Consider the following 279,487-nt stretch of genomic DNA (forward strand, 5'->3'; position numbering starts at 1 on the left):
GCATGTGTGTGCTGCTGTAAATCAGGGGTTACAACCACCCGCACAGCAGATGACATTATTCTGCTGAGATGGCTTAGCTCCTTGGGTGACATCAGAGGGGATCAGGCTTCAGGCAGCATCCCTTGGATGCTCCTGGCTGTGTAGATAGGGGCAGCCAGGGTGAACATCAGCTGCTGGGTTCCCCTTTTCGCCCACCCTCAGGGTGCAGGAGGACAGCTCCGGGGCTTGATCCTCTCACTCTGGGTCTGCACAAGGGAAGGGGAAGGACTTCTAGTCCCTAGCCCTCTCCTGAGCAGCTGCTGAAGGGGATGCGTGTGTCCCTGTGTGGGAAGGAAAAGGCTCAGTGGGTACTGGGGAAAGGCAACACCAGCCACACCACTGCTTGGGACAGATGTCAGCTCACGTGTGTCACATTTTATAAATCAGAAGTGAATCCACGCAGTCCAACACACTTCTGGTGCCAGCAGCAAGACCCTCTGCAGGGACACTAACTTGCACCTTCACCTGGGCTCTTTTTTACCAAAACCCCAGAAATACTAAATGTGAAGGGAAATTCAGAGCAAGTTGAAGGACTCTGCACAGCTCCACTCGAAGGAGACTAATTTCTAAAGAGAGTCTAAACCAACTGTCATCGGCTGAGGGGCACATTGTCCCTCAGAGCAGTGGCTGGTGCCATATAGGAGGTATTCAGTCTAAATTAACTCTCTCCCTAATACCTGAGCAAACATTTTCAGCTTGAGACTTAATATCCCTGGACATGTCTGCTGTCTCCCAGGTGAATCCCCAAATAAACAAGGTCAGCTCAGCTCTAATGCGGCTGTAAAAAGCTGTCAGTCAGCCCAGGAGGTCTGGTTGCAAGGTCAAACCAGTTCTGAAGGTTGCTGGGGCCAAACCTGGCCTGTCGCTCATTTTAAGTGCGGGAAGGTTTGTTTTCTCATTACGATGTCAGGTATCCCAAATTTAGGATTAGCTGTCGGCCGCCACAACATTGTTCTTAAAAAAAAAAAACACAAAAAAAACCCCACACCAAACCAACAAAACCCCCACATGCACACACACATCCCCAGCCCCAAATAAATCTGTGTGCCGAGCCTGCCTGCAGCTGGGAGCTGAAAAGAAACCTGCCCTTCAAGGAAAGGGAGGAGGGATGTTCTCACACATTGTGTGACTGTTTCTGGCACAAAAGAACCCACAGTAGCACAGAGCAACATCCTTCAGTCAAAATACACACTTGAATTATGGTTTCTCCACCAGAATAATCCACTCCCTTTGCCCAGCACATGGGGAGTGAGGCAGGGCACTCTCCATCTCAAGGGTAACACGTGGAAGCTGTCCCAGGCCAGCTGCGGGCACAACAACTTTGCATGGGATGGATGCTTGGTGCCACATGGGAAACGAATGCATCATCTTCCCCACACCTCACCAGCTATTTAAGAGTGCAAACCAGTTTGCCTCTCTGCACCCTTTCTCCCAGCTACACGTCACTGTGACCAGATGATGCTCTGGGAACAATGGCCAAACCAAACAACCCACCAGAGTCCAGTCCAGCCTCAGCTCGGTCCTCCCACCCGCCTTGCGATACCAGCAGCACGTCACAGGGATAACATTCACAGGCTGGGGGATGAAAGGGAACATACAGATGTGGTCCTCAGGAAAAAGACCTCCATGGTGCTCCCCAACCACAACACTGTTTAAGCAGGGAGAGGTAGTCTGTCTGGGGTGGATACTATGGAAATAAGTCCACAGGGAGAGATTTATTAAAAGATCTCTTAGGGTAGCTCATCCCTTTCATAAATCATGGAATCATTTAGGATGGAAAAGACCTTTGAGATCATCAAGTCCAACTGTTAACCCAGGACTGCCAAGTCCATCACTAAACCATGCCCCCAAGCACCCTAAGCATCTACGTGTTTTTTAAACACCTCAGTCAAGAAATTTTTCCTAATACCCAATCTAAACATCCCCTGGTGTAACATGAGGCCGTTCCATCTTCTCCTGTCGCTTGTTATCTAGGAAATCAGACCTACCCCCACCTGCCTACAGCCTCCTTTCGGGGACTTGTGGAAAGCGATAAGGTCTCCCCTCTGAGTTTCCTCCTCTCCAGACCAAACAGCCCCAGTTCCCTCAGCTGCTCCTCATAAGACTCGTGCTCCAGACCCTTCACCAGCTCCATTGCCAACCTCCACCATAAAACTCACTTGAGCTTTCATCTCCCACCAGCTCCTACGTTAACTGGCTTCAGCACTTCACCTTCTCCTGCTAAAAGCAGCATAAATTGATCCACGGCCAGTTTAATCCCTTCTTGGGGAGCCTAAGCAGCCCTCCTCCTCCTCCTCCTCTCCCTTGGTGTTAAGGCACAGTTTGCTCCTGCTGGTGTTTGGATGTGGTGTTCCTGCTGGCACAGGAGGCTGGCTGGGCAGGGACTGTCCAGGGCAGCCCAAGGCATGTGCCAGGGACCCCGTCCACAGTTGAAGAGGAGGGGGATTTTTCATCCTGTGTCTCAGGAGGGAAGGATGGGGAGCAGGGAGCTGCCCTGGCCCCTCAGCAAGAGAAAGAAAAGACAAATAAGCTCCTTGGAGGAGGAATTACCAGACTGCACACAAAGAGGCAGACTTGAAGAGACTTGTGCCAGGAATGCCTGGAGTGAGACAGGCTGACGACTGACAGCAGCACCCTCCCTCCACAGCAGGCGTTGAGGCGAGCCTGTGGCAAAGAGCTGGAGAGGCACGTTCCCCTCAGCCCCTGGTGTCCCCACACACCAGGAGAGGCTTGGTGTCTTGATGTCCCAGCGCACAGCTTGTGCTGTCACACTCCAGCCGTTATGGAGATGAATGAACCAAGTGGACTTTTGCTGTGATACCTCAAAGAGGTCCATCAGCACCCACCCCCATACTAAGCAGATTCAGTGGAGGTTCTCCAAATCCCCCAAGAACCCAGCCAGTGTTCCCAGGGCAGTAGAGAGGGCAGGTAACCTTCAACTCTCTGGGGCACACAACTGTGCTCGCCAAGGCTGTCAAAAGACCCCCTTCACCTGCAGCGCACCTCTAGGTTTTGCTACTAAGCAGCTATTTCAGCACGTACATGACCGAGGAAAGCATCTCAGCTGCTGGGATGATTTATGGGGAGACATCATCTGGACGGCTGAACATTCATGTGTAACTATATAAAACCTTGGGTCCCAAGTCACGACCAGATTAAGAAATTGCCATCCTCCATGCCTGCAGCTCTGAGCTACAGTTCATTGCCACACCTCCAAAAGGGATGAGTTTTTAACCCAGACCATTTGGTTACCCAGCTAACTGCTCAGCCATGTAAAACAGTTACAACTGCACAGCACATGGGATGGGGAACTGGGGCATTGCTGGAAGAGCAGTTGGGCCAGGGAAAAGGTCATTTTCAACAGAATCAAGTGAATCATCTGCAACTTAAATGAAACTGAGTTGACGCTATCTGCTGCCTAACCCGCAGCAAACTTCCAAAATTATATCTCATGGTGAAAGAAACCTTCAGAAAGCAGACAGACAACAAAACCCTGTAGAATGCCTAGGGTGACCATTCATCACCTGCAGGGCTACAGTGTTTCCCCAGAAAGCTTCTTCAAGCTGTCCATCCTACAGACAGTTAACAATATCCAAAACTGTTGCTTTTTCCCCTTCTTTCAATTTTCAAGGTACGTTAATTTCAAAACTAAGAACAGTTCTTGTTTCTTTAACATCCCCAGTATTTCAAGTGCAACTTTGTTTCAACATCCCCAGAACTGTGTTTTTTCAACAATTAATACCACTCATCTTTTTCAGATCCACTCAGGACCTTACCTAGATTTAATATTTATCTTCCTGATCTCAAAGCCAAGGAGAAAAACGGAAATTTCTGTCTTCTGCTCCTATAAGACAATACTGTTGCAGCATTTGCTGCCACTTCCAACCCAGGCTATCAATGCATTCAGACTTCAAGCTTAACTCATGTTGCAACTCAGCCTAAAGTACCTGATTCTCAGTTTCATCCCATTACATCACACTCTCAACATCCTTAAAGAAATCCAAAAAACCACCCACCTAACCAGAAATTCACTTCTTGCTGAGGACCGCGAGACACTCCCTCTCCCAGACTGCCCCAGAGATGTCTCCAGAGCTGCTGTCACAAGCTCCTTGCTCTGCTGGAGGTCACTGCATCCACTGAGGAAGGAAAACGATCCACCCAGACACCCACTGCTTAGCCTAACTCATCACCACTTGACCATCACAGCCTTTACTCATTCCTGCAGCAGCTTACATGTAGGTGCTGCTCCATCTTCTCTCCTCACTTCTCCACGAGTTTCAGCGGAATCCACCTTCCAGCACAGGCACTGGTACACCGCAGCAGTAGAGAAACTTTGACCAAACACCAGTTCTCTTCCCTTTCCCAAAAGGCATCATTCCCAATTCTGGAGCATAGCATGATGGATGTTTTCACCACTATCAACAAACACAACACATGATGAAACCAAATGCTCTCACAGTTTACAAAGCGTGTTCCTCCCCTCTCCTCCTGCCTTCCCTGCTTGAATTCAGAGATGGCCAACAACTATTAAACACATCAATGTAAATGTTAGTAGATGGCTTCTAATAGGAAACAAAAATGTTTTGAGCAAAGCTAATTGCCGGGAAATAAGGTCGTTCCAATATTTCAGTGGGGGGTTATAAATCTCTTCGTTCCTGCCTCCTCCCAATGTTAAGGTTTTACAGATGTTACTGTCAGAGGGAGAAGAATGATTTCAGATGCTTGTTTCCACTTTACATAAAAAAAAAAAAAAAGGCATAAATGCATGCAGCAAATTGCTGTGCGAGTTTTCTTTCTTGTAGAAAAAAACCCCACAAAAGTCTCAACAAAATACAGAAAATCTGCACTGGGACTCCTAAAATCTTATAATGGTATAAAATATTCAACACACCAACAACTAGCAAACTTTAACACATAATGCAACTTGTTCAGTTGTGTTGACTGCTGAAACGCTTCTTCCAGTCCTATGCTCCTTTTTACCCTTCTCCACCATCAAGTGTTCTCTGGAGGGACCCTCTAGCCCCACAAGGAGATCAGGAACCAGGCAAGTTCTTCCTGGGCTGAAAAAGGAAGAGGAGAAGGGGCTCAGCAGCCATGTAGGAGAGAGCTCTCTCTGCCAAAGCTAGATCTAGACCCAAATCCAAATGCTAAGAGGATGGAGAGAGGGAAGAAAGCCTCTATTTAGTACAAGAGGATGGTTAGATAAGAGGAGGAGACCTGGTGGCTGTCTCCGAGTTGACTGGACAGAGGAATTCACCATTTCCACAGGAAATATCCATCAGCAAAGGGCCTGGCTCAGCTTGTTGCCCCTGGCACAGCACGGCTGATGAGCTCTTGTGAGCCCCCAGGACCCCCAGGATTAGCCCCGCAGCCCTGTGCTGACACCCCACGGCACACACCGTGCATGGACACACAGCGTGTTTTCTTCAGAAACCATTCCTCAAGCAGCAAAATCTTGTTGAGAAAAATGAAAACAAGGCCTACAAAAATAAAGCACTCAGCTGCACAAACAAATCTCTCCCTGGGAAATCAGCAGACACATGGAGAGGACCAAAGGCAGACCACCACAGACCAGGGGTTAGTCCCCGCAGGAAGGTGCCCAGCGAGTTTCTCACCATTGTGTTAACTGGGGTAGTGCAGGCATTAAACAGGAGGATTATGCCGTGGTTCCTGCTTAGCACCACCACAGGACCTCAACCACCTCCCCAGCCTAGCTGGTGTCCATGCTGTCAGCCATGTCTGCAGCCAGCATCCAAACAAAGACTTGAGGGGGCTTTGGATGTCCACATCCAAAACTGCCTCCGCAAAACCCAAGGTAGCTCAAATTGCGATGGAGACACATACACAAAGGCATACCAGTTTGCTCAGCTTTGACTCAATGAGATGATTTAACACTCACAGGTGTCGGTGTCACACATTGCAGTGTGTTAATGTGACCCTTTTTCCCAGCAAAGCTTAATCCATTATTCTCCTTCAACTTCATTTACCTTTAACTCCTTGATACCACCCAAAGGAGGGGAGGGCTCTGCTTTTGCCATGCCTTCCACCCCCAGCAACCTCTTTGGAGCTTACTGGTATCCCTCCCAACGCACCAGGCTTGCTCCAAACATGCCTGATACAAGCCAAGGGGCCAGGACCTCTCACACGAAGCATTTGGGCTGCTCTATTTTTCCATTCCAGCAGAAGCTGTACCTCTCCTGCTGAGAAGCCTGGAGCCGGCACTGAAGATGATGGGTCTGTTCCAGATTTACACTATTTTTCCTTACTCTCAGAGATCACCGCTGAGCTGTCTCTCATCCTGCTTTGGCATCTTCTCGCATTTTAAACTGCAATCATACCCCACAGAAAAACACATATCCAGGCAAGGGAGCATCCAGCTCAGCTCCTCCTACATTCCCAGGACAGCAGTATGACTTCTCCAACCAATGGTGGGGTTACACTTTGGATCCAATTTCCACGAGACCCAAGTGGCACCCCTAAAATATATGCCAAGCCAGAAATAACCCACTGGGACAGAAGAGTCGAAGTCCAACATCTCTCTCATTCAAAGAGGGATCACATCTCTCCCAGAAACCAGACAGCCACCACACATGAAGCAGGAGGTACAAGTCTATCTTAAAATCTCCCGATACAAGTGGCTGGCCCCCGGCAAGGAGGGGGCTGTACAGGGGTGTGCTCCTGCAGCTTGTGTGGCTGTGCTTCTCATTTCCCACCACATGGACTACTCTGCAAGACCCACAAGTGGGGGGCCAGCTGGACCTGGGACCAATACCTGCATTTGCGGAAGAGAGATAATAGAATGGCCCATTTCAGGATCAGCTTGTTAGATTGCAGAGGCCAGCATGGCACCCCCAGGCATCCCTGCATGGCAGGTCAGCACCTCCTGAGCCATGAGCTCAGGAAACCCACCGTGAAGGAGAAGCCCCACCACCTCCATGCAGGGAATGGCTCCAGGTCCTTGCAGGAGCGGTGGCACAGCCACCAGGTGTGCACCCCAGCGTGCCTGTTTTGGGAAGGCTCCTCCGCCCCAGCTATAAATACCAGTCCTGACTGCACGATCCCCAGAGGCTCGCTGTGTTCTTCCAGCAGATGTGCCAAGACAAGCCGACGTGAGGCTCCGTAATCGGCAGTTTGTTGGTCTCCTGGGGCTAGCGAAAGCCCAGATTAGACTTTACAGCTGACTCGAACGCGCAAGCAACCAAGCTCTGTTAGGGCCACAAGCAACAGTGGAATGATTTAGGAGATGGGACCTTGAAGTTGCCAATTATTTATCTAGTTGATGACTCAGACAAGCAGTTTTACTGTCCAAACCTTGAGGGAAAACATGTGGAACTAATCAGGCTACGCTGAAAAAAAAAAAGTTCAAATTAATATAAAATAAATTGAACAATGCACACAATACCAAACCTGATTTTTCCTTCCAAATAGGCATTGTATCTAAGAGAGATGCTTTTTCTTGCTCATTTATTATTCTTTTGCTTTTAAAGGGCAATGCACGGCAGCAGAAGTCATTTCTGCAAGCACAACAAAACATAATCTCTTCACAAAGAAAGGCAATGGCTGTTTATTCAGCAGGTCCTTTCTATTCATGACGTTGCCATCTGAAAATAAGAATGTCATTGAAAATAATAATAAACCAATGTATTTTTGTGATTACCCTGGAAATACACCAATTTCAGTGTTAAACCAACCCATAAAAGCAAGGTTTTATGCTTAATAGGTACTGTGAGTTTGTTGCCTGTTAATGTAGACTAAAGAGGGAGACAAGATGTTTTAGTAGTTTAATGTTGGCTGGATGATTTGAGGTCCTCTATCTTTTGTGCCCCAGAGCTCTTGAGAAAGTCACTTCAGCTCAGGCATCCAGCTCCTGATGGGTTCACTCGCACAGAGATGCACATTTTGGGATCTTGCGGGATTTGGGGCCACCGTGCTGCATAGTGATGTCCAGAGCCCTCACCCTTGCCCAGCCAGGATGTATGCCGTGTTAATCTCTAATTTCAAAGGTGCACATATGGCTAAACACTGAAACTTTTCTTAAAAATTATAAGTTTTGCTGAAAATTCATTCCTGAAGAGGGAGACTCAAGTACCAACCACATTAAAACAAGATGCTTAGAAACAGGATTGAAAACTATTGCACCCAGCATCAGAGAAGGCATAGATAAAGATGAGTCAGCTTAAACCCGACTCAGCCAAGCCAGCACTCAGCCTCCCACCAGCTCTCCTCTAACCCCTCGCATCCCTCCCCAGCACAGGCAAAGCCCTTCCCCCCTCCCATCAGGCACCCCCCACCTGGGGACCCCAGGGCTTGACTCCTAGCCAGAGGCTCCCGCTTGCCTGCCTGTTTCCCTGCCTCCTCCTCAACACGAAGCCTCCCAGATAACATCAGGCCAGGGCAATTATGTCCTCCCCAGGCCAGCAAACTAGATTTTCTGAATGACCTGCCCAGATCACATCTCATCAGCCTCACGCATCGGTCGGTGCCAGGACTCTTCCTCTGCGCAAGTTGCCAAGTATTGTCCTGGAGCCAGACGGTTTCCCCCTCCTCGTGTTCACCAGAAGACTGACCATGTCATTGCTGGAGCCATTCATTTCGTGCACGCTCCAGTGACTCGTGTCCCCACCCCTGCCCCAGGTCACTCTGAAACTTGCCCTGCCACCATGCCCTTCTCATTTGCCTTCTCCTCTCCACCACCCCTTGACTGACTTGCTTGAAGATGCCCCTGCCAAGTGGGCTGTGGTCGGGAGTTGGGAAGGGAAAAGCCCACAGGTCAGCAGGGGAAGGTACCTGCTGCGAGAGCTCAATTCATCCCTGGCAGAGGGATTGTGTCTCACCCGAGATATGTCTCCCTCTCAGATCAGCCCAGTGTTCTCCAGAGAGGGCTCAGCAGTGAACATCCCGCTGCTGGTCCATCCCCAGCAGCTTCCTGGCAGCTGCTGGTGGTTTGTCTCGCTTAGGATGGTATTTCAAGCCATTTCACGATTGTGTTTTCTATCAAAGAGCAGCAAGAGCCCAATTGCTGCCTGCCTCACCCTCCTCCAGCCCACAGCCGTGCTTTCACCCAGGAGACAAGGGGTGACCTCAGGGGCTCCTCTCGCCTGCAGAGAGAGGGGACCAGCAGGCATCCCGGGTGCCTACTGTCCACCTCCTCCCTACCAACGGGTGCCAGATTTAAGATACAACAACGGCCTCAAAAACAAGTCTGTTGACAGACCTGCTGGCCCTGCCACCTTTCCCTGCTGTCACTAAACCAAACCTTTCATCAAGAACGTGCCTTCACTCAAGCCACATGACAGAGGAAACCAGGCAAACACTGAACAGCGAGCAAAGAGCACACCTTAAAACAGGGCAATGGCCTCGTGCAGCAGCCTAGAGACTTTTTATTAAGGAAGAGAGCTAACCAGCACTCAGGCCAACTTAAAAGATTGTGCAGCATGATGGCAGCTCCCGTTTCAAGGGAGAAAAGCAGAGGGAGAGGGGATTTGGAGTCAGACTAAACCCTTGCGGCAGGTACCCATCAACACGTACCCCAAGGTCACACGTGGGAGGCAGCTTCTTTAAAATAGCAAGACAGCTTGGGGCTTTATTTACATTCAGAAAGGCTTTTTCACTCTGCTAGTGGTAGCTTCACCCCCAGGGACCTCATAGGTTGCTGGTAGTTTCACTCCTAAAGAAGCAGGTTTTGGGGACTGCCACACCCATGCAGAGCCCAGACAGAGGTCCCATGTCCCCATGGATGCCCACCTGACAAACCCATGCCCAGACAGGCTCTCACCACTACAACACACAGCCCAGTGTTGTCACCCCACTGGCGTCCTGTCCCTCGAGCGTACATATCCTAAAGGTGGGGGTCAGGCTGATGCAGCCTCTGCCTGTGGCAGCCAGCAGCAGCACACCTTTCCACCTCCACGCAGCCACTACTCACAGGCACATTCTGATGGATGCCTAATTTTAAACACACCAGCAGCTCATTTCCTCTGCTCAAACCATCACAGGCTTAAAAACACAAGCCTGGGATTGTGAGTTTGCTGGGGAATGGTGGGCCTGTCCCCACAGCCGGCCACAGCAGCAGACTGGGGAGCCAGCAGCAGCTCAATGTGGTGGCATGCAGTTCTCATCTCTACCCTGCCTCTCGAGTGTTAAAACCACCTTTTTGAGGCAGAAGAGCCACAAAGGCATCACCTGCACATGAGCCAGAGAGCAGGGCTGGTGGGGTCACGGCCTTTGTGTCCCAGCTCTGTTGCCTGCAGAGCAAGGGTCAGGGTTTACTCACGCAGTTCACTTGCCCATTGCTTAGAGCTTGCTCTGACTTAAAACTGAGTCATAAAAAGACCAAGTAACTCAACTCCCCAGCATCACAGACGCTGATCTGTGGGCAGGGCTGAGCCCTGGCAGGCAGAGCTTGACTCCAGCCTGATAAACCAGGGCAGCTCTTCCAGCAGGTTTGCTGTGCTAAGGAGCTGCAGGTGCCCAGCAATGCATTTAACCTTCAGCATTTCTCTTTCTCCCCTCATCCTTTGCTCATTTTCTCAGTTTAAATTTAAGGTCTGTGGTATAAAAACAGCATGCAAAATTTTCCAGATACTACACAGTGAGTGGAGCTAGCAATGCTTCCTTAAAGCTTATAATACAGGAGTTAGAGAGAGTTGGGTAGGATTTTTTTTTTCCTTTCACTAAAGCTCCAGGAGGTGATACAGAAATCCAGTCTGCTTTAAAAAGAAAAAACCCAAACGTTTGTATTCCTTGCGGCTACTGGAAAGAAAAAAAACAAACGAAAAAAAAAAAAAAGGGAAATCAGAAAACAAAGAAAAAAAAATACAAGCTTCAGATGATTTCTAAGCAAATTTCATGCTCTCTGAGTGCCTGGCAGGCTTTCCAGTCACGCAGGCTTTGGGGCACCAAAGTCCCCTTGACTAACATCAAGCTTCTCAGCAGCTTGGGAGTTTTGGGACATTTACTGGCGGGGAAAGGGACCCGCAGGGTCACACAGGACAGACCTGTGCCCAACAGAGACCTCTGGCCAAGGGATCCCAGATTCTTGTGCTCAGGTGGCCACTCTGCCTCCAGCAACACCCAATGCAATACAAAGAAACTACTCAGCCACACGTCCTCGGCACTGCCGAAACCCACCCCCAGCACCTCCCCCTGGCACAACCCAGCCCCTCTCAGACAGTCCAAAGGAGCCAGCAACTTTTCCCCTGAGCAAGCCAATGCAGTAATAATTAAATCCAGATCTCTTACCTCTGCTCCTACCCTGGACCCCAAAGCAGGGGCTGCAGCACCACCATTTTCCTCCCTGGGCGTGAGCATCCTGGGCTCCGCTCAACAATTCTGCACCGACTTCTGGGGGCCGCAGGAGCCCAGTTAGCAAGTGCCTGTCCTTACCCATCTAGGCTGTGTTCCCTTTCCCTGCTGGAACCGATTAGACCAATTAGTAGCACATCAGGGTTACTCTGTGTTTGCACCAAGGACCGACACCTGTGGGTATTTGCCAAAGATATTACCCATTTCTGCATCCTTTAGCCTCGCCTTGGCTGTTTGTGGGGGCTCTCATCTCCCTATTTTTATCCTTTTCCCCAGAGCTCGTATTTTTATGGGACTGCGCAGTCCAGAGAGGACAGCAGGGTAGATAAGGCAGGAGTTAATTAATTTCTCATGATGGAAGCATAACAACCAAGCTAATTAAGGCTATTCATATGCCTCCTGTCCTTAGCTGCTGTGGTGATCCTGCACCTACTCAGCGAAACCTACCTGCTCTCCCAACAGGACTTAAAATCTCCCTTCTCCCCATCACAGTGTCAATTAATAGATCAGTCATTTTTTCACTAATTTTCAAAATTAAGATTATGATTTCTTACTATTATCACTAAGGTAACTCATGCCTTATAATTTTAATTAACTGATCTTAAATTTTAAAAACACACGTTATCTGAAGCGTAATGATCTAGTCTTTTATTCTACAGCAGAGATGGATGTTAGCAGGTTGGATGCAACTGCTGAGAGATGTCACATCCTTCGTGGAGGACAGGACTCCCAAACAGGTCCTAGTTCTCAGACTCAGCCCACAACTATGTTAACTTGTTCTTGATGCACTTCTCTATGAGCATCAGAAGGTGCCCTAAAAAAATTGCACTGATGAATTTCCCTGAATAAAATACCTCCTCTCAATACTTTGGACAAACAACAGACCTTGTTTAACATCCTGACCTAAACACCAGGAATAACTCTGGGGGTAAATGACTCTTAACTCGTTGCACTGATGCAGTGAATTCTTCTAAACCACAGTAAGCCTGACCTTCCTAAGGGACCTTGTCCTGTTAACTGCACTGAGTTAGCAGCTAGCGTGGTCAAATCTGAGCAGCTTCTCTTTGTAAGCAAAGGCTATTTCACCTTTTGCCACCCATTTGGGCTGTGTTTCTGCTGCGTTTCCGAGTCCCTTTGTGCAGTGATCTCCCCATCTGCAATGCAGGTTGCTTAGAAAATGGGAACACATCTAAGCACAGAGGAATAGATTTACTGTGAAGGGGCTGCAAAGCCATCAGTGCTCAGTCCCCAAGGGTTCTGCTCTGCTGTCTGCCAGTGAAGTGACAGAAGACCCAGGTGTCACCGGAATAGCAGGACACGCTGGGCCTACATAGGGGGCTGCTGCTGGTGCTGGTACTGCTCACACCCTGTGCTCAGAACTGCTGGCCCCAGCACAAGGCTTTGTCATTGTAACCCTGCCAGCACCTCCAGGCCCCTCTCCTCCACCCTCCACCAGCCAAGATGCCAGCCCCATCCTGCCTCTTCCCATTGCCCTACCCTGAGCTCCTCTTGGGAAGCACAAGGCTGTTACTGCTGGAGGATCCCCAGGTAGTATCTGCACAGCTGTGGCTGAAGAAGTAAACTAGTCCACGCTTTTCCATCAAAGCCCTTTGGAAGGAATAACAGGATGGAAGGGCAATTAGGAGATTTTGCCAAAACCCATCAATCAACAGACAAAACTCTTTAGGTTTTTGACTGTGTAGCTACAGTTGTTTCCCTCTAAAATTCCCCAGTGAAAGGGAATGCAGTGCTTACCCCTCCGCTTTTCCCAGCAGCTTCACTTTTAGCGCTCCCTCTGCCAGCCCAGGACAGATGTCACTCCTGAGGCACCCTGGGATGGAGCAAGACCAGGAATACTTCTCTGTTGTGGTACCAGGTATGCGACTCCTTTGCTAATGGAAAGCTCTCACCCAAGCCAATCTCGGAAAGTTGCCTAGTTGGTTCAGGATGGGAATGACAAACCTATCACGAATGTAGTGGCACAGAACAGCCACAATAATTAAGTTGGCCCCATCTAGTTGTTCTCATTAGATGCAATTAAATAAACTGACAATAAAGCATGACGTTCACCGTTGCCAAGTTACCAATATAGCAGATCTCAGCGCAACAAAATAATCCATGCAAAAAGAACTGTTTCTTTGTGGGGACTTTTAAAAAATGTTACGCCAGTTAAAGAAAAGCCGTCTTTTTTTTTTTTTTTATTAGAAATCAGCCCTTTCAGCATAGGGGAAACACTGTGCAGCCTGAGAACGACGCTTGGAAGCTGCATCCTCCTCTCCGCGAGCCTTGCACCCCTCCTCGTGGTCGGCTGCAGCAACTGTCGTGTGAGCGAAATCCTCTGCTGGGCTTTGGCTTCCAAAAAGAGCGCAGCTAAATAAATGTCCGAGACACGCTTCCAGCTCTGGCACCGAGTATCGCCTTCTCCAGGTTGCGAACATCTCCGAGCTAGAGATGTAAACAACTTCTCCTTCTCACTAGACGTTAACTATAAGCATGCGTTTCGAACGTAATTAAACTGGAGGGTGTAGATATGTGTGACACATTGGAACAGTTACACTACCCAATCTTAATGTTTGTTTAAAGGTTACTCTTGGATGAAAGCTGGTTAGAGAATAAATAGCAGATGCTGAAGGCATCCATTATGTATTTTTGCAATTAGCAGAAAATCTTGGTACTTTTCTTAAAGAACATACATAATTTTGTGGGATGTTTATTGCTGGAAGCAATCTGCTCTCGCTAGCAGGAACAGCATCCAAGAGCCCAGGGAAGCGTCACAAGAAGTCACACATGGTAAGCCAAATGCAATGCTTGCTTCAGGAACAGCACTTAAAATCCTGAGCTCTCTGTCTCAAGGAAGTGGTCAAATGCACTTTCTTTCCGCAGAAAATTTTAAATTAGAAAGAACATGGTAAAATTATCCCCATTTCTGTTTTCCATGGACATTTTGACTACCCAGCAAAAATGTGGCTGCTGATTATGCTTTCATTTTAAAAATGCATCCAGGTCGTTTCATGCCATTGTCTTCTATGCCCATGGGCTTCTCCCATGGTCCGGCTACCATCTTCCCTCTTGGGGTAGGGAGATACTACTATACTCTGGAAAATCTTGTCCATCCAGGATGCATGGCCTGGAAAGCAAAATGGAAGTAAGGAAGCCACTACAGCTCCCAGAGAGCATCTCCCTCTCACAGAAGTTTGTGTGTGTGTGGAGTATGAGGTGAGGGAGCAGCTTAACTTTGGACTGTGCCAGTCCCTCCCCTGAAATAAAGGCAGCGATGAGTTCCATCATATCCAAATGAAACCAGAGGAAGTATTCAGCCAAGGACCGAGGTATTTGGGTGAGAACATAACATGGACCTCAAGACACCTGGTCACCACAGCTGGAGGCTTCAGCTGGTTCTGCTTTAAGAAGACAGTGGTATTAATGCCCCAAACAGCAACCTAAATAGCTCTCTGCTCAGTCAGGAAAGAGGACCACCACATATTACACCCTCCCAATCCTCTGACAGATCCTGATAGTGCCTGAAGACCTCCACGAGAGATTAAGTTTCACTCCTAAGACTTGATCCAATTGAGAATCAATTCTAAAATCTCTTCTCACATCTTATGGTACTAAACAAAAATGCATGCTGAGCACAAAAAGTTGTACAAGATACCATTTCCACGTACCATCCATACTCACACTTCAGTAGTTGCACAGCTATCTTTGCCATTTCTTACCATGAAGAAACTGCATTGTCCTAAAAAGCCCTCCAGAAGAAAGCAGATAGTATCTTTTGGGATGGCGCCTTGTATTTTCCAAGAGCTGTCTCACTGCAGCATCTATTAGAAGAAACTGAACCAAACCCTCCTATTTGTAAATTAGAAAGAAAAAGCGCAACTCGGACTGAATTTGGTTTAGGACTGAATGGTTCGCACTGTGCTTGAGAAGCATTTTAGACAAAAGCAAGCTTTCTGCCAAACATTTGAGGGGGAAAAGAAAATTTCTGCTTTGCTGTCTGAATGCAGTTATAAACCAGGATGACAAAATAGTCTGGCATTGCTGCCCACAATGAAATAAGCTGTGCATCTCATCCTTTGCAAGCACAACTCAATTTGTCTTCATCCTGCCCTGTTTAGCTTCTACAGCTTCACCCTGAAGACAAATTCTTTTCTCCACAAACCCTGGAATTCAAGGTGGCAGAGTCAATGAAGGGAGACAGGCAACCTCTAGGCAGGGAGTGCTTTTGCATGCATTTCTAGACAGCATAATCATGAAATAGCTACACTAAATGCAAGCATTGTTGCTGTGTGGAACAGATATCTATCTAAAGCTCAAGTCTGACTAGCAAAGCAGAATTGACCGAGCTTCTTTAAGCGTCTTTGCTCCCCTCCTTAATCATCTCACTTGCTTCCATTGAAGCAGAACAAGTCATTGCTAGTTTAACACCTAGTGACTGAGGAGGCCAGCTGCTGCTAAGCACTGTGCTGAAGCCAGCCAGACACATCTGATCTCACTCATAGAAAAGAGCACAGGTACTACGCTGAGATTTTCTGTAGCCGGGAGAGAAAAAAAAAAAGCAAAGCACAATGTGTTTGACGTCAGTTTTGCAACAGATTATGTACCAAGCTCATTGGCAGAAACAGGTTCCGATTGCTTCAGCGGAAGGTATTTAAAGATTTTGTTCCTTTTGCAAGGCACATAGAGATTGGTAAGAGCACCCCCTTCCCCATCCCAAAGAGCATCTGCAATTCAGAAAGGTAAGGAAAAGACATCAAAAGGCAGAAAGCAAAAGAGGATCAAGAATACATCAGCTGAGCAGATTAGAAGGCTCAATAAAGATGCCTATTGTTACCATCAGAAATACTCCACAGACCACAGGCTGAAAACCACCATCTTACACTAAGCAATCTTTGAAAAATAGCAGAGCACTGCAAAATTAAATTCATCTATGCCCCCCTGTCTCCACCGAGAGATTTATAAAGGTCTGCAGATCAAGAGTGTGAGAACTGCTGCTGGATGAAACCAAAATTTTGAGTATTTTTGTTGCTGCCTCCTTTGTTACCTGATTAGCCGAATCCTCTTTGCATCATCTCGCAGCCTTCCGTTATTAGCAGTTAACCCCGGGATCTTTGGACTGTGGCAAGCACACAGCACCAGGTGCCCCGTCTCCGAGTCCTCTGCACTGTGTCTCGAAGAAATAACCTGACTGTGCCAATGGGCCCGGTGTTGCCCCCCCCCAGCAGAAGGCCAGCCGATAGCCACACATCATAGCTTTCAGATAATCTGTATCACAACAGGCACCGAACTGGTATTGAACTTTAAGCAGAACAGTAATCCCCTAAGCTGCTACTTTCCTAAATGCTGGCGGCTAGAAACTGCCAACCAGTAACAACAGCTGGCAGCTCCAGTCTGAATGGGGAGGTTTTTCCATTTAACTCTCCCATTCTCCCCAGTTCAGCCCGGGTAGCAGCACACAGATGTCCCCACTGTTGTAAGACACATCCTTCTGCACAAGACCTTGGCACTTCATCATGAACCGTCTCTGCTTATTAAGGACAAATGTTTCTAGCAGGGAGCATCTTACACCGAGGCAATCCTCAACCGTGTACTTGCGGTCTCCACCCGCTCCCACTCCATCAAATTGGCACCTTTTGGGCAGGGCTTTTCTGTTCAACTTCCCCACTTGTGGGAGTGGGAAGCTTGCTTTGGGGCAAGCTGGCAGAGCCTTGCCGCTGTCAGCCAGCCCTTGAAGAGACACCACAACCTCCGGGGGAGGTTTTAGCAAACCAGTTTGGGCTATGTAGTTTTACCAGCAGAAAGATACCTACCACTGCTGGAAAATCCCCTGCTTCCCCCAGCCCTTGCAGGCCAGCTCTGCAAATCTTTTTTTAGAGTAAGGTTTCAAGTTAAACATGCTGTTTACTGGAAACCTGCACATGAATTAAACAGCCCATTTTGGGACAAACCTTTACACAAAATGTGAAGTCTTACTTAAAAAAAAAAAAAAGCCTGGCAACCTCTGTTTGTATTATAAAGAGTCTTATGCTGTGCCAATCTCCTTTAAGGACACAGTCTGGAGCACAGCACATAGGCACGTGCTGCAACGCAGCAGAACGACATTCAGGAAATCAGCTGGTGACTGAGCAAGGAAGCATGAGAAATTAAGACAAAAAGCATCTCCAACAGCAGCTGCGCAATAGGTTTGCATTTCCTAGTCCACTTTCCTTCACAGATGTGCCAAATGAATTGTCACCGCACAACTATATGACTAGAATAATTTGATAAACCTATATAATCGAGAAAAGGTCCCAGTTCCACAGGCATTTGCCTGAGATCTTATCCTGTGCCTAACAGGGTCTTCAGGACTTCAGTTTTGATGGTGAAAACTGAACTTTTATACACATACCTGTGTGTATGCGGCCACACAAGCTATCTACACTAAGAAATACACACTTTATATAGATAGATATGAAAAATATCCTGTGACAGATAACTGCAAGCCAAGCACTCATATTAAGCCACAAAACAAAGTTTATTGGATCTCCTCAAATTCTTTGTACAGTTTTGCTGCTAAATAGACAACACATTGGCATATCACCTTTAATCTTTATTTCAATCAGAAGTCCAACTTGAAAGAACCGGTAACACATTTAATGGCATCTTCAATAAATAAAATGACAAAAAAAAATCTATAGTCTTTGCACAGACACATTACAATCCACTCCAAATTCAGTATTGCCAAAACACTGGGTTTTTTCTAAAAACTTGCTTCAAAATGTTTTTTTTTCTCTTTGTTTCAGCACTTAAATACACGGGAAAGTATATCATGAGAGAAAACAGATACTCCATTCTGAACAGAACTTGTAAAAACCAGTAACTTAAAAACAAAAGATAATTGAATCTCTCTAATTAGATTAAATAATCCTGTTTGAAGCCTTTTGGGAAAAACCCTGATTCTAACCTTCATATCAAAACATGCAGTTTCACTGGATCCTATCCTATGTCAGCATACTTATACAATAAGAATTAAATTCCATGATTTCTTGTTTTTTTTAAAGGGGAGATTGGTAAAGCAGAAGCATTAGCCTACCACACACACAAAAGTAGTCATGGTCCATATATTCTGCAGCAGTAAACAGCTATTTGTACTCGGTCCATTGCTTGAACTCCTACCGCACTGGAAAAGATACTGTAGTTTACCCCTCGTTTCTGTACTCGTCTCTTCCCCAGTCCAGCAGCCTCAAGAGCCTCAGCGAGATGAAGATACATGCAAATACAAATCTGCCTGCGCAGATCAGATTGCAGGATGAGGACCAACACATCTGACTCTAATTAGAAGCTAGGCCTAATTTAAAGCTTTTCCTAAAGAGAGAAAGCCATCAATAAAGAAAAGCTGAACCCCAAGATTTCCAAATTGCAATTCCCTGTAATTTGCAACACCTATTAGCATATCACAAACCAATTACAGTGTCAGTTAATGTAGGAAGAACCACTCTATCACTAAAATTAGTTAAAAGACTCATCTTCAAGCCTTCTGGAGCCTTCTTCAGTGAAGGCTTAGGGCATGCAAGGAATGCATGGCTGGGCCCCCACCGACCTATGCATACTATATAGGGAGAGAAAAGGTTACTTTAAACAAAAGGCAGAATTACACCACATCTGTGCAAACATTTAAACCAGTTTGTTTCAACCAGTTATTTGCTTATCCCAACTACTGCTGCTGACTATACTCGGCTAGTTCAAGAGAACATGATAAAGCAGGGCCCAATTTGTTTAACAGAACAAAACTTTTTTCCTGCAGGTATCTCCCTGTCAGCTAACATCATAACAGAAGTGCAATAATTTACAATATTTTCGAACAGTTATTAAAATGATACAATTTTAGGGAAACAAATTCACTAGTTTAACCATAAAAATATTTCCCCAGGTAACAAATCTTAAAGCATTCAGTAACACAGTATTTCAATAATAATAATAATAATAATACAGAAAATCCCTTCCAATTCTTAGAAAAGACAGAACTCTTAGATTTTTCTTATTGTACACTATTTAGGAGTTTTGCCACCTTGTGAAGACCATGCTGTAATTAAGAATATAACTACCATTTAAAAGAAGTGAGAATGGAAATACTGACCTGACTTTGAAATTATATTCTTAACCTTTTGCAAATGAAGACAAGGTAAAGCCCAGAGCCATGTCATCCAGGTACTCAAGAACTTACAAGACAGTTTACATCCAGAGTCATAAGAAAGCACCACTTTCCATAAAGTACTTTGTATGTCTATTGCTGAACAGCATATTAAATAATTCTGCGAGAACTGCTAAAACAGATTCTCATACTAACGGGAGCTTGAATTACAGAATTCAGGTTTGGGGATAACAGGGAACTTTGTGACAAAATTAAACTCTGATAAAATATCTGCTAAATTTGGTCCAGGCATCCAAAAAACAAACAAGGGCACATGGGTCTCTCATTGCTTAATGCTGTTCAGTTGATCCTTTAAATAATAATAAAAAAAAATTATATGGCAATAAGGAATAAGAAGGGCTGCCCACAACAGGCACAGAACTGTGACACAATAAATAGTCTCTTCAGAGAGATGTTTTAACTGTGGCTTTGCCATGTGAATAACTGAACTTGTACTAATGGAGAACTCTGAAATTTGTGTACCATACCCACAAAGAAATGATTTCCTATTTAAAAAACAGATCCATTTGTAATTAACTGCTTTTCCAATCATCATTAGATATGTGAAAAACAATTTAAAAAAATCTTTTAAAACAATTACAAGAGTGGACTGCAGTAGCAGCTATTCAAGCAAGATTCAAGCACAGGTTTAAACGAACTTTCAAGACAGGAATTAGCCTTCTTTGTCAAAAATTTGTACAACTTTTTCAAAAACCTGAAAAGAGAGAGAAGAATATTAATTTCATTAAGTGTTAGTCAAACAGGTAGTTCAAGTTAAGCCAGCACACACAATAATTGACAGTATTTTTTAAAACATGTAGATTTTTCTTAGAACATTCACAGTAACTCATTATTAGTGAAACTGGCATCAGTCCAGGAAACTGAGACAGAGTAGCAATACTACTTCAGAAAAGCAAAAGCTCATGAAAGTGAAAGAGACAAGACACTGTAGAACACAGAAACATTGAAAATTTGTTTAGTCCAGCTCATGTTCAAGCAGAACTAACTGATTTCTTAAAGTTATTCACATCTTAATCAGTTCTTCAAGAGTCAAAATGACAGTTCCACAACCTCCCTCAGTAATACACATCAGTACTTAATTAGCACACTAACCACATGCACACACATCTCGGAAAAATGCCAAAAATATGTACCCTGCCACTGTCATCCTCATGGCTTTTTTGGCTTATATACTTACTTCATCAACAGATTTAGAGGCATCCACTTTTCTGACTTTTCCCATTCTCTCATACAAATCTATTATAGGCTTAGTAGACTGGAGATATGTATGAATTCTAGGAGAAAGCACAGGGGGAAAAAAAGCCCCTTATATATTTATATTTATATAGTAAAATATAAACAGAAGGGAACTGAAAAGTTTTGAAGATAGTACCTCTTTTCCAGACTCTCCCGATTATCATCACTTCTACCACTGCTCTTGCCTCTTTCAAGACAGCGGTCAATACATATCTACAAAAAAAAACATGAAAAGGATGATCACAACCAAGAACACAAGGTGCTATCTTGAAAGCAGGAACAAAACAAAAATCCTGAAAACCTAAATAGGCCCGACGCACAAAATACTGTCCAGATATGGCGGATGTAACCAGAATTCACGTGGAAAGCTAGATTCGTCCAGAGAAAAAGGATGATAGCTTTACAGTTCATCAGTTTACAGAAATGTGGGCTCTTCAAATGGGATTGAGGTCAGTGGAAGTAAAAGCAACGTCAAGCTCTGTAGTTCGACTGGGTCTCTGCAACTTGAGACGTTTAAAGAAGAAAATTACCCGATTTTCAAGGGTGTGTTCAGACTTTCTGAAAAGAGGCATGTCAAATTAGGCTACTAACACATGCCTGCACTGAAGGAAAGTCACTGTATGTTCTCTGAAGAATTTTTTAAGGCTACGTACTAAGTTATTGTAAGTTAAAGCGTTCTTACTTGACGTTGCTATAACAGACTTAAAAATCAAAATTTAAGTAAAAACTGAAGAACTAACCATAGTTAAAAGCTACCCAATGAACTAAGTTTTAAAACCTAAAGTAAGGAACACTGATCCATGTCACTTCATGAATACATTTACCCTACTTGTGCAAGAGGACAATGGTTAACAATTTTTTCCTACAAAGTACACCCATAATAAAAAAAAATAATATTTAAAAATCCAGAAAATCTTGTAGGCATTTGTCTATTTGTAGATCTAGTAAAAAATTAGAAACCCAAAATTAACACCCCACCAAGTGAAAAAAATTAAATTTTATTTAAGTTTTTAAATAGAAAAAAATCTACCTCACTTGCTCTTTGAGCATAAAAGATAATGGCAATTAAGTTAAAAAAAAAAAAAAAGGTTAAAAAACCTCTTACAGAATTGGGAAAAACAGTAAAAGGAAGAAAGTCAGCTTAAGGTGCTGGGATTCTCAGTTTTTATGCTTCAAGGGCACTGACATACTAAAAAGACAGCATATCATGGCACTTGTTAAATGAATGCAATGTATCACTGTCAAAATGCCCTTGTAATCTAATGGCTTGCTGAATAAAACGTTAATTACTGGCTATCCTACAGCACAGCTCACAACTATGAAAATAAAGACTGCTGCTGCCAGCACTTTAGAATTAAAGCAGACATTGCTATCAAGTTCATTTTGGACTAAACAACAGTTACTAAGAGTAAACAGAGTAACATGTTCTGAAAATTAACCAAATCATTTTCTAGAATGTATTTAAAGTTTTTATAAATTTTCCTTAAAAATGCAATTGCCTGAAGTACTTCTTCAATATCATTTATTTGTACATGATTATACCCAAGGGCAAGTAGCTGCCTGCTATTTCAAAAACATGCAGTTTTTCACCTGCAAAAACAGGTTGTGAGAAAATCCTTGAAATTCACGGGCGAAGTTTTTCTTCTACTCTTACACTAGTCCATTCACTGCCTACCAGTTTCATTGTTGTTCTTGAATGATTCTCACAAAAAAGCAAGAAAGGAAATTATAGAATAACACACTTTGTTACCTCATTGTCACAATCAAAAAACAGAACAAAAGAAACATCCGCCTTTCCATCCATAGTCTTATTCCAGCCTTGAAGATTATCTTCATTCCTGGGAAATCCATCAATCAAGAACTTGTTCTTCTGGGAATTGGCAGCCATTGTTTGATCCATAGCCTGATAAAAGAGAATTCAATTCATGATCTCCTGCACATACAACCATTTATCTACTTATTAAATTAACCCCAACAAGTTGACATGCTAAGTTGAGAACCATTTATCTTGGGATTATGCAATTTTACAAAGTGTAATTTTGTCTCTCAGAATCACAGAATGGTCAGGGTTGGAAGGGATCTCTGGAGATCCAATCCCCTGCTAAAGCAGGTTCATCTAGAGTCTGCCTCTCTTGACCTGGGGAGCCCAGCACAGCACTCCAGGTGCAGCCTCACCAGGGCAGAGCAGAGTGGGAGGATAACCTCCCTCAATCTGCTGGCCACGCTCCTGCTAATGCACTCCAGGATACCATTCACCTTCAGTGTATGCTAATTCCTTCACCGATGCACCATCTTTCAAACTGAAATCAGTGTTTCATAAAGCTCAAAGTCTCGTGACTCACAATCCCAGCTTTAAAGTTGATTTTCTACAGGATACTGGAAAGCGCTGTTACACAGTAAGATGTTAAAACATCCCTGATCTAGAGTTAATTCTAACAGAAAAATGCCAGATCAATTTAGTGCCATGAGCAACAGAAGCCTTTTCTGTCTTAAAGGAGATACTGTGGTTGTTTTCCTGAACATCTAATGAAGGCCAGTGCATTTCCTTCCACAGGAACATTAGCAGGTGCACTTCTTCACCTGGCTATCTGCTTTGATAAAACTTACAGAAACTTAGTGCCTTTAAGGCCCCTACCCTCCGGTCAAATATGACTGAGCTTATCAAGACGTCCAAAAGCTAGTTAAGGGAAATAAGAAACAGAGAGTTTCACCGATTCCCTACAGCTACTGAAAAAATAAATAAATAAATAAATAAAACCCCCATTCTCACAGATCCCCAGGTATCAGAGGCCATCACCTACTGTCCACCAACCAGCCAGAAAAACATGAGTAATTGCCAAGAGAAGTTCAGTACACAGTGCACACACCTACGTGTCTGCCATTTCATAAGAGTCATACTGAAGGAAGGGCAATTCATCCCGAACGCAGCCACTGCTTTGTCACTTAGTCTGCAAGAGTGAACCAGCAAGGAAACAGCTCGCTCCTTACCCTCTTCAGCAAGCTGATTGTTATTTCAACTGGTACAATTTCCCCTTCCTTAATGTAGTTCTCAATGAGTTCTCCATACTGTGAGCCTGGCCTTTTTCGTTCATCCCGAAGGAGGTCACCAGCAGAAAGGTGCGTGTACCCGTATTTCTGAAACATACAGAACAAACAGGCGTAGATTCCCATGAATTAGTACACGTGCAAAATTAACATCAGTCAACAGTGTCAACCACATTTATCTTCGCATTACAACATAAAAATGCAGGGAATAGCATCTTGCTGGTGATGAATCTATTCAGTCTTCAGCACAAACTCTTGACAACTCAGCATACTCTGTATACACAGAAAGCACAGCAGTACAGTGTCCTGGGTAAAACGCTCAATGGGGTTTTGGTCAGGTATTCATGTACTGTTTTCAAAGACAATTTTGTCATGTTTGGAAACGAGACCATCTCAAAGTCCCCAAGGCACTTCCTAATAAGTTACACTGTGCAATGAGATGTTTAACAACCACCAAATTTGATACAAACTATATTCCACCCTAACAGTTCAACTACTTGAAAATTGTAAGTGGTTATCAGCTACAAAGTCTTGATTTACAAAGTGAAGAAGTTGAGATAGCGCCTTTCCTTGCTATGTTTACACAATAGGTTTGTAATTTTATCTAATTACCTGGTTAAAGAAAAGCACACAAAGTGATTCCAGGTCCTTTGGAGCTGGAGGACTGTTTCAAGCACAGCACAAGCCAGAAATTCTACGTTCCTGTTGCAGTTCTGGCACAAACTTCCCGCTCTACCTCAGTCAAATAATTTATAACTCTGTGTCTAACACTGCAGCTACACAAACAGTCCTACACATGCATTCCTCCAAACCCAGCCCTGCATGCCTGCCCCTGCGACCTCCTTCCTTGGGATGAGCGTGACAACTTGGAGGGCAGCCCTCGGGTGAGGCTGGTGCCTTCTCCTAAGGATGATGTGGCAGATGAAGGTAAACAGTTACACTGGTGCCACCCTATGTCACGCCACATACAGTAAACAAAAAGAGAGATCAGGGCCAAATCTATCAGCCAAATCTATCAATTAGATATCAGTACGCAGGAAAACAGCAAACACTATTACTCTCTTCCTTCACCTCAACCTATACCTAAAAAAAGTTGCTAATGCAAAAACCCTATGAAAAGTACCTATTACACTTGAATTTCTCAGGCATTTACCATCATAAATAGACAACTAGTGCAAACATACAAATACGCTATGACCAAAGAGAAATGCATTGCTGTAATGGAGGCTTCAGAGCACAAAACAACCATTTTCTCAGCTCATTTAACACCACAAGAAAACTAACCAAACGTACTATGCAAATATAGGCATAAAAACAGGCAATAAAGACAACTCTTCAGTTATTACCTAAGCTAGCTATACATCCAAAACAGAGTATACCTATACATACTCATCCTAAAGTTTTTAAACAAAACAAAGGCAGCAGCAAAAAACTTCAAGGTTATCAGCTTGGTTACAGCAACACCCAAAACAAATTTTAAAAAAGGTGTCTGAGCAGCATAACAATGTGACTGCACACTTTTTAAGTCTGTGAACTTGGGATTTAAAAACTTGGCTACTGGACTAAGTACAACAGATATATTACACAAGCCACTAAATGACTTTAAAACCATTTCAGTTGCTTTCCAATTTCACCCACAAAAGCGTGGAAAGTTAGTTCTGCCATAGTCATAATTTAAGAAGGGATATAATTACCTAAATCTCCAAAAGTCTACACAGCTGGCAAAAAAAATGGAAGCAAGATCTTGCTCTAAATAACTGTGAAGAAAAAGCTCCACAGACATCCTCTATAAGCTCACTGTACTCCTGCTTTAATGTGCATTGCATTTGGATATGCCTATTTAATTGCAAATCTAAATATTAACTATGAACTACAGAAGCTGTACACCAGAATAAATCTTTCCTTATAAGCAAGAAACCTTACTCTGCTAAACCCTAAATTAACATGTAGTAGTTCTTGCTAAAGTTAAAGAATGATGATATTTTTAACATCAACTTTCTACAAAGGAGAAAACAGGAGGAAAATATAATCCCTTCGGTTTTAGAGGATTACTAAACCATTTAATTTTCCTTGGCATTTCCCTTTTCATGCATGAAAACGAAATGGAGTCAGACAATTTTTGGAATTCTTGGTCTTTTGCAACAGCAAACTACAATACTTTTTAACAGCTGAGCAGAAAAGTAAAAGATAGAAGTGTTTTAAAGTGCTGTTGTATAAATAGACTTGGTTTAGATAATAGTAAATTGTATTCTACAGTAACCTTCAGAATGGATTAACCAGGCAATAAGAAAAACAAACCTCTCCTTCAGGGGCAAAAACATCTATTTGTTAACTGTACTGAGTCAAGAGCCAAAGAAAACATGTCAGTTTAAACAATGCAAACAAGCACAGAGAAAGGCCTGGCTGCTGCTCCATACACCGAAGGCTTCAGAGATGCAGCGTTCACACTACTCTTGCCAGTTTTAATCAATGCGTACAGGGCACGAAGTTTTCTTTCATCTCAGGCAAGATAAACCCTCAGCAAGTGTCCTGAACTGCAGCAAATCACATCTTCAAGAACTCACTAAAAAGACTGTGATGTAACTGCACGAAAAAAAGGGGGCAAAACACTCTCACGCCTTGCCAAGGTCTGCATTGTGCCAGCATGACTTTCCAGCAGTGCCAAGTACATCTTGATGCAATCCCCAGAACAAGACTTGCTGCAACTACTGCCTAATTCTTCTCCTCCGAAATCAGAAAGGGCGCAGGACAGTGGCTGCCAAACAATGAAAAAGCAGTTTCACCAGTTCTCAAAGGACGATATATGCTAGATTCGGAATATCAGACTGAAAGGAAGACCTGAAATAGAAACTAGGTTAAAGAAAAATTCCCAAATAATTGGATGCCAAGCACCTAAAATCTGGACATATTTTTAGATTACACAGAAGAAAATAGAATTAACTATTCTAAAACTTATTTCAGAGGTACTGTTTTCTGCTATGCTAGCAGACTGGTGTGACGTTCTATAAGAAGAAAAAAAAGATTAAATTGGTCAATTGCTATTACACAAGTTCTCATTATTTTAATAACTATTTTTATATTTGGAGAACCATAATCCAAGTTTCTTGCAAAAATTAACTGTGAACGAAAAAGGTAAAAATCAGCTGTCTTCGGTACCACTGTAGACAGCTTCCTCCTTTGCTTTCAAGAAAACCTACAAAAAAAATAATCCCAGTGACGCGGCAAGGCAAGCTCAAGTTTCCATCAGTCCCACCGTAGAGGTGTTTCTCAGAACAGCACTTAGCAGGACTGAATAGAGCAAAGCAAAACATTTCTCGCTGGCCAGGTAAATCGGCCCCCATTCAGCAGGACAATCTGGGACATGCAAGCTGTACGTTCCACATCTCCAAATTACAACCCAAGCCTGCAGCCTCCCTGGAGTGCCCTTCTCTCCCCTGTCCTACAGCCACTCGTAGCTTCCTTCTGTCAGCCAGGATTTGCAGCTTCCACTCCACAGACAGAACATGGTTTGTTTTCAGTAAATACAATAAATAGATTAATACAACTAAAACACATGAGTCATATCCGTGTCACGCTTGAGTAAGGTGGAGTCTACCCTAACAATCTTCTCAAGGCAGTAAGAAAGGATCAGCAGCAGGCAGCAGCTGCTGCTGGGACGCCTTACACAGCCGGCTTTTGAGGGGCACAAGGTTTATTTCTGATTCAGCCCTGTGTGGTCCAACAACACATCTCTCCGCTAAACACACAGCTTGAGACTTCCTTAAGTAAGCAGAAGCCAAGAGAAAGCAAGAGAAACACAAATTACTACTTTGACCTTGACTCCTATCTTGGCTTATCATTGTTACTCTGAAAATGAAAGTCACAGGGCTTAAGATCTAAACAAATAAAACACACTTTTATTGCCCTAGTTCTGACCTGTCATATCTTGGGCAACATTAATAAACAACTGAAATTTGCTGTATACACAATTCAAGAACTAGTTAAAATAAAAATAGAACCATGTAAAGCCTGCAGCTTTTGTTGGCGTTTTTTTAATAACCTAAAAAGCTTTTGTCTGTCCTATTGGCAATTAGCACATCGAATTAGAACTTTGGGGTACAAACTATAGTTTGTATAGTTTATTATAGTTACAAACAGTAACAGACCTTGTGTCTTCTTATTCCAATTAAAAAAAAAAAATTGAAGACATTTTCTTAGTTTGAAACATGTTCTTGCCTCTGGGGGAGGAAAAACAAGCAAAAAGCCACATTAGCAAAACCGAATGCACAAGGGTATCCCACAGAGAGTGCCCCCAGGGAAGTGGGGAGCAAACGGAACACCCCAGGGCTTCAAGAACACTGAGCTCAATAAAAGGCACTGAGTATGTTTGGGAAAGTCCAAATTTCATTGTCCAGTGTTCTGCAAAATGGAAGCATGTAGAGATAAATCTTCAGGGGGTAGATTTAAACAATCACTCATCATGTCTTAAAAAAAACAAAGTTCAGAAATACACACTTATATTCCAAAAAACAACTATGAGAACATAAGGCTAAGCAGAATACTAATACTTGACACTCTTGAAAGAGATTTCAGAAATTGAGCTTAAAGCAAACAATTTTAAAAATGTTTTTATTTCAAGGAAGTTAATGCTGTCTCTCAGCAGACTTCCAGAAGACAGTTAATACACGACAGCAAAACCAAAATCCACTGCTGCTTTCAAAGGAGCGTTTCTGATACAATAAGTTCTTCTTTGCATTGTTTCCTTCACCCTAGGAAATTTCCTTATCATATATCCCAAAGCAACTTAACAGCTTTTTCCACTTGGATATTAATTTATGCTTTTACAAAAGGAGAAGGCTCAGCATCCCACCTTGCTGAATTAAGTTTAGATTTAACCACAAACATATAGAACAGGGCTGTGGTGGAGGTGCATTTCAGGCAAAGGTTGTAAGGATTTCAAATTTAAGTACATGAAAGCATATTTTGTGCAGATTTGAAGAACATTTTTTTCCTTGACTTTACCACAACCATTTTATAAGCAAAGTTCAGAAGTCAGCAATACAACCCATTCATTTTGTCCTACACGCACATCGTAATATCACAGTCACAGAACTCACTGTAGAAACCATGAAGATTATTACAAGAACCTGCATTCAAATGACATCATTCAGCTACCTGCTCAAATATTCTGCCTCACACAACAGCTACGCAACAGTCCCAGATGATGGCAAGCTCCAGCTAACAGAGCTGTGGGAGGTTTCAGGGGTTAATCTGCAGAGCTGGAAGGGAAAGGGCAAGAACTTTAGAGGGAATTCTGCTTTATCCTTTCCTAAATAGGACGAACTGGTCCAGAGCAGCAGTTCTGCTGCATTTGCACTTCAGCGAGAATTCTGTGAGTTTGTGGAACATACAGGAGTTGTCCCTCAGTACTGAAGAAAACCAGCTTGGTTCAGTTGTCTCCTCCAACCTTATCTGTGAAGATAAGGAAACCTAATCTCTTACCTGCTGTTCCCTTTCGAACACTGTGTCAATACCCATTTCCGCTTGTTATTCTGTCTTCTTCCCTCAAATAATGTCTCCATTTTAGTCCAAACTTAGCATGAATACATGCCTTCTCCAGAAGGAAGGACTCCAGCACACACACATATTGAACAGTTATGATTTAGGCTAGCATTTAACAAATATGTATTTTGCCTACATCATGTGATAGGCATCACCCTTTTCTGGGAATGTAAACCATAGACAGCAAAACAATTACAACACCACTTTGAGAAATCATTCCCAGGTAGTACATAATACCCTCCTTACTCCATAAAACACAGCTACCCTTGGTTTTTTAATGAAAATCATATAATGCTAAAATCATACAAGATCTCACCTCAGTAAAGTGAGACTTCTTCCACACGTGATGTGCTCTGTCCCAAATATCTAGTATGAATAGCAACCAAGAAATATTTATAGCTTACACTGACTTTCTGTTCAGCATAAACTTCAGATTTACAGCAAGATACTGGGTCAGATTCATTCCAAATGTAAACCAATATTATTCAGTCCATTTACAACAGGATGAATGAGGTTTATTATTACTCCGTTACAGCCCCCCTTCTCTGTGGCAAGCCGCCAACAGGACTTAAAATCCAAACAAAAATACACCTTCAGCTTAAAGGTTGCATTGACTGCACACAGGCTATTCAACAGCCTGTATTCAACCAGCGCTCTCTGGGGGGCTGCCAGGGGCCAGGCCAAAGATGCCTGCTTAAAAAGGTGTTGCTCTCTAGTACCTCTGCTGCATTTCATCCACACTTCCCTGTTCACGTCCCATTTTTCTAAAGATCTCCAAGCAGGCTCGTATCAGTCCAACTCCCCCTTCAGCCACCTCAGACCCTCTCTCCCTCAAAGTTTTGCCAACAGCTCCTGCAGAGGTGTCTGAACAAGCAGGAATGCCATCCATTGCAGTCAGCAGGTCCGAGTGCTTTCTACTGTCAGCCCGCTGACCTCAATACTTCTTCCCATGCAGCGAACAGGATTAGCAGAATTAAAGCAAGTTTACATTTATTAATATTTGGACTTCTCTTTCTGGGCTTAGAAAAGAAAATACATACTATACAAGCAAAGTTAACTTTCTTCTTTCATTTTTAGCTGCAAATACAATTTGAGTAGCAATGACTCATTTGAACTCCTAACAAAGTGGTCTTCATCCAATTATATTAGTCTATCAAGCCAAAGGTATTTATACTTCTAAACACAGGCCAGCAGCCATACAAGATACTTCGGCCCTGAGGCTACATTAATGGTTTGGTGAAAGCCATTAATGACAGCCTATAAGATTCCCCTACAGTTTAAGCTCATTTGTTTGCTGTGTGCCAGGGGCAGGATTTGACCTTACCGAAAAGGCTTTATGAGCGCTATGAACCTTTCATTCCACAATTTAATTTAATGAATAAGCCGGTTTGAATGAGAGTCTGTAATTTGAGGTTAAAATCCTTCAGAACTAAAGTTATAACTGCATTTTCCAGTCTGGACCACATTCGCATAACTTAGTTATACAACACAGAGAACTAGGATATAATGGCAGCGTGGATAAACTGTAACAGTACTGCCAGGGCACCACCAGAATAGATGACACACAAAACGTGCCTGTGGCAGGAGTGGCAGGGATTTTTTTCCACCAACGGCTTTAGAAAGATGGGCTTTGCTACAGTTCTTAATCGTGTCTTTCAGTCTAAGTATGAATAAAATTTGATCCTACGTGGCTTTCAATAAGAAAGATATATAAAATTGCAGGGGGCGGGGAAAAGTTGTTTCAAATCCTACATATACATCTCGGGAAGTATTCATCCTTAACTACTGCTGTAATCATCCACTTGGATACACTGCAATTATCCCTGCCTCTTTGGGTTTCTAAAGGGACAGTACTACACCATGCAGCTTTCACCGTTCTTTCTTAGATACTTATTCTATTGCAAAGGGCTGTAAAAATGTGTTTGGAAAACTGAAAATGTCAATGTTCTAGCAGAAAGTCCTAACTTTTACTGCCAGTTTCGGGCTCTTTGAAAAGAGAGACCAAGATTAACCATCTAGGGGGTCAGGCCATCCTTTGACCTCTGTCGTGTTCTGCCACAGAACACAATTCTGCCACAATTCTAGTTCAGTTTTTTAACATTTGACTTTCACAACTTACAGAGGTGGCACCAGCTCAGAAAGCCAACGCCCTACGGTACCAGCCCTTACGCCTATAGAGCAGGCCTGAGCCACCACGGGCCTGGAGCCCACACACTGGAGACCAACCCGTTCCCATCCACCCTAAACCACCGTCGCCGTCCTCCCCGGGCCACACACCCGGCCGCCCGGGGCGGGCAACCCCGCAGCCCCCACCGTCACACCGGCCACACCGGCCAGGCTGGCCGGGGCCTCTGGAGCGCCGCGCTGCCGCCCCCCTGCCGAGCCCTGGCGGGTGTCCCACAGCCCGGGGCGGGACCGTGGCGGGGGGTGCGGTGGTGGGTGGGGAGGGCGGCGGGGCAGAAGGGGACAGGCCGGCCCCCGGCTAGGCCACCTGGCAGGGGCTGCGCGGCGGGACCCTCCCGGGGAGTGGGGACAGGCTGCCCCAAAGGCGACCACGCCAAGGGCAGGCACGGACTCCCGGGGGGGGTCTACAACCTCCTGAGTGTCCCGCACCCCCAAGCCACCCGCCGGGATGCGTAGTCCCGTACCCCCCCGCCCCGGCAGCGGGTGCGCGGCCCTCACCTCCACGATGCGAGCGCACTGCGTCCCCTTGCCCGCCCCAGGCCCGCCGAGGACGAAGACGACAACAGGCTTCATGAGGAGAAGGAGGCGGCGGCGGAGCAGCAGCAGGACAGCGGCGGCAGGGCGGCGGCCAGAGGGCGGCCGTGGAGCGGGCGGGGAGCGGCGGGCACCGAGGCCAGGGCTGGGGCGGGGGGGTTAGGGCTGAGGCACAGCAGCCGCCGCGCACCCGCTGCTGAGCTGTCCCCGCCGAGGGAAAGTGCTTCCGGGTTCCCGGCGGCGCGCGCCGACCGGGAGGGGCGGGGCTGGCACGTGCGCGCGGGGACGGCAGTGGGCCCCGGCAGTGCGGCTGCTTTCCGGTGCGCCGAGCTGCCAGCCGCCCTGCGGCGAGCCCTTCTCCCGGCCCCCGTGTGCAGCGTGCCCTGCGCCGGCCTCCGGGCACTGGCCCCGAACACAGCGTGCCCGCCGGGACCGGGGAGAGGCGGCCGGGCTGTGCCGCTGCCGCGGGGGCTGCTCCTGAGGGGACCGCCGCGCCCCCCGGCCGGGCACCGAGCCCCGGCGGCTGTCACAGGCCTGTGCCTGGGTGCAGGCCCTGACCGAGCCGCGAGCGCTGTGGGTGGCTCACGCCGCGGGACACCGGCTGGGAAAGGCCGGGGCCGGAGCGACGCTTTAGCATGACCGGGCTCTGTTGTGTCGGTTTATTTTGAAGCCGCCGGCAGCCGCCGCCATTCTTTCCCCCAGGCCCGGCGATGGCGGCGCCCCGCGCTGCCATGGCAACCCGCCGCACTGCGCCTGCGCGCCCCCGCCCTCCCGCTGACCGTTTATGACGCTGCTGGTAGTTTTAAATCCCCTGCGCGCGCGCTGGCAGTTGGTTCCCCCCGGGTCCGCTTTGATTGGTCAAGCGAGCCGTTTCCCACCGCGCGTCGATTGGGTCGCAACAGGGAGTGGGGGCGGGAGCTGAGGCGGTTGTGCCTTTTGATTGGCTGGCGCGGTTGGCGGCGGGGAACGAAGGGTCGGTTGTGCGCTGAGGCACGCGCCGAAGTGGGGCGGGACGGGCCCTGCCGCGGCGGGAGGCCTGGCGGTTGCTGGTGCCTCCCCGCAGGCAGTGCGGCGGCAGTTGGGCCTTGGGGAGGGGGTGTCACTGGCTGCTCCCCGCCTCCCTCAGGAGACGCTGGCAGCCCCCTTCGGGTGCCCGGCGGAAGGAGGGGCGGTTGCGGCCAGGCCCTGGGCTCAGCCCCGCGCCGGCGCCCCTTGGCAGGGCGGAGAGGAGGGGTCAGAGCTGCGGTCGCCCTGCATGGACCCCGGCCCGGATCTGAGGTACCCGCTCGGCGCCGGGGAAGCGGCTCTGGGAGGGTCCGCCGTGCCCTTCCTTGCGGGATGAGGGGGTGGGCATCGCCCCCCGCCCGTCGGGGCACACGCCAGGCCCGGTGCTGCGCTGCGGCTCTGGTTATAAAGAACCGTGGGTGTGGGGGTGTGTTTCTGACCCGTGCTTGCCAAAACCTAGTGAAAATAGTGAGGCTTGAAAAAAGTTTCCCCTTTTTACAAGCCTAGATTTGGGACTTATGTTTTTGGGCATTGGCCTTTTAATGACAGTTAGTTACCTGTTGCTGAAAACATGAGAGCTGCCTAGAGTACTGCCTTAAAAATGAAGTTCTGTCCTGGGAACTTAAGGAAATGCAAAGAAAGAAGCTTGGCAAAGTTTGACGCTTCAAATAACTACAAAGGAAGTTCTTGTTTATTTGTTAATAACTGCTGAGATATTTGCTGAATGATACAGACTGTCAAATGTTTTGTATTTTACTTAAACGTGGTTTAGGCAGCTCTTTAAAAATGTAACACTGCTTGTGTAAATAAGTTGGTTTGATTATATACTAATTTCTTAAGGCCTCTTTGAAGTCTAATTGCAAGTTTTGCACTATATTATTTTAGTTAAGCCAAGGCTTTGTTTTCGAAGTCTTCAAAGCCTAAGTGGATTGAATGCTGGCTTTAAAAAGTGACTTAAACAGGGCTTTTGGGAGCTGATCTAATGTTTGCTAAACCAAGATTTTCTGAGTGCCATGGGAGTTTCTAATGACTGATAACCTTTTCCTTTCCTACAGTATATCCAGAATGCTTTTTCTTGAGCTTTATCTGCAAACTTGTATTTTAGCCTACACATTTTCCAAGACTACATAAAGGAACTGACAGGTGGCAAATGAAAATTTTGTGTTGACTTTGTAGTTCATATCCTTGACATCTTCAAAGGACAAAGTTGCTACTTTGTTGGCCTGGACTTGAAGCAAAAAAAGTACCAATGGTTTATAGATCCTATTTGTTGTTTTTTTTACAGCGTCACCCCTTCGTTGCTTCTTACAAAGTATGTTTGGAGGTACTGAACTAATCCATTTTTCTTTTTTATCTGTGTGATCTTCTTCCCAGATTTGCTCCCGAAAGGATGGTCCCTTTCAGTTTCCCTTTGACTAAGTGTGCACTTTGGGACCCAGTCCCTATGGGTAATGTCATTGGCTCACATATTACCTATTACAGGTATGAATAACTTTTTTTAAGTAGCTAAAGGTTAAAATAAATTAAGAATTATATGATATGAAGCCACATTTTATATTTTGAGTCTAGTGTGTGACAAGGCACAAAGGAAAAAGAAACGGCTCGTGTGTTTCTTTTATCGGGATTTTCATCAGAAAGATCTGAGTTTCCCTTTCTGTGGTGTAACACAGTGAACTGGGTTGTGAAGGTGCCTCAGTCAAAAGTAACTTAGAATTTCTTTCCATTTCCTTCGCATATGGAAACATGTAAAATTAACTGCGTATTTGTAGTTTTCTTTAACATGTTTTTCCTGGTCTTTAAGTATTTGCAGAGAAAAACTGTTTTCACTAAACTGGATATGGATAGTGTGCTTTAACTAAAATTTAAAACTAAGTATTTTGGTTGCTTCAGGAATCTGGATTAAAATGCAAAAAGTTCTGTTCATTTTTTTTTGGTTTAGAATGAGTTTAGAGGCAAATCTGAAGCACTTGTGAATTTCTAGGGTAAGATATTCCAAATCTGATTTGTAAAACAAATGGAGGGTAAAAATAGATCCGTATTACTTAAATGGGTAACTTTTGTGTCAATATTACAAAAATCTTACTGTAGTTATTTGAGCAAGTGTATGCATATATGTGCATATAAGGGTGGACAGCCCTTACGGGTTAGAGAGGCCTCTACTTGTACTTGCCATATAATGTTCTTTGAGTTAATATTAAAACCTCCAAGTTTTAACAGAGTTTAAAATAAATTACTTTTATTTTTATGGAGGCATGTAGTTAATCTTGAGCAGGTAGGGTATGTGCCATCATCACAGTATTCACATACACCAGTAGCTTTGCTTTCAAATTTGACCTCTTTCTAAGTCAAAATCCGATAAGCTATCTCAATCTAAAATAATGTTAATGTATTTACTGCCCTAGATTCCAAACTTGCTTTTTTTGACTAAATGGTGATTTTATAATTGCCTCATCTTTCTGCATACTTGCATTCCTGTGTCACTGAGCCCAGTCTGTTGCTACTTTAAGCATCCACACTGAATATCGTGCTAAAATGAGAGAATACTACATCAAAATTAGTTAGACTTTTTGGCCTATTCTACTCTTTAAACTTAGGAGACTTTTTAAGAGTTTCTGTGATTTGGTCTTAGTGTTTCTAACTTCTTCCTCCTGCTATTAAAATAATTCCCTTGTGTTCATCTCTAGTTCTTGTGACAACGTTGTGCTTCAGATGAAGAAGCTTTTCTCCCTCCTTACTTATTCTCCATAGAAAAGAGCTCTTCTCTCTCCTTGCTATTTATTCTCTATAAGAAAAAAATGTTTCTCCTCAGGTGTTCGTTTGCTGGGCTAGTCAAGCCAAAATATTCTTGTTGAGATGATCACACGGAGCATTCTGTGGAGCTGCTTCAGTTAAAATATGGCTTTCTTGAATATGAATAGTTGGGGTGATGCACAGACCAGGAGCTAAACTTCCATTGGCATTTTATACGATGTTGTTAATTCTTACCTTTTTATTCTTTAGGGCTTTGGGCTATTTCTGTATATTTTCTTTTTAAAGGACAAAAAAACCTCTGGACACTATTACAATATAACAAATACTTTTTTGAAAAGCATTAAAAATAATTTAGGTCCTAAAATTGCTTGTCTCTTTTTAGAAACCCAAAGTTATCTATGATGGAGAAAACCTTGCGACTTGCCTATCGCCATGCTAAGCAGAATGAGAAGAAATTATTTTCCTGTTTTTTGCTTGGGACTCTTGTGGTAGATGAAGGTAACTTTAAACATCAGATAGACAATATTGGTTGGTTGGTTAAGCTGTTATCAAGGAGCCTGAGTTGTTGCTTGTGGACTCTAACTTTATTTATTTTAAAGATGGGGAAGGCGTAACACTAACAATAGACCGCTTTGATCCTGGTCGAGAAGTTGCTGGTGGATCGGGCAAAATTCCAACTGCATCTGTCCCTGGAGACTTTTTGATTCCATGTACAATTAATGCCTGGGGACCTTCTTCAGATAACATTATAGTTCACAGTGCTGAAGATATCAGCATGGCGTTCAAGGTAGGCAGCTCTTGGCAACTTCTGGGCCTCTTAAGCAATAAACTGTCTTCTATGCAGGAGACTGGACCATGCACAGGGCTTGATTTCCAACAACCATAAATTTCAAACACAGCAAAGTTGTGGCTGAAGCTAGACTAGTTGATTGTGTGAAATGAGCTGCTCGTGTGTCATTGAAAAGTGTATCGGAAATAATATCAGTTAGTCTTCACAGGTGTTTAGGCATCACACAGTCTTTAATCTTGAACTAAAATCTTGCTGTCTGACCAAAGTTTTTTGGTTGGTCTGCCCACCAAAACCAGCAAGACAACAGGGATTGCAGCAAACTTGCTTAAACAAGAAAAAACATTTTTTTCTTTCAAATCTATCATGAGTAAGTTGCAGTATTTGCATAGCTGTTGATCAAGTATCACTAGGCAAGTGACTTGCAAGAAAGCATGTAAAGTCTATGTAGGTTAGTAGTTACAGCTGAAACATGTGCCTGTCGCTTCTGTGCTCTGCTGTAGACATACAACCTGGTAAAAACACCTTCCATTCCTGTAAATGTTTGCCTGTAGTTGTTTTTTTGTGTATTTTATAATATGAATGACGTTTGCTTCGCATCTAAACTTTCTCATGATGGTACATCCAGATGTTAAAATATAAATTTCTTGAATGCAAGTAAGAAAACTTGACAGATCACCTTGAGCCTTCTAGTTGCCTGTTATTTTATTAATTTTTATACAATTTGAGTAACCCAGGTGTTTTAATACATTCTAAATCAATACTAAGATATGCATAGCTTAATTTCGTGTGTATTCTACATTATTCATTGTATTCAGTATAGCCATGAGCTTTGACGACCTGGGTTAATAGCTTTTTACACAGTGCCTACGGCAATAGTAGCTATAATGGAATTATTTGAGTTCCTAGTGTAATACAACTTGAATCATGGTAGCCATATGAAGACAATTTAGCGTATTTAACTTCTTTCTCTTTTCCCTACTTCTAGGGCGTGCAGCACAGCCTGTGCAGTAAAGAATCACTGGATCTTTCTAAACTGCTCACTGTTAGAGCTCACATTGTTTTCACAGAAAACCTGGATAATCTACATTTTACTTTTCACTGGGCTTCTATTACCACAGCAAATATCTTGGAATACACCCCTGTGAAGTCTGTCCCAATTATTCCCACAGCCCTAGCAAGAAATTTGAACAGTCCTATGAATATTGCACAGGTTCAAGGAACTTATAAATGTGGGTGAGTAAAGGGTGATGCTAAAACTATCAAAGTACCTCGTGGTTTGTTGCATTTCCTAAAGCAAGTTGGTAGGCAAGATCTCAGCTAGTGCTTTGCTTTTCAGTAAAATAACTGGCATAAAAATAACATAACTTCTTGTATTTGGAGTAAGTTAAAACATTATAAACAAGAAATGTGGGTGGGGCAAAAAACTAGTTCAGTAGTTCTTGCTTTTGACTTCAGTAGAAGGATCTTCCTACTGGGGCAGGGGACACACCTCTAATTAATGTAATAAATATAAACAGCATCCAACTTTTTAAATCGTATCAGTGCTTGCCCTAGAATGAAAATCAGATTAATATGAACCAAAGCTTTTTCTGTTAATCATGCTTATAAGATGGTATTAGGGAATCGTCATTCTGATTGATAACTCATTTAGTGAACTATGGATGGATCAGGGGAATAATTTGAAGCAACTGAATATCATTTTGTTTGGAGAGAGACTTTATGAATGCTTCTCACAAATTACTCTTCAACTTTAACATGCGTTGCACTTCTGGATTTGTTGTGAATACCATAGTACTAAGTAAATTTTGTCCTTGATTATTCTTGGATATGAATGGAATTGAAAAGCTGAGGAGTTGCTGTAAGAGTAGAGGAAAAACGTTTTTGAATTTTTTTTCTGACCTTTTTTACTTAACAGTATTTTCTGAACTTGTATTTGTGTCTCCAGGATTTTTTCTGAAAGACTGCTGTGCAAAAGACTAATAAAATGCCACCCTCTGCTTTCTTTCAGCTACCTTACTATGGACCAGACACGAAAATTGCTTTTGCTGCTTGAGTCTGATCCTAAGGCTTATGCTCTGCCATTAGTTGGAGTGTAAGTGTTTGGCTCAGTTTGTACGGATTAATACACTTAGTGATTTATGATGTATTTGAGGGATTACGTGGTGGAAGTTTGGTAACAGAACTGTCTCTAATAGGACATTTCTTTTCACTTCTAGTTGGCTGAGTGGGGTTACCCATATCTGTAGTCCTCAAGTCTGGGCCTGTTGCTTGCGATATTTATTCAGTTCTTCAATTCAAGAAAGGTAAGTCACTTTTATCTGTAACATATAGAAGCTATTGGCTGACTAAAAATGTATTCCACAGAAATGCATGGCAACATGGGCTCTGTTCAAACATATTTGAGGGATTTCAGTGATTTGTATGTTATACAGGAGGTAAGGCTGTCTGTTTTAAATGTTCTTTCTGGTTTTGACTTGTGTCTTGCAATTTTTCTATGACTGAAGTGTTAGAAAGCTGGGCTGGTATCTCAAAGACAGAAGAGGGTAAACATTATCATTAAGGTCGCTGTATTTTAGCTTAAATAAGAAGCAGGAAATAGCAGTTTAAACAGTGGTGGGGTTTTGGTTTTGAACTTTTCTTATGGGTGCTTTCTTTGACATAAGCTTTCTCCGTGGTTGTATCTGACCAACATATTGAAGCATATTGATTTGAAGCTAATACTGTCGTCTTATGACTTCCTGCTAAATATTCTGGGTTTATAATTTTTGCATTCTGATTTTTTTTCTTTTTATTGTGATGTTAGTAAGTAATCATTCCTCATTCTCTAAATCTTTTCACTTTTTTAACATTTGCCAAGTTGTATTTATATGGAAGCTGGAAGGGAGTTCAGGTGTTTATAATTTAAAACTGCTCTTCAGGTAAATGAAACTTCAAAATATGCTGTATGCATAAGAATTTCTTCTGCTTGGCCACACTTGCTTTTAAATTATTAAATAAAACCCCATTTGGTGAACAAATGGGTCTGTAATTACAGAATAGACTTTTTTTCCCTTAACAATTTGAATATGCCCAAGATAAGAGCCCAATTAGATTATTAGATAGGCAAGTTAGATGCTTGACTCTCATTAACTTTCCCTGACTCCATCTTGGAAGTGTATTAGGCAGATTTGATGAACCATGCAAACAAAATTAACCTCTGCAGACTAACTGCTTGATCTGTGCATCAGACGTTTTAAACTCTTAAGTTGTAAGTATAATTTTGAAGTTACGTGTGAATACATTTTTCAAGCATCTTGTTTCTACTGCTTTCTCTATCACATCTATTATTTAAACAAAAAACAAACACACACACCCCCCAAACAAGCACATTACAAGTGCTATAAAAAGAAAAATTGTTTTGAAATAGTACTGCCTCTTCCTGGAAATGTACATTATTTTCGTTATCCTTGATCTTTTGTGCTAAATGTTAACTGTTGTTACTCACTGTTCTCAACCTATGGAAAAAAAAAGTTATAATTTTTCTTAAAAAAAAAATATCTTTTTGCTCATGAGCATTTCTTGTTTATGCTCGTGAGCATGGAATGTTTAGGGGTAACTGAAGCAATAAGTGTCTCTATAATACATCTTCAATTGAATGGAAAAAAATCACAGTATCATTTTTACAGATGTTTTCTTCTATGCTTTGATTGATGTCTTCCAGGAATTCATTTAAAGTACTAAGTGATCTAGAAAGTAGACAAATTATTCCCTTTGCTCTACTTTGATTTGATTCTTGCATGTGGCATCAGTCATAAGTTTGTCTGCTCTATCTATAGCACAGTACCACTCAAAATGCAGTGATTCACCAGTTTGCTAAGCTGTGGGATAGCCTGCTCAGTATGTTGAGAAACTAGGGCCTTCTTCCTATTTCTTGTTTGTTGGTTCTTTTTTTAAGATGTGGGTTTTTTCTCTATTTTAGGGTTTTTTCAGAAGCTGGGAGTTTTCTTATTGTGCTTTATTCATTGACACACAAGGAACCTGAGTTTTATCAGTGCATTCCATGTAGTGGACAGACTGAACTGGGGTTTCGGATCTTAACTTGCAGTGAAACAGTACACCTCTTCAAAGTAAGTGGCTTGGTTTCCTACTGCATCATGGTACTTTAAAATTTGACTATTAGTGTAAGTACTTCAATCAAAACAAATTATAGTGACTCCTTCTTTAAGGAGTTTGAAAATGATGTAGCTCTAGAAAGCTACCTTTTTACAGTGATTACTGAAAATTCCGTTTGGCTCTCAAATTGAGATGTGACCTCCAAAGTCAGCAACTGGGCCCTTTTCTGCTAGCACTAAGAATTTGCCTTTTAAAATGTAAAAGTGCCGTGTTGGACTTGATTTAGTGCTCTTTCTTACCAGTGACCTTTTAACTTTATGAGCAGAGATTCTAATTTCCTGTAGTGTTTGTTAATCTGGTATGCTGTGTGCATGCTGGACACATCTAACAGCTGGGATGGGTGGTGCACCTTGGTGCTTTCTGGAGAGCGAAACCAGGTGTTTGTGCTTTGCTTGAGCTTGAATGCAAAAGCGAATTCAGTGGTTAACTGATCTGCAGATCTCTTGCTGCACCATAGTAAGAAAGCAGGAACAATTTTATCTTTTGTACAAAGTAACTATTTGAAAGAATTTGATGATAGAATGCCTGGGAGATAACTAAGGAGGTTTGAGGAAATCCTAGGAAATCTGGGTTCCTTACATGTACAAGCCTAGGAAAACAGAACCTGAAGTTGAATTGTTAATTGCTTGATAAATGCTCCTGTGCTCTGGCAGAGAAGCAGCTAGTGTAATGTGTCCTGTGCTGTTTACTCCGTTCTCTTTCCAATTACATTTCCCTGTTCAGGGGTGCCTTCCACCTTTCACCTAGGTACAGCTTAGCTTTCTGAAGATTACGCCTCTTGACAGGGGCTCACTTCTCTTGTCTCCAAGACTTGCCCAGCTGTGGTGTGAAACAGTATAAAAACAGTTGCTGTTTCCGATAGTGGTGGAGGCTTGTGGAAGAGTATCTAAGCAGTTACAGCAAGGAAGCATCTGCTCATGGCTATAAATAGGCCAGCTACTTTACAGAGTAGCAGGGGGAACAGTGTTAAACAGGAAGGGAAGTTACATACCTCCTTGTAGTGGTGAAAGATTTGAGAGTTGAAAGTAGAGGACAAGAAACAAATCATCAGATATAACCATCCTTAAAACACATGTCCTTGGGAGTAGTGCCTCGGTGATTAAAAGTTGAAAGTTTCATGCTTCACAAATGCAGAAAATTCCATTCCAGAATGTTGAACCTTCAGACAAGAGCTCTATCCAGTTTGAGTTGAGTGCAGAAAACCAAAATGCAGAAACTGAGTTCTTCAGCAGAATTTGCAAGAAACTACCTATCGGAAGGTAAATCTTTCAGATGTCATTTATATGCAAAAATTAAATATTTATTGGATGAGGGTTTTTTGATCTCTACTGTGCCAGGTGTCAGTTCTTGCATTAAAACCTTTGTTTCTGCTTTTGTTTATTTCTAGAGTTAATAGTCTTCAAGTAAGACAACCAAGCTGACCATATTCTAAGAGAAAGTTCTCGTAGTTCTACTCTTGATACTGGTGGTTGTAATCTATGCAGTGGGTGTTTCTAAAAAGGCTTCCTTACTGATGGAGCTTAGTTCACTGTATTAAGCTTTCTTTGAGATCTGTCCTTTGAAGCAAATCTCTAATTGAAATCTAATTAAGTTGCTAAAAATTCCTTTTTCCTTCTAACTTTTCAGAACTGTGAGACCTAAATAGGTTGAAACTTAATGATTTTTAAGAACCGTATTCACCAAATTTTTATCAATGACTATAATGGCCTTTATTTTCCTTCAAATGATATCACGATCTTTACTGTAGCACTCCCTGTCTTTCTAATATAAATCAGTGCTTTGCTGTTAGAATGTCACTTACAAGGTGTGTATGTCTGGGGGTGTGGGGAGGGTTAGTATCTCTGCCTAAAAGCAGCATTCGTATTTTCACTCTTTGATTTTAGAACCATATGCTGTGTGAGCTCCCTAGCTAACAAGGGAGGAGATGTATAGCAACTGCTACTTGACAAAATTATGCTGATACTACACTGTAGATGGCACAGTGAAAAGCATGAAGATCCATGTTACTGCTGCCAAATCTGACGAGCAATCATTTTTAGTTTGATTTCTGTTGGTTTTAGTTCTCCCCTAGGCTGTTCACCCAGCAAGTTGTCAGCCAGCGATCATGACTCTGGTGTAGAAGATGAGGATTTATCCCCCAGACCAATTCCAAGTCCTCACCCAGTGAGTCAACAGGTAACTAAGTAAATAATTGTTTTGGGCATCTCAGATGTGACACTTAGAGCAGCAAAAATCGTTGTAAGGGGACTGGAGAGCATAAAGTTTCTGTCTCAAAGTGCTAGCAGGGGAAAACAGAACTGAAGAAATGGACCAAGAGTCATAACTCCTGCTCTGGTTAACCTGCCTTTTTTCCAGGGTTATAGACATAAGGATTATAGACACTTCAAATCCTGTATATGCTAGCATTTGGGAACAGAGATAGTGGTTCTCCTTGGGGAATCTTACTGCCATTAAATGGAAGAGCCACGGTGTTGTGAGGCAAAGACAGAGGCACCAAACTTTCTTATGTATTTCTGGGTAAATCAAATAAAGATCTGCTGGTCTGTCCTTTTATACTGAGGCATATACAAATATAATGAAATAGTAGCCCTCATACAGCATAGATCTAGAAGGATGTGACAGTTGTGGATTATAAAATAGGTTCTGTTGCACATTATCTAAAGGGTCAGGAATAAACAGAGAGAACACACAGTCTACTTCCTGAAGGGGAAAGATCCATACTCTGAAATGTGCACCAGGATGACATGGAGCATTCATTTGATAGACATGGCTATTATGCTGTATGAAAGCAATTTTGTCTTCTAGGAGTGATCCCAGCGATCTTGCTGCTTTTTCTATATCCGGATTCTCCAATTTTTAGGAAAGTATTCAATGTGTAGTTGGTTTGGCATTAGTAATGGTCATATATTGATTTTTAATTAAAACATTTTCTTTGAAATTCTGCATGTGAAGAGCTGGAAGACAGTATTTTAAAATTATCTTAAACTTGCCTGTGTAATTGTTCCTTCAGATTACCAGGATCTTTCCTTCAGTTCCTGAACTGTCACTTGTTTTGGACGGGAGTTTCATAGAATCAGGACAAACCTCTAAGCCTATGGGGACTTCAAATGTTAAAAGTTTACCCTCGACGCTACATCAGCCTATTAAAAAGAAGTGGTGCTCAGGATCTACCTGTCACCCCACTCAGCACTCTGAACACAAGCACAACTTTTCTGCTAATATGGGAGACCCCTCTTTGAGGCAAATACCAAGCCATTTAAACCAGAAACTTCTGACTTCAAGGCCTTCCAAAGGAAAGCAAACTCTACTACAGCAACAGATGCACTGTAAGAAAGCTTGCCCGCAATCAAGAAAAAGTTCTGGATCTTCTTCTCCATCAACCCCTTGTAGTGGACCTTCCCCGGATACATCTGTGCATCACCCCAGAAAGCCATCAGAAGGACTTGTATTAAAGCCTGATGGAATCGCACAGCAGGGAGAGCCTCCAATTAGAAGAACGTCAATAACCAGTTCCAAGCAGCTTCCTGCTGTTACACAGCCAGTCCTTTACAACTCTGCTTTTTCACCACAGAGCTGCAGAAGACCACCGGAACTGCAGGTGCCAGTTCAAGTGCCACCTTGCTGTCCAGCCAGCGCATGCAGCTGTCAGTTTCCTGCTTCTGTCCAATATAATCTGATAAACTCCTGGCAAGGAATTGGTAAAATAAGCCCCAAACATGGAGTGGAAATCCAATCAGAGATGGCTCAACAGAATCCATGTGCAGTGCTCCATCAAAATATCATTTGCCCAAATATTTGCTGCAATCCAGGATATACCACAAGCAGCCCTATGAGATATCATGGGGAAATGGGAAGCTGTTCTCTTGACAATAGCTTATCACCTGGAATAAGACTGCCTTCAAGTGCAAGCCCCTCTAGTCCGCAGTTTTGTGCAGCCCACTCACCGTGCCTCCACATGCCTGCTTCTAAAGCAGGATCAGATAATGGAATGATGGGATTATCTCCAGATGCATACCGGGTTCTTACAGAACAAGATAGACAACTCAAATTACTTCAGGCTCAGGTTTGTGGAAATGGCAGCTTTCTTCTCTGCCCTCTTAGTGATTATGCTTTGATAGTTCCCCTGCCAAAGGAATTAAATTAGCTGTTGTTTATCCTGGTTGGAACAAGAGAGCCTATCATGCCAGCTGCAGTTTGGGGATGGAGGGGAATCCTGATTAGTTCTGCTAATTGGTGTCCCTTAAATTAAAACTATTTGATTCTTGCCTAATTAAATTTTGCATTCATTTTTAATGTATTTCCATAACATGAAGATTTCCCTTTTAGCAGACTGTTTTAGAATGCAAACTTATACACCTTCTATATAAATGTTTTCATATGTATGTGTGTGTGTATATATATGCGTGTCTATGTCAAAGAAAAAAAAATTAATTGCTTCATAGGCTATATATTTTGGAATTATTGTAAGCATACAGGTGAAGGTGAAGCACAGGACATTGTTGTGTGTTGCTTTGTCCACCTTCAAGCCTGCAGCTTCCTGAGCTATTGAGGCTGTTGCTTTGAAAACTTCAGTTGTCTGTCTGCGGCACGCTAGCAGGATTCATCAGGTGTTTGTTGCTGCACTGGAAAATTGGGCTTTGGTGATCTCGCTAAATTTTGTTTTGATACCAAGTTTCTCCAAAGTACTGACCTCTTGAGTTACACTGCTGGCCTGGTGTTTTGCAGCGTATGATTTGGGGCTGGAGAGCCAGAGTTTACATTTTGCTGCTGGTGATGAGTAATAGGAATGGGATAGTTGCTCATAGTACAAATTTTTCCTGCTTAAGCTAGAAAATTATAACTAAAATATGCTCTAGCTATAGTTCCTGTATGTAAAATCAAGCTCTCAAAGCATGGGTTGTGCATAAGAGAGGGAAACCTCTCTTTATTGCATAAATGCAGCATTCACCGTTGCAGCCTTTCTCCACGGAGCTGTGAACTACTCGGTGAACAGGGTGGGTACAAACACTGAAGATTGCCTGGGCAACCTTAATTTTATCATTTAAGTGCTTAGTTTTGCAATTTAATATAAACTTGTTTTAGCATGGTGTAGGGACAGTTGGCATATAAATGCTTGGCTGGTAAGTCGGTAATAGGCTTTGTATCTGAATGAAAGGGACAGAGAACACTTCCAACAAATGCAGTGCAAATAGGCTTTACTCAGGTTGTCTTGGTGTAGTTCTGCCAGCGTGCTCCTCTTCTTTTCTGGCTCTGCCAATATCAAAATTGATGTTCTGATTTATGCTGCATGCACTGCTGAGAACTGGAAGGTTATCAGATTTCTGTGGCAACGCAGCCTGGATTTGAGTCCAGATCTTAGAGGAGCCCAATTTAGTAATTCACTTTTGCCTATTGTACTTTTATATTTTATTGTACAAATTACAACATTCTGATAACCGTTAACAGATCCAACGCTTGTTGGAAGCACAGGCTCGTCAGGCTTGTTCCTCTGAACCCGCCGCTGCAGTTAGCCGTGCTCTACAGCCTGAGAAGCAAGGGGACCTTGTTTCTATGGAAACACAGTCCTCGCCAGGTTCACACGTGAGGAAAAGTGTGAGCGTTGCTGTGAGCACAGGTAATGTTTTATTCTTTAAAAAATAGAATGGCGTCACTTTTTCTGCATGGTTTCCGTGATTTGTTTGGGCACGGAGGGAATGTTTTGCAGAAATGCTGAATATATGCAAGCATGCACCTGGATACAAAAACCAGTTAAGTTCTCTAGTTGTTACTTGCAAGTTTAGGCTGGAGCTACTTTTGTCTGCGGGCTGCAATGGCAGTGATTGCCATCACTAGAATTGTTTTTACAAAAGCTTTGGAAGGTCTTCTAGTTTAAATTGTGCTTTCCTGAAAGAAAAAATACACTACTTTTTTCTTTTTTTTTTTTTAATTAATACTTTTCAAAACAGTGTAATAGCTTCTGTCCCATCTGGTATTCTATTAAATATATTATTGATGTTTTTCATAAGCCCTGCATTTACATGCATGGAGAAGAGCCTGTGTTTGCTTGATTTCTAGCAAGTTACGCAGCTGTGTCTGTAAAGTTACATATTGATGTATTGGTTCCTGTTAAATCCATGGAAATATTGTGGTTAGTCTGGAGGAAATTTTCAAACTGGCTCAAGGTCAATGCATTAAAATGCTTTAATACAACCATTTACTTTCATCAAGTATGCTTTGGAAGAAAGTAGGACTTGAACAATGTTTTGGCAACTCTTAGCTGAAAAAAAACTGAGTGTGAGGAAACTATTCCTCTAGCTTTACAAAGCCAAGGGGTCTCAGAAGATAGTAATGACTTTCATGAAACAGGTAAATCTCTAATTCACTTCTAGGTGCTAGCCTATTTTGGAATACAGCCTCAGAAAAACAAGATGACTCCATACCACAAGGAAAAAAAGAGGATGAAGAGATTTCCAAGGAAGACATAAGCATTTCAATTAATGCTGAGCAAGATACAAGTAGTACAAGTATTGCTTCTTCCTTAAAGGTGGTTGACATGCCCAGCTTTGTAGACAGTATTCATCTTGTGGAAGAGGGAACTAATCAGAACACTCTCCAGTAAGTAATAAGAAATGTCTTGTGTTCACATAATAAGCGAAACTGCCTTTCATAAGTTACTACTGGCACAATTATTTTTTTCAGGAATTATAAATAGTCACCTGACTTCAGTTGTTGTGTTCTTTCCCTTCTTTGTTTTTTTAATTATGCTTTGAATTGTACAGCTCACCAGATGACAATTGCCTTTTAGAGTATGCATTTATCAGTCATGCACGTTTAGCTAGCCTACCTATCAGCAGGAGCTGATGGCAAAAGCCTTTAACTTGGAAAGCATGTACGGTGCTGGCAGCACTCCCTTTCTTACCTTAAATCCTGAGGGGGAAAGGGGACGCTGCTGTAGTCAGTTGTTTTCCTACAGTGGCTTTTACCTGTCAGCATTCAGAACCCTTTCAATTCTGAGAGGCTTAGGATGAAGGGTTTATGATTATGTGACTGTTCCTTGAATTTCACTACATTTTACACCTAATTACTTTGTGTGTAGTGAATACAGGTACTAACTTCACTGCTGTTAATATAATTATTTTTAAGAACAGATTCTTTATAGTGCAATGACTAATCTCAAACTAATTTGGGAAGCAACTCTAAAAATATTTTTAATTATCTATATGGATGTTGTTTTTACACAGGCAATAGCTCAACAATTTAACACTTTTAACGACCTAATATTCTCTTCAGTATAAAAAGCAGAAGAAGGCAGAATACCCTTCCAGTTAAATTAGGTTTTGAAAATAATCATATTGGGAAAGATGATGGTAATTAAGCTATAACTTAAATATTCATAGTCCTTGACTGAAGTATTATCTGCAAACGTATACTGCTACTGTAAATGTTACTGATTCAAATCAGTGTTTTGAACATTGTACTTTAGAGACATGCCATCTTAAGGTTCTCTCCAACTTGGATTCATAAACCTTTAAAATAGCTGTATAAGTACCTTATAGTGAGAATGTAGAGCATCACCCAGATTTCTTTGAGGAGGAGGGGAACATTTTTAGGAATGATGAATAATTGCTAGTGTAACAGTAACTGATAACCTACATTGGCTATCTAGTATGTGACGTGATTTAAATCTTATCGCTTTCAACACAGGCAATTGATCAGTTGAGTTCTGAAATTCCCTTATCTTACACTTGTCTCCTGAGGAGGAGCAGGAAGGGAGAGGAGGGTTGCTTAGGGATCTTTTGGGGATGATAGTACTACTGATATGTCTGGTCTCAAAAGGTTTATGCGATGCACACACCAGCTGGTTGAAGGGGATGCAGAGCATCACGTTGTAACTCATTCTAAAATATTTACCCTTTTTATCTGGAAACTTCAAGATAGATTATGGTTCCTCTTTCACATCTGCTATTGAGAAATATTTCAACTAAGTGTTTGTTCTGAGTTCATATACTCAGTGTGCATTGCATATGTGCGTACTTGTAACAGTGTCTTTGAGAAGTTTTTAAACTACCACAGAAGTCTTGCTATCCGTTACCTTGGTAAAAATGGCTTTTTGAATAACTTGTGTTTCAGAACATGTGGAAGATACTTATTCCTGAAGGCTTTTAAGTGTCCATAAGTGTCCACAAAAACAGAAGACCAACGCCAAATTTTGATTAACTTCATCTGATTTAAGCTTAAGTCACAGAGAATTACTGAATTTTGACTAGTCCAGAGAAGCCATGGCCATTTCCACATCATCATTTCAAAAAATACTTTGAAAAAAGTAGTTTCACGCTGTGAGGTATATTTTGTCAGTCCTCAAATGACTTTTGAAAGGAAATGACTGCAGAAAGGAGCAAAGCCTCAAGCAGTAGACAATAACTGCTTGAGAAATGTTAGGATCTGTTTCCATTACTCGATTTTTGGCCTCTTCTGGTGTTCTTGAAAAGATGAAGTGCATGCAGTGATACTTGTGCTTCTCCTGTTTGAAGAAAATACCTAGCTATCTCGGTGTTCTCTTCCAGAAATGGAAACGTTTCCCAAGCGCTTGTTGGCAGCTCGTCCTTGGGAGGGAGCATTAGCATGTCTTTACAGACCGAGCCAACGGAGGGAGCCAGCAACCCAGCGGTGGTAACAAGTGAGCAAAACCCGGAGCCACCCACCTCCTTGCTGCCTCCGCATCCGTCAGAGGATCAGAAGCTTTACCAGGACTTACTGGTAATTGATGTAAATTGGATATTCTGCACCAAATGCAACAGTCAAAACGGTACACTGCTGAAGTCATTTGGTATTGGCACGAATGAAAATTGCGTGCAGTTTTCGAGTTCCTGTGTTAAGCTCTACAGAAAAGCTCTAAGTTTGTGGCTCCTCATTTGTTTTTTTAAAGTTTAAGTGGTTATTCTGTACTTCACTCTTCCAAGCATACATGAAGTACTGTCAAATAATAATTCTTTAGTTCAAAGATAATGTCAGTTGATAAATTCCCAAATTAGTGCCCTTTAAAATAGCACAGCATTTTACCTTCAAGTCCCTTAAAGGGAAGATACTTTAATCTCAGTATGTGATGTGTTTAAATTCAGAACGGACTCTTACAGAAAGCTTGAAATGTAAGATATTCCAGCGTTTGACTACATGGCTGTGAGTTTACGTGATTGCATCTGAATGAATCTGATTTTGGCTGCTTTGTTAGAATAAGCTCTTGACCTATAGCTGAATTTTAATTTCATAAGAATAAACCAGGATTTCGGGTCTTGACAACACTTGCATGTCATGATGTCTTTGTCCATGTGGTCTCTCCCTGCCTTTTTTCTGTAGGGCCAAGTAAATCACTTCCTAAAGTCCTCAGAAGAGCAAGATCGCTTGCCTGTAAAATCAGGATTTGTTAATGGTGATAGTCCTAAGTATCAGGGTATTAATGATACAACAGAAATGGCTTCAGAGACAGACACGGGAGTGGTGGATAAAGAGAGTGTGATTAGTGCGACACTCAAACAACTGAAGAGTCTTGGAGTGACACTTGATTCACCAGGCAAAATGAAGAAAAATACCCACAAAGTGGAGAATGCCAGGTAAAATAGTGGCTGGTTTGAGTACTAATTTGCAGATTCAACCAAAAATGAAGATTGGCTCAATGATTAAAGAGGTGGGACTGTGTTCACTGCCACTGGGCAGTGTTTGGCAGCTTGATCCACATTTCCTGCAAAGATGAAACGCTGGCTCATGCTATGGGTATTTCTTATATTATGGGTTCAAGAGCTCTGCTAGCAAAACTCAGATTATTTAAATATAATGCAAGTAGCTCTAGCTCTTGGAGCACCTGGTGATTCTTAAAGTATTTTGCATGCAGTAGCACACAGTTCCCTAGAATAATAACGAAACTACTTGAGTAATTTCAGTCCTTTGGGCTATGTCAAAGTATTCCAAAGAAACAATGGACTTGGGTGGGTGAATGTTAAGCAGCTGTGTATTTTGTCACTGCTGCTTAACCCTTGTCTTGCACTTCACCAGTGTAAGTGAAATTATCATGGCTTTGATATATAATCAAAACTGGTTCTGTCCTAATTGCTAGTTATTGTGAGTGCTTTGACTTGAAACGGAAGGATAAGCAGACGTAATTTTTGAAGAAGGTGTTTGAGGCACAGGAATTTACTTACGTAGCTGCTTAGGCATAGGCTCACTGCCTGGTACAGCTTCACTTTTATTCTTATTGTCATCTTGATGCTAGTGTATAACTGTTAGAGAAGATTAATTAGGTATTTTTTTTGTTTATCTTCAGCTACGTATCAAAAGCTGTTTCCAGTCATACAGTTTCTAAGATCTCTTCTCTCCTCACCTGAATCTCATCAGGCAATTTTCTGGAATGTCTGGGCTACCTTCTTGGCTGGAGAGTCTGTCAGTGTTCTTTGAATGTCAATAATATGCTAATAAGTGAACCCATAAGACAAAACTGGAATTCTTGGGGGTTTTTTTCTTCAGACTTGGGGAGCAGGGTGAGATTCTTCCTTCTGCCATTTTCATGACTAATAAACAACAGAGAAAAGGTCTACAGCTCAGTAGGGAAGGAAACAACAGTGCAACTCTGTAGTGTAATTAGCAATTGTTCATCTGAGCCAGGAGTTTACTCCTCCCTAACTCCAGAATCTGTGCTTGGTGAAATAGGCAGACTCAGCCTTCGAGAGGAGGAGTTTATGTGTATGTACTAAATGCACTGGTTTGTGACCACTACCAGTGTACCAGAGCTTGTCCTTCCAGTCTTTAAACACCTAATATATGCAAGGAATTGGTATACCAAGCAACAGAATGAATGAACATTTCCCTTACTGAAGGATGCCTTCAAAAACTAGAACCTTGCAAGCTTCTGGAAGCAGACAGTACGTCAGAGTTTCTGTGAAACTCCTGGAATTGGCAAGCGTTGGGAAAGAGGAAATTATTTTTGGTCTCTCATTGGGCTTGTATCTTTTATCTAGATAGAAGTTCTGAGTTGGATGGCAGCATCTAGAGTCTTAGGATCAGAGACATATAACGTCACGTTCTCTAGTGAGACTAGACCAAGAGCTCAAACCTGCTTTAAAACCAAAACCAGCTCTGAAACCTACTAGGGGCCGGTTCTTTTTCATACAGGGTTGTGGTTAGTATTGAATCAGATTTGGGGGGCGGGGGGGGGGGGGTGTATCATGGGTTCTCTAACAGTGTGTAGGTACTGTCGGTGTGAGTAGCTGGAGAGCTGCCTTTTAGTATGTGCAGAATGTATGATCTCAGAACGAAACAGCCTGGTTGAGCCTGTGGTGTTCAGAAAGAAGGAAAAATTGCTAGTGGGCAAAATTAAATTTTCAGATTGTATTGTGAAATGCATACTTTTCCTGTAATGCTAAACTAATTTTTTGATGCTTTATTTCAGCATCTTAGCATGCATAAATCCTGAAGCAGTGGTTCCTGGACTAAATTATATGTCATTTGCCAATGTCAGCATGTGTGGCTTAACTCCTAACGTTGTTGATTTGAGCATGGAGGCAAACGCTATAGCACTCAAGTATCTCAGTGAAAATCAGTTATCTCGACTTTCTCTCAGCCGCTCAGGCCAAAATCCTCCTGCAGACTTCTCTTTCCAAGATATCTTGCATGCAAATATGGACAAGAGCATGGTGGGTCTAAGCTTAATTTCACCAAACAATATGTCTTTTGCAACTAAGAAGTACATGAAGCGATATGGGTTGATACAGGGCAATGACAGTAGCGAAGATGAAGAACTACAGGTTCAAGATAGCAATTCTGACGTTGTCAAAAGCAAAAGTATGGTGGACAAAAACTGTACCCCTGTGTTGGATGGCTTCAACCACTGGACTGAACTATCCAAAAGAATTGATGGAAGACTTCCCATTCATCTAAAAAGTCACAGCAGAGAGCTGACTACTAAGGTTTCTCCACCAGAATTAAACAGCCCTATATTAAGAAATATTACAAGTGATTTTTTTCCTCCCAGAGCAGATCAAGCAGATAAAAACTCAGTTCAGATTTTGAAGGATTTAAAATCCAAAACCAAATTGTTACCTGGGAGGGTTGAATTCACTGAGCAACCTGGCAGGAGGGACAAAGGAGACATTCAGGCCTGCCCTAGAAATCTCCATACTCCAGCCCTTGAAACGTTAGACCAGTCGAACAGCATGAATTCTGTTGGCACCATTCTTGATGTGAAACAACTCAGGCAGTTGCCAAAGTTGTTCTGAACATCCCCTGAGAGGGCTGACAGCCGCTGTTCAAATCTGAGAGGGACCTCTCTGTAAAAGACTACAGGAAACCAAGGATTAAGCTATCTTTGAAGAGGTCGCTCTGTTGTAGCAATGTGAAACTTTCAGAACTGAGTTTTCAGCCCAGGTTGGGGGCAGCCGCCTCTAAATGTCTGGTTGCGTCAGTGCTGATCAGCATTGAAGTACGTGTGCACTTTTGTTTACAGTTAGGTGTGATTTTAAAGTATCTGAAAGGTGGATGAACTTGAGCCCAAGGTGTACTCTTAATATACTTTTAACGACAAAGGTTATTTAAATGTTCTTCTGTTGACTTTTTTGAAACGCTGACTTTTACATGTTGGTGCCAACTGTGAGCCATCAATACTGTGTGTGGCAGAGCAGGGGTAACAGAGCTAAAGCACTAATTTCTAGAAATTTGCTGAAATTACTGGATTACTGTGTGGGGGCTGTGTCTGGTGGGAAGGGAAGTATAACTGTGGCTTTATTTTGCATAAAATTATTTTGAATTCAGCCAAAATGGCACGTGTAACTGTATCATGAAATCTTGGAAGGAAATTGGAAAAACTAGCACTTTTGAAACTTTTGTGATGTTCTTCATTTTTTTTCTGAATGAATGTTTTGTATTTATTTAAGAAGTACATATTGCTCATAAAGGTCAGAGTTTCCATTAAAAAAAAAAAAAAATCTTCAGTTGTCTGTTGTAGCCTTTATTTAAAGCATATGCCACATTGTTTCAAATGGCTAACTGGGAAGTGTGAGGGTGTCACTTGCTACTGAACTCTTCAAGAATTCCAATACTGGGTGGTGGGGTAATAACGAATATTTTATTTCCTTTGTTCTGTATTAACATAAAAATATTATTTCATTGAGCACTACAGTCTATTTATTTAGTGAAACTGCCCTTTTCCCTAACCCTGTGATAACTGAATTCTTCAACGTGTGGAATACTGTCATTTATTGTTTAACGATTCCATTTCTGCTAAGGTTTTGTTTTCTGATCAGATGTTAGGTGTAGTAGGTGGTTTTGTTTCCTGTGTGTTGTCAGTTCTGTAGTAACCCACTGGTGCTGGAAACCCCAGATATACCCAGTGCTGGCCAGGACAGTGCTGCTGCCTTCGGCGCGGACATCCGCAGACAGGGCTCAGCCAGCGTGACACCTCTGCCCTGACCTCCTGGTCTTGGAAATGAGACACCAGCGCTGGAAGTGACAGTTTATTCCCGTTCCCACTGCTCGTGACAGGAGGACAGTGTGGAATGACAGTTGAGCCATCTGTTTTCTCACTGGCCCATAGAGAGAGCATCAGCATGCTTTAACAGGAGTTTGAACAAACTTTGTTTCAGTGATGGCATTGTCTCAGCAGTTCAGCTGATGGCGCTGACCTTGTCTTTCCTGCTCCAGGAGTGTTAAACCAGAGATTAAAACGCCCCACGCTGAAGTCCCAAGCCTTTCCCGTTCAAAACCAAAGGACTCCGCTGTTATTTTGTGGTTTGTTTGAGTAGGCGCTAATTGCTAATTAATTTATTACAGAATTGGGGGTGAGATAAGCCATTTGGTATGTCATGGAACTAGTACAGAGAGAGGAAGGCAGCAGCTCCCTTTGAGCCGCGTCAGAATTTCTCTCATGCAGCCTCTTCCATCAACAAGAATATTTGCTTCCTTCCAGGAAAGGTGCTGCTTTGCTGTGCTGAAAAATAAAACCTTTCTCAGTCCCTGAATCTCCCCTGGATCAGGCACAAGCTTATTATCTGGCAGCACATTTTCTGCTGAATCAGTCAAAAAATAGTTAATGTTTTTGAACATTCCAGTGAGATGAATGAGGCAATTCATACCTCTGAGCTATTGTTGTAGGGGTTTGTTCTTTGTTTCCTATTGTAAAATGTCTGGAAACACAGGAAGATGACAGTCGTATCGGTTAATATTTTAAAGGCTTTCTTCAAATGCTCGAGGGCTAGAAACAATTTGAAAACAAAAGCCAAACTACTTGCATGCAGCTCAGGACAAGGGTGTGGTGTTAGGTTAAGTTACACAAATCATCTGTGACTGGATGGCAAACCTCTGAGGGAGCAAAACATTAATTTACTTGACCAGAACAACAAAAAAACCACCCTTCCCTACAGCGGGGTTTGCCTTTTGTTGCTTGTTCTTGAACTTGCTGTAGTTCAATTTCAAGATGCCTGGATTTTTTTCCTGAAGCATCTACTGCAGCTTGAAGCCAAAAATACGTGGGCAGCCAGGTCTGGCTTTGTTAGCGCCGAGCAGTGGGAAGTGCTGCTGGATCCCTGGTCAGGCAGTGGCACGCGTGGAGGGGCAGCCAGCGCGGGTTCAGGGTTTATTGTTGGGGTTTCTTCCTCTTTTTTTTTTTTTTTTTTTTTTCCTTTTCTTTTTTGCTTCTGCTGTTTCTAGCTCTCTTTTATTCCAATTAAAGGTAGATATCGATCACGCTTGCTCAAAAGGTCTGGGGCCTGCTCAGAGCATCACCGGCATCGTTATTCTGCGCAGTTTGGTGTTCCCTGCCCCACGGCGGGGCTCGCTGCCCCTGCGCCGCGGGAAAGCGTGGGGAGGGGGCGAGCCGCGGCCGTGGGAAGCCCCCCCGTGGCCGGGCAGCGGCGGGGAAAGCTGCCCGTTACCTGCCGCACCGGCGTCCCCCTTAGTCCCGGGATGGGGTCTCCCGGGAAGGGGCAGCCGTGCTGGCGGGGGTGGGCTGCCCACGGCCCCCGCCCCCGCGGGGGGCAGGCACGGGTGGGAATGGCCCGGCGGCGGCTCCCGGTGCACAGAAGATGCTCGGTTTCCTAATCTCCCCCGCCCAGCCCCGACTGTTCTATCTTTAACGCTTCCTGTTGGTTAGAGGAGCCGGCTTGAAAATGGTCGTGTTTCCTGGCGGGCGGCACGGCGGGCCCCGCGGCGCGTCCTCACCGGCCCTGCCCGCCGCCCCACGCGCGCCGCCGGCAGCCTGCGCGCCCCCGGCCCGGCCCGGCCCGGCCACTGCCCCGGCGGGGAGCGCTCCCACGGCCGCGGCCAGAGCGGGAGGCTGAGGGGAAGGAGTGAAAGGAAGAGTAACAGCTCGGGCATTTCCCCCTGCGGGAGGGCCCGCAGGTGGCGGGGAGACAATAGCGCGGCCCCGGCCCCGCCGCCCCCGCCCCACGGGCCGCCCCGCACGGCAGGTGCGGCCGGTGCTCAGCGGTTTCTCCCCCTCGGCCCCGGCTCCGCAGCCTCGCCCCGGCCCCGTAGCAGGGACCGGGGGGCGCCCCGGGAGGTGCTGGGCCCCGGCCCCCTCCTCCCCGCCCCGCTCCGGGAGAGATTTCGTTGATTTTCGGCTGCCCGGGCAGGCCGATCCCCCGCGCCATCGAAAGCCGCTCCCCGCCGCTGCCCTGGGGACCGCTTTAGCTGTGGGTGTCCGGAGGAACGGACCTGGGACACCCCAGCCACCCCCGCCGCTCCCCCTGCCTCTGCCTGCAGCCTCTGGCAATGTGGGGAGGGGGTCAGACGAGTCCCGTCGCCTCGCAAGCGCCGCAAACGTATCAAATAAACCCCCCCCGTGTCCCGCACCCGTCCGCCTCCCCGTCCTCCCGCACCCGCTCCGCTTGCACGGCGGCGTCGGCGAGGGCAAGGGCGTCCCCGTCCCCCCGGGCCCGCAGCCCGCCTCGGCCGCGCCGAGCACCAGCCCCGACGGGGCGGGCAGCCGCTCCCGGGCCCCGAGCCCCGCCGGCTGCCCCGCACTGCTCTGGAGCGACCGAGGGTCCCTTCCCCAGGCCCCTCTCCTCCAGACTCGGCCCTCAGCTCCGCTCACATCCCAAATTTCCCGAGGGCGAGGGGTGCCGGCTCGGTACCCGCTGCATTCCCCGTCCCCCAGCATCCCTCAGCTCGGCAGGGATGCTTGGCCTCCCCCGCCCCAGCAAGGGAGGTGAGACAGGGAGCTCGCCCCAGTTAAGCCCTTCAGTGAAAATACACAGTGTGGGGGGAGGAAGGCTGGGGCTGGGGCCACTTCTCTCCAAAACATCTCCTCTCGATGTGCTTAATTTACCTCCTCTTGTCCCAAAGCAGCCCACACCCCTCTCTCTCAGTATCTCCAACAATTTATTTTGGCTCATTAAATTTAATTAAGAACGGAGTAGGTGTTCCATATTTAATAAGAAAAAAAACCCAACAAAAAACAAAACAAAACAAAAAAAACAACCAAAAAAAAAGGGGCATAATAACCTCCAAGAGGACTAAAATAAAGAATTGCTATTCAGATGCGGGCAGCCACAGTGCAAATTTTTATTACTTTTTTTTTTTTTTTTTTTTTGCAGTGTCTTTTTAAGAGCATCTAAGCACACACACATAAAAAGCTAGAAGGCATGCATTCCGGAGTTATTCCTATGCATATCCCTGCAATAATTTTCCGCTTTCCTTCGATAAAATTGCCAAATAATAATGAATCATTTCATAAATAATGGGTTTAGAAGCTTATCAGGGCAGGCGGGCCACTGCTGGGGTTTTATCTCTCTCGGCCACATTGCAGTAGTGTTCCGCTCTCCATACTAAATAGGAAACTGGACGTGATGTGGAATTAGAGCCTACCCAGCTGAAGCCACCCAACACTTACTACAAATATAGCCGCGATGCGTAGGCCACAAAATGGCTCCACTCACTTTTCCCAATGAAAAGCAAATGGTGAGTAGAGCGGGATCCGGCCCTGCAGCGAGCCGGGCGCTGGCTGGAGCGGGCCGGGGCTCCGGGGGGGGTGGGGGGCACCCAGGGCTGCTCGGGGGGCTTCTGCTCCATGTAAGAGGCAGGCAAGGGGGGGAAAAACCCAGTCTTTACAGCGGTCGGATTTTAATTTTTTTTTTTTTTTTTGGTGCGGTGTGGGGGAGGAGTAGGACACGCTTTCCCTTTTGAAACTGTGGGGTGCGCCCCCCACCCCGGACCCCCGAGGGGGCGGGTGGGACCGGCCGCGGGGGAGCGGGGGGCGAAGCGCCCACCGGGCCCGGCTTCCCCCAGCCCCTGCCGGGGGGCACCAGCACCCGACCGACGGCCAGGGCCGGGTCGCTTGTTCCCGGGGGGACCTTCCCCACCCCCACCCCCACCCCGCCCCCGGCTGCCCCCCGCCCCGGCCGCGCTGGGGCCGTTTCCCTACAAAGGGCCGGTGGAGAGGTGCGTTTCTGGGCTGGAAATTTCCTGCCGATCCGCTGCTGGAAAACAAAAGGATTTTGCGGAGCAGAAACCAGCGGGCGGGGATTTAATGCCCCCCCCTCCCGTTTTTCTAAACGAAATCACCCCCTCAAATGAAGGCAAAATACTGCGGGTATTTTTGCGGTTTTGTGTATTTCGTTTTTAACGAAAGCGGGAGAAAAAGCCACGGGGATTACTTCGTTTTCTACGAAGGGGAAAAATCTTATTTTTTATGATTTCTTTGCCGGGGGTGGGGGGGCCCGTCCTCGCCTTCCTGTTGATCCGCGGCGGGGAGCGGGCTCACCCCACCGCCGGCCCGGCCCCGGCCGTCGCGGCAGCTCGGGCGGGAGAGCTGCCTGTACCGGCCCCGTTAGGAATTAAATTTGCTCCATTAGGAATTACATTTTCCAACCGGGCGTGGGAGAAGCGCCGCGGCCGCTCCTTGCGAGCCCAACGGGAGAAAAACAACTCCGTCTCCAGCCCCGTCTGGGATTTCCTCCCGGGGAGACCGGGCTTGCGATGTGTCCAAAAAACCGCCCAATACGCCCCAAATATAAGGCGCTGCTTTTTTTTAATTCTTTTTTGATGTATTTACTGTTTTCCACGCCAGGCCGTGGCCCTGTGTGCGAGGCGGTGGCTCCCGGTTGCGCGGCGGGGGGAGCCCGGGGGGGCCGGCGGTCCCCTATAACTGGGGCCGCCCCGGGGTGCCGTCCCCTCCTTCCCTCTCCCCTGTCCCCCTCTCCCCACCGATCTCTAGCAATCCGGGCCCACGAGATCCACCCTCTCTCTCTTTTTTTTTTTTTTTTTTTTTTTTTTTCTCCCCCCCTTCTCTTCCTCCCAGGATTTAGCAGTTTTATCCCGATGCGGGTGTCCTTCCTCTCTGTAAAGTCGTAAGTACCTTGAGGTGGGAGGAGTAAATTCAGCCTGACACTGAGAGCGCTTTTGTTGAAACAGGAGAGACTTGCGGTGTCCCTACTTAAATATGACACATGTGAGTAATCTCTTCCTATACAATATCGGAATAAGCAATTAGATTTTTCTTTCTAGAGGGCTGGTGGGGAGGGGGCTGGAGGGAAGGCAGAGAGCTTGTGCTTTGGGTTGCGTGGTTGGTTTTTTTGTTGGGTTTTTTTTTTTGTGGTTTTTTTTTTTTTAACCAGAGAGATGGTGAGATATGGCCCCCCAAATGGGTTTCCTCTCGCAATTCATCCCAGCAGAAACAAAAAAAAAAAAAAAAAAATACCCAAGGCAAAGGAGGGAGAAGGATGGGGAGGAGACCCGGTGTGTGGCAGCTCTATGTCCGGCCAAGTCTCTTATTTATGGGGGGGGGGGACACGACACCAAACCCGAAGGAGGCGGGTGTAGGAGAAACAGCATGGCAATAATAGCGATATCGCTGCCTGCCCTAGGCGCGAGGTGCCCTGTCGCGACAGTATTCGTTCTATGGCAGCAGCAGGGGGACAATGATGGTGTACGGGCGCGGACGGAGGGCTGCTCCGCGTCGGGCCCCTTCCTCCTTCCTGCGGTAGCGACTGCGCGGGGGCACTGACTCCGCTACGGGCTGCTTTAACCCCCTCTCCCCCAAAAAGTAGTTTCAGGTGTATTTCACTGTTTCAAAAATAATAATAAAAAATAAAAATGGGAGGAGAGGCTGAGGCTGCTGCCGGCAGGCCGGGCCGCTGTGGGGCTGGCTCCGTGGGACCCCCAAAACGGGGAGACATCCTCCAAGCGGGGGGCTGAGCCTCCTCCCGCCTGGCCGCAATCGGGCCGCACCGTTCCGCAGCCTCGGCTGGCCGAGCGCCCCTCGCTGCACCAGCCGCCCGCGCTGTGCCCCCCCCCCCCCCCCCCCGCGTAGCCGCGCACATCGCCGCCAGGCCCCGCTGCGCGGCTGCGGAGCGAGGGGGGGGTCCGGCCTGGCCGCCCCCCTGCGCGGTGCGTCGTGCGGGGCCGGGGCGCTGCGCGGCGTTACAGCGCCGCACCGTTCCGCGAGCTCCGTGACGTCACGGCAGGGCCGGGGCGCTCCGTGACGTCACAGCACGGCTCAGCGGCGTGGCCCCGCGGACCCCCGGCCCCTCTCGCAGGGGTGACGGGGCCGTCCCGCCCGCAAACTCCAGCTGATTTGGGGTGATTAATGCCTCCCCTTCCCCCCTCCCCGCCCCTTGCCCCCCATTTTTCGCCTGTGAGGCCCGAGCCCCAGCAGACCCCCCCGTCGGGGCGGTGCCCAGGGCGGGTACCCCCCCACCCTGCTCCAGCCGGGGCCGCCCCTCACCGCTGCCTCTCTCCGCAGGACGATGGACAGGCCGCCCGCCCCGCCGCCCCCCAGTGACCCCCGCGATGCCCGCCCCCCCCGGCGGCACGACTCGGAAGCGGAGACCACGAGCGAGCCGGAGAGCAGCCGCGGGGGCATGGAGGCGCCGGCGGACCCCCAGCTGCTGCTCAACGGGGCGTCCAAGGAGGCGGGCCGGCCCTCCCCCGGGCCCCCCGCCGCCCCCGTGCCCGTCATCGAGCTGGTGCGCCGGGGGGGCTCCCTGGACATAAAAAGCCGGGAGGCGGCGGGGGAGGCGATGCAGAGAGCGCCGGGCGCCGAGCCGTGCCGCGCCGCTGAGGCCGCCTGCGAGGCCCGCATGGTGCAGCTGAGCCCCCCCGCGCTCCCGCTGCAGCCCCCCGGCAGGGCCATGCTCTACAACCTGGGCCAGCCGCTGGCCACCATCAACAGGTCCGTGTCTCCCCCCCCTCCCAGCCCACCCCCGGCGGGGGTCCCTCGGAGCGGCTTCCCGACGGGTGCCGCACTGGGCAGCGGGGCTCGGTGCCGGGGAGGGAGAAAGAGGGGGGGTGTGGGTGGGCAGCACCATCCTTCGCTCCGCGCGGGGCTCGGCGCTTAGTCATCGCGGGTTTGCATGCAACTTTGCAAAGGAAGAAAGGGGGAAAAAATAACCAGAAACGAAAAACTGTCGTTCCTAGGAAAAAAAAAAAAGAATGCACGGCAGAAATGCCGGGCAGAGCAGAGGGGGGCCGTCGGTAACCGCGCTGTTTGTTGAGAGCCGGTTTAGAGCCAGGGAGCGGGCTCCCGCTGCCCTCCAAGTCCCGCAAAAATCAGCGCCAGGGACGGGACCCGCTCGGGCAGGGCGGAGCGCAGCCCCCGTGTGCGGCGACCGACCCCCGCGCCCCGCCGCTATCGCCTCTGCGGGGGGGGCTGCGCTGCGGGGCCGGGCTGGGGGTAACGGGGAGGGGGGCGGGTGTCTCCCGGCAGCCGCCAGCCGGGCTGTCCCACGCCGGGCAGCCGTGCTGCGCTGCGTGTCACCGGGCGGGAGCGTGTCGTGTGTCGCCGCACGACCCCGGGCTCGGCTTCGTGCTGAGCCCTGAGCCGCCCCCGAGGGGACGGAGCGGGGGGAGGCGGGGGTATCCTCACGGCCCCTCTCTGCTTCCCGTTTGCAGCGGGTTTTTCGGCGAGCCCGACACCTTCTCCATGTACGGCAGCAACCGGGTGAAGAGGAGACCCTCTCCCTACGAGATGGAGATCACCGACGGTGAGAGCGCTTCGCCCCTGCGCTGGCTCTCGGGCGGTGTGTGTGTGGGTTCCCCGTGTGCTGGAAGGGGGCGAGTTGCTTCACGGTGCCACGTGCTGGGATTAGACCCCCAAATCGTACAAGGCGAACGGGGTGAAGGCCCCCCCCCCCCCCCCCCCCGCCCCCGCCGAAGGCTCAGCAGAGCTCAGACCTGTCCCGCCTGGCGCCCAGCAGCGTGCTCGGCGGATTTGCCTTCACGCAGCAAAGCAGTTCAGCGTATGGTTAATTACATCCCTGTTCGGCAAATTGCTTAGAGATTAAATCCGAAGGAAGCCACTAAATTTAAGTCTTTGTTGAAGTGCGGAGGCTGGATCAGGGCCATTGCAGTGACACTGTGTTTGTAAACCCTTCCAGCCAGGTCGCGATGCAGAGCCAGCCGTGGGCAGAAAGGTCCAACCTGCCTTTAAAGCGTCTAGAAACAAAGAGCTAAATTCTGTGCTGAGCTCTGCAGGGTCCCCCCGCGATGGTGGCCGGTCCCCGTGCCAGCTTGCCCGCACCTTGGTGCGGTACACATCCACAGAAACACCCCGCGCCTGGGTTGTGGCACAGCCTGGGAGGGTGGCAGCCTAGTGCCCGAGCAGGGACCCCAGGTGCGGGCATCCCCTGGGACTGGCAGGGGGATTTCAAAGAAAGGAAGGCCAGGAGCAGGAGGGCCGCATCCTGCTGCCTGCTCCCTGGCACTGGCCTGTGCTGCCCGCGCAAAGGCGTGTTCACCCAAGCGGTTTGCACGTGGAGGGCTGACAGGTTTATCTGCAGAGTTAACAGCCCCTACAAATGAGATCCATTGAAATGTGGTTTTTTCTTCACCATCGTGAACGCTGTATTGCAGTTGCTGGACAATTAATTTTCCTCCTTTTGAGCTAGCTGTCCCTTTCCCTCTACCCAGCTAATCTAAAATCAGATCAAATCATAATCCACATCGCTCTAAAATAATACAGCCCAAAATGACGGGCTCAGGGCATTATCTGCGTTCATCAGTCACTCTCTCCCGCTCCCTGCCCTCCTCCGTCTGCCTGCTCCTTTCAGACCGCGGCCCCGTGGGGCAGGGGCTGTCTCAGCCCCCGACACAAGAAGGTCTTTTTGTCTGGGTTTCGATTCAGAGGCTTAGTGGTTACGGTGAAAAGTCCATCAAATCAGTGTCTGACTAAAGCTTTTGACTTGCTATTAAATTCGATATTAAGGATTACAGAGATACTTGGTTATAACCAGGTTTTTGGATATGTGCTATAGTGCAGGTGTATAGATTGGGCCCGATCCTGCAGGATCTGGCTCATGCGAATTTCTGAGGCTGGGCTCAGAATTTTTTTGGAAAGAATAGGTACCGATGATGCTGTCTAAACAGGAGCAATTTTAGGGATGTGCATCCCCTGCTGAGGCGTCTGTGTGGTCTGCTGGGCTTTGCTCGTTGCTCTGATGGTCACCTGCTGGATGACACCCACGGCACACCGGAGCATCGCTCCTGCTGGTCCTCAGGCCTCGGGAGGTGCAGAAGGGCATGAGAGTCTTGCTGGGCACCTGGTGTTTGCTTTCCTCTGTAAGGAAACGAGCAGGGATTTTTTGCAGCTTTTCCTTTATCCATCTTGGGAAAAGTTTGGTACATCGAGTATCTTAAAAAATAGATATGAATGGAGATAAAAACAGTATCTGCAGGGGTATTCTGGAACTTTGGAAGCTCAGCTTTTTATTAGTTTTCCTCAGATCTCAAATTACAATTAAGAAAGCTTTGGTCGATCCCTTGGAACAAAATTCAGGCAAAAATTCTCAGCCGACTGCTTGAATTAATTACGAGGCAAGTTTCTTTATGAGAAATAAATCTCTTCTATCATAACACAGCTACAGGGCTTTTTTAAATTTCTCCATTGCTTGACATGTTTTGGCCAAAACCTGATCTCTTTCTGAAATATATGTTTAATTCGGTTGTTGCAGGAATCAAAAATCTGCAGGGTGTCAGAATTTGTGTAATATACTGGAGCTTGGTTTGGGTGCCCCTGGATGAAAATGAACAGGTCTTTTTTCTGATTTCTGACCTATTTATGAATAGATGTCTTTCAGTCAGCAACTTTCAGTGAGCAGAGACACATATTTGAAACCTGTGAAGACTGGAAATCTCTTGAGTTCTTTTTTTTTTTTTTTTTTTTTTAGTGAATGGTATCCAAGGAGTTTTTTTGTCATACTCTTATGGGAGTAAAATGGTTTTAAGTTGCATCTCCTTCTGGATTCAAGGCTAGTTGCTTTGTCTTGTCCAAAGAAAGCATTTAGGTGTTGCAATTGTATTATTGTAGTAGGTTGTAGCACATACTCCACTGCGTTATTAGGACTGCTGGGTAGCCTGGTTGTTGAGGTCCCCTTGATCCCCACCACCTTCCCCATGACCCCGTGGAGCAGGCTGTGCACATCAGGGACAAGAAACCTTCCCTTTCCATGAGCTCTTGCATATTAAGTCTTATGAAGGACATTTATGTGTTGTTTGGGAGTGGAAAATTGGCTCTATTAAAGCATCAGACTGGGATCTTAGAGGTCAGAGATGAGCTTGTCATTCTGACATCCTCCAGCTTATCCCAGGGGCTCTTTGTGATTTTGGGGGACTCCCTGCTCCTGAGCACGCTTCAAGAAGTGAGTTGTATGGCTGCTTGCATGCTGGAGAAGCTGGTAGCGTTAATCTGGCTGCTTGGGCATGTGTCCCCATGCAAACCCTGTGGTGGGCTTATTTCGCGTGATGTGCTGGACCGAAGGACCTCTGTTTCCACTGAAGGGAGAAAAGTGTGATGGTGTTGAATGGACTGGAATGTGGGATTTCTCTTCTTGTGTCGCGCCAGATGGCATCTGTCAAGGTGCAGCCTGACTGGGATGCCTCCAAAATCACATCTGTTCAGCTGCTCTGCCACAGTCAAAGCAGCCAAGACTTTTGCTATGTAAGGATAACGACGACCAAGTGCCCCCTGGGATGCTGGTTTCACTGGGTGATGGCAGAGCTATGGCTTAAACTGCTCACCATGGCCAGGGACTTGCTCCCACCGGGCGGGAGTAGTTAGGCAAGCGTCTGAGAGGGGAGGCTACAGGGGAGAGCTGGTGTGGATGGGAATATCCACAGCCTGTCCGGTGGGTTACGACTCACCGATGTGTTACCTAGCAGTCTTTGCTTCATACTTTTTGAAGATTTTCACTGTCTGTGATGCTTCCCATCCTATGGGGGTTTCTGCCATGGCATTCTCCCAGACTTTCATGAGGCTGACGTGTGGAGACACCAACAGTATCTCCTGGAGGTGAGGATGGAAAGGATGAAATTATAAAAGCATCTTATAATAGCATCTCCTTGCATGAACTGGTTTCCATGGACCCAAGGATCTGCAGTCCTGATTTACCCCATTGCTGCTCCGGTGGCACAGTACTTTTGGGTGGACGTGCTTTTGGGACTCTTCTAGCGCAGAGACAATGTCTTGCTTGTGCCAAGAGGAGTTACCCTCATGATCTGAAAGGGGAATCGGTGAGTTTCGTGCATCCGTCCTGTGTAATGCCCCATCAGAAATATGGCTGTGAAATTAGAAATACGGCTGTGAAATTACAGGGATTTAACTGGAGTTCACGTGTAACTGAGCCAAATGGACACCTCTAGCAATTTAGTGTCAGGTAGGGAGCCTTTGCCCTGCGTCACTGAGGTGCAGAGAGAGCAGGCAGTCCTCAGCCCAGCTCTGAAACTGCCTCATCTTCCACCTGTGATCACCCTTCCAGCAAGGACGCTGCTTTCACTCTGTGGGTCACATTGCTGCCTCTCCTCATTGCTATGGGGTGAATCCTGCCACCCCGATTCATACAAACCATCCAGAGGGCTAGCGGCAATCCTATGATCTCTGTCAGCTTGGGATCCCGCCTACATCAGGGAGGATCTCTGAATCTTTCAGTTGTCAAAGCCTCTGCTCAAGCTAATTTCCTCCTCTCCCGATGATATGTCCTTAAGACTTTTTTTGGGATAGAAAATAAAACCATCTAGTGAGGTAAACTTTTAACAGAACCTTTGTTGCAGAGATACCTTAAAAATATAGCAGCCTGCTGCACATGTGTCATGGTCTAAGCCTTCCTCCTTGGAGAGCGGTAAATTTAGGCATCTCAGGAGACATCTAAAAAGACACAACTCCATTTTTCCCTTCCGCTAGATTGAACAGAAGTTATGGCTACCTCAGCTCATCAGGTTAGCTTCTAGTTAGCTGTTGTGCTAATGTCACTGAAGTAAGTTGGTTAATTTGGGAAATGGTGACCTATTCAGCAAAGTAATAAATGAGCTGCTATGCCCTGTTCCTAATTCTGCCTGGTTGCAATTGCAGGTCCTCATACGAAAGTGGTTCGTCGCATTTTTACCAATAGCCGGGAGAGGTGGAGACAGCAGAATGTCAACGGAGCCTTTGCAGAGCTTCGCAAGCTCATCCCCACCCACCCGCCTGACAAAAAACTGAGCAAGAATGAGATTTTGCGCCTGGCTATGAAATACATCAACTTCCTGGCCAAGCTGCTCAATGACCAGGAGGAAGAAGGAAACCAAAGGGGCAAAGTGAACAAAGACTCTGGGATAGTCCAGGAAGACCTCCTGCAGGACATGTTGTCTCCTAACTCTAGCTGTGGAAGTTCTTTAGACGGAGCGGCGAGCCCGGACAGCTTCACGGAAGAGCACGAAACACTAGATTCGAAGCACACGCGGAGCCTGCACCATGCCATTCTCCCCGTAGAAGGCAACGCGCAGCGGTGATGACCTTCGGCGTCGCTCCCGAAGCACCGAGGGGGGAGGCGAGACCCGAGCGTGTGGATGCTGGAACTTGTGCCCATGGGATTTGTGACTCTGCCTTTCTGCGGGGGCTCGGGCTCCCTGTCTTCCCCAGCCCAGGACGGAGCGGCTGGCGCGTTGGCTGAGGACAAGACCAAACCAGATGGACATTCGGTATTTAGGTACGTGATCGTACAAAGAAGAAAAGCATTGAAGTCATCTTCATTGTACATACTGCTCATGATGTGACTCTGCGGAGAGGAAGGAGATGCGGCCAGCCACCTCTTCAGTGTTTCGAGGGTTTTCACACCGTTCGACCACCATCGCTTTTTAAACAGCTGCCTGGTTGAAATGTGAAACTCCTCTTTCACTGCTGGTGGAGGCCATGGAGGCCACCGACGCTTTCCAGCTCCACGTGGTGCTGGAGACTGCTGAAACCCACCAGCGCTGCAGCATTTCTCCAGCCTGTGGCATATACAACGGGTCTGAGCAGGAGCTGGGGCCACGTGTTCCTGTTGTCTGAGAGCTTTTGACTGTATCTTTTTAAAGAGGTGAAAAAAACACCCTCAGCAAAAGAACTATTAAAAGCATTAAGACTATTTCTTTTTCTCTCCTTTTTTTTTTCTTTCTTCTTTTTTTCCCCCCCTTTTCTTTCTTTCCCTTCTACCTAACTTTGGATTTTTGGGGTTGTTGTATTTATGACGTGGGATTACTTCTGTTTAACGCTGTCATGCAGTATCCACTGAATGAAAAGGTACATAGGTGTTTTCTGCTGGCCTCCCAGTCTGCTGGTAATGCCCAGCAGGTGAGCTTCAAGCCTATTGTGGTCTCCTAGAGTTTCCCCAGCAGTTTCTGTAGAGCCAGAGCTTCTCTCAAGGAAGATGAATTTCAGAATTGGTAAGGGGGAAAAAAAAATAATTTGCTAGTGAAGCATCCCCTTGGACTGGGGATTTTTAAGTTCAAAAAGCGACAAAAAGGCAAAAGGAGTCGATGATGCATCAACAGTGCGCGTGTACATAGGGTTATAAAAGGGTTTTAATGGTATGCTTTGAATTTTTTGGTTTTATTGTGTGGAAATGGTGGTGGTTCAGCTGTGCCAATGTCTGTAAGCTGGACTGCAGCCCTGGATTTATTCTGGCGTTAGGAAGGTCCTCGCCTGCCCGAGGCTGGTAGGAGCCCACAGCCTCCCCCAGTCTTGAGAGGAAGCGCTAGAAGGAGCAGTGGGGTCAGTTCCGTTCCCCAGGGCTCGGATTGCTGCAAAGCTGATGTCTGCGCCTGAGCTGACCCTCTGGTCCCGGCTGCCTCCCTGGGAGGGTGTTTGGGAACAGAAGGGCTGGGGAGCAGGAGGCTGAGAGCTGAGGACCACACTGTGCCATCACTGCTGTATCAGGCCCGTCTCTCACCCATCGCCTGATGGAGCAATTCCCCCAAGCCCATCCCTGACTCTGCAGAGATGTCAAGGCACAGAAATCTCTACCGTGCTACAGTAAAAAAAAAAAAAAAAAACAACAAACCAAAACACTGACAAACATCCTTTGGAAGGGAAAGAGTCTTTTGAGCAGGGACAACTTCCACTGCACTCATTCCTTTCCGGGGGTGCTGAGGTACAAGGAAACACAGAGTTATCTGGACAGGCGTCTGCAAGCCCGTCCAGGCTGAATTCAGAGCCCCATCATTTCTGTCCCTGCTTGGTTTTAATGCCTCTTTGTAAATAATAGGTGGGAGGCTGGCGCGTGGGTTGGCACATTAGTTGCCTGGGAAGGGGTCCTGGCCCAGGCAAGAGTTCCCAGCATAGATCCCAAATCCTCCGAAACCACCAACCTCCCCCATCTTAAATTGGAGAAAAGGAGGAAAACTCCTTCCCCAGTCTGGACCGCCTGTGCATGGAGGGTTTGCTAAAGAGGGTTACCTGCATGGCTGGGCCTGGGGAGAGGTGCTGGCGGGTGATGGAGTGATGCTGGGGAAAGGGTTTGGGCTGCTGCCAGCACCAGGGGTAGGAGAGGTGGGCGGCGGGACCCTTCGGGAACGGGGGGGATATGCTGTTCACACAGGTAAAAGCCGTTCTTGGTTTTCAGCATTCGAAATAACCCTGGGGTGGGGTAGGTGGGGGTTTTACACCCTTTTTATTAAACTATTGCAAGAAGAAATCACCAATACTCAGAAATCCCTTATTCCCCACAGGTTTATTATTTTTTTTTTTAATTTTCGGTAGCTGAACAGTTGGGAAAATGGTACAACCTTGGTGGCACCCCCTAACACCCCCATGCTCATAGCCCTTAGCAGAGCACACCGTAGGTCTCCCGGGGTATGTACAGTTGTACTTTAATTGTGATTTGAATGGTACATTTCCTCTGCCCACCTCTCCTCCTGCCTGCTTCATCTCTCGCTGTGTGGACCATCGCCCCTCGTTTCTGTTGGAAACAGTGTTTTGGGGCAATGTACCGTGTGAGTGAATTCCTGCCTTATGATTTTTGGGTTTTTTAAGCCCCATCCCTTTCTCTGCCACCCTCCCCTGGGATTTCTGCATTTTTTCTGCAGAAACAAAGTAACCAGACCTGGTACCCTGAGTCTCAACCCACTGTGGATGTGCTATTTAGAAAACACATTTGTTGTAATGTGTGTGTATATATAAATATATATATATAATGAATATATCAAGAATATTTCTAAATAAAGTTTTACAAAGCAGCCTCCGTTTGCTGTCTGCCTCTCTCCCACCTCGTCACTCAGATCCATTGCTGCTTTGATATTTCATTCCTGGACATCGTGGGGTGAGAATGCCAGGATGGCCCACCCCCTGCCATCAAAAGTCATCAACAGGCAGCAAAAACCTTGCAAAAGGATCTGCTAATTTTTTTCTTGCTTGGCTCATGCAGTCCAGCTTGGGCTGGGCTTTTGCAGGGAGAGCAAGTGGGAGGAAGAGCGTGCCGGGCCAGCAGGAAGGAAGACGGGCGGTGGAGCAATCCCCCCGCTGCAGGCGAGTGTCACCAGCTGCCATGGCCTTACCCCCAGCACATTATTTGCAGGTCCCCCAAAGCCTCTGATGGACTTTTCCTCTCTTTTGATGAGGGGGATGTGGAAGGAGGGGGCTGCCGGGGGTGATGCTGCTTCCCTTCACACCCCACACACATTCAGCCACAATTTAAAGGCAACGACAGTAATTCCTCTTTTTTTTTTTTTTTTAAAAAAAAGAAGTTGTTATCGCAGCCATATGCACAAATACTTTAAAAACTGATTGAGCTGGTAACATTAGTTAGGGAGTGTTTACAGGCTAACTGCTCCGTTGAACATGTGCATGTGTGTATATATATATATGTTAAATACGTATGTATGTGTGTATAACTACAGCACCATGCTGCAGATGGTGGCCAGCACCATACCCATAACATGGAGCAGATGAGCAGGAATGGCACCGCAGGTATTTTCTTGTCTGTAATTTGTTTGATTTTCAGAGTCATTACCTACTTAAGCAGGGTCTTTTAGAGCATCCCTTGCTTTCTTAAAGCATCCCCCCACAAGCTTATCTGCTAAACCCCCCCATGACCAGCAGCCTGGCAGGCAACCCTTGCTTTTAGAGTTTCTGGGTGACATTTCCCCCATGGGTGAAAGAGGAGGGGGGGTCCTTCTCCAGCTCTGACCTGGGGGTTGTGGGGAGACCTGTCCAGGCACAGCCCCAAGCTAGAGGCATGGGGGCCCTCACTGCCAGTCTGAGTAAACCCCCACAGTCAGGGCCAGGCTGGTTTCCATCCCTGGCACCGGGATGAGGCGTTGGGTGGGTGTGGGGCAGCGGGCGGCTGCTGGGTGTTTATCTGGGGTAGGGCGATCACGGCTGCACAGCTGGTTTAACCCCCACCCCCAGCCCTGCTGCCAGCCTGGCAGAGCTGATAGCTCACCCACTGCTTATCTCTCCCTCCCACCTCCCGGCCCTCTCCCTCCTTCCTTCCATCGCCAGCACAATTCTCCTTCCACCTCCTCTCTCTGCTTTTTTTCTTTCTTCACTTAAAATGTCCTTCATGGCCATGTGGCCTTTGCCACCAGTAAAGGGAAGAGCATCCTCAAGGTGAAGGTTTCAAACCACTCCCTGCACATATATATTTAATAAATAGCTCTATAGCCTACAGAAAGGGCTGGGAGGATGCTGATGCCACCCGCTCCGCAGTGGGATGGCTGACATGCGTCACTCCTGATGGACCCCAGGGATGGGGAGACCCTGGGAGCCACCGTGCTGGGACAGGCTCCAGGGACATGTCCCCAGCTGGGTGCCTGGTGGCCCTGTGTTGGCCATGATGGAAGTGCTCCTTCCAGCACCTTCTTCTCCAGAGTATCTGGACCTCACTGCTGCTTGGCCACCAAGATCAAATGTCACAGAAGGTAGCAAACATCATCTGCAACTTGTGTTGCAAGTGGTGATGAGCACAGCTCTGTGGATTTAAATATATGGGGAAAAAACCCCAACCCCACCTGTTTTTTTGTTTGTTTATGCAAAACAGAGGAGAAAGTTGGGAAAAGCACCTTAGAGTCCTGATCTCTACCACACAGGCACAATGACAGGGTGGTAGCCTGGGTGCCATGGGTGGCATTGCCCTTGGCTGGGACAGGGGTTCACCTCCCAGCAGTGGCATCACAAGGCGATGGGGGTTTTGGCCTGTCTCCTACTGCAGAAAATTTTCTGCAAATAGCAGTTTCTTTAAAAACTCGAAGTAGGTGCATTTAAAGGTATTTTGTTCACCCATGTTTCTAATGTGTCCCAGGAACCTGGCTGACATTCAGGCTCTGGTGGCACAATATTTGCCTTACCATTGTATGGATGACACCGGGGAGCGAGAGCAGAGGGGAAGTGGCATTGAGATAAAATTGAATTTAAGAAACCAGAGAAGGTGGGAGGGACGTCTATGTCCGAGACAATGAAAAAAACCCACAAAAACCCAAAATCACCCCAAATTTGGGCAGCTTTTATTTTCAAGCCCCATTATCTGGCTTTAATTACAGCCTTTCTGGCAAAGCGATGTTGAGGGCAGCCTGCACGGGCACCCCTGCCTGGGAACACCACCGAAGCCAGGAGCAAGGACCTGCTTCATTAAGAGCATTCCCACATTATTGAATTAAATATGCTCACAGAAACGACAGGACCCAAACATTCCCACCCCAGCAGACGATGGGAAGGCTCTGCCTCTTCACTATCACAGGCCAGTGACAACAGGAGGCAGTAATTTATGGCTTTCTGGGACTGCTCGATATGCTCCTCATCCTGGGGCTCATCCCCGACATTCCCACTGCCACACAAAGGCTGCAGCCGGCCAGCAGTGCCCAGGGGACACTGTGCTGTCACAGCGGAGAGGAGATGAGCAGCCAGCGGGATCCCCTTTCTCCTGCCAGCCCTTTTCTTCCTCTCTGGTCCTCCTGCCTCTACTTTCACCTTATTTCTTGCTCATTGATTTTTTTCAGTTCCCATCCAAATTCTTGGGTGCTGGAGGAGCTCCGTGGCTCAGCAGGGCTGAGGGTACATGGGAGAAGACAAGGTCACTCTGAGACCCTGGGGGCTCAGGAGGGGGGACCCTCACCACTGATGGGGATGCAGGATACCTCCTGTGGGGGGTCCAAACTTGTCCCCCCGGTAGACATTCCTTTTACCCTGCTCTCAGAGCTATTCTCAGCTGCCCTGGTGACCTTTCCGGGGAACAATTTACTATTGTGTTTTGGTGAAGCCCAGCCTCTATTTTTACACTCTGTTTTGCTGATGTGGGGAGCGAGACGGGAATCCAGCAGGAAATGGGAGGGAGCGTCTGGAGCACGGTTAAAACTGCACCGGCACTTTGATGTGCCGGGGCTGAGCTTGCCCGGCAGCACGTGTTGGGGCCAGGGGCTTCACTCCCTGCCCAGCTCTCCGCTAAATCCTGCATGGTACCAGCTTAACCCAGCCATGCCAAAGTGGGAATGGGTCCTACAGCAAACGGCTTGTGGCAAAGAGGCTATCAAAGCCGTGGTGGTGCTGTCTCCCTTGGTGTGTGCACGGTGCAAACTGAAAGGCAGCTTTCTTCTGGCATTGTGTTACTTAAGGGATGCTGGAAACAAGGGGAGGAGGTGACTTGCTGTCCGTGCTGGGAGAGGTTTGTGGACTTGCCCAGGGACATCTGGGAGAGCCCATGGCAGAGCATCCTGGGTCGCATCATGTGAAATGAGCAGGCTGATAGCAGGTGAAAGGGGCGGGTCTTTATGTGAGGTGTGGTTGAGCCATAGTCCTCCCTGATGTGGAACCCTGGTCTGGGCTTGTGGGGAGTAAGTGGCTCCAAATACGCCAAGAACCACAGCCTAGAGTGGCTAGTGGAGCGTGGCTGGCCACATGCCCCATTGGCCCTGTGTCTGTGGCAGAGAACACCAGCCCATCCAACCCTGGAGGTGTAGCTGGGGAGGTGGCCAAGCCCCAGGGAAGGGAGTGGGGCCAGCTCTGTCCTGTCACTGTCCTGCTTCCACCGCCATCATCACCCACAGCACAGCCCTCAGGGCAGGAGTAGCACCGTGCTGCCCCAAGGGTTTGCCCAGAGCCCACCAAAACCACAGGCAAGGTCCTCCTGCGTGTCTGAAGGGTCTAGCCACCATCTCACCCACTGCCCATCCAAGATCTGCCTGCAAGGGCCTGTGAGCAAGGGGACGCTTTACAGCAGCTGTCCCATCTCCAGAGCACTTCTCTCGCACCCCACCAGAGAGACATCCCTTCACACGCTGCTGGAGCTGAAATAAAACACATCAACACTCTCCCAGTCGTGTGTCTTGCAACCATCCAGCAATGCAGCATCGCTCTTCTGAGCACGCCATCTGCCCCGTCCCTGGGAATGTGCTGAGAGGGGACCTGGAGGCCAGCGCGGGTGGCCTGAGGGGCAGCCAGAGCTGGTTAGTAGCGTGCTGCCGTGGGCGCTGTGGGTGGGAGGCTGTTCCTCGGGGTTGGGGGGCTCTGTTTGTGCTGGGCTTATGTGCAATGGGTGAACTGGTGCCCTGCAGAGGCTGGGCCAGGGAGCAGGTGAGGAACAAACCTGGCTGCAGCTCCAATGTGGGGCTTCACGTAGCAGTCATGCATTGGCATAGACACTTGCATGCACAAGGAATCACGAACCTACTCACACCCCACAAATACCTGTCCATGGACAAGATCAGGCACCTGATGGCTAAGTGTGCACACTGACTTGCTCACAAATGCATGGCCCATGTGCTCTGACATGTGTGATGGGGCACGAACACCCTCACAAATGCACGTGCTAATTTTTGCACGTCCCACACCTGTGGGCACATCTGTGGATGCACCTCTGAGGACAGTCCTAAATAGAGATATTTGGATGGATGCGAACATGCAGTCCTGCAGAAGTCTTTTAAGCCATTCAAGCCCACGACATGCTCACACATGTGTCCCCCCTGCTCCTCGCACGCTCCCCTGCCGGTTGTCCCCACCAGGGTGGTTACGCTGTTTGTTGCACCAGCAGAAATCACTCCCAAGCTGCTCCCTGCCTCATCCGAGCAAACCGGGAGCTGCTTTTTCCCTTCTTCTAGGTCAGGTGGCACCAAACCATCCCAAGCAGGTACCGGATGCTTTTCCCAGGGTGATTCCGAGGGCGGCAGGGAGGGCCAAGCTTGCCGGTGTGCCAGAGGTGGCAGCTGTTGCCCCTGCCCGGGCTGGCGTGGGGTGGGGGGCTGCCTGCCCCATCCCAGGGGCCACCCTCCAGCCGGCTGCGCCCGCGCTCCGAGCTGCCCCTCTCCACCCTCCCGGGCAGCACGAAGGGCCGTGTGCCGGGAGCACGTTTTGTCCCCTCCAACGGTGACACTCCCCAGCGACGGCAATGCCACCGCCACTCCCCTGCGCGCTCGGGGCTGCTTTCCAGCAGGAGCTCGACGTCTTCGAGGTGCCGTGGCCCCAGGGGGCGTCCCCGTGTCCCCGTCCCGGCGGGCCTGTCCCACCCGCGGGTCCCGTCCGAGCCCCGTCCCCGAGCCCACGGGGCGGCCGGCGCTTCCCGGGCAGCAGCCTCCGGGCCGGCGCCTCCTTTGAACAGGTCTCGGGGAACCCCTCGCCGCAGATAAACGGCAGATCAAAGCCGACCGCAGCCGAGCGCTTCCTGCCAGCCCAGCGCGGCGGGGCCGGGGCGGCAGCGGCAGCAGCGCCACCCCCGCGGGCGCGCCCCGCCCCGCCCGCCAGGGGGCGCCGCCCCGCGGCAGCGCAGCGCCGGGCGTGGGGGGCGCGGAAACGGGGTCTCGTAAAAGGGTTTAGTGTTTTCTTGGCGTTTTCCAAAGAAAGTATGTTAAAGACTGTCCTTTCCCCTCTTCCTTTCCTTTTCCCTTTTCCCTTTTCCCTTTTCCCTTTTCCCTTTTCCCTTTTCCCTTTTCCCTTTTCCCTTTTTCCTTTTTCCCTTTCCCTTTTTCCTTTTTCCCTTTTCCCTTTCCCTTTTCCCTTTTCCCTTTCCCTTTCCCTTTTCCCTTCCCCATCCCCATCCCCATCCCCTTTCCCTTACCCCCTTCTCTCTTCTTCCTTTTTCACTTCCCCTTGCCCTTGCCATCCCCATCCTCATGCCCATTCTCCCCTTCCCCCCTTCTCCCCGTTTCCCTCTCCCACCCATGCTGATCAGCAATCCAGGTCCCCATGGGGTTACCACAGGCTGCCAACCCTTACGTTACAACCACTGTATTTGAACATTGCAGCTGTTTTCCTGCAGAGTTTTGGGGTAGGAAGACACAGAGGAAGCCTGGGACAGCCGGCGTGTTCCCCCCAGCTCAGCCAGGCCCTGGAGGTCTTGGTGCTTGCCGGGATGTGGGGGCCATGGGCTCTGTGCCAGTGGTCACCAGCTCGCCGTTGGCTCTGCCAGGGGAGCTGCCCAAGTGCCCAGGGATTTCTGCAAGGGTGAGTTGACCCTGCGAAGGCTTCTTCTTCCCAGTGGGAGCGCTGGTGGCTGTGACAACACCTTGCTATTTATTGAGTTTTAATTAATAGCCCGCCCAGTCCTGGAAACAGCCTCTCTTCCTCAATCCCAGGCAAAGGCATCTCTTGGGGGTCTTCACCTTTTGTCCTCAAAACCTATTCAGGGCTGAATTCAAGGGCAGCCTGTTCTCAGCCACTGTGGCACAACGGCACAGCTCGATGTTGTTTAGCCCTTTCCTATCCATCCCGTCCCTCCCACCCTGGCTCCCTGTCCCCAACTCATGGTACTCAGCTCAGCTGCAGCAGCATCCTGCTGAGGCTGGCAGCCTCCAAGCCTTCAAGAATGGGTTAAGGCTCCCAAAAGCTCCCCTAACTTCAATGTACTCTGAGAAATGGCTCTTTCACCCCTTGGACTCACATGAAATCCCTCTGGCCTCACCATGTCCCTCCCACCCCCTTCCCCAGCAACAGAAATTGCTGCTCAGAGCAGAAGATGACATGATTTTTCCCATCTTCTCTACTACCTGCATCTGTTTGCTTGGGTGGCAGCCAGAAAAGTGACTTCATACATTTGATTCCCCACCCTCCCCCTTTATTTTTCATTTTATTTTTCGACGAGCCCAGCGCTTTCGCCTGTTGCAGAATCAAGGGTGAAGCATCCAGGCCAAATCCTGCCCCTGTGTTATGGTAATCGCGGCTGCCACCCAGCAGATGCAGCTTGCCTGAAATAATAAGGCTGTTTAACAGGCACGGAGAAGGAGAGGGAAGCTTTTGTTTGACACTTGCCGGGGTTGGAGTACACTTGTAAAGCAACAACTGGAGCTTGTTGAAAAGAAGTGGAGGTTATTAGATGTGTTTTGCTCACTGCCGATCCCCCCCTTATTTTTTTCCCTTCGGATGCCAAGGCAAAAGCTCCCTTGCTGAGAAGGAAGAGGAGAGAGATGCTACCTGAAAACGTGCTGCTTTTGCTGATGGGCATGGAAATAAATAGGGCTAGTGCCTGCTGGCAGGGCTCTGGAAGGTTAAACCCCATGGTTCAAGGATGCTTAGGCTGATCTCCTGTACTGGGGTGCTCCTCACGCTGCCCATGGCCCTTCTTTTGGCCCAGTAAGTCTGCAGGGGCTGAAGAAGGGAAAGCATCTTCCTCAGATGGTGCTGAGCAAGGGGGTCCTACTGAAATTAGCTCTTCTCTACCAGTTGGCGACCCAGAGGGTCATGCAGGGGTGTCCTCCTCATGGGGCAAGGCCTTCCCTGATGCTCCTCTTCTTTCCAGGAGGCTGGCACCTGTCTGTCATGAGACAGCAAAGCCAAGTGGGACTCAAGGGTGCACTGAGTTGCTCTCAGAGTTGTCAAAACACAGGGCTTGCCACCAGCAAAGGTGGTCCAGAATTTATCATGGCTGGTGGGCAATGGGTTACTGATGGGGCTGAAAGAAATTCAGGTGACTGCAGGAGCTGGGGTGACATAAAATCTCATCCTTGGGGGTTATAATCCCATTTTGAAGTGTTACAGTTTTGGATGGGCAAATGACTGAAGGTAGGTCCGGGTGCCACGGGGTTTTTATCTTCCCCCAGATAAGTGGGAACAAGAAAATTATTAGATGGGTTGGGAGTCCATCCATCCTTCTACCTCCCAATCTACCTCTCTGTCTTGATGCAGCTCTCACCAGCCTTATCTTTGCTCTGAAAAAAACCCAGCGATCCCCTTCAGAAGCCAGGAATAAAATCAATATATTCCCTCTCTAATTCAGGTAGCTCCCCATAAATCTTCCCAGCTTCAGTTTGGTCTCCTAGGACTCCCAGATCAGTTGGGAACCTATTTAATCAGCTGGGAAGATCAGCGCTGTTTGTTGCCGAAAGGCCCTTTGAACTCTTTGTCTCTTCGTTGAATGATGCTCGTGTCCCCAGAGGATTTAGCCAGACTGGCCCATTCTGTGTGACAAGTCTCAGGTTAATAACGCCGGGCGCTGGCAGCGCCCACCAAAGTCCGGCTGCGAGCCCAGGGTGCTGGGAAGAGTCAGAGCCCCTCTCTGCCAAGCTCTTATTGCTGCATCTGCCCCTGGCCCCTCACTTGGCTCGCTGCAAAGCTCCATAAAACTACACCAAATTGCAAGCCCAACAACGGAGAGCATCCAGCCTGGAGACAGGGGAAGAGAATTATAGCTCCTTTTGGAGAGGCTTAGCAAAGGATGGAGGGGGAGTGTGAAATCACAGTCCCCCCATCCTGGGGGTGCAGGCTTGGTTTTTTAGCATATTTGAGTGCATTTTAGGTGTTAGCTCACTGAGAATTAGCCCCACGCTGGTACCTTTGCTGAGGGATGGTGGCTTCTGGAAGAGGTTTCCCATGCTGGTCCAGCCCTTGGGAGCAGGGGGCTCGAGATCGCTCAGGATCTGGCCTCCAGGAAGCAATTCTAGAGCTGCCCCAAATCAGCAGGACTCCTTCCACTGGCTTGGACCAGTTTGCAAGCAGGGAAACATTGAAGTGTCACCTTCAATAGCCAGGTTTCTTTTCTAGGCTGTGTTGAATCTGTGCTGCAGGTGGCTGCTACCTGCCTCCTCAACAGCCTCCAAGCAACCCAGCCTGGTGAGAAGCAGCCAGATCCTCACCCTGTCTCCATCCAGCTCTGGCCCAAAGGGTCAGAGTTTCTTCTTCCTAAGGTTTCTGCTCTTCATAAACCACAACTTAGCATGGACCACCATCCAGACAGGCAAAGCAACCTAATCTATGAGCGCATTAGGGTGTCAGAAAACAATAATCCGAGAAGGAAACACATTATCTGGCCTTGTTACTTTACAAAGTAATTTAAATTAATTTTTCCCTAGAGTGGTTAGGGAGCACTGCAACTTGCCCTTGTCTATTCTCTCCGGCTAATGAAGCTTTACCAGCGACTGCTCGTGAATTCCTATTAAGACCTCATCTTAGAGGTTACAGGGCAAAGCAATTTCTGCTCCTGGGAAAGATGCCTATGAATTTGTAATTGTAAGTCCATGTTTGATAGGGATTAGCATCTGAAAGGGGTAGAGTGGCGGGTAGCAGAGAAAACATTATTTCAATTAGCAGAAGAAAAGCAACTTAACATTTGATTATAGTTTACACTTTTAATTTTCTACTATTCTGGCATCTGGGATAATTATTTCCTGAAACTGTCCACCCCCACCAAGCCAGCCAGCTCTTTCCTTCTCCTCCTCTTGGCCATCTTGGTTGAGATTCACATGGAAGTAGTTGATGAGTTGGGTCCTTTCTTCTCCCAGGCAATAGCCAGACTCACCAAATTTGGGTCCAGAGAGGAAGATGCTGTGCCAAGCCAGACTGAAATGAGACATGATGTTTCTCTTCACACTGAGGAAGTGCAGGATGAGGAGGATGGAGCTTTGCCCTACAGCCAGGCTCGTGGTCAGGCTTGTGGCCAGCAGCTTGGCATGGCCCTTGTGCCTGACTCCCAGGCAGAGCCCTGGTGCCTAGAGCTTCTCTCTGTGTTCAGAAATTACTTTCAGTCCCACCTCTCCTCCCGCCCCATAAAGGCAGGTGCCATCTACTCTGCAGGGACCTGGCCATTGCTCTAACCTGTGCTCCAGCTATTTTTTTCTGGCTTCTCTGCCTCCCATTTCCTAATGACGATGCAATCAGTTTTTGGGTGGGAGATTCCTCGTGAGAAGGCTTGTTGTTATTTAAGGAAGATCATGAAATCCATCCTTAATGAAAGGACAGGAGAAAACCCTTCCACCAAGTTACAGTGAAGCCTGAGATTATCATTTTTATGGGCTTCCAATCTTTCCTGCCTCATGTCTTATCAGTGAATGCAGCTGGAGGCTTCAAAAACCCTCCCAGCTTGCTGCTGATTTTATGGGATGAAGATTAGAGATGATCGGATAGTAAATTATTCAATCCATTCAATATCACTGGGCAGGAGGGAATATCCAGAGTGAAGTCAGCTCCCTTCTCCCTTTCTGAGCATCACGTATTGGGAACCCGGCTATCTGCCACTCCAGCAATGCAGCGGCACTTCCCCCTGTGCTCAGAGATGATTAGGGGGGCAATATGCCCTCTGAACAGATGGGAAAGCCAAGGGGGAATCACGGATGCAGGTTCATCCCCTGGCAATAAGGCAGATCAGAGGCAGATGGATTTTCTTCGTGTTTCAGGGATTTTTAGTTTGATTCCTCCCAGCCCAGAGCAAGGTGGGACAGATCAGGTAGGTGTTTTCTCAGTGTAATTTTCCAAGGTTGCGGGCCCCCAGGCTGAATGTGAATGTGCTGTCAGACCCCTGGCAGCTATCGACCCCAGGGATGGAGGAGCGGGGAGCTCAGAGAGGACAAATCCTGGCAGCTGTGTGCAGACAGCTGGATAGAGAAGGGAGCCCATTGCTGTCCTTAGATGTACGGAGCAGGAGCATCAGGCCCCAGCACAGAGGGTGGCCAGTGTGAATGCTGCCCAGAGATCCATGCCAAAAATCAGCTGGTGTAAAGAACATCATTCAGAAGGTCCCATGAAACATGCATGGACCACAATGATGCTACTGAGCAGGTCTCAAGGGAAAATTAAGCACATACCTGGTGCCTGATGCTGGGGCCATGCCTGGGCCCCATCTCAGATGGCTGCTGGGTACCAGCTCCCAGTGAGTGTCCTGCCAGGAGTGGTCCTGGCTGACCTCATTGAAGCATCCAGGCTGCCTGGGGGGGGAAGGGAAAAATCCACATCCTCGCCAAACAAAGGTCCAGGAGGGATCATGGCCACCACCATGTCACCCCCTTCTCCATACTGCTTAATCAAGGCTTGCAGTTAGCATCAGCTCTGGGAGACTCAGGAATGGTCCAATGAAATGTTTAATAAAATGCTGAAAGGTGTGTTTTCTCCTTGGCTCTGTGTGTGTGTGTGCAATAAGGGAGCAAACGGCTCAGCTGAACCCCAGGCTGGCAGAGGGAGAACGGAGCCAGTGTGGGGCGATGCCCTGTTGCCACACCATTGACAGCGGGGGTTTCATCAGCATGTAAATAAGAACACATATTGCTGTTTAAAGGCATTTTTAAAGAGGGGAAGTGAGGTACAGAGCTGTGATGGATAAAAAGCCTCAGTAGGGGCTGCCTTTTTCCACTGCTGTTTATCCACGCTAGGCTAAAAAAAATATGCCCTTTTCATAGTGGTTGTATCTCCTGGCTCTCCCCTGAAAGCATCCATCCCAGGCAGGATTTGAAAGCCAGTGTTGATGGGAAATGAGAGAATTCTGGGGCAAGGAATATTTGGCAAATGTTGAAAGAAACAAGTAATTAAAAATTGGTTTTTGTTTTGTTTTTCTTTTTGGAGTAGCTATTAAAATAGAACAAATTCATCTTTTTTTTTTTTTCCCCTAGGAAAAATACAATCTCTTCTTCAGGGGATGTTCAGGCTCACTCTCATATTTTCTTTATTTTTACGGGTCTTTCTGAGAGATGTGGAGGATGAAGGAGGGAAGGAAGTAGGGAGGAAGGAAGAAAAGAAGGAAGGAAGTGAAGGAGAAAAAGATGATCTCCTATATAACACAGAGCCCCACAATGTTTTTCAAAGAGGAACTAGCATCTGTGCTCTGAGCTGTTTCACCCAGGAACACATTTTAGGCTCAGGAATGTTCCTTTGAGCAAATATTAATTTTGGCTAAAATTTTCATATTTCTTATGGGAAAATCCCACTGATTTTTAGATAATATCAGCATAAATCTTGGAATTCGAAGACTTGCTGTACACTAGACCTGTTGTATAGGCAACTGCTCACATGGGTCCCTAAGAAAGAACTGAGCTAGCTCTGGGTCCACTTGGGTTTGACTAAATACTGCCAAGGTGATTTGCCCTTCTGTGCCTTAGTTTGCCCTCACCTGTGAAATGGACCTGTAGGGCTTTGAGTCACCACAGCTAGGTGATGCTGAAGGCTTAAATGAGAGAGACAGCAAGATTTCCAGCATGCTGCAGCAGAAACACATAGCTTCTCATCTCTGCAGGTCCCAAGCCACAGCCAGAATGACATTAATATTTACCAAAATTTTGGACTTTGCCCCTGCAACAAGGTTGCTGCCATTGGAGTGACTTGCTATTTTTCACACCCCCTAGGCAGGACCCAGGGATATGCACCCAAGCAGGTGCCACGGCAGCTTCTGTCACAAGAGCACATACCTCCCTGATAGCTGCCCTGGGCTAAAGAAGATGCATTGGAGCACAGGGGAGCTTTGAGATAAGCAAACAAGCAGCAAACGAGCAATTCCCTGGCCTCATCAGCAAGCCCCAAACAATTTAATAATTAAATTTCCTATAAATGTGGGAATGTGCACTGGTAAAGTGTTATTTGCTCCTCAGGAGGGACCCAACAGTAAGACCCCCGTCTGGAAGGTACAGCAGCTCTGCCTTCATCTCAGTGTGTGGTTTGTCATGTCCTGTCCCCCCAGCACATCATAGAATATGGGTGGATCCTTGAGATATTCCTATCCTTGGAAAATCAGCCCAGGGATGCTGGGCTGGGCAGGGCTCTGGGGTGAGAACACAACCTGGAGTACATGTGGAGGAGGAGCAGAAGGAACCCACTAAGCAACCTGCCACAGCCCCAGGCATGGCTGGGCGTGGGTAGCAATAGCAGAGAGATGTCTCAGACCTTGAATTTTCCAAGGGCAGCAGCAGAACTGGCTTCTCTAGGACTCCTGATCTGCCGATAAAGCCTTCTGCTCTAAACAGCTAGTGTTTTGCTGGGCTTTTGGTAAGAGTCAAGTAACAGCTGCAGATGTGGTGGTGGGAGTCTGTTACAGACCACCCGACCAGGAGGAAGAGGCAGGTGAAATATCCCATATGGAGCCAGGAGAAGTCTCCCAGCCGCCAGCTCTTGTTCTCCTGGGGGACTTCAACTTGCCAGCGCCTGCTGGAAATGCACCACAGCAGGGGGAACAGCCCGGGGGGTCCCTGGGGCGTGTGGCAGGGACCTTCCCGACACCGCTGGGCCTGTGGGCGACGTGCTGGTCGGAGGCCGTCTGGGGCACGGTGATCACGAAATGACAGAGGTTTTGGTTCTCAGGGAAGTCAGGGGAGGGGTCAGCAGAACGGCTGGGCTGCCGTGGGCTCCCCGAGGGCAGGCGGTGGCCTCCTCAGGAGGTGGGCTCAGCGCTGGGCCAGGCCCGTTAATGTCTTCATCGACGACCTGGGGGGGGATCGAGCGCACCCCCAGTCAGTTTGCGGACAGCACCAGGTTGGGTGGGAGTGTGGATCTGCTGGAGGGCAGGAGGCTCTGCAGAGGGATCTGGGCAGGCTGGACCGATGGGCCGAGGCCAGTGGTGTGAGGGTCTACAGGTCTCAGTGCCGGGTCCTGCGCTGGGGTCCCACCAGCGCTACGGGCTGGGGCAGGGGGCTGGGACTGCCCGGTGGGAAAGGGCCTGGGGGGGCTGGTGGGCAGCCGCTGAACAGGAGCCAGCGGTGTGCCCAGGTGGCCAACAGCACCCTGGCTGGTATCCAAACCAGTGTGGCCAGCAGGACCAGGGCCGTCATTGTCCCCCTGCTGCACCTCGAATCCCGTGTCTGGGTTTGGGCCCTTCAGTACAAGAGGGACACTGAGGTGCTGGAGCGTGTCCAGGGACGGGCAGCGGGGCTGGTGAAGGTCTTAAGAGACCTTACAAGTCTTGTGAGGAGCAGCTGAGGGAACTGGGGCTGTTTGGCCTGGGGAAAAGGCGGCTGAGGGGAGACCTTATTGCTCACTACAGCTCCCTGACGGGAGGCTGCAGCCAGGTGGGGGTCAGTCTCTTCTCCCACGTAACAAGCGACAGGACACGAGGAAATGGCCTCGAGTTGCACCAGGGGAGGTGTACCTTGGATGTTGGGGGAAATGTCTTCACCGAAAGGGCTGTGAGGCACTGGAACAGGCTGTGTGGGGACGTGTTGGAGTCACCATCCCTGGAGGCATTTAAAAGGCCTGGAGATGTGGTGCTTGGGGACATGGTTTAGTGGTGGACTTGGCAGTGCTAGTGGACTTTATGATCTTAAATGTTTTTTCCAACCTGAACCATTCTATGATAACAAGCAGGCAGCAAAGATTGCAAGCTCTGCGTGCTTTCCCAGACAGATAACGTGGAAGCAAGTCATGGGGAACGCAAAGTTCACTCTCATTTTTATTTCTTCACCAGCCATTCCTTTTTCTCTGTTACAGTATGAGACCGATTTTATAGGGCCTTATTATGGGCAGGTCCCTGTTGTGCCACTTCCTTTCTGGGTGCAGTAGGAGAGTCCCTACCCCATGGAGTTCGTAAGTAAAAACTGGAGGGTTGGGAATGGGATTACCCCATGTTGCAGGTGGGGATTTGGCCATGGAAAGGAATCTAAGAGAGAGCCGGGAAGTGGTGTTCAGTCTTGTACAGCTCAAGCCAGGTCCAGCTTGTTTTCAGGATACACTACATCATTCTAGATACAAGGGAAAGAGGAGAGATGAAGGGCAATCCGCAACGATGGGTATGTATTCCTGAGGGTGCTGCATGTTCCCAAATGTGCGTCCCTTGTGGGTGGCCACATGGGGACCTGGCACCCAGGCAGGGTCCGTGGCGGGGGGACGACTGACCTAGAAGCTGGGGAGCTCAGGTGCTATGAGGGGGATGCTCAGCAGCCCTGCAGGCTGGGCTTACAGGGATGCTATGACACACCACAGGAAGACTGACAATGAAACCACTGGCTCACAATTTTAAAATTCCCTTCAGGAATAACTCAAGTGGCACAGCTGTGAAGCCAAATAGCTTTTATTCTTCCTGCAGAATGGGTTTGTCAGCCATCCACACCCAGCATGGTCTGGGAAGCTGCTTAATTCGGGATCTGCAGTCTTCCCTGTCCTGCAGCATTTGCCCAGCTGATGTGAAGGGCCAGCCTTGCTGTCTGCTGCAGGTCTTCAGGTATTTCTACCTCTTCTGGTGTCTAAGAAATTTTGGAGACAGCCCTGAAGGCTCAATAAAATGAATGCCAAGTTTGCGCTATTTAACATCTCTCCGTTAAACAAGGCTTAGGAGGTGGGAGGCAGTACTTGGCATCAAGTCTGGTTTATTAACGGATGTTTTTAAGCTGCAGATGTGTTTTGCTGGGTTGTTAATGACACTTGTTGAAAAGGAAAGGGCAAGGAAGCGCATGGGGGCCGTGCTGGGCAGCTCCCTGCATCTCCAGGACTTGGGGTCCGTGGGGTGGGGTGGGATGTCAGAGCTGGGGCGTCGCTGGACCCCCGGCTCTCCTGCTGCAAGGGGGAACACTCGGGGGACACCCAGGTCCTGTTCAGCCACATTCCCCAAGCACCGAAGCCACAGACTTACCCATCTGGGTGTCTTTCTTCCTCCTGGCGATGTAAATGTTTTGTGCCTGTGTGCCCTTCCACGCCCTAAGGGGACTATCAGGTTCGAGTCACCGTGCCCCATATTCCCCGCCAGCAGGAGACAGGCACCTCCTTCCACCCCTTCCCACAGCAGGATTTGAATAACCAGGTGTGAGCATCAGCCTCCCTCGTTAATACGTTTGATAATTGACCAGGCGCTCATTCCCGTGGGAGGGCTGCGTGCCCGAGCGCAGCACCCTGCGAGGAGGGGCCGCCCGGCTGCTGCTCCGCACCCTGAGAGCCCGTGGCCTTGCCTGCCGCCATGCCCGCCCGCCGCCTCCTCCTCCTCCTCCTCCTGGGGCTGCTTCTGGCCCTGCAGCCTGCCTGCTGCCAGGAAGGTAAGTGCAGGAGGCTGCCTGCCCTCCCGGGGAAACTGAGGCAGGGGCAGGCAGGAAGGTGTGAGAGCCCCGGGCAGGCAGGAGCTGCTCGGTGGGGTGGCTTTGGGGGCAAGGGACAACTGTTAAAGAGTCTCTTGGGAAGAGAAAAAAAAAATAAATCCCAACTCCTGCCTAAGCTTTACCTCCGGCTTCACATCAGTGGGCAGTGGGGACGGGTGGGTGTCCGGTGGGTTGGGACGTCTTGCCGGAGCACCGAGACTTTCTACCTGTTTTGCTGAAGGCTGAAACGGCCATCCGAGGTTTATCTTACCTGCTTACATGGAGATAAAGCAGTTCTGATTTACCTCCAGCAGGACTGTGCACTGAGATGAGTAATCTGTTTTCTTAAGGATTTTTTTTTTTCTTTCTTCTCACTCTTGTCCCTGAGCAAGTGTTGTGCTGGGTCGCTCTCTGAGCTCACAGGTTTTCCTGTTAATCTGTAATTTTGATCATTGCTGAGGTGAGGGAGCAAATATTTTCCTCTGCAAGCCGTCCTCCCGTTCCCTTCCCAAAGACTTAATAGAGAACATTATTTTTAGGAAATTTGTGGAAGGACTTTCCTAATGCTAGAAATAACAAGTAGTAATTAAAACTCATCTGATGCTGCCAAAGTCCCGGAAAATTCCCTCCCCCTTTCTCCTTCTGATGCCCCAGCCCTGACCGCTCTTCCTGTGTTTGTTTACCAATTTGCTGAGGATTTAACAGTCTAGGGTCTACCCTGTCAGCAGGATTGAAAGTTTTGCTGTTGCCTGGAAAGAGAAAAAAACCCCAACCCTTTAATGAGTATCAGAGCCTGGCATGGCTTCCTCAGAGAGTGCAAAAGACAGGGGCCAGCTGATGCTTTCTAAGCATTTGGGGAAGATGGATCAAAAAGTAGGTCTATGTCTTCAAACCAGCCGTTGAGCATGGAAACAGGGTTAAAACATGTGCAAGGGCTTATGCTAGCTAGCATTGGCACTTCCCTTGGTCTCAGGTGTAATCACAGATGTGTGGACACTGATACACATCTGCCAGGGGCTGCAGATCCCGCATTGCTTAGTTTGGCCTAGAATAACTTGTTTGGGAGGGAAAACCACATCACTGCTATGGAGTGAAACATAGAGGAGGTGGCAGAGCCCAAGGGACAGGCTGTCCCACGAGGCACATCCCTAGTAAAGCATTTTTGCAGAATCACAGTCCTGTTTCCACAGGCGAGACTCATCTTTTAAGCCATCCCTCCTGGCAGGGCACTGAGGTGTGCTCTGGTGGGACTCCAGACAGGTGGTGCCCCCCAGGGCTGCCATCCACATACTTGCTGCCCGAGAAGATGCTATCAAGCTCTTGCCTCTGCCTAGTTCCCATTCTTCCTTTCTTATGCATGTGCAAGTTCCCTGCTCCCATGGGGGTATTTCAGCCTGATGTGCAGGCACTGGCTGCTCCCCCTGCCATCCTCACCTCTCCTTGCCGCTGGGCTTTCTGTGGTCTCTCAAAGCCAGAACCACTTGATTTTGGATTGGTATTTTTCCTTTTGCTTTTGGATGCTCTGAAATCTGGTGGAAATAGCTGCCTGAGTGGTTTCACTTGCAAAAACCTTCAGTACTTCCTGAGCATAGATGCTTGGAGGAGTTTTCCTACCGCTTCTCTCCTCCTTTGCTTGAAGATCATGAGATGCACATTTGGCGATTTCAGTCATTGCTGACTTCATTCCCTGCTTGACCTTGAACTCCGTTAAGCCCAGCAGAAACCTCACCGAGGGCTGGACCTGACCACCCCCTCCTAGGCTTGGGCGGGAAACCCTGACCCCGGCAGGAAAAATAAAGCACAACTAATAAATAAATGTGACTGAGATAACAGCCAAGGGCAGAGCGAGGAGGAAGCAGAGCGGGCCAAAGCTCAGCCTGGAGGCAATAGGTAGGTGTGTTTGGGGTGCACCCGTGGGGGTGGTGGGCAGCAGGGGCGTGAGCATCCTTGCCCATCAGGTAGGGCAGGAGGGGACCAAACCCTGCTCTCCCTCACTGCCACCAGCAGCTTGCTAATACAATGGGATTTCAGCTGAAACACCTTGATGCAAGAGGCAATTTCCATCTGAGCTCCTCCTGCTTGAGTTTTGGCCCTGGGACCTTGCAGTAAACATGGCAAGTGTCTCTGCAGGGAAGTGGGGGACTGAAGGACATTGTTCAGGGCTGCTCTTGCAGCCTCTTGCCCTGGGGGTGCCACCATTTTCCGGACTGGCATAGGTGGTGAGTCAGCTGGCTAGGTTGATTTTGCTTCCAAGAGTTAAAAAGAGCTTTGTTTTGTGGGTTGCTTGGTTTTTTTCTTTTTTTTTTTTTTTTTTTTTTTTTAATAGAAGCCTCTTGCAGTAAAGACTCAAGGAGCTGGGGGTCTTACCAAAAAGCACTCTGCCTCCCCAAAAGCAAAGGAAGGAGATGAGGGCTGTCAGCAGCAGCAGCAGCTGTGAATGAGAAGTTTGCACACACGGAGCACACAGCCCAACTTTATTGCTGCTAGTAAAGTTTATTTGCTGCTTATAGCAGGGATTTGTCTCCTGTGAGACAGATGAAGTGTTCAGCTGGCGTAAAGCTCCCTAGTCAGGCTGATGTACCAATTCACTCATCCTGTGGCAGGTCAGCTTCACAGGTGCTGGTGGTGGGGGCTGGGTCCAAGTGGTCCAAGTCTGGCAGGTAGCATCCCCCACCTGCCCCATCTGCCTGTGCAGATGGAGCTCATTTATGTGCAAGGCTTGGTGTTTTGATCAACACAAGGATGAAAAGCCATGCCTGAATAAATAGTAATTTAATCCCAAAGGGATGTGTCTGCATGGGCGAGGTCTCCTTTTGGTGTCCATGTGACAACACTTAAGGATGGGTTTGACTGCATCTGAGTGCTCCATCACCCAAAAGCCGGTGGGAGGCAGGGAGCAGCTGTCCCAGCAAGGGCTGGGACAAGGTTTCCTCTTCTCATCGCCCTGCCCTTGAGTTCCTCCCACATACAGGAATATATCTCACAGCCTTCCTACCTGTGGCTGGATCACTGCTCAGGTCTGGCTAGAGAAAAATGAACCTGTGAGTCCATCCCGGGCCATAGATGCTGCAGCCTGCTCCTGCCCCTCTATGGCCTGGCCCCCCGCCAGCCCTGCCTGGCCTTTGTGCTAAAAGCTGTTGCTCTGAATACTTCACCCTTCAGTTTCCCATCATAGATCAGTTTGCTGCTCTGGAAACTTGTTGAATGGTGCATTTTGCTGAAATCCACACCAAGAACCATAAGAGTGACAACTGAATTTTACACCATCCCTGTTGGGGGGTCCTTATTTTGCTGGGCAGTATTTGGAAAACCAGGAAAGATGTCTGTGGCACCTAGGTATGGAGAATAAAAATCTTACTGAAACCCCTCTGCCGTATTTCCCCTGTCACTTTGGGTAAACACTCTCCCTTCCTCCCTCCATGTCCCCCAGTCCTTTGTCCCCCCAACCCAGAGTCATCTGTGCCCCACTGCGTACATATATGTATGTATGTATGGGGTACCAAAGCTGCAAGGCAACATGGTCCACATGCAAAAGCCAGTGAAACTGCCATTATTTGCACTTTATTTCATTGCTGTCACCCAGGTGAATCTGCCTGAATTAACAGCAACATGCTCTGCTTGGGTTTGCAGGACCCAGCTCTTGGCTGGACGTTGCTAAAGTTGGACAGAAGTTTGGCAGATAAAGCCTGAAGGTGTATTTCTAACGTGTCCTCTTTTTTTTCTGCAGCCCGGGGCAATCTCCAGCCATGGTCACAGGGTGTCATCGCAGTAGTTGTGTTTCTAGTCTTGGTGGCCATCGCTTTTGTGGTTAATAGGCTCTGGTGTAAGGAGAAAGTGTAAGTGTGGGAGCCCCACGGGTTGCTTTGGGTTGGGCTTAGCTGCCTCTGCATGGGTCACTTCCAGCTGCCTCCATCCCCGTGCCAGGACTGGGAACACTGTGATCACTGTGCCAGGACCCAGGCAGAGAGAGCAAAGACTCCCTGTGCTGATCTCCCTGTTCTCTTCTCCCTGTCCTGGTCTCTGCTCCCTGTTACTTATTGCCAGGTTCAAGCTTGCACTGTCCAGGTGCTGCAGTGAGAAAGCGCTGCGTTGGGGATGGCAGAGCTGCAGCATCATGACTGGTGTGCATAGGCATGTGTCTTGAGGGGCTGGCCTGAGCCTGGTTTCCTATGAATTTGGGGGTGCAGTTACCAGGTGCCTTATATCCCTTGGAAAACAAGCCCAAAACAGCTTCGTTTGCAAAGCAGAGCGAGCCATGTCATCAGAAGGCACTGAGAGGAGCTGGGAGAAGAGGGAGGTAGCTGAGCCGTGGCAGCTGTCTCCACCCGGAGCCCACAGCACAGGCAAACCAGGTGGCCTCATTCATCAGAAAAGGCTCTGGCAGAACCATTACCTCTGGTCCATTGCTGGCCAAGTAAAGCCACAGGCTCCTGCTCGCTGCCCCAGGCCCACTCGCTAAGTTGCAGTAACTTGATCTTGAGTTTGAGCCCAAAGTCAACAGGGGATGAGGACTGAAAGTGCCTTATAGCTGGGTTCCCAGTTTCTTTCCAGTGGCATGGGCACTTTGGGCTTTGCACCCTAAGGTGCTGGAATCTTCTTGGATCTGCACATGGAGACTTGGGGTATATCCCGATGCTCAGCAGATTGACTTCTGCCCTAGGTGCATTTACAGGGGGCCCTTTGGGATGCATTTAGGGCCAACGCATAATGCAATGTAAAGAGAGAGATATATATATTTATATGGTCTGATCTGCAACTGCAGTCTTTGTTTCTCAAAGAGGAACCTTTGTCCTCAGGCTGGAGGAGCTCACAGCCCATGGAGTGGGAGGCAGGGATGGTGTTTCCTACCTCTGCCTGTGGCTGGGCTGCCTCTTCCCAGCCTGGAGGCAGAGGATGCTGAGGAGGGCTTGAGAGGGGGGGACGGTGGCTTGTTTTAATTAATCTGGCCTCTCTTCAGAAGAGTGGGCAGCGAGGCTCGGCAGCCTGGCACACTGCCAGCTCTGCACTGTCACTGTGACAGCAGCTATCAGCTCAAGCCACTGCCTGTTTATGCCAGTCTGCTCCTCGGAAAAGCCTCTGAAATTGCCCTTGGGCAAGTGCTGGAGAAGGCAGGGATGTGCACACTGGGTGGACCTGTGCCCACCCTCCACAGCTAAACCCCCCTGGTGCTGTTTGGGGCATGGCTTACTCCAGAGCTGAGCTTTTGGGCTCCAGCTAAGGTCGAAGACCTGATCCCTGTGCTGTGGTTCCTTCTTCGAGTGATCCAGACTCACATCTGAAAGCAAACAGCTCTTCTTTGCACATGTGTGCGGATGTACACCCCTCCTGTGCCAGGGCTGCAGCACTGGCAGAGCCTCGGCATTTCTGTCTGTCAGTTGGGACCCATAGGGAATATTTTGCAACAGATTACACAGAAGAAGACTGGAAAAACCAGTTAGCAGGAGAAAACAATCCCATGTATTGACAAATGAGTCTTGCTACCTGCCAGGCTGGCACTGGGAGTACTAACTCCAGAGACATGGGTTGGCACTCAGCAGCTGGGCATGACCCCTGCAAACCTGCCATGAGGGCATCTGTCGTTACCCATGTCTTGCTGGGAAGGGGGTTGTGCTGGGTGTTTGAGGCCAGGATTACACATCCAGGTTCCTTATTGTCTCTGTAGTGTCGGAGCAGTCCCTTCCTCTCTGCCATCACCATTGCAAGCTGCTCCCTGGCACAGCCCCTCTGTCTCTCTGTCTCAGCTGCTCTTGTCTCCCTCTCCAGGGAAAATGTCGAGACGGTGGTGAGTGTCGAGGACAAGCAGGAGGCTGTCATGTCCAATGGTCACGAAGGGAAATACCTAACTGCTGCAGCCGACTTCAGGTGAAAGACTTGCTTAGACCTCCTCCACATGGCTCCCAGGCTCTGTTCCATCCCCCGGGGACAGTTCAGACTTGCAGTGCTGCAGTCTCTCCCACTTGGGGTCTCACATGTCCCATGCACCTGGTTTTGGGGCTGTTATCCACTCCAGGGACTAAGAGAGTGGTGAGGGAGTACCCCCTCCTCCCTAGTCTTTCCTCATCCCTGCAGCTGAGCCCCATGGTCTGTTCACCACCTTGCAACCTGCCACACCACATTTTTCTTATACTACATCACAACTTTCAAACAGAGAAAACCACCAAAAGTGGCCATAGGTCAGCAGATATTGACTATCAAAACAGCCCTTGCTAGGAATTAGAGCAATTCCCACGCTGTGCTTGGCTTTCCCTCCTGGCAGCGGGACCCCTCCCACCCTCCCCACCTCACCCCTTGCTCGATGCATGGCTGGCACCAGCAAGGTCAGGGCTCCGGTGGTGGCTTTGGGGAGGCTGGTCTTGCTGGGGGCGAGCTCAGCGCTGTGCTTCTCCCTCCCAATGCAGGTCCAAAGAGAGCCAGCACGCTTACGAGAACACCCTGGAGCCGGAGGAGAGGGTGATCACCACTGCCATGTAGCAGGCACCCCAGCTGGCTGCCCTCTTTCCACCTCTCACTTTGCTTCCCGCTGTTGCGATGGGCATTTTCGCAGGGATCCTCTGCACTGGCATCCCCCGGGTGCAGCAGCTGCCTGACCTCTCCACAGCACCACCATCTCCTGATCTTTTCCCTTCCCACTAGCGGGACACACACCACCCACTAGTGGCGCCCACGCTGGTTCCCGGGAGAGGTCTGGAGATGCCACCTCTCCTGCCTGGTGGTCACCCTACCTGGTTGGGGAGGCTGATGTCTCCCATCCCAGGGGGGTGCTGACCTGCCCCAGGCGTGGAGGGGTCCACACTGGGTGCCTGGGACCTCCCCACACCCCCAGCTGCCCTCTGGGGAGCTGCTGATGGAAAATCCTCTCTCTTCTCCCTGTTTTCCCTTCCTTTTTACAACTGACACCATGCATTTTAACATCAGAACAAACCTTCTCCCCTGTATATATCTTCCCTGTGAGCAATAAAGAGAATTGTTTGCCCATAGGACAGCAAAGAGGGCTGTTTTGTTAAATCACCCAAAGGACTTTCTGGTATCTCAGCGCTCCCAGCCTTGGGGCAGTTTGGGCAGCTTGTCCTGGAGGAGGTGCTGCCCAGCACGGCGCAGGCAGCAGGCTTCTTCCCCAGGCAGGGGCTTGCAAAACACCATTTTCCTACAGCACCAAAACCTGATAAGTATTCCCTAAAACAAAGATGCTACAGTCCTGGTGGGGATCTCAGCCCAAAATAGACCACTTCCCACCGCCGGGAGCCCTCCAGGATGGAGCAGGGAGCTGGAGCTGGTGCCACTGCTTGCCATGAGCCACTCTCTCACTTCCCACGGGTGACTCTGTCGATGTCCCTAGCAGATGGTGACACAAAAAATCAGGAATGGGAGTAAACTAGGAGCCACATGAGAGTAAACTAGGAGCCTTCCAGTAACAGACCCACCCTGAAAAGCATCTGAAAAGCCTCTGAAAAGCCTCGTGTTTTGAAAACGCCCTCAAGACTCAGTGTTGAGAAATCACCGTTCCAGTTGAGAAATTGCATGGGGGTAGAAGAAAACAGGCAGAAGGGCCAGAGGGGTCAAGCCCTCCAGTGCAGAGGCAGGATGGCTGCCATCCACATCATCGCATCAGAGCTGTTCCATTCTACCACCTTCTCTGGGGCAGCTGGAGGCTGAGCCAGCCCCAGGCTGGGTCCTGGACCTCCCTACTTGTGCCCCTGATGGATGCTGTGCCCCTGACTTTTCTCTTGCAGGTGCCAAATGTCATGTGGGCTTGGAAAAAAACAAGCTCCCTAGTGCTTCGCTCAGCAGGGTTTAAGGAGGATTAGTCATTGCGTGTTCCCGCTGCGTCAGCACTCGGGCTGGGGGCTGGGGGTGTGGCGAGAGGAGGGGAACCCATTAATTTTTACCTCTTAGTTGCAAAAGAAGTTAGAAATGGCATCCTTATAATGAGTAACAGTGGGAATCTATTCCCTGCCCGGTGCGCACCCTGAATGTGTGACAAATGCCCAAGCTGTTCCTCTGGCGGTGCCTGGATGTGGGTTTGGAATGGAGGTGTGCTGGGGGCTCGGTGGGTCTCAGCATCCCTTTCTGTGTGGATCCCTCCCAGGGTCGTAAGTCCAAGCAAAGAGAAGGATGGGGCTGTACCACTGCACGTTTTGGGCTAGCCCAGGAGCCTCGGTGCTTGGGCTTATTGCAGCCAGTGCCCCTTCAGAGTTTGCTTTCCTAAGGAAAACATCTTTTGCAAGAGCCAGTCTGTTACCTCCCTGCTGGCATCTCACCTCCGCACTGTTCGTGACGCCTTCCTGCCTCAGTTTCCCTTGTCTGTCAAGCACGACTCGAGGCTGACTGTGCAAAGCAGGCTGCCTTCCTGCGAGCTGTGCAGCCAGCTCACAGATACTTCTTGGTGTGATCCTAAAAAGAACAAAAGGAAGCAAGCATAAATGAAATTTATTGTTGGAAAATCTTAATTAGATTTTAAGCCCCAAAGGGAGAAAAGTGAGGTATTATCTGAAACAGCTAATGAGTGTTAAGGGTCCATTGTTATATTTCTTGTTTACCTTTCTGTGCGGGCTGATACGGCCCAGATCCTCGCCTGTACTGCCATAATTAGGATATCTCATCTCTCGCTGATAGGGTCGGGGATGCTCTTTAAAGCACAATGCTGTCTCATCCCTCCCTGGCAGGATGAGCGTGATCGGGAAGGCAACTTCTGATGTCCCAGTGCTCACGCCTGCCGCATTGACCCTGTGAGTTGGGGGATGCCCTCCAGAGCTGGGGCTGTACCTGATAGCTCCTAGGAGATGGGCACCTTCAACCGCCTTGGTGATCTTTCTGAAGGGTCCCAAGCCAACTTGCTTGGGGGCCAGATCTTCCCCAGCACCTCTCTCCATGCTGCACAGGGGTTGACTGTGTCCTCCACAAGTCACCCCATGCCCACCAATGAAGGGGAAGGACACCCATGGGTACCCCATCCTACCCCTCACTCCATAATGCCAGTATCTCTGACGCTTGGCCTTTAGGAAGACATTCAGGTTTGGGACCTGCTGTGGACAGGATAGTGTCCCTTTGGGCAGAAGATATGCAGGGTGGTCTTTCTGCATTACCACCCTGTTACAAGATGTATCACAGCATTTCTTCTCCTAGTGGCCTAGGAGAGTGTAACTCAACTCTTGGACCTCCATATAACAGAGCATCTTGCTGAGAACCATCCTCTCTGATCCTTCCCCAATCTCTCCTGAGGCTCTTTAGCTGTGGAGGTTTAAGATCATAGAATCATAGAATCATTTAGGTTGGAAAAGACCTTTAAGCTGTTCCTGTTCTGTGACCACAGCCCTGGAGCCGCTTAGGCAGGTGGACACCTACCACATAAATAATTCCAAAGTGGTTTAATTAAAGACTTGCTGTGTGCAGGTAAACCTCTGCTGGAAGGACCACCAGCTCTAGCTCTAGCCCAAGCAGTGTAGCCTGGGGTTTATGTCCTGGCATTGGGCACCTTGATACCCAAGTGATGTGATTTGGACCTTCAGAAAAAAGGGAGCCCATCCCACTGTTGTGGTCCTTCAGGCTGGGGAAGGAGCCCAGCCACCCAGGTGGGAGCTGGAAGCGTGGTGTGTAGGGGTGGCTGTGTGTGGGCAAGGGATCTGCGAAGTTTTTGGTCTCAATTCAAGCCACTGAAAGCCAGAAGTAAAATACCGTCCATTGTTGGTTTATACACCCGTAGTAGCCAAACAAACATCCCCGGAGCCTGTCCTTATCACTTTATTACACCTGCTAGAGTGAATAGATTAAAGAGGATGGGGGAGGGGGGAGAAAGCAGAAGAATCCAGCAGAAAAACCGGGTTTTGGGATTGTTAATTATTCTCTGGGGTCTCTAATCTTTAACTGGCAAACAGCATCACTAACTGTCTTAAAGCCCCTCCTGGAACATCCTGATAATAAGCCATCTGCATGAAGGCACCCCGTTATCTGCCCTCCTCCAGCCGCCTGTGACATGGCTGGAGTGGGAGATAATGAATGTGTGGTGTGTAATAATGACACGTCATTCATGATTATCGGCCTGATACCCAACCTTTTAGCTCCATTGTTTGTGCTTCAAAAAAAGAAGAGGGAAAAAAAAAAAAAAGAGAAAATAAAAAGGAGGACAAAAAGAAGAAAAAGGGGAATTTTTGGTGCTATGGGCTGTCCCGGGGTCCCCGAAGTGTCTCCCTGCCAAAGAGGCTGGGTCTCGTAGCATCTCCCAGAGGGTTTGGTGGTACCCAGGAAGGACTCGCCCGTGGATTGGCGGCTGCTGTAACCATGGTGATGGAGGGAGAGAGCCGAGACAGCGCAGAAATGTCACTGCCTGGCAGAGAGACATTTGGGGCAAATGCTTGGGTGATTAGATCTGTGTCACCGGGTGCTGCTCGGCTCCTCGTGCTGCTTTTTGCTGTTCTCGAAGCCGTTTAGCGGTGGCTTGGTGGAGGAGGTTATCTTGTACATGCTGCTGTCCAGAAACTGCCAGCATTTGAAGGTGGGGGGATGTTTGGATTGCCTGGTTAGACTTGGATAAGCTGAAAAGTAGAAGAATCTTCTCCTGGTGGCCACTGCGTTATGGCTCCGTGATGCATTTGTGCTGAGAGAATCCTCCCTCAAAAGCTTTGGTCCTTCAAACAGCAAACCTGGGTTAAGCATGATTTTTAACAGGGAGGGACTTTAAAGTGTTTGTATCTCAGGTTACCTCAATTATTGTCAGAACTTCCTGGAATAACAATCCATTTTTTTGCATAAAAAATAGCAGTAGTTTCTCCTCTCTTTCCTGAGCAGATTTCCCAGAGCAGTTTCCCTGGGTAAGGTCCCTGCTGGAAATGGTTGGGGTTTGGCTGTTTGTTAGAGTCAGGACGACTCTTGGAAACCAAACGAGCAGCCTCAGTCTTGGCAGTGCATAAGGTGATGGCCTCAAAACACAGGGTTGGGAGGCCAAGCAGGTTGCTGTACAGACCCAGAGATGGGCAGCAGCTGTAGGTCCTCATCAGATCTAACTTCTGCTCTGGCCTTATCCACCCATGCCCAAACCAGAAGATGATGCAGGAACATCTTCAGGTGCCACCTAGTTTCCTTTGCAACCCACCACCACCAAGGAGACTGGGCTGGGGCTTTGTGGCCAAGTGCTCCCTGGGTTTGTTGCTTGGACCACAAGCTGGAGAGTGCATGAGCAGAGCTGTAAGGTGGGCTTGCTTGTTCCTGGATGGGTGGGTGAAATGTCTGACAAATAGGGACAGTAATGAAAAGCTGTGTCAAACTGCTGCCCTCCAATGGCTTCGCTGTGCTGGAGCTGGGGAGCAGAAGAGCTGGAGTCTGACCTTTGAGACCAGCCAGGGGTGCCGGGGTGGTGGCACCTGCACAACCTGCGTCTAGTCCCTTCCTGGGGGAGAGGAGGAGAGGGCTGGGAGAAGAGGAACTCAGTCTCCAGCTGCCTTGCAAATAAATACAAGCTGCACCTTGCCGGTAATTCACAGCATCCCTGTCCCGCTAGGTGCTGAGACAGCCAAAACAAAGGTCCAGACCCAGCCCTAGGGGAGTATCGTTTGTCAGACTGAGGATGCAGCAGGCGGTGGAGATGAGGAGCAGGGGGCTGCAAGGGTTTGTTCAGAGGAGGAGATGCTCAGATTTGGCTGTCCTGGTCTGGCAGAGGACCCAGCAGAGGTAAGCTGCGCAGACAGATGGCCATGGTTCGGCTCAGTTAGTGCCTGTGGTGATGCTGGTGATGCTATATCGCTGTGAGTGAAAGCTGGACAAACAGCCTTGTCTCTCGCTGTGGCATGGCACGTGTGCAGCCCTCCGTGCCTCAGTTTCACCTGATGCCTGCTGAGTGCCCAGGCACTCGTGGTGACAAGCTTTCCCTCGGGTAATATCACCATCGTGCTGGGGACTGTGACGGAGCAGGGCCTGCTCCGCCGCCCTGCATGGCTGAGGGTGGGGATGGGGGTGGGGGTACCCCCAGGGATGGGGCCCATCACCTGCCCTGCTGGGCCTGGCCATGCTCCCTGCAAAGCCCAGGGGGTTTTGCCAGGGACCAGGGAGAGCTTGGGTTTTTCTGGGTCTCCCACTGCCACCTAGTGATGCGTTTCCCACCCGGGACCTGCAGCTCACCCAGATGGTCCCCCTTGGCCTGGGAGCCCACCTATGGTCAGTGCTGGGGTGAGGGCCTGCAGTGGGTCCCTGCACCTCCAAAACCAGCCCGGCCCCGCGCCCATCTGCACTGCTGGGGCAGCTCACTCATGTACCGAGCGGTCAGTTCTCAGCCTGTGCAGGAAAAGACTTTGTGCTCCCTCTCGGGACTTTTTCTTTTTTGCAAGCTGATTTTCTTCTTGCCACCGGCATGTGTGTGGGGTGTGTGTGTGTGATCTCTCTTTCCCTTTGTTTGACCCCAGATCTTGTTTCCTTACCACAGAAACTCCTGGAGGCAGAGTCAAGGGCATGGGAGGGGTAGAAATGCTCCTCGGGCTCAGTGGGGGACAAACCCACTGAAACAGCCCTTGTGGCATGAGAGAATGTTTGCAGGGCTGCACCCTGGGGCACAGCCTTGCCTCTAGGCTGCTGGGACTCATCCTGTACCCCCCTGACCCCCTCCAAAGGCAAAAGAAGCCAAAGCCACACTTGGGGAGCAGCATCACACGGCTTTATTCTTATTTCAGAGAGTAAGACTAGGCTGACCACACATTGTTTTCAGCCTCTGTACTTTCTCCAGGTTAGCTAGTGACACATCTCTGCACTGGCTCCTGAGCACCCTCAGCTCAAGGAAGTTCAGCACTGGGGCAGAAAAGCCTGCTGGCCTTTGTCTCTGTAATGTTGGGCACAGGCCAGCCCCAGAGCGGACTCGGGGATAATTGGGAGGGTGGTGTGGGGGTGCAGCGTGGTGGCAGGGAGGAGCAGCACACCCAGGCTGGAGGCAGGGGAGGGATGTCGTGCTTAGGCAGTACCCGGGCTTTAGACATCTGTGCAAACCATACTGGCGATGCTCACTGCCGTGCCCAAGCGGGGAGCTGGCAATGGTGCGAATACACAGGTGGGTGACAGAAGTCCCACCAGGCAGCATGTGAGGGCAGCTTGGAGATGAGGAGATGAGCAGGACACGGAGGATGCCTGCGGAGGTGACAGCTGAGCCACAGCCGTGCTGTGAGACCCCCTTGGCAGTGCCGTTCTCTGTGGCAGGAGGAGACCTGGACCTGCTGGGTTTGGTGTGTGTGACGGGCGTCAGCGTGCCCCCCTGGACATCATTGGCCGGGGGTTAGTGTGGGAGAAGTCTGAGGTGGCCAGGGTGGTGTTCCCCTCAAATCTCTGGGTGAAGGGTGATCCTTGGGAAAGCCCTTGCCCCTTGCCGTGGTACCCCACAGCATCAGTGAATCTTCTTCAAATGCAGGTGGATCCCATTCCTGGACCTGAGGATGATCTGTGGTATCAGTGTGGGAGGCTTGGATGGGTCAGGGTAGAGCTGAAAGCGGAGCAAGGTCAAGGCCAGCGCCACCTTAATCTCATTCATGGCAAACTGCTGCCCGATGCAGTTCCTGGGGAGAGGATGACAAATGCTCCGATTACTGCCTTCATCCCTGCCTGCCCTAGAGCTGGGCTCAGCCCATGCATGAGCTGGGGGACCTCCAGCTGCTGCGAGGATGATGCCACAGCTTATCTAGGAATCCCCTGATGCCACACCAAAATGCACCCAGCTCTGCAGTGAGATATTGCTGGTTTTTGTTAATAAGCATTAAAAAAAGATATGAGATTGAGAGAACTGGGGTTTACTTCACTATAAAGTGCTGCATGGATCCAGTCAAAAACCCAGACACCTCAGAAAGGTTGTTTTTGGCTCTGTGTGGAGTATCTCCTCTTGGAAGTTACTGAGACCTCAGTATCCTGCATCTGTCTATTGATACAACACATGAACCAAAGACAGTTGGACCCACCTTGGCTTTGAGGTGCACTGGGTACTCACCCCTAAACAAGGGAGCCTGTGTTTCCAATGCAGGCAACAGAAAACGTAAACATCTCTGCAGATCCCCAAGAAAAGTGTGTGAAACCCTACAGTGACCACAGACAGAGCTTGGGGTGTGGGAAATGCTGTGGAGCTGACAGAGCGTGGTGGGGATCCTGCTATGGAAAGCTTGCTTGGCTGACCAAGCCAAGCTGGCTCATAGGCATTGAGGGAAGATTAGCTTCAGGAGCTTGGCTCTGAGCCAGGTCTGCCATGCAAGGCAGCCTGTGGGGGAGGAGAGGAATGAAGGATCTCCCACCTGGATCCAGCGGAGAAAGGCAGGAAAGCATGGGAGTGCCTCTGTGCTGAGTTCTCTGGAGAAAACCTCAGGGGGTCATAAATCTGTGGGAGCAAGAAAAGCCATTTGGTCAATGGTTGGTCTGATATGAGCAGCACCAGGTTCTTCCCCGATCCACAAGGTAGGGCTGGACGTGGCCTCTGCTGTTCCTGGGGGAGCTGCAGCTGACAGGCATGTCTCTGCAAAGCCAGTGGGTGAGAAGAGGGAGCTGGTGGCTGTGTGGAGATACCCTCTTGGTGATAACCAGATCACCCACTACAGCACCCAAGATGCCTGCAGGTGTTTTCTCATCCATGATAGCAATGATCAAGTCAGACTCTTTCTGGTACAGAGATGCCTGATCCTGGCTCTCCAGACAGCCACTGGAGAAAGGCAGCTGTGTACCCTCCTTCAAGTTTCCCAACTATTTCTTCCTTGAAGCCCCCATGATATCAGCTTCGAATCACACCCTGACTGGACCTAAATCTACGCTGGGACCTAAGTCTATCCAGGGCAGCTGAAAGCAGTCTGAGTATCTCTGTGTCACCGTGCATGAAGATAGACTCTTCAACACCCTTTCCCAGCACTTTGTCATGTTCAAAGGCTTAGCGGTATTTGGTAACTTCGTTGAACTTTGCATTTAGATATGGACTGTTGGAATAAAAGGGAAAAAAATCCATGGCAGGGAGGCACAGGCTGCCTTGTTCAAGGGGGCTGAATGTCTGGGCTCAGAGATCATCTTCCCCTTCTTGTTATAAAGGTGAGATACCTCAGGGTCCTCCCACACATCCCGGTTCCTATGAATTGCAAATATGTTCACTGCAACCTGGCAGCCTGTAAAAGAAAAGTGAGAAAAAGCTTGAGACACCTCAGAGTGAAGCGATACCCACCCAGGAGAGGTGGGATGTCCTCTCTCCCTGGTTCTGCAGGGGCTGTTGCAGGGCATCTGGGCAGTGAGGATGCCCAGCCTGTCCAGGGATGTCATCTCCTGAAACCTCACATGGAAGAAACAGTGGTCTCAAAGCAGGGCCCCATTTTGGTAACAGTGGATGAACTTTTACTCATGGTCAGGAGAAACACTCTGCAAGTCCCCTTTGAGCTCTGTGAACACCTCACTGCCTTGGAGCATGTCCTTGGACATTCTCCATCCACCCTTCAATGCTCACTGTGACAGTGAGCTGTGGTGGCCCTGTACAGCCCTTGGAGAGAGAAAAGAGGCTGGAAGCCCCTACAGCCTCTCCACGCAGCAGTCTAGCAAGGATGACCCACTTGTCATGGACAGAAGCATGAAGGATGAATGAACTCAACAGACCTGCTGGCAAGCTGCGTCCATCGGGAAATGTGACAGGTTTAGAGAGCTTTCGGGACACAGAAGGAACTGGTGGAAATAGGCGCAAGCTCTCTTTGATGCACATCGTGGTGTAAGTCATCTTCCCAAGGTCCTCCCTGAAAGCAAAGCTGGGGGTCAGGCTGTGTTTGAGTGACAGCAATGGGGACACCCGCAGCCACGGCCTGTGTGGCATACTGGGTGGGCTGGACTTGCACGTCTTCTGTCTCCTGCTGGGGTTTCTCCTTCTAGTCCTCTCTTTGCTGCCAGCATTGCTACATGAAAAGCAGAATGCCCCAGTGCAGGTGCAGTATAAGCTGGATGAAGTTTCCTTCTCATGATCGTAGAATCATAGAATGTTTTGGGTTGGAAGGGACACTTAAAGGTCATCCAGTCCAACCCCCTGCAGTGAGCAGGGACATCTTCAACTACATCAGGTTGCTCAGAGCCCCGTCTGACCTGACCTTGAATGTTTCCAGGGATGGGGCATCAACCACCTCACTGGGCAACCTGTGCCAGTGTTTCACCACCCTCATCGTAAAACATTTCTTCCTTATACCTAGTCTAAATCTACCTTCTTTCACTTTAAAGCCATTCTCCCTTGTCCTATCACAACAGGCCCTGCTAAAAAGTCTGTCTTTGTCTTTCTTGTAAGCACCCTTTAAGTATCGAAAGGCCACAGTAAGGTCTCCCTGGACCCTTCTCTTCTCCAGGCTGAACAATCCCAACTCTCTCAGCCATTCCTCATAGAAGAGGTGTTCCACCCCTCTGATATTTATATGCCTTCATCTGGACCCGCTCCAACAAGTCCACATCTTTCCTGTGCCGAGGGCTCCCGAGCTGGTTGCAGTACTCCAGGTGGGGTCTCAGCAGAACAGAGCAGAGGGGCAGAATCACCTCATCTGACCTGCTGGCCACGCTTCTTTTGATGCAGCCCACAATATGGTTGGCCTTCTGGGCTGCAAGCGCACATTGCCAGCTCCTGTCCAGCTTTTCATCTACCAGTACCCCCAAGTCTTTCTCAGCAGGGCTGCCCTCAATTTTTTCATTCCCCAGCCTGTATTGATACCAGGGATTGCCCCAACCCAGGTGAAGGACCTTGCATTTGGCCTTGCTGAACCTCATGAGGTTTGCATGGGCCTACTTCTTGAGCTTGTCCGGGTCCTTCTGGATGGCATCCCATCCCTCCAGCGTGTTGACTACACCACTCAGCTTGGTGTCAACTGCAAACTTGCTGAGGGTGCACTTGATCCCACTGTCTATGTCATTTATGAAGATATTAAACAGTATTGGTCCCAGTACAGACCCTTGAGGGACACCACTTGTCACCAGTCTCCATTTGGACATTGATCTGTTGACCACTGCTCTCTGGCTGTGACCATCCAACCAACTCCTCGTCCACCCAGCAAACAGTCCACCCAGCAAATTCATATCTCTTCAGTTTATAGAGAAGGATGTTGTGGAGGACCGTGTCAAAGACCTTAAAGGATAAATGAAAAGAGTTCAAAGTAAAGGAATAAGAAGTCCTAGCTCACCACTCAACGGTATCTCGGTCTCCCAAGATCCCCTGGATCTCCTCCCTGCACCGCTGCTGGTGCTCTGGATGTAATGACAGGCAGTAGAAGAGCCAGGAGATCCCACTGGCTGTGGTATCATGTCCCGCAAACATGAACGTGTCCACCTCAGCACGCAGGTCCTCATCAGATAGCCCAACTCCATTTGCGTCCTAACAGAGAGGATGCAATTCTTAATATCATTCTTAAGCACACATAGACTGGACTTGGGTTTTTTTGGCTGTAAAAATAACCCTGGGAGATGATGAAGAAAGGACCAGTTTGGTGTCTCTTATATGTCCCTGTACAACAGGAAGTAAGCTGGCAGAAAATATATCTGATACACGTGAGAACAGTCAGACCTGCTTGTTGCTGACTTCGCAGTCAACAGAGCTACAGAGCTGGGCTTTGGTGGGATGTCAGGTCCCAGCCCTTCAGGACATCCTATTCTACCCAGGGCCCCTGTTAGTTTTTTCAGTAGTTGAATGACTTTTGTTTCAGATTGAGACACAAAAGAAAGTGGTGGCTCCAGAAAGCCAGAGTGAGCCAGCGTGTATCTCCTTCCTGAACACCAAATGCCGTCCTGTGAAGGTAAAACTACAGAAGGTAAGAAACAAAATCTCTTGAGAGGACTACAGCCGCAGTGGCCACCTTGCAATCTTTCCAATGATCTCATTCTTCTCTGGTTTCTGACAGCTCACTTATTTTAACTACTAATGTGCTCAATGAAAATGAACAGGGGAGATGAAAGTCTGCCCGAGCTATTTATGCTCAGTCACTGCACCTCACACATTTGCATTTCTTTCCCTGTCAGTCCACCTTTCCTCAGCGAGGAAACCTGGAGTGGGGAAGCTGTTGCCAGCAACTCCAGCCAGGGGCGGTGAGCTCCCTGCTGATGCATCCTCGGTGCCACCTGGGTATGTTCCTTAGCATTTGAAACAATTATTTCAAACGTTCACCTTGGTACAAAGAAGAATATCCAGAAAATCCAGATGTCTCTTCTTCTGGATCTTGTCAAGTTCCTTCTCATTGGACAGCAACATCTTTCTTTCTTTTATTACCTTATCTGCATAGAAGAACGATCAGTTAGATGTGTCTTGCTCCTCCAGAGACCTCATGTACTTCTCTGCTTGGTCAGCAGCTCTGACTCAGTTTGATGTGTAACCCCCTGGCCAGCACATGCTGCAGCCCCGCACGGAGCCGCTCCAGGTGCAAGTGGGCTGGGGAGAAAGGGGAGAAATACCTGTGTGGGTATGGGCCAGCTTGCAAGCGTCCTGAAACTCACGGCCTTTGTGAGTCAGGTCATAGAAGATATCCTTGTAAGAAAAAGTCTGGATTCTGTTGCTCACGAGGTAGCTCAGGTCATAAACAGCTCTGATGTAATAGTCTGAGTTGCTGTAAGGAGACCAAGGTTAAGGCTGGTCTTAGCAACAGGAGTGGGGAAACGGAAGCACTTGCTTTCTCAGAACTTGAACATTTGGGCACCGACCTCTGAGTCTGACAGTTGGCGTTATAACTGAAGGCACATTTCATGATGCTGTCTAGTGTCATCAAGCTGACGTCTTGAAAGAGCTCCACTGATTTCGTCTCTGTGTTCTTTCCCCATTTATCCTAGTGGTGGAGACAGGGGTAAGGAGGGACAGACTACCATCTACAATCAGGTCATATTTTCCTGTCCCTCTTCCCAGATCCATGCGACTATGTCCTTTCTTTTCTGCAGGCAGAGGCCCTAGTTCACTATGTATTCTGTGAATCTAATCAAACTCTTCTGTGCACTTCTTTTTCCAGGTTTACCATTAGTGGGCTAGAAAGAATATTCTAGCAGTAGCTGATTTTCTTGGAAAGCAGAGGAAAGAGAGAGTAAGTGGAATGGCCAGAGGAAAGTGAGGGGAGCAATATCAGAACTTTAAAATAACCCCAAAGGTCCAATCAAACTTCAGGAACCATCTAAGTCCAGTCTCTTTCCCTCAGTCATTCCCAGACCTGATTACTTTTGCTGGTGCACAGCTGAAAGGTAGAAGTAACAAGAGTGGTGATTCTTACCAGCATCACTTTAACAGAGTCTGACATCAGGGCCACGTAAGATTTCAGCACATCATAATGAAAAGCTGGGGTGAGCAGCTTCCGATGCTGGAACCATTTGGTTCCATCCAAGATCAACAGTCCCTGCCCTGGATACACAAACAGCAAAGGTGCAGTCAGCTCCTCCAGACTCTGATCACGGCTCTGGCAGCCTTACTACTGCTCTTGGCCAAGCACAGGCCAATGTACAGGGGCCGGGAGAGGGAAGAGTTGGTGGTGCAGCCTTTTCTCCAGCCCCTCTGAGGCTGTTCACAGCAGGGCTCTTTGGATGGAGGAGGAGCATGCCCACGTGTCCTTCACTGCATCCAGCTGTGCACACCTGATCTATCCTGAAACCAAACCCATGATGGCAGAGGCACAGGACTTGCTCTCTTGGGTATTTTTTTCTGCTCTAAATGAAATACTTGAATGTCTTTTGCAGCACACGCTGACATTTGTTAGCAGGACCCTGGAGGACTACCTCAGAGCTGTGTGCAGGCCATGAACCCTCCTGTGCTCAGTGTGCCTCACCCCAGTTACCCACAGTAACGTTCAGTCCCTGCACAAACTGCAGGTTGCTTTGTGAAGGCCAGGGTGTGTGATTCAAGGCAAAGCCACCTGATGTGCTCCACGACTAGGTGGGCACCACCAGTCCTAGTGGTCACACTCAAACCAGCCCTCTCATTTGTGGGTTGTGGTTTTAGAATGGAAGAAAGCAAAATAAAGGAAGACAAGAGAGAAGCCACTGAAATGGGCAGTATGGCTGAAAGGGTTAATGGAAGAGAATGACTTACCAATCCAGGGAACTAAGAATTTGTAGGGTACATTGGGCTTGCGATCTGTAAAAAAAAAAAAGGTACCAAAACAGTATGAATGACTCATGAATTCAGCATAACAAAAAAGAAAATTCAGGATAAATCTACATTAGACTTTGTCCTCCAAATCACAAAGTAGAATTGATCTCCTTTTGATACGTAAAATACCCTACCACTAGAGCTAGAGTTTAGAAGTGGTATCCCACAAATATGTCCTCATTGGAACTGAGAAAACCAGATAAAGGTATAATGAAAAATGTGTGTGGAAAAGATATGGCCATGGCAAATCTCAAAGCTGAGAAACATGGATGGGAGTTACTGGAGATTCCCTGTCATGTACGACTCACAGGCATCATGCTCCATAGAAAGGAGCAGAGGAGAAGACTTAAGATGTCTTTTGAGAGCTATTGCCCTGCTAGCTCACTCATATTACTGGATTTACTGAGAAACACAGGTGGTAGGTGCCATAGAAGACAGTAAGATCAGCGATAATGGAGATGGTGACCTGGGAGGAACAGGCACCTGGTCACTGTTTTGCACAAGAGTACAAACTGCTCCGTGAAACCTGGAGCAAGCTGGGAGCTTGTGAGGGGGAGCAAAAAAGGAATTGCAATACTGTGAAGGAAGCTGGCAGAGGGGATGACTCCAGGCAAGTTTCCCATGATTTTCTCGGTAGGGAAGTGTCAGGGACATGACTTCCCAAAACCAGATGTAGACACTTACCTGTTTGGCCAAGTAGGCTTTTGGCATATTCAGGGTGGTGGATTACTAGAGAAGGCAGGACTGGTCCAAACCATCTGGGAAAGGCATAGGGGTATTCTTCTGCCCATGACACCAGCTGATCTAACATTTTTTCAGCATTTAGCTGCAATGACAGTTAAGCAGGGACTGATTTCAGTCAGAAAAAAAAGGGTGTACTGGGGAGAGCAAAGGCTGAACTTGCCCTCTTAGGGAAAGCGGATACCACACATCCTTTCCTGGGAAATTTAGACAGAGTGGGCAAACTTGCCAGAGCAGGGGTTTCCATGCTGCAGGTGGAGGAGATGCTGGGCATGGCAAAGGGAGCGTGCACAGGTAGCAAAGCCGCCTGAGCTGCCACGTCCCTGCAGCCCAAGGCAGCTCTGTGGGGAGTCCCGGCTGCAGTCAAGCTGTGTTAGGGCAGCCTGGGCTCAGAGCAGCTTGGTGCCACACTTGGGAGCTACAGCTGGCATGGGCAATGCCAGGATGCGCAGTGAACAGCCCGGCAGGACCAAGGCTGTTGCACCCCCACTCTCTATGTTCAGCAGTGCAAAGTGGGCATGCAACGTGAAAGCAAAAGTATCTTCACTATGGAAGGATGAAAATGGCTGCAATAAAATGCCCTGCTTTTGTGGTCGTGTCTTAAGTGGCTATAGGGGAAAAGACTTCCTGGTAGAAGTTCTAGTGCAGGAGAGACATTTTATGGTTGCTCATGTTTAAATAACTTGATGAAAGTCTCAGAAATCACCTAATTCCATGTTTAAGTATATGATCAAAACCGATGAGGCTGTTTTTCTCCAGATGCTGCACATCTCTTATCCAGGCAGATAGATAAGAGATGTGCATCATTTCTGCCCTGAAGAAGTCTTGGTGCTCCCTCTGCAGAGGTCCTCTCCCATAGGAAGGGAGATGAGCAGGAGACATGCACACCCCACCCAGTGCATCCTCTCATCCTGACTGATAGCTTGCACAGCTGCTGGGACAAACTTGCCCTGAATGTGCCCCGCTCCCTCTCCTTACCAGGTGATTGTGGCCATAGAGCCAGTGTTTCGGGGGACCAGGGAATGCCTCCAGAGCTTTGATGAGTTTCTTCCTCTCCCGATAGAACTGGGCCACCTTCAGCAGCACGAAGATTACACCAAGCACCACAGACAGCTGCAGAACGACAGCAGAAGGTCTGGCTAGGTTGTCCAGCAGAGATGCCATGCTGGCCCTGCGTCTGGGATGCCTGACACTGCCTTCTCCTGCCTGCTTCTCTTCTGCTTCTCACATGCCTACACCTGATGGGGAGCTAGGTACAGGTAAAAACCCTCTCCTTCTTGCTCTGCTGGAGCCGAGCCTGGTGAAACACTGCTGGCAGCAATTTATAGCAGCAGGAACATCATGGTAAACAATGACTCAGCTTGGCCGCCAGCCCAGTTGCTGCTCCCACTCACCCTTTGACCTGTTTCCAGCAACCTGTGGATGCAGGTGGCTTGTTAACAAACAATCTGTACATATTTCCTACTTTCATTGAAGTCCCATACTCCCCAGCAGCAAGAGAAAGCACTCATGGTCATCCATGCCCAAGTGGACGAAGCCTTAGGAGGGAGGAGGTGAGAGGCAGTCAGGGTCGGGCTCTAGCTGAGCTCCGTGCTGTCCTCAGCCAGTTCAGATCTGGAAGCTGTTCATCCGCTCATGAGAAGTGAGGAAAAAATAGGCCACCTCTACCCAACACATGAGCTGGATGGATCCAGCCATCTTCAGCTGTAAAAGCATTGCTCTGGGTGACTGCAACATCACACAGCACCGCTAGACTGTAATCAAGAGAACAGACATAACGCCATCAGCACACAAGGGACTGTGGCCCCATTCTCCAAGAGGTCCTACCATAGGTAAGCCAGCAGACAAAACTACTGCCCAGGAGTATTACCATGGTCAGTAGTTAAGACAAGGAGAGGGAGAATAGCAGAGCAGTACGATGAGCTGCAGCAAGGTTGAGGGCATGTCTAACCTGATAGAGAGGTGTGATGGTCTGCGGTCCTGGTGAGTGCTCCTTCCTCTGTCTACACAGCATCTCAACATCCTCAAAAAAAGGCTCCACATCACCACATTTACCTCTTCAATGCAATGCTTAGTTGGGACCAAGTAGGATTCCTTCTAGCAATCCCTGAAGGATCTTTGCAGAAGCCTGGAATTGCTTGGAGGGAATTGTGGGGCTGGTGGAGGGCTTGGACTGGAAGCCTGCTACATGTAGGTAACTTCTAGGCATATTGCAAAGAGGATGATCTCCAGATGTGCTGAAATAATTTCCCATTTGGATGTTGGGATATTGTGAGGATCAAATGGGTTATCAGCTGCTAAACCTGGTAGTAGGATGGGCTTCTACATAGGAGCTGCTGAATTCTGTGGGTCTTTCTCTTCAACTGAACATGTCTCTAAGACAAAGGTCTTCTGGTGTTTGGGCACTTTCCTTTAGTTTTTAGTCTAAATTATGCCATGGCAAACCGAAACCCATGTTTTCTGCTAGTGGAGTCATTTTACTGAAAAAAATACTGTTTATCTGATGTTCCTTGCCCAGATCTATCCTTTTTATAACCACAGAGACATGGAGATCATAGGCTGAAGTGAATGTGCACAGCCCCAATGAAAACATTTAAATTTTTTAGACAGAAAGAATATATGAAAAAAGTCTTACACAACCCCCTGTCAGGGAATTACCTGGCTCCACAAAAAAAGTCTGAAAGGTAGTGGAGTAACTTTTCTCTTAGCTGGCTTGTGGCCTATTCGTTAATTAATGATCACAAAGATGAAGCCACAGGTACAGACAGTACCATCTGTATTTCAGTCTCAGGGAGATCTAAAATGCCTGGCTGCTACTAACCCATGTAAGGGGCTGACAATAGATTGCTGGTCCGTTGTGATGTGCTGCTCACCGAGAACAAGCCGAAGGTCATGTGTGTGCCAGTCTGGGGGTAGCTTGGGAAGGTGCTCAGCTGCCAAAGCCAGACTCATCCTGTGCTCTTTGAGAGGAAAATCAACAGACTACAGAAATGCTCAGGTGTGGTGCATGGCACCCTTCAGGAAGAAGTGTTGTTAAAGTATCTCCCTTTTCACCTGAAATCTTCACATGCTACTTCAAGTTCTCAACTCCTCTTGGGAGCTCACAGCGTAAAGCCCCATATTTGAGGGCATTTGGGGCAGTTTTACTTCACATCTGTGCAGATTCCCTTGATGATATGTACAATCTAATTCAGGATGGCTTTTTTTTCTCTTCTTGGGTGGGTAAACTAGTGCACAGAGCAGGAAGACTCATCTGACCCTCTGCCCAGCACAGGCACTGCAATATTACCTGTGTGTCCTTGCAAGGGAGAGGATTTGTCCTCCCTGTCGTGCAGCTAGAGGATGCTGAGTGCTGTATAAACACTGAATCTCACAGCTGAACAGTTCACAGAGGGACCCTGTGAGTTCAGGTGGCTCCACCTTCATGTCCCTTCAAGGGATATTTGTGCATCCCACTGCTTCTGTCTCCTCTTGGAAGTTCAGCTGTGGATTTTCTGGGTGAACATCAATCCCTCTGCTGATGTTAGCTAGTGTGGTACATGGTCTCTGTCATGTGTACCATAGTTCTCAGGTGGGGATAAGATATTTTGCAAATGCTTGGGCATGACCTGTTGGAAGCGGCAGTTTCTAACAGTGGCCTCCAGCTTCAGCAGCGACAGCGTTTCCAGAGCTCCTCATTTACTGCTGTGTTTGCATCCTGAAGCTGGCAGCCTGGACATTTCCACATAAGATAAGATGAGAACGCTGACATTGAGACACCTGCCATCACGGGTACCCAGGGCACAAAAGGCACCGGGCATGGCAGCTGGCCAGCCAGCTCCTGCCATGCACGCCCAGATGCCTGCTAAAGTTCGGGCTAAAGAGGGGGTCTGTCCATTGCTTCTGCACGCTGGTAGTAGAAGACTGCTCTAGAAACACACTTTTCCCTTGAAAGACACCAACTCCATGATCTACTCTTAGTCTGTTCCTGGGCTGCACATACCCTTTTGCTGGTCTGCCAGTGTTGTCTGTAACACTGAGTTTCTTCAGCATTTCCCTAGAAATAGCGATTGCATAAGTTCCTCAGCTGAGATAAAGTGACCCAGTCAACACTACAGCTGTCTGCATGGCACTGGGCTTTCCTTAGCATGGCGGGAGGATGCATTGGACAAAGCCAACGGACACAGCTGAAAGTCTTTTATATCTCCTCAGACTTGTGTGCTTCGGCTGCCTGAGCTCTGTCCTAGCACATTTCTTCGCTCCCCGGTGTGACTGTCCCCTGAATGGGACCCCTGTAACTTACATTAAGATGGTGTCTCTGGTTCTTCAAACTGGGAAGAAGAGGAAGGGGGGGTTATATTCTCTGGCTGGCATTTGTCATCCTGCTTTCTCCCCACCAGTTGCTGGCATGCTGCATCCTTTGGGCCAGAGCCTGGTAAGTCATTACAGCCACATCCTGCAACAATTTTAAAATTTAAAGAACACACTGACTGTCCTTGTGTTGCATTGGAGAACAACCCTGGCAGGCACTGAACACCGTTAACTTTTCACACACTTGGCCATCTTCATAAAACTAAGCGTGTGTAACTATGCCGAGCCAGCTAGATCTGTGTGAAAGTTCAGAGAGTTAAATGTTGTCCTACAGGAGGCACAAGGCTGCAGGCTGTCAGGTTAGACATGTCTTAGGAAAGGCTCTGGCTGTAACCAGAGCAAAAGGCACCTGATCTGTCATGGCAACTTCACACTCCTGAGCAGGAGACCCTGACTCCAGGGATCTCACGGCCATGGAATGTGTAGTACACATTACCTCTAGCTCTTCCTATGATCCTCCATCTGTCCTGCAGCACCATGATGAATGGGCTTCCCATCAGGAGAGGAGGTGGTGCAGGCTGGTTAGCCAGCTGGCTGGCAAGTGTGTGGGTTGCAGTTGGTCAGGAACCTCCTGTTGATGCTTCTTGCCTACCTGAGGAGGAGAAGGATGAACATGCAACACAAGGAGCCACTTTTGAGCTGTCAGAGCCAGGCTCTGCATGTTGCCTTCAGAACGTGGGGCTGACCTAAACAGACTGGGCAGGTGAAGGGTGTGAGGAGAGCAGTGTTACCAAGTGCTTTCTCTTGTTATCAGATGAGGCTGTAGAGAGAGTTTGGACAGGTCTGCTGTGATGCTTTGGATTAACCTTGAAGTTGGGTTCAAGTGGTGTATGCTACAAGAGACCCCATTCACCATCTCCAATGCATCATGGACTCTGTCCCAAAACTATCCCTCCTCCAGGCTTTTTTTCCTCTCAACTAGCTCTAAAATGGCCTTTAGGCTCTTTCAGAGATGCCCCTTTAGGAAACAGTCCATAAACAACTAACCTCTTGTCTGGCCTTGCCTGTGACTGTGGACAGGAGGGAGAAGAAGGGGAGCTCTGTGGGGCTGAGGATATTGGAAGGTGGGATTGCTACTGTGGGTCCCTCGTGTGAAGACCTGCAGCACGCTCCTATATCCAGCAGTGTCATGTAGTTGGGTGCCTTACAGTGTCTACGAAAGGAAAACAGGGAGATTTGGAGGTTGAGCCTTTGGTCAGTGCCAATGGAGCTGTTTTGGGGTGTCCTGTGGCACCTACCCCATTACCAGACCGTCTGACCTGGATCTGGCTGGCACCTTCCAGCAATCACCTACAAAATAACTCAGAAATCCCCAAGACCCACAGGCTGGTGAAGTCGCCGGCATGGTCTCAGATGATACTTTTATAACAACACAGAAATTCTCACTGGTGACAAAGTCCCTGGACAATGGGTTTGACCATGGGTTACTGAGCAGGGTGAATTTTTACCTACCTGGCTCCCTGACAGTTATTTAATAACCAGTAACAGCTGTTGAGTGTGGAGCCAAGGCGACATGGGTTGTCTTGAAGGTCAAGGGAGATGTCAAGCATTGAGCTGGTAGGCAGGGAACACAGGGGACAGAGTGGCTAAACCCATGTTTATAGGGATTTGGAGCAAGAAGCTGAGCTTGGGTGTTGGCAAAACTAGATGCCTCATCCAGCCTCCAGCCTCTGCGTTTTCTGCTTCACTGGTGGAGGGGAGACAAACGCCTTTCTCACCTGTTTCAGAAGTTTCATGGAAAGAGGGGCCATGAACATTTGGTCTGACATTCTTTAGCGCAGCCCAGGGAAGATAACTCAGGGTTTTTTACGGGGGAAGAAACCATGGAAGTTTAAAAGGGAAAGTGAAGTGGCCACAGAGCCACAAGTGGAGCAAAATGAAAGGGGCCAGCACTGGTTTGGTCATCGTAAGGGACTGGGACAAGGCCAGAAACAGTCTGCTCAGCACCAAGACAACCTACAGCCCTGTTGCTCCCAGGCACCCCGACTGAAGTACGGAGCCTCTGAAAGAAGATTTAGGCATGACAAAGCAGCTGCAAGGGTCCCCAGCCAGCCGGGGAGGTCTGGGGAGGTCAGCAGGGTGAGCAGAGGCTTGGCTTGACCTTCTGGACATCTGGGGCTGGCAAATACACAGGTGGGTGCTAAAAGGATGCTTCGAGGGTCCTGAAATATTTGCAGAGAGCATCGGCCTGGCTGGCTCAGTGGTGTGGATGCCCACATGACAGCAGTGTGTGCATGGCAGGGCAGGCCATGCACGGGCAAAAAATCCCAAGTTGGTCTGAAGAATTCCCATCCCATCCGGCAACCATGGGCACATCAGGCTGAGGAAGTTGCTTTTGAGGTCTTGGGAATTTCTCCGCTTAATTTAGACACCTAAACAGAAGGAGGAGAGGGTCTTCCTCACTGATTTAATCATCGTTGGCACTCGTTGCAGAAGAACTGGTTTACTAAGCAGGTGAAATTTAGGTAGTGGATCAGTACTTTTCCCCGGAGCGTGACCTTGCTGCAGCTGCTTTCCCCGGCTGTGCCTGTGTTTATTTGGGTAGGAAGAAGAGTCCAGGCCCATCTGTTTCTGTGTGTTCCTGCAGCGCTTAGTGCTGACAGACGAAATGTAGCTGTAATGCCAAAAAAAAAAAAAAAAAGTGTTTCAAGCTTCTAAACACATGAGGAAATCACGGCAAGAGCCCAGCAAGTGTTGCAGGGTAATGTGAGCTGCCTGGATCCCATCTGAACACACATGTCTTGAGGATGATTTTATATCTGGAAGCATTTAATACAGCTGTCTTACAAATATGTGGCGATACTTATTTAATTTACGGGCTGCTTCCAGTGGAAAATCCCAGTGCAGTTTAGATGGAAGTTGCTGGTCCCATCTGATAATGGAATTGCTCGGAGAGCTGCCTGGGTGCTGTGCAGGGACTGCAACCCCCAGCAGCACGAGCCAGCTGCTCTTGCTGCTGGTTTTACTGCCTCTGTTGTGCTTGGCAGCGTGTGAGAAAGTACCGGCACTGGTACGGATGGGTATCCTTCGTGTGACTGGGATGTGGCTGTACAGCTATTATGACAATCTCTGTTGGAAAACAAATAACTGCATGAGCATATGGTGTCTTTACTCTGCCATTATTACAAGACCAAGCTATAGCAATGAGAAAAATCCAAGATCTTTTTAACCGAAATAAAGACTTACCTAGTTGCACCCCACCTAACCCCTCTCATGAGTTCTCGTTAAATTATTTATTTGAAGGTCTGAATCAGGCAGTCCAAGGTCAGCTCATCATCTTTGCAATTACCCTTTCTGCAGAGAGTGGGGAAGGATTAGAGAATGAGGTAACCTCTCTGCATCTAGTCCTTGATTTTATTGCTCTGAGTTATACATCCCATGTGACCAGGTCTTTTTATTACTGCCATGCGTCTAATATCTAGGAGCGGAAAGGTAACTGGGGGAAAGCACTCTCAGAAATTATATTTGGGAAATATCTGGTTTGCTCTGGCACCAGGACATAGTTGCCTCAGAAGCCCCGTTGCAGCCTCAGCCCAGCTCTCCAGTTCAAGAGCAGAGCAGACACAGAAGATGTGGGATCCAGGATGCGGGATGTGGGATGGTACAGGATGTGGGATACAAGATGCGGTATGTGGGATGATGCAGGATGCAGGATATGGGATGCAGGATGCAGGATATGGGATGCGGGATACAGGATGTGAGATGCAGACTGGCTAGCCTGGCATGCAGTGCTGGCCCATGTGGCTTGGGGAGATTGGGAGCTGGGCTGCCATGCGTGACATTATTTAGAGGAGTGTGACTCTAGCTCCTGGCCTCGGAGGGTGTTAGCACCAAGGAGAGCTTTGTGCACAGAGCTGATGTTGGATTTGGGCAGGCAACAGCAGGGGGAACCGGGCTCTGTTCCCTTCCCATGCCAAGACACCACAAACACAACAGAGAGGAGGAGGGGAATGCTGCCATAGCACCTTTCCTTTCCCTCTTCAGAACTGAAGAGGCAGATTTTTAGTGAATCCTAAAATTCATGGAAGGAACAATGAAGGCAGAAGCAGTCTGGCTTTTCCATCCAAGGGCCAGGAATAACCAAGTGTTGGATGATCCAGTTGGGAAACCAGCTGTGCAGGCTTTCCTCTACCCCCGATCCAGTCCGCTCCCCAAAACCAGACCAGAGGTACTGTGCTATAACCTCACACTACATTTGTTGCCTTCTTTGGGATTATGCAGCAAAAACAGTGACCTGCTCTAAAACCTCTGAAAATGCAGATTCCCCAGACAACCTATCTCAGGGCTTGAGAAACCTTAGGGAGTGCTTTATGCTGTGTAATCTGTATCTACCTAAATGCAGTTTAGCAGCTGTAATTTATTTACATGAGGGCTGTTATGCCAAGTTTTCCTAGTTTGATACCCTTTTACCTACTCCCTTCCAGTGGGTACACCATGATTTCAGCATTGTGCTGTTGCTCATCAGGTGTTCTTGCTTTAATCTTTCACGTTTACATGCCAAAGTTCGTCACTCGTTTTTAGATGGTATTTTTTTCAAATTTTATCTTTAAAAGAAAATTGAATCCAATACAGAGATGCACGTCATTTGCTTCTAGTGACTTCAGCTATTTTGATTGATTTTTTTCTCATTTTACACTTTAGAATATGTAGGCAAGGTACATTTTGGAATAAATGCAGTTGCCTTTATACTACAATCTCCAAGCAGGGTTGAAGGACACTGTCTCATTTCATCTAGTGAAAGGAGATGCAAGTGAAAAACTTTTGAAAAATATTTGTATTTATGTATCCAAGTATGACGTTTGCTTTGATTGCAACAGTAGGGTATTATTGATTCATTTTACCTTTGTCAAACTCTATATTTACGAAATACCTTTTTGAGACATTGCTGCCTATCCATCCTTTCTCCTCCTGGTTTTGTGCGGTGGCTGTTCCTGCTTTTGTGCTTATGGATTCCAATCCCATTCACTTCAGTATTGTTTTCAATTTATCAAGATAGTTTTGTGTCCTGATACTACCCTCCAAAGAGCTTGCGGTGTCTCATAGTTTTGTAACAGTTTACATTTTAATAAGCACACTCTGTCTCTCTCCATTGCAGGGCTATCTCTGATTTCAACTCAAGAGCTGTACCTTGCATCTGAAGAGGGGACAGGTGGCTGGAACATGCCATATCATTAGAGGATGTGACCAAGCAGCTTTGAGCCAGGTGCATTTACTGCTTTCCTCCTGGACCAGAGCCTCACCAGAAGGAGATAAATCATTACTTTCCTTTAACTTATGCCAGCATATAGAATGACCCAAGTTTTTTTCCTTGCAAGCTATGGATACAAATCCATGGGGGGGGTGTGTGGGAATCTTTTTGTATTTTTTGTGCACTCAGGCTTAACAAAGTCGTAACTGGATTCAGGGTGAAGCTGGATGATGCAGACATGTCTTTTGTGTTACCCATGCACACTGGTGATTTCTTTCTTTCACCATTTCTTCTGCAGTGGGATATTACTGAATCCTAGCAGTTGCTTCAGGGCAACCTGGAGGTTTTGCTCATAGGAGGGATTAATTTGTGGCTTGGGTGCCTGGAGCTCCGTGAGGCATGGAGATCAGAGGTGAAGCTGGCTGATGGATGTGCCCTCTCGAGGCTGCTTGGCCAAGCGAGCACCCCAAGGCATGCAGGTTTTATTGACGGCAGCTGGCTATGCTGGCACAGAGGTAAGTAGAGAGGACACAGGAGGGGTTTGGGGGGGCTAGGTGGTAGCTGTGGATACAGCTGTGGTTAGAGAAGATATGGGTGATGTGGCAGAGGAGGTGCATGGGTAACCCTATTGCATAATATACTGATCTGTTTTTTGCAGCTTCTTAGTTACAGCTGTTCTGAGGACGCCTTTGTTGTGGCATTTGCAGTGGGTTGGTAATACGCTCAGTGAGAGAAAACCCAAGTTATCTGTATTATCTCATTTATTATGGGCATCCTTTGTGCATTTAAAATTAAAATTGGACAAAACCTTATGTTCAATGTAACCTGTTAACGGTGCTCACCAGTGATTGGGGGCAGTGTTGTTAGTGGAGCACAGTGTATCCCACAAAAAGGCCCTCCTGTATGCCCCTCTGCTTTCTGTCTGCCTTATCTCTGCAGATGAATGCTGTACGAAGTCAGCCGCTGGGTTGCTGCACAGCTGCCTGCTCACGATGCTGGAACCACAGTCAATGTCACTGTGATGCTAATTGCAACAGCAGCAGTTGGGATTTCCCAGTTTGACACTTTCTACCCCAATCATGATTCCTGTAGGGGCAGAGGACAACTCGCTAGTGTCCTCCGGAGTACCTCAAGCATAGAACTCTGACAACTTTATCAGCTTAGGAAAAAAAATAAATAAAAGGAGGACAAACCCCTTTCTAACTGTTAGAACTCCTCCCTTGCAGCTTTAAATGAAGATTGCACATTGGACCCCTGTTTAGGTGTTGCCCATGGAAGGAGATGCTGGGTTGGCTGTGGCTGGGCTGGACACTCCCAGGGTTGTCTCTTGCTGTTCATGGGTTTCCTCTCCATCTCCCGTTTCTAAGGGGGTTTTACACTGTATTTATGACAAAGTGGGCAAGCATCACAATAAAAACAGATGCAGCTGCTGTTACAGGAATAATTACTGGTTTATTAACACAAAAATTACAGAATATTTTGCAGTTTAGGCAGAATTTCAAAGTTTTCAAAACTGGACTCAGTGCTTTCAACAAAACAGAAACACATGAAGTGCGAGAAGAGACAGGTCTGCCATGGGCTGTCCCTGCTCCAGGAGAGGAGGGCTGACCTCTAGGCACTGAGGAAGGTACTGATGGAGCAGGGCTGGGAATGGTTATGGATTAGGCCAGGACATGAGTGCAAAGGCCGGATTTGGTAAAAAGGAAGATGCTGGGACCTGCAGATGTTCCCAGGTCAGGTCAGCCCTTACGGCAGGGCAAGAGGGCAGCCAGTGAAGGGGCATGGCCACACCTGGCTGCTGGAGACTAGCGCTCAGAGCAGAGTGCAATGGGTCTGTGCAATGCCATCCAGGCTACCTAGGCCCAGGACACAAGGGGCTTTCAGCTGGTAGGAGAAGCACAGAGATCAGGAATCCTCATCCACAAATCCTGCCTTGCACCTTTTACCCCAGAGTAACGTTGTCCCATCATCAGCTTGGTCCCTCCCTCTGGCAAAGGCAGATTGTTTTCCAGCATCAGCCGATTTTCTTTAGATACAGGTGAATCCCATTCTGGGAGCGAAGGGTGATCCTAGGTATTTTGAAGGGAGGGTTGGCAGGGTCGGGCGAGAGCTCAAAGCGGAGCAGGGTCAGGGCCAGCGCCACTTTCATCTCGTTCATGGCAAACTGCTGCCCGATGCAGTTCCTGGGGTAAAACAGCAGCTCAGCCACTCCACCTCAGCAGTGGGCACAGCAAACCCACATGGTCAGATCCCAGCCCTCTCCCACCAGCACACAACCCTTCCCCTCTGCAGCTCTAGGGGCCCCAGGCAGTGTTTTGGGTAGCAAAAGCAGGGGCATGGGCTGAGCAGGGGGAATCTGGGGGAGCATCGGGAGCTCCTGGATGCATGCTCGGTGAGCATGGAGGAGGGATGGGGAAGCCAAAGGAGAGGCAGGCAGAGCCAAGGTGGTGGGTCTCCAAGCAGGAGCGGATCTGCAAAGTGTTTGCCTTGGTGAGGTAAGCACAGGGCGAAGGGAAGGACTGGGAGCAGGGGAGAAGGGGGAATCAAAGGCCTGGGGGGTGGGATGGAGGTCTCTGTATCAAGGAGAGGAGGAGAGCAGTGAGCCCAGGATGCTGCAGGCTCCCTGCGTGATGCCAGGACGATGCTCCACGGCTTTGGGACCTGGCTCCCTGTGCCCAGGCGAGGCCTGGCAATGCTGCCTTCTTATTTTGCCTGCTGCTATCAGAGTCCCTCTGGCATAAATGCTTTTTATATGCTCATGAACTGTTTAACATCGCAGGGCCAGGACCTCAAACGGTGGTCTCTGAAAGCACTCTGTGAGTGTTTCTCCAGTAGCAATTATACCAGCAGCACACACTTCTCGGGCTGAGCAGTTCCCGGGGATGCATGCTTTCTTTCCCCACTACCCCTTCGCTGTTCAATACACTTTACCTCATTCCAGCAGAAAAAGGCAGAAAGGCGTGAGAGTGTCTGCCTGAGATGTTCTCTGGGGAAAACCGCAAAGGGTCAAATACCTGGAAATTAAGAATACGCAGCAAGAAAAAGTGATTATTTAAGAAACACAGTACTGACTAGTATTTTCAAAAATGTGACACCCCATAATTTCTGAACAACCCCACCGGAGAGAGAATTTATTCTTAGATGGGCTGAAACTCATACACCAGACTCCCTTGCTTTCCACTGAGCCTGGCAAAGGTGTTGCCAGGATAAAACAGACACAGGTATGAATCCTGGAGAGTTGGGATTCAATTCTCCACCTGTAGGCTGAGCAAAAAATCATCTTTTTGCCTGATATTACAACAAGCTCTTCGGAGCACTTTGTCTTACTGTTTGTGCAGCACCCAGCCCTAATGCTGGGGTCTAACTGCCCTGTGCCGCAGCTGGCAGAGATTAACGCTAGGCAGTCACATCCCAGTGTGGTTCCCATGGGCAAAGTTGTTGGGAGCAAGAGGGGCTCTGCTCTCCTGCTAACAGGTGAAGGGGACATTGGAAGAGGCATAGCACAAAGGGGAAAAATTATTAGAAGGGCAAAAGAAAACTCACCAAAGGGTCTTTCCATACTGCAGGGTTTCTGTGAATGAGATAAATGCTTATTGCGGCGACACTGCCTGTAAAGCAATAGAGAAGAAAAGAGCTCATTGACAAAGAACCTAAAGGGAAAGTTGCAGCATACTCACACAAAGGTCTGACTAAATCATCACAGTCTTATCTGTCAACTGGAAACCTATGAGGGTTTTGTCATTGGCTTCAGAGAAGATGAAACATTTTCCATTCGTTTAGTTGTAAGCAGCCAAACGGTGGAAATGGGGAAGGCACCGGCACCATAGGTGCATCATCCCCCCACCAACACCGCCTGTCTGTGTGCCAAATCAGAGAAGGGAAGGAGCAGCACAGGGCAATTCAGTGCCGCAAGCTGGGATGGGACCATTCCCTGTCCCCCTGTGCCTGCAGTTTGCCAGAATGGGTGAACCATGAACTTGTGCTTGGCCGGGACAGAAGGGGCTTTGGGCACTGGCACAACTGCCCTATAGCGACAGTGGCAGGAAGGACATCACAGGGATGCTGCTGTACAGCCCAGACCTCAGTCTATCAACAGAAGGCCAACATCTGCACAGTCCTATCTGAAACATCTGCGCCGGCGAGGAGCAGGTCACAGAGGCAGGGCTGTTGCCTTTGCTCTGTGGCAGGCAGCGAGGATGCAGCTGATGTCCAAACGCACAATTTTCTGAAGCAGCAATGGGATTTACAGACCTTCTGGCAAGGTGCGTCCATCGGGGAAGGTGATGGGTTTGCTGAGCTGCCGGGACACACCAGGCACTGGTGGGTAAAGGCGAAGGCTCTCCCTGATGCACATGGTGCTGTAAGTCATCTTGCCCAGGTCCTCCCTGCCAGGACAGAGGCAGACTGAGGCCCACACTCCCACTGCTGCCCTGCACTGGGAGGTCCACTGCCCCATGGCCATCAGCCCCCTGCGCAGACCCCCTTGCAACAGATGGGGCATACGGAGGGACCCACAATGTCCAACCACAGGCTGCTGCAAGCTGGGGACCCCAGGACACTTCTGAACAACCTCTGAACATGCTCAAGTGCAAAGTGACAGCAAAAGGTGAAAAGCTGTGACTACAATGTCCTGTGGCAAGAAAACAGGACGGAGCAAAGAGCAATGTTGGCGGACCAGGTCTTGGCACGGCATCCAGCATGGGCCTCCTGGTCTGGAGTGGTTTTTCTTGTGTTTGCCCCAGTAATACAAGCCCTGAAGGGCAGGGAGGCAGATTTAGCTAAAGGATGCAGTATGTGCTCCACCCTATGAAGTCCCTGTGCATGCAGCAGCCTTTAGCACCCCAGCTTTCAAGCCTTGAAGGCATTGCTCACTTAGAAATGGCAGTGATGGGGAAAAAAGTCACCAGCTGAAAAAAGCAACCTTACCACTGAAGTGTCTCCCGGTGTCCCAGGATCCCCCGGATCTCCTCCCGGCACCGTGCCTGGTGCTCGGGGTGTGATGCCAGGCAGTACAAGAGCCAGGAGATCCCACTGGCTGTGGTATCATGGCCCTCAAACATGAACGTGTCCACCTCGGCACGCAGGTCCTCATCAGACAGTCCAGCTCCATTCTCGTCCTAACAGTCAGGAGACACTTTCAGTGGCCCATATATATATATATATATGTAAAATATATTAAAAATATAAAAAAATAGATAATAGAGATAATACAGCTAATATAGGTGATATATATATATTAAAGTGGCCCAGATATCACAGAATGGTTGGAGCTGGAAGGGACCTCTGGAGATCACCCAGTCCAACCCCCCTGCTAAAGCAGCTTCACCCAGAGCAGGCTGCACAGGATTGTGTCCAGGCAGGTTTTGAACATCTCCAGAGAAGGAGACTCCACAGCCTCTCTGGGCAGCCTGTTCCAGTGCTCTGTCACCCTCAAGGTAAAGAAGTCTTTCCTCATATTCAGGCGGAATATGTATTATTCTTGTATTTCACTTCATGCCTGTTGCCCCTTGTCCTGTCGCTGGGGACCACTGAAAGAGCCTGGACCTATCCTCTTGGCACTCGCCCTCAAGATATTTATAGACATTGATAAGATCCCTTCTCAGCCTTCTCCAGGCGAAACAGGCCCATCTCTCTCAGCCTTTCCTCACGAGGCAGATGCTCCAGCCCCCTCATCATCTGTGTAGCCCTCCACTGGGCCCTCTCCATTAGTTTCCCATTCCTCTTGATCTGGGGAGCCCAGCACTGGACACAGCACTCCAGGTGCAGCCTCACCAGGGCAGAGCAGAGGGGAGGATCACCTCTCTTGACCTGCTGGCCACGCTCCTCCTAATGCACCCCAGGATCCCACTGGCTGTCTTGGCCACCAGGGCACACTGCTGGCTCATGGGCACCTTGCTGTCCACCAGCATTCCCAGGTCCTTCCCTGCAGAGCTTCCTCCCAGCAGGTCAGCCCCATCCTGTACTTGTGCACAGGGTTGCTCCTGCCTAGGTGCAGGACCCTACAGTTGCCTTGGTTGAACCTCATGAGGTCCCTCCCTGCCCAGCTCTCCAGCCTGTCCAGGTCTTGCTGAAGGGCAGCGCAGCCTCTGGTGTATCAGCTGCTCCTCCCAGTTTGGTATTTTCAGAAATTTGTGGAGAGGGATCTCTGGCTCTTCATCCAGTTCATTGGTGAATAAGTTGGATGAAGGGACAGTGTAGACTCAGTAAGTTTATATATCTATATTTATACGTAAAATATATAAAATACAATATCCCAGGAGGGACCATTATATTATTCCAGCTATTGCAAAGCAGGGTGGTGATGCTCCTGGGATATGTATAAACAAAATCAATCTGTTTAGACTGAATTCAGGGCCCCTTTGCCTTCACTTATAAATTCCTTTATCACCCCATATTAAACCACCAGGACTATGAAATCCCTCTGCATGTTGTATTCCCCAATAGACACTACCAGCATTTCAGGATGAGAAATGGGATCACCTTAGCTTCTCCTCAAATGGGCAGAGCTGGGCCAATTAACTTTAATGGTGTGTGCAGTCCTAAGGGTCTCTGGTAGTTTGTGAGACCCTTGCAAAGACTGAGTGGCTTTTGCACCCTGCTGCCCTACCGCACACCCACTCCTCGCCACTCACTTTGGCACACAGCAGAATGTCCAGGAAGTCCAAATGTCTCTTCTTCTGGATCTTTTCAAATTCTCGTTCATCTTTAAGGGACTCCTTTCGCTCACGGATCACCTTGTCTGGGGAAGAAAGAGTTAAAGGTTCAGCAGAGGCAGGAGTGCTGAGCTGCAAACTCACCCTGTGAATGCAAAGTTCACCCAAGGGGGTGACCAGTGCTCAGTCCAATACGTGTGCTTCAGTATCCCAGGCAGTTTGGCTTTTTCAGCAGCATGGCAACAAATGCTGTGCACACTGCCATCCTTTTCTGCAAACTTCTTTGCCCACCACAGACTCCTCACCTACTTTACCCTTGCATTAAAATCATGCCTGGGCTGGAAAAGGAAAATCATTCCTTGCATCAGTGTTGCCTGCAGCACCCATCCTTTCTCTCAGGAGTCTGGCCATTTAACAGGAGTGTTCCCAAAGAGGAATGCCTCCGTTAGTCCAGTTTAATAACCCAGGAGCTGTGAGACCCCCTTGCTTCATGCCTAGATCAGACCACTGCTGCAAGCTGATGCTCTGCTTGGATCCCAGTTCTGAGCCTCCAGGCAGGATCATGGCGTGGGCAAAGAGGTAACTCTGGTCAGCCATCACCCACCCTGTTTGAAAGGTTTGGCAAAGGATGGAGGCAGGGGATACCTGTGTGGTCATGAGCGAGCTGGCAGACCTTCCTGAACTGAAATCCGTGGGGACTGAGCCAGTAAATGATGTCATTGTGGTAGGGAAAGATGCGGAGGCGCTGGTGCACCATGTGGCATAGGTTGTAGACCGCCTGGATGTAGGTGTTTTCCCTGGGGAGAGGGAGTGGTGGAAGTTTGTCAGTTTGGGAACTTCATGACAACCAACTTGCCCATTTCCCTTCTGAGGTGCAAACTTTTTTTGCCAGGGTTTGGGACAGCCAGCACTGACCTGCTGGTCTGGCAGTTGCTGTGACAACTGAAGGCACATTTCATGATGCTATCGAGAGTCATCAAGCTGACATGCTCAAAGAGCTCCACCGGTTTCCCGTCTGTGATCAACTGCTCCCATTTATCCTAGGGCACAAAGGAGACAGAAATGAGAAGGCAAGGGACAGTTCTGCACAATCTGCAGTTACCCTCTGGTTAAACGAGTGCTCAGCTAGGGATACATCCCAGAGAAATGGAAAGAAGAGACTCTAGTTGCTGTCAAAAGCCTGGAGAAGGGAAGCCAAGAGTGGGGTGGTTAATACAAGACTTGCCTCAGGCAGCTGCTAGTGTCAGATTCTGGCAGCGGTGGGCCCTGGTACACTGGACCCTGGGGCAAGGGCACCCTGGAGAAGCCCAGGATGGGTGCGTTCCTGGGTGATGGGGTGTGTTACCAAAGCCTGTCTCGGGGAGCAGCATGTTCCCTGCACAAGCGCAGTGTATGTCGGCACTGGGCTTCACCAAGTCTGTTCTCAAGCACATATGAGTTTGGTGCTTAAGATGCAAACTTCTGACCCAGGTTTTTCCTCCATCCCATGCTCTGTCACTGTGTTTTTCCAGCATAAAATCTAGGAGCTTTTGCTCAACTTTTCATATAGGGGATCCCTAAAGAAACTATAAATAGCGTCTCTCTTGCCTGGCAGACATGAAATGATGTTGAATCCTCTGTCCCTTCATGGCTGTAAGGAACCAGTGGACTCAAAAGCGGAGAAAGGGAGATGGAGGAGCACAGTCACATCTGAGCTCCTACAGAACTGGGGAAGTGGGCTCGTAGGGCCAGACTCGTGTCCTTAACACATACAACGATTGCCACCTGGTGGCATCGGCTCCCACAATAGGCACTGTGCATTGTCTGCAAGGAATGACAAACTGCCAGGGGCTTGTGTGCATTGCAAAAGCTCTCTTGGCTCTCCAGCCCCTGGCTCCTGGCTGCATCCTGGGCCAGTGGGAGGGAGGACAGTCAGGAACCATGTGGAAGTTTCTGGGGAGGCTGGATGGAGGGAGGCAAAGGAGAAAGAACAGATCCAGCATGCAGCCTCCTGCTGGTCCACGTACACAAAGCCTGGTACCCCTCACCTGTAATTCACACTGGTTTCCATCATGTCCAGCAATGATGGATGGGAGAACAGCGCAGTTTCACTGTGTGTTAGGCAAGGCAGTGATTGCAATCCAGTCATGGGTATGTTGACAGCAAATGATACCCTTTAACCTTAGGTCACAGTAAAGCTCTGTTCCAACCTTTTTATTTTGGGGGGTTTATTATGAACCTTTATTTACTTCAATTCTTCATTTACAAAAACACCTTACAAGAAGTTGAGGTTGGGATTGCGAGATCATGCACAGTTTAGGGATGGTAGTAACATTAATCCTCAAATCTCAGCCACAGAGCCCAAGGCAGTACCAGAGACATAGCCCCTGCAGGGAGGTTCAACCTGCTCATTCCTTCCAACTCACAGGCAGAGGCAGGGATTTGTGGTGCCTCGGAAAGCCTGACCACCAGGACACAGCCTGTCCTTACAACTACCAGGTTGTGAGCAAGGGTGCTGCAAGAAAACTCTGCTCCAGCATTTACCCACTACCCAGTCAGGATCAGGGAAGAGAAAACAAGGCAGAGAGAGGAGCATCAGATTTGAGTCCTACCAGCATCACGTTAGTAGACTCTGCCATCAGGGTCACGTATGGTTTCAAGACGTCATAATGAAACCCTGGAGTCAGGAGTTTTCGATGTTGGTGCCATTTTGGCCCATGTAAGATCAGCAACCCGTTCCCTGGGGAAACACAGGCAAGGCATGTTTTGTTGGGCACAAGCAGGCTGCTTTCACCTGCCTGCGGACACAGCCTCTGCCTGCGAGGAGCATGATTAAATCCACTGTCTGAGCTGCTACGAGACAGTATTTCCAAATGTTGCCATCAGCTCTAGGGTTCCCAGGGCTGAGCAGAGCCCTGCTCACTGAAATGATACTGCACTGCCTCCAAAAAGAAACACCCACACAGATGGAGATGAGAAGTTCAGATCAGCAGATGCATTCTCCACCAGTCCTCCACTATGAGCTTCTCCCCTTTGCTATCTATGGACGTATAAGTGGTTCTCATTTATATATATGACTATGTTTGAACTTTCCTTCCTCAAATCACAAAAAATGGCATTATTTAGCACCTTTTTCAATAAAAGTAATGATTTCAGGAAGCTTTTAGCTATAACTGCGTCAAGAACCAAGTACAATGCTGTTTATTTATAGCATGTTCTTGACTAACTTCAGAATCATCCCTGGTAGGCAAAGCCCTGGGAATACATACCGATCCATGGGACAAGGTGTTTATAACTGATGTTATCCTTGGGATCTGTAAAAAAATCACAAAGAAAGAGAAAAGAAAATTGTAAATGTTTCAGTAGCATCAACACACTGGTTTGCAACTGCAAGCTCCCTCTGGGCTCTCAGTTTTTGTTAGGCATAAAGCAGAACTGGTGGCATCCCTGCAGAGTTCATCAGTATTTCACAACAAAACAACACTGCCTGGCCCAGCAGCAAGAAACAAGTACAAAAGCAAGCGCCCAGACTGGAAAAAATATCATATTGGTAGTCCAAAGTCTGTGCTGTGTGATAAATGATTAAACTTCCCAGACGACACTTTTAAGCACCTTTCTCTCTTGATGCACTACAGATACTTCCCTGCAGTAGGAGCCAGGGCTCTAAGCCAAGAAAATAGCTCCCAGCTGCCGCCTTCTCGCTGGGGTTGGGCACTAAGAAAGCAACTCTTCAAGGATCACTTGAGGAAGTTTGATTTGCCAACAAGTGATCTGGAGGGGCCCTGGTCAGCCCTGGAGCCCTGTGCCTGAAGCAGCCAGGGCACGGCATGAAGGAGGAATATCTCTCCGTGCCTTTAGATGGTTTGTGCAAGGCAACCCCTCTGTGAAACCCTGCCTTGCTGTGCATTTTTAGGTTGGGATGGGAAATCTGCAGGCTGTGGTTGTTGCTCCACAGCTGAAGGCATCATCTCCTCACCTCCTCTGGCCAACACAGCCTTGGCATAGTCGGGATCAGTGATAACCAGGAATGCTGAGAAACTTCCGAACCACACAGGGTGAGCATATAGGTACTTCTGTGCCCATATCTCCACCTTGTCCAGCACCTCCTCCTCCTTGAGGAACTAATTGTGGAGAAGTAAAAAGAGAAAGAATACACAGATTCAGAGAAAAAAACCAAATAAACTCCCAATACACCGTCTTAAAAAGCTCAAGGTCTTTCTACATCATAAAACCAGGTAATGGCAAACAAGGTGTTGTCCCTCTGAGTTTACAGAACATATGAAGTAGAGGTGCTTGCTACTTTTAAACCTCATATAAAATAATGCTTCCTTATCACTTGGCCCTAACTATGGAGAATATCCTTAGGGACAGTGGTGGTGCCTATCAGTGCCTGTATGTTATCTGCTCTGTTTCCATGGTCACCCCCGAGAAGATTCAGATTTACCTCAGACAGCATCTGCATTTAGTGGTGCGCAAATACGTTTTCACTTGCACATGGTAGAGCAATTAATACCCTGGAGTCACAAGAAAATACAGCAGCACTTTCATGGCAACCAACAGCATCGCTGCTGTGTTTGCCCTGGTGCAACGATGCCTCCTGACCGGGAAACCCGGGCCACAGCTTCCTCCAGCCGTTTAGGTGGAAAAGGCCAGTGTCCAGGTAAAATGCAATAGAATTAGTCCAAAGTCACCAACAGAGTGTACAGAGGAGGGGATGCTGGTTAACAATGTTAGATTAAGATTTCATTGATTTCCAGGAATTGAATTTAATAGGCAATGAAGAGCTGGTGCTCCCAGAAAGGTTCATCTCTGGTCCTTGGAAGCTGCACCCTGAGGAGCAACGTGAGCACCAGTGTTTGTATAGGCAGCACTGGCAGGTTCACTCTCTGAAAGTGATCACCATTTTATTGCATTTATAGCCAGCATCGTTGCATATTAAACAAGGCAACGGCCAAAGAACAAGTGGAAAGACCGATGGAAAGATCCAAAGTCAGAAACAATAAAAAAAAGATCACAGAGACAAGACTGTGAAGAATTCTCTTTTCTTTGAACAGAAACTGCTCTGCCACAATATGCAAGGGGAAGGATTTAGTAAGCTAGGGCTGACATAGCTGCTGCTGCTTTGACTTGAAGCTCAAAGTTTCATTACATCCACACACTGGTGCAGAAATCGGCCACAAAGTCACCCTATCGATTGAGTCAAGTGAATATTTGCTCAGTCGCTTTGGTGCTGAGTTAGCTCAGCTCAGCTTTTAGTTGGCTAGTGTTTCTCAACCCGGCAGATGGCTGGTGCTCAAATGATCGCCCATGTCAGGCTTATCTTGGAGAGGATGCGCAGGAGCTGTGTAGTGTCTACCTGGGGACTGCACAGGCTGTGTAGGGGCACATCCAGGCTCTGTGCTCCAAGGCTGAGCCCCTGTCCTTGTGGGCCAGGCGGGTCCCTGCAGCATCTCTCATGTGTCTCCTGCATCCAGCAGAATGATGAACTACATCCGGTTATAACTTATGGTAGAATGTTATCGTTCAACTTCTCTTGCTCACGTTCAAGGTTTTGGATTTATTAAAGAGAACCATCAGTTTTTCTGGTTGCAGGGATCAAGTTTTGGAGTAAAAGGAGGCAGCATCCCCCAGCGCCCACCTCTTCAGCAATGCCAGCAGAAGCGGGGCTTGGCATGGTGCCTTTAGCTGAGTGATATTTGAACATGTGAAAGTCCCTTTGATATGGCTGCTTGTGCTTCCTCCCGTCACAAAATCACAGAAAGCATAAATGGAAGTAATTGGGAGATGCTGAGTAAGCCTCACTGGCAGAAGTCCTAACGCTAGAAGCCTTTTCATCCAATCCTGTTTTGGGGGCGCCAGCCTTGGTTCAGGGTCAACTGTCCCTGAGCTGGCTGAGGGTGGAACGGGTTTATTTGAGAGGAGAGGTTACCCCCAAGGTGAGTAACCTCTATTTGCTGTGCCAAGCACTCCTGGAGCAGCCAGAGGCTGTAAAGTGCTACAGGCTGCGGAGGAACAGGAAAGGAAAGCTCCTGCTTCTTAACAAGGGCTCCAGCTACCAGGCTCTGCAGGGAAGACCACCACTTCTACGTCTTCCTCCCTTGGGGGCTTGAAAAAAAAAGTATAATCCCCACGCAGGTCTAAGGAAGGCCTGATCTCATGCTGAAATGCAAGTTTTGAAGTGGATCCAACACTAAAAGCATCTGGGAAGAGGCGCTTAAAGGCGCTTTTAATGACTATGCATCGATAGCAAATGAAGCAGAAAACACGGGAGCTGGAATGTGAGCATGAAGCAGTGCCATGCTCAGAACCAGGCTGGCTCTCCTCCAGCAGCTGCCTGGACAGGGCAGATGCAGGCAAAGGGCTGCCAAGGAACTGACAGCCCCCCTGCGCCCATGGGGCAGCGACCCTGCTCCTCTGCTTCCCACCAACTGTGGCCATGGGAAGTGGGTTCAGCCAGCTCGCTGGCACTCTGGATGGCACTCTGGCTTTTAACTAAGTTGTGCTGCTGCAGTGAGGCTGAACAGCTCTACACAACCTCTCCTGATACTTTAATGCAATTTCTACCAAGTGATTCGGATAAGCGGAGCCTAATACCTAAGAACTCTTTAAAACAAAGTGATGTATTCCCAGAAGACCACCCAAAGCATATATTTGAGATACTAAACAGGTCTGAATCAAAACTGGCAATTAATAATTTTAAAGCAACAGAAGAGGAAACGTCAGTGCTCTCCCTGAATATAGCTCTCAGGTCACCCTCCGAGGTGCATGTAAACTTTGTACTCAGTATGTGCCCAGAGTGTTGCCAGTTTCCTCACTGGCTCAATGGACTGCTGGGCTCTGGGGAATTCAGGAGCATTTAATCAGCAAACGATTAAATTTGCCAACAGGAATTCTTCAGAAAATACCACCTGTGGTAAAAGTTGAGCCATGAACAACCCAGCCACGATGGGACACAAACAGTTAAACCCTATTCCAAGACAAATAGTCACCACTGATAAACAGGCAAACATACTTCATTTATTGCTGTTTTAAAGTCTAACTGGCAGCGCAATGAAGCCCTGACCTGGCCCATCTTCATGCTTAGGTTGCCAAAAGACTGCCCGTCCCGTCCAGCATCCAGCACAGGAAAATTGGGGCGGCCATGGCACAGAGACGAGCCCTGGGAGGTCCCATCCAGATTTCCCAGCTACTTTTCAGGGCGCCAGTTATTCAATGCGCCACAGATTTGGCCAAAGCAGGGCATCAGCAGAGCCCAGGAGCGGTCGGGGTGATTTTAAGCAGGCTTTAGCATGCATGGAAATGCCTTTTGCACCAGGCAGCTCAGTTACTCCTTAGGAAGCTGCCAGTGAGTTGTGGAAATGTTTGCCAAGGAGGCGGTCACCCCGATCTGTGCGGGCAAGTGCATACCTTGGGGATCAGTCACCCGCACCACGAGTGCCCGGAGCAAGGCTTGCTTCTTGTGTATGTGGGTTTAGTTAGTCATGGCTGTAACGCAACCTTAAAAAGACGCGTGGCCCCTGTGCTGGATGCTATACCTGGGATGCATTTTGTGGCTTCAGTGTGACTCGGAATGGCCCGTGCGCTGCCTGGCCCACCTGGCCGGCCGTGGAGGTGACACCAGGTGGCAAGGGGCAGAAGATGCCCTGGGTGCTGGCAGTGGCGCGCAGGTGCTCAGCGTGGCGGGGGCTGCTGCTGTGGCCTTGCCCTGGCTTTCACAGGAGCACAGAGGTGACAGCAGAGCCCACCCCGGGACAGAGCTGCCTCCAGCACCAATGCCGGGCTACATCCTGGCCCAAGCCACCTTATATTATCGTTTGCTTTACTTGCAAGCCAGCTGCCACCTCTTTCCACCACGCATTTTGCAGCGGCCTGCCTGGGCAGCTCTCCAGGCATCGCACGCTGAGAGCGCGGTTTGGATGGCCAAGGAAAAGGATGCCCGTCTTTCCCTTCCCCAGGGACCAGGAGAAGCAGCTCTCCTAGAGCAGAGGGACAAGTCCCACCGGCAGCATCCCCCCGGCCGCTGTGGGAAGCGGCTCCCGCCCTACCTCCTGGACGTGGCCGAAGAGCCAGTGGGTCGGGTGGCCGGGGAAGTCGGCCAGCGCCCGGAGCAGCTCCCGCCGCCGGTGGTACAGCTGGATGGCCTTCAGCAGCACGCAGGTCAGGCAGAAGACGGCAGCCAAGTGCAGCACCCGGGAGACATCCACGCCCAGCCAGGAGAGCTTCATCCCCCCGGCGCAGGCGGCGACCTGCCGCCCGCCGCTACCGGCTGCCTGGGGCGGAGGCCGGTGTCACCTCCCGGGGGGCCCGGCAGGCACCGGCCGCGCCCAACCAATGCCGGGCGGCGAGGCAGGCCCGGAGCCGGACGGCTGCCAAATCACGGCAGCGCTTGTTGGGAGGGGGCCTCGGGGAACGCACCGCTCGCCCGCCGAACGGGCCGGCGGCTGCTGCTGCCCTTCCTCCCGCCGCCTCGCACCTCGGGGGCCGCCGGCGCCGGCCGGGACGTGGGCTGAGGCGGGAGAGGAGCTGCCGCCCGCGGGCGGAGCGCGGCGCGCCGGGCATCGCTGATGCTTGCCCGCCCCCGGCCCGCCTGCCCGCCCCGCCCCCGCCCCGCCGCTTCACGTCACTCCCGAGCCCCGACCGTCGGCCCGCGCGCTGCCATCGGAGAAAACTGCGAAGACCGAGCGCTACCGGGGCTTTTAGGGAAGAAAAAAAAAACCTAAGAGCCCGGCTGCGGGAGGGTGCGCAGCGGCCATCCCACCGGGCGCGGGGGCCGGCTCTGGGAATGCCGCTCCTTCGCACGCAGTTCTCAGGCGCTCGGTGCGCACAAGCCCGGGGGAGCAGGCAGGTGCATGCCCTGCGCTGCCGGCCCCCGAGGTCCCCGCCACCATTCCTGCCTCCCAAGGGTCCGCTCATCCCCATCCAGCCCCATCCGTGGGGCTGGCGTTTCAAGCCGCATCTTACAGACGGCCAGGACCGCATCGCCCTCGCCGTTAGCGCAGTGGGTGCCGCGCCGGGCTGGCCGGGCGGTGCCCGGTAAGCCGAGGGGCTGGTACCGGAGGCGCTCTGGGGCAGGCGGAGGGCGGGCAGCTGCCAGGTACCGCCGCTTCCCTGCCACAGTTATCTCCGGTAGCAAGGGCCGCCGTCCAGTCTGGCGGGCGAGGGGGCGGAGGGTGACGGCGGCGGGAGGCACCAGCCGTGCCGTGCCGTGCCGTGCCCCCCGCGCTGGTGGCCGCCCCTTCACCGCTCGTCCCACCCGCCGGAGGCGCGACTCGAACCCACGACCCGTCCGCGCCTTTCCCGGCCCCCGTGGGCGGCGCGCCTGGGCCTTTAAGCCCTGAGGGGGCGGTCCCGCGCCGCCCAATGGGAAGGCGGTTTGCTGGCAGGTGCAGGCGGCGGGGCCGGGAGCAGCCATGGCGCAGGCGGCGGTAGCGGGGCCGGGCGTGCCGCCGCGGGGCCGGCGGGGGAGCAGCGGCCGCGGCCCCGCGGAGCGCCTGTAGCCGCGGCCGGGCCGCAGGCTGGCGAGCCGGGACGCGCTGGCGGCGGCCGCCGCGGCGGCGGCGGAGGAGGAGGGAGGCGGGAGCCAGCCGCCGGCCGTGCCGCCGCCGCCGCCCCACAAGAGGATGAAGAAGCGGAAGGAGCTGAACGCCCTCATCGGCCTGGCCGCCGACGGCCGCAGGAAGAAGCCCGCCAAGAAGGGCTCGGGCCACCGGCTGCTGCGCACCGAGCCACCCGCCTCCGACTCCGAGTCCAGCTCCGAGGAGGACGAGTTCGCGGGGGCGCGGGGCCGCTGCGGCAAGTGAGTCCCGGGCCCGGTCCTGCCGGCGCGGAGCCCCGTGCCCGCCTGCGGGCCCCGGCCCTGCCGCCGCGGGAGCCCTCGCCTCGGCGCCCGCCTGCGGGGCGAGCTGGGGGCGGCCGCGGGGCGCAGCGGGCTGCCAAGGAACCTGGGGCAGCCCCGAGGGTGTCGGGCCCAGCAGGTCGCCTGCCTGGGGGTGGAAACAGGTCTGAGCCGTCTCTGGCTTTTTTTTCGTTTCTTCTCGGCGTTTCTGTTGGGCGCTTACCGCAGCCGAAGCCCTTGGAGCAGCTCGGGGTCAGCTGCTTGAAGTGTTGAGCCGTTACCCGTGTGTGCTTGGCGTGGCACAGCCCTGTATCTGCGAGCTGGCGGAGGGCTGGTTTTCTCATGGATGTGATGTGCTTTTGCCAAAGAATAAACTTTTAAGTTAAAACAGCGTTACTAATGGGTCTCTAAGAATAACACAAAGTAGGTGGGTTTTTTTAAGAGAAACTCAGACTTTCACAGTTTAAGGTAATCTAGAAGGACTTGCCATCACATTATGGTAATACCCTTTCTTGAAGCCTGCTTTTCAAGCTACCAAGCAGATGTTCTTCACATAAGTTTATGTGAGCAGAGCAGGAAATTTTAGTAAGGGAAACCTGACATCTGCTCTTAAGTATGCGAGTTGTGTCTCCTGAGGATAAACTGAACAGAGAGTGGTAGCCCTGATCTCACTGTATAGCCTTGTTTGTTCTTGGAAAACCTCTTTATTAGCTTTTCTCAGCCAAAATGTGTTCTGTTCCAGCACTGCTCTTTACTTCGGTAGAACAGCATTAAAATAAAACTTTTCTGTGTATTGTTGAATATTTGTAAGCTGTTCTTTTTGTTTTATCCAGAGGAGACTATCTACGATGCTGCAAGTTCTGTTACCCGTTGTGTGCATTTGTCATTCTTGCTGCTTGCGTGGTAGCATGTGTGGGCTTAGTCTGGATGCAGGTGGCTCTCAAGGAGGATCTTGATGCAATAAAGGAGAAGTTTCGAACTAGTAAGTGTAAATGTAACTATGCTATTTCATATTTGCTTTGGGCAGTATGAAGAGCTTTAGTTGCCTACTTGCTTGTTCAAAGTTTGAAAGTACTGAATAGATGAACTGCCTCTGAATTGAGGAGTCCTCTGAAGCCAAAAACAGTAGGAGGCTGGGTGAATCTGAGGCAAATGTTATATATTCTTGCCTGCTCTACATCTTCTCAAGGGCAGGGGTGTTGGACTGGTTGGGCTTGTCGCTGCTTGTACCTACATTTCTAAAATTCCTGACTTTGGGAATGTTTTCTTCCAAAGAAAGACCCTATTTAAAAAGAAAAAGTTCTGATCAGCTCCATAAAAGCAGTCTAGGGGATTGTGATGCATCACTGAATGGAAAACAATGTTCTTTTCTTGAGCTCTTTTAAAAACTTCTAATACTTGCTATGGCATGACTGCAATTTGAATGTTGCTTCTGTATTGTGTTTTTTTCTTGGTATCCTCTGAATATTTATCTTCCTTGCATTGACCTGTTCTTGTCCAGCTTTTTATGTTGTGTTGCTTATGGTGTGGAGTTACATCATGTTTAATACTTTGAAGTATGGCATTAAGGTGAAGCATTTTGCTTGTAGGTCTCAGGTTTTCCCTGTCTCTGTAAGATTTCAGTATTATAACTTCTATAGTGGTGAGGTATAACAAATCGTGAGATTTGCTTTCACTTGCTTGCTGTTCTCTATACCTCACCTATGGACACAAGATATGTTTTGGTGCATTATTTTAGTAGCATTTAAAATCCTGTATGTTGAAAAAGGCAAGGGTAAGCTGAGGAGCTATGTGTATGGAGTGGGAGAGAGTGAAGCTTAAGCATTCAGGTAGTCTGTAGTGGCTTCAGGAAGGCTAAGTAGGTAACATTTTGCCTGAGGAGCACCGCTGTTGACTGTGAGTTTTGTCCTTAACTTTGATCTTCATCTTAAAATTTTTGTGCCCAGGACATGAAGATGACCTTAAAAACAAGGCTGGTGAAATAAATTAAAAAATTACAGGAGACTGTTAGGGCTGGAGGTAAGCAGAGGGTTTGATTTGCTTGTGTGGTCTTGTGTGGTAAAAGAGGTATTGAGGAAATGTGTGTTTAATAAAAAAAAAAAAAAGAAAAAAAAATTTGTTGCTGTTGTTGTTCAGGGCTTCCTGTTCAGGTGTTTCAACTTTGGTTGGTGAGGTGGGGAGTTGTCTGCTAGGGTGGAACCTGCTGGGTAGCTGGGAGAGTTGTTGATAGATTGGCATTCACCACTTATGGAGGATACCTTCAGTTACAGGCACTGCTTTGTGGCTGTGAGCGTACCGAACAGCCCTGCAGTAGCTGTTTCTCTGTTCTGGGTGAGCTGACTGCCGATTTTCATGGACTAGTCTGCTTCAAGAATGTACCGGCAGTAAATGTTTTGCACGATGACAACATTTGCTGGCTTTGGTGTAGTTAAGTTTCATTGTTCCTGTTCTACATAGGCTCTTTGTTAAAGCAGTTGTTCTCTCTTGAGCTTACTGTCTGACAATCACAGATGTGCTTGTTTTCTCCTTAATAGCTCTGATAGAAAAGCTGAGCATTTAATACTTTATCTAGTGATTAGGTAGTCTTGGGTTTCCCTGCCACTGTAATAGCATGCCTAGAAGCTGGATGGGAGTTTTATATTGAGGCACAGCATTAAAAACAACCACAGAAAAGCAGACAGCAAGAATAATGTGGTTCCAAAAGGTAACATTGTGCCTTGGTGAGATGCGTTGGTGGATGGAGAAACAAAGGCACGGGATCTCTCTGTCCTACAACAAGTTTGGAAGAAGAACCTTCCTCCTCTGAATCTTCATCCAGACCTTTTCTGCATAAGAGCAGATTGCCGTGGCGGTATTTGTTAATGATCTGCCATCCTTTGTACAAACTGAGTATGGTATGAGTGCTTTTTAAAAATAAGACATCTTTGCATCTAGTACGTCTGGGATAAGGGGAAGTCATTGTGGTGTTTCCCTTCAGTTGTTAGGAATGATGCAGAGAATGTGTATAGTACTTAACCTTCCTGGGACTGCAAAAAAATCCTAAGTGGAGTCTCACTGTACACAGTGAGAGTGGCAAAACAGCAAATAATTTTTCTACAAGAGCCTCCGAAAGATCAGGTTCAGCGTGAACTGCTTGTGTCACATGCACAGTTGGCTCTCGATCTGTTTTGGCTAAAATACCTTTCAAGGTCTTGCTGAACTGGAAGCGTGGTTTGGATCTTGGGTGATCAATGCACGTTACTCTGTACTTAGAAATGACTTCTAGGACTTCCTTCAAGAAAAGCAAACTGGGTTTTTGAAGATGCACAGCCTTCCAGTTGTATGTATTTGGGTATCCACTCCACGGGCATGGAACCCTCCTGAAGGTGTCCCCTTTTGACTGGATGGGTCAGATATGGAAACTCGTTCTGGGAGCTGCCAGCTACCTATGACGTAGGTCCCACTGCTTTTGGCAGTCTGGTCAGAGCGATAGCAGTTTGTTACGGAGCATTCTAGTGCTGTATAACAGGGCAGAGGTGCAGATCTTGGAGAACTCTGGAATCTCCATCTCAAAACTTCTGCTTATTTGTTTCCTGGACCTAGGGATTTAGGATTGCCTAGTGACGCTTGCAGCTAAACAGCTTAGTCACTGCAGATCTGGAGGAGCTGCATTTCTGAGGCTCACTTGAATTGGTTTGAACTGCATGTTTCCCCCTTCCTGTAGTATTAATTGCAGTAATAACTGACTTTGTCCAAGGACTTTGTTTACTGATTTGTTTACCAATAGACATTAGTGTGTAAACTTGTACTTTTTTTTTTCCCCATTTGTCTTTGTCACACAGAACAACTATAATCACGTTAATCTCTTTGGAATTCACTTGGTCAGCAGCAGCCCCTTTGCAGGCTTGAAAAGGGCACTGAGGTTCCCTTCACGTGCCTCCTTTGCCCTGGTACTGTTGGCAGTTCTGATACACAGTCCCATTACTATTTCGTGTTCCTCTGTGAAAGCAATGCAAAATAACTGCACTAAATAAAGACCTGCTGAGGCTTGCCAGAATGACCATACTATTGCAAAGTGGTAAATTTAGTACGGTCTCTCTGGGTTCTCTCTCATCAGTACTCTTAAAATAAAAAATTGCTCTCATTCTGAATGAACACAATTCTGGATGGGTGATAAACTTGTATGTAGAAACTACATTTCCTTCTTTTGCTGCTGTAGTGTTGCTGCTTGTAATTTGTTTGCTGCTCTCAATGTTGTTTACCTGGAATTTTGGTTTTTTTTATTGTATTTTTTAATTTTTTTTTCATTTTTGTAGTGGAATCTAATCAAAAGACATCATTCCAAGAAATTCCTAAACTGAATGAAGATTTGGTGCAGAAGCAAAAGCAACTAGAACAAATAGAGACTGGAGAACTGGGGCTAAATAAAATTTGGATAAATATCACAGAGATCAATAAACAGGTGAGACAGATCAGTGCTTGGTTTTGAAAAATAAGAAAATATACAATTAAAATTTATTTTTACAGAAACTAATTTCAAGTGCAGTGCTGAGCTTTTATGACTTCTGTGATCATACACAACTTTCTTATTTTTGAAGTTAAAATGGAGTATAAGCCTTGTTATTAAAGAAGCAAAAAAAAGTTTGAGCATCCAGTTGGACTGGAGACTGATTGCAAAGAAGAGAAATTACACAACTGGTAGAAAGACTTCAGGCAGAACTTAAAAGAACCTGAGAACTGTGCAGTTCTTAATTTTCCTTCCAAATAATTGTGATGCTTATAATGAGAGATTTGACTTTTCAAATTTCTCAAGAATGTCTGCAGGTGTTTCATAAGCGTGGAAAAGAGTTACTTGAATCAGTGCGAGTTCATGTTGCTACAAATGAAGTCCTGGCATCTTGTGAGTATAAAATCTGCTAATACACACTCAGAATCTGAGCCGGTGTAAATCTTAGCTCTGTTTACATGGCTAGAACTAAGCCACTTAACAGAAAGCTGTTTCTTCAGCTCTGTATTAACTCATGCTTCAAACCAAGCATCCAGCAAAGGATCTTAGTGAAATTCTTGCTTCGGAGGGTAGAAGTTCAGAGCTGCTCACAGCTGGTGGTATTGAGAAGCGTGTTTGGGGAACCCTTCCTGACACTGGTGCTTTGTGTTTAATTTTTAAGAGTACCAAGATGCCTGCTCAGATTGGGTTTTCTTCAGTTTTATGCAGTGGTTAGGTGCTTAATGGGGCACATGAATATATTTAAAAATTTGACTTGCTTTCTTTGACATCTGACAGTATGCATTATGCACAGATATTTAGGCGCTTCATTGCGCTTTTAAAATTCTATCATATGCAACTGGATGTTGAAGATACTTGCACGTGGTTCTTGCAGGCCTTCAAGCTCAGGGTCTGGCAGCAGTCTGAGCTGACTCTTCTGGGAATCAAAATCTGTTTTTTTCCATGAACTATTGGGGTCTGCTGCTGGGAATTATTTCAGCCAATATTCACAGCTGTGGAACCGGAAACTGCACACTAGCAGATCAGCATTGGTCTAATGTAAAATTAGGATCTTGCCCCTTTCCTCAGCTTGGGAAACAACTTTTTTTAACCAGAAGAAAGTGGGATTATCTGCTCTTATTTTTGTGTTGTCACATGTGAGAATAAATTATTTTTCTTTGTTTTGACTACTGATGGCTACAAATTGATCTTAAAGTGATAGTATTAGCAATTAATGACTGGCATGTAGTTGATTTTAATATATTTGACAATCTCTCAATTGGAATAAGTGATCTTGAAGACCTACTGAATAACTTGCTTTCTGGGTCAGAGAGCTGACAGAAATTTAACCAGCTGTGCCTGGATTGTCACTGTTCTACTTCTGTAGCAGGAAGTTTGGGTGATATGTACATCTTCTTTGCCTGTCACTCAGCTAGAGAAGTTGCGTGGCTTCGTTGGGATTGCCAGGCAGGTTTGATTGCTGAATACCGACGTGGATGACACTTTGCTCCACGTAAGGGCTTCTTGCACAATTTTTTAAATCTTTCTTGGGCAACGGCCTCTGAAGAGTGAATGAAAAATAGGCAGAAGGTACCTTATTGAAAAGGGGCTTCTATGGTTTTCATTCAGTTTAAAAAAAAAAATCATGTTCTGTTGCAAGAGGCAGAATATTTTTAATGTAGCCTAGGCAGGACTGCAAACCTAGAGATGGGTGTTTTGTGGGTGTGTACATATATAATTTTGTCTTGCCTTATGTTTTAATGTTACTCATTAAGTCATTAGTATTGGGAAAGGTCAGAATTGGGATTGCATTGACTAATTCTAAATATTTCTTTTTCGTTTTAGATATCACTATTGACCTCAACAGTAAATCATCTCAAAAACAACATAAAGTCTGCTTCTGATCTGATTTCTCTTCCTCTCACAGTAGAAAAACTTCAGAAGGCAAGTACTGTAAATGTGGCTATTGCTAAATGCATTCTGTGCTGTGAAGCTGCAGCTGGGCTTTTGGAGACAGCACTGACAACAGGAGTTACCTGAACTGCATGTGAGGAATGTTTGCTTCTCTTGTTTCTAAATTTGACTTCATATACTTGATGTTGTATGGTCCCGTGATAATGTACGGCAGGTAAAAAATGGGAAGGCCTTGTTTGTCCCTTTCTGGAGACACATTTTTTTGTATCGTGTTGTTATTTCTTTACCTTGGGGCTGATCTTTCTAGTTGCTTTCCTTCGGGTTGCTAGTCATAGTATCCTTTGACACTTGCAAAAAGTCTGTCTGCAGTTTTACAACTCTGCTTGCAAATAGGTGGTTTGTTGGCTTTTTTAATTGGAAGAGGAAATGGATTGCTTTCTGGAAAATTTCCTCATCTTGTGCAGTGAATGGTTCTACATCTGGCTCTGTGTTTACAGTTTTGTAGGGGTCAAACTTGGGAGCAGTGGGCCTGGAACACCTGTGTGGGAGCTTTCTTGGTGTTCACTACATGCACAGAAAAACGAATTGTACTGGGATGGGTTTCTGACAATTCCTTGAAAGATGGATCTTACTGGGTGACACAAACTTACTTCAAAAGTGACTTCTGTTAATATGGTGTCTTACCATGTGCCTTAGCTGAGCGTTCTTTACCAAAGAACTGTCCTGTTCATTCTGGTAAAAAGAATGGCTTGTTGAAACTTTCCCAGCTCTTCCATGGCAGTTCTGTTTGTTTAGCAGTAAGCATTTATATTGGGCTAACACCTAATGTCACTCCCATCTTTGTGGCTTTTATGGGTTTCCACTTCTCATTTCCTGTCCCTACAAAATTAATGTATAATCAACAAGCTAGTCATATGCAAAGCAATTAGTGTGGTTTGGCTGATCAGGCTGCTCGGATTTCTTTTTCTGGGAGGAGTACAAAGCTGTTTCCTAAGTCTCTAATTTGCTGTTATAAGCATGCTGGTTTTTCATTGTTATATCAGAAGTAAGTCTATGCAGTACCTAGTCTGGAACCTCCACCTACTTTATTTGTGTGTGTATGTGTATATATATATAAAACAGTAAACATACAGAAACACCTTGTCACCTTGCTGCCTTCAGTACTGTCAGGATCAAGTGTTAGGCCAACAGGTTTCTCTTGCAAGGATCTCCTGAAGAGCAAGGCTTTTTTATTTTCAGATAAGTCCATCCTTACTCATGCTTCATGGATATCAAAGGTCTTGGGAATTTTGAGTTCTTTCCAGTCTCAGCTGTTGAGTCTAAGGAAGGTGTTACATGTGGCATCTGTTTCCACTGCTCTCTTGATGCTATCTTGCTTGCCTTTACGTTTTTGGTAGGTTGATAAAATAAAACAGAGCTGGGAGATATACTGCGAGGTGTTGAGTGTGGAAAAAGTATTTAGAAGTTTAAATACAGTATTTCTAATGGTTTGTATGTGTCATGTTAATGAAAAGCAATAGATTTCAAGACTTGGACTTTTTTGACTTTTGTGTGCCTGCTGTACTACCTCCTGTCACGCAGGAGAACTTCGGTGTGTGTAGGTGAGTAGCCTGGCTTTTGGTGAAAAGTCACGTGCTCAACTGTCCCTTGTATCCAGCTGGTTTTGAAATTACCTGCCTTGGAAGAAATAGTCTATCAGCAGTCCTGGCTCACTGGGCTGGCCCCAGTTGACTGGAGGTTAGCCACTGTGACGCCTTGCTACAAGAAGGGCCAGAAGGAAGGTCTGGGGAGCTACAGGCCTGCCAGCCTGACCTCTGTGCTGGGGAAGCTTATGGAGCAGATAACCCTGAGTGCTGTCACACAGCACGTACAGGACAACCAGGGGATCAGGCCCAGTCAGCATGGGTTTATGAAAGGCAGGTCCTTGGCTGACCTGATCTCCTTCTATGACAAAGTGACCTGCTGAGTCGATGAGGGAGAGGCTGTGGATGTTGTCTGCCTAGACTTTCGTGAAGCCTTTGACACAGTTTCCTGCAGCATTCTCCTGGGGAAACTGGCTGCTCATGGCTTGGACGAGTGTCCTGTTTGCTGGGTAAAAAGCTGGCTGCACAGCCGAGCCCAAAGGTGGTGGAGGATGGAGTTACATCCCGCTGGCAGCTGGTCACAAGGGGTGTTCCCCAGGGCTCAGCGCTGGGCCAGGCCTGTTCAGTGTCTTTATCAATGACCTGGGGGGGGATCGAGCGCACCCCCAGTCAGTTTGCGGACAGCACCAGGTTGGGTGGGAGTGTGGATCTGCTGGAGGGCAGGAGGCTCTGCAGAGGGATCTGGGCAGGCTGGACCGATGGGCCGAGGCCAGTGGTGTGAGGGTCTACAGGTCTCAGTGCCGGGTCCTGCGCTGGGGTCCCACCAGCCCCACCAGCGCTACGGGCTGGAACTGCCCGGTGGGAAAGGGCCTGGGGGGGCTGGTGGGCAGCCGCTGAACAGGAGCCAGCGGTGTGCCCAGGTGGCCAACAGCACCCTGGCTGGTATCCAAACCAGTGTGGCCAGCAGGACCAGGGCCGTCATTGTCCCCCTGCTGCACCTCGAATCCCGTGTCTGGGTTTGGGCCCTTCACTACAAGAGGGACACTGAGGTGCTGGAGCGTGTCCAGGGACGGGCAGCGGGGCTGGTGAAGGTCTTAAGAGACCTTACAAGTCTTGTGAGGAGCAGCTGAGGGAACTGGGGCTGTTTGGCCTGGGGAAAAGGCGGCTGAGGGGAGACCTTATCGCTCACTACAGCTCCCTGATGGGAGGCTGCAGCCAGGTGGGGGTCGGTCTCTTCTCCCACGTAACAAGCGACAGGACACGAGGAAATGGCCTCGAGTTGCACCAGGGGAGGTGTACATTGGATGTTGGGGGAAATGTCTTCACCGAAAGGGCTGTGAGGCAGTGGAACAGGCTGTGTGGGGACGTGTTGGAGTCACCATCTCTGGAGGCATTTAAAAGGCCTGGAGATGTGGTGCTTGGGGACGTGGTTTGGTGGTGGACTTGGCAGTGCCAGGTTAATGGTTGGACTTGATGATCTTAAATGCCTTTTCCAAGCTGAACGATTTTATGATTCTGTGAAAAGGCTGCTATCTTTAGAAGAGAATTTTGGGTTTTTTAAGCCTTTTTCCAAGTAGGTACTGTTCTTGGAAATGGGGAGCTGCTTGCTGCTGTTGAGTCCTGAAGGATTACTGAGGGAATCCTGTTGGACAGTGTCCTGTGTTCAGACTGATGAAAGGTGCTAAGTGCGTCCTGAAGTCTTCCAGGGCAGAGACATTGCTTACTGAACCTGTGTTCAGACTTGTAAAATGAAGAGCTGGAGAAAGACTTGTATTCAAACAATATCCACACAGTCTGGATAGCTAGAGGGTCACTTCAGCCCCTTAAGAGCTTATAACAGGGTTATAGGAAAAGGCAATTTTTAGATGGGTTCTGTTTGTTTTAACAATTGAAGGAAGTATTACATATGGAATGAGAAGCATATGCTCTGTCCTGTTACTGTAACTTTCAGGAATGTTTGTGGATGGGCTAGCTGACAGTCTGACTCTGATGGGTGCTATGCTGTCAGCTGCTAGAACACCAATTTTCAGAACAGTAACTTTCTAAAGTTAGAGCTGGGAGTTGAGGAAGTTCACATAGGTGAAGGCAAGGGAGGCATGTGGTAGGAGCAGTCAGGAGCAAAGGAACTGTGTCAGAGCACATTGACTGTACCTGCAGAATTCACGAGGGCTTTCCTGATGCTTCAGATCTGTTCTTTCATTTTAAAAAAGGCAATACTTGTTCGAAAATTTAACCTGCGACCTTTAAGCAGACTAGTTTTGCAGCATATGTGTCTGATGGGTAGCCCTGGAAGGCAATTAAGGCAGGGTAAATTGGGTCATGTCAGCATACTTGTATTCAATACAAATACTCCCATGTAGAGAGGAGGCAAGATGTCTTCATACCAGGATTATTATTTTTTTAATTAATGCCAGAACATTTGTATTGTTTTGGAAGTGGGAGTAGCAAACTTGTAATTTTGGTTATCTAGTTCATATGATATAGAGTGTGTCTTTGCTTATTGGCCTGGAGGTGCGATGGGTATAATTCACAATTTTGTCTGCAAACAAAGTTCTGAATACTTCAAATTCACGTGCCAGTTTTTGTGGCAGTCTGCCTGCAGCTTCACTAACAAAACATTGTGTTTAGCAGATGGAAACTTTGGGACAGTGCAGTTTGAGGAAGGCTGAGATTTTTGTCATCTTCTTTATTCCAGACTGTAGCGAACATAGGTAGCACGCTTACCAGTGTTTCTCATGATGTTGAAAATATCCAGACAGCTATTGAAGAATACAAGAAATCCATAGAAATACTCCAGAATGACGTGGTAAGAAAAAGTACTGAATTAACACTGCATTTTCACAGTTGACATGCCTAATATGAAGCAAATTTAAGAACTGTGTGGAGTTCTGCCTTATGCCTTTGAAATACTTTTGCAGTTTCGGTAGGTGCTGGTTGGTGCATTAATAAGCTAATCATCTTATCCTTGTGTGGCATCTCCTGTATGGTACCAAGTGTGTATTTCTCTGGAACCAGAATTGTTGGTCTCTACTACACTTCCTATCCTGCAGATTTTTGCTTCCTACTACACAGGTGTGGAGCCTTGGGAATCTCTGCTTCTGTGATGCAGGGCGCTGCTTCATGGTAGCTGTCGGCACTGTCTTAGGATCTGGGGATGGTGGAAGCGTTGAGATAGTTTGTTGGTTGAATTAAGGATGTGTATAGGGATGAAATTACTGACCGTCTTTACCAGAAACTACTCACTGTATTTATACTGACCTCTCTCTTGGAGTTAGCAAACTGAGCCAATAATTAAATTTTTCATCTAAACTACAATACAGTATTACAGTATTACTTTAATAAGAACACTTGCAGGTAAAATCTGAATTAGACACTATATAAAACTTGCTTCAGTAGGGGGTGCTACGAAAACATTGCAGATATGGTAGTGTGTATGGTAGCAGTGAAATGTGTATCATAATACTTCGTTAAAGAGAGAAGAGGTAATTAGGAGTGTTTAATTAAAATAAATTTGGACCTTATGTGTTTGAAAGAGAAAACTCTGCATTAGCCTTTTTAAAATACTGTATGCGCAACAGACATGAGTGACTATAATTGTAGCAAAACATCCTCAGCTGTAGCCTGCCACTGATTAAAAGCTGAGTTTTTTGGCTTTTTTACAGCCATTTTGTAACATAATTTTCTATTTCTTTCCTTAGAAGGAATTAAAACAGATACCTTCACTTCCCTCCACTGTTGTGCCAAGGACTGAGAGAAATCAGACAGAAAACTGCAAAAAGGTATTTTTCTCTCTTGCATAAAGAATATTGGTACAAATATCATGATATGTGAATTTGTGTTTTGCAGTACCATAGTGTGCAAGAAAGTAGGGGTTTTTATCAAGACAGTACAGATAGCATCCTTCAAAACAAAATATAAGTTTATTTTGCTGTAGTTTGTTCCTGTGTACGTGCAAACAGGAAAGTACCCTAGTCTGAGAGTGTCTTTTTTGTATTCTAACTGGGTGAGGAGTAAAAAGACTGAAGTGGATATCCAACAAATCTTAGGTGTACTTTGCTTATGTAAATGGAAATTAGTTAAAGGCTTTTTATGGAACAGATTTTATGGCAGGTACTCGCCAATCCGAGCAAATTTGGGAGTGACACGTACTGAGTTACCCTCAATGTAATAAGGTGTGGAAAGTGGGGATTCAGCTACAAGGAAAAATGGTAACATGTGGGTGTTTAGCTGAATGGGTTGGAATGGAATGACTGCATTTATTTACATTTAATGCAGTCAATATTTTCCTCAAAAATTAATCTTGTATATTAATATGCCTAATACCTGTTTTCCTGGGAAAAAAGTAGTTGATGTAGTTACTAAGCTTGCCCTGGAAATTTAGATGAATAGGCTTTCTGTGTTTGCTGGCACAGCTGAAGTGATTACATTGGCAACAAAGAGGTTAGCCCTGAGGAAGAATCTGAGTTTTAAACTTTGAAAGCTGGAATAGCATTCTGGAAGCTTCCAGTTGGATGTTTTCAGTGGTGTTGGTGGAGAGCCAGTTTGAAGTCTGCCCAGTTAAACTGGGTCAGTCACCATGTTGTTAATAACAAGAGTGCTGCAGAGGTTGAGTAAACTGACATGTGCTGGTTTTATATTTCACTATGTAGTCACTGCATGCAGCTTTGGAAGAGCTAAGTAATGCTGTAGTGGCGTACCAAAAGTTGAATGACATCAAGCTTCTAAACGTGGATTCAGCCATTGGTAACCTTAGCCGGAGGGTTATGCTGTTAGAAAACTCTCCTCTTGCTGTGAATAATCTGGACAAAAGAGAGAACTTGTCTACCAGTGCGGTAAGTATTTGATGACTAAGGTTGTCTACTCGGGCTAGTAGTTTCAGTACTTCCTATACACTACATAGGTAACTTTTCAAACCTAACGAAAGAAAATGTCAGAATGAAACTTGAGACAGGTTGGAATTTATTCCATATTTCTGAACAGATAACCAACGTTGAGAGTAGCTCTGAAGTAGTGATTTCTTCTCTGCAGAATCTACAGAAGACTATCCCAAACGCTGTGACATCTAAGACTTGTATGACTGCTTGATGGGATGGGATTCACAAACCTCTAACTGTTTTAGGAAGGCGCTGTGGCAGGGTTTTTTGGAGGACCTAGGTGGGCCTCTGGATTGTCCTGCGATGCTTAAATGCTTAGAAAAAGATCCTTAACCAAAACATTAATATGTTCTGAAGTCCTTCCAGTACTTTCTTTATGCCATACTGGGGCCAGTCTCTGAGAACATGTTCTGTGTGTTTAGCAATAAGGAATATTCTGATGTTGCTGTGGTAAATTACATAAACTACTGTCTTCATGTTCATTCTAGCACATATTTGTCCTGTTTTTTCCTGCTTCATGCCTGCCAAATTTGAAGGAAAGAAATTACATTGTAGAAAATAAGTACATGAATGAACTCTGCTCTCCTCTGTTTTTCCTGCAGGGGAATGATGCAACTACCTCTCCAAAAATGGAAAATGAAGATCAACTAGATAATGAAACTCATTCAAATAAAGAACTGAAGGTAAAGTAAGGAAACACAAATTACACTGGATTAGTAGAGCATTTTGTTGTCTATAGTCATGTTTTAAATGTGACTTAATTGAGGAAAGATCTGCAAACAGGCTAATCTGATCAAGTTTCTTTTAAAACAAAGGCCAGAGTAGAAGGACAGCTTATCCACCCCATTTTGGGGACAGGAAGCTAATTAGGATGGAAGAAAAGTTGTAATAGTATTGCTGTTCTGACTACATCTGGGATAGCATAGCAGGGCTGCCGTAATATCCTTCCCGTGGAGCTGAAAGAATCCTGGGAGGTTCAGACCTCGTTCCGGCAGAACAGGGAACTCTGGCAGCCAGCTCATTTGTGTACTCATTGCCATGCGCTCAGCAAAACTAGCCCAGCCATTGTGGGTTCACACTGCAAATGAGGTTGCAGCATTTATCCCAGGAAAGTTTTCAAACCTGGATGACTTAGAGAACCTTTGCGCTAGCGGAGCCTAGGAATTGATGAAAGGCTACCTCTCGGTAATGATCTGTTGACTGGCTGTGAGCGTGTTTAACAGACTGACTGAATGGCCACACTGTGGGCTGGGGATAAGAGGCAGTGCTGCTGAGTTCTTAGTGTCCCATATTCTGGAAAGAAGGCAGGTGAGTGAACTGGCTGCACTGTCAGTTCTAGGTTTGAATCGATGTGAACTCAGCCTGTCATCTGGAACCTACTCACAAAAAGAGCAAAAGAGCTCCAGATTAAAAAATGGGGTGTTTTTACTTTGACAGAGATACAGTGAGTCCCGCACCAAGGTACTCAGTACTACAGGCAAACGTTTCAAACAATTATGCATTCAATTAATGTATAGATGTTTGCTCTAAGTATGTTTGACTGTTCTATATTATGATTTTTCAGTCTTGCTCATTTGTGTAAAAAATACAGAAACTAAATGTCAGATTCTTTTGAAATCAGTGCCTGCTAAATAGTTTTCTGGTAGAGGTACTGATTCTGTTGTTTTCTTACAGGCCATGTGAATTTATTCCTTACATCTTTCCATAGATTTCTTAAAAATTATTATTTAATTTATTCATTTTAAAATCTTGTTTAGCGTTGTAAACTTTGATCAGCCTGGCGACCTCCCCAAGTACTTACAAATTTTAAATTACTACTTTTCCTGATCTCCATCTGCTGAAGGGGTGCTTTTTAAGAAATTTTTTCCTATGTATGCAGGAAACAGGGACTAGAGATTCTCAGGTATCAATACTAAGAGAGAAGCTTCAACTGCTTGGTGCTCTCACAGGCAAGCCAGAAAACGACAGATCTATTGAGACATCAAAGAATGGTAAGAATTGTCATGTAATAGTAATCCATAAACCTGAAAGTTCCCTTGTCATTTCAAAGAATAACTGGTGAAGGTGCATAATTTAGTCTGTTCCTTAAGACTTTGTGAAGATTATTTCTGTTGAAGTGGTCAGAAACTGATGGCTCTAAAACAGAAAACTATATATAGTCCAGTTTGAAGGTGACTTTGCCTGTGTATAGCAGGATTCACATGCATCAGTAGCTTGTATTTGAAGACATACAGTGATTAATCTGTTGGAATTTATACCCAGTAACATGTATTTTTGCTTTTTCAAAATCTAAGTGTAATGTAGAGGAAAGGTCTGCCTCTGTGCTGACTTGTCTCAGTTCTGCACTTTTGCTGTATATATTCAGGTAGTGCCGAAGATAAGATTTGAAATACCTCATTACACTAGAACTGTGCTTGTTGTTAATTTGCAAAGCAGCAGCTTGGAAGTTTAGACCTTGCTGTTAGGGAAGACAGATACCTCCACTGACTAAGTGAAAACAGCCCAGGTGGGCAGATGTCATTTGCTTAATAAAGCTTGTTCAGCACTTTCAGACTGGGAAGGAGAAAGTGTTTCCAAGTCATTCTTTGTATGGGGTTTACAATTATACATCTAGTACAGCATGAAAGATTAAAGCTATGTAACTATCCAAAAAAGTTTCCTTCTATTCTTCCAGTTACTAGTGAAAGGCGACAACACTGCTGTATTCTGAAATTATTTTGCAACATTCTTAATCCATACAGCATCTGTGATGAAAAAAAATAAATCAGTTATATCACATTTTTTGTTTTGCTAACTGCAATTCTGTGGAATTAGTAAGACTAATAGAAATTGTTTTGTAACAGTTGAAAGTAGTCTGAGTACTACAGCAAAGCCCACAGACCTTCCAAGGCTGGCTTCAAGGTCAGCTGATGGCAACACAGAGGGTAATGGACAGCTGAGACATCTGTCCTTACCAGGAATTTCCAGCATCAAAGGTATGTCCTTTCTAGGCTGACCTCTTCTTTTTCTGAATATTTCATATAAATGTTTAGGAGATAAATATAACTAGGACTATGGCAGTGCGGCTGGGCATTCTGGGAGAATTGAGGTCAATTTTAAAAGCTGGAGAACTACAGATTTAAAAAAAAAAGTAGTAATTAAAAAACCCCAAAAACAAAACTAAAAGGAAAGAGTAGCATGTAAAAGAAAAGAAACTGGGATTTAAACAGGAGTGTGCATTATAAGAGAATTATGATTGTTTTGAGTGCCAAAGTATTACACCAAGCGCCCCAGAGACTGGGGGAGAAGTCAAGGGCAGAATTAGGGTGCTGAAGGAAAGTGAAGTAGGTATAAGTGTCTATGTTTTGGAAGGGGGTGTGTGTTTGGTTTTTTTTTTTAAGGGAACACTGCCTGGTCAAATGAATGGTTTCTGGATCTTGCTGTTCAGTCTCTTCAGCTACTGAAAGGGCAATGCTTTGCATCAGGAAATGAATAGACACTTTTCCCTTTATGTCATCTGTGCTGTTGGCATAGCAACAGTCATTCAGAGCTTGCTTTTGTGGAGGATAACTGCATCTGTATGCAGTTAGTGGTTGTAGAATGGGGTATTAGTTGAGAACAGAGATAGGGGTTACTTTTTTAATGTAATTTAATCCAGAGATGTTCATGCTTTTTTTTTTTTTCCCCCTCTCCTAAATTGTTACTGACAGCTTGTGACAATGCAGAAGGCAAACTCCATACTTGAGCATGCTTTATTTAATTACTAGGTAGTAAGACACAGTGCAGTAAAACTGGAAGAGCAGCTTATAGGATATTCCTGTGTATTTAAAGGATCTACTTTTCAATCCTTGTTCCTTTTGCAGATCTTCAGAATTTGTTTGAAAAAGCAACTGAAGATGCTGATGGAAAACTGTCGCATGAAGATCTTCAAAAGCTGCTTGGCTCTACAGCTGAAGAGTCACAGAGCTTTAAGAAATTTGACATAGATGGAGATGAGAAATACTCATTACAAGAACTGAGATTAGCATTAGGTGTATAGGATATATGTTTAGAAGGGTGATGCTGATGGATGCTACTGTAGCTAAAGGAAACTACGGGACATGAAAAACTTATGTCTGCACTTTCCCAGTGTTTTACTGATCTTTGGAGCTAAATTACTGTACACATTGCCACCTCTTTTTTCATCTGCAGTTATTGAAAAGAAATTTACAAATTTCTATGTTGATAGGACATAATATTGGGACTGTGTTAAAATCCAGAAAATTCCCAAACTTGGAAACATTTTCCTCTCATTCTTTCCTTCTTAAGGGAGTCTTTGTTTTTAATTTAAAATGTGTACATACTAAAATAAAACTATGGTTTTATATTTCACTGAAATTTGCCTTAAATTAGAGAGCTGCACTTTAGGGTAGAAGGAAATCTGTCTTGTAAAGATGGGCTACTTCTGCTTGTATATATTTGAAATAGAGTAAATTATGCATATTTAAGGGGAAGTTTGTGTCAGGGGCTGTGTTGGTAGTAAGCTGTTTATCATGAGAGATGAAGCCTAAAAGGGGTGGTTAAGAATTTCAGCTAAATTTCTAACTTTGACTGAGTATAAGCGTGAATGAGTTTGGACTCGATCAGAAGAAAGCAGGAGTAGTAAAACATGCCCATCTATAGCAGGATTTATTTTTAGAGGGAACAGTTGAAAGTGTTTTTATATCATGAGCCTATAGGAGCAATTACCTCCCAAGTGCTTGGGCTTTCACTTCAGCATTCTTTGAGCTTTGCTGTATTGTGTACAGATTACATTTTGTGAGATGAGCCTATCTGTTTTTTTTTTTTTTTAAAGTAAGTACTGAATAACTTTTAACAGATGCTTATGAGGTAAAAGTCCACAGTGCAGCCTGCTGAGCAACACCTGAATCGTTCATGCCTTGGGTACAGTCAGCTGTGTGCTGACGGTCTCACTGACTGGGCACTAGAGATGTTTGAACAGGGTTGCTGATGCTGCTGTTTTTTTCCGTCCACTGTTTGGGCCACTCTGAAGTGTCCTGAGTAAAGCTCCTGGTCACTAGAAGTGCGAGCAGGCAGGAAAGGCCCAGAGTAGACTTGGGGGCTGTTTCCCGTCTAATGTGAACGTGAACACTTCTTGGTGCCTTTACCTTTCGTGTTCTTGTCAACAGGAAGGTATAAAAGCAGTGCAGCAGTGTGCAATCACATCGGTATTCTCTGCTGACATGTGCTTTGTAAGGGAGGTTTCCTTACTACAAAGGAACCTCAGGGTTTGATTATGCCAGTAGATCTAAACGTGGAGTGTGTTTATAACCTTCTGGACCACAGAATGTTACTTTTGCAGAAGGGATTCTCTTGCAGGCTAAATCAGGGCCTAGTTGAATGATTTTGCTTAGAAATATCACTGATCTTGTTGGGAGTATTTTGCATGATTAGTGAACTGAAGTTGCCTGCCTCATCGAAACATCAGTTTATGTGGAAGTCAGTTCATAATTGTTGACTTTTATATAACTTTAGACTGGATGTTTTCTGAATAATTGTATTCTGGAAGTATTGAATCAGTGAAGGAATGTACAAAACAGAACCCTGTTACCCATTGCCCAGGCTTCTTTCACTGTTGCTCTTCTATCCTGTTTGGGTAATGCAGATGTGACCCAATACAGAAATGCTTTTGCTGTGATGCTGAGAACACAGTATTTAAAAACAAAGCAAAACCAACCAACCTTGGCTTTTGAGAGGACAAGAAGCCAACACTTGCTTCTTGCTGCTTCCCACGCCCTTTTATACACTACTGTATAATTCCTTAACCAAATAAAAAAAAAACTAGCAATAAAATGTAACCATTCTGGTATTTTGTTTGTACATATACTGTATCATAGCCATATGCCAGAGTTCGCAAAATATTTTTGGAAGTTTGATTTGTATGGACTTTAACTTACCTTAAAAATTGAAGGGATTGTTGTATCGCCACGTGAATCTGAGTGTTTTGTTTTGTTGCAGTCTGCTTTACTTTTAGAAGGTTCTTCAACAGCAATAGTGAAACTGTCAGCCGGAGCCAGCGTGTGCTGTGCCATCTGCCTGTGGCCAAGGTCAGTGTGGTCACTGTGGTCATTAATGGGCACTGGGGCACAGCTGGCCAGGGGTGCTGCTGAACTTGCATGTTGACTGTAGTCGATCGCTAATTGCTGTAGTCACTGCTGTTACAGGATGCACTTGTGCTCATCAATTTAACGAAAGCCGCTCAGCCCGGAGTGCAATGGTTGCTTTTGTGTGGCTTAGGGCAGCAGTGTGCTGGGGGGGGGGGGGGGGGGGGGCACCTGTCCCCAGCTGGCTGCTTCTGTCCCCATGAGTTTAATGCTATGCTGCTGGTCTCCATGCTTCCCCAGCCCTGCTGCGGGGGCTTGGCCGGCCTCCCCGTGCTTTATTCACGCTGCAGATGTTGGAGGGCATAAAGGCCATTGGCCTAAGTAAATGCTTGCCCAGATACGTGCTGTGGCTCATGCCAACAGGCCGTGGCTTTCCAGAGGGCGGCTGGAAGGCAGCCTGAGGGCGCTGGTTGCCCGCTGGTTGCCCGCTGGTTGCCCGCTGGTTGCCCGCTGGTTGCCCGCTGGTTGCCCGCTGGTTGCCCGCTGGTTGCCCGCTGGTTGCCCGCTGGTTGCCCGCTGGTTGCCCGCTGGTTGCCCGCTGGTTGCCCGCTGGTTGCCCGCTGGTTGCCCGCTGGTTGCCCGCTGGTTGCCCGCTGGTTGCCCGCTGGTTGCCCGCTGGTTGCCCGCTGGTTGCCCGCTGGTTGCCCGCTGGTTGCCCGCTGGTTGCCCGCTGGTTGCCCGCTGGTTGCCCGCTGGTTGCCCGCTGGTTGCCCGCTGGTTGCCCGCTGGTTGCCCGCTGGTTGCCCGCTGGTTGCCCGCTGGTTCGGGGGCGGGCCCTCGAGAAACAGGCCATGGCTGAAAGGAAAGGGAGCGTGGGGACAGCGCTGTACCGTTTTCAGTTCCGGAGCTCCGCAGGCAGCTGTGCGGGGCGCGCATCGTGCTTCCCTGCCCCGCCGGGTCTGAGCCGCGGAACCCCGCGCTTTTGATCATGTAACGCGACTTTTTTAATTTCTCTAAATAAAAGTTCCTTTCCCAGTCTGCGCCTCCGGCCGCTTCCTTACGGGGGCGGAACGGCGGGGCGGGGCGGCGCGGCGGGCGGAGCGCTGAGGCGGACGGACCGCGGCGGGCGGAGCGCTGAGCCGGACGGACCGCGGCGGGGCGGGCGCCATGGCGGGGCCGCTGCTGCAGGCCTGGGGGCGGGGGGCGGCCCTGCGGAGCCGCGCCGCTCTCCGTCCGCTGGGGCTGCTGGCCCCGCCGTGTCGGGAGCTGGCGGGGCCGGGGGAGGCGGCGCTGGAGGAGAACCCCTTCTACGGGAAGTACCGGCACAAGATCCAGGAGCTGCGGAGGTGCGGGGTCCCGGGCCTTGGGGGGGGCGGCGGGGCCCTGGGGGGAGGGAGGGGTCCAGCAGGGCCTGGGATGTGGGGGGAGCTGCCTTTTGGGCAGAGGGGGTGCCGGGGAGCTGGGCTTTTTTGGGGTGGCGCGAGGTCATTTGTAGCTTCCCACGCTCACGAGAAAATTAATCCATTTGGGCCAGATGCTGCCTTGAAATTCACGTGTAGTTGGCACCAAGGCATCTCCCAACATGATCAGCTTGAGGGAGTTTTACTGACTGGGCTGAGAACGTGAATCGGTATCACAGCAAACATTTTAAAAGGCTAAGTGGCGTTCATCACCCAGTATTCTTAATAGTTCCTTTCCCAATTCAGATCCAGTCCAGATGTGTTTGAATCCCGTATGGAAAAAAGACATGAAGTGAAAAAGCAGCCCGTGGGATATTCCAGTCAAGGAGAATTTGTCAGATGCATGGAGGAAAAGGCAAGGCCAGTTTTCTTTGTAATTCACATATATTAAAGCTCTAATGGCATTGGTATAGGATCAGCATAATGCTACAATCACAGTGTTCCTGTCAGTAAGGAGCCTCAGAATTTTACACTCTGGTGGCTAGAAGTATTGTTCTGTATTCCAGTGTAGTATTTTGCTTTTTTTTAGAGTGTGAATTCTGTGCTTGATGCCTTAAGTGTTTAATTAGTTCCAGATTAGTTTGGCTAGATGGAGTGACGTGATCTCACATCTGTCACTTTTTAGTGAGAGCAAGAGAAATGTTCAATAATACTGGATCCAAAATGCTTAATGATTTGCTTTTAACTAATCCTTTTTGGCCTTGAAATTTGTAAGTCATATGAAGTTACTCATCTTCTTATTTACTTCTCCGAATCAATCATTTATTTTATTAGAAATGCACTGCAGTGATCTTCAAGTATCTTAAACTTGAGCTCCTGCTCAGGATATTTTCGTCAGCAGGCATTTTATGCGTGGCAGGGAAGCCAAATAAATTGTATTAAAGCATCAGCTATTAAAAACTAAAGAAGAATGTTTTCTTCCAGGCAGATGGCTTGGGCACAAAGGCATCAAAGGGAGGATTCACAAAAGATAAGGTAAGGGAAACAAACCTAAGTGTTAGGAAAGGACGTACTGTCAAATCAAGGACGTAGATTAATTTGTATTGCTACCATCAGTGCTTCAGCCAAGAGCTTCTTGTCATAAAGCTGACGTTCCTTATGCTGCACCTGAGCATAAGATTTTAATTTACTGTTGGGATTGTATTCAGTTTTAAAGCTCCGGGCATTCTGGGTTTTTATTATCCTGTCCTTTCTCTCCAACACCCTGGAAGTTCCTACTAGTGAGGGGATCTGTACTGAATATTCGCAGTAATAAATGGAAAGGGTTAAGCCGCCTTTACATCACACAAATATATTTCCAAAGATCAACCATCAGAGGGACAAGAAAATGGTGTTATTCTCTTTCACGTTCTTGGCAAAGTTGCGGTGTAAATCTGCCAACGAAGCATGTGTCTGAGATGGCTGAAGGCAAAAGGCTGCAGCACGTCTTGCAGCTTCAGTAGAGATCTGCACAACTGGAGCAAAATGCGTTCTGTGTCCTGAAAGAATCTTCTATTCTGCATTAATATGTGAATCCAGTCCTCACTGTGTTACTGTATGGGATTTACTAGTTTCTTTAGCAATTAAGAGGACTAAGTCACCCTGTAAATTGAATTAAGTTCCTCTAGCTTGATTTTGTTGTCTGTAATTACATCTATTCATTCTGGTTTTTCATTTGAATCGGAGAACTGTCATCGTGCCAAATTCCTTACGCTTTCTCTTGCAGACACTTGATTCAATTCTTAATGTTGAGATGGTGAAAGAAAAATCAGCGGAGGAGATAAAACAGGTGATGGATTTAAATGGAATAAAGTTTGCTCTACATCTGTGCTTAATAGGATTCTATATGTAAGAATAGAAACTTTACTTTGACTGAAAAATAAAACACAGCTATGGATGTATATTTATAAAAAGCACATTCACATGCATATCAATAGTAGGAGGTAAAGTTCTTTCCATATAGGTAAGTCCACCTAGGATGTACTCACTTGATAATCAATACATCTGGACTTGATCATTCAAAAACTGTCTCTACTGTAATTCTTATCGTTGCCACTTAGTGTGTAGCAGTTGAATTGGCATTAGCAAGCTCCTGTCAGGTTTGGAGCCAGGTGAAGGGAAATCCTAGCAGTAGCTCATATAGATTATGCTGCATCTGTCTTGCAGGAGTAAAACCAAAGCTTTTGCTACCTTGTACCTTTGTTTGCATTATCTGTTGTTCAGGAGCCTGTATACTCGTACTGAAGTTGGTTAGGGTAAGAAGATTGTGGGTGGGTCTGTTTGAAGAACGGTGTGAATTGAGTTATTCTTTCTGAAGTTGGCTGGGCTTTGCACTGTATTCCCTTTTTTCCAGTTATAAGTCACATCTCTTGCACATTTCTGAGTGCTTGAATTGGATCTGCTGGGGGTTTTTTTTCCTTCTCAGACTGTATGCCAAGAAACTTTGTTGGCATGATCAGTTAAGGGGAGCAGCACATATGAAGGAGCTTTCTGGCATGACTTAGAGAGCAGAAACCTAGCTGCTTTCCTGATAGCGTGAGAACGTTATAGAAGCAGTCACATGCTCTGCAGGGGATGGTGTGTGACCAGTTATAGCAAGGAGTGGATCTGATGAGTCGTGAGTTTCCTTCGAGTTCCTCTATCTTGGTTTCATTGATGAAACATTTTACTGACCATCCTTGTTAGTTGTGTGGGACTGGGGAAGAGCCACTGAAAAAGTCCTGAACTATGGGCTTTTACCTGTGCTCGTCCATTTATTAAGGACTTTGAGCTTTTGCCATCCTGCTGTGGTGAAGGAAAAGACTGAAAACACAGAGGAGCGTTGTGCGAAATCATGTCTTCTGTTGAAAATATTTTGTATGTTCTTTATTAAGAAAACCCCCCAAATTAAAACCTTCTAGGAAACATTAGCGTGATTGTTGGGAAAACTGTAAGAAGCATTTCTGATGGCTGGTGAATCTTGAGCCATCTCTGAGCCCACTGCTCTTTTGTATCTAGCTGAAATCTGTCATTTGGTACAAGTACTCTGGAACCTTAGGAGAAGTGTGTTGCATTAGCAGGAAACTCAGACTTGATTGAAATATGACTTCTCAAAGTGCCTACAAAGGTTAGTTTACAAATGGAATTAATCTTAAAGCATTTAATATCACTGCTAGGTGCTTGATTTTAACAGTATCTCACCTCCTTTGTTTCCTACAGATTTGGAATCAGTATTTTTCTGCAAAAGATACAGTTTATGCTGTCATTCCTGTAAGTAGTTCACCTGTAGTTACCTGCTTGAAAGGCCACTGTGCAAAGTTTTCCTTTCTAACTGTGATTCTGTTGCTTTTAAAAGCAGTCATGGAAGGAAAATGAGGTTCCAAGAACAAACTTTCTTTCCGGACTGAGTGATTTCATTGCCCCAAATAAGGGCTTCTGTTTCCAAAAATGTGTATGCTTTTTTTTTCTCACTTACGTCAGTCTCAGTAAAGCTAGTACTTTTTTCTGCACACCTGGCTTGAATTCCCAGGCATTTTTTATTATTAGTATCCAATACTGTTCACAGGGCCCTGGTATCTCTAAGATAGCATTTGTATTTTCACACCATTTTTTCTCAGAGTTGCTTGTTTCTTTCCCCTCTTCCCTGCAGCAAGGACAGCTGACTCAAGTTTAATATGGCAGTACTAGAGCACTTGCCTAATAACTTGCACGTGGCTAATCACTTGTGACTTACTTTCGTAGTAAAATTATTGGCAGCACTGCCTTCCATTGAGCTTGCATGGTGCTTCCTGTGATAAGATCATATTTTTTATTCCTGATAACTTTACCAGATATAAATTGTTGTTAATCTGCGTTAGGCTGCAGGAATTTTTTTCACTTTGGGGATTTCTTTTTATTCTTTGCTTCAGAGTTTCTCGGCAATCGTGATCTCTTAAATCTGTCTTTTCACAGCTGGGCACGAACTGTGTGTTCCTTGAGTTCTTGAAACCTCATTTAGATCTGGGGTCTGATTTGCAATTGTATTTGGCCCTTGGAGCTGCAACTGAAGTCAGCGGGAGGCTGTATTCTAAATGTATGAAGTGCTGTATGCTCTGAAACTGGCAACGTGGGATTTGAAGTCAGGCAGCTTTGTGTTTCAGTTTTCCCAACATGTGGATGTTGTGAAAATAGTTGGAACTGCACATTTACTGTAGCAGAGGGCCAAAGCCAGGGACTCCAGTTAACATGGTATAGGTCTTCCGTTAGTGGGGCTGGCACTGTTCTTCGGTGCACTGGTCTGGGGAGCTTTGGAAGTTTTTAGGGCTTTAATGCAAACCAGATGCCAGGCACATTAGGAAGTACTTCAGGGTGTCACTGGGGGGAAAAAAAAACCTCTGTCTTTTGCCAGAAGCTTTTTGTTGGTTGGAAGAAAGTCCTCACATAATTCTCAAGTGCTCAAAAGCACACATGGAGGAATTCCGTGTTGATGAATGGCATATGTTTTCTTTCCTGAACACCTTAAAGCAGGTATTAATTATGGTGCTGGGAAGAGAAGAGCAGGCAAAAGATCTGGGGGAATGCAGAGAACATGTGAATGAGATTTGCCAGGTTTCATCAGGGTTGACCAAATAACATTTGTGGTTTTCATATAAAACAAAGCAGTATGTTGTCTGAGAAAATATCTATTCTGTATTTTAATTCTGTATTTTAATACTGAAGAACAGATCGCTGTGATGTAAAATCCACAATTTGAGGCCAGGGATGTGTTGTCTCGCTCAGCTGTTGATACCACATGGTGCAGTGGAGCTGCTACTGAAAGAGGACATAATGAAAGCCTGAGGTGTGGGCCCCCCACCTCCAAGGAATAAAGCTTTGGATCCAAGGAGTTTGCTGCTGCATCCTAGAGACAGCATTGTTAAAATGGGATACGATGACATTTAGGTAACTAAAACCTAAATACAGGTTTCCACACACTCATTGTTAGCTGTTCCCACAGCGAGACCTTCTGTAGGTGGAAGTTGTACCCTGTAAAGGTTAATGAGATGATTCTGAATAACTGTGCCTCCATGTTTGTGTTACAAAAATTGGATTTCTCTTTTTCCTTCCCTAAAGGCAGAGAAGTTTGATTTAATATGGAAAAGAGCCCAGAAATGTCCATCGGTACGTATGGCAGAGACTCATGCTGTGCGGATGTATAGCTGTAATGCATTTCTCCTCTCTAAAGCCAAATTTGTAAGCTTTTGACCCTCCTGTGTTCAGACTTACTGTATCAGCTTGATTAGTAAAATCCAGGTGTTCAAATGCTTGTCTTAGCATCAGATAAAAGCAATGGCTATTCACCTGTGTTAGTTTGATCTAGTGATCAGATATCTAGGTGCATGAGATGTAGGTTTCAGAAAATGAGAGCACAGAATCAGAATCTCCCAGGGAATGAATTTAGCTACCCCGTCCGTTTTGCATTAATTTGTGTCTTGTGGTTAAGTCTCTTCCATGCTGTGTTGCAAAGAGCCAAACCTTTTAGGCCAGCTTCATTAATGTTCCCGCATATCTTTCCTTATTGCATAAAGCATCCTTGCTTCAGCCTGGAGATACTGTTGTTAGCTATAGCCGTGTGTCACTGTGGCATTACGTTGCATGTACGTGGAGAAAGTGAGTTCTCTTGTCTTAACGGTTGGTGTGAGTTGCTCCTCTTTTTACGTCTCTTTACTGGCAGTGAAGATAGGCAGGAGTATTTGAAAGGGAAAAAGACAAGAAACCAGTATGCTGGGGTTCTGTCCACAGAAAGAACTGAACCTTGTCATCTATTAGCCTGCTCTTCCTCATCACAAGTGTGCATAGCCACTCTTTCTTCACCACGCTGGTGATCTGTGATAGGTAAACGTTGGTAAGCCAGTAGGTATTTGCGTAGAAGCCATACTGGGCAGGCACTGTGCTGTGTCCATAATGCAACTCTGTCTGTAAGGGAGTGTGAGTTGTCCAGAAAGACTATATGGCATGCACAGAATTCAGCAGTGTAAGTTCCGTTGCAGAACATTGTAATTCAACAGCTGTGACAGGAAGGAAGGGGGGAATTGGGTGTAGTCAAACCCTTTATTATAGATATAGAGTAAATACTCTGTGGGTTGTGTCTTAGGTGTATGCCAGCACACAAAGCATAAAATACTGAGAGTAAGTAATACGGTTATTTCAGGAATGAACCCAGATCTTGCAGATCCACTCATACCTTCTCACATGGGTCGGTGGATATCCTGTCAGCTTCAATTAGAAGATTCCTGTGTGAATGTGCATTTTATTGCTTCTAAGAAGTTGAACTACAAAAGAGCAAAATGGTTAACAAGCAAAAGGATATCTTTCTGCAATTGCGTACCCTGTGCTGCTGGATTAATACTGTTTTCTGTTGAAAATAATGTGTTGTTAAAGTAATTTGTGCACTGAAGCATGGGCTTTGTGCAAATTTCACTGTGCTGATACAGAAATGAAATGTTTCATTCCTTTATGAAAACAAAGTAGCTAGACTTTGCTGTGTTGAGAGGAGCGCTTTTGTAGAACTGAATGGGAGACTTCACTGGGTTGATGGATTGGTCCCGTATATTTCACTTGCCAAGGGCAAGGTCAAATGTATCTGGCTTCCTGAGCTGCTTGGAGCTTGGAAAGTTATCTATAACTTTAAGTGCCTTTCTGTAAAGTGTATTGACATTTAGTCTGGTATCCTGCATGTTTTTCTGCTCCCATGTTGTCCTTTCTCTTGGTGTAGGAAAATGAGTAAGTCCCTAGCCTGTGGAGCTGAATAGACTGTAAATCTCTAGAGAAAAAATGCTTGCTGACGGTTCCGGAATAGTTGGTGAAATTACAGAATTAAATACTCTGAATCCTCCTTATCTTATATTTGACTATTTCTGCTGTTAATTTTCTAGGACTGAACAAAAAGAAAATGAAAACAAAACCAAAATTAAAAATATTCAGAGTCCGAATGTTCTGTACTGTCCTTTCCTTTGTCTGTGTCGTGTAATACTGATAAAAATATGTGCCAACATGCTTGCTAATGAAATAGTACTGATAAGGTAACGCTGGTTTACTGTCTGCTTTGAAGTCTGGGTCCTGCCAGTGTCCTATCACTCCTGGTGGGGCAAAGAAACCCTGTTTGCTGTTGTGGTTCTCTCGCTAAAACATTCATGCTGGAGGCCAGCATGACATGGGCATCATTTTGCTCTATGAAAGGAAGAATTGTGATTTTTTTTTTAACCATTTGTCTGCAGTTTCTATATGCTTTGCCAAGAAAAGAAGGCTATGAGTTCTTTGTGGGGCAGTGGTCAGGAACAGAATTGCACTTCACTTCCCTTATAAACATTCAGGTGAGTGGTGGAAATAAAAAGCCAAAAATGGCTTAGGATCCAGAAATATATAATATCAGCATATTGCAATATATAATATTTGCTAACTAGTTTAACAAACAGGTTGTCTAGCTTAAAAAGAAAAGAATTGTCAGGGAAAAACTGCCATTGATTTTGAGTAAATTAGTAAGTTAATTTTGAGTCAGTTAGTAAATTACAGGTAAATTGGTAAATTTATGGCTATTGCGTGTGTCTCTAAACAAGAATGAGGCAGAGGTCAAGTAGTCTAAAAATAGAAGCAAGAGCCATTTTTTTTAGACCTGTTTGTGCAAGCTACTTATAGTATCAGTAGATGCTGTAAGATGAAATGTTTTTTCTGGAAATTGTGGGTTCTTTTAAATGCAAAATGGTCTTTAGTCAAGAAAAAAACCCCAGCCCTAACTCGGCAAATCCCTTGTTTTCTGTAAATACTGGGAATAATGAACTTTTAATTGAAACTGAGCCTTAAGTCCTGAAAAATGACTGCTTCCATAGCAGTTAATACTCAAAGTTTTGTAATCAAGCCTCCAAATCTGCAATCGAGCTGAAGTTCTTTATGGGATACAAACAGATTTCTTTGTCTCCTTAGACGCAAGGTGAAACTGCTCCTAGCCAGTTGGTCTTGTACCATTATCCTGAGCTGCAGAAGGAAAAAGGGATAGTACTGATGACAGCAGAAATGGACTCCAAGTTCTTGGTAAGAGAAATCTGCTCATTGGCTTCCTTCATTTTATGCTGCAACTCCTCCTAAGGTTTGAATTAAAACCAAATTCAGGTGAAGTCTTTAAAAGACCCTTTCCCAAAGAATGGTCTTACTAGATTTCTTTAACCTAATCTACTTAATACTAGGAAAAGCTAGAAGGAAATCATCAGTCTTTTGTCTATCTGGTGATTTCAGCTCATGCATTCTTTTTTTTCCTGTTTATTTATTTTTTCTTACTTTGGATATTAGAGTTTATTGTAAAAAAAAAAAGAAAGAAATGCTTCTGCTTTTCTTATTAATGGAAGCAAATGTAAATAAAAGCTCTTGCTACCTGCCAACGAGTTAAAACAGTGTTTTGAAGCTTAATGCTACTTACCAAATCAGGGGATCTTTAGAGCTTTGTGTCAGGTTTCAGCAGTAGGTATTGTACTGGTGGAACAAGATAGCTAAAGCTTCCCACCTCTAACTGACCTACTTAAACCATTTCTGAAACAGTGTGCAGAGGCCCTGTTGTGTCTCAGAGTAAACAATCAATTTTTGCAAATAGGTCAACTGTAAGAAAAGAAAGATGAGACTTCGGTGCATCTCCAGTGCCTTAGAGTGGGCAGGGATCGTGAAAGACATATTTGACCTCTGAGGTGTATGCTTAGCAGAAGAGTAGTTTAAAGGCACAGTAAGGAGGTCAGGAACAAGAGGGAGGTGGTTTGTTAAGAGATCTGCTAAACTAAGGTGACTTGAAATTGAGTCATGAGATGAGTAGGACCGCAGCCTTTCAGCTGCTGAAGAGGCTTTTTCAGCGGTATACTCAAATACAACAAACCCCGATGGTAACACGTTCTCTGTTTTAACTCACAGGTGGTCCGTGAAGCACAGTGCTTGGCGAATCAGGTGCAGCTTTTCTATGCAACGGATCGTTCCGAGACCTACGAATTAGTGGAGACCTTCAATCACAGATCTAGTGAATTTAAATATATGTCAGTTATAGCAGAGCTTGAGCAAAGTGGACTTGGAAAAGAACTGAGACCTGGTCAGGTTTCTGACAAGTTGTAGAGCCTGACCTGTGGGGGGAGCGAGCCAGCAGCAGGCAGGGGGTTTCCAAGGTGGGGTGGTCCTGTCTCTTTTGGTTTATGAATTTGGTCTGGGTCCAGAAAGGATCTGGAGACATCCTGGGAGCGTGTGGTAGTCAAGCCTGTGTGGCACTGAGGCAAGATGAGGACTTGGGCCACTTGAAGGACAATAACTAATTGCCAGAGTGGAGCCCTGTACTTCAGTGTAACTTCTTCAGAATGAGCTGTTTTCCTGTCCTGTTAGTGCTGCATGCCGTATTTTTGAAATCTGAAATATTAAGTGACAGAACCAGAGCTAGTAAATACACTTTAAGTGCCCTCTGCCATTATAATTGCATGGTCCAGTGCTTTTGAATCTGTGTGGAATTTATACAGGCTTGTCCATCAAGAAAAAAAGATTGAAGGTCTAAAACAGACACCTCTTTGTTACTTTGAATGTGAGGTTCCTTATACAGATGTATACTGTGGCCTGTGTTTTTCTCAGGATTAAAAAAAATAGAGTGTAGACTAGATTTGTTATAGGAATTTTGTGCTTCTTAGTTGACATCAATTTTATCCTGTTGCTGTGTTTCTGTCTTAGAGATGTTTTTCTTGAGGACGATATTATGAACATGTTTTTTTTTTTTTTAATATTTTTACTAGTGTAGAGGAATTACTGCCTGCTTCATAGAATTAATTTTTCTCAAACTGGCATCTGGTCTGCTAACTCTACAAATGATGTTGGAAGGGGCATAAAATAGCTCATGTTCCCATTTCAAGAAAGGCACTACCTGTAGTAAAAGCAAGGTGGACTGGCATAGTAACAGAGAGAGCCACCAACCAGCTTCTCAATTGCTAAGTGATGACTTGTGAAGAAAATGTAGTGGTATAAATATGTATAGCTGCTCTAACACAGCAATGTTGGTAAGATTCTGGCTTTACAGACTCCAGCAGCTTTGGTTTTTTAAACCTGTCTTCAACAAAAGAATCCCAAAGCATTCACGCTTCGAGCTTCCCTTGTTTTCATTCCCAGCAGAGGCAGCCAGCGCGTCTGTGGACAAGGGCATACTGCAGCGGTACAGTGTGCAGCCTGTGCGTGGATTCCCAGCATACCACCATTGCACAGGTAGACAAGGAAACAGGGGGGACAGCCAGGAGCTTCCCAGGAGCAATGCTGCAATATTTCCCACATCCACATCAAAACCTTGGCACTAATTCACCCTTAGTATGAATTATCCATTATATCCATGCCACACTGTGTCTTCCCGTCAGCCTGCTGAAGCTAGCAAGCATCCGCTCCTTTGCCAAAGACATGGAGGCAAGAAGGGTAGGCAGCTTGTCTCTCTGTTAGAGGAAGACCGATTTTTCGGCAGTGCTGGTATCAGATTTTCTGTGCTACCCTTAACCATGACCTGATACGGAGGTTTGGTTAGTTTTAAAGGGCTCTGACGCAATCTGTTCACTAGTGTGATTGGAGGGCCCTGGTGCCGTAATACTTGCTGTCGCTCCATACTTCCTCAGCCCATCCTTTGGACAAGAACATTGTTCAGGTCATCACTAAAGGTGGACAGTAAGGTTTTATTGTTGGGGTCTGTTTTAGCAGCGACTCGTACGCATTGGGTGTGAGCTCCTGTCCATTCAGGAAATGACAAGATGTTCTTGAAAGAGGCACGTGTTCTCTTGGGGCCTTGCTGCAGGGAGATGGTCATGCTCCCTAGTAATGTCATCTTTTTGTTTCTGATTGTATCGGGTCTGTGAGTGTGTGCATACCAGGGGAATAATCAGAGGAGGTGTGGACAGGGCCGTGATAATCTGAACAGCAAATCACCTTTATTAAAGAGCCTTTCTACTTCTATTTTGTAGCATTTGTGCTCCATTTATCATTTTCCCTTAGCTGATACAAGGGCAGTTTTGATTCATTATTCACTTCCTGGTTTGAAGAAGTCAAAGTTGCTATATTGATTTTTAATATAGCTGTAATATAACATCCCTGGGTGAGTAATGAGCAACAGGAGTGAAATTCAAGGCTTCCAAGTCTACACCTGAGCCTCTTTCTGAGCATAAAAGACCGAAGTCTGCAGAGTAAGGCTGTAGCAATCACTACCTCTAATTCTGAGTGGGTTTTTTTTCAACCCATCGTGATTAATCCCAAGCTAAGAACTCCAGGGTTTTAAGACAGACAGAAGTAGCAGAGACAAAAGGAAACATTTCTTGGCGTTGCATGATTGGAATGTTTCTTAAATAAGACCTAAACTGAGAAGGCAAAGTTGATCAAACTGCCTGCAGACATTTTGTAAGAGAACTGCATTTCTGGCCCTGGCAGAGGTGGAATGGACTGATGGAGGGAGCAGAGGCTTTTTTCTGCAGGTGTATTCATGTACCTTGAAGTGCACGCCGTAACACGTTTCCTCCTTGAGTCAGGGTGAGAGCGCTTGGCACAGAAACGACTGACTTGCTGTCAGTGATCTGGTGCTGTATTGCATCTCCCTGAGGAGCAGAGGCGCAAAGAGCTGGCTGGATTTGTATTGCAATGGCAGGGACGTAGCTGAGGGTTTACAAAATGGGAAGCTGCATGTGCTCCTGGGAGGTATTCCCAGATCTGCTGCTGGGGACAGGGTTTGCTGCAGCCCCGGACAATGTTCCTGCTGCGTTGACTCCGTGAAGCCAGTCTGATGGACTGTGCCGCTAAAACACTGTTGTGAGTGGGGAAGCTTCAGACAGGTATTTCCTACTGTGTTCCTGTATGATCTGTATACAAATTGCCATCTGTATTCCTACAGATTATAACATCATGTAGGAATACAGATTGTAAAAGCAGATGGGCCGATATTCTGTGATGCTGTATCATCACACCAGAGGATCTTGGTCATGGAAAACAGTTGTTTCAATATTCAGTGGCTGCAAGTTTGACACTCTGTGAATGAACTCCCTAATTTGTAAATGGAAAAGTGGAAACATCCAGTACTTCTGGCAAAACATAGGCTAATGCATGTGCTTGTGTTACAGTTAGGACTTGAACAGCACGCTCGGATCTGTGCTGGCTGCTGCTGTGGTGGTGGTGCGGCTGAAACTGGGATGAAGACCCATCATAAAAAGGTCCAAGAGAAACTCTAGGCTTCATCCTCCATCCCACTGAGTGCTTGCTGTAAGGGGGAGTAACTCAGCTGAAGAACTGGCCCGATAAAGCATCCTTACTGCAGAAACAGGCCAGTGGTGGTTCATGGCTGCGTGGTTGCCCCAGTGCCTGGGACGCACTTGCGCATCAGCCATGGTGCTGGCTGCCCGGCATAGCCTTGGCACGGGTGGGCGCCTGCAAGCCGCAGCACGGACACGGACACCCGGCTCCATCTGTGGCTTTGTGCAAACTGGCAGCTGTGCCAGTTTGAAGTCATTAAAAACTCGCGTGGGTTTTGTGAGATGTGATGAGCTTAGGATCTGTGCTGAGCCTAAGGGCTGGTGGAAATGCTGCTAATCTTCACGTCGGGAGAAGGTAACAGACTTGCGTGCTGTACAGCCGCTAGAGGGAAGGTTTGCCTCCTCGTTCTGAGCTGCCAGTGCGCACACAGCTTGCGTGAGCCTGTCTGCTCCGCGCGGTGAGCTCGGGGTGAGCTTTGGGCTAAAAACCATGGTAGATGCCCAGGCTGCTCCTAGATGGTCAGCATCGTGGTGGGCTGCACTGAGACCAGCGGCTGCCCTAGTCTGGTGGTCTAGATCCTAGATGAGCTGCCTGGGGGGGGGCGTGTGTGTGCAAACATTCTTTTCCAGGTTGCTTTGCTGATTTCCAGCTGTTTGTGGGCCAGGGTCTTCCTGAGCTGGATGCATCTGTCCTTAGCCAGTCCTAAAGTGGGCATGTTCATGGAGCGGCCCAGGTTTCCCTGTGGCCCCATGTAGGCTTCAGTTCCTGCAGCATCCTGTGGCAAGGACTTCACGGCTGAACCAGGTGCTGTAGAAACAACCTCCTTTCCTCAGGGCTGTCTGTTGGTCTGTCTCAGGCTGGAGGAGGGCCCAGGGCCAGGAATGTGGGAGCAAGCAGTTCCTGCTAGGAGTAGTGGAGCGAGTTTTGCAACCAAAGCCTCTTCATTATCAGCATCTCGAACCCCTTGGCTTGCGCACCCACCCCTGTCGCCCCAGGGAGATGTACCCCCGTGTCAGCTGGAAACCTAGAGCCCATCCTGCTCCCTGGGGAGACACCCTGGATTGTGAAAGGCGGCCGTCACAGCAGTCAAGGAAGTGCAGATTGAAAGATGATGTTCTCGCCCTCACTTAAAATGCTGAGTCCAGTGCTTTTTCGTCTGTGCCCCATCTTTTTTTTTTCCCCTGTGCCTTAGAAACTGGCAAGACTCCAGTGTCCTCTGATTTGCAGCTGAGGAAGTTCTCACTCCCTATCTCCTGAGCTTGCACAGGGCTCAGTGGGGCAGAGAGGGGGAACAGGCTGTTCCCGATGCTGCATAGCCAAGGCAGATTTTTCTGGGCATGTCCTTTGCCTCTCTGGGAATAACCAGAGCAAACCCACGGCGCTTTTTGCTGTGTCTTGTCTGCACAGGCATGCAGAGCCTTCAAACCCTGCCTGGGAACAAGCATCTTCCTGGCTGATGGGGTGCTGTGATGGTCGGGTGCATGGTGTGTGGGGCATCGCGTGGCCAGGGAGAGCCTGGGCTGGTGCTGCAGCTGGTGGGGGCTTGCAGGGGGCTTACAGCACCCACCCCCCACCAGTGCAGCTGTGTCCTGCCAAGCCTGAAGCTGCATCACCACCTTGGGCCTCTTTCCATGACCGCCTGTGAGGTCTGATGGAGCAGTCCAGCACTCCAGGCTTGCTTCCTTCCCTGCTTCCTTCCCCCTGATAAATTCAGTCATGCACCTGCCTTCAGGAGTGGGGCCAACCCCCCCTTTTCCTTCCTCCGGGCCAGACAAATGCCGTCTTCACAATAACACATCCCCCCTGCCCCAGTCCTGCCCCTCAGACTTTTTCCTCTCTTCCAAGTGACTCTTGCCCTCCCTCCCTGCAGCTGGGACCCTGGGTGGCTCGTGGACTGCGGGCTCTCTGCTCTGCGAGGTTTCCAAAACCCCATGCAAGGGAGTAACTCCCTGATGAGGAGGTGCTGCTCAGCCCCATGGACTTGTAGGGCTGCAGCTGATGCAACTTCAGCCCCCTGCTATCTTCCAGGCCCCTCTCCTTTGGCTCCAGACTGCTGTGGGTGGGAGGACCCCATCTCACCTCCAAGTATTTTGGCTCTGTCTTGCCTGGATGTAAATCCTGGCCGTGAGTTCCTTTCAGGGTCTTTGCTATACAGCCAAGCCCCCTCAGTTTTGGATTTGTGCCCGTTTTCTGCTGAGGTTTCTGTTGAAAGTTTCCTCCTGGCTTGGCATCAGCTGTCAGGAGTTACATCTGCTCTGCAGACCTCCGCCTCCCGCTCGTGAGGTCCGAGGACATTTTGTGGTTTCCTGCATTCCTTGAGGAGAAGCTCAGACACTGGTGCTTGCTGGGTCCCTGGGGTGGAGGACAGTAGCATTACTCGGCCCGTGTTGGGACCTGGCGCGGCTGCGATGTGCCAGCAGGGAGCATCCGGCATTGGGGACACTCCCCCAGGTGCCAACAAAAGATTTGCAGAGCCGCTGTTGCTGCCTGAACCTACTGGAGCCAGACAAGGGGCTGGTTTGCCAGTGACCGGGAAGAGTCTTCTGGGCTGCTTGAGCTGGATCTTGATTTTAGGGGTGTTGCTTCAACCTGAGGCTGGCTACGATGACTGCGAGAGGTTTGCTCAGGAGCGGGGCAAGGCTGGGGGGGTAAAGGCTCTGCCTCCATAAAGCAGTCCGCAGGTCTGGGGGTGGGTGTACACGCAGAGACGAGCTTTCAGGGTTACGGCTGTTGTACTGAATCACCTGAGGGTCACGGTGGGAAACAGCCGCACGGGTGAGTGTGACAGCTCGTGCTTCCCTCCTGCCTCCGGAGCCGAGTGTGCAGGGTGCTTCACCTCCGCGTTTTATCTTCTCTGCAGAAACGTGCCGCAGGTGTGAGACAGCCACCTCACGCTGCAGGGGGTGCCCAGCAGGGGTGAATCCCGCAGGTCCTCACGTGTCCTTGTCCCATTTCCTGGCCCGTGACCTGCCCTTCAGCCGTGTCCCAAACAGTGACAGGTAGGAAAGCAAGGAGCTGCTGGGGTGTGCAAGCCTCGGTTCCCTCTGGCTCTGGCTGAAAGCCATCTGCCTGCTGCTATGGGCCTTCCCATGTCTCCTTTGCTCCTACTAAGATGCTGCTGCAGGTGGCAAATAGTTTGTATTGCACCTGCAGCACAAAACCAGTGCTGTGCTGGGCCTTGCACCAGCTCAGAGAGAGAGGAATGGAGAGGTAGGGCCTGGGCTGAGCTCCCTCATGGCTGCTCTGGGAGGCTGTTGGACAATCAAGGGTGTTTGTCATCACCATGCTCATAACTTTATTTTTAAAGTCTGTGTCTGAACATTGTGCCTCAAGGGCAAACCCTGGCATCACCTATAACTGAGAAACCCCGTTACAGGAGAAGTCCAGATCTGCAGGGATGTGTCCAACTGGATGCACAGCCTGCATGGTGTCAGAAGGTAAATCTGTGGTGGCAATAGCAGGGGAAGCCGGGCAGGGTTCAGGGAAGCAAACCCCCTCATCCTAAACCCTCCTGCTTCGTACAAATGCACCCAGCAGCCAGATCTTCCCGTTGTCTCAGGCTGCTGGGTTTGTGGTTTCCTTTCTCACACTCCTGCTCCTTACCGCTGCCTCGCCCTGCTCCCCAGCTCGCCCCATCACCTACAAATGCTTGGCTGAACCTGAGTTTAACGCACTTTTAAGCAAAGCCTAGAAACGTTTCCCTCGCTACAGCTGTCCCAGTTCCAAACAATTTGCAGATGTTTGCAGCAATGCTAGCATCTCATCTCGCCGCGGCTGAGCTGCGCTGCTCCCCTGGGAAACACCGTCACGCCAGGAAGGGGATGAGGAGTGCTAGGGCCATGCTCCTGCCTCCCACCCCGCTGCAACACCTGTCAGCATCACACGTGGGGTGCACCACCAGTTTTACATCCCCACCCAGGATGAGCCCCAACCGGAGTCCCAGCCCCCACCAAGCTGCCCCATGCCGGCTGGCTGCTCCTCTCGGCGCAGAGCAGAGCGTGCTGGCACAGGCTTGCTTTCCCCGAGTGGTATTTAAATACCGCAACACAGCTCAGAACTCACCCCACCTCAGAGACCGACAGAAAGTAAGTCTGCTCTGTGCAGCTGAAGTTTTTCCCTTTTTTTTTTTTTTTCCTTCCCCTCTCTGGCTTTTCTGTTCTGGACAGCGTCCAGCTTGGCCTGGCACTGAAACCTCCGGCTGATTTTTGTGTGCGTGCAGAGGGGGGAAGGATGGAGGGAGCGGGACTGCAGAAGATGAGGGGGACACACACACACTGCAGGATTTCATCTCCTTTCCCTCAGCAAGCTGCTGTCCCGTGAAAGCCCGGAGCCAGCCAGCAGCACGGGGCCGTGCGCCAAAAAGGACCTCAGCATCTAGGAATGGAGCGTGGGTGTGGGTGCTCGCCGTGAGCGTGTGCCCGCCGTGGGGGCTGCCAGCCAGGCTTCCCGGCGGGTTTTCCAGGGACGTCTGGAGCTGACGGCGGGGTAAGGATGTGACATCACGGCCGGAGAAAAACCCTCGGCCCTGGGTTTCTCCACCAAAAGCCCGGCGAGTGCCGGAGCGCAGCAGCTCTCCCTGCCGCTGCGAGCTCCGAACCGCCCACAGTCCCAACGGGGAGGCGTCGTTATTAGTTTTTAAAGTTGGGGTTTTTTTTCCTTTTTCCTCAGTAGGAGCAGAAATCGCAGTGAAGGGATTTGGGGCTGGAAGCCGGGCGTGCCAGGGGATGAGGTGAGTCCTGGAGGTGGAAAACCCCTGAGGATGCTCCTGGGGTGCTTTTAAGCACGGGTTGGGCGAGACCTGGTTGGGGTTAGCCTGGGAAAGAGCAATCCTCTGCCCAGCCAGGGACAGATGCCTGCAGAAGGCTCTTCCCCTTTCTCTAGCGTGTCTCGGCTCAGCTGCCAGCGTGTAAATCCCAGGGGAGCCTGTTTGGGGGATGCGGGAGGGTCGGGGAGCCAGCGGCGGCAGGGCAGGCAGTAGTGGAGCTGGCCGGCAGCGCGCAGGGGAAGGGGGACCCGCAGGGAAGGCAGCACGCGGTGTGGGCAGGGACCCGTTCCCCAGTGGGACAGTCCTGGCAGTGGTTCTGCTGGTGTCAGAGGGAGGGCAGAAAGTTGTGGGCAGGGGAAACTGGCTGAAAGCGAGCGGTGGAGATGGGTTTTCAGCAGCTGGCTTATCTCCTCCCCTCTTCTTCCCTGAGCTCACAGGCCTGGAGCTCCTGGTGTTTGGGATTATGGCTCTGATGGTGGAGTAATCACTCTTGGGACTGAACCACAGCAGTCGGGTGCCACGGAGGCCATCGGACACCTCTTTGCAGGACTCCCAGCAAGTCACTGGTGGCAGCAGCAAGATTTCAGCCCCCAGGAATGAGGTACCCCTAAAAAGCCCCCCCAGCCCCATGGTATCATCCCCCCAAAATGAACTGGACATGCTGTCTCTAGCCTGGAGAGATGAGGCTTTGCTTTTCTGCTTAGGGGCATCTTGGGTGACTCAGGAAAAAACGTTTTGGTACCTTTGGGCCAGGCTGTGGTCCCCAGGGAGCTGCTGTTTTGCTGGTGGTGTGGCAGGGAGGCAGGACAAGGAGTGGGAGAGTGGGGGGCCAGCCAAAGTGTGCGTGGTCCCACTCCTGGAAGCTATGCTGGGTCTGTTTTGCATGAGCTGGGAATTTTCGAGTGCCACATGAGCCAGGGGAAGCACTGGCATGGCTTCTTGCTAGCAGCTACCCCCAGCTGTGGCGGGGAGCCTGAGTCCTGCTGCTGCTCCAGAGATGGGTGCTGAGGGGCTGCATCAGAGGATGCTTGCACCTCTCGTGGGTTTCTGCTGCAATGGGGAGGTTTGCACGAGGAGGATTTGGTGGTAGAGAGATGATGCTGAGAGCCCAGGGCTTCTCTGCAGCTCTCCCAGCCTGCGTGCTGGGCCTTGATCCCCCTCCCGGCATCTTGTCTTGGCTCATTTCCTGGAATTTTCCATCGTTTGGGTTATATTTGGGATCAGCAGCCAATAACCCCATTTCTCACGGACAGCCCAGCTGGGGCTTGGCTCCAGCAGGAGTCACAGACGGAGCAGGGCCAGTGCCCCGAGACTGTGCTCCCAAGCATCCTCCTTCTGCAGCCCCCCTTCCTTAGACAATTAAAACCAGGCGTGGCTATAACAAAGGCTGGAAAACAGGGGATACATTCCCTTCCCTGGGAGCACCGTGCACCCACAGCCCCTGCCTGGATTGGGGCTGGGGTGGCTGCAGTTCAAGGATTGCTTGGGGAAAGCTGCTTTGGTCTTCGGGGTGCAAGTCCACCAAGAGGAAGCCCTGCTTGCAGAGATGCTCTAGGACAGGCTGAAGACCAAACTTTGCAACAGGATTCCTCTGGGGCTAGAAGGAAAGCTCAGAGACAGGGCTGTCAAATCAGCAGCCAGACAGCGGTGCTTCCTAAGAGCAGTGAAAAGCCAGCCAAGCCCCAGGGCCAGGTGGTTTCTGGTCAGGCTGTCCCTCTGGAGACTGGCTGACTGTGTTGGTGCTCTGGCAGAGGGTGACCGAGCTGATGCCTGTCCTGCTCCTCTACCGGGGACGGGGCAAGAGGGGACTTTTTTGCTGCCTGTGGTGAGCAGAAGGGAATCCCCTAAAGCAGGGAAGCAGAAGTAGAGATCTAGGTGGCTGAAGGCAAGATCCCCCCGGGGAAGCCCGATGGGGATGCGCAGAACTGGTAGTTATTTAAACTACACTTTGCTCTGAGTGGCTGGAGCTGCATGGACCTGTGCTTTCCCTCCATGGCCTCTTCCCAAAGCGGTGGGAGCTAAAGCAGCCGCTTGCGGTTTCCAGTCAGAGGCTTGTGCAAGTATGTAACCGTCTGGGGCTGGATCCAGAGAGCATGCGCTCAGCACCGGAGCCACAGGAGGTGCAGGTGTCAGAGCCTTTCTCTCTTCTTACCCTCCATAATCATCAATGCTTCCCAGGGGCGCTTGCAAAGCACTTTTCCCCCTGAAGCTTTTGCTTTTGCAGCCCTTAATACAGAGGCAGCCTGGGGAGGGAAAGCAGCTCTGAAACTGGGGAAACTGAGGCAGAAGACTGGCAGTGTGTCTGACTGATCCTTTCTGCTGAGTTTCTGACTAAAGCTTACTTGGGGTCAAACCCACACCTTGCGTCATGCCTGCAGGACCCGGGGGAGGAAGCCCCCCTCCTGCTGCTCTGCCTGCTTTCCCCTTTTGTTTGCCAGTTTCTAAACAGACCTTTCAGAGTTGTTTTTAATTTACAACAAAGCCTTTGCCTTGCTGTGTTCCTCTGTGGTTTTCAAATGATAAAAAAAGAAAAAAAAAAAAAGCTTAAGTAAAAGACCAAAACAACCCTCAAATCTGAAATTAGCGGCTTAGCTTGACCCTGAACTTATACCCCCTCTCATCCAGTTCATTTCCTTTCATCTCTGGGTCTGCCAGCAATCTAGGAAATCAGTTTTTCACGTGTTTCTGCCTGCTACATCCCGGGCAGCAGCTCTGCCTTGGCCTTGCGGTGCTTAACCCTGTGCTCGTTTGGTTCTTGCTAAACTCAACTAAGTTTTGTTTCTGTTGCTTCTGGTAAAAACAGGGGCAGGACTGAAGCCAGCAGCCTTCACAGCTGTGGACGAGGTTTTGTGGCCGCTCAGCTGGGTTTGTAGCCAGCCCTCTGCAAAGCTAGGCTATTTTGGGAGCATGGATGGGGGTGAGCACCGAGCATCCATGGCGTGGACATCCCATGGGAAGCAGCTGCCTCTTTCCACCCAGCAGCTTTGCTCATGCTCCTCTGACTGTCCTCGGTGAGGACACAGGGTAACAGCGCAGAAACTCGCCAGCTCCGTGGCTGCCTGCTTCACTCTCTGCCCGCTCCTAGGAGCAGGGTGAGGTTTGATTTGGGGGTTTGCAGATGCTTCAGAAAGGGATGTGAGAGCCCCCAGGGTGCTGGCACCACCCCGTGATGGGAACTGCGGTGCAGTGAAGGGGGGCTGCAGCCTTTGCCGAGGCTCCTCTTGGGAAAGCTTTGATTTTGCACGTGGGAACCTAAGGCAGAGACCTGCAGGCTGCCGCCGCGGCGCCAGTCCAGGCCCTGCTGGCACGGGCTGGCAGCGGGATGTGTACGGTCATGTCATAGAAAGCTGCTGTTTAAGCTCATTGAATGGCAGCTCGCCCTTTGGATTTCCCAAAACAGGCAGTGCGAGTGGCGATTTGGACTTGGACGGGTCTTCTGTCCCACCCTAAGCCCCAGCGGACCACAGCCTGATTTCCAGGAATGCGACAGCCCTGAACATCAGGCTCAGCTGAACTCTGTGCTGCAGCTAAACCTTGGAAAATCTCCCATTTTCCATCTCTTTACATGGATCTGTCCCAAATACTTGGCTGGTGATGGAAGAGCACTGGCCGAGTCAGATGCATAAAGGTGGACACTGGGAAAATCTCATCTTGTGTTTGCTGCTGATGCCCTTTTCCACCAGTTAGACTCAGGATGTGTCCAGGTCCATTCCTAAAGGGCTTTGCTTTTCTTCCCATAAAGTGGGGGCAGGTGCTGGGTCCCTGCCCTAGGGGAAACTGGGGCATCCGTGACTTTGCAGAGCCTGTTTGCTCCAAGCTGATATGTCCCATCTCAGCACCCCAGCTGCAAGAGCCGTGGCTGGTATTTCAAGCCCTGGTCCTGGCCTCCGTGCAGCTCCCTCCCTCCACTGCTCACATCCTTCCCTGCACTTCGATCTCTCTTGACAGAAAAAGCTTTGGACCGAAGTAGGCAACAGATCTGTTCTTTGTCTGGTGCCTATCTCTGCTTCTTCGGGTAGGAAATCCCAGGATGTGTTTTTTGGCTTTGCATTAAATTTAATTTCTGGAGAACACTTTTCTCCAGTTTAGATTGACAAGGCCTTTTAATGACTTGGTAATTTGGTAGTTATGCTGATGAGGATCCTGAAAGCAAAACTGCTCATTGCCCCGGCGTGCACTGCTGCCTGGGGAGCAGAGATGCCATGCTGGAATCCTGTGGGCTCAGGGGACAGCTCTGCTCTGAGCACTTGGGCAGCAATGGGTTTTGCTTCCCCACTCCCAGGAATGGTAGGAAGACACCTGGCAGATACTTAGCAGGTCTGTTGCTCTTTTTTTTTTTTTTTTTTGGTTGTTTTTTGTTTTGGTTTTTGGGGTTTTTTTGAACTGGTGTTTTATTTGAATGGTACTGAAGCATGAAGCACATTCCCACCTGCCTAATGGGTGAGAGCAGCTTGCAGGGTAACAGAGATCCAGTTGTGGATGATGCAGAGATGCAGTTGTGGGATGAGTTACCGGGACACCCCCACCCCCACCCAGTATTAATGGAAAACTGACTTCACTGCCGATGGCCCCTGCAAGTGACACATCTGATGGGATATCATCTGCCGGGGTGGCTTCTCATCACCCCGGAAACAACCCCGTCTCTTCATGGAGAGCCTGCAAACAGCAATAGCTCCTGGAGCAGAGCGAATGGAGCCGAGGCCAACAGAAGCGGTGACACGGAAAAATGTCTGCTGGCACGAGTTGCCTTGCTGAAGTCCCAGGGAAACCTCCTAGGTTAGATCCCAAGCCCTGTCTGTACTGATGTTAACCCGGAGGGACTGTGCAACCTGGTGGGGATGGTCCAGTATAGACATAGGGATAACCAAGTTGTTCATCCTCCATCTTCCCAGAAAAGAGACCGAGGACCCAGGCTTGGCATGGTGCCATCTGATGCCCGTCCAGCCCTGCGGGGTGGCAGTCACAGGGCTTTATTTGGGTGCTAGGAAAAGGGGCTGCTGGGGCCAGGGAAGAGTGAGCTGCAGGACAGATTGGTGGGTGCTGCTTCATCCCCATCCTGGGAAGCTGCAAAACATCAGATGGGGAAATCCTGACTTCTCATTAGGAGCACAATTGTTTATTTTTGCTTATTTTAATGGCCTTCATGTTTCAGCTAGAGCCCTTTGCCACCGGCTGGTGTGACAGGAGAGAGGGGGAAAAATCCACATATGAAGGTATGGACAACAGCAAGGCAGGGACAGCCCCATGTCCTGGCTTGGTGGCAGAGCCACTTGGTAATGAGTGCTTTGAGGGGGGGTGATAGCAGCAGAGGCGCTGCTGGCCCCTTCCCTCGCATGCTGGCTGCAGGGCCGGGCGCTGGTCGCCCCATCACGCCTACCTCCATACGGGCAGACCCTGCTGGATGCCTCGTCCTGAAGGATATCCCAGCACTTCCTATGTTACTAGATGAGTATCCCCATTGCAGTAGTTATATATAAACATATATGTATGTATATGTACGTATTTGAGAAACTGTTATGGACTAGCAAAATCCCCAGGAGGCTTTTTTTAGAGGTGTTATCAACAGCATGTGCCTTGAATATTTGACAGCCGGGTGGGAAGCCCCGGATAAGGGCTTTTCTTTACAGCCTTGCTGTGCCCAGCGTCCTCTGGCCTCTATTGGGCTGCCATACCAGAGACACTTCCCCTCCTACTGCCAGCTCCTCGGTTGGCATTTTGGAGAGCTCGTGGTTCTTTTTTTTTTTGAAGTGAGGAACAAGTTCTTTGACATGGTTGGGGTCAGCTGCTTGGGACAGGGGAGGGAAAAGCATCCAAGAAACATCCCCTCATCATTGCCCTTTGGCAATACATGAGGACAACAGGGCTGGAGCCATTAAAAAATACCCACCCAGCCACACGAGCTAGGTAAGGTTTGGAGATACCCTGCTATTAAAGTCACACTGCATAACATTGCGCGATGGCTGTGACCTGCTTCATGGCACAAAAAGCACCTAAACCCCTACGGTTTCAGGTCTGGTTGTACCTGGACACAGCAGAGCATGGTGGGATTTGGTGCCACCATGCTGTGAGCTACATACTGGTGGCAAAGCACCACTCCAGCCTGCGGGAGAGTGGTTAGTGCAGTAACGTAACGGCACTCATGCCGGGGTTTCCACCCACGTGAGAGTTTGCACCCACACCAGGGTTTTCCCCTCACAGCCACGTGCTGGCTGTGGTGTAGAAATCCCCACCGGGCAGATCCTACCAGTGTTTGGGATGATCATGAGGTCCTGCCGTCTCCCAGTGATGCCCCTGTGGGTGGGCTTTGAGGGAAGCATAGGGTTTTTCTTGTAAGGTGTTTAGCTGGTCTCTGCTGGGCAAAATGGGATCTGCCTGTGGCTTGGGACTAAGTTTAGAAGACAAAAGTTTATATAGCAAGCTTTTAGCTAAAAGCTGTCTTTTTAATGATGAATGTGCATCCAAGTTTTGCTAGGGCACCATCCCCTCCTGCTTGTGACTTTGGGTAAGTCACTTCCCCTTTCCATGAATCTTTTTCTTCCTTTTTTTAAGCCTTTTTCCATCTCCTCCTGTAAGGGGGGAGGCTGTTGGAGGATTTCTCTTCCCGAAGCCCCAGCAAAGCATTTAGCACAAGGGGGCCTTGATCTCATGTTACCACCACTGGGAATGAGTGCAGGTTAATGAAATGCACAATTTCAGCCTGTCCAGGACAGCCTGGGGTGGATGGGATTTCCACTGGAGCTTCAGGGAGGAAAAGTGGGGGGGGGGGGGTGGGGGGGAAGGGGAAATACCGCAGGCCTGGTCTGTGCTGCTAACCTCAGAGAGGAAGGGGTGAGCTCAGCGCTTTGCTGAGCTGTGACTTCCAGACCCAGGCAGTTGGAGCATCAGCTCACCACGCCACCCACCAACACTCCTGTGTGCATTGTGTGCATGCCTGGAGGGCCGGCTGCATCCTGGCACATCGTGTTGCTGTGCTGAGCTGCCATTTCCCTTCTTTGGATGCGGGTTTTGTTCTTTTGGACAAACAACAAAAATAATCCCCCCTTTTCCCATTGATCTCAGTGCTGGGGCTGTGTGAACCAGCAGCCAGCTGCAGTCGCAGCGTGGTCCCTGGGGCATTGCTTGCCAGGCACCGCGGCAGGGTCGGGGATTATTTGTGCTGGAACTTCCTGGGAAATAAATGCTTCCCCTTTGCTGGAAGAGGAAACGGCCACCAGGTTGGGACTGCCGAGGCTGGTGAACTCTGGCAATATCACGGCTCTTGCCTTATTGCAATGGTTACTGGTAAAAGCCCTGGAGGTAAGAGGCCGGCTGAAGCCTGCTGAGCCTGGTGTGCTCAGGAGGGAGGAAGGGCTCTGTCTACCATCAAGCCTTGCACAGGGCATGTGTGGCAGCGCTCACACTCTCCAGTGCTGGGAGCTGCTGTTCGAGGTGGCAGCAGCTGCTCCAGGTCACCCTGGTGGGTGTGGAGGGGCCAGGAACTCACCCTAAATCTCCGTCCCCATGTGCTGCCAGAGCAGCAGGGTCAGTCAGCATCCTGGTGCGAACTCGTCCCTGCAAGCATGCCTGTGCATGCAGCTGGCTTCATATGTGACCAAAACCTGTCTTTTTCTCCTCCCAGAAACCTCTACCCCTGAAGACCCCAGACTTGGGTTTCACGTTGCGCTGAGCCTCTGCCCTCATTCTGGGCAGCCCTGCCCGCTATGGCGTTGTGTCTCAAGCAAGTCTTCAACAAAGACAAAACGTTTCGTCCCCGAAAGAAGTTTGAGCCGGGCACCCAGCGCTTTGAGCTGTACAAGAAAGCCCAGGCCTCCCTCAAGTCTGGGCTGGACCTGAAAGCAGTGGTGCAGCTGCCTCCTGGCGAGAGCATCAATGACTGGATCGCTGTGCACGTAGTGGACTTCTTCAACCGCATCAACCTCATCTACGGCACCATGTCGGAGTACTGCACGGAGAAAAGCTGCCCCATCATGTCCGGTGGACTCAAGTATGAGTACAGGTGGCAGGATGACAGCAAATACAAGAAGCCAACCAAGCTGTCGGCTCCGCAGTACATGTGTATGCTGATGGACTGGATTGAGATGCTCATTAACAACGAGGACATCTTCCCCACCAGGATAGGTGAGTGTGTGCTGGTTCTTCACAAGAAGGCTGGGGTCGTAACTGGTGCAGCTTCCCACGCTGCCGGTGCACCTCAGGGCTGGTATTGCCAAGCTTTGCAACCTCAAGGATCGTGGCCTTTCCTGTTCCAGGTGTTCCTCGGTATCTGTCCCATTCCCCTTTGCTGCTAATTGAGCTTGGCATTCCTCTTTCTGCTCCTAGGGGATGTGGAAAACAATGCTGTCCTTTTCTGTGCTTGCACTTTTTCCAGGTATGCTGCGCTTGTGAAAACTGAGGCTTGGTAGGTTGTCAGCTTCCTTGCTCTTCCTCAAGGAGCTGAGCCACAGTTGGGCTCGTTAGAGTTGTCATCACACCCCTGCAGCATGCTCTTCTCTCAACTGACTCAATTTCTTTCTAGTTTTCCAGGTAGGTTCATGGTTCCAAGGTCTAACCCTCGTCCCACCTTGCTGCTTCACTTCTCAGCTCCTTTCCATCTATGCTAATTCATCTCAGCCCTGATTATACATCACATCTTGCTATTTAGCTGAGGTGTTGCCTGAGTGGAGATGCCTGTCCCCGGGATCTGGCCTTTCCAGCTGTCAACCCCCAGGGTATATGATGCGCCCCTTCAAAAAGTTGGGCCTTAGGAGCTTGCAGCAGCTGCCAAAGGCAACACAACTTGCAAACTAACCCCTCTGCTGCTGACTTCCAGCGCTTGGCAGCTGCCAAGGCTAGTATTAGCCCTGCTACTTAGCCGCTTTCTTGTTGTTTGGGGAGATGAGTTCAAGGGTTGGAGCTGATGCCTTACCTGGTGGGGCTGCCAGAGCCTCAGGCTATGCCTTGGAGCACTTGCTTTTCAGATGAAACACAAAGCTACTTGAATGTAAAAGAAGATTTAACGAGCTTCAGTGCAGGGGGGAGGGGGAAGGCAAGCATGGTTTTGCAAGTCTGCTTGACTTTTTTGGTTTTTCAAGCAGCAGAGCTGACAGAGCTGTATGAAATCAGTGCAGTTTTGGATCAGGATTTTTATTAATATGCTGGAAAACATTGAAGAAAATGGTCTATGTGGGATTGCTGGCAGCCACTGACTGCTGTAGCCCCATTTGGCTGTGCTGTAGCATCTAGCTGCGTGTCTTTTTCGAGAAAGTCTCTGGTCCTTGCAGGGGCTGCGGCTCTCTGCAGGCAAGAGGAGAGGCAGTGCTGGTAGGCTGGTTAACTATTAATTTTGGCCGCTGGGATGGGGTGGCCCCCCAAACCCCTGGTCTGACTTGGCTCCGTTGGCTTTGCCTGGGATTATGGTGGTACAACTGCCCCTCTGGGGGTTTCTTTCTCTCTCCCTCCATCACCTGAAGCCAAGACCTGCAGGCAATTGCTGCTGCCTTCCCCTTGCCAGCAGTCTGGGGCAGAGCTGGGTAGTGCAGTGCCAGATCCTTGGGCGAGGACAGGCAGACAGGCTGCCTTCAGTGCACGCCAGGGAGCCATCCCCTGGGATTCACTGGGGGCATCTGCTGTGCCACGGAGGCATCCCTCCCTCGTGGGCTCAGTGGGTTCCACACATCGTGGCAGATGGAGGAGTCTGGATGTGTGGCTGGCTGACAGTGTCAGCGCAGGATGCTCTGTGCCGGCAGCCCCAGCTCTGCTGGGGACAACAAAATCGACGTTGATTCTGGCTGCAGCTGGGCGCAGGCTTGCTGCTGCCGAGGGGCGAAACAGCAGCCACAGGGTACGGGCTGCCTCTTCCCCAAGCAGCTTGTTCCCAAGGAGAAGCTCTGCGCACCATTAAAAGCAGGGGCACAGATGTGGATTTACGCTGTTTTCCCTCCATCCAGAAAGGACAGTGCCCTGGTCCAATTTCATGCCTTTCAGGTGGGATTTGGGATGTGATGCTTGAAAGCTGCCTTGGGGAGTCAGAGCTACAAGGAGTCTTAATACAGCAGAATACAGGCAGCTGGGGAGGGATAGTGGCGTCGCAGCACCCTCTGCTACCCCTCATCTCCCTCTGCGATGCAAAACCCAAGTACAGTCGTGCCCTCCTGGTTTTCACCTGATTTCTGGCACTTCTCCCTCTGAAGTGTAACATGTCTCAACTTGGGGAGGAATGGCTGGTGCCTCTGGTTTCCATTTCTTTTGTTTTGGCATGGGGACAGTTCTGGGTGAGGTATGGGCTGGCTGCAAGCAGTCATGGGGCAAACCCATTTTTTTCTCTTCCAAAGCCACTCCTGCGTGCCTCTTCCAAACCTCTTTGTTGTGAGGACCCCTGTGTCCCTGAGTGACTTCAGTCCCCTTGCCAGCGTGTCTTGGTGGCTCTGGCCTCACACATGTGAAAGGAAACTTAGCTTAGTTCCGTTAGTTCTCTTAGGAAAGAGATCACACTTTAAAATGCATGAAAGGCTGTTGTGGAGGCAGGGGGAGGAGGGAGCTGGTGGCACTTTGTTGTCAGTGTGTCCCCAATTAACTGCCTTTCAGTGGCCTGCCTTGTGTGCTGGGTGATTGCTTGGCAGCTCTGGCATTTCAGAAGATGGAGGTGTTTGGCTGAAGGGAAATGTCACATCTGCCTGTTCCTGCCGGGCTGCTCTTCATTGCTTCGCCAGATGATGGGCAAGCCTGGGGGATGCACAGCGGGGAGGGATGCAGGGCTCAGGGACCAGGCGAAAAAACAGGGATGCTGAGCCTTCCTCCTAGGGAGCCAACCCCTTGCAAAAAGACCCAGGACAAGGGGAATAAGGCACCGAGAGGACATAGGGGAGATGTGAGCTGTTTTAAGGAGGGGAAAGGAGTCTGATGTGGTGATGGGGGGAGATTTTATATTTCATGCTTTGAGTTGCAGTGAGGCTCTTCAATATTAGCAGCAGAGATGGGATTTAGCGTGAAGGTTTGTTCCACTCCTGCTTGTACCGAAGAGGTCCACTGGGACAGCCGACCACCATCTCAGCAGGTGTTTCATGAGCCTTGTGCATCTCAGCTTTACCTCCCGGCCCCTCTTTGCTATGCGCAATAAAACTGTCCCAGTACAAAGATCTCCCTGGCTAAGGCCACTTGACCACAGACAAAATTGACTTTTTCTTTTTTTCTTTTTTAAGAAACAGCAAGTGTTCCCCAAATTTGCTGATGTTGCCTGAGGCTAACCTCAGCATCCTTTTCCATCCAAAAGCCACAAAGCCTGAAGCAGCATGCAATTCAGTGGGGCTCGCTCATGGCTGTCCTGGCAGTTAAGGGAGAGGTATTTCATGGGTCAAAGGGGGGAAATCCTTCATGCTGGGTTGAGAGGCTCAGGTGGAAATGAGCACAGATGGTTCACTGGCTTGTGGGCTTACAGCATCCTTTGGCATCATGAGGGAGTCCTTGCCTGGGGTAAACAGGCACAACTCTCGGTGACTGGAGCAGAACCGGGCTGATATGCACCACTAAAGCATCTGGTCCTTCAGCGTGTGTCAGAGGTGGGAGGGGAGCAGAGCAACCTGGGTGACAAACACCTTTGGTTTAGCCAAGCTGTGCGATGCAGAGTGTATGCAGCTGATATCCAAAACAGCAGCAAGGGAGCCTGATGCCAGCAGACAGCTTGTGACCTGGCAGAGTTAACCAGCAGGACCACAGCCCTCGGATGGCACACTTGCACCAGTAGAAAATCCCTGTGGTGGTTTAATGGGGCTGGGGGGGCTGCCAAGCCCTCTGTGTACCGCAGCAGGGGTTGAGGAGAGATACTGTGTCTTCCCCAACCTCAGGGAAATCCACCTGCAGGGCTCGGTCCCACTTAAAGACTTTGTTGTATAATCATTCTTCTGGAGCGGAAACCTGTTTGTCTGCCAGTCAAGATGAGACAAATCCCTGCATGGAGTGAGCTATGCCATCTTGATCACTATAAATCTACAGCAGCAGCAGCTTTCCCAGATGACCTGTATCAGTTTGCATACGTTAGCACTCTGTTTCCACTCTTCCAATTAATGTGGCTGTCCTGAAAAATACATTTAGATGGAGAATGAACGTTGTTCCCATGCAGGGAAAAGAATAAATGATTCTACAGGTGTATTTTTACCATCTGGTAAAACTATATCAGTAGATTTCTTCAGTGAGTGGCCACATGAACAAATTACCACCTGGAAAATATTGGTTCCTCCCAGTCATCGTTCTGCTCTGCAGTGCCTGGTTTTAGGGAGGTGCTGTGGGGCAGTAGCGCACTGGGGAAGAGGGTGGATGGGATTTGCCGGGCCCATGGCAGTCGGCTGCATTGGCACTGGTCAGCCCAGCATCAGCCTGCTGGTTGCACAAGGCCAGGCATCCTACATCAGCACCATCACGGCTTCTGAAACCTCTCCGTTATTAAATCAGAGCAGACGCAGAGTCTGGATCAGACTCAGCGCCGGAAACACCCCGTGCTCTCTGCCAAATGTGCCTGCAGCTCTAAAGAGCATCAGTCACAGGAGATTTTGGAAGAGTTCTTGGAAAGCATTTCAAAACTCAAGCTCTGCCATTCAAGCGTGGTCCCAAAACAATTATAAAAACCAGAGAAAACTTGGTGCAAAATGATCCAATACTTTCTCCCCATAACGACAGGAGAAAAATGTGCAGAATTCAGCTAATTATTGCCGTTCTCTCAGCTGGCTATTTTTTACATGACTTGTCTTTTTTTCTGCCTGTTTTCTTCCAAAATTAACACCACACCAGCTTGCAGCTGCCATCATGCCATTAGTTTTAAATGGGGCTTTAAAGACTTATTTTTAGGAAAAAATGAATCACTGAACACCAGGGTGGCCAAAATGGAGTAGAGAAATAACAACAACAACAATAATTCATGATGTAGTTCATTGAATTACTGCTTTTGCAGAGGAAAAAAATACAATTGCCAAGAAGCAAAATAGCTTCCCAGTACTGATTCATCATGAAAAAATTAAATTGGCTGGAGCATGAGGGTTAGGGATGGGAGAGATGGCAGGAGAGATCCAAAAGCCATTCACAGTCCCTTTCCGTATGCACAGGCACTTTGTTACCTCTCATTTTCATTTCCTTTTACACGTGGTCCCACATGGTTTCCTTATGTTTTGAAGCAATCAGCACAGAGTAGGGAAAACAGATTTCTCAGAGCATTAAATCACATCTTGGGGTTTTGAAGCAAAACATCCAAGGTAAACTGAAGGTGCTAATTCATTTCAGGGCTGTGAGTCATGCTGCTTGCCAGTGCCTTGGCTGTGTTGCAGTGAGTGAAATTGTACCTGACAGCTTTTGCCCTGGCTTGGAGCATGAGTAAGGTTCTCCCTTTGCTGCGCTGTGGATGGCTGCTCTGCTCCACTCCTCCTGGGACCGGGCTGCGTTTATGTCCTGGGACAGGTGATGCTCCCAGCTGCTGGCTGTCTGGTCTGTGTGGAGTATCTGGTTAGTGCACACCTGTGATCATGGGTGGAGGAGAAGAGCTGACCCTGTGTATAAATCTTTTTCCCAGTATCTGAGCAAGCTCACGTTGCATCCTGTGGTCCCCTCCTCGTCATCACGCAAGAGTCAGAGGGTTACTGCTTGCCAGATTGTGGGTTTGCTGCTGCTTTCTCCAAGGTTGCTGGATGGTGAGCACCAGTGAATTAAATGTAAAAGTAATTTCAATGCCTTTCAATCAGCCCAGGTGGGTTTTGTGGTGTTCTGCTGCCCCTTGGGGCAGCTGGGACCAGCATCAGTGGGATGCAGTGGAATGGCATTGCTGGGTCCCAGTATGTGTGTAGGGCTGGGAGGGTGAAGCAAAACCCATCAGCAGCACCTGCCAGGGTGCTTTGCCAAAACCTGGGGCTTCATCCTGACTTTCCCCTGGCGTGCCATACATCTGCTAACAAGGTCATCTCAGCCATGCAGTCAATCCCACCAGCCTCATCCGTGCATCTCACCAAGCTGCTACTCCTGCTGGTTTATGCCACCGTGCACCACCTCCAAGATGAAGACCCCCAAGCAAGGGCCACCACTGCCCTGCTCCCAGGTGCTGCTTATCGGTGCATTGGCCGCTACTGGGGTCTCTCTGCCACTGCCTGGCCCAGCCTGACAGGGAGGTGGGAGCCATGAGGGGAGCAGCCTGCCACCCTTCATGCCTGGGGCCCCATTGCTCCCTACTTGCTGTCAGGGTGACCCCTTCTAGCAGCCAGGATGGCTCTGAAATGAACTTATGGGAGCTCAGCTGCTCGGTTTAAAGCTAAACATCAGCAAGGGCAGGACCAGTGTGTGGCCAGTGCTGAGATCCCTGTCCCAGGGCTTCCCCCTTGCTGGGACGTGCTGGCTGCAGTGTGCGCCTGGTTGCAGGGAGGAGGCACAGCCTGCTCTCGCTGTGTCCCCTTGCATGCTGGAGAGGATGTCACATGCCTTGTCTGTTGGACATCCGCTGCACCAGCAGCTGTGACCTAGGGCAAGCCATATTTATGCCGGATCTTTCTGCTGCTCTCCCCAGGTTGGTCAGATGCAGCCTTTACTGGAAAGCCCTTTCCTTTCAGCTTTGGGCGAGGGGATGGGGAATTTTTCCAGCTCCTCGCCAGCGTGGCCAGTGCCTGCTGTGGCTGCTGTGGCTTGCTTTCCAAGTCAGTGGAGATCAGCAGCAAGGCATGACTTGCTGCTGGCAGAGGCAACCTGCTTATCAGATATCCACCCTGCTTCCTTCCCGTGGGGAAGCGCTTTGATCAGCTGGCACAGGCCCCTGTGCCAGATGCAGGGTCCAGCCAAGCATCCGTAGCCTGTATTGAGGGTCCTGGCAGAGGCACACAGACATGGCTGCAGCTCCAGCAGAGGAAGCAGGACCCCAGGGCCGAGGGTCGTGTCCTGTGCTGCTGCGGCTGCCCCTGCCTCCCTGGGCGTGTGTATGAGTGAGAAGGGTGATGCCGGGGGGAAGAGCCAGAGCAGGACCCCAGTGACCCCTAGACCCAAAGGACCATAGTGGGTGGTGGTGTCCGTGACATGGTCGGGTGAGGGGTCACCTGTAGAAGTCCATCAGCGACAGCCAGCCACACACTGACACCTTGTGATGGACACAAAGAAGAGCAGCCCAGCTTCACCTCCCGGGAGCTGCTGCTGCTGGGTTCATGTGAAAGCACAGTGCTAGGTAGCCCAAAGGGTACTTTTAGGTCCTGGAAGCTTGATGGTATCTTTCCAGGCATCATTAGGTATTAGGTATCTCAGCAGCTCTCATAGTTGCTGATGGTCATGAGATTTGGAGTAGATGACTTTTAAAGGTCCCTTCCTACCCAAAATGTTCTCTGATTTATGCTAAATATCTGTTCCCTGATGCACGAGCTGCTTTTGGAGAGTGCAGGATGTAGCTGGAGGTGTCTCACCTCGAAGTCTCTCAGCTGCCAGCTTGTCCATGAAGACTTGCTGGCAGCTGATTTATAGGACAAGACGGTTCTGGCTAACCTCAGGACAAAAGTGGTATAAAGTTACTTGCCACCATCTGCCAGCTCTAGAGGTGGCTCATCTAACAGCAACATCTGGACCACAGATGCTGTCGGCCCTGGAGCCTGAGATCCTTCTGATCTGTCCACTCACTGTCTTACTTCTTTCTGAGTTCAGGACTGGGTTATGGTTTGCTGCTTTCCTTCGCTATCGCTCTTTGCAGTTTGGCAATAAACTCCTGGCAGCTGGTCAGGTCTGAGTTCTTCCTCACTGCCTGCTTTGACTGGAGGAGGCACTAGGCGAGTGGGACGAGTGACAAACTGGAGGCCACAAACATGCTGCTGGCTGCCTGCTGGCACTTTGCTGACTTCCCAGCAGCGACTGCTCGACTCTGGTCCCAGGGAGACAGGCTGTTCAGAACAGCATGTATTCCCCAGCCAGGGCCCGGCAATATGTGTTCATCAAAAATTACTTGCTGCGATGAATTTTTCTTTATTAAAAAAAATATGTTTCTTGACTGGCTCTTCAATGCTGGTCTGCAGGGGCCACCCTAACTACACGTCTGAGTCCCCAGCTGGGTGATTATGGCTTTTATTTGCTCAGCAAATTCTCACTCAGTGCAAAAAGCTCAAATGAAGCCATTGATAAAGCGTCGTGTCCTTCCTGACTGCAGGGAAACCTGGAGATCTCTCTCTCATCCCCACCCTTATCTGACTGGCAGGCAAGGAGAGCTCTGCAGTCAAGGGTGTGGGGCAGAAGCAGATCTCCAGTACCATCTCTAAGCTGCTGGCATGGCGACAGCCTGGTTGTACTTTGCCAGATGCAAACACCGTTCCCCGAAAGTCCTAACGGGATCTGTTAGACCTGGCAGTGAAACGGGTCATGTGGAGGTCCCTGCTGGGGGAGCAGCCCAGGGGCTGCAGCCTGCTCGTCATTTTGCACAGCAGCGGCCACGAATCAGTCCCCAAACCACCTCTCTGTGTTCACATTATGCTGAGCTGAGCTACGTGTCCTCCTCCAAGTGCTGGCTGGGGCATCTGCCTGTGGCGTGAGCAACGCGCTGCTGCCCTGCCTGCCGCGCCCTCGCTATGCAAGGAGCAAAGGGAGACGAGGCTGGGCTCAGGGTGACTCTTTTACACCAAAGATTGTTTTCTGTTCAGTGCTGCGGTACTGAACTCGGCACCTGCCGAACCCTGGCCATTGAAAACACAGGCTCCACGCGTGATGTTGGAGGCACGGGCCCTTTGCATTTGCCTCCCACAGAGGAGAGAGGCATGGCACTGCTGCTGGGAAACAAAACTGCCAGGAGCCTTTGAGAAAAAGAGCTTAATTGCCTAGTAAGGCTGATGAGAAAGATTCAAAGATAAAATTACCATTTTAAATTTTTTTTTAGCTGAGAGATTTGCTGATGCTTTCCACAGTGCAAAACGTGTGAACTGGCTATGGTTGAGCAGAGATTATTTGGAAAGATTTTTAAGAGGTTATGTGCTGCATTAATAAGAAGCTAAGGGAGGAGGCTGGTACAACCGTGGGAAGGGAGGTTTTTATTTTGTTCTTTGCAAATTTGCATTGAATTGCTCAGGGGAGAGGAAGAAGCTTCAGGAAAACAAATTCCAGTTGTTTCATTTTCCTCCTCCCAAAAAAACATATGTTCAGGGTTTCAAAGCCATGCTTCCTGTAGAGATTTACCCCAGGCTTGCTGACACTGACTGTGTCACACCTCTGAGATTTTCACTGTGATAGCAGTGCATTTAAACAGATAGAAATGCAGGGTATGAAATTGTGTCCTTGGGTGGGACAAGGCTAAATATACACCAAGGTGTGGCGGGACCCATTCTCAAACAACCTGGGAGGACATTTCAGGCGGGCGCATCAGACAGGTGCAATGAAATTACAACCTAAACATGATTAAGATGGGCAGTTTTCTTCCTGTTTTAATGAGACATTTGTTTGAAACAAGGATCAGGAAAAAAGGTAGCAAACCCACCTGTTTTCTGTTGATGCATCAAAGGTGATGCTTGGGGGTGTGTGTGGGAAGAAAAACAGTATGAGCTGTTCTTTTCATTCAGAGAACCAAGGAAGGTGTCTTTTCTGCTGGAAGGAGGTTTGGTTTTGTTCATGGACCTGGGTAAATACAATTTGACTTATGCTGTGTCTGCACAGGCTCGTAGGGGAAAGGCAGGGAGAGTAGGCTGAAGGATCCTCTGCCAGATTGCTGTGCATAGAGACAGATGTGGAGAGACATGGCCTCCTCCACCGGATGAGAAATTTTCTCTCCTAGGGCAATCCCGCAAATCCTCAGACCATGTCTGTGTGAAATTGCTGGGAGTGCCATGAGGAAGTCTGTGAGGAGAGCTAGATGGCACATTGCCGTGGTGTAGCTGTTGACATTAGCCACTGAGTTCTTCCTCATCGTCCATGACTGCCTGTTAAGCATGAGTGACATTTAAATGCTAGCTGGGTTTTTTTTGGAAATGGTCAAATGGCTTCCAACTTGCTTCTGCTTTGCAGGTGTTCCCTTCCCCAAGCAGTTCCAGCAAGTTTGCACTAAGATCCTCACCCGTCTCTTCCGTGTCTTTGTCCATGTCTACATCCACCACTTTGACAGCATCATCAACATGGGTGCTGAGGCTCACGTCAACACCTGCTACAAGCACTTTTACTACTTCATTAGGGAGTTCAGCCTCGTTGACCATCGGGAGCTGGAGCCTTTGGTAAGGATGCCCGAGGGGTGGGGAGGTGGAGGGGGTGAAAGTGGCATGAGCTGAACACAGCGCTGGTAGATTCAGGTGGGGGCTGGACTCTGAGCAGTGCAGTCACCCTCTCTGGACTCTTTCAGCTACCCTACCTCAGAAGCACACCCACGTTTTCCATCCTGTAACCATCGGCCTTAGTGCTCTGAGAGAGAACTTCCCAGCAACACTGAGGAAAACCTTTACCCTTTGAAAACGCTCCTTAAACTTTCCCTCTGCTGCCATGTCTATGAATTGCTCTTTGGTATCCTCAGGACCACCGTAATACAGTGTCCCTCTATACTGTCTTGGTAGCTCTAATGCAATTTGCACATCAAAGTGTTTCCAGCCAGTTGTGTCCACATGGCTTTTAGAGGTCAGATTTGAACCCAAGGTCTCCTCTGCACGGTCCTGAGTTTTCCAATTAGCAGACTAAGGTCCCTGCTTGAGATCCTAGTGTGAATTACAATGAGGCTGCAGGAAGGCAAGCCCCAGTAGGACATGCAGCTCCAGACAACAGCTATAAAGGCCAAGCTGGAGCTCCCAAGTTTCTCTGCAGCCTCCCTTGGGAAGCAATTAGCCAAGCAGAGAGCAAGAATCCTTGAAAGTAGCACGACTAGTAGGAAGCAGAGGCCAGACAGCCCAGGCACATAAACTAGAAAATGCACATAGTTCTGTAAGAGAAGCAAGTGTGTCACAGGCAAAGTTGAGTGTGGTCTGACTTAGGGAGGACATGTTGCAATGGGGAGAACAATTAACAGGGAACCCAGTAGTTAGCACACTGTGATAAGGGCTGGGTGCAGAAATGGCCATATCCAGCAGCAAGGCAAGACCCAGAGAGAGAAAGAGCTGAGAAAAGTCCCAGCATGAGCTGTCTGTTTAGGAGTATCTGGGGGTGGAGAGGGGTGGATGCCCCTGCCCCTAAGTGCTAAGCGCTCTACTCCTCTGCTTTCATTTGTATCAGTCAATTTGCTGCCTGCCTGCTCTGATCGTGATGTGGGGGGATGGAGAGATGATGATCTAATCAGGGGAGACTTGGATGACAACAGCATCTACATTATTTTGTAGAGTTTGATTGTGACTTACATTATCACAATGGCCCTCAGCTCCAGAAAATGGCAGCTCAGCATCACTCTGTCCTCTGTTAAGTCTTCCTCACCACCACTCCTCATTACATACTTCTTTAGCCTTGATATAAGCCCATAATGGTGTCATCTCCTTTGACTGGTGCTTGCTAATTTAAATAATTAGCACCTAACAGCCAAAGCAGAGGCTGACATTGCTAAATAGGTTTTCAATGCCAGTGACTCACATGCAACAGGAGATGATTTATGGGTCTGGATGAATCTAAGATGAACAGATTTTCCCGTGAGATGCAATCAGGGTTAAACTACAAGGAAATGAGACACATTTACCTCTGGTCTACCTGTGTCTCATTTCTTGGTGTGCCCATTGCCTGGCATCCAAGCCCCAAGCAGACCCAACCACACGGGAGACCTCCTTCTCTCAGGCAATGAGTTGCTGTAGGTGTGTATGAGAGCATCCTGCAACCAGAGGACAGCCGTGTCCGGGATGCAGTGCTGAGCTGAGGGAGGGACAAGTTACAGCAGCTTATAAACAACTTTCTAAAACTGAAAATGGTCCTGCTGGCCATGCTGTTAACCCAGGAAGGCTGCAGCTTGACCCTGCCATCAGTCCCAAAGTCTGTATGGGTTAGGATTGATCCACTAGCTTCCACCAGCATTTCTCTCTGCTGCAGGCAGGAAAAGCAATAAAATGGGATGTTTTTCCATGGACATCCAAGGGGCTTTCCAATGAGCCCCTGGGAACCTGGTGTGGCTCCGATGCATTGTGCTGTGGAGCATGTGGGGAGCCTGGCAGTCATGCTGTTCTGGCTTTGCTTCAGCAGCAGTTGTGAAGATGCACAAATAGTAACATCCAGCCTCTGCTGCACCTTTTTTGGAAAGGTGGTAATCTCTCAGTAGGGATGAGATGAACTGTCCTTGAAAGGTTCAGTCTCCCTTGACTGTCTCATGAGCCCAGAAAGCTGTCCTAACCTTGCATTTAGATGGCCAGAGTTAGCCCCCATGAATCCCATGAGGGAGGAGACTCCTGCCTGCAGAGGTGCCTGTTCCCTGCACGTGATTATGGAAAGCCCCAAGCAGCTGGAGGGAGCATATCTGGAGCAGGACAGCAGGTCTCTGAGTGCTGTATTAAGGCTGGAACTTTCCAGATGCGGGCTTTCTAGTGAGGAGCCCCAGTTTTCAGATATAAAGAAAGAAAAACCCCAGCACCTCCCCAGCCATAAAATGTCCCATTAGGCCCAAAAGCTTAGAAAACTCACAAGGACTGGGGGATGAGTGAGTTCCCAATTTCTAAGCCTGCCTCTGGCTGAATCTCCCTTTGCTGCCTCAGTTTCCTTTTTGTCAAGATTCTTTGGGGATGTGATTTCTTAGCAGCAAATCTTGGGAGCCGAGAGTGAGATGGATCCTTTGTACAGGCAGAACTAGCGGAAGGACGTGATTCACCCTCTCAACAGATCAAGAAATACGGCAGAGAGAAGCCGTGCACTTGCTTCCCTGACAAGGGCAGGTCACGGTGCTGGGCAGCAGCACTGGCAGCGGTCCAGCTGGTTACATACCAAGGCAGAGCTGTGGGGATTTCCAGAGTGTGATGAATGCTTTGGACATTTGGGGCCAGCCTGAGGAACTCACAGATGGCTTGGTGGTCCACTGGCTGCCCCAACCCATCCCGTTCAAGGCTGCTTTTGTGCATGGTGCTGCACTAATTGGGTAGGCTGGATGCTGTTGCAATGGGATGGTTACAGTCTTCTCACCCCTTCTTTCTCATTCCGAGATGTTTGCAAACACTTCCTGTTTGCAGCGTGATTTTGTGACAGAGCATTGGCTTTTCATTTGATGGCAGGGTTCTGTGCTTGAGTGATTTTCCATGTTACCCCTACAGAGAAGCCATCTCTTTGCCACTCTCCCCCAATGGATTTTAAAAACAAAGCTTTCAGCACTGAAGAGCTGACACCGCAGCTTCTGTCTCCCTTGGTTATATTACTAAAGGGCCTTTTATAGGGTTACTCAAGCGTCATCCTACTATTCTAGTTCTCCTTTTTTCAGAGTTGCATCCTTCCTTCTCTGCAGACCACTCCTACTTGAAATCTGCGTTGGGAGTACATTTTAATGTGGCAAACCTTTCTCTGGGGTGTGTGAGGGGTCTGTGTGCACACAGATTCAGAAGCCATGAACTTGATGAGGCAGACAGAATCACAGACTCCTCGCTGCAGCAATGTACATGATTTGCAAGCTATTAGTTGAGCTCCTTAAGGCAAGGACAGATACCATCTTCCGCCAGCTGAAAGCTGGGCACCTTCCTAATGCAGCTGGCATGATGCCATCCTGGCTAAAGAAAACAGTCTGTTAACCTAAACAGAGCTCAGTCTCACAGGTTTCCTGTGGCCCTCTGTTATTAGCACTCATTTGCATTGCAGTGTGACCATGGGATCCCTTGCCAAAACCACGTCTTCCTCCCGGAGGAGGCTCTCGACTCTTGGAGTAAGAGCTGGGAGCAGCTCCACATCCCAAATCCCTAGGCAGCTGCAAAGGGAGGCTCTGAGTGCTGCACCACCTTGTCTGGCTGCTCAGTGGCTGAGTCAGGAGCAGGACCTGCATCTTTCAACATCTCAGCCAATGCTCTTTGTTGGACTGCTCTCAAAGCTAGGGCTTGGCCACAATAACCTTGTGCCACAGAGACTGAGGAGGATGCCAGGAAGGAGCTGCTGAGGCAGAGCAGTTCCCAGGAGGGCTGGCATGGGAAATACAGAAATGCTCTCCAAGGCTCCCACAGTTGCTTCCTCAGGTTGTTTTTGGACACCTACCAAACTGCCTGACAAGTGACGCTACTAAAGCCTGTCTTTCGCACTTACTGTTTCTTTCTTTTCTCTCCCCCTTCAATGCAGAAAGAAATGACAGAACGAATTTGCCACTGAAGCATTTTGGCAGGTCAACTCAGCTGGCTTATTTGGAATCTGATGGGACAAGACACCCTGTGGTGGGAGGCCTCTTCCCAAGGGCTCGCTCTGGGCATTTCGACATGAACTACAAACACTGCAGAAGAGCCTCTTCAGGCCAGGGCTGAATCCTGAGCCTGCCAAGCATCTCTGGACAGATTTTTTCATAGATCCCAGTCTCTGTTGTATGGCTCCTTAGAAAGTCACTGACTTACTGGAGAACTAGGCAAGTCTGGTTGACTTTTGCACACTCTGGTTTCTAAGACTCAATCCCATGTTTGATATCACCCCTGCAGCTACCTTTCCTCTTGTTTTGATCTCAGCTACACTGATCTCCAAATGTTTTAGTAGTGATTCCTGCCCTGTGAGCAGGTGTGACCTTGGCTACCAAATGGTGCCTGTTACCTTTCTTACACGCAGTGGGTTTGTGATAACATCCGAGATCAACTCTGCAAAGCTGGTGACAGTTGATCATGTGGTTAGTTGCTGATGTACTGTTTTTAACCATGAGCTATGAATGTCTTTCCTTCTGCCCTAGCTCATGCTTTACCAAAGGGACCATTTTTCCCTGCAAGGGATTTTTCACACTTGGCAGACGGGACTTCATGATGCTCTAAGATGCATCCAACACTGGCTGGACTAACGGCAAGGTGGCCCCAGGACAGCGGAGGTGAACTAGGCCACTTTTCAGTGTGATCAGCACAGTCTACCAGAGAAGGACTCAAAGTGGTGGAAAGAAACTGTTGCCAGAAAACAACATTACCAACATGTCAGCATTTCCTGACATGTTGCCTTGGTTCAAGGTCAGCAGATGCTGTCTGTAGAAACTGTTTTCCCATTATCCAACCCTACAGCATAGTAAAGAGTAAATTAGGTGGAGAAGGGCTTTAAGAGACATCTAATTTATGCTGTTCTTCCACAAAGGCAAGATCAGTCCTTCATAAACCTTTTTGACCTTTTGAAAACATACTATTGCTACCTGGTCTGTGCCATTATTCTCCTGAAAGGTATCACATCTCAAAATTTCTTCCCTTTCTGCTTGCAATGCCTGATAACTTGTATTGTGTTCCCTGTGCCATTTTTCTTTTGGCAAAAGTTGAAGTCTTTTTTTGTTTTTACTGGTTTTAGGGAGTTAAAATCAAATTGTCTGAGCCACAGCATTGTTATGCTTGTGTTTCCTGACCTTTTTCTGGGAAAGTTTTGTATACCAGACACAGCTGATATTTATAATCTGGGGCTTGCACATTTTTGGGGTAGGGAGGGGATGCGGCTAGAAAATGTAAATATTCAGGCCAACATTAAAGTGCACAAGTGATTTTTTTAGTGCTCAAAGTGCTTATTTTGTTGTGAAAATCTATTTTTTTTTAATCTTGTGTACCAGATGTATATTTTTACATGGAAATAAAACAGAGCAAAATAGACACAAAACCACCTGATACATCATTCCAATATTTTCTGTGTAAAATAATTAGTAAAAGTCCCAACATTTTTGTTCTGTTACTCATTAAAGAAACATTAATAAAGCTGGTGTATTTCATTCTCCCCTGATTCACCTGTAGTAAGACAAGCATCCTGAAAAAGAACCCAGGATAACTTGAAGAGTAAGATTTCCCAAGGGTTGCAGCACTGACGGATATCAATACCATGTTGAGACCTCAGCTTGTATCTCAGAAAGCAGCTTTACACAGGCTAATGTTGCTGCTCTTCATCCTCCCCTTGCAGACTTTTCACCAGCATCTCACCTGAAGGCATTTTCCTGGCGATGCACAGTAGTGAGTCACACAGCTTGGTGTTGTTGGCAAACAATGAAAAAGTCAAACCTCTCCCTTCAGGAGGCTCAAGGGTGCCTATGAGTCTTCAGCATCCCCAGAGCTTCCACAAACATCCCTGCACAATCTGAAAGCAGGCAGAAACCCTGGGATGCATTACATATGCATGTAGCTCTTGTTAACCCAAGTTCCCCAAATGACTCATCTGCTCAGATGGCTGCCAGGTGCCTGGGACTCATTTGCCTCTTCGCAAAACCCCTGGGTTCTCCTGATGAAGGGGAGATGTACTATTGCCAGGATTTTATTTTCCTTCTCTGCAGCCACCATGTCCTTTGAGACCAAATAAAAGGCTGTGGTGCCAGTCACCACATCAGATAGAGGCTGGCATGGGAGAGACACTGTGCTATGCAGTGTCTGCAGACATTGAAGAATTTAGGAATAGCCTTGGATGGGTGAAAAAAGGGCTTTGTGGAGCATAATGTCTCCTATCCCAGTGCCACAAGGATGGGATATGGAGAGGGTTTGGGTTTGGCCAGTGAAGCGTACTGCCCTTGGCTGGGCATAGGCAGGGGTCAAGGCTGACCTGCCCTGGCAGCAGCCCCATTGGCAGCCCAGTAGGGCTGGGCTGGGCTGCGAGGTGGTGGTTGGGGTTCGCTGGTCTGAGTGGCGGCTCCTGGGTTTAAGCCTGCGCATGCTAAGGCTGGACAGTCCTGGCTGAATGCTCACCGGTAACCATGACATGATCTGGTCTGAGATATTCCTCGTCTCTTGGTGAAAGCTTGTAAAATCTAAGAGAAGACTTGGGAGGAGAGAAAACTGAGCCAAGGTGATGCTGTTGTGTCCAAGGGTTACAAATCTGTTCGTATTGGGCGATGACCATGAATCCACTTGGGATCAGAAAGGGGTGAGATGGGTTAATAGTACCAGATCCACTCCTTGATTACTTTAATGGTGGTAGGCTTAAATGCTGATTCTAGCAGAGAGTTTCACAACTAGAAGCAAGAGTTTTTTCCTTGGATGCGTGCAGCTTTTACTTTCTAGAAGCTGATGGCTTTGCTAATGCAGCCCAGTCAGCCAGATTCCCTCACGAAGGTCAGGGCAGGACAAATGACTCATAAGTGTCGAGAAAACCTCTAATCAGGAGTGTGGCATTCAGCTCCCTGCTGAAAAGAGACCCTGAGTCAGAGCTGAAATGCCAGCAGTGTGTGTGCGACTATCGCGTGTCTGCATGGATGTAGAAAACAGCAACAGCAAATGCGGACTCTTACATGACAGGGTCCCTTTCTGGAGAGGTGGCTGTGGGGGAAACAAAAGCATGGTCTGCCCACAAATTCCTTGAAGGTCTCAGTGCAACACAATCCATTCAGCTCCAGTAAGGCACCTTACTCTGATGCTTTGAAATACCAGGTGGTGACATCTGCTACTGACACCCATAGGGCAGGACTCACTACCTGTGTAGTTGCTCAATGCTGGCCAGAAAGCCCCAGGGTCTCCAACCTTTTTCAATGTCTGAGCTCACCCAGGCTTTCCCCCATCCAGGCTGGGTCACCACTGGGGTCAGCCACAGGTTCCTTGGCAGCAACACGGATAACTGGGATAGCAGTGTTGAGATTATAGCCATTGGATCCTAAGTGAATACAACAGTTCCGTGACTGCTGCTTCTTAAAAGTATCTGGCACTTGTTCTCCCAAATCATGTGTTTTGGTGGAAAACTTGAACGAAGTTTGGGACTTTGCAGGAACCCTGGCCTGTAGGGCTTCTCTTGCAGAACAGCTGGGTCCATGTGCTGGCTGCTGGGGTACATACTCCAATCCCAGCAAGTGGTGGTATGCATTGTACATCCTCCTGCTGAGAACAATAATCATGAAGGGCAGGAAGCGGATCCATATTTTCAGGATTTATCAACTTGTATGATTCTTCAGCCTGTGTTAGAAGGAGAAGCTTCACCATCATTTGCGTAATCCTCCAGCAGCTATTTTATTATTAACTTTAATGAAGCTGTACCACCTGGGATTTGACACTCTGGAACAGATGTCTTCTTTGTCATTTAATATTTTATATCCACTGGGCAAGTCATCAATTGCTTTGGGCTATGCCCTGATGACAGAGTGAGGTAAGCATTTTGCCATCCATTCATGTGGCTGTCAGGTGAGCATAGGTAAGAGCTGGCGGTCTCGGGGCAACTTGCTGTAGGTGTCCTGGGCTGGAGGCCAGGACCAGCACCACACTCATGGTCTCCCTCCCTTGGGTCTTACTCATCTTGCAGTCTTCCAGTAGTGCAAGTATTCACCACACTTACGTGCACTGGGAGGAATAAGGGTTGAGATGTACACAAGGTCTCAGTCCCAGCCTAAACTAGCTGAGTGGATGTGCTGGTTTTTATAGCTGCATATAGGTGGAGGTAATGTTATGGAAGGCCTTTATTTCTAATACTGTGGCAAAATGTTCTGCTGTTTTGGTGACTGTGCTCATTTCTGAGGATTTGTTTTCTTTTAGTCCTTGGATTGCTTCTCTAACCCATAACTGGCCTTGTTAGGAACACAGCTAATGTCTTCTCTGTGCTGGAAGCAGGAGCCCCAGCATCTTGTCTAAGTCCTTCTTGCTTGACTTTGCAATCTGCTCTATATTACTGCTCTCTGATGCAAAAATAAATACCTAAGCAGAACAGGAATGCAGTGAAATGAAACTGGGATGCTGCATTTGAAAATGTCGCCACTTAGAAGGAAAATCATCTTCCCACTTCTGTTTCTAGCAGTTACAACAGTTTCCTTCCCAAGACACCCTTTTTGTACTATGACTTCCAAAGTCATTCAAACTCACAAATATTCTAATATTATACTATCTTGTAGCCAGTGCATAACAATAGGAGGATTAAAAAAGCCTCTTCTGCATAAGCATGTAACAGAAGATTGAGAAGCCTCCCTCTCTGGTGGAAATCACTTGTACAGCAACACCTCTCACATCTCAAACCCAGTTGGGTAGGATGAGGATATCAACCCCTGCTTGTCAAATGAACTTTCTGAGAGTTTTGCTCAACTTTGGCCCCAAGACTTTTGTTTTGTCCATGTACAAATACTGTCTAAACCTCTAGACAGCACAGATAGATGTAGCATGCGGAGTATCATAGGATGAAACTGCGACATACAGAACTTTAGCAAAGAGGCTGCTACTCATCTGGGTAATAGCCTGAGGAACCCAAGGGCATGAGACATCTTAGCCCTGTTCATTTTAATAAGAATAGATCATCAAAACACCACATGTAACATCACCAGATCTCACCCCTCTTGTCCATGTCATATTGACAATGATGGCACAGACACAAGCTAAATAATCAATACCAAGTTGTAATACTTAAGTCAGACTACTTGGACACAGCCCCATGTGCCTCCAGTGGCTGTCCAGGGGCTTAGCATTTGGGATAGCACGCAGTCTGCATTTCCCCTTGCTCTTCTAAGCAGGACACCATAGGAAATGGACTGGAAGCATCTGTAATGGGTCCTGCTGACTCTGGCAGAAAAGCGAGGAACTGTTGAGGACAAAAAGCAATCTAGGCTGGTAGAGTCACTGCTGCTGAACAGCTGTTTTGGGTAGATGGGGGATGCAGTAAAAGCCTCTGATGATCAGCTTGTACAGTGGACACAAGCATTTTTCTGCTTGTTTCTAGTAGGTTTGGTTTGTTAGTCTCCAGCAGACTACACATTTTCCAGGTCACGTGTTACTTGGGCTTTCATTCAACAGAGTCACTTCAGAATCTCTGTCCCAGTGGGCAGCTGGGTGGCACTGTGTGAGGGTGTGAGTGCTCCTCATGGGCCTGGCTCCAGAACAAGCAGGTTTCACCCTGGCGTTCACATCTGTATGGGCATTTTCGATGTCCATTTTGAGAACTTTTCCATGTCTCCTGCTGTGAACCACTGTGCCAGATGTGACACTGAAACATGGTCTCTAGGGGTAGAGATACCTCACGCTACCCATAACACTACACATGAATCATAAGGTTTCCTGAAAGAAACAGCACTTTCTCTTTTATTTTTTGAGGGGTGGAGAAGGGACATTCACAACAAAAGAATGACACAGAAGCTTGATCTTGGCACATGTGATTGCATAAGCCTGTCTCTGGGTTTAATCACCTAAATGAAAAGTATAATTTTCAGAGAAACTGAGCCTGTACAAATTCCTTGAACAGCACAGGGAACAGTACATGCTCCGTGTCCTGAAAATCAGACTAGATTGCAGGTGCTTAAATATAGATTTAGGTGCTTGGCTGTGGAGAGATAAGAGAGGAATAATTCTAGTCGAGGCTCGAAATCATTTTAGTAGTAAAACATAGGCCAAAGTACTGTGATCCAATTGTAATGCTGCTAAATCAAAACTAGCTCTGGTAATTACTTCTCATTTGCCTAACAGCCAGCATAGATGGCTCCTTATCTTCTCTGCTGTGTGCTGCATGGGTAAAAAGCGGACAGGTACTTGAAAAGCTATTAAAAAATGAAAGGAAAAGTCGTGTGGAAGAACTACTCTCTTTACTGTGGTTAATAAACCAGTTATACTGTTTGAGGAGGTGGTTCCTTCTTCACTTTTCATGGGACTTCACCCTGAAATATTAGCATAACCATTTCCTAGAAATGCCATGCTTATTCTATTAAAAACAACAAATGAAAATAAAAATATTTTTTCTTTTTTCTCATGCTTTGTAACAGGCTATATTGAAACTTAAGCTTTGTCCTCTGGCTATGTGGGTTGTGCAGCTGGGTTATCTTGCAAGCCACAAAAGGGACAGAAAAACAAGGATTCAAGTACATACATCTTGCTTTGAGAGTGGATGCCTACTTTCACAGGCAGAAGATGCTGTGTTGTGTAAGAGCCTTTTAACCTATGGGAGAAAGGTGTAACAAAAAGCAATGGATGGGAATTAAAAACCATAATGAATTCAATTTGAAAATATGCTGCAAAAATTTAAGATGATCTCCCTTGAACTTGATACAGTCCTAGATGTTGAGAGTCTGAAAGGTGCTTGCATGGATCTGAGCTATTCTTGCAGACCACCTCTTACTTCCGTTCAAGTGGGACAGATGTTCAGACCTAAGACCTGAACCTTCAAGGATAAAAAATTTCAATGTGGTGTGGAAATAGGTGGGCAGCTAGGGGAGAGCAAAGACTACTAAAGCTCTCCCTGAGGGAAGAGGGAAACAGAAGAATCCTCCATCTGGATAGGCCACCATTCACATGGGGAAGAGCTGCTGTGAATGGCTTCGCTGTGGAGAAACTTTACCTGGGCTTGCACCTTGTTAGACATCAGAGTGCTGCACTAACATGCACACATAAGTGCATCCCTAGGAAAGCAGGCTTCAATACTTCTGCTGTTTATAGGACATGCTCTTCCATGCCAGCCTGGCTGAAAGAACAAAGCACACTTTCATCCTGGGAGAGGATACCACAAAGATACCATTGATGTTCAGTAACCTCATCCTGTACTGGGACCTGCAGGCTTCAGCTGTCTCAGGCACTGCTCTGCTTCTGGGCTGTTTCCTTTGAACCCAGGTGAGGAATTGGTAGCTCTCAAACTGTGATGCATCTTCCTGGCCCCTTGGCAGAGAAGACAGCAACAGCAGGTAGCATATGTCTTAACTTGCTTTATATTTGCTGAGACTGTGGCTTTTAGTATTGTGAGTACCAAGCTGCATGTCCAGACTGAAACCATACAGTCCTGGAATGCTCATGGGTTCAAGCTGTAATTCACTAACTAAACTGACTTTGGTGTTTCTCTTGAGCCATTTTAACAATAGCCAACACTGGCAGAATTAAACAGCTTTGGGTGAAAAACACTGTTATCAACAAGTTATTGACCCTGTATGTGGCAGAAGAGTTAAAAGTTTTGGGCCAGTATAACTAAAAGAGGTTGTTCTCCCTCCATGGAAACTTGGACATGGTTTCTGGTGCTCAGGGGGTGGGAAGAGCTATATATCTCTTTGCCATCCACAGTCCTACAGGCGCTTTACCATGTGGCAGTTACCATCTCCCAGTTGAGATGTGGTAACAGTGTGTGCAAATGCCCAAATCCTCACAAATGCAAAATAAAATGAGTTAGAACATCTATATAATGACTGCTAAAAGTCCTGCTAACTTGATAACTTGCAATTTGCTTTGATTTTTCCAGACATATTCAGATTCTGCTTCAAAGTTTCCCATTGTCTATCTGGTATCTGTAGCCACACAGTGCAAGCTGCGCACACACACAGAGTGCAGCAAAGCTTGCAGTCTCTAGGCATGAACATGTCCCACTTCCTAGCAAAGCTAGTATCTCCAGTGATGTTTGAAATCCTTATGGAGAAGATACTATATCACAAATGAGGTAGGGAGTAGTAGCTCACAGGAGTTCTTGTTGGACTTGATTTCAATTTACTGTATTTTTTTTTTTTTGTACAAACTCCAAATTTACCAAGTTTACATCTTTTCATTTAGCCTACTAAAATAAGTGGAGAACCGAAACGTCACCGAGACTGAGAATAACCTTATCAAATGTCAATCTGAGTTGATATGGAAAAGAACTATTTCTTTGCAGGGATACTTCTCTGCAAATGAATTCACCTTCCTGCTCAGCCTTACGATGCAAAATAGCACTGATAAGTGTCTCTTCCCGAGCCTTTTTAACACCCAAGAATTAGGTCAGAGCTGCTTTTTGTAAAACTAAAAGAAAGGACTCATCTGCAATCTCCAAAGTAAGATTTCTGCTATTAGTGAATTTGTCTCTTGCAGCTCTTGGGGATAGTGTGTGCCTTGTGCCTCTGCTGAGAAGAAAACCTGATTTTTTTTCCCAGTCAAATATATTTACAGGCAATACAACCAATTAAAGCTGGCAAAATTTAAAGCCTTATTTGGCAGTAATAATTTTAAAGGATTTTAAAAAATATGTAAGTAGCGTGTTTGTCTTTGCCCCACTGCTCTTACACTGCTGCCCCTCATCTGTAGCTGCAGTGGCCACAAAGAAGGAGACTTATCTTTCACTGCCAGATAAAAAAGGGGCAGCTGTTCTGCAGAGGTAAGGAAGTAGCTGCAGGAAATAAGGCTGCTACCTAAATTATTCAAGACACCGTGGGAAAAATGAGAAAATGCATCCTAATGTAGAAGGACTGTGATTTATCCCAAAGTGGGTAGGAGCAAGCAAGGCTGGGATACAGATTCACCACGGAGGAGAAGCAGCAGGTCAGGTGTACAGCACTGCCTTCTCAGAGTCCTTTAGGTGTTTCATCCCACAGTAGGGTTTTCATGCTGTGCCTCCATAGGCTTATACCCAGCTTCTTGGCTGTTACTATTTTTTTCTTTCTGCTCTTAGTCTGGCCTGCTTGAAGGCGCACCCGGCTTACTGAATGTCGCCAAACCCCACTGCCATTAGCACCCTGCTCTGAGGGACAAAGGCAGGGGACACTTTCCCCTTGTCACCTGAGCAGCTGCTGAGGTACATCAGCACTAAGTTGATCCCGAGGCCAAATGGAAACCTGTGAAAAATCACTGGCTCATGCAAAACACTTGCAGGGAGTGCAGGCAGCAGAGAAAGCAGGCAAGGAAACGATCTTCCAACGGATCTACTAGACTGCTGGTATTACAGACAGTGCAGTATCAACTTGTAAAGCTGAGACAAAAAGAATTATCCTGAATAAAAAGGCTTCTCAAAAGTTATCCTCATCACCCCTCCTGTGCTCTACGTTTTGTGAGAGACAGTACTTGGTGCAGGTGTTAAAAGTCTTACTGGATTTTTTAACTCATTAGGGTCTTGACTGCTGAGGTATTATCTGAACTGCATGTGCTGCATTTTGTTTGTTAATTATTGTCATTCTTCCACAAGCGCTTCTTGGCAACCCTGCAGAGGGATGGGGGGCTGCAGTACAAGATGGCAGCCACCTGCTGCTCCACCTCAGGCCACCACAAGAGGGTCCCCACACAGCCCTCCCACCCTGAGGGGCCCTGTGTCCTGCTGCCACTACCGGGGACACGGCCAGGTGCATATCCCTCTTCTGGGAAGAAGACTAAACTGCCAGCCTAGCTGGGGGAGCAGTGCCCGGGCCCCGCTGCCCCCCTAACGTCTGCTTCCCCGCCGCCTCGGGGGAGAGCCCCCGCAGCCGCCCCGCGCCTCTGCGCGCCCCACCCCCCCGCACTGCGCCTGCGCGCCCTGTGCGCCGCGACCCGGGGGCGGGCTCACCGCATGCGCGCCAGGCGCGGGCGCGCTCAAGGGGCGGGGCGGCCCCGCCCCTCCGCACACCGGAGCGCGGGGCGGGCGGCCGGCGGCGCGGTGCCGCCCCCGCCGAGGGACGCCGGCGGCCGCCATGGAGGTGAGGGCGGGGGGGGGGATGGGGCGCGGCGCGGCGGCGAGGCTCGGCTGCCCGGCGTCTTGAGGGGAGCTGCGGGAGGGCAGCCCTGAGGGGGAGCGCTCCGTGCCTGCAAGAGCCGCAGGGCTCCCCCGGCTGCGAGCGCGGGGCTTGTCACCGGGGCTTGCCGGGACTCCTGTCAGGCGCGGGGCTTGCGGAGGAAGAAGCACCTGAGCGGCGGCAGCCCCGGCTGTGGGGTGGTGCCGGTGGCTGGGGATAGCTGGGGGTCGGTAAGATGCCTGCAGCCCGCCGGCCGGCACCGTCGGGGCTCGGGGCCCGCTCCGGAGGACGTGGGAGTTCCCTGTGCAGGGGGTCGTTCATTCCCCGAAGGCTTGAGCTGCCGTATCGCACACGTAGCGCGGTTTTTAATAAAGTGTGGTAAGTCTGTGAACTCCTGTGAGGCAGCTTTCTGTTAAGGGTATTGCTGGAGTGGAAAAAGAGCGGGCCAAGGCGAATCAGCCTGCTCCTGGATTTGATCATGCATCTTTTGGTTCTTTTTTTACATCTGTCGAAAACTCGATGAGACCTGTGAACCCTTGGGACCACTGAAAGTCTGTCGAGGTTTAATGTCTGCTTCGCCTCTGCCCTGTCCGTTAGCCTGACCCGGGTGACCTTCTGAGGCAGCCCAGGGGGAGAAGCCAGCGCAAGGTGGCGGCTCGGCCGCTGGCTGCAGCAGTGCCTGTGGTGGCCAAAAACTATGACACCGCTGCCGTTAGTTTGTGAAGTGTCAGATTTGTCTAAAAGTAAACCACTCTCTAGATTTCTTTTTTCCCCGCTTGTGAGTTTACTGTTTATAAAAGGCTGTCATACAAACTTACGCCCCATGATTAGCTTGGAAAAATTGGCTTATAGCCTGATAACTTTGAAGAGCTACAGTTTGGCGGTTTTTTTTCTTTTTTTCTTTTTTTTTCCAAAACAGAGCTCCTCTTCATGCCTTCCAGGTGCTGGATGGAAGCAAGGCAAAATATCCTCATGGAGCTGATCATCTCCCACTGCTGTTCTAAAGGTAATTGCTTTTGCTCTTGGCAGCCTTCCAGGTAATGTGGATTTAGGTGACTTGGACACTTGAAAGTTTCTTGACGATGATCTTAAAGGTCTTTTCCAACCTAAACGATTCTATGACATTATTTCATAATATGTATGCTGTATCAGTACTCCTGAATGCTTTCAAAAAAGATACTTACTGTTACGAGGAATTTCCTCTCACTTTCCAGTACCTTCCTAGTAACAAATGTTAAAACACTGGTGCAAATTTTATGTGATGTCAGATGTGAAAGGACAATGGAGTTTAATGACTGTTAACTTTAGAGTTGAAAGTACAGAGGGGGTGAAAATGAAGAAAAAAAATCACTCTTGTTTCAGACTTTAAAAACACGTTTAGTTTGATTAACTTTTCCATAAAAAGCAGCTTGCTAATATGGGAGTATGTTGTGTAGCTTTTTTTCAAGTGACAAATGTCATTACCTGGTCATTTGTGGGGTGTGGAGCAAGAGCAGGAAATGCTTATCTTGCATCTGTATGAAATTAAAAGTTGTCTTCTAAGAAGTTTTTCTCTTTGGTTTAGACTTGAAAACTAGTAAGGGAGTTGAGTGGGGTTAGAGGTGCTAATTGGTGATGCAGGGACAGTCTTCTGAGAATTGATGCCGTCAGACATAAACGAGAGTAAGCAGCTTGCTGTTTAGTAGATGGCCCTCAATTTACTTGGCTTGTATATCTCCTTAATTTAGAAGTGCTCTAGGGATTAGAGGAGCTTTGAGTAGCTGAGTCAAAGTACTGTTGCAAGGACTTCTCTCATTTAGAATATGTGTGATCTGGAGTTTGAAATAATTTTGCAGCTAAGTTCCTGCTGCACTGTGATGGAAACTCTTAAAAATGAATTTTCTGCCAGTGGTCAGTAGCTTGAAATGTCTTGTTTGGCTGTACTTCTTTATGTGGAAGAAGGGCAGATGGTTTTTAGTGCAATAACCAGTGTGTATGTCATGTTATTCCTGACAAGGCTTACTGTTAACACTTAGTTGTTAGCCCCATGAAATACACCCTTTTATGTCCTCTCATCCATGTGGCTGTCTGAGGCATGTTGTCCTAGAACAAAAAATTAAAGAGATGACTATTTTTTTAAGTCACCTTCAGTCTCACTTGTTGTTATTACTGGTTCATTTATGGTGAGGTAAGTAAGTTTGTCTTGTTTGCCTTTGTTTTTCCAGTGGGGATGATAGCAATTCTGTTGCCGATGTTCTGAATGATAACTAATGCTTTTAAAGAAATGTGTGTCATTGTAAACATAGGCAGACCTCAGCAGAAGATCTCATGTCTACAGCATGTATGCTAAAATATGCTATTTTCTCCCAACAGGAGAGGGAAAGGAATGCTGTGCGCTCTCCTGTCAATTAAAGTTCTCACTGCTTCTCCAGTAGTAATCAAGGTGAAGTAATAAATTGGGGTGGGAGGAATCTATTTGAAATAACTTTATATACTATCCTGCAAAGTGAGATTTGCCCGTTGCTGGAGATTTTGACTTGGAACCTCAGAACGCCAATGCTTAGATTGCAGGGGAAATGGTTAGCTGAGAGTGTGGGAAGTTAGACTCTGCACCTTGTGTAGATAAGGTGCCTCTGGCCTCCTAAAAGGGTGGTGGAAGGGAATCACAGAACTATAGAGGTAAAGAAAAAGGTTGCTATAACCTTTTCTACAGAGTGAAGGATTTTAGAAGGATGGTGTCAGCTGTTAAACTGTGTAGGTGTTAGTGATGCCTGTGATAAGGCAGAATTAATAATTTTTCTCAGCTTTGCTCTTTCATGAAATTACACTGCTTGTGCTTCCTGTGGACTTTTGGGTGTTCGTTTCAAAATGTTAGTACCCCTGTATTTTACTGGGAAGATGTTGAAACATTTTTTTAAGTTCCTCTTCCTTCATGGATAATTCAGATTAATGAATTAAATGATACTAAAAGTTTTCTTGTAGGTGGGATGAGAAGGTAACTTGCACAGCTGAGGATTAATTATGGCAAACTACCGTAAAGATGAACAGTTTGTAAGAATACTCACTTCTTACAATTTGAAATTAATATTCTTAATGCAGTACAGAATAAATATTGAAATCTGCCTCTGGTTTTGACACAGAGCTGTCCTAAAGAATTGGGCATCCTTCCTCTTCAAATTTTGTTTCTTTTAATGTGTAATGTTACAAGCACAATTAATTGCTATGTAGTCACTTTATAAAGGTAGCTTACTAGATTATCCTGAGCTTCCTGCAACTAGCAGGTTTTAGCAGAATCAGCACCTGCTGAGTGAGTCCTGTTTCATTATGAGCCACATCTACAGGAATCGAAGTGTTACTGGAGAAGGGAGTGTACAAGAACAACAACTGAGTTGGGAGGAAAATTATGCTGAAGTCTGTTTCCATTTTGTTTCTTTGTTCAAAACTGGATGTCTGAACTTTAAAGTGGCTTAACTTTTTTTTGAGTTTTGAGCGTGCACTTTTACATTTGAAGTCTGAGAGTAACAAGTATGTCTTGCTTGTGGAATCAAGGGACTCACTCATATCCAATTATTGAATCTATTGGCAGCTGTTTGAACAAGTAAACAATGGCTTTGAAAATAAGCATAAATCAACAGCTAAGTTGGATGCTGGTCAGAAGGTGCAGACTGGTTTCCCTGTTGTTGTTCAGTTAGGCAGAATAGAAGCCTCATCAGAGATCTCGGAAGGCTTTTATTCGGTCTGAATAAGTAGTCTTTGCTTTTGCCATATCTGTGGGACAGTAATATTTTTGTAATTGCAGCTGTTTAGATACCACCTCAGTGGTCTGAAAACATCCTGTGCTGCCACATCAACTTTGAGTTTGTTTCATCTGTTGAATTTCAGGTTGTGGCTGCTCTCTGTGAATCCACAGAAGGCTTTATTTTAAGGCTCCTGATTCTTCTTTTCTTTGTGGTGTTACCTTGTTTGGTAACACCATCTTGCTATCGCTGCCTTGTTTGCCGCTCACTAGGGGTGAATTCAGTACTAGTGGTACCTATTCTCAGGAGAAGATTTTTCAGCTATGGTAAATGATTTCTTATGCTTCTGGTCTGTTGGAGCCTGTTTGGCTGCCTTCAACACCATTTTCAAGATATGCTTTAACTTGGTGCTGTTACAGCTGTAGTTGCAGCTCTGTCTTGGCAGAGTGTTGATCTAGGTTAGGAGTATGATAATCCTTATCCATTAAGAGTAATTCTGTATTTTATATCTAAACTTGTTATGGTTCTCCAATGGTATAACAACAAGAAGTAATGAACACCATAAATCCCTCCATTGTTTTTGCAAGGCTGTAATGAAGGGGTCTCCTCTTCAATTGAAATGACTGGTGGGCTGGAAATAAGTACAGAATACAAAACACAGTGTTAAGAGTTATAAAGTCTTTAATGTGGGTTTGTGTTCTTGCTGTGTGCTCACATGAAGCCCAGCACAACAGGTTCTTGAAATCTCTTGAAACTCTGGGCACTACCTGAATGTAGCTTACGTGATTTCTGAATGTGATTGTTTCTTTTTGGCTGCAGAACAACCTGGCTCAAGCAAGACTTGCAAGTTTTGAAACAGGTGGTAGTACACGGACTCTGCTTCAGCTGCTTTCTTCTGTTGAATTCAACCACACAAACAAGGTATCCTCTTTTTAATAGAAAGAAGCATATGTACTGTGTTTTCCAAGAGCTTCCTGTACATATGTGTGCTTGGGAAGCAGACTAGAATGAGAGGAGAGTTACATCTAGGTAGTGGATTTTGGCATGTTTGTATATGGAGTGTTAGGAAGCAAGATGAAAGGTGATCTAAGATCTAGATGAAGTGAAACTTAGGGCAATTGTTCCTTTTCTCCTTCACTTGGCATTGTTTGCAAGTTGTCCTTATAAGTGCTTTTGTTCATCCTTTTGAAGATGGCTGTAGAGGCCTCAATAGCAAATGGGAAGGGCTGTAACTATACCTTCCCACGCAGGCTCTGAATGTTGCATGTGTTAAATATTGCCTCAGCATTGATTTATGATGATGCTATTAAAATCCAGGACTTCAGCAAAACTGCAGCTAAGACAAAACTTGCTCTCTTTGCTTGTAGTGTGGATTTTGCCAGGTTACATAATTTGTAAGCAACTTGACTGGAGGAGAACGACAGATCAGAATTTGAACTGTTCCCTATTTCTTCAGCTTTTGTCAGACTGCTAGTCAGACAGTAGTTCTTAGAGAACAGGCTGACTGTTACGGTCGAGAAGGATGTAAGAAGTGCCCTTTCTCAAAGGCTTGGCTAGTCTGCACTGAACACCAAGTAATGTTCTACTCCCACCTCCCTGTACTCAGCCAGAAGAGGTTATGAAGTGAGTGGACAAGTTGATTTGGTGGAAGCAGAGGTTCAGCGCTTCAGGCCACACTGTAAATGACCTTAAAATGACAACAGTTAGACATTCGTCTTGGACCTGTCATGTTCATGGGTCATTTCCTTCCAGAGCAGTTCGTCCAGTCTCTGAGCTTTCTGTCTGGCAGGGTGAGCTTCCTAAGAGCCCACAGTGTCTTTGTCACCAGAGGTAATCATGCAGCATTTAAAATGCCTCAACATTGCTTGGACGGTTGAGGCACACTGTGTCTCAGTGTTATCAGAAACTGTTTGGTATATGGTCACGGAAAACACAGGAATTTCTTTGAAAGCTTGAAAAACCTCTGAAGCATGTGGCTGAGCTAAAGGCGTTTTCTTGTCATCCAGTTGTTACTTACAGTTCATTATAACAAAGTGAATTATGAGAATGAAGCTGTGATGTCTTTAAAGGAAAAGCTGTGTTGACAGAAGTGAACCACACAATTATGTGAAATAGCAGACCAGAAGGGTAATAACAATCTAATGTAGCAAACATGTCGTGCCTGTGTGAGAGCAAATTTGGTCAAGACTATAGGTTGAAAACACCAGATTTTCAGTAATTTGGTCTCTGTATACATGACTAGTGAACTTCCTGGTTTCAAGGAAGCAGCTCTCTAATTTAGGAGTTGAGTCAGACTAAAGAGAATTGAAATAATGTAGTCAGTTATTAAACACCAGACCGTAAATATTGTAGCCAACTGGTAGAGTGCAGGAGATGGTTGTGAAGAAATATGTCAGCTGTGCTAAGATGCAGGATTCGTCTCTTGTTTTTTTGCTAATTTTTACGCTGTTAGGAGCTCTGAAACCATGTTAATACTTGAAATGGAATAGAATCTCTCTAGGTGTGACTTGTTGACTTGCAGGTGGTCAGGTTGTTAAAGTGACTTGTTTGACACCTTATGGAAACCAAGCACTTCCTTCAAGCAGACAGCTCTCTCTGAATAACTATTAATGCAAGCTGAACTGAAATTGGGGAGAGCTGGAACTCGCTGTCAGCGGCTAGCCTTCTCTTTGTGTTAAAATTCAAAACTGTATGTGTGTCAGTTTGAGTTGAAAGGAAACTGTTGCTTCATAACTTGGTAAAATGTACACTTTTGTATTTCTTGCTGTATTTAAGAACTTATGTCATCCATCATGATGATTTCTTAACACATTCTGCTTAAGTCTTGAAAATGAGGATTTACCCTTGTCTTGAGACTGATACATTTTTAAGTGTTTCAATAAGTTGTTAATGAGAAAAGGCTTTCAAAATAGCCCTTTTCTTATTATTCAGGCAAGGTGAGTTCAAAGTGACACTCATAATAGTTGTTACTGACAAATATTGACAAGAAAAATACAATGAAGCAAAGAAAAAGTATTTGGTGTATTGGTAGATTATTGTGTAACATCTTCTGCCTGGGTGCTTCTCCTGTGTTTTAAGAGTACTTTAGAAACAGTGAAGAGCAGAACAACTGCTATTTGCAAAGGCTCTCTGTTAAAGGAGAATTGCCAGAATTTGTTTTTGTCAATTGTTTTCAGGGCTTGCTCTTCTTTCATTACCGGTGTCCTCATAATTGTTCTATTTCTAGGGATTTAGTTTTTCCTGTAGTGCAGGATCTTTAATTGGGAATTTACATGGCAATCTTCCTGGCTGTAAAATGTCTTAGCACTGCTTTGCTACTGCCTTAAAAACTTGGAGCCATGACTTTTTACTGTTGGGGCCAACTTGGCAGGATGTGACTGGTGGTGTAGCAAAGTGCTCATGTGAGTATAATGTGGAATCATTCAACCTTTTTGGAGATAGGTTAGCTGTATGAAGCAGCCTCTAGCAGAGGAGGCGTATTTTTAATTTTATTTAGGCCTTCCATAAGAATAAATAAATAATAATAATTTTTTTATTTAGGCCTTCCATAAGAGTACGTGGGTGTTTTTTCTTTTTTCTGCCATATTATCTTGCATCAGTGAATTGTTATCTCTGACTAAGCTCTTGTGATATCTGCAGCTAGTAATGCAGGAAAAAAATCTAAATGCCATAAATGCTGCTTGTTTTGGAGCCCAAGTTATCCATTGCTCTGTGGTTTAGAAAGGCACGTCATGCTTCTGTGAAAAACGTTTTTTTTCCTGGCCTTTTGGCAGCATAAACTGACCTAGATTGTGCCTTTGACCTGTTAAATCCTGCGGTTCCTTTGTTTCACCAGGTTGTTTGAAACTTCCCCGCACCTTCCTCCTGTTTTGGAAGCTCATTTTCTGCAGCTGACTTGAAAAAAATCGACTTGTAAACCAGTAGAATAGCTCCAAGAATAGTGCCCTTGTGAGGGCTGTAAATCGGGTCATGTGTTACGTTGTGGGTAGCTCGTGGTGGTTGTTGACAAGGTTATTCCCATGCTTTGCCTTACTGTGCTATAAGAGAAGGATTCAGTATAGGTGCATAGTTACTTTCTTCTGTTTTTGCATTTGTGTATCAAATGTTCCCAGAGCTGTTAATTAGCACCCAAATTGTTGTTTTTTTAGGTTTCCTATGATATCTGGGGGAGATCTGGCAGCATGTGATGAAGACAAGCAGAGAAACTTTTGGATAGCTTAAGAACATAAACACGCAAGAGCATGTTCATTTTCTCCTAAAGTAATTGATTGTGTGTTAAAGGCACCTTTATGTTCTGCCACACAGAGATGGTCAGCAGTCAGCCTCTCCCCATAGCAGACAGTGGGAAAAGAAAAAAGAAAAAAAGAACCAGAGCCACAGATCATGTCCCTGGAAAGTTTGAAGGTTAGTTGCAATTTCTAAGCTTCTAATTGTAGTATTCTGTTTTCCCTCTGCTGTTCTCTGTTTTCTTAGCTAAACATTGCTTTTTGGGAAACATTCTAAGTTGACATTTCTGTTTTTCTTTATCCCCTATGTTTTGGTCTTCAGTCTCTTTTTTTTCTTTCTTTTCCTCTTGGTGCTGAAATCTGAGTCTTGTTCATAATCTGGTTTGGTCTTTGGTTTTTTTTTTTTTTGTTTGGTGGTTTTTTTTAGTAGGAACAGTGCTGATGTTGAAATGTTTTGACTACAGATGTGAGCACAAATACTGTGAAGCATTGTAGGTCAAATACAGCTCAGTGCGACAAAGGTGACCAGTATAAAACTACTTAGTGGGCCAGGAGCATTGTAAGGTATGCTGCAAACCAAGATGGTAGCAGTCTTCTAGGTTTAAGCTTTCGGATTTCAGTTATACTTAAAACACTCTCTGCAAGTAGATTTTTGTATGGTAAGCCTTTTCTGATCAAGGAGTGAAATGTTTTCCACCTGAAAAAAAAACTGGTTCTGTGTTTTACATGGAGACAGGGAAGGTGGATGAGGTCCTAGCAGTTACTAAGCTATAAGATTATTCATACAAGAAACAACTTGTAATTTTGATGCTGGAATTAAGTCTGCTTTAAATTTTCCTGGAACTTGGAGGGGGGAATTGAAAAATGAGGCATAATTAAGGCTGGCACATCTACTTTTAATCCTGATAAATCTATTTTCTGTCTTCATTACCAAGGGAATTTTTTCAGTTGCTGTCATGAGGGATGCTCATCAGATAAATAGCTTGTCTTTATGTTATTCACTGAAATGCTTTGGCTAATGTGTCCTTTCTGCTGGATTTCTTTGGCAGACTTGTACAAGCTGACTGCTGAACTTCTTGGTGAGGGAGCATATGCCAAAGTTCAAGGTGCTGTCAGCCTTCAAACTGGGAAAGAATATGCAGTAAAAGTAGGTATAGAATAAAAGCAGCATCGCTTCTGTCTGTAGCATGTCTTCTCCCTCCTAGTATCTCAGTGAAAACCTGTAGTAGTCGGTAATAGCAAAACCTTTTAGAAAATTTTTGACGCTTGAGATGAGCCTGCTTTATAACTGTTGAGATATCTGTTGTCTTAAGTATTGTGCCTCTGGAGTTAACTGGTATATCAGCTGCAGATAGAATTCATAAACATTAAATACGTGATGGTTAGATCTTGGGGCAAGCTTTCCTCTCATGTCCTGATTTGATTGTAGCCCTACCAGTTTTTAATCTCTTATGAAAGAAGAGGCTGAGTTGTCATCTAGTATGGCCTACCAAATAGTGCAAACTTTTGAGAATGCTGCTCAGAGTTCAGAGAGCATCAGTTACTGCCATTAGTTCATGTAAAGCTGTCTTATATTTTGACAGAGGTGAATCTTCTGTAACAACATTATTAAGTGTTAGGGCCCATTTACACATCTGTGGTTATCCCGAGTCTCCCATTTAATTATAAACACTTTATGCTTGATTCTTTTGCAAAAGCGAATAGGCACAAAATTTTCAGCCTCTTTAAAAATCTGCTCCTTTAAATGCTGTGATTTTGTGTGTACTTGGTAGAATTGAAAGTTGAAAGTCTGGAACAGACAAACCGCTGCATTATGAATTAGATGCGATGAGATACCAAGTCCCATGTAGTGCTGGTGAGTGGTTTGCCTGTTCAGTACCAGAGAACTTTGGCTGTAAAAATGAGAAACTGATACTGGATACAGGTGGTGGTAGTATTTGCGGTGATGTCATGAGTTCACATTCACACAGCAATCATTCAGTCTTAGCCTCTGTGGAAAGCCTTTGTCCTTGTTCTCTCACAGCTCGAGGAGCGTGTGAAGGAAAGTGACTTCTGATGGCAGTACAGAAGGGCTCTGAGATGGAATGTGTGTTTTCTTTAATATGTTAGGTCCTGTTATTGGGTCTCCATGAAGTTAGCACTATGAACCAAACTCATTTTGTGGTGAATTTACTACTTAAATGCCTATAATGACAAATCTCTTTTTGGCTGTTCAGTGTCTGATGTGACTCAAATCTACTTTTGTTAGAACTCAAAAGGATATCCTTTTCTGCATGTTGCAAGGTTAAAGTGATGCAAGAAAAAGCTTGTGGTAACTGGTCAGTGACTTCTGTAACGTGTGGATTTAGTTCCTTTCTTCTCTTCCTGTCCTCATTTCTCTTGTCCTTTGAATGTCTTCCAGAGCTCCGCTGACACTGTAAATAAATGACAGATGAGAAATTAAACAAACAAAGGTGGAGTGTTTCTCTCTGGTGGGCATGCCTGAGATTCAAGCCTTAGATCACTTAACTAATTCTAGAGCTATGTGCACAGTTCCTGCAGTAATCTTTCAAATAAGAGCTCTAACTCTTTCCACAGATCATTGAAAAAAACGCTGGGCATAGTCGCAGTCGGGTTTTTCGTGAAATAGAAACGCTGTACCAGTGTCAGGGTAACAAGTAAGTATAGACCCTTGTGTGTGTGTGTGTTTAAAGTATCTTGAATATTTTTTCAAATTTTCAAGCCTCTTATGTGTGACTAGGTTAGGAGCTTTGCAGTAGTCTTCTTAAAACCAGTTGAAATTCAGCCTTGACCTATTCAAAAATAAGAATTTCCCCTTCTTTTACCTGTGAAATTTGAGGAAATATTTACAAAATAAGTCACGTAACTCGATTAGCAAGCAGGTCAGTGTAGCCTGAACATGCTTCAGTGATGAGTGGCTGTTGTCCAAATGAGGAATTAACATTTTGAAAATCTCCCTTGTGATTTCACCATCAGCAAAAGCTGACCTGATACCAGCTGCTGTTGAAAGGAACAGTCTTGCCATTCCTTTCCTTAATGTGTGGTTTGTCCTCTTTGTGTCGGCCTTCCTGCTTTTGCACTGGAACTCTCAGATCAGCCAAAAGCTAACTTCGTTTTCATTTGAATATGTGCTGACTTCACATAGCCACAGGATGAAGCAACTTTAAAGAAGCAACTGCTACTCATCTCTGAAAAGGAGGGAAAGGCTACGCCGCCAGTGGCAGCATGCTCTGTGAGGAGTTTTAAGTCAGTTCTGAAACTACTCTTTTAGATGTCTCTGGTATTCTAAAATGTATATAACAGCTGTTATCTGCGCTCCAGTTGTGCATCTTGTATCGAGCCTTTTTTTTACAGATTTTTAGTACAACACTTAAAGATAGCTTAAAAACAAACTTCTTTACCAAACATGTGGGTTTAAGTTGTGCTATGGAGAAGCAGATTATATGTCTTCTGTGTGTGGTTGAGCACATGGTCATAACTGATGAAAAATTCAAGCTCTCATGACCACATGCAGAATTTGGATTTTGGGTGCTGTAGGTTTAGAAAAATCTGACTTACATGTTTGACATTCTCAGGGCAACATGGGGTGTTTGTGTGCTACAAAGGCTGTACGCTAGCTAGACAGGAGCGAGTTAATTTAAAAATGGTAACTAAGGCACTGGATTTAATATCATGTTGACAGGTGCCTGTCTGCTTCAAACCTTGTGTGTTCTGCCTTGTGATTTCCAGAGAGAAAGAATGCCAATTATTTCTTTTTTGTTCTTGCCTTCAGCACAAATGCAGTGTTCTAAACTTATTAAATACAATCTATTACCAATTATCTTCCTGTCAATTGAGCAGAACTCTTTCACAATCCTGTATGATTTTGGTGTTTGGCCTGTTTCCCCCCGCTTACATTTGTGTGAGTTGGAAATGTGGTTTTAATGCCACAGGCAACTAAAACAACATATTTAATTACAACTTTTATTTTTGGTTACTTCCGGAACTTCCTAATTAGCCATGATGAAACTCTTCATTGCTCTGTTCACACTCTATACCTGTTTGTTCTATTTCCCCTTTTTTCTTTTTTTTTTTTTTTCTTAAGGAACATTTTGGAGTTAATAGAATTTTTTGAAGATGACACCAGATACTACCTTGTCTTTGAGAAGCTGCGAGGAGGTACTGTGCAGTAATTGTGCTTTGCTCCCTGAATCATTTTGGTCCTGTTCGTCTCGGTGTTTTAAAGCAGAAAATGAAAAGCTTATTTTAAATGCTTGATAATTTTGAGACTAAGAACTGGAGGGAAAAATATATAAAGCTTGATGGTTATTCTTTAATACTGATGGGTCTGGTCATACATTTGCAATCCCTGTCTGTAGTTAAGCTATTGAAATGTCAGCTCTACTACAGCGGAAGCTTTGGAATATAGTTAATAGGTCACAGTACCTCAGGCAAGGAGGGAGATGGTATGTCAGGTATTATGTATGATCATAGTACAGCATCTGTATCTGCTCTGGTAGCATTTTCTTTTGATGTAGGATTGACTGTTTTCTGAAACTCGGCACCGTTGTGAAAAACGTCTTGCTTCAGTCTCGGGTTGCTGTAGTTGTGAAGCAGTCTGCTTGTGGCTGTTAAGAGGGCCCATCAAGTGAACATGTGTGGCCACTGGTCTCCAGGATTTAATGCTCGCCTGGGGAATTAGAAGGCTGCATCAAGCACTTCATGGACTTTCTCACATTTGTCTGTATGGAGCACAATTACAGTATGTATTAATTTCATGGCTGTGCAAAACCAAGAGTTAAGTGTAGCCTACCTTTCAAAGAAAAATTGAATTGACATCTATTGTCACTGGTCAGGAAGGTTTTCAGTAGCAAGCCATATGTGCAAGAAATGCAGATTCCTTTGGTATAGATGCAAAACCTTTTAAAAAGGAAAATACATGCTTTCTTCCTTCCCTTAAAATTACTGCATCATTTCATTGTGGTTTCCTCTAACGCTCTTCCTCTTAATGCACAGATTTCTCTGACAAATTAGCTATAATAGGTCTTGATTGAGATGAATCTGCATTTGTCTATTTTCCCATGGCCACATTCTTCCATTAGTTAACCCTCTGACTGTGGGACTCCGCACGGCTGCTGAGAGGATAATAATACTATACCTTCTTCCCTCTCTTAGCTACTGTTTTTATAGTGGTCAACTAGGTGAGGCTAGCTTTCTCTTCAAAAATTTTCAGCATTTGAAGTTTAAGGTAGGTGGGTTTGAAGAAAGAAATAAAGGGAATTAGGGTTCAGACCAGCTTCTGATGTGCTACACTTTGTAATGTAAGCAGTGGGGCTGGCAGCAATGAGAACATTCATCTCCAGTGCGAGCCTTACTTCAGTAACTCCAGTTTCGGAGACTGATGTTACCTACAGCGGTGGGGGCTGTCTTGGGCGTTCCGCTTTCAGCTTTGCCGTCCTGTAGCTGTGGTAACTGAAGGAGCTCTGCTCCCATTTTAGCTGTGTTCAGTTCACCATAATATGCAGAAGCTTTTTAATATCCTTGCCTGACAGCATTTTATAATTGAAAGTGTTAAAATCCAGCTTATTATACTGAACTTACATGATATGAGACCTCCCCCCCCCTTTTTTTTTTCCTGTCTGAAATGCATTTTGGGAGGTGCTATATGGTGCTTTCTCTCTGAATATTGAAGAAGTGGTAACGACTGTGGCAGGAGCGCCCTGCTAGTCTTTCTGTTTGTTGGGTTACTTTATGTGAGCTGAATATAAAGTTTTTAGAGTATGTTTTCACTGATATTGATACAGTTCTTATCTGAGAGTCTGGAACATAAGCTCTATTCAGAAGAGTAATCTGAAATAAACCTGCTGAGTGCAATGAGCGCTTCAGGTTGCTCAGTATTGTTTCCTTCGAAGTCTGGGTTCTTGTCCACAGGGATGGAAACATCCAAGAACTGTTAACTATTTCTGAAGGTGAAAAGATCAACTATACCAGGGAAACCCTTTGAACTCTGTGCCCGCAAGAAATCTGTAGCAAACCAGAAAGTGGTGGTTTCAGCAAGGGAAGCTTTCTGTATTTAAAATCTGATAACTTGGTCCAAAATGGCCTTCTTCCACCCATCTGACATGGCACGTCTGTGCATATCTGAAGAGTCTTTTGTCATGTCAAAGCGTATCTGAAGAGTCCTTTGTCCCTTTTTCTTCTTTTTGACTTGTCTTTCCTGTTTCCTCTCAGAATTCTCACTGTGGAGGAGTGGCAGCAGCATTGATGATACAAGAATAGGAATTACTGCGATAGAGAATGGGAGGTTTACTTCCAGATCTAGAACTGAAGAATAAAAATGAAATCACCTGAGATATAAGACGGTTATTGGGTGCTAATAACAAATGACAGTTACTTCCTGAATTTCTCTGCCTGATTGCTTTTAAAAATATACCTCTCTGAGTAAGGAAATGGAAGGCTATTTAGTGGGCTTGGATCTCTGGACTACATTTAATTGGTTTTCTAAAGACATTTTTAATCTTTTAAGATTGATGGAATTCACTTAAAGAAGATAAGGAGTCAAACCTCCCTTTATCCTCTCTTAAAAGGATACCAGTGGAGCTCTGCCTGCAAGCTACCAGTCCCTCATTATGTTAATATTAGAGAGTTCTTTTGCCAGTTTTCACATCCCTTGGCAAATTCTGCCTTAAGTCAGTCTGAGACTTACCTTGATGTTAGTGGGAATTTTAATGTTTATTTAAAGGTAGAACGTTGTCCTGTTTTGATGGTGTTGGGACAAGAAACACGTATATTTGACTTCCAGTGTGGGGTTTCAATTGTCACATTACCCAAAGTGAGGAGAGTTAGTTTGAGCATGGCCGCCTGTGACCCAGGAAAGGATGGGTTTTGCTGAAATGCTATGTACATCCTCAGCTGATGTTTTACTACTACAATAATTAGCACAATAGCAATGAAATAACAGTAAAAATCTCTACTGTCCACAGTGTGTGGAAAAAAGTCCTGTGCTGGGGCAGTAAAGCAATTGCTCTTACGATGTGCTTAAACTAGTGGGCTGCCATGTTTGAAAATTATGTTCTAGCATTCTTAAGTATTTAAGCTGCTCAGCTGTAACTTTCTTCTTAGTCATTTCTCTGTTTGGTCCGTGGAAGTTGACTGCTATGAAAGACTGTTAGAAAAATGAGAGATGAGGTTACAGATTTGTGATACTTGGTATTAGCTCATCATTATTTTCTGAGGCTCTTCTCATATAAAAACATGGGATTGTGACACTTCAGTTTCTGCCATGTAAAGATACTAGGTCAGAGTGTTAGTTGCAAATAACTTTTCTAAGTTATTTCTGGCCTTGCTCACACTGAGATTGGTTCTCCCTTTATGGCAGGCTAGTAGTGGCTATTGCATTTTTATCATCATATTGACAAAGCCTTTTCTCAGCTTAGGCAGCATTCATACTAAGGTTTTCCCTTTCACCTGTTACTCTGACAGGTTCGATCCTGGCACATATACAAAAGCGAAAGCACTTCAATGAACGAGAAGCTAGCAAAGTAGTGAGAGATATTGCCTGTGCTCTGGATTTTCTTCATACAAAAGGTAAGAGAAGGCTGTCTCCATCTTTACTAGTTAATATTGTACACTTAGGTTATGGAGCACGTTTTGTCTTTAAGTAGTCTGTTTAGATTTATTTCTATTTACAGAAATGCCAGATGACTTACACTGTTTTCCTTTAAATTACCGTATTAAAATATTATAATCAGCTGTGTCAAGACGATAGAGCCTTTTGAAGAAGAAAAGTTAAATCTGCATATGGGGAGAATTAACATTAGGGTTGAATCTGTTTGCTTGTTCTAGTTACCTAAGCCACCATGTGAAGGTTACTCAAAAGGGAACTAATATGCTTTTTAAATTCCTCCTCTTTCAGGTCTACAAAGATGCTTTTCTGTATTTACCCAGAATTTCTGCTGCTTACGAGACCTCTTTGTAGTAGTTTTTAGTCTCTACATTTAGACCTCCACTGTTGGGTTGAGACCACCTACAAGTAAACCATAGTCCTTGTTTGAAGCTGCCCTAATTGTATTTGGGGTTTGCTCAGGTTTAAAAGCAGTTCTGTTTGTAGAGAGTTATTCTATGTTAAAATGCTTTCATGCTGCTTTTTCTACTTGAGACTACTTTATTTTCAAAATTTCTGTGTGCTTTACGGTCATCCCAGAGTAATCTTCTTGTTGAGTGTGATAGATAACTTCAAAATCTTTCCTATTTCATGATTACCTGGTCTTGTATAGATTAAGCAGCTTCAGTTAAGGTTACAGTGATTACCTGTGAATAGAATGGTATATAATTGGAGGCTGTGTTTATTGGTTATTTATGTTGATAAATTTTTCCCTCATTTATTTGCCATTCTGATTAGCTGGGTAGATCTCAGCAGATCTATGTTTTCTGTCTTAAGTTGTTCAGTACTAGCCCCAGTTCCATAAATGTTTAATTGTAGGCTTTACTTGTAAGTCATAGGACTGCTTATATGTTTGAGTTGGAATCAGCATTTGTACCTTGATAGGTTGAACTGATTAAAAAGTATAGGATAGGGAATAAAGCAGTAAACCTGAGGAATATGGATCCTTTCACATGTTGTGACTGTTATGAGAAGTTAACTTGAATGTGGAAACAAACTTAGTTCGGATTAAGGTTTTTGGTAATTGTCATAGCCTGTCTATGTAATAACTGAACTTGAAACCTGCAGAGAATGTAGTCTTTGAATACCTGTATTTGGAAGACTTTGACTTTGAGATACAGGGCAAATGAGGAACAGGAAACTGTAGGCTGAACATGTGGAGAAATACAGTTTGATGTTAGGCCTACGGTAGTTGCTTAACTGCTGAAATTCTAGGAACACTGTTCAAGGAAGTTTAAACGTCAACTCAGCTAATACCTTTCTGTAGTTCTCTCTCAGACTTTAGTTTTAATTCTCCTTTCCCCAAACAAGAGGAGAGTGATTCATTTAAAAGGCTTTAGAGCAGCAATCCACTTTCTTGTTGTTTGCTGTGAATTGGTACAGTGGGGACATGGCTTGCAGAATCAGCTACAACAGCATCCCCTTGCATTTTATTGTTCCCTTTATGGTTCTTTTGTGGGACATTAAAATAATTAGTAAGTAGCATACAGACCACTAAAGTAAACAGGAAATTAAAGCAATTTTATTGCACAGCTTAATGGTGAAGTGCTATAGCTAGATGCTTTAAAAAAAAAAACCAACAACGGAATGAGGACAACTAATTCTTTTACCAGGAGTAGTTTAGAACTTAGCTGGATGATAATACTGCCTTACACCCACTTGGGATATGTGTGCCTTACTGCTAATAATCCACTGGAGGAGTGTTTAAAGGAAACTGTTGTCTTTTCTCAGCGCTGTGTGCAACTGCAAAATACAATGTTATATGATCAGATACATGAATTCAAGCAATGATACAAAAAAGTGCTGTTGGGTTTCACCTTGCAAGCCAGGCCAACTGCTGGGAGCTTTGTCAGCCTTGCTGTCAGCATGGGCCGCCTTGATGTATTTGTTTTGCCATCTTCCATGTATAAGGACTCTGAACGGTATCGTTATTGTGAAAGCTCTGATTCCTTTAGATTGGTGTTATGCTGTGCTGTTAACGTCTTTAAGTCATGTTGTAGAAAGTGCTGAGAGGAGGTGTTAGAAACTCCCTTACTGAGAATTTGGTGGGATATTTTCTTTTTTGTATTCTGAAGTAGTATCAAGTATGCTTGGGTTGTAATGTTTTTAAGCAAGGCTAGAGTGCAGTTAAATTACAGCAAGTTCCTGATTTGATTTGATTATTTTGCTTCACATTCTCTGCATTCCCATTAAGTGTGATCATATTAAACAGAGAACTTCCAGAAATAGTGTGTTTGGACATTTGAAGAACTGCTTTGACAACGCAGAACTACCTTTGCATATGAATTGCATGGATAGATACCTTTGCTTCTGAGTTGGATTTGCCTGTTCTGATAGCAGTTGAATGAATGAAGATGACCTTTGGTTGTTCTCCTTTAGCTTTTCCTCTTCATCTCCAACCTAAGCCTTTAATTTTTCTTTTACTTCAGCAGTGAGTGCATACCTTACTGTTAAAGGATGATATTTTCATCTGCGAACTTGGGTGGGGTTTTTTTGGCGGGGGAGAGCATGTCATGCATGTATTGTCTGTGCTGGTAGGAGTTCAGCAGACCACTAGTTCTCTGTCTAGAAAGGACCTTACTGTAGAAGCTTCAAAAATCTTTTGACTAAACTGTGTACACAAACTTGCTTACAGGTCAGCTATCTTTGTAAGCTGGTTTTAATTAACATAATTAATTTGGGCTAAGCGAAAAAGTTCCAGTGTTAAGTTTTTATTTGCTTGACTGACTCTCATGTACATTTAGAGATAGTAAAGGTATAGCAGGATGAAACAGTGACATTTAGTGAATACACTTTGCAATTAAATTACTTGCAGTATCATTAACAGGGGCTTTTATAGCAAACGCAGACCTAGAATATTTCCCAGGCCATCCTCTAAAAAAGACAAGTAATGAGAAATAAAACAGGAGAGTATCTTTTCTAATGAGTATTTTATATTCTTGTTTAGGTATTGCTCATAGGGACCTGAAGCCTGAAAACATCCTGTGCGAATCCCCAGAAAAGGTGCTACTCTTGTCTCTGCTTTCTGCAGGGTATTTTTTAAGCTGGTTTCCAAAAACAGCCCTCATGTTCTGTCTTGTCTCTTCTTGAAAACTTTTGAACCCATTGGTGAACTTCAACTACATTTGACAGAACTGAAGCCTGAAAGAGACTAAATTCTTTGGGATGTGAAAATGTGAGCATCTGGCTAAGGGATAAAAAGCCAACTGTTCTTAGAGAGGGCATGGCAATCGCAGTTGAGCACCTCATCTGTTCTGAGGCAGTACCCAGATGGGACAAGCAACAGGCCAGCTGGTCATGTTATGTATAGTTCCCAAACTGCCCTAGTGTGTACTGGCACTTGCCTAACCAAATAAAAAACCCAAAGTGTAGCTGGATCAGATACTAGTGGTGTGGGAGCAACTGAGGCAGAGGTGGCAAATGCAAGGAGTGGAATATAGCTGTAAGAGACAGGGTTTCACTAGCTGTGCTGCTAGACCAATTTGTGTTCTGTCCTGGGGTTTTCCACCTGGTGCTGTATTCATACATATTGCATTAATCCCAGTCTTCTGGACCTCTTACTGCTTTGTCCCCATTTTTAGGTATCACCGGTAAAAATATGTGACTTTGATCTTGGTAGTGGGGTGAAGTTGAACAGTGCGTGTACTCCAATAACTACTCCTGAATTAACAACGCCGGTAAGAGATCTACTGTAGCTTCATGCTTTTTCTCCTCTACCATAAAACAGTTTTTCTTGTCGCCAGAGGTGAGCTTCTGAAGGGCTTACCACAAAGTAACACCCAGCAGTAGACAGTTCGTTTAAAGCAGGTGTATGTGTGGTAAGTATTGTCTTGGATTTCCCAGTCATAGAACAAATATACAGGTTCACGGGGTCTCACTGTGTTAATTCTCCTGTTGGCCAGCAAGTAACACATTGATCCTGTTCATCTCTTACTCCCATCAAATGAGGAAGCTTTCATAGAGGTTTTTTATGTGCTTATGGATTGAGTTTGAACCTTAGTTTTGCGTTCATTTTGCCACATTTGGGTTCTGTAGCTAAGACCCATGAGCTAAGGGGGATGCTCTGTAATCGGTGTGTAGCTTTATGATACACGTTAGTTTGAAAAACTAGTACTATGCTTACTGCATTACTGTGAAAGAAAAATCTGACACTTTTGCAGGAGTCTGCTATGGAAATCACCTCCCATGATGTATTTGTTTACTTTCTGAAAGGCCTGATAACTAATGGATAAGATTTAAAAACTTGAAGTGTGTAAATTAATTTTTTGACCCTTTGTAAAGGATCATAAATTCATATGGAACAGCTTATGCTTCTGCTAAAGAACAGTAGGAACTCTTTTGCCTTCTATGAGGTCTCTGTGGTCCTTACACCTGAAATGTGTTAATTTTTTCTCTGTGCAGTACACTCACAAAATGTTTCAAATCTCTTGGCAATTCCATTTAACCTTTGAGAGATGCAGCAGTTGTCATTTGGCTTAATGAAACAAAACCTGCAGTAAATGTCAATAGTCCCTGATGCCTGATTCTGCTTTTTGAACAAGTCACCTACTGTAGAGGAGAATAAGCCTGAGTCTTGTCTTGATTTGACCCTCCCTTTGAAACTTGCGTGAACTTGGTTTCCTAGTGTGGGTCTGCAGAGTACATGGCACCTGAAGTGGTTGAAGTCTTCATGGAGGAAGCCACGTTCTATGATAAGCGGTGTGATCTTTGGAGCCTGGGAGTGATCCTGTATATCATGCTCAGCGGTTACCCGCCTTTTGTGGGCAACTGTGGCACAGACTGTGGCTGGGACAGAGGAGAAGTCTGCAGAGTTTGCCAGGTGAATGCACATGTTCTGGGCACGTGTGGGAGTGTGTAGTTTGCCCTGTGAACTTAGGGTGTAAAATTTGCCGCAATGCCAGCAGTGAAGAGCTATGTTTGTAACCTAGCCAGTTATCTGGGAGGATAAGCTGTCGCTGAGAAGTGCAGGTGGTATACAGAAGCTGAATGATGATATCCCTTTCTAAAGTAAGGTTTGGCAACTGCTTTTTTTCTCTGCCTGATGTGAGGTCTCGGAGCTTTTCCTCATCCTCTCCCCCACCCCACAATCCTCTGTGTTCTGTAATTCTTGATGCGGTTTATGGTAGTCGCCACAGTTTCTCAGATAAAAGTTGAGCCCCAAGAGAGTCTCCATGCATGGCCTGAATTCACTCTTTCTAAAAGCTGAGTATGTTGGCTGCGCTGTTACAGGGGAGGGTGGTGGGGGAAGGTGTTTTCAGCAATGTATCGTGTCCATCTTAGGATGCACTGAATCACTGTAGAGCTACTTGTCACTCTCTGTTGACTCCATAAGGACAGTGGATGGTTTCACTTGTCACCTACCACATTAGGTGAATGAAATTGAGTGAGAAGAATTCCACTTGAGAATTCTTCTGGTTGCACTCTATTTAAATTAAAGGATTTTTCCTTTACTAGAACAAGCTTTTTGAGAGCATTCAGGAAGGCAAGTATGAATTTCCTGACAAGGACTGGTCACACATATCCTCTGAGGCCAAAGATCTCATCTCAAAGTTGCTGGTTTGTGATGCCAAAGAACGACTTAGTGCTGCTCAAGTTTTGCAACATCCATGGGTTCAAGGAGTACGTATCCCCCTTTATATTTTTTTAAGGGTTAGTCTTCTTCCAAAGTGACAAGCTGTTCCCTGTCTCTGAACTTTTAGTAGTCATTGTGTGTTTTAGTGCTCTTATCTTGGCTAATTAAACGATACACAGTGGCTTTATTCTTTCTGGAGCTCTGTGTGGTAAATATTTGGATGAATCTGTCAAGCTTTAAGTGTGTGGGTTTTTTTTATATTATTGCTTCATGCATTTTAAATGGCTTTCTTGTGAATACAAAGTGCTGCAGTACACAGATTATTATGTTACTCTTTAATACAGTAATGCAGAATGTTGGTAGATACGGTTTTAAAAGACCGGCAGTGTCCTCTTTTGCTTCCCAATTGAGGAAAGAAGGGATAGAACCTCTGGAGAGCTTCTAAAGCTTTAGTCTTATACCTGCCAACTGTGGTGTCTTCTTGTGAGGGGAGACAAACTATGAAATGTGATTTGTAAACCAACAGTGGTTTCTAAACCCACAGTGAATTAGTTCATATGCAGCATCCATTAGTTTGGGGTGTCACCTATTTATCACTCTCTCTTGGGAAAGCTTGATTCCCAGCTAATACATAACTAACTTTTTTAACTGCTTCTTCTAGCAGGCTCCTGAAAGGGGATTACCTACCCCTCAAGTTCTTCAAAGGTAATTTTTTTTTTTTATTGTCTATAAACTTGGCCAGGAATAATCACTGAAAGAATGGGGAGAGATGGGAGGTGACAAATCAGGGGGTAAGATCCTGGGTTGAGAGTGGAATTTCATAAATGTGCAGCACTAATTTTGTCAAGAACATGAGATCCGAAGAGAAAAATGAGAGCTTTAATATTTCTAATCTTGCTTGTTTGTGGGAAAGGCATTGGAGAGGATTCCTGCAGTGCAGTGCTAATCTTAGTCAGGAAATAATGATGGTTTTGGCAGTTTGCTGCCCAAGAGGGGGAAAAAAGACATAAAGGCATGTATTATCCAAAGAGACTGCTTTCTGGTGGGTGAATAATAATAATATACACAGACTCGTATCTGACTTACACAGTGATCACCAGCAACTACAACGTCAATTTAGCTGTGAGCGGGGCAAGCCTCATTTAAAGTGATTTGATGGCAGATTCTGTATGCCCGAGAGCCTGAGTCACACATCTCTCTTGTTATTTCTGTATCTGCCACTGGCAATTCCAGGTGGTTATTCCCATCAGAAATTAATTTCCTGAAGCCAGATGCGCAATTGTAGTGCGATTGCAGTTCTCTGAAGAAAGACAATGGTATTGCCCCACATGCCCATCCTGTTATAACGTGTAGAAATTAAGCATGGCATCTCAGGTGGCTTCTTGGCTTTATGTCGGAAGTTCTTGGCAGAATGAGGACTAGCGCTGTGGCTGTTCCAAAACTCCAGCGTGTTTTTGTTACATATTGCTGGTCCTCACAATGAGGAGAGGTGCAGATATTAACTGGTCTTTTTGCCTGCTGTGTCTGTTTCGATAGGAGAAATAAAACTGCCTGGAAATAAATACTCTGCTGTGAGGGTAACCAGGTGACGTGACTCTTTGTGTGTGTTGTAACTCCTTTCTCCTTTTCCCTTGAAAGGAACAGTAGCACAAAAGACCTGACACTTTTTGCTGCTGAGGCTATAGCCCTTAACCGCCAGCTGTCTCAGCACGAGAATGACCTCAGCGCAGAGCAGGAGAATGTTGCCCACGCTGTGTGCTCCATGAAGCTTTCACCTCCATCCAAGTCCCGCCTCGCCAAGCGCAGAGCAATGACACACGCCACCAGAAACAGTGACTTTCAGCCAGTTCCCCATAAAGCCTTTTAAACTTCTTTCCTGCTATGGATTGGCAAGATCAGCCTGTGTTTTTACTTGGGATTTTTAGCACTGGTAAAAGCTTCTCTGCTTCTGCCACTTTGGTTAGAAGCTTGCTCTTGTGATGTGACTTGTAACTTTAAGGGGACAGCTTTTTATGGGAATGTGTTTTGCCTGTCAGATTTGGTGCATTAAGATAATTTAACCGATCTTTTTAAACTGGAAAAGATGGGTTTGCTGCTGGATTATTTGAGGTGATAAAGCACTAAGCTTTCCTTATTTTCCTCTTGGAAGAGCACACTTTAAAATGCGAACTTGAAAACATCAGGAAAAAAAACCCCTGTTTTGCCCTGCAGAGCGTCAGGTCTCTCCCTGCCTATGGCTGCTCTCTTGATGGCACATCTTGCAGGGCGCTGCTGCTAGTGTCAGCAGCAGGGACTGTTTTCAACAGCAGTGCCCTTCCCTCATTCTGTAGACTCGGGAAATGAAGATAATGACTGGGTAGATACCTGCCTCCATTGCCTTCACTAGGCTTAAATCGTATGAGGATGATGCTGTAAAGGTGCAAGGATCGCTCAGGCTTGTAGAGGTGAAGAGGACTGAGTTGCTTTTTTTTTTTTATTCTGTTGATAGTCTGTGTCAGAATGTGGGATGAAAGCCAGGGGTGTGTTTTTCTTCATGTGACATATTGTTCACTAAAATGTCCCCCATATAATCTTTTTCTGTTGTCCAGTGTGTCTCTTTCTCTGGCAGTTACATTCTTAAGCCTTATAACCACCATCTAACAGATTGTTTATCAAACAGTTTATATTTTGTATCTGGGTTTTCTTCTATATTAATGCTATCCTCAGTTATGCCTTCCTTTCTGTAAACTACTATTTCTCCAAGTCCTTTTGTGTGTGTTGCCTGAAGTTCTTAATGTGAATGGACAGGCTTCAGTGAATTTTGGTGTGCGAATAATTTAAGATTATCAAATGCAGAGGTACATCTGTACAAAAATGGTGCTGCAGCTGTTGCATTCTGCCTCCTGCGGTGATCTCAGGCTGGTGTCTATAGATTTTTGCTTCCAGTTCTAGTACTGTGGTGCACCAAGGGTCAGGGGCAATTTGGAAAGGTACTGGCTGAAAAGCTGAAGATTCTGAGTGGCCAAGGTGAGGTGCCCATGGGGAAGGGCATGGATGTTGAGCACTTTCTGAAAAGCAAGCTGTGAAAATTGGGCCACTAAGATGCCTGATGTGATGCGCCTTAACTTGCAGCCATTTCTGAAACCCTTTGCCAGGGCATTCTGTTCAGGGTGGAAAGGGGGAGGAGGTGGCGGCCCCCAAGTGTCAGCACAAACCCCTCCCAAGCAGAATGAGAAGAAATAAAGTAGCAGATCCAACAGGCGCTTGGAAATTGAAAGGTCAAAGCTGAATGTCTTTGCATGGCCTATTCAGAGTGGTTTTACATAATCTTTTAGCAGTGTGTATACAACTATTTTTATACAACATGCTGTATTTTGTGACTAATATTAAAGTTATTTAAAACATTTTATACATTGTGACAGTGGGCAGATTATGAAATGTATTTTTTGCTTTGTTTTTATTAAAACGCTTTAAGTTACGGATTTAACACATTTGGCAGTTCTGTGTGGTTTGTCCTGTTAATTTTTTTGGTGACATAGAAAAATAGAGGATTACTTCCTTCTCTGTGTGATATTGGATTTAAGACAATTTAAGTCCCTGAAGACTAAGCATACCTCCCTCTTCTGTTGCTTTATCAGTCTCTGGAGGCTCCTGTGATCTCTGCTGTCTTGAGGTAAAATGAAGATATGACTACACAGAGAGGGTTGGAAAGGGATCCTGTGATCTTTTGACTTCCATAAGAGATCAGATAAGTTCCTGAACTCACTGTCCCCTCAGTCATCTGCACTGTTACATTTTGTGTTCTTCCCTTTGATTTGTGCATGAAACAAAAGTCCGGAAGCTTGACCAGGAGTGGTGGTATGATGCAAAATACTCCTCTTGGATGGAGCCCCGAAGCTTTTCAGACTCTAGAAGTCTAAGCAGCAGCATTACCATGGAGGTGTGAAAAGGGGACATTAATGGTGCTGCTTGCCCAGAGACTACAGGGTCTGGTAGACTTATTCAAGTGTTGGTAAGTGGCTCTTTACAGACTTTGCTCTGCACCTGCTGCCTTTCACTGGTGGTAGTTTGCTCCACTAACTCACTCTGGGGCTAAGACCAAAGCTGCTGCTTCAGTGTTCTTAGGTGAACTATTGGTCTGGACAGTCAGTCCTTTCCCCCCTGTCTCCAGAACCCAGTGTGGAAAGTGAATCCAATACACGTGTCATCTTCACAGCGAGGAATAAACTGGCTTGCTAGCCAGATTGGCTTTCCCTTTACGAAAGAGAGCTTGGGAGGAGAGAGCAAAATGTCCAGAGAAAACCTTAGTTTGGAGATATTCATGCCGTTACCTTCAGCTAGTAGAATTGCAGTCTAGGTGGACAAGTATTTCTCTGGGTTTGAAGCCTCCTCCAGCATGGAGATTGCTTTAGCTGTCGCATGCGTGCAGTGCAAAGGATTTTAAGCACTGGCATGTGAAACACTTGAAGTGCCCAGCAGGACTTGCTCTAAATGGTTAAACTTTGCCTGGTGGTTCTGACAAGCCTCTGAGCTGATGGTGTAGGGCCCATCTGGCTCTTGCCTGCTCTCAGCTGCCTGGTGCGTGCTGCCAGCAGCCACCTCCGCATGTGACCTGTATTAGAGCATCCTTGCTCCCACTGGTACATACTTGCAAACTTGTCTGTTCAGGACTTGAAGCGATGATGTTTGGCTTTTCACTGAAGAGCTAAAATCTGGACATGCTTTTCCTTTTTCCACAGGGCAGTAACCTCTAGCAGAGAGGAAGGCAAGCAGCAGGGAGCAGTAGGTGCCAGAGCTGTGTAATGCTGTGAACTAAGAAAACCTCTCCAAGCGGGAAGAAGTGCTGATGTAAGCCAGTTGTTCTGCTTTCAGGTGTGGTCTTGTTTTGACTGCCTCTTGCAGAGTAATTTTTTTAGTTTCTTTGGATGTCTATGGCTAAGAGTTTGTAACCTTTGGGTGGGGAAGGTTATTTTGCCAGAGAAACAGGATGCAGCACTCCCCAGTGCCCTGTGAGGCTCACACCTGGCATAACCAGATCAGCCCATTTGTGACAAACACGGTGGGTTTTAGTTCCTTTTCCAGTGAAGTCTGAAAGGAGCAGGGATGCCAAACCAGGTGACAGGCCCTTTATTTGTACTCGCCTTTCTTTCAAAGGAAATCTGCCATATTCAAGTCAAATGCTTTTGTTTGACCTGTACTTTAAAACAAGCTGTTTCTCTCTCCCTCTTCCTTCTGGGCAAGAGAGGTAGCAGGGAGCACAGGAGACCTTGTAGCGGTGGCACAATAGCAGTGTTCCAGTGGTACAGATGTTAGATCTTTCTTTTCCTCAATATGAGAAGTCAGATTCAGCTGATGGTCCAACAGTCTCTTATCACAGGTGCCCCTTTCCCTCTGGTCTTTATTTTTCAATGAGAGTCCAAATTTCTTTAGGCATTTTATCCCCAGAAGGTCTAATTTAGTAGGCCTTCATGATGCTTTTTTCATGTCGATGGGGAAGAGGCACTTGTTTCTAGGTGAGAAGTCACTAAATGCAGAGACTCTGTGGTCTGTCCTTTTAAAGTAGTTGAGGGTGTGCTCTTGTCACCTGAATGTCTTTTGTTCGGGCAGCCTGTAGAAGTGTGACTTCGATTCATCACTGAATCCCACCATGTCTCCTTTGGAAAGGGCTGAATCTGTGCTGTGCTTTTTCAGTTACTAGTGATAAAATACACCAGGCAACCTATGTGGGCTCCCTGGCTTCTGAAAAATGAAAGAGGCTGTTGAAAATGGCTTTTGGTGGGGAAAATGGGGTGGGTAAGGTGAAAAGTGACTTTCAAGAAATCAGAAATATGTTCTGACCAGCAAGGAGAGAAGCAAAGCAACTAAGGTGATCTTTAATGTTAAGGTGCCCCCCCTGGAAAATTCTCCTTCCCCTTCCCAAACTTTTCCTGGTAGGTGGGTGATCAAACCAAGGGAGAGGCATCAGCACAACGAAGGGTGGTGGTGGTAATTTCAAACAAATAGCAACCAAACAGCATTAGTCTCAAAGTATTCTTTCTGTCCCCGTGGGAGCCAGTGGCACAGGATGCTCTGTAGGATTTTGCTGACCTTGACGTGCAGTATTTTACAAAGTGCATTCAACCTTGTGCTTGTGCTTTTACAGGTGCGGTTTCTGCATTGTTGGTTGCATAAAAGCAAGCTCCTGTTTTTCGTTGTGTGGCATTCTCTTTCTTCATTCCCCACATGTTTATTGAATCCTTTATCGGGATGGAAAGATGCTGTTATTTTTTTGAGAGCTGTGGGTGGGCTGGCTTTCAAGGTAGAGAGCAGCTTGGTTAATTTTCAAAACTAATAATTTTCTTTGGGCCACTCCAGTGGCAGCAACAGGCTTCAAATTTGGCTTCCATGGAAACATACTGCCATGGTAACTGAAAGGCCTAACAATCCTGAAGAAATATTTGCTTGTACCCTTCCTTCCTTCCTTTCTTTGTTGTATTTCCCATGCAATGTGTGTGTTTGGTTACCCCTGGCAGATTCAATCAGTGCATTTAAAATGCTCCAAGCACAGAAATGCACTTCTCCGGGAAGAAAACAAAAAAAGTTGTAAAAGCAATGGTGGCATTTTGCTGATGATGTTTGCAAAAAAGCTGTTTCATGTCTGGAGGGAGACATTACTGAGCCACAAATTTCTGTCCAATAGGAAAAAGAAAACCCCTGAAAGAAATGCTTCATCCTTAGATTATTTTGTGGGGACTGACTGGCATGGGCTGGTTCAGGGAATTGGACCTTGCACCCAGTCCAACATCTCTAATACTAAGGATGTTGAGAATTGACTCATCCAGTGGTTGTGAGACAGAGTACCAGTGTTCTGCTGGGTCCCTTCCAGCTGATCAACTTGACGCTAGATTTTCTGTCACAGCTGCTTTCACACAAGATTGGTTAGCAAAGTTTGGCAGGGTGACAAGCAGCCCCAGTTCAGCAGCTTTGCTCTGATTCATTGTGGAGTGGGAGGGAAGGGGGAATGGGGCCTCCTGAAATGTTCTGCAAAGCAAGAAGTGGGCAAGGACTCTGCATGGCAGAAGATACAAAGGAGCTCAGAGTCTGGCGCTTTCTGTTTGATCCAGAACAAAGTTCATGACCTAACCTGGCACCACATCTGATCAAAATCTTGTGGCCAGTTATTAGGCAACACTATGTATGTGTATGGGTGTGAATCTTATCTCCCTGACTTCCCTTACCCTAAGTCATTGCTCTCTGGACTTGAGAAACTTTTTCTGCCTTGGGAATTGTAATGCCTGCACCCAGCTCCAAGCTGCCTGTGGGGAAAGCAGAGTTGCCTCATTTATTTCGTGCTCCTTTTCTTATTCCCTAGTTTCACCTTATTCTTTATCCAGATGTTCACCTTGCAGCAGCTCTAGATCTGCTTGCTTAGCCCAGGAGTGTTCCTGCAGACTGCCACAGCCTCTAGAGACTGCTGTGGAATGAAATGGAGAAACATCTCATGGAGCTACATGTAGGAGGAGAGCAGACACTGACTGCGACACAGGTTGGTGAACTGGGAATGTGGGAATAGTGAAGTCTTTTCCTCTTCAGTCAGAGAGCTGGTTTATAGAAATGATCCCAATACAAACTGTTCCAGCTTTAAAAGAGTCACCGGAGGCAATGAAAGTTATACCTGTTTCTCTACTGATGTTTTATATGGCTTAATTGTAGCTGGCTTGACCAGTATGCTGGGTTGTTTTGTGGTTGCTGTGCCTGCTGTTTTGTATTAGAACTGAGAATTGCTTTTTGGGGTACTACCTGCTAGCTTTGGGGGTGCAAGAGCTGCAACATCCTTTTGTTATGAGCAGAAATAGCTGTTTGCTGGAGACCTGTGTGGATGGTCCTGCTTTGTCACTAAGCTTTGCTGGGGGCTTCTGTCAGTGACCATCTGATTGCTTCTGGTCATAGTGGATGAAGCAGGTTGGCTTTTCTTCTCTAGCAGAGGGGAGGTGAATGAAAGTGAGAGGTTGCATTGGGCTGAGACAATAATCGATGCTGGAGAGGAATGGGCAGAAATGGCTGCAGTCAGCACTGTTGGGGTGATCCAGGAGCGGATTCCTTTTCATAAGTGACAAGTGAGATTTGTTTTGGTTTTGTGAGGTTTTTTTTGTTTTGTTTTGTTTCTGTGTGACATTATCCATATGGATGTGGTGTTTTCAGAGAAAAATGTATATCCCTGCCATGAAAAAATTTTGTGGAGCAAATGCCTTCCATGCTTATCCTAAGCACTGAGCTCAGTACAAAGCTTCCAACTGACTGCAGCAAGCCTTGGTCCCACACTGGCTGGTTTCCTCTTATATTAAGCTCTGCCATACCCTTGCTGCTGTACAAAGTAATCCTAACCTCGTTTGGGCATTTTCAGGCTGTTTACAGCAGACTGCCAGTGCTCTCCAAGCTAAGTGGGGGATGCCATCCAGAACATGCTCTTTGCTGTGTTTTGGGAAAGGATCATGCCACCTCTGGCTAGCGAAAATGTCTTTTATACCCCATGTGTCCTTCCAGCAGCAACTGGATGCAGCTTTCCTCATGTTCTGCCTTAAACTGTCTCACAGTGCTATCGTGCCCTGCAAAGCCATTTTCATGGTGTTTCATCAGAGCAGAGTGCTTTCACTCTCATCCCTACACCTGCTCTCAGTTTCATTGAAATGTGGGAAGGGACATCTGTAAAACTGCCCCCTGTTCTGAGCAATTTACTTCAAGTTTTACTTGAAACTGGAACAGGCTCCACCTCCTGCTGGAAATACCATGAAGGCCCTCTGAGGTTTGGCCATCCCACTTCTTTTCATTTGAGGTCTAAACTACTTGGGCAGCTTTGCAAGCTTTGCAGTTTCACTGCAGAACGCCGGCAGTGGTATCTGTGCTAGTGGCTTCACCACAGCCCTAGGACTTGAGCTGGAAACACAGAACAGCCTGATCCTGACTGGAAACCTCTCTGGCATATAAATAAGGTCTGCTGTAGTCACAGGCTGCGATTGTGAATTTATAAGGAAAGCGATCAGATTAATTGAGCAGCAGTGGGAGTGTTCAATTGCACTGCCTTCTGATTAATTACCCATTGTCAGCCCACTTCCTAATGCCAAGCATTGCCTGAGGTCTGTGGAGCGGCAAGGTCTTTGCTTTAACCAATGGCAAAGTCAAACAGGCCTCAAGACTAGTAGTTTCTCCCCTGCCTTCTTGATTGTGTGGAAAATTTTGCCAAAGTCTCAACCAAGTCATTTTGGCCAATTTGCCTCTGATTCTAAACAACTGGGATGATGGGGGTGGATTTTTAGGAGATCAGATGGCAACTTGGACTGGTCCTCTCGATATAGATCTACCAGCTATTCTCTGTGTGGCATTGCAAGCATACACCAAATACTGTCATCTGAAAGTGATCCTGTTAGTATTTTGGTTTTGCACTTCCCCCCACGCCCATTATCCCAAAGGATGAAGAATCTAGTGGGTTTCAGGGGAAGACACTAAGCTGGCACTGGAGCTACTCCAAGAAGAGCTGCTCTGTCTGCCCAGTCTGTGTCTCGTGGCTTCCCTCGAGCCCTTCATGGGCTCTTCATGATGTAAGCCTTCTAGTTCAATTTATGTGCTGGAAGTCAGGGCTACTTGCCTTTCCCTCTTTCAGAGCCACGTACAGATGCCGTGAGAGGTCTGGGCTGTTGTGAAGGCTGGAGGAGAGACTGAAGAGAACATCTGAACAAATCTGTAGCCACACTCTACCCCTTAATTCATGCAATGACCTCATCTTCCAATGCAAATATACCTACTTTTCTAAACATTGTTCCTTGTGATCACATTCCTTCTCAGCCTTTGCATGTCCAGGTAAATACGCCAAGCCCTTTGGATGGGGAAAGCCCCCCATTCTGGTTCCAGCTGCGTGCACTAAGGCATGTCACTGTCTTACACACCAGCAGCGTGCTTCCCTTCTCCCCAGAAATCTCTCACCTGATCATACTAAGATTTCTCTGGTGTGTTGGTATTTGCAGCCACTAACTTGCTTCTGCAAACCCAGTCCTTTCCTCTCCTCTGGGAACAGTAGACCAGAGGTCAAGTCTCCACTCTCACAGCAAAAATTCTAATTGCTCCCTAATATCATTGCTGTCGGCTACTGAATTTCAGCCCTGTTAGATTTACTGAGGTGCTCAGCATCCTGCTTGTGATATTCTGGCCCTCTTCTAAGTGATGGCTCAGTGTCATCAGTAGATCTCACTGCCCGACTTCTCTTTTTGTCGGGGCCATCAACTAAAATGATTTAATTGCTTGATTAATTCCATTGTTGCTGCTTTCCTCCTGATTTGTTAGATCTTACCCTGTCAGCACAACTGTGGCACAAAAATTCTGGCTTCTGTGCAGATTCCTCTCAGGGGCTATCACCACTGAAGTTATGTTTACACATGAGATGCGTGCATAACCAAACTCTTCACAAAAATATACAAAATCTACTTGTACAGTGTTTCTGGGTAAAGGGAAGAACCTGCCTGGGGACGAGTGAGTGGGTGGTAGTCTGCTGCATAAGCAGCACTGCTCTTTCAGGCCCTGCAGTAGCTAAAGGACACGCTTCCCACATCTCTGGATTCAGGTTTTGTCTTCCTAACATCACATGCAGATCACTATAGCTTATGAAGTTTCATAAAACTCATTGCCTTTTGCTTTAACAGGAGAAACGTACAGCTGTAAGAAAAAGTACAGCTCTCGTGAGGATTTTTCTATTTTCTTCCCCATTTCTCAGTATTTTTGGAATAGCCAAAAATGCTTTGACAAGTCCAGATTTCTTCTACTTCTGATTACCAGTTGATACCTAAATCACACAGTCCCTGTTTCTGAATGCTTCAAATAACACCCTTCTCCCCTGTCCACGCTGCTTCTGGAGTAGGGGCAGTTGTCCGTGTGCTCCTCTGCAGTCCAGCCTGCATACTGACTTCTACAGCAGAAGACTTCATTCCATAATCTTGAGGTTTCTCCAAGATACCAGCTCTGGTTTACCTCTCATGTGGATGAAATCTCTCACCAGAGGCTGTGTCCCTAGTCACCTCCCTCAGGGGTTAAGACTGTGATCCTGGTTTTGCCCACTTGCATGCAGTTCCCCAGCAAGATGAGGATCCTCAAGGTCTTGACCACCCTGCTCAATTTTGTGCCTGAATCTTCATCTTTTCAGGTTACAGATAATCCTGACTTTCCCATCAGAGTTTTTGATCCGGTTCTTAGCTTTCCTAAGGGCACAAACTGCCATGCGTCAACTCTTCTTGCCATTGGCACATGAGGCAACGCGCTCTTCTCTCATGGGTGGTTAAGCTCCTCTGAATTACATGGTATTTATTACACAATAAGAACACACACAAACTATTACTGTGGATCCTCCTGGTGAGTTGTTTCAATGCTTAAAGCCTGTGGCTGGATGTGGAAGATTTCCAAAACCACCAGTTACTCACAAACTGAACATAAACAGATTCCTTACGTTATGGTTTTGGAAATATTGCCCCCTTGGGCTTCTTCATTATCAGTTCAAGACAGAAACAATACAGTCCAATATCTGAATTATGAATGCCAGCTTCTGTCTGCTTCTGTGCAGCCATTCAGCCTTGCCTGAGTGCCTTAGATGGGTTTAATCCCAAACTGAGTTTTGAGGAATGCTGCCAAACTTTTCCAACAGCACGGAAATCAATAAGCTTCCCTTCCCTTCCCACTCTTGTTGTAACTATTTTTTTTTTTTATTTGTCATGTGTTTTTTCTTGTGTTGAATAATTCAGCTAATAGGCTGGCACTTGAGAGCTGTGTTCCCTAATGAGGGAAGCAGCTTGCCAGCTTTTTGTGTTTCCAGTAGTTTGACTGCAAACCCAACATCGTTAACAAATCACCATGGAATAGCTGTGGAAATACAGAACAAAATGTTGTTGTCTTAAGTTGTTAAGAAAAAATAAACAGAATGAAAGAAACCCAAACCCCACACAGGAAAAGGAAGTACGAAAGTGAAGGGTGCATGGAAGGAGGGTGGGTATCAGTATATCTGTTGACAGCTCTGCTTCTTTCCATGTTTATGTGAATATGGTTTGTATAGACAGCAAGCCTTTTTCTTTTTTCTTTTTCTTTTTTTTTTTTTTAAGCTGAATGTTTTATGGTCTGTGTAACACGTGGGATTTAAAAAAAAATAAATGGATGTGATGCATTTTTGCATATTGCTTAATCCCCTTTAAAATAGCATTAAAATCATATTGGCTTGAGTTTGTTCAGATCAAGATTCACACTGGCATTTTTCAGACAAACGTTTAGTCCTTGCATTTGTTCTTTCCTGGATCCCCACCTCAGCTTACCAGAGCAGGGTTCAGCAGCTCTGTGTGCCTAAAGGGTCCCACCTGGGAGGACATTTGCAAGGTCCCTCGTCTCCTTTGCAGGACAGTAACTGTCATAACTTGGGAATCAGGCAGAAATGCAAGCCCATGTGGCTTAGTTGGGTCCTCCTGCCAGCCAGCAGCTTGCCCGAGACCAGAACTTTCATCTTGAATCCCTGCCCAGTGAAATTCTGCAGCTGAACTAAAATTACACCAAGTGCTGCATCTGAGTTCAACATCGTTATCTGTGTAATGTTTTCTGCAAGGCAGGGAAGATACTCATCTTAGGTCTTGGGGCCAAATTCTCAGCAGCAGATGTAGCATGGGAATGCTTAATGCAATAGAAACTCTTATCTCAAATGTTGACTTAAAAAATGTACATCTAAAAACCTTATATATGCCAAAGGTCCCTATTATGCTAGGTACTGTACAAACATGGCTCCAAGAGGTTGTCCTCATCTAGAAAGTGAGCTTTTCCAATTTCTTTCCTGTTGTGTTACCAGCATTTGTGTAAAATGCAGAACATTGAGCTGAATGATAGAGCTGGGCAAAATTTGGCACTTCTGAATTGAGCTAAACTGGCTGAATTGGAAATTAAAATCCCACTCATCTGGCCTGTAATTGCTATTAAAGGGTCCTTTGGAGGCATAAGGCTGAATTAAATCAGCCTTGCTATATGGACATCCAGGGAACTGCACCAAATTAGAGCGGTTAAAGATCTGACTTATTATGTTTGTTTGTACTCAAAGCCTGGAGAAGGGAAATTGAGATGAACAAAAATGATGACAGTAGAATAACAAAGGAAAGCCAGCAAAATGAATGACTGAGAGCTCATGGAGCATTGCTCAAAATGGGTCCTCAGGGAATGTGAACTCACAATTGTTGCTTCTGGAAGGCAGCTCCCCTTTTGTTTGCATGGATGTATCGCTCAGCACCCTCCTCTCGTCCTCTTGCTTGTTTATAATCTATCTTCTGTTTCATACCAGTCTTGCTTGTTTTTTAGTCTATACTTCAGCAGTTGGTGACAGGAGTAAAATACCCTTTTGCTTTGCATAGCAGGGATATATGGGACATGAAGCCAGATGGCTGCCAAGATGAGCAATTGAGAGTGTCTGCACGTTATTAATTGCAGCTGCTGTTTTTGCAGTCGGAGGTGACAGGAAGGTTCCCGGCAGCAGCCAGGAGCAGATGGATGAAGAGGCATGTGTCTTGGTGGCATGTGATTAAAATCTACTGGGATGGGGTGTGCTCAGCCCCACTCTGAGCTTAGGCCTTCTGTTGGACAGCAATGGGTTTATTCCTGCTTGCCCGTAAAGGTGATGGCCAGGAGCTTGGTTTGATGCACCGGTGTGATCCCTCTGAAGTTGGTTAAAGCTGAACTGATTTTCATTGTTTCTTGCTCTTCCTTCTTAGTTTTTCTGTTAACTGCTGCATTGCATTACTAAAAATACCTAAACCTGTATCACTTACTGAGCTGCTTCCTCTGCTTGTGCTTGTTCCAGGTGCAAACACCCATCTCTCTCTAAACACCGATCCCATCTGCCCAAGTTATCACCACTTCAAAGCAGAACTTTACCTTTAGGGGACCTGTTATTCTGTAATCCTGGCGTGTCTCCTCCCGCGCTAGCAAAAGATCTGGCACTCAGGGTGGGAGTCCAGTTTGGCAATAGCTGAGGGGAAGGGTTGATAATTCCATCCTCCTCTAAATTGGAGGTTGGAACATCTTGGATTCTTGCTGAGAATTAGAGGGGCTGTTTTGGGTCAAGCTAAACGCTCTTACTCTGCATCCTGTTTCTGTCAGTGGCCAGGAGAGGATGTCGGAGGAAGACATGTAATTAGGATGCTTTCCCTGCCTGTAACCCCTAGCCTTTGGCAGTCAGCAGCTGAAGGACTTCATGAACTGGTGGTGTGCTGTGCAGTCAGCAAAAGGCAGAGATCTTCATTGTCTTTATGAAGCTTGAAGAAGTCTTGATATTCCATGTTTCCTTCCTGTCTCGTCCACCCATGACACAACACTCCTGCAGCCTCATGGCTCAGAAGACAGGCTGGATTTGAGCTGAAGTTGTTGTCTTGATACAGGGTGTTTCAGGGTGGGTCCTGCAGGTGATGAGTGTTGCTGTGTGCTGTCGTCTTAAGCTGAAAGTTTGCCAGCTTTTCCTCTGGATTTGCATTGATAGAAGCAGCATCAGTTTGGTGTTCTGGCTGCAACCCCTTCACAGAAAATTCTGCTCTCCAGATAAAAGGAAACTACAAAAAAAAAAAAAGAAAAAGCCCAACTCGAAAAGAGTTCCTGTGAAAGGACACTCTGGCAAAACAAAAGCAGCATAAAACAGTTTAACGTTGTTGATGATGACATGGGAACTGTCTGTCCCAGTTCAGAGCAGGAGAGGATCTGGCTTGTCATATTTGGAAGCCAGTGACGATGTCAGCGGCCTAAGGTGGTATCTGACTGGTGACCACTGCCATGGTTTAACTGGTAACTAAGCCCCACACAGCCACTTGCTGTCACTCCCCACCATTCCCCCGTGGTGGGATGAGGGAGAGGTCGGAAGACTAAAAGTGAGAAAACTCGTGGGTTGAGATAAAGACATTTTAATAAGTAAAGCAAAAGCCGTGCACGCAGGCAAAGCAAGACAAGGAATTCATTTACTGCTTCCCATTTGCAGGCAGGAAAGCAGGGCTCCGTCACGTGTAATGTTTACTTGGGAAGGCTAACACCATCAGTTTGAATGTCCCCGCTGCCTTCTTCCCCCAGCTTTATATGCTGAGCATGATGTCATAGGGTATGTCATACCCCTTTGGCCAGTTTGGGTCAGCTGTCCGGGCCGTGTCTGCTCCTAGCTTCTTCTGTCCTCCCAGCCTGCTCGCTAGTGGGGTGGTACGAGAAAAGTCCTTGACTTAGTGTAAACGCTACTTAGCAACTACTAAAAATATCACTGTTATCAACATTATTCCCATACTAAATACAAACCACGGGCACTGTACCAGCTGCTAGGAAGAAAAATAACTTTATCCCAGCTGAAACCAGAACACCACTCGGGTGCCTGAATCCCTGGGGACGTGCTTAAGGTTTTTCTTTTGTCCATGTCTGCCACCTGGCATTAAGGAATGTCTGGCACACCAGCTTTATCTGGATATTGCGCCGCAGGCACTGCATGCTTCCCTACTCAGGGCTTCAAGCATTTTGACACCTGGAATTTGAGGGTTTTTAAACATGGGGTTCCTAATCTTGGCCTGTTTGGCTCCCTGCCCTGGTTGCCAGCCATGTGGTGAGTCAGGAAAGGAAGATCTCGAGCATTTCCCTTCCTGAGATGTATAACTTTGGGATGGCAATGTTGAGGGCATATTGTTGCCTGGACTATGGTTTTTGGGATGGTATCAGGGCTTTTGTATTAGGACATGGCTGAGAGGTCCCTGTGTTTCTTCTCCAGAAGCAGCGTTCACAGGAAGGAGAATGAACTGACAGGCAGTTTGGGGCGGGATAATCTCCCAAGTGCAAGATACAGAAGTTGTACACTCCTTTTCCCTAGGACGGTGATAGGCTCAGTTACACTCAACACGATGGCTGTGCATAGAGCTATCTCTTTTCTCTGTGTCTCTGAGATTGAGTCCAATTTGGTTCGATTTCCTTAAGTGTATTCCCCATATAAAAACTGGTTTTTTACGTTTAATTACAGCTGTGTATGCAATTATGTATGTTTTCTGTGCATGTGTTTGCACATACAGTTCCTCTAATTCTGAGCATGGCTATTTCCTTTCTGTTGTGATCTGACTACAACAAAAATTAAAATAAAGATTAGATTAGTTGCTGTGGTAACAGCTACCCCTGCCTCATATGACGCACAGATTCTGTGAAGCAAAGGAGCACATATCAATTTACACTCTTAATTTTTGGGACACTCAGGGTTCAGCTCTTCCCAGGAGGTCCTCTGATGACAGCAAGTGATATCGCCCTGTTTCCACTCAGCAGGCTTATCCTCTTTGACTTTTTGTAATTCATGAGAGCTTCAGAGCTGCCGCCACCACCTCTTGGTAGAAACAATCTCATCGTTATTTCAGTTTCTTTCTTAGAACAACAACAACAAAAAAGAGAGCGGGAGGATGATGAAAAAAGTCTGCTCTGGGGGATAGTGAGGCTGTGAGGGGTGTGTTTGCTCCCCTGGGGATGGAAACAGCCAGGGCTTCATGCACATCAGTGCAGAGGCTGTGCAAGGACTGGAGTTGTATGGCTAATAAGTAATTGCTGATGAAAGGGATCATTGCCACACAACATCAGCAGTCAGGAACTAGCAAAGAAGTGCGCAAAAGAGCTAACAGATCTGCTGTGCTCCTGGTTCATTTGTTCTCATGACTGTACATCAAAGTTCTAAATGTTTCTGCTTTGTATTGGAGAAAAATAAACAGCCTTGAGTAGATGTAGTCAGACTAATGATATCTTGTTGTGTGAGTTCTCACTTGTTGCATCTCCCAGCTATCAGATCTTTTAAGGTGTAGGATGAGACGAATTATCGGGTCCACAGGAGAAGAGCACATGAAGAGATAATACACTTGACTGCAGTTAATGATTGCTGCTGTGTGTCTGTATACTTTACAGGGATAATAGGTCTTTTTGATTCTTGCCCATCGGGCGCTTATCCATGTTGTCTTTCAATCTGCATCCTTGATCCCTTCTCAGAATTTATTCCAGGGCTATCACCAGTCCCAAGATTACATTTTACAGCTCAAAAGGCCGCAGTTGTGAGCCCCCTGGTAATGCAGGGGTGAGAAGGGAAGGTCTGGGGGATGCCTCTCCCTCCACACTTCCCACACTATTTCTTATCGATTGTTCCCTGCCACTTTTTGTCTCCATCTCCACTACAAATATACTGAAAATTGCCACCTCCAGAACAACCTGCTTACCTTAGGGTGCATTAGGTATCTAGTTCAGCTACAGACCGAACGAACCACAGAACCTGGCAAGGCATTTTGCAAAGTGGAAGTGGAAAATAGGTTTAATACCAGCTTGTCCCTCTGTATGTAACTTGCTTGTTAAAAATTTATCTCTCCTCCACGCGTGATGGACATGTCTCCCTGCTGATCTGTCTACCAATTCATGAACCTACCTGATAGCGCACCTCAGCCTTCCCAGCTGGAAGCCTAGCTCAGGGTTTCTTGCCACCTTCTCCAGGGACACAGACTACAGCACCCGCTTGTCCAGCTCAGGGAGCTGGGAACAGCTTGGGGCTTCTTAGCGGCATGGTCCAGACTGGGTCTAACTGGACTGTTTCTGAAGTTGGGATGGGGAACCATAGACTCTCACGAAACACAAAATCATCCGTTGTCCTGAGTTTCCATGGAAAACCTATTAGGAAGAACTTTCTTTGTGGTAGTGGTTTAACATGCTGAAAGAGGACACAATGTCCCAGCTCACACTGGAGAGGCAGCAGTATAGTTTGAGGTGTCTGTGTTGTCACAGCTGTAAGAACAGAGATCTATTATGAGCGCTAATTATATTAATAAGTTGTGCTGCTGTTTGTGTGAACATGGCTAGAGAGGAATACAGATTTTCCCCATTGTTTTATTTCCAGACAGAAGCTGAAGCCCTGACAGGGGCCAAGTCTGTACAAAGCAAGAATGTACGTGCTGTGATTCCTGAAATTTAATAAAATACACAATGTATTTTAAAAATGCAGTCGCTGAAAGCAATATTTCTCTTCATCAGATTGATTCCCTGGAGATTTTGATGCATTAATCTCATGTTTTCTTTCTCTGGCATCCCTGACTTGAGCTATGTGCACAGCCGCCTATCCTGGGAACTGCTTTGTGCCTCAGGTTGCCCCCAGTTTCAAGAGAGGAAATGGAATAATGAATTTTCCTCAATTTATATGGGCTATCCAGTCTACAGGACCTTAGCTTTTGTCTTCACGTAGCCTAACGCTATGGGACTGTTGCTTTTTCACTCTGCTTGTAACAAAGCAATGTCAGCGTTAAAGATGTGCTCCCTTCTGTGGTCTGGGGGGAAGGAGTCTTGGACTGGAGAACTCTGGCTTCAGGGATGAGCTGGTCTGTTTATGGAGCTTGCTGTTTCTCCTTCTTCCAGGCCCTGCTGCTCTGTCCTGGGGGCATTGCCATAGGTTTCCTGGTGCTTTCATAAAGCTCTCACTGCTGTTTTGTTCTCTTTTGCTCCTTTCCAGTTGCCAGGGCCCTACTGCTTATAGCTAAAATAAGGCACCAGCTCTGAAGGGACAAGGTCCTTTATTCCGCAGTGTTCTTGCCATGGCTAGGAAAGGGATGCTGCTGGCAGCCTGAGTGGGAGGAATGGGATGTCTCTTAACACAGGTGCTTTATTTATGGGCCGTTAAGGACTCCAGCAGTAGTGCAGAGTCCTGGATGTCTCCTTATGGGGGCTGCAGAAAGCATTCATTGTCTCTTCTGCTTATGGCTTATTACCAAAGCAAGTTATTGTGGGGCAGTAACTACAGGAAAAGTGGGGATACCTGTGCCAGCTTCTGTCTTGCGTTGATGCAGTTGCCTTTGCTATCTTAATGCTGAGCATTTGCACAGCAGCTTCAGTCTGCCCTGGCCAAGAGCTTCTTGTTTTCTATCTAGATTCACTTGACAGTAGCCAACTGTTGCCCTTCTTTCAGCAAGAACATTTCTCCCTCTCTGCTTACTAGCCTACCTTCTTAAAAACTCGTGTGAGCACAACTTCCCTCCCACACTGGCTGGGAGGCTTATAAACTATTACAGAACCACATCTTTTTCTGCTCTGACCATCATGATACTTAATGCAAAAGGTGGAAAAAATGGAGGGGCCAGTTCTGGTAAAACCTGAAATTAAATCTTCCTTTAGTAAAATGTCATTTGTAAAATTAGCAAAAGCTGCTGCACATGTGTGTGCTGTATGCGGGTCAGCGATGCTCATGTTTCACTGCTGTCTTCAGCACCTGACCTTGGTATTGGTGTTGCATCTTTGTCTGACTAGATTAAGAAAACCTGTCCAGCTGCATCCCAGCTTGTGATTTAAGGAAGAAGAGTGGAAATTAAGGCTTTTGGGACTGGAGCAGGCTTTGAGAAGGTTTTCCTGCTGCCCTAAGGTGAGCTTAGTACATTAATAGGATCAGTACATCTATTTTTATATATCATTAGATGCAATAGCTGTTATGTGTCTTTACAAGCTGCAGATTCAGATAGATCCATGCTCAGTTGGTATATGGTTTATCCCAGAGAGAGAAAATAAGGATGAAGCCTGTATCAGCATGATATGGGTGAGGGAGAATGGTTGGAAAAAGAGTGGTTTTAGTCCTCAGCCTTGCTAAAGCCTTGTGGTGTGATCCAACAGAAGCCACTTTATCTCAACATATGAAAAAGGGCCAGAACGATTTCCTTTGTGGCACATCTGAGTTGTCTGTCAGCATCTTTTGTATGGGTTCAATCCTGTCCTGAAGAGCAGCTGCAGTTGCACTGACCACAGCAGTCATGCCCACCCTAGTGGGTTTGCCAGACCTGAATGCTGGATGCAGATGCAGGCATTGTTCATCAGAAGCAAGGAAACAGGTGGCAAGACCTTTTTGTTATCCTACATGTTATGCCTCACTGCTGCAGCCCTTTGCTTCGCCTCCTGCAGCAGCACTGTTTTAGCAGTGTCTAAAAGACTACCAGTGCAGCCACACTCCCTGTGTCTCTGCTTCTTCCCCATTTTGAATGGCATTCAGCTTTCTCTTTGTTTTGGTGCTGTTTGGTGCCCAAAGATTTGAGTATTTACATCTTTCAGCCTGATACTTTTCTGAGCAAATGTAATCTAATGCTTACAGTGGGCTTTCTCAGGCACAATGTGTTGTACTTCCCAGTACAAGCTGTCTCTGTTGGCTCTAAACTGCAATAACAACTACCTTTAATCATCTTGTTCAGCTTGTAATAGGCAGCTTAACCACAGACGGTGAACTTGAGAATTTTCCTAGCTCATGTCTGCTATGATCCCAGGTTGGTTTCTATTTCCTACCTCTTTGTAATAACTAGTTGGTGGTGAAACCTGAGTGGAAGTTGTCTGGCCTTGGAGAGAGCTGACGTTCGCTTCCTCTGATGGATGAAAACAGGAGGAGAGTGGGTGAAAAACACTGGGTCACACTGCTCTTATAAGACTTACAAACGGCAGCTCATCTTCATCCTGAAATAATCGCTTGTAAAGTCACAGCTTTCCTGGTGGGATATATCAGCTGTAATCTTGGGAAGAATTCCTGCCTTCTGAATCAATGACCAAATGGTCCAGCACAGCCAGTGATGAATTACCCATTTCCATCTCCTGCTTTCTAGTGCCAAATCTTCACCAAAACCAGTCACGAAGTCTTCCTCGCCCTAATGGCACATTTCCCCAGGCAGCCTTGCTCTGTTCTTGCAGCCCCGGAGGCCCAGGATGTCGTGACCACACGTGAAGTGGAAGAAGGAGACCTGTGCTGGGTTAAAGGAGGCTGTAGGTGGGGGAAAAAGGAGGAAATCAAGCTAGGACAAAAGGATGATGAGCCTCTGAGAGTGCTCAGGTCTGGCAGGACGGGGTGGGATGCTGTTCAGGGGTGAATGGTCTTGTTTAATGCCAAAACTGTCTTCTCCTATCCCCACACCTACAAAGGGGTTGCTCTTGCTGGAGCTGATGGAAACCACTGGCCACAAAATTGCCTTGTGTTATTGAAAATCAGGCAGAAGGCATAGACAAAGAGCATTTCTCACACACCTGCAGGATGCCAGGCTCTGGGGATTACACCTGGCAGTACCTGGGCTATGGGAACATTACAGGAGCCTGGTTTGGGTAAAGGGCTTGCAGGGGGACCACATGTTGCCTTTACTCCTTTGTTTTCTGTGGGTTCACCTGTGGGTGAGCTGAACAGTGTGGTGTTTGACAGAAATTGCTTCTGACATACTAGAATCAGTATTTGTCCTCAGCTGGACCTAGAAGACCTGTGTAAGTGCCCCATGCGGCAGGACCAGGGACATTAACCCACTGTGGGGTCAGAGCCTGCAGTGCTGAAGCTGCAGGGCTCCACTCCAAAAAGCATCAAAAATAGCTAGAAAGAATGTTTTGAGAAGGGTCTAAAATACAGCTTGCCTGGCAGCGGTGCTGCCTACACAAGGGAGTTTTACGGAAAGTGAAAGAACACAGGGGAAAGTGCGAGCTTGGAGTCATTTTGCAAACTGGCCTGAAGTCACTCTGTGTCCTTCATACCAGAATGAATCGCCCTCAGGCACTGGGTGTCTAACCCAGAATATTTGCTGGATGTCCACGGTGGTCAGCAGGACAAGTAAGGCTTTAGCAAGTGTCAGAATACCTTATTGTGGATTTCTTTTCCAAATGAACTGAAGGCTGTCCTGGTCTGAGTCACACCACTTTCCTCCCATCACAGAACATCTAAGCAGCCAAATAACTTTTGTTATTTATGTGTGGGGATTGTAGCTGTCCTTGCATGTCTGAAGCAGGCTTAAAAATCCAATTTTTCTGCAGGATAGAAGACTTTGGTTTAGAGTCATGTTGTTGTGTGAGCTAAATGCTCTCAGGCCTGATAGCTGCTTGGGGATGTCGGTGGGTTTTACACTGACTCCAGTTTTGCCTAATAGCTGCATGAGGCTTTGGGAGTTGTTGTCTCTGGCCTGCACACTGCCATGGCCCTCAGGCTCTGTGGGATCTCTGTAGCCATCTCAAGGCTCCAAGGTCTCTGCTGCAAAGCTGGGAGCTCAGCCCTTCTTAATTCGTATGTCGGAAAGCTGTAGGACCTCCTGCTAGTCCTCGTTTGTTCTAGGAGGAAAGCAGGCATCCTCCAATCTTTGCAAGATCAGCCTAGGTTCATGGAACCTGAGATGTTTTGGGTGAAACCTTGTATGCTTTTCTTGGTGAAACAAGGGTTTGAAAGACTTCTGATCAGCTCTGCATAGTTCTGCTGCTCATCTGCACTCAAGGAGCTGTGGTATCCAGTGCTGTACTGCGAACACAGAGCAGAGAGGCAGCTCCCTCCCTTGAAAAACGGGGACTTTCTGATGTGGGTTGGTCCTTCTGGGTTCCTAAGTGGATTCCCTGTGTGATCAGTGTCCCTGCATTGTTTCTGTGGCATTTTGTCTTTGGTCTGTGTAATGTCCTGATTGTGCTGTGATTTCTAATGCTCCTGTTGCAAGGAGCTTGAAGTGTTACAGGGTGGAAGCAGGACACGATTTATGTTTGGTATTTTCTCAGTGAAATCAGCAGCTTTCCTGGCTGTATCCCCAGTCCTGATGTTGACGTGTTTCTCTCTGCTCCGGGCTAAAAGCAGCACCTGCATAATAGTTTGCTCTGACATGATACCTACTGGGCAGCCTCTGTAGCAAATTATAGGTTGAGCAAATTAAAAGTAAATGGAAAAGGAATGATAACAAGCAGAAGAGGTGGTTGCTGGCACTTTCTCTGGGAGATCAGGGGAGTTAATTCTTGGCTGACTCTGTAAGAGGCTGCTATTTTTCTCTACCCTCCCTTCCCTTTACCCTGTTGCAGAGTGATCTCAGCTGGATGCAGCCACGGTGTGGGGCAGGCACCAGCGTGACCACTGCTCACTGCACAGTGAGGCAGGGGCTTGGAGCATCACCTCTCCGTGCCCCATCCCCAGCGCAGTGAATCTGAGCCTGGCTGTTTGGCGCTACAGACCCATAGCTGCGGTGCCGCAGGAGCCAAGCTCTGAAATGCATGTGCTTATTGCTGGGTCCAGCCGGCTAGGATCTGAACAGGTCTTAATTAGGTTTTGGCCAGGTTTCCTTCAGAAGTGAGGCTTATGTGGTGCTGTTCATGTGTGTGTCTGTGTGTATCTCCCTGCTTTGCTCTTGTTTCTCCATCTGTTCATCTCCACTCTGTGCTGAGGTGTGTCCTGCTCTTGCCCTTCCTCCGTCCTGCCTCCTGCTCTCACAAGGACTTGGGGGTACAGTTAGAAGCCAAACAGACATTTGATTTTAGTCCTCCTGCTCTGGCAAGTGAAAAGGCCAGGTCAAAACCTGAATCAATGAGTCTCTGCAGCAATGTGTGGGGCAATTCCCTCTGCCTTTGAGGGACCAGCAGCCAATTCAGATGCTCTGTTACCTTACGGGCATAATGCTAAGTCCCACAGAGATTCCTGCCACACCAAAAGATGCTTCTCTCCCCCCAGTTTTCTCCTCCTGCCTGTTTTGGGGAGCAGGGAGAGCTTCCAGCCCACCCCAGACTCTGTTTTCTGGAACTGAGCTTCAGTACTGAGAGCGTAAAACTTTGCAGCAAATTCCTGTGTAATGTTTCCTTGAATCCTCCTGGGTTATACTGCAAGTTTTATTAATGCTTTCTAACAAACATGCCACTTGTGAAATAACTGCTGGTCATGTGCTATCTGGGGAAATTTTATTGCATTAATTTTTTTATTTTTATTTCTCCTGCAGTCAAGTTGTCTGCTACTCTCTCCCCACACAGACCCTGCTGCCACTCAAGAGTATTAGAGTCAGCTTTGCGTTGTCTATAAAACTGGCTCATTGTCAACTTAGTCACTCTGCCACTATTTCTCTGGTCAGGTGGCTGGAGGCTTGGAGCAAGGTGTGGAGCAGGAGAGTGTATGGCTGAACAGATGAGCCAGGGAGACTGAGATGCGCAAAATACAATTAACCAGGTTTTGCCGGAGGGGTGAGCAAGGTGCAGAGAGACTGTCATACCAAAGGTGCCAGCTGGGATTCAGGAGTCTCCGTCTTGTGTTGTGGGTGGTGTGGTAATAATAATCAGGAGCTGAGCAAAATCTCCTGGTCGGGAAAAAAACCACCAAAACTCTGTAGCGGGATAAACACATGGAGGGCTTAAATTTGCAAACTGCCTGTTGTCCCCTGGGCTGCTCCAGGAACCCCTTGAGTGTTTGCCTGCAGGGTGCTATGGACCTTGGGGGCACTGGTCCTTGGCTCCATGCCGAGAATGGGCTAAGGCTGTACAGGAGCTATAAAGGAACCACAGGGGGAAGTTGGATGAGAAAATCATCTCTCTGTATGCTGCACTTGTGCATCCCCAGACCTGCTGGATGATCCCTGGAGGCAGCAAATGAGTAAACTGGATCCGGGATGCCAGAAATCAGCACTCTGGCTGAGCCAAGGGGTTAACTGTTTCCTTAGCGGTGAGGCTGTTGCTGTACTACAGGGGATAAATAGTTACACCTGAAATAACACTCATAGATTTCCAGGCATTGATCCAGCACGGCTTGCAGGTCTCAGCCTGGGAAATACGCTTGAATGGTTAAAAGGTATAAATTACTTTAAATTAATCATTGATTTAATCCCTTTCTCTGGAAGCTGGGATCACCATATTATTGAATCAGGAATAAGCTACAGTTGCACACAGAACTATGAGAAACGCACATACTCAGTACACTGGCTTCTTGCTCTTTCCGTGAAGCATATACCATTTCCCACTGAGATGAGTAGGTGTTGCAAAGGCCCCAGCAGTGAGCAGAAAATCTTGGGGAAGTGCACTTCAATCTGCCCAGCATCAAATTGCACCCATTTGAACAGGCAGAGGAGCCAACAGAAGATTTCCCCTGGGTGAGATAGGTATGGGAGGAGTGTTTGCCTCCAGTTTTATAAAATGGGGTTAAACATGACAAACACCCAGCTGAGCCTGTGATCCTTCCGTGCCTGGAGATGCTGTGAGCAGTGTGTGGCATAGGTAAGGGATCAGCTTTCTGGTGGGCAAGCTGGTGGTAAAAGCCTGGAGACAGAGAAAATGTGGTGCCCTTGGTAAGATGGAGCTTGTAGGGAGGATGGAGGCGCTGGAGAAGATGCTGGAGACTGGCAGTTCTGCTGCTTTCCTGCCAAAGCAGTGCCAGCTTCTCTTGTAGGCAGCCTGGCAGCTGGGGTAGCAGAGGGGGAGGGCTGGGGGCACTTAGGTATCCCCAGTAATTTCACCGGAGGAAAGATGTCAGTAAGGTGATGGCTGGAAAGCTTGCTAAGGGAGCAGCAAGGAGCGATGAGGGACACAATCATTTAGAGATCATCAGATATGGCATTATAATATATAATATTATATTGTATATATAAAATATATATTACATATAGAAATATATATAATATATAATTATATAATATAAAATTATAATAAAATAAGACATTGAGCTAGTGGTCCTGAGCAGGCTCCTTTCAGCAGCAGGTGTGAATGCTCCAGGCCCGTCTTGAGTGCAAAGTAAAACACGTTTGCTGAAAGCTCTCCCCAAGGTACTTAATGAGGTGCCCCTCATTAGCTGAATCTCTAGAGCTGGCTCTGTGTATGCTCCCAGCCTGCTCTGATTGCACAGTAAAATTACTATCTGGTGCTGCTAACACAGTTCAGTTCATAATTGGGAGGGGGTGGGAGTGTGGAAAGTCAGTGGCTGCAGCTGACGGATGGCTGGTGAGAGGTTATGTCATGGCCTCATCACTTATGAACATCTTTCCCAGATCCTGAGAAGAGCTGAGAAAACCAAATTGGCACAGAATCCAGTGACAGTCATTAAGAAGTGAGTTTCTTTGGTGGAGTTAAACTCTGCACTGGCTGGGCAGGGACTGTATGGCCAGGGAGTGTAATTAGCAGCAGGTTAGAATTGCAAATGAATGCTAAGCAGAAGCCCTGATCCCCATGCTGTTTGCTGAGGAGGCTGGGGAAGTTCAGTCCTCCTCTGAACCAGAAAGCTGGGGGAATGGCTCCATACTCCTGGGTATCTGCCTGTCCTTTCTTAGAGAAATTAATGATCAATTAAAAAGCACATGTGAAAGATGAGGGGGAACCTTATGTTCAGAGGAAACCATTTTACTCCTTCTAAACAGTCACAGAAACTCATCCAAGGTCTTTCCATTTGTTGGGTTTATTTTGCTTTCTCTTCCTTAGTCATGTTTGCAGCTTCCCAGGCTTTTCAGAGAATTCATCCTGTATCCAACACATTGCAGCATTTTTGGGGCAGTCTTTTGCTTGCTGGGCTTGAGACAATGATTGCAAATCAGCCCTGGCATCATAAGGTCCTGCAGATCTTTCCCCAGCACCAGCCAGGCTTTCTCTCCCAGCCTCCATTTCTTACTCTCAGCCTGAGCTGCTGCTGCTTTGTTTATTGAAGTCTGATCTTCAGGATGTTGGATACACAGACTATTTTTTTCTTACTTGCTTAAAATAGTAGTGAATAATTCTAGGCACTGCTTCTGTTGCACAAGGTATAGGCAAACAGTGTCTCCTCACACAGGCAGGTTAAGTGTCCTTACTCTCTTTTGACAAATAATTTAGTGAGAAAAAGAGTTAAACCCTTATCTTCTGCAGACCTTGGAGAGACTGATCGCTCAGCTGATGGCTGTTGGTCCCCTCAGCAGTGGGGCGGTCCATTCCCAGCATCTTTGCAGTTGCTCCCCATTGGCTCCCAGGCTGTGGGGTCTGGACCATGGTCTTGGGCTGGATGTCACCTTGACATAGCCTCTCTGCCTCAGTTTCACACTCTGCCAGATGTGTGTATTACCATTTCCCTCTTTGAGGCAGAAATTCCTTACATCCATGTGTTTATGTAGCACCTGGCACCTTTGGTCCTTGATCTCTGTGGAAGGGCTGAAATGTGAGTCTTACAAAAAGCGTATTGAAAGGTGATGAGGGAAGGGGTGTCTGGCTCTGACCACATCTGTGGTACTGGAAAAGTGCTCCTGTAAACAACATCTGCTTCTAATGACACTGTATGATTTCTCAGCTCTGCAAGTGTTGCTGAAGAGGATGTGAGATTTAATCAGAATTTCATGTTACCCTGGTGGTGATGATAGCAGAGCGCCCCGTGCTTAATTCTTACCTGGTCTTGGTCAGGAGTTATCAGCATCTCACTGATGGTTGAGACAGCTTTTCCCTGTATCTGCGCAGTCTGTGTGTGGGATGGGGAAAGGGATATAGGGTGGTTTCAGTGACTTCTAGAATTAAATAGCACTAAAACCTGCCTACAGAAAGGCACCTCTGTAGCTCCTGTCCCATCAGTTGTCCACTTAACTGTAGTAGCTGGGTAACGCTTTCTCGTATCTGCTGGCAGAGTTACAGGCTGGTAGTGCTCATCTAGATTCTACTGCTCTGAACTCACCTGTACCATCACCTGCTGGTTCGTCTCTGAAATGGTGTGTGCTGCAAGAGAGAAGTATGTTTCCTAATTAACTGGTTTATGAATCCCATCAGTCTATGCATGGCATTGTGAAATCAGAACCTCTGTTCTGTGCCAGTTGCTTGAAAGAAAATATTTGGTTGCCTTGAGGGCAAACACTGGCGACTGCTCTTTGCAGGAGACAAAACTTGTTTGACTTGAGGTTCTTCACCTCTGTCTTCAGCTACTATAAATAAAACTCTGCAAGGGTTATATGACTACAGTGCTGCTTTCTGCTAAGGATCTTACTCCAAACCATGCTGAATTAATCATGTGTGAGCTGCCATAGTTTTCATGACACATAGTTACGGGATTTTTTTTCCCTCCTCTGGATCCTGGTTTTGAAGGCAAAAAGATGTCTACCACACACAGCTAATCTCAAACCTGCAAGAGGCAGTTACTCCCTGGGGACCAGTGAGTAGTTATGGGGTCTGGTGCGGGGTTGTGTCTGCTGCAGACAAACACAGCACTACTGGTCTGCATTGTCTGAAAGCTGAACTCACCCTGACAGCAGGCACTTTGAGTGAGAGGAGAACCTCTTCGCTGCGTGTGGTGATGATGCTGGGAGGGTTCTGTAGGACCTGAGAGGCAGAAAGATTAAGTGCATTAGGAGAGAGGCTTTGCAGCAGAGCAGATGAGTTGGAGTCAAGTGTTTTAAACAGATGCTTCATCAGGCCCTGTGTAAAATAAAACTTGTACAGGCACAACGATGCTAGGTGGTGTTTGACATGATGACCTTATAATCACTTCATTTAAGGATGTGATTAATGATCTGTGCTTTGCCGTGTTATAACTTGATATCCCACATGGAAGCTGCAGACATCTGCTCTCTACCAGAGGGTAAATATTCACAAGGCAGCATCCTACAGACCTTGTGCACACCTCACTGAAGTCACTGCAACAACTTCCATGAAGTTACATGAGATCTGTCTAAACCACAGAAGGATCCAAGCAGTCTGGGCTTTTATGCACCCTGCAGTTGAGGATAAGATACCCACTGACCTTCACGTAAGGATGAATAAGGACTCCCAATTCTTATCTTTAATTTTCCCTTCAGTCTTGCTTATTTAGCTGCTTTGAAGAGTTAAGGACTTACCTTGTGAGGTGTCCCACTGTTGTACTGCAGGTTGAGCCATGAGGGCCTCAAGAGTCACAAAAACTTTCAAGAGAGCACACCTGTGTCCAAGGTGTTAAATATTTTGAAGGGACGTGAACTACATCACCCTAACCTTGCTTTTCTGCACTGCCTGTACAGTGCACTGTATTTCCAGGTCTTGATCATCCTTGCAGACCGTGTGTTGCTATGTAAAGCCTCAGCCCTTAGGTGAAGACTGTTGGGTGAGAAACAAGAGCATCAGTGCCCTAAGCAGCGACAGGATGATCCAGGACATGTCTTCTCTTCAGACAGAAACACCATCTGTTGATAATGTTGAGTCTGACATCCCTCAAAGCTCGAGTTTCCAGGAATCCAAACTGGCTAGAGTAATGTGATTTATGCTCATAGTAAATAGTATCTCTTGCGGTCTGGCATGCTACAAATTGACTGTCAGGTGGATATAACAGGCACAAATTAAGTCTCTTCTTGCTGGCTTACAAAGCAACATCACATCTGTTCCAATGGGGTTTTGGTTTCCATGTCCAGGGACAAGTCGAATGGGGGCACCATTGAAAACGGTGAAATTATCAAGATGTGGAAAGCTCTAATCCATTATTTTACCTATGGTAACTAGCTTAGCCTGTCTCCGCTAAGAAGTAGATTTTGATGGTCTAAATCACCATGTGAGTCCTTTTCCCCATGTGGATGAGCAAAATGAACATATTTGCACCAGTGAGCATGCTTGCAATCAGCCTCTGATATCACGCATGGCTCAACTGGACAGTGGTACCTTGCTCAATGGGATACATAAGTACTAGATGGGCAGGAAGACGCTGTGGGCAGGCCAGCAGACTGCTTGGTGGATGTGGTTCCCAAGGCTGAAGTGATGTGGCAGGTTACCTGGTCTCAGGGCGGCACAGATGGCTGCCCCCTTTCTTGTACTTTTGACTCAGCCACCAGAATTGAGTTCAGAGGGCACATGACATTTGATTGTTTCCTTTCAGATACCATAATTTCTGGTTTTCTTCATGGTCAAAAGCCCCGTTCACCACTGCTGCTTTGTGACACCACCTAAATCCCATCCCCAGAAACGTCCTTAAATTCACCAAAGATGTAATCCCAACAAAGACCATAAATGCTCTTGGAAGGGCAGTTCTTTGTTCACGTGATGTTTCATGTGTGGGGCCTGACTGTATTCCCATGTACATCATTGGTTCTTGTGGTGTAACCTCTGCTTTATCTGGCGAAGGTACTGACCATAGAAAGCACATACTTACCGTAAGGCTCGTGAGTAGTCCCACTGAAGTCAATAGGCCAGTACCTAGAAAAAGCATGTATTTAAGTGCTCTGCTGGATCAGGACCTCGCTATCACGACTCCTACCCCATCAAGGCTGTTAATTACCTTGGCAGCTCAAATGCATATCAGACGTATTTGTGCCTTCTTCCTGGAGAAGAAGGGGAAGATAAGGAAAAGAATTATAATATGTCATATGTAATATACAGTGTATAAAGTATAATATATTAACACACACTCAAATTTCAGTTTGTGAGGAGCCAACAGCCCTTGGACTAAAATCTCTACCACCACTTCTTTTAAAGAAGAAGATGTAACGCTGAGGTCTCTGATGAACTGCACTTGAAATGATGAGCTAGAGTTCCTAATGGGCACACTATGTGTTTTTGTCTCTTCCACATTAGCTACACTTTGGTCTGATCTGGCTAGCAGGGAAGTCCAGGATGTGACAGAGGAGAATGAATTGGGTGTTTGCCTCCTGGGTGAATAAAGTCATATAACTTCAGGCCTGCTCTTCCAGTGAAGCTGCTTGCTAATTAGTTTGCCAGTGGGAATCTCTGAGAATTAACCACAGGAGACATAACCCTCCCTGCAAGGTAATTAAAAATATTTGCCTCTTGCTGATGACTGACCCATTGATGTCTTCCTGTTTGAGAAAGCTTCATAAAAAATTACTGTACTGTTTGTGTAACAGGACAGCCACTGGCACAGATGCTTTCTGTCTGCTAACTTTCAGCTCAGTATTTCCAGAGGGTGACATAGGAAGGAGGAACTTGTTTGAATATCTAGAACCTTTGTTTGTTTGTTTGTTTGTTTGTGTGAAGGGAGGGAAAATGATCTCTAGATTATTTTTAAAAACCCCAACAAACCACAAAGGTGCTATGGAAGTAGATCATCTAATCAGAGGGTAGAGGCAAAGCTTTAATGATGCTGGACATCAGGCTGATGGTACCCACTGACTGCCCAGCTGAGATCCCCATTCTGTCCGGGGCCCAAATCCCAAGCAGTGTGGCACAAAGACAACTCTTTTATACCTTTCTCAGTCTGTCTCCCAGCACTGTCCTGTTCTGATTTCAGCTTCCTCAAGACTGTGTGTGGGAGTCTTGGCATGAGTGGATTGTGCAAGAGAGGTTGGGTCCATGTCAGGTCACAGCTCTTTGAATGGAGGGGCTTGATGGGTTCAGCTGGGCTCAGTGCTCTACAGGTGAGGAGTTGCCAGCACACTGAGGAGATGCAACCTGATGAGGAAATAAAGGTATTCTGCCTACAGTCTTTGGCTAAAATGGTTAATTGGGGGTTAATTGATCCCTGCTTTGAAAGTGTTGTATGTACAGCATGCACATGCATGGGGATGGGAGCATCTGCTAACAAATCTGGGAACAGCTGGCCCAGATGCTTTAGGTGATGAAGACAGTGCTGCAGGTGATAATAAGGCTCCCAAGTAATGCAGAGTAAAAGTAGGAGCTATCCCTGCTGAGATGCAGTGAGTATGCTGGATATTGCAGTTGTCCTGAAGGAGACTAGGTGTGAAATGTGGCTGCCAAGTCTCTCTGATCAGAAAAGCCAGTTTGGGTTTACATTCACAAACAACAAAAGCTTCATTCCTGATGTGACAACAGTCATATGGGACTAGGTAAAAAATAATCTACCTTCCCTATTCTGCCTCAACAGCTGTCAATAGCAGAGGCTTAGACTGCAAGGACCATGGCAAACCTAGAGCAAGCTTTCCCCTTCAGGCTATTCCCAGTGCTCAGAAACGCAGGGACATTGCAAGCCAGAAGCTGCAGCTGATCTGTTGTGTTTGACAGGTCCAGTTGCATCTGTGTTTTGGGTCTGAGCACATTAATACTGTTGTTCTGCACAGCGGAGTCCTGTGATTTTAATTACACACAGTACAAGGAGGCATCTCCTTCATGGGTTTAAATCCGCTGCACAGTAATTTCGCAGCTGCCTCTAGGAATGACAAATACTAACTTCTTTTTTGCTTCTATCTTTCTGTACTTGCTGTTATAGACAGATGAACATTGCTGCAGAAATTTGCCCTCTTCTAAACTGCCAGAGACAGCACAGAGCCATGAGACAGAGCTGGATCCTGCTGGAGTGCAAACATTGGGACAGGTGTGGTGGCATTTAGAATTGGTTTGGAGCAACAGCAGATTCAGTCTCGTTTCCTTCCCTTAAAAGGCAACTGCAGTGTAAATGCACAGAGCGGTGCCAGTTCTGGGAAGCCTTGTGGAAATCTGCAGGGGGATGTTTTTGCACTGACCTTTGTCTAATGATCTTACTGGACCATAAACTTCCAGGCACTTTCTGTCTCCCACATGCTCCACGTGTGATGGGTATGGTTCAGCAGGCAGCATCACAGGCTGCTGCTTTTTGGTCCTGTCGTGTGGGGGAATTGGGCTGTGGGTGTGCTGCTCTTATTGTAAGCATGGGTCTGCTCACACACTTTGACTCCAGTGTCAGTCCCAACAATAATCCTTTGAATTCTCTATGAAAGTATGGATCACCCTTACCCTTCCCACCTTTTTTCAGTTATTCTTGCAGAGAGAAACCACACAAAACCAGCAGGATGTCTAAGGGCTTCGTATGTGGTAGTCACCATTCTGACCTGCTTCAGACTGGGAGGTGGTGACACTGAAGCCCAGCCTTTGGGTGGCAAGAGTGCTTGAGCTAGATTTCTTTGTCATGTAAACCAGAGTCAGGAACTGACAATAGGAAAAGGCAGGCAGGCAATTTTGCCTCTCGGTCGGAAATTTCTGACTTAAACTAATCTCTGAATTCAGCAGAAGCTGGGAACAAACAGCTTCTCCCAGAGGTATGCCATTCCTAGTTAGCTGAGGCTTCGGATCTTGTCTGTAAAAACCACAGGTTTTCCCAGTTCCTGGCAAGTTTGAAATTGGGAGCCGTCAGCCATCAGTCTGGCAAAACCCACTTGGCAAATCATGAATGCTTGTGAGCTATCAAAACTCTGCAAGGCAATGAATCTGCTCTGATTTATACCAGTGGGAAATCTAGCCTTTAATTTTAGTTCTTGAATTAGCAGTGGTTTTAATCACGTGAATGCAGTCTGCCAGGTTGTCAGGGCCACATATGCAAAACTCAGAATTATTGCTTCAGTGGAGCCCTAAATATGTAGTGTTTCAGTAAAGCCTTTTTATTGGGTTTATGGACCATTAAGCAGAAAGTGTGATGGAGTCATGCGACAGCCAACCTGAAGCGGGCACGGCTGCCTTCATTGCTGCCTTTTGCAATTAGGGAACAGCTCACAGGTCATTTGGTATTAATTGGCCCCCTTTGGAGCTTGAGCGCCGTATGGATGCTATTATACAATGTGATAGCAGGGGACTCGAATCAATGACCCTGGCAGTCTCTTTCCCTCTGACAGCCACTGTTCCTAAATCAACATGGCTTATGGCCGTTTCCGTTGAGCGATGTGGAGCCACACCAAGAACGAGTTCAGCCACTCTGGTTTCTACCCAGCAACAGTCAGCAAACATGAAACACTAGTTCTGCCACGTGTGGAACTGTCTCTCACACGTGCCATGTGGAGACTTTCTCCAGAAAATCTTCCGCCATGTGCTCTCCCATCATCGCTTTTCTGGCGGGGAAGAGAACACTGAGCTATGTTGAACTTCATGTTACAGGGCCAGGGAATCCCTGGAGGGATACACTGCATCTCTGGAAAGGTCTGAAATGAGATTTCCCAATTGGTTCTTTCTGGAAGCCCAGGCAGTCAACATACCTGATCAGCACTGCTTTTCTCCTGCCTTCTTGCTCAAGTGATGATGCAGTGTGCTGCTGGCATTACCCAGGCTAAGGAGGAGAGAGTTTTCTTCCTCAGCAGGGGCTGAACCCCTTTCTTCAAAGCTTGTTTTTGCCTGAATTTCTAGGACGACCTGTAAGGTGACATGCAATACGATGCAGTAGAGGATGCTGCTGTACTAAGAATACTCAAGCTGGAGTAGTGCCTGGAGAATAGAGAGAAGTAAGTGTTCATTCCTCTTCAGTGATTTGTCTCTTTGACCTTTGTTTTTCAGCATCTCCATGTTACCTTTCTCCTTCTCTCTGGAGATCATGAAAGCAATCGTTTAAAAAAGAGGGGAGTGTGATTCATGTTCAGTCAGCTCCAGCCCGATTCGTTACAGGATTCTTCTGCAACAAGCTGGAGAAGAGCCTCTGGTCGGTTATTTCTGGCAGCACCCAGGCTGGTTACAGCAGTTTTGGGCATGGAGAGCAGGTGAGGGCACGTGCTTAAGCTGTGGAAGAATTACCTATACCCCATCCAGTGTGTAACTTGCCATTTGCCTTGTTCCCTGCAGTCACTAACTGCAAACAGCTGGTGACCGGCTTCTTAATGTGGGAGCTGAGATCTTGGCTACGCTTGCCACGGGGCTGGCATCAGGTGTGTTGTAGAGCAAGTACCTTTAAGCGTACCTGAGATCTGATTGCCGCTTAAAAACATTAGTTTTGCATCTGAGGACGGGTCGGTTTATTTTATTTGCCAGCTCCCACACCCTGAACATTTCCAGCTCTGGGAGGTCCTGTCTCAGCACCCCTCACCGCCGGCCGCTCAGCGAGGCGTCTCTCCAGCATCCCTCCAGGATCCAAGGGCACCCGGACACCAGCTGTATTTTTCTTTTTTATTTTTAATTTGTAACGTGCATTTCAAACCTCTCGCGTGTGAGAGCTCCCTGCAGCAGGCGGAGAGGCTGCATCTCGCTGCCGGGCTCCGGCGGCGGTTCCCCCCCCTCTCCCCGCGGCGGGCGGTTGTTCCCCGCCCCGGGGGCCGGGGCCGGGCTGGGGCGGCCCCTCGGCCGGGAGCGCTCCGGGGCTCTGCTTCTCCCCGGGGAAAAGCGGAGCTCTTGGGCCCCGGGCACCGCTGTCAGCTGGAGGGGGCGGGAGCTGCAGCCTTGGAGTAGAAAAGGAAGAAGAAGGCGGCGGGGAGCGGGCGAGCGCCGGCCGGTCAGCGGGGGAGGCGGCGGGGCTGCGCCTCGCTGGCACCGCGGGCTGGAGGGGGATGCGGCGGGGCGGCGATGCTGTGCCTGGACCCCCGTCTGCCTGAGGAGGAGAAGGACGGCACCCTCCGAGGGGATGGAGGAAAGTGGGGGGAGAAGGCAGCCCAGCTCGCACCGAGCCTGCTGAGCTCTCCCGGGGAGCGCTCGGGGCTCGCCGGGCACCCGAGCAAAGTTTCCCGAGCTCGGTGAGGCGAGGAGGAGGTATGCGAGATCCTTCTCCTACACAGCTGGGCTTCCAGCCCCGGCCCTGCTGGGGCTAGCCGCGGCTTTGCCAGCCCCGACTGAAGGTGAGGGGGAGACCCGGGGCACCCGCTCCCTCCATCGCCTTCCCCTGCTCCACGCTCCAGCCCAGGTAAGTGCCCATCCCCTCCAGACACTGGGGGTCTCTCCAGCCCTGCCGGAGACTTCCCCAGCACTTTGCCCAGGGAAAAAGTCTGTTGCTTCTCCCGATAGCTAAAGGGTGCGTGTGTGTGTGTGTGAGAGAGTCTCTCCGTGTGCAGGGGGTGGTTATAGCTGTCTGACTGCGGTTTCTGTTTGCTGATCACTGTCATTATTTCACTGTGCCATCACACCTCTAGAAAGGAGACTCATCTGGGTTCTGTCAAATATTTTGGCTGTGTTGCTGCAGTGAGATGGTGTGGAAAGGATGACAACTCGATTCTCCTCACTACAACTGAGGGAAGCGTGCTTAGCTGTGCATGCTGGTGTGGCTTTAAATGATGCTCCTAAAATGCTGGTTGAATATGTCAGTATGCCCTTTGAGCTCCAGGAGCTCTTGGAGCTGTGAAAGTCTGTCTTTGTCCCCCTGAGAATATAGGGAGGCATGGATATTGCCCTGGAAGGAATCACTGTAGCCTCTGGATTTCTGTGGCTGTAGCTTGGAGATACAGATAGATATTTTTGTGTAGCAGTGCTCGGCAGTAATGCATTTCAAGCTGAAATGTTGTTTGGAGAAAAAACCTAGACGCCAACTGATAAGAAAAGAACCTGTTTCACACAGAGAGCTCAAAGAGAACTTTTCACACTCCTGATGGAAAGGAAGTTGGTCATTTTGGACAGAATAATTTGGCTGGAAATTTTGTCATTTTTGAACCCATTAACTTTGCTGAATTGGAAGGTAAAAGCTGGCAGATATCGTCAGGCAGGACAGCAGTGGGAGCTGACCCACGTCAGTGAGGTCTTGTGGCTGCAAAGGGAATGGAGAGGGACCCTACTCCCCACAGCATCAGTGTGGGCTCTACGAGATGACAGGAGAACAAAGATGTTTCTGTTGTACGTGGCAATCAGAATAAAGATGGGCTTTGTGTTGTTGCAGGGTCTTATCAGGTAGAGGATGGTGTAAGGCATTGTGTGGCTTTGGTTTGTTTTTTTGCTTGATCCTCCACTGTTTACTGGCTTTCTCATCCCCATTTCATCTGGTTTTCCAGCAGGAATCCCCTGTGTATAATCCCTGATATTTTATATGGAGATCAAGAGAAGAGCAAATGGCGATCTGCTTTCTGAATGTTCCCAGTCATAGAATTATTTAGGTTGGAAAAAACCTTTGAGACCATCAAGTCAAACCATTAACCCGGCACTACCGAGACCACCGCTAAACCATGTCCCTAAGCATCACATCTATGTTTTTTGGACACCTCCGGGGGTGGTGACTCCACCACATCCCTGGGCAGCCTGTTCCAATGCTTGATCACTCTTTCAGGGAAGAAATTTTTCCCAATAACCGATCTAAACCTCCCCTGATGTAACTTGAGGTCATTTCCTCGTGTCCTGTCACTTGTTAGCTGGGAGAAAAGACCGACCCCCACCTGGCTGTAGCCTCCTCTCAGGGAGCTGTAGACAGTGATAAGGTCTCCCCTCAGCCTCCTTTTCCCCAGGCCAAACAGCCCCAGTTCCCTCAGCTGCTCCTCATAGGACTTGCTTTCTAGACCCCTCACCAGCTCCGTTACCCATCTCTAGACATGTTATAGCACCTCTACGTCCCTCTTGTCGTGAGGATCCCAAAACTCAACACAGTATTCGAGGTGCAGCCTCACCAGTACTGAGTACGGCGGGATGTACTGTTGGTTACGCCGTGGTGCATGTGCAGGTCATGTCCTAGCCCTGTGATGGTGCTATCTTCCAAGGTCTTCTGTCCTCAGGCTGATGGGAGAGGTCCCCACTGCAAGCAGGGCTCCCCTTAGATTCTCCAGTGTCTTCATTGCTTTCTGCTGGGAAAGGTCTGTTACACCGTGTAGGTGTCCCAAGCAAAGAGGATGGGAAAGAGGTTTTGTCTTGGACATAGCATGACCAGAACCCTTATGGTGCAGCTATAGAAAGGGTGTGACAGGTCCCAGAATTTCTCGTACAGTTCATGTGAGATCTCAACCTTGGCTCTATTTTTGACCGCTCCAGCTAGCTCTGTCCCATGGTTCTGGGTATATTTCCATATACATAATGTGACTGAGGCAGATTTGGTTCCCTGTGCTGTTCTTTGATGCCATCTCAGCAGGTTTGGTGGCTTGCTCCCTCAGTCACCCCCGGGTGCTTTTATTTCCCACCTAAGGGTGTGCAACACAAACCCTCGGATTATTGTCGCTACAGCTTCACCCTTCGGGCAGTGTCACAGCCCTCGTGTTAGACCTGGCCCTTGGAACTGACAGGCGCCGGTGTTGCGGCCGCAGATGTATCTGAGGAGGTCCAGGGCCCTGGGGTCTGTCACACTGCCTGCTCTGGTCTCTGACCTTTTGTGCAGGCTGATACTAATGCATCCCCAGACACCCAAGCTAGGACGGTGACTCCTGGCAAGCTACTCAGCACTGCTTTAGCCGCGGTGGTTTATTTGCAAACTTCCTTTCTTCCCTCTTTGCTTGCCAGGAGGCAGGTGGCTGTGTCCCTGGGCACAACCTGGGAGCTGTCTGCCTGTCCTAGGGTGGCCCAAGGAGCAGCCAGCGTCTTCTCCAGTCAAGTTGCAGGGTGAGAGGTCTCTGTCCTTATGTGCCACAGCCCTATTTCTGTACTGTAGAGCTGGTCCTCTCTTCTTCTGGGAAGCGGCCATGAAGGCCTGGGAAGGAGATGGTGACTGTACCCACCCTGAGTCCAGCTGGATCATTCTCTCATGTCATTTATCCTTCCAGAGCGGATCTATGGTTCTCTTTTACCTGCTGGGGTGAGCTGTCCTTGGATGGGCTGCCCTGGTGTATCATTGTGATGGTACCTGAAAGAGCCCTCTTATCCCCGTTCTCCCCTGTTACAGCCTGGGGAGGTCCAGTGTGGATTTTGCCCAAGGTTAAGCCCCTACGCTCACGGGGCTGTAACGATGAACAAAAATTGTCAAGCAGAGAAATGAGCTACCAGGGACTGTACAGGGTGATATCGCTGCAGCCTTGAAAGCAGCCAGAAACTGGCATGGTCTCTTTGGAGCGACTGCAGGTGACCACTGACAGATGTGATGGGCAACAGGTTGAAGCTATTCTTGAAAATCCGGGTGGGAGTATGACCTCTGGTCTCTGCCGTGCCGAGGAGCAAGGGCAGGTGGCTGGTTTGTACATCCTGACAGAGCCCAGCAGCTGTGATGGCAGCCCGGCTCGCCCATGCAGGGGAATTCTTGCAGGGTGGAAGCAGGTGAGTGATGAGGCATCAGGAAGGAGAAACCTGGTGGAGTGAATCTGTGATATGATTTAACCATGAGGAGCCACACGTTTCCCTGCTGAGCATTTTGCAGTGGGGGGGATGTAGAGCAAACTGAGGGACAGAGCCACACTGGGGTGCCTGCAGCCTCTGTGTGCCAAAGATTCAGGCTGGCATCTGTAAGAGCTGGGCTGAGAACAGTGCGTGTGCGTCTTTAACCAGAAGCTATCTTGCTGCTGGTCCAGGAGGCAGAATCAAGGCTCTAGCTCACATCAGTGTGCCAGGGTTCCTGAGCAGAACAAAAGGGCATTGCTGGAGAAACATATGTGTATGTGTTTAGCCTGGCTAATGGAGAAAATGCCCTTTTGCTCTCTAACGCTTTCAGTTCTACTGAACAGTCTTTGCCTGCAGAGATTCTCCTCCCCAGTCAGGCATCCCCTGATGAGAAAGGATTTAATCCTTCCGTGTGTCTGTCCCTGTCAGCTCCATCTGATGTCTCAGCTGAATAGGAACTTCGCTGGAAGTTCACTGCTGCACTTCATTCAGGTCTAAACAAAAGCCTAAGCGAAGGAAGCGCGGTATGACACCAGCTAGAGCAGCAGAGGGCTTTGCCTCAGCTGGAAGTGCAGGAAAATTTTATAACCAAGGAAACATGTTGAAAATGCCCAGCTGATCCCACTGGCATGTTTCAGGGTGATGGGTTGGTTTTTTTTTTTTAATTTAGTGGCTGCAGAGTGTTAATAGCACAGCAGTGATTCTTGGCTCTTACAGCAGAAACCTGTGCAGTGCCAGTTCCGCCCGCCCCCCCCCCCCCAGCAACCCTTTTGGAAGTGATTTGACAGCAGAGGAGGGAAGCAGCTAGGAAGCCAGGCAGGGGAGCAGGAGAGAGCAGACTGCTGTTGTTTGCAATCAGGCTGGGAAGAGAAATGCTCTCCTGCCTGTAAAATCAAAGGCATCGCCTACAAACTGCTGGCAGTTTGGCTTCCCAGCAAAGTATGGGGAACACAAAGCCAGCTCTTATCACATCCAGCAATCTCCTCCATGGAGAAGCTGCTGTTGTCAGTCAGGGCTGTGTGTTCCTGCCTTCCACGCTAGGCAGACCCCCACACGTGCTCTTTTACAGGTTCATTGTCTCAGTTTCCATGAGCCTCCATCCAGGAGCTGGTGTCGCTTGTGCAAGAACCTTACACACGTTTGGTTTTACAGTTGCTGAGGCAAACAAGCTTCCCTGCTCCCTTCTATGGGATCTCCTGTGATCACACCGAACGGGGTTTGATGCATAGTAGAAAACGTGGTCCTGCAGGCAAAACACTTACATTTGCTCTATTTTATCCTAGAATTCTGTGACTGATGGCAAGTCATTCAGTATCTGTGGATGGAGTTTGTCTCACTGAACATCGAACTGCTGACTGCTCGATCTCCTAACTGCTCGATCTCCAAGGTTCCCTCTGTAGTCAGCTCAGCCCTCCACTGTGGACATTTTTTCTCAGATGTTCTGGATCATCTTCAGTGACCTTTTATTCTCCACTGGCTAGAAAGGCAACCTGGATGACTGGTTTCAGTTACTGGACAACTGAGGTGTGGAGCAGAGTCCCGCTTTCTGTTACCATTTGGGACCTTTACCCATCAAAGAATATGTTGCACTCATGTTGCAGTGAGGGATGTTCAGAGCAGTACTGTGGTCTCTTACTTTGGGCAGGTGTTGTGTGGGTGATGACAAACGCTGTGAAACCAGCTACTGCCCAAATGGGCAGCGGGACATACTGCCTGTCCTGAAGAACCTGTATTTTAAGGGAAGGGTGGATGGAGTAGAGGGAGCATCAAGAGGTGTATGCAGCACGTCTCAAACCCATGTGAGAAACATCAGAGCTCGTGATGTGGGTCTGTCCAGCCATGCTGCTGCAATGCTGGGCTGTGGCTCAGACTTTAGGCAGAGCCAAGCGTAGGCTCTGGGCCATCACGTGGTTGGATTCACTTGGGTGTCATCCATCTGGATGGCAAAGGGTGTTGAGCACGCTGGGCTTAGTGCTCCAGCCTGAGGCTGACTGCACGTGGCCACCATGGACAGGGAGAGCCCAGACTTGAGAGCAAGCTTGGATTTGTATTTGGTTGCTGATACCAGCAAACCCAGAGAAGATTCTGGTCACCATGAATGGTGATGGTAAGGGGCCTTTGGTTTATTGCTCTAACAGCTGCATGCTTTTTTATTCCTCTCCAGGGATTTCAAGGCAGCAGGAGACCAGAGCTAGCCTTCTCAATACAGTATACACCTAGCCAGGACTGAAGCAACTTCTGAGACTCATCTCAACATGTTCAGTGAGAAGAGCAGCGCCTCTTTGTCCCAGAAACCCACCCAGAAAAAGACACGACCTCAGGGCCTCCCCTCCCCCGCTCTCTGCTGCGCTTGTGGACTTTGCATCATGCTAGCAGGGATCAACATCACTTTAGTGGGAGCATTTGCCTTTGGGACCTTCCTCCCTGTGAACAACCCTCCCATCATCATCGGACCCATCTTGCTGGTGGTGGCCTTCACATTCTTTGGTGCCTGCTGCATCTGCAGCCGCAGGCCTCCAGCTCATGGAGCCAGGAAATCCAAACCAGGCTCCAACATTGGGCTCATCAAACCTGGCAACACAGCCTTTGAAATTGAAACTAGCGAGCACACAGTGCAGGATACCACTGCCGTTCAGCTGAGCCCCACAAATTCCCCCATCTCCTCGAAAAAGTCCACGCCAGTTCATGAGAACACGAAGACTTGCAAGCTCTTCACCATGGAAGGCAATGGGCCGGTGGCCAAGTACACCACAGGAGGAGAGGCAATACAGCTCAACTTGCCCAGGGACCTGGCTGCATCCTAAACCCAGGCAGAGCTTTTGTTAGCAGCCAGCCAGATGTGCGATGGGTGGGCTGGAGATCTGTGATGCACCATTGGTTAGAGGTGTGGGAAAGGTCCTTGTGAAAAGCCAGCAGACAGACAGGTACCTCTGGATCATTTTAAGGGAGGTGGATACAACAGCAGAGAAGTTCCGGATTTTTGTTGAAAGGAACATGCCCATTACATGGCTTTCTAAAAGAAAATTGATGATGATGTTGCTGTGAAAGGTTGACTCTCAGTTCCTGGGAAGACACAGGCTGTTTGGGGGAGCAGATAGGAAGAGGGCTGAATTAATTTGTCTAGCATAACATGGAAATGTGAGGGCTGGAAGGAGGGGCTACGCAGGGCTGACAAATGACAGCTCTTTCTTCTCAGAAGTGAAGCAATTCTTGAACATAAAAGAAGCAGGAATGCAGTAAATTACAGCTTGCTGCCACTCAGTTACAAGATTTCAGCATTTTTAGTGCCAGGCTTTTTGGCAGTAGGGACAAAGCTATGTGTTTGCTATTGAAAAAGCAGTGTGAAACAATCTCCCCTCTCTTGAAAATCCTTGCCCCATCTTGCCTTCATTTGGGCGATTTACCACCTATTCTAAGAGACGGCAAATCTACAAGGATCACAATTGGCACCGGTATTTTCCTCTTGTTTTAATCAGTTTGATGATCAACTGATTATTTGATCACTGTGCTGCTCAGTGCAGTAGGTATCTTAGAAGGTCAGCCAAGCTGAATCCTCGAGGATAAGCTCCTCGAGTAACCAGAGACTGGCAGGAGCCTGCAAATTAAATTTTTGGGCAACGATTATGTACCAAGTGCTAGGCACTTTCCTTTCCATCTCTTTGTGGAAGGCTGGCCTGGGACACACATCAGCTTGCAGCAGGGGGCAAATAACTGTATGGGCTTCAGCATAGCTGTGCTAGAAGGTGGTGAGTGTATCTCCTTCCCTGAAGATCCATTACACAGAGTGGGCAATCAGGAGTGGACCTCCTTGCTGCAGGAAACTGGCTGCTCGGTGTGCTCATGGGCTTGCAAAGCAACGGGCTGTGTTTGCAGAAGAGAACTGATCAAGAGCTGTTCAACGCAAAGACACCCCATCTCCCTGATCTGATGCTGCAAATCGTTGCTGCAAAGGCTTTGTGTTCTTCCCTGGGTGACCCCAGCTGGGAGGACAGCACTGTGCTGATGGGCCATTGCTCTGACTCCTGTAGGGGCTGTTCACATGTTTTATGAGATGTGGGACCAGTGTAGAGAAGGACAGATGTGCTAGGCAGGACCCGTATGTGGGGAGGCAGCACCAGAAGGATGGATTTTGAGCAGGAACAGCTGCATAGGTTTTCTGTTTATGGAAATTCTATATTTGAAATAGGGGTCTTGGGACTCATAGTGACTAGGAAGTCTTATGGACACAAGAGTAATCGTACCAGATCGTTCCAAAGGCCCAGCTAGCCCAGCATCCAATTTCTGACAACGCCAAGAGCAAGGTCTGGAGAAGAGCATAAAGCTGGGGCAAACCCAGGGTGTTGCTTGCCCAAAATGCTCTCCTAGCCTCCAATGCACTATTGCTTAGGAGCTTCCTGAGCTGGAAGTGGTGCCTGTATTCAGTAGCCCTGAATGGATTGCTTCTTGACAAAATAATCCCTTTGCGCCTTGAATGTCTGTGAGGTTTCATTATTTATGATCCTGCAGCGGGGAGTTGCGCAGTTTCATGAGAGGCCATAAAAGTTCTCTATCCTTGGTTTATTTTCATCCTGCACCCTGCTGGTTCCCTTTGATGCCCCAAGTTTCCCAGATTAGGAGGACCAGCAACCAGTCCATGCCGCCCACCACTCAGGTTTTCTGTGGCCTTTGTTATGTTTCCTTCAGCCAGCTCTTGCGTCACATCCCATCTGTAATGGTTCCCATTCAGCCCAGCGCCAGCTGTTTGCTAGGCTGAGGACAACAGAGCCCTGAGGTGTCAGCCGGCAGAAATGGGTGTCTGGAGAGGTGGGAGGGCTGCAGGGAAAGGAGGAGGAGGAGCAGAGGGAGAGGTTGTGACGTGGCCATGGGCCACCAGCAGACCTCTGCATGGCCGGGCTTTGAGAGCTGTATGGCTGGTGTGCTGAGTTGCGTGGTGGCATGTGGGGTCATGGGGGACCTGGAGAGAAGAGTCAAGGTGCTGTACAGCCCATGCATGAGGTGTCCTGGTTGCTCTGGGGAGCTGCTGTGCAGCTGATGTCCCCTTCATGAGCTGGGGTAGGATGAGGTTGAATTTCATTCCTTGATGAGAGGCAAGCAAACTCTCTTGCTGTGGGTCCTCCTTGAGTGCTCCAACAGTTCCCTGCCTTGAACATCTGCTTCTACACCAGGGGATTACCCCTGTGATTTTATCAGGGCTGGTCTACTGGCTAGGAGGGGCAGAAGCAGGCTTAGGAGAAGGATGTTTGTGTGGGCCTGGGAAGATGTGGTTTCAAGTCTCTGGTACAGACTCCAGGTCCTGGGCAAATAATTTCATTGTGCTACTGCTCAGCTCCCTGCCTGTGCGAGAGCGAAAACCTTCTCCCGACTGCACTGAAAGCTGCGTTAAAGATGTACACATTGCCAAGCAGCACGTTGGTGTTGGCACACCTGAGTCTGGATGTTGCTTGAAGATGGGTGAATCTGTATGGTCTGATCTCTGCACGCTCTCCATTAGAGCTCATTGTCACGGGTGGGCTCTGCCTCCAGCACCGGCTGCCCTTTGGCACACGGGAACTGCTGTAGCAATTAAACAGAACAGCTCGCCGATGTAGGTTTGATTCCCAGCTTGCTGGCTCACTATCCTTTTGGAGTAGCACACAACAGGCTGGAAGTCCTTTAGAGGCATTGACCACATGAATACGGTTACTGCAGCACTTTCCTTTGAGCGCTTGGAGCCAAAAACATACTGACACCAAGTGGTAACCACACAACTCTTTTCTCTACTCGCTGAAGGTTTGAAAGCCAAGCCTGGAGTGTGCGTACTGGAATCACTCCGTATTGCAGCTGCGCCGTGAAATGCTACCAGTGATGGATCGTGCAGTGGCGTATCCCATACAAATGAAGGCAAAAGCCCCTTGGGCAGGAACGGAGGCAGAAGCAGGACTTTGCGGGGAGTCTAGGAGTTTAGCCTGGTTCGCACTGGTGGTGTGGCATCCCAGCCGGTACCGTACAGGGAACTCTGACATAGCCCCGACACCTGGTGCATCCTGCGCAGCACGTGCAGGTCACTGTAAAGCTGGTGTTGCTCTGGGAGTTGGCACCCTTGGGACCCAAGAGACAACAACCAGCAGAGATTGTGCCTGGGCAAGCAGAGATGTAGGACCAGTGAGATTCTGATCCCCTGGTGCGGTGGGTCTGTATGCCAAGCTGTGACCACAACTGCCTGCCTGCACAGCAAGGTGGGCATGGGAACATCTGCTGCCTTCTGAAGCATGAATGCCCTGCTTTTGCCTTTTTCTGTCTTTCAGGATTTCCACGTCTGTCTGTCTGTCTGTCTCCGTGATTGGCCGTGACTAATGTGAATCTCGCGCCTCCTTTGTGTAGTGGAGACAGGGAGAGTATCTTGTTCTCTAAGTCAGCATTTCTGGTGTGAGTCTTTTTTAAAATTACTATTTGCATGTGTGCCATGTGGAATTTGGAGAAGACAGACTCATTAAAATGATTGCACTCAGTAAGCATTTGGCCTGCCTGCTCTTTCACTCTACCAGCCACCTTCTCCCTTACCCCCAGACTATGTGTGCCCCAAGGCTGTCTGTATTCATTTTGCCTTGTGCTCCCCACTCTCTAAATTGTCTAAATTTGTCTAAAATTGTCAAACCCAATGTCTAAAATTGCTTGATTTTAGACAGTGCAAGCAGCTGCAAGGAAAAAGCATCCCTATGAGTTCATGTTGCCTCTTGAATGCCGTTGCTTATTGAAGCACCGGTTGCCTAAGCACTGGTCCCACCGCAGACTCCCGCTGTCATTGCTTTGGCTAACACAGGAATAGCCCAATTTAGCTGCCTTTTTCTGCATGTGTGTGTTAACCCCCAGCTGTGTACCTGAACAGGCCTCCAGTTTATTAGGGACACAGGAGGAGCAGGTTTGTGGTCTGGGGTGGGTGAAGACCATGGGCTGTTCTGAATTCCACCCCTTGGGTACTGGAGGACTGGACTGGGTTATTTTAGCTGATCCTACCCAGCCCTGGGTATAGATGGTGTTTAATTTATGGTGCGGGTAAGGGGTGGAATCTGTATCTGTGTGTGTTTGTGTGTGTCTAGGATTGGTGCCATCACCTTTCCATGCTCCTTCTGGGCTTAGCCCAACATGGTCTCCTGGAGATGAGTCAAGGAGGGATAGCACAGCGAGAATAAAGAGGATTTGAGAGGCTTGCAAATTCACCTCGTCAAAGGGCTTCTCTCCCATGTGCAGCCAAGTGATTGGAGAAGAGAGGAAATCTCTCTGTTCCAGGCAGGCTGGCTGGTTAAAGACCTGGGAAATGAGCTGGCTAAGAAGGCTCCACTGACAATGTGTGTAAAATGAAAACCTGCTCCCTTCAGAAAGGATTTTTTTTGGCCATTAGGAAGAACTCCCTGGAAGGATTTTTCTTTTTTAAAAGTGGGACCAGAGAGAAAAGCATAGAGGAGGGTTTGCTGAGCATCCAATTCTGCCCTCCTGGACTTGCAGCCTGCAGCATTCCTGCCATGGCAGCTGCCCAGCGCTAACCTGGACCATGAGCTTCCCTCTCCATCTGGAAGAATAAAACAGAAACATTACATGAAATGTAATTAGCGTTTTCTAATTCCCTGCCCAACTTTATTTGTAGCTAGTTTATTTCCTTTTACTCTTGTACCAACAATGGCTTTAATCAAGATGCCTTTTTGCCTCCTAGAAATTTGTATCCCTGAAACATTGTGAAAACCCCCCATCTGTTAAAAAAAACCAAACCAACAACAACCAACCACACCAAAAAAACCCTTTGATATCATTAGTCTCCAATAAGTCCATAGCAAACGTGGTCAATCTAGAGGCTGAAAGGCTGGTTATCTCCAGCTGTCAGATGCTGTCTGCTCAGCTGAGCTTTCACATCCATGGGAGAGACCCTCAGACACTGCTGGCTGCCCCCCTACAACATACTCCAGGAGAGGCTCGTATATTTGTTTTCTAAAACTCTCGGCTATCAGACCGGTGACTGCAAAGAGCTCTTCATTTGGGATGGCCTCAGAGTGACACTCCTGCCCCTGTCCCCAGGGTGGTGTGAAGCCACAGGAGATGCTCATCCTCCGCAGCAGCACCCCCTTCTAGATGGACCAAGGGTATGGAGCATCTTCCCTGGTGTTGTCTTACAGCATTTGCTTTCTCATACTTCCTAGGGAAGCTGGGAGCTTGACTTTTTTCATTTTAATATCAATTTAAAACTCTTGGAGACTGGCTCCATGCAATGGTGGCTAGTTTGGGGGCTTCTGCTGTCCCAGCTGCCCCCACTGCTGCCCCAGAGAGCTCCAACAAGGAGGGGATCACCCAGGCTCACAGTGAACCACCAGGCAGCTGGACTATCAGGGTTGGTCAGCGAGGATTGCTCCGTACAGGCTCGTTTCCATGGCTTTGTTCAGTCTAATTTATAGAGTTCACGGGGAAAAGATTTCTCCGTTTCCATCAACAGATCTCCTGCTACTTGTAATTACTCTCAGTCTCTGTAGGACCTGCACATGCTGACAGGGCTTTGAATTCTCAGAGCACAGAGGATGTCAGGACTGGGAGGACAGATTATGTTTTTCAAGGCATCCTTGCATACAAAGACTCCCCAGGAGTTTTTCCAGGGAGCACATATTCATCAGGAAATTCTCATTTCCTGAAATTCGCTGGTCCTGAGAAGACACTGGTTCTCATGATGCTTTTGCCAGGAAAAAACTTCCCAGGGTCCAGATGAAATTTCCGATCCGAACACTTGAGAATTGCTCTATTATTCAATCCTCCAGACACCCCTAAAATGAGATCTTGCTGGGCTCTGTCTCCACATGAGGACCAAACTTCAAAAGCAGTTTTGGGGCTACAGTCCCCTGCTTTTAATCAAGTCCAAAAAGCCAGATCTCTCTGCAATGGTGCTTTTACTAAGCCGTGCCTCCCGAGATCTGCGTACCCTCCCGAAACCATCGCAGGAGGTCTCCCCTGCTGAAATCTTTGCTGGAGTGTCTGGCATCAGTCTGCTGTGACAATGAACACAGCTTCCAGTGTGGCTCTCTGGCCTGGTGCCAGATGGGTATTTAATGAAGTTTTCTATAAAGTCGGACAGAAAAATGATTTCTTTTGCTGGCACATAGGCAGAAAAGATGCTTCTTTTGGAGACAAATCTTCCTCTGTTATCTTGGTACGAGAAATCAGTATGATTTATGGTTCGTCTTTTTATCTCCAGCTGAGCCAGGCGAAGATGATGCTGTCATTAGGAGCTGATCCTCCTCTCGTTGCGAGTGGCTGGTGCTTTATCCTGTTTGCTGTCTCTGGGGCTCTGCACTCTCCTTTTGGAGACTGATTTTGCATGTGTGAAGGACATGCTGCCAGCAAACCCAAGGGGGCTGGCTTCTGCAGCCTCCTTAGGGGTAGGCCCATTGCTGCTCTCTGTGCCCCATGGCTGTTGTGCAAATAAGCAGCTTTGATTTCTGGGTTGGGAACCTTCCATGGGGCCATCGAGTTCACTGGTGAAAAATAACCTTTGGCTAGAAATTACAGCTGCACGCGGGAGCGGCAGAGCTGTTTGCTCCAGGGAATGAGGCAAACCCAGGTAGTAGAGCATGGAAAGCTCCCTGAGGCTGCTTTCAGCGCCGCACTGCGTGATGGTCCCCAAAAGGCTTTTCTTTCTTGTCCTTCATCTGGAAACACTGACCAGCCCCAAAACCAAGGCATATTTTTGCTGCATCCTTGCTGGATAAACCCTTTTTCATGGCCATAAATCCCTGGAAATCCCACTGAATGCAGTCTTACACTGTGGTGATGGCCAGTGGTCCCATCCATGCCTCTGGTGTTCCACTATGTAGGCACAAGTAAGGCAGCCCCTGCTCTGGCTAAAGAGAAAGACAGCAGGTAAGAAAGGAAACTGAGGCACAGAGCTGAAAAGGGGGTCTCAGCTGAAAGCATTAATCTTGATTTTCCCAGAGAAAGAAAAAACCCTCAACTCTCAGCATCTGTAACATCCTGGGGCAAGGATTTCCATGCCTTAACTCTGTGTTGCACGGAGACCCACCTGCTTGAGCATGCTGGCTTTATTTGAAAGAGGGAGGAAAACCCACCTCTTTTCTTGATTAAACCTCAAAATCACCTTTTGGGTGGGCCACATTAGGACACTCCAGAAACAGCTGTAGATTCCCTTGTTCAGGGCAGCGATATCCAAGGGTGAGAGATACAGAGGTGGGTTTTCTCTGCAGGGAACGGAGCGAAGAACTTAGTGAACCTGTTGGCTGTTGTTCTCCTGGCGTGATGCATTTCCCTGGCATAACGCTGAATCTCCCACAGCTCTGGGCTACATGTATTTTCATAGAGCCTCATTAAAAACATATCTTCAGTTCTGAAAATCACATTTGTTCTAAATAAGGGCTGTCTGCTGGGAGAATTAATTCCTCCGACTTAAGTCACCTCCCTGGAAATGTTGCTGTTGTCTTCGATTTCATGGCTCAGATGATTATGCTTTTCCAACACCCAAGAATAACAAGATTAGGGAATTTGTGGCAATGAAGGCAAAGAGGAGTAACTGGCTAAGAAATAGGGAAGATAAATTGAATTTTCCTGTTAAAAGAAAAGGAAATGGCTATTTCACAGAAACAATTTTGCTTTCAGGAAATAACAGTGGGGAAAACTCCCTGCTTGAACCAAAGTCTCTTATTAAACCTATCAGGTTTGTTGTTGCATTCAAAAAGCTTCATGATTCTTAGATATGCTATCTAAAGCTAATTTGGGAAGTATTAAATCCAGTCCCGTTAATTATAAATTAGTGGAAAAATGCATGTAAATTGGCAGGAATTGGCATCAAATGCACCACTGGTGTGACTGCAGCAGTACTGCAGTGGAGGCACAGCTGCCTGCTGCTTCTCATCTCTGGCCAAACCTTTCCAGAGGGTTACACATCCTTGTGGGGAATAGATGGAATAGGTGAGGGCTCCCAGGGGCATGGGGGAAAGCTTGCTGTCCAGAAGATAAGTGAAACCATTGGGAAAAATCGATTCAGGGCTTTGATCTATGTTTGGAAATGATCTTGTTGAGACAGAGGCATCCAGAGATGGCAGTTGCCATCCACCCATCAGCGAGGCACTGGGCATCCCTCTGCCCCTGTGCAACCAGGAGGGAAATCCAGGGGAGCGGCTCAAGCTAGTGGATTTTCCCTAATAATTTAGGCAAGCTGGGAGCAAGCCTGTGGACTCCTCGCAGGGCATGGCTGGCGGAGGGGCACTCCAGGATGCAGGGGAGGTGGGGAGCTGCAGGACCACGCTGAAACTGAGGATGCTGAGATTTTGCCGACTGGGAATGAAGATATTCTGAAATGGGGCTGATTGCTGTGTGAGCGTGCATGGCCCACACAGCTGTGCGCATGTATGTGTGCACCCCACACTCCTACTGCCAAAACTCAAAGGAGCAGCAAGCTGGCTTTCCTCTGCGATGCCACGGATGGGAAGAAAACACCCTCCTGGGAGGGGCAACTGCTAAAGGGAAAGGCTCTTCTTTGGTGACACCAGGAGCACTTCAGCAGGGCTAACGCTTACAACATCATTAGGCTTAATGTTTCTGTTATTTGTGCTGTCAATTCTCTTAATGGCGCTCCAGCAGCATGGAGTGGAGTGAGTCATAAAGGTAATTATTAACTAGGCTATGGCACTGAAAAGGCATTCGAAGTTCAATTCAGCGCCAGCCTTGGTCGATGTGGATGGTGTACGTTTGTTAAAGAGCAGGTGCAAAGTGCATTTGCTGAGGAGAGAAAAGGAGAAACCCCATTCAGTGTGAAATATTTTGCCTTATTATCTTCATAGGGAAATACATAGTAGCAGGTGGAGGGTGTGAATAGCAGCAGGGGCGTACCTCTTGCTCCCCACATTTTTAAGAGCACTTAAAACACAGGCACTCTGGGTTTTACTACATCAGTGCCCAGACTGATGTAGGGAACCAAAGGTGTCAGGAGAATGGTACGAAGCTGTGGCTGCCACCAAGACCTGGGAGTCTGAGTAGAAATAAACAGGCAAAAGGGTGGGAGAAAGGAGTGACCATCCCCATTCTGGAGGCAGGGAAGTGGATGTACTGGGAGATGATGTGACTAAAGTCACATAACAATTTGGTGGCAGAGGAGAAGACAGTGCTTAGATTCACTGCATCTTTTTCTTGTGACTTACCCACCAGACCTCCCTTCTACCTAGATGTGTTTTCTGCTGGAGGCACTCAGTCACCCTTCCAGACAGATTTTTAACTGCGGAGGCAAGGGAACATCAACCCCCTCCCAGGCACATGTCCTTCCTCTGCCCAAGGCTTGGTACCCACAGGAGGCTCAACCCAGGGCCAGAGCTGGTGGAGTAACACTGAACTGGCAGCTCCTGAAGGTTCCTATCAAAGGCAAGAAAGCAAGTCCCAGCGAGGAGCGGATAACAGCTGTACTGGTGCTATTGCTGCTGCTGATGTTCTCAGGCAGGACAGGTCGCTCTCTGCTACAAGGTTGTATTTACTCCATAAGATTATTGCTTAGCTCCCGCTGGGTAGCTCTGCTGAGCTGATAATTGTCCATCAGGCAAATGGCAGAGCAAAAGCTCAGATCAACAGGGATAAAGTCCAGTCTGCCGGGGTGGGTTTGTATAGGGCTTTTGTGTTTCGCTGTTTTCCTAGTTAGATGGAAAGGATTTGTTTTAATCAGAAACCAGGGGTGATAAAACTCATTTCTAAAGGTAGGCAGATGACTGAGATGGGCAGCAGCCACGTGGAATAGCAGTTACAGACCCTGCAGATGTGGCATGGGTCTGAGGCAAGTAAGAGGGTACAGGGTAACTGGTTTACATCTAATGAGTGTGGATCTATGTTAATAAAAGTGAAGAGCCAGTCTGAGGAGGTGATGGACTGCCTAGAGTGAAAAAGGCAACCATCTGTCTTCTTTTGTGACCTGTGAAGCAAAACTGAAGGAACGTGATGGTGCTGCTCTAGGAGCTCATCTGTATCAACCCATGAACAATTGCCTGATGGACAGGCTCCATCCCCAAGACCAGAGGTGTGTGGTGACCAGCTCGTATGTCCCATGGGAGCAGAGCTGTAGCAGACAGCACATGGCTAGGTTTGGACAGCCTTCCCCAGGGCCTCGGTGAGGCTGTGCATCACACCACAGGGCTCTTGCGCATCCCCTGGCACCCAGGGAGGACCTGAGAGCCCCCTTGCTCCTCCCGACCCAGGACCGACTTCTGTCTGCTCCTGCACTGCAGCAGCTCAGCTCATCAAACCCACATTAAATTCATGCTGCATGAAAGACCAAGTTGTTTTCCCCAGGATTAGTCAGTTTAGTTGGCTCAGAAATGGCTCTGTCAAATACCCTAAGCAGAGCAAGGGAGGAGGTGGGCAGGAGCAGAGGGCTGGAGGAGCAGAGGGGTGGGATTTCTCTTTTGGAAGGAATGGGCAGCAATGGGAAGTGTAAAAAACAGAAAAGCATTTTTCTCCCCAAGTAAATCAATGCTGACTTGGTAAGAACAGTTTCAGAATAAAATCAAAAGTTGCAAAGACTGTTCAGGGGGGGAAAAACCTTACAGTCATTGCTGAGAGCCCCCAGCAACCTGTTTAACCTGGGCTGCATTTGCATACCTGCGGTATGAGGAGGAGAGTAAAGAAACAGCCTTTGATTTTTCATTTGAGGCATCGTCTGCACAGGCATTACCACACAGGCGGGTGCACGGTGGTTCCAGCTCACCTTCACAAACTGCTGCGGCCATCCCTGGTGCTGTGGTGGGGTGAGGGAACCTCGGGCAAAGGAAATTCACCAAATGGAAGGACTGGAGGGCTGGGCTGGCTTTTGTTTCACATGAGTGAGCTGTGGGAAGACCTCAAGCTCGTTTGGCTCTCACATTCGTTTGTGGCTGGCCGTACAACTGTGGAGGTTTGGGGGAAAACAACATGCAAGGTGTGGGATCTGGGGTTCATGGCATAAGCATGCCAGGACATGCAGTGTCTATTCTAGTTCATTTTCATGAGGTTGGAGGCAAGTAGTCTTCTGCTTTCCCTATCTCCCAGCTACCCTGGGCAGCCATGGAGAGGTAACAGATTTTGTGCAATACTCAGTAAAAGCCCCAAAGGCTCTATGCTGGGTTAGAAAATGATCCTGTTTGTGGTGCCTGAGGCTGGCTTGCAGTGTCAGGAAAGAACACTGCTTGATCAGGAAAATGAGAAGGCCCCGTACTGCGCATCTGCTGGGCAGCATGGGATCTGCCTGACCTGGGTCACCCTGGCTGCTGAGCACCAGCCAGCAGCTCTCACTGGTGTGCAACCTTCCACCACTAAACAAAGCCACGCAAACCCCTCTAATAGCCTTCAATCATTTTCCAGTTAATTCCCCTCGTTCTAGAGCCTTGTTTAAAGATTATAGGCTAAACTATTTCCACAAAGACCTTTTTCTGTTCTGGAAGGTGGAAATCAGGAGGTAGAAGTGAGAAAAAGAGCAGTCTTGAGTACTGCCTGCTTCGGGTGCCTTATGAAGTGGGGAGGGTAAATCACCATTAATATCTGTAACATCTTCGGGGGATGCAGCTGTAATCTGCTGTCTGTTCAGCTCTGAGCTTCAGCTTGTCTCTTTATTTTGTAGGGCTAGACTAACCTGAACCTGATTCTGTCCCTGCCACACCTGGCCTCAGCCTGATTTCTTAATTTTTTTGAGGCTTTCCCTACCTGTGGCACCATGGGGATGGTTCACTGCTTCCCTTGGTCCTTGCTCCAGCCTGGCATAAGCTGATCTTCAGCAAGGTCCATATAAGCTACCTCAGCTTCTGGACTGGAGTTTGCTCAGGATGGAGTAGGTCTGGCATGTGACACCGAGTGGGCATCAGGTCAAATGGCTCAGGTTCTCCAGGTTTTTGATGCTATGATATGCAGTGGTCTGCCAGAGCTCAATTGTCTGAAGACCTGATGACTTTACGCCTAGGCATAGTCTTAACAGCCAGCAGGTAGATGACAGTGGTGTGCTCCAGTCACCTTTCCCAGGTGAGATGCAACCTTTGATGGGCTAAGAGCAGCTCTGAGGGCTTGGCATCCAGGAACAATTGAAGATCACACCTAACTATGGACCAAACAGACCATACCTGGCTGTTTCCTCAGGGGAAGCAAAATCATGCTTGCAAGTTCTGGAACTCTTCCACTGACACAGAATCCAGTAGAGATGGGATCAGCTTCAACCACCTGTTTTCCAACCTCAGATGATGAGCTCTTGGTGGTAGTGGCATAATATCACTTACAGCACAAGCACCATCACTAATAACTAGACCCTGTTTGGTTACAGACCTGATTTCAAGGAGGACATGTTTGAGAAGTGAGACTGGTATGGGAACACCCTGCCCTCCCTGTCTCCCAAACTGCTTTAAGGCTAGGTCACCTGGTCATCACCTACTGGGTAAGAAACAGTAAGACATTTAGGTCTTCAAAAAATAAAAAAAGGAATTTCAGATTTATATTTAGCACATTACTATATGATAGGAATATATATAGCAATACAGGATTGCAACTTCAGTCTGCTAATTTCAGAGGCTTTTGAGCCCAGCTCCCCATATATCCTTCCTGCTGGGCTCTTGTAGTTTCTTCTGCACCTTTTCCCTCTGTGTCCAATATTCAAGACCAATGAAACCCTTGCAGCAAAACTATAGTGGAAACCAAGGATTTTTGCCAAATATGTTAGTGTCAAGAAGTCAACATATTCTAATTTGTACCTGCTTTGGTGACAAGTTCTAGACAAGCTCTGAGCAAGGCTTCACGTTTCAGCTTCACTCTTTATTGGGACTGCAGTGATAACTGTGCTTCTAAATGGAAATAACTCTGTGCAGGCTCCTCTGATTGTTCCCATTCAGACTGATGCCTCCAGCTGCCCCCAAAAGCCAAGTTTTACAGCAGCAAAAAAAATGTTTTATAGTCTTCACTTTTAATTAACTCCCTAAAGCAAAAGCCACGTGGGCTGTAACAGGTGAGTGGCTTTCAGATATGCTGTTTGTCAGCTCCCTAAATGTAATCAGTGTCAGTTTGATCCAGCTAGGCAGTAAGCAGTACAGGATAATACCATGCAGCCTGCATGCAGCAGCACTGAGGACAAGGAGATGCAATGCTGCAAAACTGCAGCCTTCCCACCTACAATACAATTCCATTTCTGTGATTCAGGTGAAAGTCCTTGATGCCTCAAAAAGCACTTCAGCATCTATCAAAGGCTGAGCCTATAACGCTGTTGCATGTTGTATAGGCAAGCCTGATGTCTCTTCCAGCTTGCAACAGGGTTTGTGGTGCCAAGACACTGTAATGTACCTGTCTCAGACAGCAGCTGAGTTTCACACTCTAGAACCAAGGGTAGATATCATCCACCACCCTTCAGGGAGCAAATAACACAAGAGGTTGTGCTTAAAGCAGCATTTTGCTGGATGGAATGTGTGGGGGCAACGCTGCTGCTGTGCAGCAGCACCCAACATCGCCTGGAACGATGGTGTCATTCCTGAACATCCATGGTCATCAAACCTGTTGAAAAAAAAAATTGCTGCAGCTATTGAAAGAAAGGAAATCTTGCACTACCTTAGCTAACGTTGTGCAACTTCCCCTCCTCTTGCAAAGTAGAAATCAGCAGCCACAGCCCTTGCTTCTCTTTCCAGTTTTGGATCAGAGGAGCTGACTCCATCCTTCATCGTTCAGTTAGGCCGTATGCAAGCCTGTCCCTGCCACAGACAAGCTGTCCTTCCCCAGAGCCACCTGTTTAATGCTGAATTAATTTACAGTTCCTTTATGTGCTTGTGTTTTCTTCAGCAGACAGGATATGAATTATTGCCTGATCTGCTTTTCTGTTCAGGAGGTTACAAGGTGCTAGTTAAACAGAAAAGAATGTGCAAAATGAAAGGTGCCTTTCCACTTGAGCAATACTGAAGATTAGAAACACCAGTCAGGAAGAAAAGAGCTTCTGCATCAGTGCCTACGAATCTTTTTGCCCTGAGTTCTTTGTTTATATAAAATTATCATCAAGCCATAGATTTAACTGAAAACTGACAGTCTGAGTGGCAGACTTCCCAGCAGTCAGCATATGAAATAGATGCCGTTCAGGTGAGTACTGGCTGTGCATGAGGAGGTGGGTTTTATCCAGAACAGCAGGCTGATTGATGAGGATGTACCAACATCAGGAGTGCTGTCTGCTTGAGCAATGAGGTGCCTGAAAGCAGTGATTCGTGTTTGATGAATGCCAGAGATCAGATCCTGAGCAAGCAGAGTGGGTCAGGTGGGACCTGAGCAAAGAGACACTGGATGCTGCTGGAGATGCACTGGAAGAATTGCCAAGAACCAGCTGGCTCAGCTGGGGGATTGGAGTTGGGCTTGGGGCTGGAGATTAGACCAGAAGGTGACCCAGGAGCTACCTTACTGATTAGCTCCTTGGAGTGTTTTCTGCTACCTTCAAATACATCAGGAGAGTGTACCTTGAGAGGACCATGTAGGATGGGTGCTGCCCAGGTTTGCTCTGAGTAGCTCGATCAGAGGTTAAAAGCAGATGCGCAGCAGATCGGAGGGACTGGAGTTATTTTGGCACTGGATGCAGTGGTACTTGCAGCAGCCACTGCGACCACCAGTGCCTGGGAGATGCTGTGATGGTACTGGGGCAGTGAAGGCAAACCAGCACCGTGCTGCTGTTTGCCAGGAAGAACCAGCATTGACCATGGGTCTCATTTCCCACTGAATCGCTGCTTTCCACCAGGTAAAACCAGATTAGCACCCCTGTAACTCCTGGGCTGCTGCCCGGCCAGCCTGGCTGAGCCTGGGCCAGCTGGGTCTGCCCCTTCCCAGGTGCCCACACCAAGTCCCCATGTGTCACCTCTTTCTCCCCTGTACCTGCTTGGTTCTCTGCCCACAGCTCTGGGGACCTGTGATGAGCTTGTAAGCCAGAGTGCTGCTCTTTCCCTCTTCCCCCCCACCCCCCCGCCTTTTATTTTTCTCTTTCAGCTGTATCAGCCAGTCTAATAAAAGATATTGTCTCTCCCTATAAACCTTGCCTCTAGAGACTTAACCGCACTGAGGTTGCTATAACAACAAGTGAGCTCTTTGCCAGCAAGACATGGAGGAAAAAGGTACTGGGAAGACTAAGAGGGAGCTCAGCAGAGACCCCCACACCACTGCACTAGTCCTGTGAGGGCGAGGATGCGGCTCCACCTGGGAAAAGGCAGAGGAACACAGGGAAGAAGCATCTCTAGGGGAAGGAGGCACTCAAGTTCTGACTGCTCAGGATGTGCTGTAGGAACCT

General features: G+C 47.3%; 11 protein-coding genes and 1 long non-coding RNA gene across 29 annotated transcripts; 9 read left to right on the forward strand and 3 right to left on the reverse strand.

Annotated features, from left to right (window-relative positions):
- Positions 1–17,838: 17,838 nt before the first annotated feature.
- CMPK1 (cytidine/uridine monophosphate kinase 1) lies at positions 17,839–32,278 on the reverse strand. The gene is made up of 6 exons (XM_037403811.1): positions 32,039–32,278; positions 23,759–23,905; positions 22,521–22,673; positions 20,907–20,983; positions 20,712–20,808; positions 17,839–20,228 (listed from the first exon to the last, which is right to left on the reverse strand). Exons 1-6 carry the CDS (start codon positions 32,111–32,113, stop codon positions 20,187–20,189), a joined length of 591 nt encoding a protein of 196 aa, XP_037259708.1. The 5' UTR covers positions 32,114–32,278; the 3' UTR covers positions 17,839–20,186.
- A 647-nt stretch (positions 32,279–32,925) lies between these two features.
- Positions 32,926–55,701, forward strand: STIL (STIL centriolar assembly protein). Its single transcript, XM_037403810.1, has 16 exons — positions 32,926–33,352; positions 34,454–34,561; positions 36,213–36,328; positions 36,430–36,617; positions 37,606–37,853; positions 38,629–38,712; positions 38,837–38,923; positions 40,579–40,726; positions 41,922–42,031; positions 42,833–42,947; positions 43,783–44,835; positions 46,218–46,386; positions 47,141–47,366; positions 49,316–49,508; positions 50,106–50,359; positions 52,189–55,701. Exons 1-16 carry the CDS (start codon positions 33,330–33,332, stop codon positions 53,012–53,014), a joined length of 3,948 nt encoding a protein of 1,315 aa, XP_037259707.1. The 5' UTR covers positions 32,926–33,329; the 3' UTR covers positions 53,015–55,701.
- Positions 55,702–57,514: 1,813 nt separating this feature from the next.
- TAL1 (TAL bHLH transcription factor 1, erythroid differentiation factor) lies at positions 57,515–68,009 on the forward strand. The gene is made up of 5 exons (XM_037404114.1): positions 57,515–57,689; positions 59,029–59,178; positions 60,472–60,900; positions 61,620–61,711; positions 66,070–68,009. Coding segments are annotated over exons 2-5 (942 nt in total). The 5' UTR covers positions 57,515–57,689; positions 59,029–59,176; the 3' UTR covers positions 66,489–68,009.
- A 1,733-nt stretch (positions 68,010–69,742) lies between these two features.
- PDZK1IP1 (PDZK1 interacting protein 1) lies at positions 69,743–92,098 on the forward strand. 2 transcript variants are annotated; one of them, XM_037404599.1, is made up of 4 exons: positions 69,743–69,921; positions 88,849–88,957; positions 90,885–90,983; positions 91,520–92,098. In XM_037404599.1, the coding sequence occupies exons 1-4, from the start codon at positions 69,891–69,893 to the stop codon at positions 91,590–91,592; spliced, it is 312 nt and encodes a 103-aa protein (XP_037260496.1). In that variant the 5' UTR covers positions 69,743–69,890; the 3' UTR covers positions 91,593–92,098. The 2 variants fall into 2 exon arrangements, with proteins under 2 accessions (XP_037260496.1, XP_037260495.1); XM_037404598.1 differs by lacking the exon at positions 69,743–69,921 and adding an exon at positions 84,137–85,082.
- Positions 92,099–97,736: 5,638 nt separating this feature from the next.
- Positions 97,737–107,213, reverse strand: LOC119155827 (cytochrome P450 4B1-like). 4 transcript variants are annotated; one of them, XM_037404873.1, is made up of 13 exons: positions 106,900–107,213; positions 105,865–106,006; positions 105,121–105,165; positions 104,309–104,436; positions 103,755–103,876; positions 103,509–103,660; positions 103,225–103,331; positions 102,248–102,438; positions 100,698–100,831; positions 100,276–100,373; positions 99,368–99,450; positions 98,880–99,000; positions 98,559–98,644 (listed from the first exon to the last, which is right to left on the reverse strand). In XM_037404873.1, the coding sequence occupies exons 1-12, from the start codon at positions 107,083–107,085 to the stop codon at positions 98,925–98,927; spliced, it is 1,464 nt and encodes a 487-aa protein (XP_037260770.1). In that variant the 5' UTR covers positions 107,086–107,213; the 3' UTR covers positions 98,559–98,644; positions 98,880–98,924. The 4 variants fall into 4 exon arrangements, 3 of the variants coding, with proteins under 3 accessions (XP_037260768.1, XP_037260769.1, XP_037260770.1); XM_037404871.1 differs by lacking the exon at positions 98,880–99,000 and having other exon boundaries at positions 97,737–98,644; positions 106,900–107,212; XM_037404872.1 differs by lacking the exons at positions 98,880–99,000; positions 100,276–100,373 and adding an exon at positions 100,155–100,219 and having other exon boundaries at positions 97,737–98,644; positions 106,900–107,211.
- Positions 107,214–107,965: 752 nt separating this feature from the next.
- On the forward strand, positions 107,966–116,868 carry LOC119155830. Its single transcript, XR_005106859.1, has 3 exons — positions 107,966–110,335; positions 115,367–115,474; positions 115,758–116,868. It is a non-coding gene; the product is annotated as an uncharacterized LOC119155830 (long non-coding RNA).
- A 23-nt stretch (positions 116,869–116,891) lies between these two features.
- LOC119155829 (cytochrome P450 4B1-like) lies at positions 116,892–130,632 on the reverse strand. Its single transcript, XM_037404881.1, has 12 exons — positions 130,137–130,632; positions 126,068–126,212; positions 125,361–125,405; positions 124,704–124,831; positions 123,028–123,152; positions 122,758–122,909; positions 122,092–122,198; positions 120,386–120,576; positions 119,711–119,844; positions 119,003–119,067; positions 118,391–118,473; positions 116,892–117,642 (listed from the first exon to the last, which is right to left on the reverse strand). Exons 1-12 carry the CDS (start codon positions 130,314–130,316, stop codon positions 117,474–117,476), a joined length of 1,524 nt encoding a protein of 507 aa, XP_037260778.1. The 5' UTR covers positions 130,317–130,632; the 3' UTR covers positions 116,892–117,473.
- A 963-nt stretch (positions 130,633–131,595) lies between these two features.
- Positions 131,596–149,564, forward strand: EFCAB14 (EF-hand calcium binding domain 14). 5 transcript variants are annotated; one of them, XM_037404874.1, is made up of 12 exons: positions 131,596–131,887; positions 132,760–132,908; positions 136,222–136,367; positions 136,719–136,805; positions 138,237–138,335; positions 142,584–142,694; positions 143,587–143,667; positions 144,538–144,720; positions 145,365–145,445; positions 146,642–146,753; positions 147,606–147,737; positions 148,605–149,564. In XM_037404874.1, the coding sequence occupies exons 1-12, from the start codon at positions 131,712–131,714 to the stop codon at positions 148,778–148,780; spliced, it is 1,533 nt and encodes a 510-aa protein (XP_037260771.1). In that variant the 5' UTR covers positions 131,596–131,711; the 3' UTR covers positions 148,781–149,564. The 5 variants fall into 5 exon arrangements, with proteins under 5 accessions (XP_037260771.1, XP_037260776.1, XP_037260775.1 ...); XM_037404880.1 differs by lacking the exon at positions 131,596–131,887 and adding an exon at positions 132,028–132,353; XM_037404879.1 differs by lacking the exon at positions 147,606–147,737.
- Positions 149,565–151,958: 2,394 nt separating this feature from the next.
- Positions 151,959–164,288, forward strand: ATPAF1 (ATP synthase mitochondrial F1 complex assembly factor 1). Its single transcript, XM_037404523.1, has 9 exons — positions 151,959–152,170; positions 152,531–152,639; positions 153,209–153,259; positions 153,990–154,052; positions 155,462–155,512; positions 157,334–157,381; positions 159,478–159,573; positions 160,181–160,288; positions 161,150–164,288. Exons 1-9 carry the CDS (start codon positions 151,992–151,994, stop codon positions 161,342–161,344), a joined length of 900 nt encoding a protein of 299 aa, XP_037260420.1. The 5' UTR covers positions 151,959–151,991; the 3' UTR covers positions 161,345–164,288.
- Positions 164,289–167,487: 3,199 nt separating this feature from the next.
- On the forward strand, positions 167,488–206,154 carry MOB3C (MOB kinase activator 3C). 6 transcript variants are annotated; one of them, XM_037404526.1, is made up of 7 exons: positions 167,488–167,913; positions 168,779–168,961; positions 169,148–169,205; positions 169,679–169,842; positions 176,860–177,359; positions 187,200–187,402; positions 191,388–191,532. In XM_037404526.1, exons 5-7 carry the CDS (start codon positions 176,942–176,944, stop codon positions 191,415–191,417), a joined length of 651 nt encoding a protein of 216 aa, XP_037260423.1. In that variant the 5' UTR covers positions 167,488–167,913; positions 168,779–168,961; positions 169,148–169,205; positions 169,679–169,842; positions 176,860–176,941; the 3' UTR covers positions 191,418–191,532. The 6 variants fall into 6 exon arrangements, 4 of the variants coding, with proteins under 4 accessions (XP_037260423.1, XP_037260422.1, XP_037260421.1 ...); XM_037404525.1 differs by lacking the exon at positions 167,488–167,913 and adding an exon at positions 167,929–168,561; XR_005106779.1 differs by lacking the exons at positions 167,488–167,913; positions 187,200–187,402; positions 191,388–191,532 and adding exons at positions 202,509–202,573; positions 203,920–203,989; positions 206,103–206,154 and having other exon boundaries at positions 168,572–168,961.
- MKNK1 (MAPK interacting serine/threonine kinase 1) lies at positions 206,101–225,571 on the forward strand. 4 transcript variants are annotated; one of them, XM_037404519.1, is made up of 12 exons: positions 206,101–206,204; positions 209,432–209,687; positions 210,559–210,656; positions 212,087–212,166; positions 213,594–213,667; positions 216,971–217,075; positions 220,099–220,154; positions 220,733–220,828; positions 221,776–221,970; positions 222,606–222,770; positions 223,385–223,428; positions 224,362–225,571. In XM_037404519.1, the coding sequence occupies exons 2-12, from the start codon at positions 209,573–209,575 to the stop codon at positions 224,588–224,590; spliced, it is 1,257 nt and encodes a 418-aa protein (XP_037260416.1). In that variant the 5' UTR covers positions 206,101–206,204; positions 209,432–209,572; the 3' UTR covers positions 224,591–225,571. The 4 variants fall into 4 exon arrangements, with proteins under 4 accessions (XP_037260416.1, XP_037260418.1, XP_037260419.1 ...); XM_037404521.1 differs by having other exon boundaries at positions 206,103–206,204; positions 209,589–209,687; XM_037404522.1 differs by lacking the exon at positions 210,559–210,656 and having other exon boundaries at positions 206,103–206,204; positions 209,589–209,687.
- Positions 225,572–253,028: 27,457 nt separating this feature from the next.
- TMEM275 (transmembrane protein 275) lies at positions 253,029–267,754 on the forward strand. Of its 2 annotated transcripts, none has more exons than XM_037404528.1 (6): positions 253,029–253,143; positions 254,561–254,665; positions 256,588–256,787; positions 256,870–256,952; positions 257,056–262,749; positions 263,390–267,754. In XM_037404528.1, the coding sequence occupies exon 6, from the start codon at positions 263,481–263,483 to the stop codon at positions 264,027–264,029; it is 549 nt and encodes a 182-aa protein (XP_037260425.1). In that variant the 5' UTR covers positions 253,029–253,143; positions 254,561–254,665; positions 256,588–256,787; positions 256,870–256,952; positions 257,056–262,749; positions 263,390–263,480; the 3' UTR covers positions 264,030–267,754. The 2 variants fall into 2 exon arrangements, with proteins under 2 accessions (XP_037260425.1, XP_037260426.1); XM_037404529.1 differs by lacking the exon at positions 253,029–253,143 and adding an exon at positions 253,689–253,802.
- Positions 267,755–279,487: the final 11,733 nt, after the last annotated feature.

This window comes from Falco rusticolus, chromosome 11, assembly GCF_015220075.1.
Source record: "Falco rusticolus isolate bFalRus1 chromosome 11, bFalRus1.pri, whole genome shotgun sequence".
Taxonomy (NCBI): Eukaryota; Metazoa; Chordata; class Aves; order Falconiformes; family Falconidae; genus Falco; species Falco rusticolus.

What these genes read in the sequence shown, in the direction of transcription:
- ATPAF1 (XM_037404523.1), top strand. Translation starts at nt 151,992, where the DNA reads ATGGCGGGGCCGCTGCTGCAGGCCTGGGGGCGGGGGGCGGCCCTGCGG. An exon ending in GAGGATTCACAAAAGATAAG is followed by an intron (nt 153,260 to 153,989) that starts GTAAGGGAAACA and finishes TTTCTCTTGCAG; the next exon opens with ACACTTGATTCAATTCTTAA. An exon ending in CAGTTTATGCTGTCATTCCT is followed by an intron (nt 155,513 to 157,333) that starts GTAAGTAGTTCA and finishes CCTTCCCTAAAG; the next exon opens with GCAGAGAAGTTTGATTTAAT.
- STIL (XM_037403810.1), top strand. Translation starts at nt 33,330, where the DNA reads ATGGACCCCGGCCCGGATCTGAG. An exon ending in GACTCTTGTGGTAGATGAAG is followed by an intron (nt 36,329 to 36,429) that starts GTAACTTTAAAC and finishes TTTATTTTAAAG; the next exon opens with ATGGGGAAGGCGTAACACTA. An exon ending in CACAAAGTGGAGAATGCCAG is followed by an intron (nt 50,360 to 52,188) that starts GTAAAATAGTGG and finishes GCTTTATTTCAG; the next exon opens with CATCTTAGCATGCATAAATC.
- LOC119155829 (XM_037404881.1), bottom strand. Translation starts at nt 130,316, where the DNA reads ATGAAGCTCTCCTGGCTGGGCGTGGATGTCTCCCGGGTGCTGCACTTG. An exon ending in CACCGGGAGACACTTCAGTG is followed by an intron (nt 119,845 to 120,385) that starts GTAAGGTTGCTT and finishes CTGTCCTGGCAG; the next exon opens with GGAGGACCTGGGCAAGATGA. An exon ending in CAGTATGGAAAGACCCTTTG is followed by an intron (nt 118,474 to 119,002) that starts GTGAGTTTTCTT and finishes CTTAATTTCCAG; the next exon opens with GTATTTGACCCTTTGCGGTT.
- MOB3C (XM_037404526.1), top strand. Translation starts at nt 176,942, where the DNA reads ATGGCGTTGTGTCTCAAGCAAGTCTTCAACAAAGACAAAACGTTTCGT. An exon ending in CATCTTCCCCACCAGGATAG is followed by an intron (nt 177,360 to 187,199) that starts GTGAGTGTGTGC and finishes TCTGCTTTGCAG; the next exon opens with GTGTTCCCTTCCCCAAGCAG. An exon ending in ATCGGGAGCTGGAGCCTTTG is followed by an intron (nt 187,403 to 191,387) that starts GTAAGGATGCCC and finishes CCTTCAATGCAG; the next exon opens with AAAGAAATGACAGAACGAAT.
- LOC119155827 (XM_037404871.1), bottom strand. Translation starts at nt 107,085, where the DNA reads ATGGCATCTCTGCTGGACAACCTAGCCAGACCTTCTGCTGTCGTTCTG. An exon ending in AAGCCTACTTGGCCAAACAG is followed by an intron (nt 105,166 to 105,864) that starts GTAAGTGTCTAC and finishes TTTTTTTTACAG; the next exon opens with ATCGCAAGCCCAATGTACCC. An exon ending in TGGACGCAGCTTGCCAGCAG is followed by an intron (nt 100,374 to 100,697) that starts GTCTGTTGAGTT and finishes GTGAGGTTTCAG; the next exon opens with GAGATGACATCCCTGGACAG.
- TAL1 (XM_037404114.1), top strand. An exon ending in CCGCTGGCCACCATCAACAG is followed by an intron (nt 60,901 to 61,619) that starts GTCCGTGTCTCC and finishes TCCCGTTTGCAG; the next exon opens with CGGGTTTTTCGGCGAGCCCG. An exon ending in CGAGATGGAGATCACCGACG is followed by an intron (nt 61,712 to 66,069) that starts GTGAGAGCGCTT and finishes TTGCAATTGCAG; the next exon opens with GTCCTCATACGAAAGTGGTT.
- MKNK1 (XM_037404519.1), top strand. Translation starts at nt 209,573, where the DNA reads ATGTTCTGCCACACAGAGATGGTCAGCAGTCAGCCTCTCCCCATAGCA. An exon ending in TGTCCCTGGAAAGTTTGAAG is followed by an intron (nt 209,688 to 210,558) that starts GTTAGTTGCAAT and finishes TTTCTTTGGCAG; the next exon opens with ACTTGTACAAGCTGACTGCT. An exon ending in CTTTGAGAAGCTGCGAGGAG is followed by an intron (nt 213,668 to 216,970) that starts GTACTGTGCAGT and finishes TTACTCTGACAG; the next exon opens with GTTCGATCCTGGCACATATA.
- TMEM275 (XM_037404528.1), top strand. Translation starts at nt 263,481, where the DNA reads ATGTTCAGTGAGAAGAGCAGCGCCTCTTTGTCCCAGAAACCCACCCAG.
- PDZK1IP1 (XM_037404598.1), top strand. Translation starts at nt 85,007, where the DNA reads ATGCCCGCCCGCCGCCTCCTCCTCCTCCTCCTCCTGGGGCTGCTTCTG. An exon ending in GCCTGCCTGCTGCCAGGAAG is followed by an intron (nt 85,083 to 88,848) that starts GTAAGTGCAGGA and finishes TTTTTTCTGCAG; the next exon opens with CCCGGGGCAATCTCCAGCCA. An exon ending in ACTGCTGCAGCCGACTTCAG is followed by an intron (nt 90,984 to 91,519) that starts GTGAAAGACTTG and finishes CTCCCAATGCAG; the next exon opens with GTCCAAAGAGAGCCAGCACG.
- CMPK1 (XM_037403811.1), bottom strand. Translation starts at nt 32,113, where the DNA reads ATGAAGCCTGTTGTCGTCTTCGTCCTCGGCGGGCCTGGGGCGGGCAAG. An exon ending in AGTGCGCTCGCATCGTGGAG is followed by an intron (nt 23,906 to 32,038) that starts GTGAGGGCCGCG and finishes TGTATGTTTCAG; the next exon opens with AAATACGGGTACACGCACCT. An exon ending in CGGGAGAGTCTGGAAAAGAG is followed by an intron (nt 20,809 to 20,906) that starts GTACTATCTTCA and finishes GCTTTCTCCTAG; the next exon opens with AATTCATACATATCTCCAGT.
- EFCAB14 (XM_037404874.1), top strand. Translation starts at nt 131,712, where the DNA reads ATGAAGAAGCGGAAGGAGCTGAACGCCCTCATCGGCCTGGCCGCCGAC. An exon ending in GCGCGGGGCCGCTGCGGCAA is followed by an intron (nt 131,888 to 132,759) that starts GTGAGTCCCGGG and finishes TGTTTTATCCAG; the next exon opens with AGGAGACTATCTACGATGCT. An exon ending in CAGTAGAAAAACTTCAGAAG is followed by an intron (nt 138,336 to 142,583) that starts GCAAGTACTGTA and finishes TCTTTATTCCAG; the next exon opens with ACTGTAGCGAACATAGGTAG.